This window comes from Rhinatrema bivittatum, chromosome 4 (genome assembly GCF_901001135.1).
Source record: "Rhinatrema bivittatum chromosome 4, aRhiBiv1.1, whole genome shotgun sequence".
Lineage (NCBI taxonomy): Eukaryota > Metazoa > Chordata > Amphibia > Gymnophiona > Rhinatrematidae > Rhinatrema > Rhinatrema bivittatum.
Window position 1 is genome coordinate 149,587,915 of NC_042618.1, and position 288,358 is coordinate 149,876,272.

Sequence of the window (288,358 nt, forward strand, 5' to 3'; positions counted from 1 at the left end):
ATGGACAATGATCTTCCATGAGTTTCCTCAAGGAGTGCAGATTTAACATACGACAGAGCAGAGCCTAGTAAATATTAAAGAAGGTATCAGCAAGGGCCGATCCCTGCGGTACCCCAGTCACGATCATGTGCCAGGTGGATAGAGTCAGGGGCCGAGCTGATGGCGTCTCCTCATTACACTGAACCGCCTCACTGAGCTCCTTGACATTTGCTTCCCTGCCTTTGATAAGTCACCAACATGCTGCTCCCAAAATCATGTTTGCACTCCACCTCAGAGGTGGCTGCAGAAAGCATTTATATCTGATAAATATACAGCCTTCTATTGAATTCTTAGAAGTCAATTAAAATTTTTCTATAGACAGACAATGGGAAAACGTTTTCCCTGCATTGCTTTTCCATTATTTCCTTATGCTGAAAGTCTTCAAGTGATTTTAAACTGCCAGAGAAGAAAGTCCTTGACTTTTCTTTCTTCAACGGTTTGGTAGCCCCATCAGTCCCATTAAAGGCGATACACTTATTAATCATGGATGGCTGATGTATGTGCCAGCACAGCCAGGGGGGGAGGGGATCCAGAGCTCTTCTTCAGAGGCAGAAGGGTAGCGGGAGATCTTGTGTTGGTTTTGGGGATTGCCTCTGAACTCCAGCTAACTGGTGCACCTTCAAGCGCTTCAAACATACTGTCCCACTTTGTGCTGCTGCTTCCAAGAGCCACGTGGGACAAAAGGTGCAGTTGCTCTTTCCTTCTCTGGAACCTCAGAGAATGCAGTACTTTGCTGCTTCTCCATTGCTCTCCTGGTCAACAACAACCCTGGTGACTTCATTTGGCAAAAGCTGAAAAAGTTAGTGGTCTGAGTGTATACTTTTTTTTTCTCCAATCACTTAGAGTTACTAAAAATTCCATATTCAAAGAGTTTGTTTGACTTAAGATCAGGACAGTCAGACAAACAGTGAGCTTTGAAAATCCCTCCAGTTTCACCACCCAGACTTATCCGGCTAAGTAGCTATCTGGCTAAAAACCTAACCAGCTAAGTCAGCGGCAGGCTTGGGGTGTTCTGGAGTGTAGCAATATTATCTGATTATCTTAGCTAATATGCAGCATTATCCATCTAAGATCCAGATTCATTAAGGCTTTTCTCCCATGTTGGTGCTATTAGAAAACCCCTTAGTGAATCAGGTACTAAGTTAGCTGGATAACTCTAGGACGGCCTCAGAGCAATCCTAAAGTTATCCTGATATGTGTACCCATAAAACTTGATATTTAACTGGATATATTTAGAATATAGCTGGTTAAGTATATTTAAAATAATTCTTCTGGGCCTTTAGGCTTGAATCTCCAGCCCCCCAGCCCCCCAACTCCCCAAAATACTTTAAGGAATGAGCGGGCTAGTTCCCGATTCCCAACCCAATTCCTCTAACCCCCAAAATTGAAAAAAAGATGCAGGCCATAATGACCCGAGGTTGAAACCTCCCCTCCCCCCCCCTTCCCTCCACACAGAATACTGAATGCAGAGTCACTGAATCCCGTTCTGCTCCCCTACCCACCTGCAACCGCTACTCCACCCTCCCCACCCCACTGGACCTGCAAACTCCAGTGGGAGTGCAGGACACTCTTACCTGTTCCCAGTCGCTTCTGGCGTTGCTCTGTCTGCTTGCTGCTTTTCTGAATACTGGCCTCTAAGTGGCTCCATTCTTTTACTAGTAGGTTGACTGAGTCCTTATTTCAGCCAAATTATATGCATACTCTTGTAGTTCTTATTTCCCAAGACGAGCTGAGCTAGAAGTCCATCTATGTGATGGGGTAAAAACCAGGACTGTGCCGGTGTCCCTAAAACAAGGCGTCATCATCTGGCAACCCTATACATTCTGAGGCCATGGTATCATTAGTCCTTTCCTAAAGTAATAATAACCAACAATAATCAGGAATTGTCTTGTGATGTCAGCCAACTGTCTAATAGCCAAGAAGTTGTAGAGTGCAGGCACATATGCACATGATTGCTGAAAAGCATCAAATATACTGTGCATCAAATGGCGCTTTCTTAATAAGAGAAGATGGTCAGGAGTGGACAGACTGGGCCCAATTGAGAGACAGCCAGCCCAAGTGTATTTGATTTCATTTGATGCTGACACCAAGGGTCAGGTTGTGAGCCGTTCATGAGTAGTTAGGGATGCATAGGTTATACCATCATCAATAGCTCAGTCCTGAAGGGCTCAAAAGAATCCAGTGGCAGCAGTTCACCTATTGGTGTTGCCATGGGCACCGGTCGTGAGAAGCTTTATACCACGTAAGAGATGGAAGCTGTGGGAAATGAGGGAGAAATGATTTAAATGTAAAAGAAACAACAAAGTATGTTTATTGAAGATTTCTTGACATGAAAATATCCATGTAACCTTTCTTACAGTTGCTGTCGCACAAAAAGCTTGGTATCATCTCCAAACCGAAGTTTAGCGCAGTCACAACAGGTGTGAGAGTCAATCAGTATTCTGGATATTAATATGGAAATGAGCAAGAGGTGTTGATTTCTGTGTCATTAAAGTAACAGCAAACAGGAGAAATCAGCAGTCACAGCACAACAATGTGCTGAGCCTCATCTGCCATTCTTCCAGAAGCAATGCAAGAAGGCATTTAATCTTCTTTTGATGGAAAATAATGATTTCTTTCAGTAGGACCCAGGGGAGATTACGAAGAGAAATGTCGGGGTTGCTTCCCCTTTAAAAAAAAAAACATATTAACTGACCCATTTGTTTTATTTTTATTTATTGATTGTTCTTATAGACTGCTCCCCCCCCCTCCAGACTCAATAAAGAGACCCCTTACAGGGCTAAAATGCTGAGTGGCAGATCCACCCACACAGTGCTGTACATCTGATACATACAATCAATGATGGGTTGTGCACTCCACGCACTGTTTCTTTTTCACCAGCAGCTTTTGGCAGCCCTAGACTGGGACCTATCAGAGTGCCTAAGCTCCTTGTGTTTCTCTCAGATTCAGGGAGGGGTCAGAGGTCAGCCCAGACCACAGAGAACAGAACTCAGCAAAGGATTAAAGAGGCAATTACTTCTTTATAAAATTATTTTCAACTGTAGTGGATGTGCAATGCTATGGTCCATACACATCCTATTGTACACATCAGCAACCCAATATCTGGTCATCTTTGCTATGCAGCAGCTGTAATGTGTTTATGCAAATCAGAACCAGCAGAATGTTTTTCAGATTCTGTTACATATTTCTTTTACCTAATGATTTGCTTATGAATTACACTAGCAATGTTTAGTTGCTATCCCTAGAGGGTTGAATTTCCTGAAGAGAATCTAAGCCTTGCATTACTTAACTACTTATCTTAATAAAGCAGAAGTGATAGCAAAGGATAATTTTTAGATAATTCAGTTGACAGTAAAAACAAACAAAATTATTAAATTCTCCTTTAAACACATTTGATATTGAGTATATCAGGAATAAAGTGGCTTGATTTGTAGATCTCCCTTATATCCGCTAGGAATGGCATCTACACATGAATCATATGAGCTGTTTGTGACTTTATTGAATGTATGGAGCTCTGGTGAGTTAATCTACAGCAGAGATTCCCAACCTTTTTGGGAGCATGGCACTCTTTTCAACCTCCAAAAATTTTCAAACACCCCCCCCCCCCCCCCACACACACACACATGCTTCTCTTTCATTTTTACCTGCAGTTAAATGCCATATATAGAAAAGTTATCAATCTAATAACAAAGAAATAATTATATGCACACTAAAATCTTTCATAATATATAAAACTTTTTAAATAATGCTAATATAAACTGAATACATAAAATTGCAAAGCATAGCAGTAAATGTTGAAGAATGCACTCATATTCAATAACTTACATAGTGTAATTAAGGCAGCTACACAGCTGGATCTGCCTGAATCTGGAGCGACTAGAGGGAAATTGGGAATGGACTGGCGGAGAGGGAGAGAGAGAGACTGTCAAAGATGAACTGGTGGAGGCAGAGAGAGAGAGAGACTAACCAGGATGGACTAGTGGAGGGAGAGAAAGTGAGAGACTGGCAGGGATGGATTGGTAAAGGAAGAAAGAGAGAATAGTGGAAATGGATTGTGGAGAGACAGAAAGACTGTAGAAATGTAATGGTAGAGAGAAAGATAGACAAACTGATGGAAGGAGAAAAACAGGCAAACTGGTGGAAATAGACTGGTGGAGGGAAGTAGAGAGAGACTGTGGGGATGGACTGTTTGAAAGAGAGAAATGGAAGGAGGGAGAGAGATGGACAAATTGGTGGAGATAAACTGGTGGAGAGAGAGAGAGAGAGCAACTGATAGGATTTAACTGATAGAGGGAGAGAGAGTAACTGGAGGGGCTGGACTGGTGGAAAGAGGAGCGAGAAAGAGAGTGACTGGCAGTACTAGACTGGTGAAGGAAGAGAGAGACTTGCAGGGATGGACTAGTGTTGGGAGAGAGGAGGACTGGTTGGGATGGACTGTAGAACAGAGAAAGAGAGTGAGAGAATGGTGGGGAAAGGGAAGAGGAATTTTTAAGAGACAGGTCCATATCACTAAAAGGAGAGGTGGAGAGAGGTTTGGTGCACATATTTCCGTCCCAAACATACACCACCATGGTATTTAATTAATTAATATATTTATTTTTTAAAGAAAATCACCTTTGACAGGGAAAACACCCTGTTAGTTCTACTTTGGTGGGAGACCAATGGCTCTCTCCACTCCTGCCTGTTACCAGATTCCATATATGCAGAGACAGGACCCCGCTCATAAAGCAGGAAGCACTGCTACAACATTTTGCACTATTATCATAAGTGATGGCCATGCATGACAGTGGCATCTCTAGACAGAACCTTCTAAGTAACAAAGAAACCCCTGGCCAATTTCAACCATTTAGTAAAACTTCCACAAAAATTATTCAAGAGCATCAATAAAAATTCATCTATATGGGAGTGGGACAGAATCATAATCTAAAACCTGCATCTCAAATTCTTCAAAACCCTGTGTTCACAGAAATTCCCCCAACAAAGATTGCAGAGCAAAATAGGGACATTTCCCCCACCCCTCATTTTAAAAAAATAATATTCAAATTCTGGTGTCACCTCGGTAACAACAACACAGACAACCTCTACTACCAGAACATTGTATAACACAAAATTCTGCAAAAAATGTACTCACAACCTATAGGAAACTTGCCATACCATAACACCCTAACTGCTAGACTCAAATAATGACCTCCATACCAATGAAAATACAACACTGCAAATATTACACCAGGCCTTAAAACACTGATTAGTAAAATAGAACATAAGAACATAAGAAATTGCCATGCTGGGTCAGACCAAGGGTCCATCAAGCCCAGCATCCTGTTTCCAACAGAGGCCAAACCAGGTCACAAGAACCTGGCAATAACACAAAATTCTGCAAAAAATGTACTCAGAACAAGTCAGGCTGCTATAAATCCCTAATATCCCTATACAAAAACTACATGCTAGCAGAATACCTCACCTAAGTCACACTTGCAAAACACAGACAGACCCCCACCAAATACAGAATATGTTGCTGAGGCGGGGATTCACTGGCGAGGTGCTTGGAAGCAGATGCTTCCTGATACCTGATTCCAGGGAGGTGAAGAAATTATTGAGAATCTCTGAAATCTGGGAAATCACCTGGGAGGCTAAGCCACCTTCTGCAGTGGTATGTTGCTTCTTTTACGTGGCAGCTGTTGTGGTAGTATACTGTTCCTTGCTTTGGGCAGACTAGGACTGTTTGACACCTGCAGGTACCACAGCCAGGAGGATGTTAGAGGCAGCCCCCTGTTTGTGGTGTGCCACTGGCTCTACTGCGCTGGATGGTCTGTGCCTCTTCGACAAGGGCTCTTGAAGCTGGACCGAATGTCTTTTTTTCTGGGAGACTGACGACAGGTCTGAGTATACTCTCTGCAATGACCCTGATAAGGGAAAATCCAATAAGGGAGAATCCAATAAGGGAGAAATCCAGTCCTGCCCATGGCTTTTCAGAACCAGAGTTGGCCATACTTACTCTAAACATAGGAATGTTTGGAGCTTTTCTACTTCTACACTTATACTCTGGAAACAAATAGAAAAAAAATCCATAAAAATGACATCTGTATCCTCACTAACAGTGAAGCCAACCCACATCTCACATGATGCAGACAGACAGATTACACTCTTACAATTCCTGCCAAAAAATAAATCCTTCACCATGCATCAGTAGAGCAGTAAGAGAAGCGACAATAAGCAAGACCAACTATCTTTATTATTTTAAACATGGAGACACCCATCCACCATTCACAATGTGACATTCTGAAAGACCCTTAATCTCCTTATGCTTAAACTTAAACTATAAGCTCTTTGGGGAAAGAATACTATCAGCATGAGATTATGTATAATGTACACTGCTGCTGCTGCGAATGTAATTATTATAATTATTTTTTACTCTAATTGGAATAGCTGAATTGTTCTCCACAGGTGTCTAGTGCTAAAATAATGCATGCTATATCCTCAGAAAGAGAATATTTTTCTTTGGAGCAGTTCCATTGTCAATTTGCATGGAGTCTAACTCCAGCCCAAACTCTGAAAATCCGTAATTCTGTATAACCAAAGCATACGTGCAAATTCATCTTTACCCCAACCAGCTCATCATACAAACTAGATTCTGCGCATGCAAATTTGGAAGAAACGATAGAAAAGAATATGTCAGGAGAGACAGATATGGGAGACGAGAATGGCAGAATGAAGAGAAAAGGGAGAGAGAGAAAGAAAGAAAGTTGCATTGCTAAAATACAGGGAATACTTAGTCTGAAGGATACTTATGTAATGCTAACTTAGGAAGACTACTATACATAACAGTTATGCAGTTCTATTACTATGTCATTCATTTTCAAATTCTTTAAGCTGCTCTCAGAACATTTCCCTGAAGTCCTATGAGTTATTGGTAAAGAAGAAATTCAAGATGAACTCCCTACAAATTATTCTTTCTTTCATTAAACTGAGAGATTGCATGTGTGCTCTTGATCTAAATTACACACATTCTCATTCACCCCACCCATTGGAAGTTCCTCAAGTTTGTAATGAAGAATGTACACTACCAATACAAGATGCTCCCCTTTGGCCTGTTGGTGACTCCAAGGGGGTTCACAAAATTCCTTGTGGGAGTGGCAGGAAAGCTTCATCAGCAGGGAGTCTGCATGTCCCCATACCTGTACAATTGGCTAGTGATGGATCCATTTCCATCAGAAGTTATGGAGTCCCTCAAGAAGAGCATTTTGCTCCTCCCATCCCTGGGTTTCCTGGTTAACATTGCCAAGTCAAACCTGATTCCAGCTTAAGAAATTCAGGTCATGGGAGCCTGGGTAGACTTGCTTCAGGAAAAAACATTTCTCACCCTTGAAAGATTTGTATTGCTGATGGGCCTAGTAAGGTCTCTTCTTCAATTGAACTGAACCTCAGCAAGGTCATTCCTGGTCCCTCTTAAGACAAATGGCTGATGCATTGCAGGAGGTTCCTCTGACTCATATGCACTTGCTGTATCACCTATTATCCCACAAAATCTCTGTGATCCCTCGGAAATGAGCATCTCTTTATTGCTGGATGAATCTGGAAGTTCTAAAGATGGGTCTCTTGCTGCATGTTCAAATACATCAAGTGCCTCCACTGGGAGATGGGGGATACATACTGGTGTGATATAGACCAAGCATTGTGGTCCCCAGTGGATAGTTATCTACAAATCAATTACTTGGAGCCATGAGCTATCAAATATACCTAAGAGATTTCTCTCACCTTCTTTTGGTAAAGAAAATCCTGATCCAAATTGACAACCAAATGGTCATGTTCTACATAAACAAGCAGAAAAGTATGGGTTTTTATGCCCTCTGCAAGGAGGCCCTCTAAATCTAGTCATGGGAAGGACATCACAATTCTCATGTCTAGGTGTCCTACCTTCCAGGAATCCAGAATAAATTGGTAGACCACATCAGCAGAGTGTTATATCCACACAAGTGGTCCTTGGATCAAGGAATCATGGACCATTTGTTCATTCACCGTGGAAGGCCTGTAATTACTAATTGACCTGTTCATCTCAGAGGACAACACCCAGGTATAACTTTCTGCACATGTAACCCCCTGACAAGGCACAAAAAATGTTGAGAGGCTCCAATACCATTGAACTACTAAGTGTCAGGCTCTCAAGTTTGAAGTTCAAAATGGCGCCGATAGCCTTTGACCTTACTATGTCACAGGGGCTACCGGTGCCATTGGTTGGCCCCTGTCACATGGTAGGAGCAATGGATGGCCGGCGGCAATTGTGCTCCTCGGGCCATCGGCTGCCAGTAATCAAATGGCGCCGATAGCCTTTGCCCTCACTATGTCACAGGGGCCGACCAATGGCACCGGTAGCCCCTGTGACATAGTAAGGTCAAAGGCTATCAGCGCCATTTTGAATACAGGCAGCCAACGGCATGAGTGCAGGAGATGGCTCCCGGACCCCCCGCTGGACCACCAGGGAGTTTTGGTAAGTCTTGGGGGGGTCAGGAGGGTGGGGGGTTGTAGTTAATTCAATTTTAGCCGGGAAACGAATAAGAATGAACGCATGAACGTATCGGGGGCCCCCCTTGCCGAATGCAACGTATCTGCCCGCTGATGAATAGGAATTACGAATGCAACATATGCCGTCCCTCTGCACATCCCTAACACTCACAGTGTGAACCTGTAACATAGGCCCTGCGCTGACTGCTGCTGCCAGTTGCAGGTTGGAAAAGAGGTCAGAGGGATAGGGAAGCAGAAGATGTCCATGTGAGATGAAGGCCTTGCTTCTCATGATCCCCTCCACTGATTTTGTAACCCTATTTGTGGTTGTGACTCACAGTTTGGGATTACTGGAATAAACTGTCCTGCAAGGCTGATGACATCACACTCCCTTTTCTGAACATGATTCTACAATGTCAGAAGGGGATGGAGAACAGACAAAAAACATATGAAAGCTTTTCTTTTACAAACTCTTTTAAGATAGCACTTGTTAATTAGAAATAAGCATTCAAAAGCACATTGCTACAAACGGCCATACATTCATTTGTTACAAATGGCTCTCTAAGTCAGGCAGATGCCTTAAAAAATACCAGCATTAGAGAAAAGGGGAAATTTCTTTCACCACACAAAAGAAAAGTGAAAAATTAAAACCTATTCTGTGAAAAAGAAAGTACAATGAGGCTTTTATCGCGAGATACCTTAGGAGAAAAATCCAATTTCCGAGCTGCCTGCCTCCCTTCCTTGATACGCTCCTGAGAAGTCTTTTATTCTTTCATGTCTTTTTATTTTCAGTTGGGGGGGTCGGGAGGCGAGGTCTTTAAATTTTTTTTTTTTAATTATTATTATTATTTGCCTTCCTGTGTTAAAGCAATCCCCATTTCCCTGGCTTGTTTCCTGAATGTAGCTGTGATACACAATACCTGACCTTCCAACTCTTCTTTCATCTATTCACTCCCTTTTATTATCATCCTTTCGCCTCTCCTTCGCCTGCTTACCTCTCATTAACCCCCAGCTTCACTTGCTTATCTCTCATTAACCCCCATGCAAACTAAATCTGAGTTATAGATACCGGAATTTTAGTTTTGTAGCTTTTAACCTTAATAATACTGAGGGTAATTTTCAGCAGCCTGTGTATAGCTGAAGTCTGGGGGTTACAAAGTACCCCTCTCCCCCCCCCCCCCCAGACTTTAGCCCAAATTTTGAAAATAGACTTATGCATATAAGTCCACTTTAAAGGTTTCCAGGTTTCCCCAGTACACACGAACACATATGCGCAGGAAATTACACTTCCTACTAAGCAGGTGTAACATGAGCCATGTATATTTAAATGCATACTTTCAAAAATTGAAAGTATAAGTGGAAGTGCTTTCCCCACCGCAACTCCATAAGTATGCGTGGAATCGTGTTCCACACATAGTTTCCCCACCAACGTGCCCCCCCCACCCCCCCGAGAATTTTCAGTATCAATTTGCACACATAAACTAGGGTTTAAGCACATTAATCCATTTGAAAACCCATATCTTGACAAAAATTTATATTGAAATCTGGTGCCATGTCACTGTTGGTTGAATGTATCTCCAGAATCCCTTTGCTTTACATACAAGTGTTAACATCTGTTGCAAATATATGAGATCAAACAGTATATTTTATTTGTTTCCAATATAAATGTCCACATGGTAAATTTCTTTTTTAAAGGAGCAAAATGAAGCAGTAGGGCAATGATTAGCTAGTAGTGCTGTAGGGCTACTGTGACACAGTTATATGCATCTTCAGTGCACTGGCACAGCAGACAATCAATGTAACAATTTCAGAATTCTGTTTTTTCTTCCTCTGAGCTCTCTTGTTTTCCTGGATCCACAAAGCTAACACCATATTATTAATTTAGATCCTGCTTATGGAATAAGAGCAATGCATTAACGGGCGGATTTTAAAAGCCCTGCTCGCGTAAATCCGCCCGGATTTACGCTAGCAGGGCCTTGTGCGCCGGCGCGCCTATTTTCCATAGGCCGCCGGCGCGCGCAGAGCCCCGGGACGCGCATAGGTCCCGGGGTTTTGGAAGGGGGCGTGTTGGGGGCGTGTCGAGGGGGCGTGACCCGATGACGCAGCATTTCGGGGGCGGGGCGCGGCGTTTCGGGGGTGGGACCGGGGGCGTGGTTTTGGCCCGGAGCGTTTCGGGGGCGTGGACGCGCCCTCCGGAACCGCCCCCAGGTCGAGTCTCGGCGCGCCAGCAGCCCGCTGGCGCGCGTGGATTTACGTCTCCCTCGGGGAGGCGTAAATCCGTGGATAAAGGTAGGGGGGGGTTTAGATAGGGGTGGGTTAGGTAGGGGAAGGGAGGGAAAGGTGAGGGGAGGGCGCAAGAAAGTTCCCTCCGAGGCCGCTCCGATTTCGGAGCGGCCTCGGAGGGAACGGTGACAGGCTGCGCGGCTCGGCACGCGCCGGCTGCCCAAAATCGGCAGCCTTGCGCGTGCCGATCCAGGATTTTAGAAGATACGCGCGGCACCGCTGCGGTGTTATCGCTGCTGGCTTTCGCACCCAATAGCACCACCATGAAAGGTGGTGCTATTGGGCGTGCTACTGGCGGCGATAACGGGTCTAACCTTATCGCCACCAGTGAAGTTACTGCTGCGTCCACCCCAACGCCGCCCCGACTCTTCCTCTTCCGGTCCTGACTCTGCCCCGACTCTGCCCCTATCTAGCTATCGCACGCGAAAAGGGACTTTTTGAATGTGAAAAGTCCCTTTTTGCATGTGATATCGATAGAAAATGACCCCCAAAGTGTCTACCAGTGGAATATGTTTTTGTTGCTATTACTGAGGTGACATTAGAATCTGAATATATATATTTTTTTTTTTTTTGTGTGTGGTGAGTTGTAAGGGGAAACATCCTATGGAGGCAGAGTATATTACAGGATGGGAGGTGCAGGATTTATATTGAGATTCTGTTCCTTCCTGTACAGACACCCGAATTCATTCTTATATCCTATCCATATAGAAGAATTAGTTGCATGAATGGTTTGATGTGAAAAGATGTTAAAGAGAACTTTTTAAAAACAGAAAGGAATATTAGTTTAAAAGGCCAATTGTTTATCTGCTTGCAGTATGTACCTCTCAGAGGAGATTGCCTTTTGAAGTATTTTGTTTGAAATAAATGCCTTAGAAGCACAGATATAAAGGGAAAGCAAAAACTAAGTAAACCTCTGTCCAGAGAGAGTGTTGACTGCAGAACCTTCATCTGCTGGTGGTAAATTGGATTTGCTGGAAAAGAACACAAAATCATTTGTAAAAATTTTTAATGGGTTAAACTATTACTGACTGTTTTTATTGTGTGTTAGTTTTTAAGGCTATTATTTGTTTACAAGTGTTAAGAATTGTGTGTGTTTTGTAGAAACAGGAAGTTGGGTTAATTTTGTGAGCTTATATAAGTTAGGATTTGTTTGCCTCTGTTAAGAATTGTGAGAGTTTAGGGATAATTGATTTGGAGTTAATTTTGTACATTAGTACAAGTTAGTATTTGTTTATAAATATTAGAATTGTGAGTTTGCAAAGATCAGTTATTTGATCTGAAAAGATGGGAATACTGTTTCCCGGGCAACAAATCACTAGTTTGTTTCCAGCCTACCCCTTCCCCATCTATCACCTATTCGAGGTCCTTTTTCTCTTACATAGATAACCTCCCCTCCCATTTAGAAGGAAAATCTTGAAAATAGAAGTCAATTAGCAATTTTGAATAATATAAAATTGAGCGAGAGAGAGAGAGAGAGAGAGAGAGAGCACCTCTGTAGAGGCTCACATATAATTATCTATTTATACCACTTTAAGAGGGGACACTAGTAACTCAGGGTGAGGTTTGGGGGGTGGGGTAGGTTTTGGGAGGCAGTTTGACATGCACAGTCAGAAATATGAACAACACTCGGGTATTATAGCAATTTGATGCACTCTGCATTAAGCTAGAGAGAACATTGCACAAATCTACTCTTTTTACCTTTCATCACGCCAAATCACATAAAATCTTTACTGATGTCAGCTGTGCTGTTTGTACCTCTGACTGTGCAGGTCAAACTGCCCCCCAAAACCTACCCCCACCCCCCATACCTCACCCTGAGTTAAAAGTGCCCCCTCTTACAGTGGTATAAATAGTAAACTTACATATCGGTCTCTCTCTCTCTCGCAGCCCGAACTGGCATTTGCGATAAAAACCTTTTCGGTTGGTAATGTGTCTGCAGTGGATTACTCAGCGTGCGATGTGAAAATAACATGGGGTGCAATAAATGTATCATGCATTGCAGAAAATATCTATGTGATGCAGTAGCAGAAAATTAGTCTAATCACACCTCCTTTTTTATCACGGGTGCTATTTCCACAATATTTATAGTAATTTGATAAATCTAGGTAAAAAATATAAGGGATATTCAGTGGCTGATCTAACTTATCCAATTAACTTAACCAGATAAGATTGAATATTGCTACTTATCCAGTTAAGTCAACCAGAATCGTATCATTGCCCAGATCCATCCAATGTCTGTCCACAAATTGGCTGGCTAAAAGATAGCCAGATAAGTCCTTCTTATCCGGCTATCCACCACTAAAAATGCTTTCTATATCAGGCCCCAAGTTATCAAATTAAAAACCTTAGATTTTAAAAGATACATAATAATTTAAAACCTTTTAGATTGAGAGGCATGCCTGTCTACTGATAATCAGCTTTAAAACTGTAGCAACTTAATATAATTAAGATGCAGACAGAAGTCCAGCAGTGAGTTGAGAAGTTATCCAGTCTTTTGCGCCAGGTATAATATGTATCATTATCTGCCTATTGGTGAACTATTGTGTGTGTGCACCCAGTGCAATGAGCTCTTGGCTCTTACATAATGAATCCGATCTTTGGCAGTCATGGAGAAGCTGAGGCAGACAGAGAGTTATATAGAAGAGACTTTCAGGGATATAGTAAAGCAATCCCAGCTCCAATCAAGAAGCCCTTGTGGTGCTTTGGAGAAGCAAGTTCGCTTGGCAGAAGAAGATCACCTTGCTGTGGCAGGAATTGATCCTGTAGCTGGGACCTGCCCTCCAGGTGATATCTTATGTTCTCGCACCAAGGATGTATCTCCAGAGTTGTGTGCCCATGAGATAAGGGTTAAGATGGCCAATACAGTAGATGATTTGATCATCAGAAATGTAGATACCTGAGTGGGTATCAGGATCACTTGGTGTGAAAATAGTAGACCTCATGTGCCATCTAGATAAGATTTTAGAGAGTTCTGAGGCGAAGCCAATTGTCGTAGTACATATGGGTACCAATGACATAGAAAGGTGCAGGAGGGAGGTTCTGGAGGCTAAATTTAGGCTCTCATATCAAACTGAAATACAGAACCTCCAAGGTTGCTTTCTCAGAAATGTTCCCCATTCCATACACAGGATCCTAGAGGCAGGCTGAGCTTCAGAGTCTCAATGCATGGATGGGATCATGGTGCAGGGAAGAGGATTTGAGATTTTTTAGGAACTAGGGAACATTCTGGTAAAGGGGGAGTCTATTCTGACCCAATGGGCTCCAGCTAAACCAGAATGGACCCAAGCTGCTGGCACTAACCTTTAAAAAGGAAATAGAGCAGCTTTTAAGCTAGATGATAGGGGAAAACTGACAGTTGTTCAGAAGTGCATGGTTTAGAATTATGTATCTTTGAATGATCCTAACAAAACAGGGAAGTTAAGGCAGTCTGATAGAGAGGTTGCAATAAATGCCAAAGTAGCATTGGTGCCTTTAAGTAAATAGCAGACAGAGCAGAAGGATTCCAAATTAAACAAGCCAACTGATAAGCAGATTGTTAATACAAACAAAAAACATACTTTGAAATGTCTTTTACAAATGCAAGAATTCTAAAAAATAAGATGGGAGAGTTAGTGTATAGAACTGGATGAAGAGGTAGATACAATATAATTATCATCTTAAAGACCTGGTGGAAGGAGGATAATCACTGGGACACTATGATACCAGGGTACAAATATTATCACAATGATAGAATGGCTCAAATTGGTTGAGGAGTGGTGCTATATATTAGAAGGCATTAAGTCAAACAGGATAAATGTTCTGCAGGAAACAAAATGCTCTGTGAGAAGGGGAATAGAATATCAGTGGGGGTATACTACCATCCACCTGGCCAGAATGAACAGACAGATGATGAAATGTTATGAGATATTAGGGAAACTAACCCAATTAGCAACTAACACAATTAGCAATGGTTGATTTCAATTGCCTAATATTGATTAGATAAATTTCACATCAGGACATGTGAAGGTAAATTTTCTAAATGAAATAAATGACTGCTTCAAGAAGCAGCTGATACATGAACTGACAAGAGAAGAAGATATTGTAGACCTAATTCTTAGTGTAACGTATGATTTGAAAGGAGAGATAACGGTGTTGGGGCCACTTGGCAATAGTGATTATAACATGATCAAATTTAATATGATAACTGGAGGGAGGATACTAAGGAAATCTACTGCGATAGCATTTAAAATTCAAAAGAGACGATGATAAAATGAGTAAAATGGTTAAGAAAAAACCTGAAAGAAACAACTACAAAGGCTAACGGACACATTTTAAAAGGCCTGCACACGTAAAACCCGGGGTTTATGCCTGTGGCTGGGCCTTGCGCGCGTTGCACACATTTTCAAATGCTCCGGCCACGCGCATAAACCTCGGTACGCGCACAAGTGCTGGGCTTCTTCAAAGGGGCGAGCCAGGGGGGCGAGGTCTGGGTGGGGTGGGGGCAGGTCGGAACAGCGCTATTGTACGCTGTCCCGATGACGTGTGTACTGGCAGCTGGCGAGCGCATGCAACTTACTTCAGCTCCGGCCCTGAAGTAAGTTGCAAAACAAACAAAAAAAAGGATAGATAGGTAGGGTTTGGGGGGTGGGGAGGAGAGGGGAAGAGAGAGAGAGTTTAGGGAGGGGGGGTAGGGAAGTTTCTTCCCAGTCTGCTCCTTAATTGGAGCGGACTGGGAGGGAATTGGGGAAGGCCTGATTGCATCACTACACGCAATTTGCAAAAGTTCACCCCCGCTTGCACATGTGCGCGCAAATTGTAAAATCTGGCGCACGTGTATATGCAGTCACTTGATTTTATAACATGCACACGCCGGCACACCCATATTATAAAATCAGTGCGTCCGTGTGCACGCACCAGGAGCCACGCACATATAGACTCGCGCATGCACGCATCTTTTCAAATCTACCCCTAAGTGTTTACATCAGGCTTGGACATTCTTTAAAAATAATGCAGGAAAGATGCATGTAGCAATTTATGAAGTCCACCAAAAGTATCTAAAGGAAATCATTGAATAACGAGCATGTTATTTATTTGAGAGTTTCGAAGACATTTTTTAGAGAGGCAGTGTTTTTCCCGACATGGATCTTTATTTTGCCTGAAGGCTGCAATGGGAGGGACAGGGAGGCAAACAGCTCAAAGAAAAACAATGTTTTTACACTTGTAAATCAGGGTATTTTATAACATGCACGTGGCAATGAAATAATAAGTTTTGCCATTTAGTCTACCAGTTTGCCCAGCTCGTGAAACCCTCCTGGCTCTTCAATCTGAAGTCCCCATTGCACCCAGACCCTCTACCCTGTCATTTAACAATGTTTATGATCACTTACACCAAATACTGAGCAAAAAGAAATATATGCAAGAAAAAGTCATATGTATATCACTTTGGCAGGTTTTAAAATAGCAACTTATTTGTCCCTGCCCCGGAACTTACATGCCCCTTTCTTACATGCGCAAAGTTACTCACAGACCCCAATTTGCTTGTGTAAATTGCAGTTTTGAAAATAGCATGTAATCACATATGCTGCACAGGAAGAAGCAGACCCTGACGTGAGCGGCTCCCTGCCACGAAGCAAAGAAGATTGATGGCAGCTCCCTGCCACATGAAGAGGAGCTCCAGGGTGGCCTCCAGGGCGCGGAAGAGGACGAAGATGATGGCGGCCTTATGACCATGGAGAGGAAGCTTTGGGGCAGTCTCCAGGCCGCTGAAGAGACAGCGAGGTTGGTGGCAGCCTAGCCGCGAAGGAGCATCAGCGGAGGCTGGCCCGCCGCATGGAGAACGACGGTGTCGGCAGCAATGGCAGCGGTCTCCAGGCCACATAAGAAGAAGTTCAGCGGCAGCCTCCAAAGCCTTGAGGAGAAGCGATGTCGGCAGCGGTGGCCTCCAGGCCCCGCTACAGAGGCAGCAGCAGCGGCCCCCAGGCTGCATCGGAGATGAGAGGCTGCTTGTGGCCTAGCCACAAGCAGTATCATAACATAGTATACCTGGATTTTCAGAAAGTGTTTGACAAAGTACCTCATGAGGGATTCTTGAAGAAATTAAAAAGTCATGGGATGGGAGGCAATGTTTTATTGTGGATTGTGAGCTATTTAAATGATAGAAAAAAAGACAGTAGGGCTAAATGGTCAATTTTTTCAATGGAGAAAGGTGAATAGTTGAATGCCCCATGGATTTTCTGGATCCAATGCTTTGTAATGTATTCATAAATGACCTAGAGGTGGGAACAAGGAGTGAGGTGATCAAATTTGCTGATGATACAAAATTATTAAAAGTTGTTAAATCACAAGAATTTGCGAGACTGGAAGACTTGGCGGTCAAAGGGCAGATGACAAATAATGTGGAGAAGTGCAAAGTAATGCAATTAGGGAAAAGCAAACCAAATTATAGCTTACACAATGCAAGGTTCCACACTGGGAATCAGTCATCATCCAGGAAAAGGAGCTAGGCATCATCGTGAATTATCTGTTCAAATCCTCTGCTCAGTGTGTGGCAGCAGCCAAGAACGCAATAGAATGCTAGGAATTATGAGGAAAGGAATGGAGAATAAAACAGAGGGTGTCATAATGCTTCTGCATTACTCCAGGGTTCAACCACAATTCTGGTCACTGCATCCCAGGCTGGAGGCACAAAGTCACATGGACTCCAGTCTTTTTTAATGCAGATAAATATTTAAGTTACAGCACTTCAACACATTGGAATGCTTGCCAACCTTTGCGGTACACTTCTCACTCCCTGGACTTTGGGTCAGCATAGATTTATAGGAGCTGCTTCTTCTGGAGACTTAGGGGCCTCCTGAACCCAGCTGGACTTATACTCTTATGCTCCACAGCTGGTCCCACTCTCATGACTCTTCCCTGCTCCTCAGGGTCCCACCCACAGAGCTCACTCCATCTGTGGAATTTAAAGTGGACCAGGCATTTAGCCTGGTTCTGCACATGCAACAAGAGGGAAAATGGGGTCACTCCATTATATTCCCCACCCTCAGCTTGGAATCATTGATCCGAGCATCACTACATCTTCCTAGATCTGATCCAGGGAAGTACCACACACCAAGCCCCTTCATCTGGCCAGCTAGGCTTGGGGATGGGGATTTAGGGTCAGACTCACTCTCTCATCTTAGGGTTACCCCCAAATGTCATTGTTAGTACCACCCACTGTGGCCCTTGCCCAGTGTATCCCCACAGTCCTTTATCTGAGTCCATCTGTAGCTCCGGTTTCCACTTCCACCCTAGTGGGATCCTTGGACTCACTGTGGGACTTGCGATGAGTACTCTTCACTCATCTCTACAGTGATTTGTGCCTCCTCTGCAGCATCATGATCACTGTGGCTCTTGCTGACTCATTGTCAGTGTCATGCATTAGCTCCTCAGCAGCCCCTCTTACTGGGGTCTTCACGGTAGCAGCTGTATCTAGATTATCTGTATTCCTTCTCACTAGGGACTACATGGCCTTTATGGCCACTTCACCTGCCCTCTTTGCAGCACTTCCCTCAGGCTCCTCCATGCTGCCTCTTACAAGCCTCCTGGTACTGCCCCCTTCTGGGGGTTCTTTTCAATGACTGGGTACCCTTCAGGGCCTTCCTCAGGACTTCCTGTAGCACCAACCTAAGGCCTTCCTGCATTACCCCTCTCAGGCTTCTTCCTGCTGCATTCCTGGCTCTCTGTGAGACCTCTCTCAAGGGTGTCTGCAGGCTTTCTCTCTTTAGGCCAATCATTTAAACTCTGCCTTGAGCTCTTGGGTAATACAGTCATTGCAGGACCATTACTCTGGCTCTTCTCCCACTCAGTTGCATTCCCCTTTGTGGGGTCTTGCCATCAGGACTCGTATTAGCTTTAGCCCTGTCATTGCTTTCTGCTCCCTTCGAAGCAGTATCCCTCTCAAGGGTAGGGCAGACAGCTGACTTGGGAAGCCGTGGCACTCTCTCTGCTTTCAGCTTTCCCTGGGGGTTTGACAAGAGACCCTGGGACTTCCTGACACTTGCCTGCAGCCGCTTCTGCCCTTCTAGGAGGCTTTGAGCCAATGCATCTCTGTTTCTCTGTTATGATAGTTTACTGTTCCATGCAAAGGCCTAGCCTATAAGTTCCAAGTTATTTGTAAACCGATACGATGTGCAAACGGCTGTCGGTATATAAAAAATGCAAAATAAATAAAATAAAAATAAATGCCAGTTAACTCCTGGCATGCTTCCACTCTGCTGTACCTGCACTGCAGCACACCCAATGGATCCAGACCAGGTTATTGGTATTATCTCCTAGGCCTTTATGCTCTCTGGGTTCTGCACTTGCTAGCAGTTTCACTTTCAGTCTGGACCACATCCTGCTCCAGCCAAAGGCACAATTGCTTTTTTCTCTTTTTTTCTTTAAAAGTAAAAAAGTTAAAAAAAAAAAACCCTCTGCCTCACCAGCACTAACTATACTGTGTATTATAGTTCTATCTTCAGTCGGAGCTGCTCTCCTTAGTCAGTAAAGAAAACCTGAAACCTGACTACCTTCAAGGCTCCACAGACCACTCTCTCTTTAAAGGCAGTTTCAGTTTTTATTTTCTTCTGTGCTCTTCCTTGAGCCAAACAAACTTCCAACTTTCAGTGCTTCCGAAGCCCTAGCAACACTGCTTTCCCTTCAACTTCTTTGGCAGGCTACACAACAGACTTCAATTTCATAGTCCTCCCTTGAAGACTTGGGTTTTTTTTCTGTTCCCAGCAAAGCGAAAAAAATCCCCAATCTGACACCATATGTGGGAAACTGAGCAGTGTTTCCCAGGCTGGAAGCACAAAGCCACACACACTCCAGCCTTTTCTAATGCAGATAGAATTTTATTCAAGTTACAGCACTTCAAAACAATAGAATGACTGCCTAACTTTGCAGTATACTTTCTACTCCCTGGGCTTTGAGTCAGCACAGATTTATATGAGCTGCCTCTCCTGGAGACATAGGAGCCTCCTGAACCCAACTGGGCTTACACTCTTATGCTCCCCATCTGATCCCGCCCTCAAGCCTCTCCCCTGCCACGCAAGGTCCTGTCCACAGAGCTCTCTCCTTCTGTGGGATTTAAAGTGGACCAGGCATTTAGTCTGGTTCTGCACATGCAACAAAGGAGAAAACGGGGCCACTCCATTACAAATACATATATAAAATGGGGCAAAAATCTCTGGATAGTTGTGCATGAAGGACCATGGCACTGTAGCCTACTAGAGACTGAATCCAATTGAGTTAGAAGCTCAAAGGAGCAGGAGGAAACTGCTCCATCAAAAAATATATATATCTCCATCATAATTGACTTCTAGGAGGTAGTCATTAAGGATGTGTGATTTTTTGGTGAGTGATTGGGCGTTGAAAGGTGAGAGAGTTAAGAGAGAGAGAGAGACCCAACAACTGTGTGATAGGAGCGATCATTATAGGTATTAGTCTTTGTTGGTGAAAGGAGAGAGAGGAGATTATTCTGGAGTGATTTTCACAGCTTCTCGGATGATATTTAATTGAGGGGATGGTGAACGTTCGCATCTTTTAGATTGAAAGGTAGGGAGCTCAAGTGAAGGAGCGAAGTAGATAAGGGGCAGGTATCAGGCGAAGACCGCTTCCGGCTAGAGGGGAGCCGGAGATTAGAGCCCACTAGGTTTGGAGGAAGAAATCAAGCTGCTTGAACTCTATGTAATCGAATTCTCGGATTGGGGCTGTCCTGCGGGGCTGCATGGACACAGTTATCACAAATCAACTTTCCACACATCTTTATGATCTCTTCTCCATACCCAGACTTAAGAAAAGAGGAGGAGGACTTCTTTTAGCGGCAAAAAAAGGCTTAGGCCTCACCCTACAACTTACCAACTCTACTTACAGCATAGAAGTGGCACTCTTTAAGTCAAATCACCTCCAAATCTGCCTTATCTACGCTCCCCCTGGAACCCTGGAATCCAACCCCTCTCCCATCATCGAACTCATAACGAAACACATTAACACAGTCAAACCAGCTATAATACTCAGAGACTTTAATTTGCATGTGGACGTCTCCCCACAATCTCATAACTGCAAAACTCTACTCTCCTCACTCAGCTATCTAGGCTTCTCTCAAATCATTAACAGCCCTACTCACTCTGCGGGCCACACCCTAGACCTCATTTTCATCAATGATGGCATCTCTCTATCCTCTAAGCCTAATAGCTCTCCAGTCCCTTGGTCGGACCAATACATCATCTCCACGACACTGAAGATTAAAGGGCATCCCCCCCAATCCTTCCCCAAAACCACCATACAATTCAGAAAACCCTGCTCCTCTGACCTCCTCGATAACCGTCTCTCCAATGAACTAACTCTTCTCGACCTTTCAGACGCAGAAGCAGCCATCACATCCTGGATCAACATCACCACAAAAGTTGCAGATCAAGTCTGCCCTACCTCCACCAAAGTCCTATGCCCATCATCTCATAACAGAAAACCATGGTTCACCCCAGACCTAAAGGCCCTCAAACAAGACCTTAGGAGGAAAGAACATAATTGGTGAAAAAAACCATCCACCTCGACACTATCTGCCTACAAATCCCTACTCAACGCTTACAGGATCGCCATCCTCAGAATGAAGAAAGATTTCTTTGCCAAGAAAATCCACCATTTCATCTTTGACTCGAAGGCTCTCTTCGCATATGTCTCGGCTCTCACCAAACCATCTCCCCCCATCATTCCGGATGACCTAGCACTCAACAAAGCCATAGAACTAGCAAAATACTTCGAGAAAAAAATCACTAACCTAACCGCCTCGCTTTCCACTTCCTCCATAACGCCTCCACTCGCCCTCCCTTCATCACTGAAACAAAACTCAATGCTTGAAGCTTTCAAACCAACATCATCCACGGAGATAGAAAATATCCTCAAAAAACTGAAACCAGCTTCGCATCCTTCGGACCCAATACCACCCAACATTCTTTTCAACATCCCAAACACCATCTCAAAACCAATCTCTGAAATCATTAACCTCTCATTATCCCAAGGCCTAGTGCCAGACCCTCTAAAGCTCGCTATTCTTAAACCTATACTAAAAAAGCCTAACTTATCTCCAACAGACCCTGCCAGCTTTCGCCCAATAGCTAACCTTCCCATGATTGCAAAAATCATGGAAAAAATAGTCAACAAACAGCTATCAGAATACCTTGAGGAACACAACATTCTCTCCCCCACTCAACACGGATGTCGAAAAATGCTAAGCACAGAAACCCTTCTCATATCCCTAGCAGACACCATCCTAATAAACATGGAAAAAGGACAAACTTACCTACTCGCGCTCCTCGATCTGTCAGCCGCCTTTGACACAGTGAGTCATACTATCCTCCTAGAACGACTAACAGACATAGGCATCAAAGGCTCTGTTAGTTCAGATCTTTCCTGTCCAACAGGTGCTACAAAGTCAGGATCAACAATAAAGAATCTCCTCCTGTCCACTCCGACCTGGGTGTCCCACAAGGATCATCCCTATCACCAACACTCTTTAACATCTACCTTCTACCACTCTGCCACCTTCTTACAAAACTAAAGCTATCCCACTATCTGTACATGGATAACGTCCAAATACTCATCCCGATCAAAGAATCTCTACAAAAAACTCTCAACCACTGGACCAACTGCCTTCAAGCAATTAACCAACTCCTTTCCACTCTCAACCTGGTCCTGAATACCAACAAAACGGAAATTCTTATCATCTCTAAAGAAGACCTCATCACACCTCCGATTTCAACGTCCCCACCCCAATCAGCCAACTCAATTATTAAACACTCTCCATTCGTCAGAGATCTAGGCGTGATCCTTGATAACCAGTTTAACCTTAAGAAGTTTGTGAACACCACCACTAAGGAGTGCTCAGCTCGCGCAAAAACAAAGAATACGGGAGCCAAGAATAAAAGGAAGTTGAAGATGATACAACAGCAGAAGACGGATGGTGTTCTCGTATGATTGGAATACAGATACTGAAGAAAATCCCCTGAGGCAGGACGCTGTCCGAAACGCGATCGTGTCATACAGATACTGAAGAAAGTCCCCTGAGGCAGGACGCTGTCCAAAACGCGATCGTGTCGGGATGCTAACCAAGGCTGGAGTAGATGAGTATTAATTTTCCTCTCGTATCTTGTATTGTTGCGCCAGAGGTGGGGAGAAATTATCAAGTTCTCTATTGAAAGTCTAGAGACAGAAATTATCATTTTAATATATGAACAAAAAACTAACTAAAAAAAGAAGTTGTAATTAAAGTAAGGTGACCCTATACCGGATTAGAGTCTGTCCCAATTACAGACCCTTTGAGTAAGGGGCCCACATATATATTTGGCCAAGGAATTATATTTGATTAAGTTGGACCAGTTGAACCACTATTTTTGTTGTTGTGGATACACATTAAGGTTTACTGGAATACGGTGATTTCTGGGGTAAGGTTTGTGATTGATACTATAAAACATCAAAACATAAAATCAATAAACATAAAACACTGTGATAGTAAAACCATACTCAAATAATTAAAAAATATTTTAAATCAGCTGATAAAAAGAATATCCAATAATTAAAAACTCTTTAAAACATGTTAACAGTTCCAAAACATCAATAAAATATTTCAAAACAGCAAACACATCAAATAACATGGAGTAAATAAAATAAATAAGGATTTTAAAAAAGCCCCCAATCCCTACCTGGGATTGGGGGCTTTTTTAAAATCCTGAGATTGTTGTAGATTAATGGGGGGCACTCATCTACGCACACATGCTCGCACACATTCTCTCTCTCTCCTCCATATGCTCCCTCTCTTATATACATACATACAGACACACTCTCTCTCTCTCCCCCATATGTTTTCACGTGCTCATTCTCGAACATATATACATACATGCACAAACAGATGCTCTCTTTCTCTCTCTTTCCAGAAAGTAGAGGTAGCAGCAACCTCCTCCTTGGGCCTGCGCAGTGTCTCTCTCAAACACAGCCATGCTCTCATACAATCTCTCACATGTGCTGTCTATGCCATGCTCACATGCTCTTTCTCACATATACATGCACAAAAATTCTCTCTCTCTCCCTGGAATTTTCAGGCAACAGCACCAGCCTCCTCCTTGGGGTTACACAGCATCTCACACATACACATGCACTCTCTTTCTCACACATAGAATTGCTCACACACAAGTTTTCTCACATGTTTTCACAAGCTGTCTCTCTCCCTGGAACATGCAAGAGCAGCAGCCTCCTCCTTGGATGCATGTAGCGTCACTCATACATACACACACACATATACACACAACCTCTTGCATATCTACTGCTCTCATGTGAACAAGCTATTACTCATACTCACACACACAAGCTCTCACACACCTTCTCACTTCCCCCACCAGCCCTTCCCCTTCCCGCCCCCCCCAGAATGTGCAGGGTGCTGACCGCAGCAGCCTCTTTTCTTTGGCCTTGCTGCCGACTCCTCAGCCTCCTCTCTACCACCACATGGACCAGACCCGGCAGCCTTCAGCTAGGCAGCCAGGGTCCCACGTGGCAGTCTTCTGTCTTCAGCTGTACAACCCGAGCCCGAAGCAGTATCTTTCTTTTTTCAGCCCTGTGGTCTAGGCCTACTCGGTAACCTTCTCTCTTTGGCCACATGGCCCAGGTCTGACATGGAAGCCTTCTCTCTTTGGCCACACAGCCTGTATTCGACATGGTCTGGTTGTGATTGAAAATAATTAGCAGGGCCACCGAGACTTCGGGCACTGAACTTGAGATTCGGGGTCCCATGTGCCTGGTACTAACGATGCACCTGGTTCAGATCCATAAAGTTATTGTTGGGAAAAAAAGAGAAGCCCATGAATGACTCCATTAGAATTTGTGGGAGGGGCAGCACGGTTATTGTTTGCACAGGACAACAAAACTGGTAACACCAACCCTGCCTCTTACACTGAAGGTTTTTTTGCCAATGTGACCACCACTTGAAAAATAGTGTATTGGGGGGGGGGGGGGGGGGAGGGGCATTGTTTGCTGCCCCATAAGCTGCCTAATACTCCTGTTTATATTGGACCAACATAAGAATTATCCAAAGATGCTATATATGAGTTTTTGATTTTTTACATTGCAACCACATCTGTTGCACCTGAACAAGAGCCCTGTGTAGTCTTGAAAACTCATGCACTTATGACATCTTTGGATAATTCTTCCACTGCTCCAATAAAAGGTACCACAACCTGAGAATAATCCAGTTTTCTTCAGAACCAGTACAGTTACTAAAGGGTTACATGTTTAAGATTTACAGACTGTCTCATTTGACACCTTTCCACGTTTTTTCATCAGTCTTTCCCACTTTGAATGCTTTGTGCACCATGAATCCTAATCGCTATATCACACTCCTGTTCTCTCTAGTTTTTTTTAAGTATAATGTTTCTGAGTAAGATGTTGCGCATCTGCAGGAGGCTTGCACTTACAGGAGCAACGCGTAGCTTTAAACTTCACTTAGGAAGGGGGAGGAAAAAAAGCCCTCATACTATACAGCAGTTTCTGAATGCAGATTTCCCATAAAATAAGTGAATAATAATACAGGGTTATTTTGGAAAGTGTTCTTTATGCAAACGCTGCATTTAATAAAAATCTCAAAAAAGCAGCCCACCAGGTGGCCTTTTCAGAGTGTTAAGCCACAACAATCAGAACAAAAAGGGCACCCGAAGCTAATGTTCTTCAGGATTTAAAAAGCTGTTCGCTTTCTTTTGTTAATTGTCAGATTTCGCCATGTTCAATGCTGTTGAGCCACAAATGCAGGACATTCTATTCAGACATTTTCTGTTCATAAATAGACACTGGCTGAGATTGACTAGCCAGCTAGTTGTTTTTGTCGGAGGCAAACGGAAACTAATCATTAACAATAAGTCGACATTCTTGGTCCCTAAATGGCTGAGGTGGGGGAGTGGGGAGCAGGAATAGCAGTTTTGACATGCTACAAAACTGGCAAAAGTCTAGGCATGCTTGACAAAGAGCGAAGTTCCTTTTGCCTAAATTTTCATAAGGAGAAAACAGTTAATTATGTCTCACATTTCCCTTGATTTGTGATGGGGTGGGAGGCAGGAGGGATTAGTATGCCAGGGTGTCTCGCTTATTCAGAGTTAGAGGTTATGCTCTCCAGTAGTGAATGAATAAACCATTCAGAAAGATTTCTTTGGCAAAATGTAATAACCAATAACTGTGAGCTTTAGAAAAGATTTAGAATAGAATATAATGGTGCACACAGCTGCTTTTAAGCAGTAGAGATTCCTGAATATAGCAAAGATGTCAAAAATACTCCGCCCTTTTCATCTCAGTATCTGTGCTGTATCTGCTGTGTGCTTCTTCCCTTGCAGAGCACTGAGTAAAAGTAAAAGATCTATAAATTAATGACACTTACCGCTGCCCTCTTAGCTAAATAAGAGTGGTTTTGTGCATGTCCTTGGGATTGTGAAGACTGCAAAGCAAAGCTCAGCTGTTCTGACACTCCAAGGAGGAAAATGAAACCAATCTTGTTTAGTTAAAAGTGCCATGGTAAGGGCCATTAATATAGGATCAATCTAACCTAAGGAACAAGAAAGGAGATAGGTCCCTTCTTCAGCATTTAAGTACCACAACCCAGAAGTAGTTTCTATTTACTGGCTTCTCCTCGATTGTGACATGTTTCGCATGCAAGGTACTCTGATACTTCTAAGAGTACCTCAGGCATTTGAAAAAATACCCATCCAATTGGTGACTGGCTTCTTTCAGCATCACATTTCAAAGCAGTGAAATTGTCTGGATATCATTTTATTTATTTATATTCTGACTTTTGTGACTGGACAGCAACTTCAAAACTGATTACAAACAGGTACTGCAGATATTTTGCTGTTTTCTAGAGGGCTTACAATGCAAGGAGTCTATCTACTAAGCCACGTTAAATTTGCCCCATTACCTTTGTGTGGTATTTCTTAAAAATACCATACGGTAAATACCTACAGTACACGAATGCAATCTGCTTTGAAGTGTCTGAAAGGCAGAATATAAATCAAACAAAGAAAGAAAGAAAGAAAAGGAAAAACGAGGTGTGTAGGGAAATTGGGGAAAAAGCACTTCATGCAAGATTTTATTGCTTCATTCAATAAAGCACAATTTGCACAAAGCGCTATTTGAAAACTGCGAGGCATTTTCATCATGGCTACAAGCAAGCCTCGAACAGCTGCTCCTTTGTCAATGCCGCAGTGCTGGGAGGAGATAGGTGAGTGCTGGACTCAGGCGTTGGAGGACTGTTCTATCAAGAGAGGGGAGAGCTTTTGAATTTGATTCCTGTTTGAATTGACTTGTTTTGTGTTTTCTTATTTTATTCTTTCCCCATTATCTTAAGTTTCTGTGTGTAAAAGAAATGTGAGAGGTTTTGTTGTGTTTGCCTTCTTTGTCTGCCTGTCCTTTTCTGTTTGATGTGAAAGGGCTGAGAGTGTGAGCATGTTAGAAGTGAGAATGGCGAGTGGCAGGGGAGTGAGTGGTCATGCTAGGTGTGTGAGTGGGACGAGTACTGACAGGGAGAAGGGAAGCAAAAGGGTCAAGAGCGGCAGTGGAAGGAGGAGGGCTGGAGTGGTAGTGGGGATAGCGGTGGTAGGTAGCAGCAGGAGATGAATAAGAGTGAGGGAGCAGGGGAGAATTAGTGGGAGGAGAGGGCTGGAGGGAAGGAGGCAGGAGAACGAGGACTATTAGGCTAGGGTGAGATTGACTCTACCTGCGGGGAGGAGCACTAAGGGTTCTCACTGCCAGTAGGCAGAGCTTGGCAAGGCAGAGGCAAGGTAGAGGCTTCACCTTTACCAGCTCTCATTCCCCTCAGGTTAAAACTTTGGGTGCCAGGCCAGCAGGACTTAGGAGAGGGTCTCTGGATGTAGGCAAAGTAGCAGAGTCCAGGGCCAGGCAAGGGTCGAGGCAGGCAGCAGGCAGGCGAGACGGGAGTTCAGGCAATGGTCAAGGTGGGCAACAGACAGGTGAAAATGGTAGTCCAGGCAAGGGTTAAAACCAGATAACAGTCTGAGGGGTAAGCAGGAGAAAAGGTACGGCAGGAAGAGGAACAGGCTGGGCTGGCAAAGCAGGGTCAGGCTGGGCAGACGAGGCAGGTGCAGGCAGGACAGATGAAGCAGGAATACACTGGCAACACGCACTACTGGAGGTAGCTGGACCTGTTGCTGAGGCGAGGAGAAGCTGTCTGGGAAGGCCCTTATATAAGGCCTGAGTAGTGATGTCATCATCGGGTACTGCAGTTTTTTTTCCGCTGCGGGTCCTTTACATGTTGGGCCATATGGTGCACGTGTGCCCAAGGAGTGCCGCAAGGACAAAGCAGTTGCGGCGGCATCCTGCTGCATGGCGGAGAGCAGAGCGGCCTGGCATTGGGGACAAACCCACGTGCCACAAAATGCAACAGAAAATGAGATGCTGATTCAGGGTTATACTAGCCAACGTTGGATGCTTTTTTTGGGAACCAGGCAGCAAAGGCGACAACATCAGCAAACACAATGAAGGAAAGCAGAGCCATGATCTTAAGGCCTGGATGAAGGACAAGGTGGCAAAGAGGAAGAAATATGCAAAGTAGACAGGAGGAGGAGCACCATGTCCTGTCATTCTCACCCCAGGGGAGGAGCATCTAATGGAAAGTCCAGGTTTTGATGCCTTAGAGGGCCTGACAAAGGATCTTGACACAGCAGTAGAGATGGCAGGTAAACCTTTGAGACTGCTCTTGGGTAGGGAGTCCATTTATTTTGAGTTTGACATTCAGCATCACTTAGCTGGATAACTATTTATCTAGCTAAATAGCCACTTAAGTGGGAGTAGGGCAGAGACATTCTGGAGCGGAACTACTTATCCGGCTAAGTTAAGCCGCATAAGTTAGCCGGATAAATGCTAATGTAGTGACCCACACAGTAGTGCCCTTGGTTTGACTCTTTTAGCTAGGGTCAGATAGGTGGAGATTTGGGGGAGGTACTATTCAGTACAGCCCCTCTTGAGGGTGCTGAGATGGCCATCCCCCTGGTGAGGAAATGAAAGAAGTTCTCTCCTGAGAGCTTTGGAGGCAGTGCAATTTTGCTTTTGAAGTTATAGGAGGCACAAGAGGGTTTTGGTTTTTTTTTGCTGTGTTGGATTTTTGGATCTACACTGAAGACTTGGGCAAACCTTGCCTGGAGTCCCTGAGCAAGGTTGGGAAACTGCTGCAGAGAATTTCTTGTGTTTGGAATTGATTTTTTTTTTTTTGGAGGGGTGGGGGGAAGGCTTTTTGGTTTGAAGAATAGGGAGGAACGGTTATGCTGCCCCCTTCCATCCCCTGGAGAAAGGAGCATCGAGACTTCTGTGTTCCAGCTGGGATCCCCTTCCATCATGGGACTCATGAGAATGAGAAAGTTCGAGACCGGCATTGGAGGACTGTGAGTAAGACCAAACTGAGACGTAGCGAGGACCCCCACTTGGAATCTTCACCCCTGGGGAAAGAGATTGGGACTCTCTGTGCAGCTGCTTTGTTAAACATTTTTGCCAGTTTTTGGAGGGGTTTTTCTTGCCCACACAAGTAAACCTGTCCACTTAGGAACCTCGTTTAATCCATTCCCTGGAGGGTGAGGGTTTCCCTGCCCTGATAGTAAGAGACCCTTGCACAGATAGAGGAAAGACTGTACATTGAAAAGACCAGCTGTAGTGCTAAGGACTATTTAGAACTGTGCCATTTACTCATCTGATTCACCCTCAGCAAAGTTACTTTTGGACACTCAAACAGATCCTGCTGTGTATTTTTTGGCACTCACAGCAGTAGCAGGGTTATACCTCTCCCAAGGAAAATAATTACAAAGGCACCTCTGTTCTTCTGGGCGCAGAAGGAAGATTTCCTTCCCCTCACCAGCAAAGAATTCAGGCCCTGAGGAAAGAGACTGTGCAAGAGCTAGCCTGTGCGATCCAGCCCCAGAAGAACAAATACTTTCCTGGCCTCTCTGGCACCCTAAGCAGGGATTGCACTAGTATTCAGTACTTATCCAGATAGCTATTAGATAGCTAGGTATATTCAGCAGTGTGCCATGTCACTGAATATTCAAGCCAAGTTAGTTGGATACTTTTATCTGGCTAACTTGCTCAGCCAGAGAGCAGCTGAATATGGATCTCTATGTATTGTATAAGCTTTTCACACAACAAATAAAGAACCCAAAATGCACAGTCCTCCTAATAGTAATCCAAATCTGTCCCGATTACAGTGGAATCATATGAGACGCTCGAGTCCGGAATAAAGTTTCTGTTCTGTGGAGCATACTCCTGAAGAAGCGACCATTGAGTCGCGAAACACCGGCCGCTGTCGGGTCCATGTTTAAATAGCTGACGGGAACAGATGAACTAAAAATTTAATATTGGAATTTTGAACTGTTATTTGAAAGTACTTTGGATATAAAAAATACCGCAAGTGGCGAGTAGACCGGACGGCAGTTTGTTATACTGCCGTTGTCAGGCTTGCTGATGCGGTTCCATCGCCATTTAAAAAATCTAGGCCGAAAATATCTGTCACAGTATGAGAAATATTACACAGTGTCCTTTTGTTGTGTTTGTATAAGCTTTTCCCACATGTTGTTATGGGAAACACTTGTGAACTAGGCCTAGTTAGGGCCAGCGCAACCACGTGTACATACCGTGCATTTGCATGGGGCGGCACACCTGGGGGGGGGGGGGGGGGGAGGGCAACGAAGGCAGTGGAAGCAGGCAGATTCATGGCAGCCTCATCCTCTCGAGTCCCGCTTGGCTGATGTACTGAAGAGCGGAGCTCAATACAGTTAGTAGAAGCACACAGACATGGTGGAAAAATGCCTTGGAGAACATGCCCCTCCTCCTCCTCCCATCTGCCACTGAAGCCAGTATTTTTTTTTTTTTCAATTTCCCTGAGCCTCCCCGAAGCCATGGCTGCTGCGGAGCAGCGTTGAGGAACACCTCTGAGCAGCTTGTTTTGATCTGCCAGTTCCTGCTCCGTGCCACTGGTGCTGTCCGAGAACAGAAGGGGCTCCATCAGCAGGGTAGGCAGAATTGCTTTCAGACTAATTTAAGCCTGTAGGGGGGGGGGGGGGGGGGGGGGGGGGGGGGGCTTATCCTGCAGAGGAACTGGGAAAAGGAAAAGAAAAAAGGAGGAGCAGCTGCAGAAGTTTTGAGTGAAGTAGGGAGCCCTGTAAAAAGAGGAACAGAAGCAGTGGTGTGTCTGTGTTTGTGTGAATGGGAACTTTCCTAGGTTGTGTGTGTGTGTTTGTGTGAATGGGAGCCTGCCTGGATTGTGTGCATGTGTGTTTGTGTGAATGGGAGCTTGCCTGGGTTATGTGTGTATTTATGTGAATGGGAGCCAGCCTGGGTTGTGTGTTTCTGTGAATGGGAGTTTGCCAGGGTTGTGTGTGTGTGTGTTGTGTGAATGGGAGCTTGCCTGGGTTGTGTGTGTATTTATGTGACTGGGAGCCTGCCTGAGTTGTGTGTGTGTGTGTATGTGTGAAGAAACTTTTGTGCCATCCTTACTAATTCACAACAAACTCAAGGTGACAGGATATCAATTTTTTTCAGGTATGGGGGATTTTTCTATTCTTATCTGTTTTAATTATTTTGTATTTGATGTCTCTGCTATTCTGAAATATTTTACTACTGTTTAGAAAAATTATAAACTTTTTATATACATTCTTAATTATTGGATGTTATTCTATTTGTCTGCTCTTTGGCAATATTCTTTTTATTAGTATGGTTTATTATGCTTGAGTTATATTTCTTGATTTTATTCTTTGATGATTTATGAGGAATGTTTATGTTTTTCCATTGCTGCATTGCAAAAATGGTCTGGTTTGTTGCAGTTTCCAGTTCGGTTTCTGTCTATCCATTTCTATTTATTCTTTATGGTCCCTTTATTCTGAATTTGGTGAGGGGTCTGTCTGTGTTTGGCATCTGGGACCGAGATGGCATATTCTGCTAGCATATAGTTTCTGTGTAGGGATTTATAAATCCTCTTTTGTTCTGCATTCCTAAAAGAGGTGTTTTAGGGCCTGGTTAATATCTGCAATGTTGCTTTTTCATAGATAGGGTTTTTCCTGTTTCAGTGCTGACAGTTAGTACTTTTTTGGTACAGGAAGTTTACTATATCATTGTCATTCAGTTTACTCTAGGCTTTCTGAGGGCCAAAGCCACATCTACACACATTACAATAGGCATAATACCATATGGGTTCCAAATGTATTTTTTGCAGGGTTTTCTGGGTGGCACCACAACAGTGTTACAGAACCCAGTCAGTGTCATTTTTATGTGCTGTTAGGTAGGGCAGGAGTACCTGGGGATCACTTCTGTACAATTTAGGAATTTTGGACCTGTGGATGGGGTAAGATAGGTTCAAGGGGGTGTGTCAATTTTGAAAGTTTGGATTGTCGGAGGGTGTAGGGATTTTTTCAGCGAGGAAAGTGGGTATGAGACAGAGTGTGAGATTGACAGTTTCTATTGTGTGTTGGTTATTGGGAAAACAACAAAAATACTGTATTAAAAAAAACAATGGAGGTGGAGGCAGCATCATAAATGTTCGCACAGGGCAGCAAAAAAACTAACACCTGCCCTGGACCTAGTCAGCAGGTATTTATGATTTAACTAATATGCTCATTTGATTCCTTTCATCATCCCTAGCACCAGAAGCTAGGAGCCAGTACCCAGGACCCTGGATCACCGTCAGTCCAGGAAGAACAGGCAGAGGATGAGGAGGAGTGCAAGAAGAGCCATTAAAGAGAGAAGACCTTGGGAGTGTGGACTTGATCTTCTTGTGGGAGCTTGACGGCCTCACAGAGCTTTCAGGAAAAAGCACTCCCCACTATGTGAAGACCAATATACCCCAGCTTCCTCTTCAGGCTCAGTCCTCTGCAGCACAGGTTCTGGCAGTCCCTCAAACAGAAGAGCCACTACAAGTGGCTGCCTAGCTGCCACCAACACTAAGTTTATCCTGTAGTGAGAAATACATTTGGGCAGCCTTCATGCACAACTTTAACAACATGGCAGTACCCAGTACAGGACCTCTACTATATCAAAAATCAGCTGATGAGGATCCGCAGGGCCCAGAGGATGCACATACAGGTTGTGCAGCAGCAAACGCTCACCTTCTTACAAAGCCTCAATAATCTGACAGCAGCAGTGAAAATTCTGAACACAACTTTGCTGCAGGCCATTCAGGCCTTTCATCAGGCAGCCCCCAATCCAGCCTCCTCTTGAGCTGGCACACTTTCTTGGAAGTCAGAGCCATAGAACAGGGGCACAGGAGCCCCTCTTCCCTCCCAAGAAGCCCAGAGGTGGCTATAAATCTTGAAATCATCAAGGACAACATTATTGTCCATCTTGGTGTGAGGGTGATGGAAGGCTGCCTACTGGGACTGCCCTGGCTGAAGATTCCCTATGCAATAAAATATATAAGGATCCCGTATCTTGTCCAAGTAGGAAAATCAAGGACCCATTCCTTTGGTACCTGTGGGGATCGATAGATCCAGCTCAGAGTGACTCTTTCATTAAGATAAGTTCCCTCTAATGCAGACTTTATGAAACATTGGGAGACTTCGGAGCACATTTGTGTTTTTTGTAAATTTATGGGTCTGTGTGGTGCTAATTGATGGTGACATTGTTTTGCATTTATTTTTATTTGCAACAAAAATACCTAAAAAAGCATTTCTGCTCTAAGATTCTATTTAATTTGTGGGTAGATTATCAAGAAGACTGAGACACCTCCTATTAGAGAGGTTTTATACTGCTTTACCAACTTGCTGACACCCATACAATCAGGCCAATGCAATATCAGTGCGTGTTAAACAGGTGATCATGATTGAGCGCCTATTCCCTTAATGCACGATGATCCATCTCTCTGGGTCACCCAATGCAAAACGCAAATGGGCTACCGCAGTAAAAAGGAGGCGCTTGGAGAAATTGCGTGCCCCTAGCATCTTCTGGGCAGTGGGCGCCCGGGAGAGGTGGCTGTGAGCCAATTAGGAAAATAGACGCTCAATTGTAGAGCGTCCCTTTTCCTAACTTGATTGCTGGCACCGTTTTTTTTTTTTTCAGGACATTCTAATTTTTTAGTTCCTCTGACTTAATATTGCCACAATATTAAGGGGCAGGCATTAATTTTGGCATTAAATTTGTGAAGTGCTATCATATGAATGTGTTGCATATGGGAAAAAAAATGTCCTCATCTGGAATCATATGAGAAGTCATAAACTTACTGCTTTACTCCAATGCCTCAAATGCAATTGGTCGGCCCCTGTCACATGGTAGGAGCACAAGATGGTGCCAGCCATCCATTGCTCCTACCATGTGACAGGGGCTGACCAATGGCACCAGTAGCCCCTGTGACATCGTAAGGGCAAAGGGTCATCAGCACCATTTTGATTCGTAGCAGGCCTGACGGCCCGGAGGGAGAGATTGCTGGACCCCGCTGGACCACCAGGGCTTTTAGTAAGTCTTGGGGAGTGATCAGGATGGTGGTGGTGGTGGTGGTGGGGGGGGGGGGGTTGTAATACAGTAAATTTTAAGGGTTGGGGTGGGGTTTTTTCCAATTTGGATTTTTTTTTTTTTATTCGTTTTTCCGGTTTTGGGTTCAGGTTTCCAGCTTCAATTTTGCCGAAAAACAATCCGTGGGAAAACGAGTTTTCCCACGAAGCGCCCAAACTGAAACCCGACCCGACCCAGAAAAACAAAGCTCATCTCTACTATCCAGTACCCAAATCTCCCCTCAGCTATAAGACCGGTTGCTCACTGCGATGAAGTCCCTGTACCTATCTTCAGTACTTTGGAAAGTTCCCATGACAATGAATTCTGTCATTCCAATTTCTCCAAAGACTTCGATGATGAAGATTTTGTGGCCTCAGAAGTTGATACCAGAATGTGCCAGCCATTCACTCAAGCTGATTTGAATGACCTGGTACGAGATCTTGATCTGCCAGTCATTAGCAGAGTTACTGGGTTCAAGGCTAAAGGAAAAGAACCTGTTGGCTCCTGGTACCACATTTATGTATCGTAACAGAGAGAAAGATCTTCTGAAATATTTCCATATGGACAAGGAGCTTGTATACTACATCAACATCAAAGGAATTATTGAGTCAATGGGATGTGATAGTTATGTAGCTGACAAATGGAGGCATTTTATTGACAGTTCAAAGAGAAGGCTAAAGTGTGTGTTGCTTCACAATGGCAATAAATTAGCTTCCATTCCTATTGCTCACTTGGTAAATATGAAAAAAACTTATGAATCCATGATAACCATCCTCGAAAAAATCAAATATAATGATCATTGCTGGATTTTATGTAGTGATCTGAAGGATATATCAATGCTTCTAGGACAACAAAGCGGTTAAACAAAATTTCCTTGCTTCTTGTGCCTTTGGGATAGCCAAGCAAAGGCAGAACATTATATAAGGAAAGAATAGCCTACTAGAGAGAAATTTAAGATCGGTGAAAAGAATATTAAGAATGAACCACTTGTTAATCCTCAGAAAGTGTTGCCCCCCCCCACTGCATATAAAATTGGGACTCATGAAACAGTTCGTTAGGGCTTTGGATCAAGATGGTGAGTGCTTCAAGTACCTGTGTACCAAAATGAGTGAAGAACAAGGAGAACACTTCCACCAAGACATCAAGACCATGGAACATAGATATCAAGGCAGATGGAACACAAACATGATGGAAGACTACTGCTGGTGTTTACAGCGTGACAACCCTGATCATAACTATTCCAGAGCATCCAAAAAAAGAAAATTTCTTCCTAACAATTAAAAATTACACAACTATTGCTCTCTTGGTTAGACAATAGACTTGATTTTTGCAAGAAAAAAATATATTACGTGCTATCGCTTCTTCAGAACTTATTATCCTTGATATTCTACTTTATAATCTTTAATCAAACATTTCTCATTTGTGAAAAAATTTGACATATTGCATATTTTTTTACTTTATATTTGGAATCAGCACCTTTCATTTGGGTAAAATCAGCAAAAATAATTAGGTCAGCAGAAAACCTTTTTTCAAATGTAGGCCAGTGTCATTACTTACTCATCATTATATGTTGTGTTGTGCAGTGTGTGTAGGTCATTAGGATAAATGTGTCAAGGTTGTGTGTGTGTCTGGAAGGGTAGCAGGCTGTATGTGTGTGACTGGAGAGGATGGAGATAGGGGTGGCAGGGTGTGTGTAGCTGGAAGGGGATGGAACAAAAGGTGGGGAGTGGAAGGATGTGTGGCTTAAGGATTGGTGGAGGAATGAATCTGGCTAGGGAAGAGGCGGGTCTGTCTGTGGATCTTCAAGGGTTACTCTCCATTGCATTCCCTCCTTTCACTCTCCATAGCACTCCCCCTTCACTCCTTCATCCCTACCCAACCCCTCCCCACTGCACTCCCCCCTCCTCTCCCTATTGTATTCCCCTCCCTTTCACTCTCCCCTCCCCTTCCAATTGCTCTTCCCCATCCATACCACAGATGCTCCTTCTCCGGTCAGCAGGGCTAGGGCTCCCTGCTAGCCCAATGCTTCCTCATTGCTCTTCTTGGACCAGTTCCTGATGCTCTTACAGTGACTGTTTTCTTGTGCCAGCAGGGATTAGGCTCCCTGCCAGTCTGCTTCGATGATGTCATCTGTCCGATGCTTACAGCAGCAGGATGACATCAGTGCAGTACCTCAAGATAGGCCTATTTTCAGGGTTATTCACTAAAAAATTAAAAACCTAATTTCCCCCATTGGGGAAAATCAGAAGACCCAACTATGTTATAAGTTGATAATATCTAATTCTTTGTACCAACCTTATCAGATGGACTGCAATGTTTGAATTGGTTTTCATCTGTCTAACTTATTTATTTTATTTATTATTTTATTTGTTTTTTTTTATACCGACATTCAATTCAAAATATCACACCGGTTTACAGAAAACAGAACTGCCATCAAATAAAGTATTGAACATCAATAAAATAGAAGTGATAATCTTAAGTAGAACCTCTCCTTCGAAGATCCCTTTGATTTTTTTAATTTTGAAGGGTGTGAGTTATCATCTCAAAACAAGCAAGGAATCTGGGGGTCATTTTTTATGTTAATCTATCACTGCATGCCCAGATAAAATCTGTTTTGCATAATTCATTTTTCAAGTTGTGGATTTTTCAAGTTATCCTGCTCCTGTCCCGATATTAGGCCAGAGTTAGTGCTGAACTGGCAGATTTCTCTGCTTTACGGCCCCTGCTCAGTTTCTATGGGCTTTCCACGCTGACAGTAAATCTTTCTGGCTGACTTGCATCATTGCTCCTTCTACCTCCACCACTCTGCCCTCAATACTGGAATCACTTTTCCAGCCCCTCCCTCCTTCTAGGATGCCTTCTCCAGTACCTCCCCTCTCGTTTCCTCCCACATCAGATTCAGATTCAGTAAACTTTACTGGTGTTGACATGGGAACTACAGGAATAAGTGGAGAGGGGGGTTGAGACTAGAGAGCACACAACAGAGAAGAAAACAATTGCTCTGCTCTTTCAAGAACCCCCTCCCCTGCTGTTTCCTGTAGGATGACTGAAGGAAAAGGGCTAAAACTCCGTCTTTGTGTCTTGTAAATACTAGGTACTGTCAGAAAACATTTTTCCAGTACTCCATACCTGACCGTACCTGCTCTTGCAGCACTGGTTATTGTTGAGCTTAAGTTGAACATCACACCTCTTATGTTCCCCATTCTTTGGCCTTGAATAAAAATCAGCACAATAACATAAATGGCATGTATATTCCCAGGAACCAAAGCCCATCTATATTGGAAAGAATTCTGTGAATCAATTAAGTGGCCATAGAAAGATAGGCAGATGCAGATGAATCAACAGCAGGCATGAAGTGGATAGAAATTTTTATGTTTTATTCATTAGGCAAAAAATTCTATTCAATAAGTTAAAATGAGTAAATCATACTCATTAACCTTTAACAATTAGACAATTTGTAAATAATGGTTTTTCAGACAATGACTGTAGCTTTTTTCTGTAGTTGTTAAATTTGTTTTGTCTCTCACGAAGCTTCATTTCATTGGATGAATGTGCAATGGTTATTGTTTAAGTGCTGTTTGTTTGCTCCTTGACAGATTACTTCCTACAAATTACCCAGATATGTATTCTTCTAAAAAAAAAAATACTGCTTCTCACTAACGATTTTGCTAGCACTGCAGTCTAGCATAACAATTACAAAAATATTTGGCAAAAACTGCTTAGAACTCTTAAAAGCCAGATGGTGGCCCAAAAGATCCAATGTAATCAGTTTTGGAAAGGAGCGAGCAGCTCCATGCCCTCATTTTGAAGATCTAGAATGATTAGGAAATCTCAGATATTAGGGATGCCATAATCATGACAATTTTCAAAAAAAGAGAAAATTCTGATTATGGAAGTTACAGAGGGATATCTTGCTGTCCATCAAAGGAAAGATCACTGCAAGAATCCTCCTGAGCCATCTTCATCCACTTGCTGAAGGTCTCCTCCCCGAATCTTATTGTGGATTTGGTCATCAAGCAGAACATCTGACATGAAATTCACTGCTAGTCAGCTGTGGAGAGATATCGGAAACAATATAAATCTCTCTTCAAGTTTTCTTTGAATTCACAAATTTATTACATTTATAGATCACCCAGCTCTAAAGATTCTACGTGATGAACAGTTTTGCAAAACAAATCACATAAAAATCACATATAAACTACAATACAATCAAATAAATGTAAAAAAAAGATAAAAATCTAAAATAAACAGTCATCTAGAATAGCGATACAATCAATTCAAGCAAATGTTTGCTTAAATAAAAGGGCCTTACACACTTTTAAAAAATGAATCACAATACAGGCCTCCCTGAGTTCCAGAGGCATTGAATGCAGGCCCAGTTGAACCAAGTGTGCATACCATGCACACCTGGGGGAGGGAAGCGGTTGGCCATTGGTGGAAGTGAGCAGATTCATGACAGCCTCATCCTCTTCCTCCTGAGTCTCAGTTGGCTGGTGAACTGAAGAGCAGAACTTTTGACAGTAGAAGCTCAGACTCATAGTGGAAACATGATTTGGAGATCATGCCTCTCCATCCTCCCTCCATCCACCTCTGAAACCAGCATTTTTTTTTTAAGATTAGATTTCCCTGACCATCTCTGAAGCAATGGCTGCTGCATCCAGTGGAGGTGTGCAGAGCAGCATCATGGAACACCTCTAAGGAGCTTGTTTTGTTCTAGCCAGTTCCTTCTCTGTGCCGCTGGCACCGGTGGCCAAGAGCAGAAGGGGCTGCATCAGCAGGGTAGGCAGAATTGCCTTCAGGCCTATTTAAGCCAGTAGGGGTCTTGTCCTGCAGAGGAACCAGTCAGAAGAGGAAAAAAATAAGCAGGAGCAGTAGCAGAAGTGTTGAGTGAGACGGGGAGTCCTGTAAAATGAGGAATGGAAGCAGTGGTGTGTCAGTGTGATGGCGTGAATGGGAACTTACCTGGATTGTGTGTGTGTGTATGTTTGTGTGAATGGGAGCTTGTCTGGTTTGTATGTGTGTGTATGTGTGAATGGGAGCCTGCCTGGTTGTTTATGTGTGTTTGGGTGAATGGGAACTTGCCTGTGTTATGTGTGTGTGTGTAAATGGGAGCCTTCCTAGGTTGTATGTGTATGTGTGTGTGTGTTTGTGTGAAGAAAGTTTGTGCCATCTTCACTAATTCATGTCCTGATCAAGGTGCCTGGATATCAAATTTTTCTGGTATGGAGTTTAGGGGATTTTTCCATTCCTATTAGTTTTAATTATTGGGTATTTGATGTCTCTGCTATTTTGAATTATTTTATTGTTGTTTAGAATAATTATAAACTTTTGATTTGTGTTCTTAATTATTGGATGTTATTCTGTTTGTCAGTTCTTTGGCAGTATTCTTTTTAATAGTATGGTTTATTATGTCTGAGTTATATTTCTTGATTTTATTGTTTGATGATTTATGAGGAATGTTTGTTTTTCCATTGCTGCATTGCACACATGGTCTGGCTTGCAGCAGTTTCCTATTCAGTTTCTATCTATCCATTTCTATTTATACTTTTTGGTCTCTTTATTCTGTATTTGGTGAGGGTCTGTCTGTGTTCGGCATCTGTGACAGAGATGGCACATTATGCTAGCATTTACTTTCTGTGTAGAGATTAATAAAGCCTGGTTTATTCTGCATTCCTAATAGGAGGTGTTTTAGGGCTTGGTGTAATATCTATAGTGTTGTTTTTTCATAGATAGAGTTGTTTCTGTTTGAGTGCTGACAGTACCTTTTTGGTATGGGAGATTTACTATATCTTATTGACATTCAGTTTACTGAAAGTTTTCTGAGGGCCAAATCCACACCTACATACATTACAATAGGCATAATACCATATGGGTTCGAAATGTCTTTTCTTGCAGGGTTTTCTGAGTGGCACCATGTCAGTGCATGCTATAGGTCCAGCCAATGCTTTTTTTTATAAGAACATAAGAAATTGCTATACTGGGTCAGACCAAGCATCCATCAAGCCCCACATCCTGTTTCCAACAGTGGCCAATCCAGGCAACAAGTACCTGGCAAGTACCCAAACACTAACAGACCGATACAGTACAGTGCGCTCTGCACTGTTAACCTGCCCTTGGACGCACGTTTTCCCTTACCCCTTATTCAGTAAGGGGAGGAAAACGCGTGTCCAACCCGCGGCACCTAATAGGGCCCTCAACATGCAAATGCATGTTGATGGCCCTATTAGGTATGCGCGCGGGATACAGAAAGTAAAATATGCAGCCAAGCCGCACATTTTACTTTAAGAAATTAGCGCCTACCCAAAGGTAGGCGCTAGTTTCTGCCGGCACCAGGAAAGTGCACAGAAAATCAGTAAAAACTGCTTTTCTGTGCACCCTCCGAATTAATATCATGGCGATATTAAGTCGGAGGTCCCGAAGTGTAAAAAAAACTAAAAAAAAAAGCAAAAAAAATTTAAAATGGGCCGGCGGCTGTCGGGCCGAAAACCGGATGCTCAACTTTGCCGGCATCCGGTTTCTGAGCCCGTGGCTGTCAGCGGGCTCGAGAACCGACGCCGGCAAAATTGAGCGTCGGCTGTCAAACCCGCTGACAGCCACCGCTCCAGGCTAAAAGGAGGTGCTATGGATGCGCTAGTGTCCCTAGCGCCTCCTTTTGCCCGTTTCTTACCGCACCACCTAATTTGAATACTGAATCGCGCGCACTAGGCGAGTGGCCGGTGCGTGCGCAGGGAGAGCGGGCGTTCGTCCGCTCTCCCGCGGACATTACTGAATCGGCCTGTAAGTAAATCCCATGCTACTGATGCCAGTAATAGCAATGGCTATTCCCTAAGGGCCGGATTTTAAAAGCCTTACGCACATAGGGGGGGGTTACGCCAGCCGGGTCTATTTTCAAAAAGCCCGGCGACGCACATAAAGCCCCAGGACGCATGTAAGTCCCGGGGCTTGCAAAAAGGGGAGGTCCAGGGGCGGGGCAGGGGTGTGGCCAGAGGCCTTCGCACGGCTGGCGCGTGCAACTTACTTCAGCCCCAGGGCTGAAGTAAGTTTGAAAACAAGAAAAAAAAACCAAGAAAAGGTAGGGGGGAAAGGGCGGGGGAGGTAGGGGAAGGGAAGGTGGGATGTGGGGGTAGGCAGCGCAGCTCGGCGCGCACACGGTGCACAATTGTGCACCCCACTGCGCACGCCAACCCCCGTGCTCATGTTATAAAATCATGCATCCGTGTATGCGCACCGGGTAGCGTGCTCACATGTCTTAAAATCGACCCCAAAGTCAACTTGATTAATAGCCATTAATGGACTTCTCCTCCAAGAACGTATCCAAACCTTTTTTAAACCCAGCTCCACTAACTACACTAACCACATCCTCTGGCAACAAATTTCAGAGCTTAATTGTACATTGAGTGAAAAAGAATTTTCTCCGATTAGTTTTAAATGTGCTATTTGCTAACTTCAGTTTTTTGGTACGTGCCAGGTTCTTATGGCCTGGATTGGCCACTGTTGGAAACAGGATGCTGGGCTTGATGGACCCTTGGTCTGACCCAGTATGACATGTTATGTTCTTATATGTTCTTATGTTCATGGAGTGCCTCCTAATCCTTCTATCATCTGAAAGAGTAAATAACTGATTCACATCTACCCATTCCAGACCTCTCCTGATTTTAAAGACCTCTATTATATCCCCCCTCAGCCGTCTCTTCTCCAAGCTGAACAGCCCTAACCTCTTTATCCTTTCCTCATGGAGGAGCTGTTCCTCCCCTATGAGGAAAGGCTATGTACTGGTAGGTGGGGTAGGAGCACCTGGGGATCACTTCTGCACAATTTAGGCATTTTGGACCTGTGGATTGGGTAAGATAGATTCAGGAGCTGTGTCAATTTTGAAATTGTGGATTGTCAGAGGGCTCAGGGTTCTTTTCAGTGAGGATAGGGGGTCTGAGACAGATCATGAGAATGACAGTTTCTATTGTGTGTTGGTTATTGGGAAAACAACAAAAATTCAGAAATAAAAACATTAGAACAAGAGTGGGGGCAGCACAGTTATTGTTCGCCCAGGGCAGCAAAAACATTTGCACCAGCCCTGATTGAATTCCATAATTTAGGACCACAATAGGAAAAAGACTTCTTAAAGTTTTCTGTTAATTTCATTTTGGGTGGAATTTCTAGTAATAATTTATCACAATAGCGTAATTGACTCATTGGACAATATAGCTTTTAAATAATCAGGTGCCAAATCATGTAACGACTTAAAAATCAATAAAAGAATCTTAAACTGAACATGGAACTCATCTGAATGCTAATACAAAGACTCCAAGGTAAAGATAATGTGACAAATTGTTTGAGACCTAGAAACAAGCAGGCAGCTGAATTCTGGATAAATTGTAGATGAGAAAGCTGATTGGCTGAAAGACCTATATATATATCTAGTGAATTTCAATAATCCAGTTTGGTTAGAATAAGAGCATGTATCAAGCTCATCAAATGTAATTGATGCAAAAGATGTCAGTGTCAAGCATGCTAAAAAAAATGTATGAAACAAAATCTACTGTGGAATCCTTATGGAGAGAAATTCCATGTGTGATGGGTAAGCATATAGCAGTGCATATATGCTACCATCTGCCTGGTTAAGATTTAAAAACAGACTGTGAAAGGCAAATAAATTTGGCAACACAATAATAATGGATGATTTCACTTGATTGGATCTATGTCTCATTGGGCCATGTTAAAGCAGTTAAGTTTTTAGATGTCTTAAATGACTGTTTCATGGAGCAACTTGTCCTTTAACTGATTAAAAGGGGCAAAGGGCAACTGCTTTAGATCTACTCCTCAGTGGAATGCACAGCCTGGCACAAGGGTTACTGTCAGGGCTTAATTTGTAGACATAAAGGAAGTGAAGCTGTAGATGGGGCAAGATGGGTGAGTCCAGGGCCAGGTTTGACCTTTGCAAAGGGGCGGGACCAGGATCAGGTGTGAACGTTCTCTCTCTTTCTTACAGACAGACAGACATTCACACACACATACATACCGAATCAAAGCCATATGGCTGCCTTTGTCACTTCCTCTGTTTCACTTCATGTTGGTGTCCTTTTGAATGCTACGAAGGTGACAGTGTGCTAAGATTTATAAGATATGGTAAATCATAAAGGAAAGGTGGAAGCGGTATTTAAATCCAAGCGTCTGGGCAAATACTTGTTGAAAAGACGTAGAGCAGCATGAATGGAATGGTATACTGATATGTACGTCTAAGAGAAATCTTTTTGAGGACGTACAGATAAGCTCCTTTCAGAAATATGTGATGAGCATGAACAGATGAGCAGTAGGAGATTCGTTTATATATCTCCTGAGGAAGCCTGTTGGCGAAACATGTTGAGAGAACAAGAAAACAAGAAAGAATAACAGAAGAATTGAGAAATTTGTTGTTTTCTAAATGAGTGATAATTCATGATAAATGGGATTTTCTCTGCTTATTTAACAAATTGTATTTCATATTCATAATATATTGTAAGAAAGGAAGTTGTTTTTATGAAGATAGTAGAAGTATGAAAGGGTATGTATGATGTATGAATGGAGGGAGAATTTTTAGATACATATTTTTGTGGGTAATGTGTTAAATATTTAAAGATTGTTGTAATATTTTTTCTATGTAATAAAGAAAATATATGTCACTTTGTATGGTTTTTAGTTTGTCTCAGGATAAGCAGGTTCAACATTCTCTGTTCTTGGCTGCTTCCTCCAAGGGCTGGGGGCGGGGGGGGGGGGGGGGGGGGGGGCGGGGGGGGGGGGGGGGGGCATGAATGATCCATGCAACTACTGGCTGTTCTGTTTCCTCAGGGGAGCCAGAACTGATATAAACTGCTGATATACGGGTCCCAGAAAAAAGGTGGCAGAACACCTTTCTGGGTTGTTCTGCCAGAAATTAAGTCCTCAGTAATGGACACAAAAAGAGTTGAATTAGAATACGTTTGAAAGTTGTGAGCAGTGATGCTAGTCATCAAGACCAGGGTTGAATCCTTGACAATTGGCATTACTGTTCACAACTTTCAAACTTATTCTGTTCCTTGCAAAACAGGAGGAAAAGTGAGAGGAAGGGGAAACAAGAGAGGAAGGGCTGGATTAGGGAGCAGAGTGGATTGTCTCTTTTCTGTGTGCTTCAGACTCAGTCCCTCTTCCTCTCTTCCCTGTAGGCTGCCTGGAGAGGAAGGGCTGGAGAACACCCCCTACTACTCTGCCTTTTAAGCCTGAAAAAAAGTGCTGGAACTGCGTTCCACCTTGTTCCCCCACAACGTAAGCCCTAGTTCTGTGGTGAGTCCGCTAAGAAATAGCGGTTATAATTAAATCAAATTTGACAATCATTGGAGGGAGGACAATCACTAGAGGGAGGACTATGATTGAATGAGGAAATTAGAAAAATACTGAAAGGAGCAGTTGCAAAAGCTAAAAGTTTGTGTGGGGTGTGGACATCATTTAAAATACTACCTTGGGAGTCCAGATAAAATATATCCCATGGATTAAAAAAGGTTAAAGGAAGACCAAATGACTGCCAGCACGGTTTAAAGGTGAGGTGAAAGAGCCAAAAGTGCATCCTGCAAAAAAAAAAAAATAAAAATGGAAAGCAGACCCAAATGAATAGGCAAGAACATAAGCACTGGCAAGCTAGATGTAAAACAGTAATAAGAGAGGCCAAGAGAGAATTTGAGAAAAAACATGCCAGAGAGTCAAAAACTAATAATAAAAATGTTTTCAAGGACATTTGAAGCAAAAAGCCTGTGAGGGTTTCATTTGTGCCACTAGATGATTGAAGAGTAAAAGGGATGCTCAGGGAGGACAAGAAAATAGCAGAAAAACTGAATAAATTCTTTGCTTTGGTCCTTCATGAGGAGGATGCTATGAGCATCTTTAATGGTGATGATTCTGAGCAACTGAAAAAAATCTCAGTAATAAAGGAGAATCTAATAGATCATATTGATACACTAAAGAATAACAAATCATCATGACCAGATGGAATCCATCCCTGAGTTTTAAAACATGAAATTACAAACCTGTTGTTAGTAATCAGTAGCCTATCTTTTAACACAGCCACAACATCTGAAGACTGGAGGGTGGCCAATGTGATGCCTTTTTTTCCACCAATATGCTGTTGATTTTTAGAAAGGGCTCCAGGGGTTATCCAGGAAACTATAGACTTGTGAAACTAATGTCGGACAAAATGATAGCAAGTATTCTTAAAAAGAAAATCATAGGCCACATAGATAGACATGCTTGAAGAAAAGTCAACAAGATTTTAGCAAAGCAAAGTCTTGTCTTATAAATTTTTAAGATTTTTTGAAGGTGCAAATAAAGATATAGGTAAAGGTAAGCCAGCTGATATAGTGGTTTTGAATGTTCAGAAAGCATTTGACAAAGTTCACCATGAGAAACTCTTCAAGAAATTAAAAAGTCATGGGATAGATAGCATTGTCCTATTGTGGACCGGTAATTGGTAAAAGACAGGAAACAGAGAGTAGGATTAATTGGTTGGTTTTCCAAATAGAAAAGAGTCATTAGTGGGGTTCCACAGAGATTGATACTGAGACCAGTGCTATTTAACGTATTCATAAATGCTCTGGAAAAGGGAATGAAAAGTGAAGTGATCAAATTTACAGATGAGACAAAGTTATTCAAAGTTGTTAAAACAGCTGCAGATTGTAAAGAATTGCAGAAGGGCCTTGTGAGACAAGGAGACTAGACATCTGAATGTGGAAAAGTGCAAAGAAATGCACATAGGGAGAAATAATCCCAACTACAGGTACACAATACTGGGTTCTATATTAGGAATCAGCACCAAGGAAAAGGACATTGGAATCCTTGTGGACAATATATTGAAATCCTCAGCTCAGTGTACAGCAGCAGTCAAAAAAGCAAATAGAATGTTAGGAATGATCCAAGAAATATAATATTCCTTCTGTATCACTCCATGGTGCAACTGCACCTTGAATATTGTGTGCAGTTCTGGTTGCCCCATCTCAAACAAAGACATTACAAAGAAGGATCGTAAAAATGATAAAGAAAACGGAGAAGCTCCCCTGTAATGAGAAGCTATACATGTTAGGGCTCTATATCTTGGAAAAGAGAAGGCTGTGAGAGGATATGATAGAAGTTTGTAAAATCATGAGTGGGATGGAACAGGTAAATAAAGATCGGTAATTTACCCTTTCAAATAATTCTAAAACAAGGCCACATTCCATGAAACCGACAACCAGCAGATATAAAACAAATCGCAGAAAGTGCTTTTTTCACTCAGCATACAACCAAGCTGTGGAATCTGTTGTCAGAGGACAGTAGCATATAACATGGTCCATCTAAATTTGTAAGCTGCTCAGACTTTTAGATGATGCGACATATACATTTTTTAAATAAATCCAGTTTGCCCATCAACATTTTGTGTTAAGGGTAGTAGCAATAACTGCTCCATGCAGGCTAACCCAAAGCCTTCTGTTAAATATAATAGCCACTGCTGCTCCATGTAGGCTATCCCAAGCCTTCTGTTAATTATAGTAGCAACCAGTGGTATAGTCATGGGTGGACCTGGGTGGGCCATTGGGCTCAGGCCCACAAAATCATCATTGCCTGACAGTCCAAGAGAAGAGGCCCTGTCGCAGGGCCAGTGTGGACAGGCCCGGTGCTGCTGGATGTGCACACTCAAGGTAGCAGCAGCCAAAGAGAGGAGGTGGCCCACAAGGCTGCAGGTAGTTGAAAAAAGGAAGAGGCCAACGAGGCCACTGGTGGACCCTATCCCACTGGCAGCTGAGAAGAGGAGGAGGTCTGGGAGGCTGCCAGTGGACCCCATTCCACCTGCAGTCAAAAAAAGAACTTCCCAGGTCAGGAGCCCATTCTCCTGCTTCTCCACGTCTACCTTCCCTTGTGGCATTCATACACATGCAGCTAGCAGGTGTTCTATGCTGATCTCGTGCTAGCCCCATGAGTTTTGAATAGCGCAGAGCTGGCACACTAGGAGGAGCAGCAGAATAGGCTCCACCTTCTGCTCTCAATGGGCAACCTGACTGGGTTTTGTGTTTGTGTGTGCGTGTGCGTGAATGGGAACATGCCTGGGTTGTGTGTGTGAGTGAATGGGAGCCTGTCTTGGGGTGTGTTTGTGTGAATGGGAGTCTGCCTGGAGGAGGGGCTGAGAAAGCGAGCATGTGGATGTGGAGAGCCTCTGTGTGAGTGTGTGTGAGTGAGAGAGCATGAGGGATTGAAAGCCTGTTTGTGTGTGTGTGTGTGTGTGTGAGAGAGAGAGTGTATGTGGGAGAGGAAGCATATGTGTGTGGGAGTGGGAGCCTGCATGTGAGAGAGAGAGCATGTGAGTGTGGAAGCCTCTGGGGTAGATTTTCAGAGGGTTACGCGCGTAACCCCGAAAACCTACCCCAAACCCCCCCTGCGCGCGCCGAGCCTATCTTGCATAGGCTTCCGGTGCGCACAAAGCCCCGGGACATGCGTAAGTCCCGGGGCTTTCCTGGGGGGGGAGGGCGTGTTGCAACCGGCGCGTCATCCGGGGGCGTTCCGGGGGCGTGGCCGCAGCCTCCGGACCAGTCCCCGAACCGGAACATGGCGCGTGGCAGCCGGCCCGGCACGCACAAAGTTACGCTTGCCTCGAGCAGGCGTAACTTGTTCAACAATGGTAGGGGGGGTGTAGATAGGGTCGGGGGGGGGGGGGGGTTAGGTAGAGGAAGGGAGGGGAAGGGAGGGGAAGGTGGGGGGAGGCCAAAAGAAAGTTCCCTCCGAGGCCGCTCCGATTTTGGAGCGGCCTCGGAGGGAAAGGAGGCAGGCTGTGCGGCTCGGCGTGCGCAGGCTGCCGATTTTGGGCAGCCTTACGTGCGCCGACCCTGGATTTTAATGGATACACGTGGCTACGTGCATATCTATTGAAATCCCGTGTACTCTTGTTTGCGCCTGATGAGCGACAAAAGTACGTGTGTGCGCAAATTTATAAAATCTACCCCTCTGTGTGTGTGTGTGGGGGGGGGGGGAGTGGCAGCCTGCATGTACAAATATGTGAGTGAGCCTGTATGTGTGTGTGTTTACATGTGTATGGGAGTGGGAACTGTATGTGAGAGAAAGCATATGTGTTTGTGTGGGAATGTGAATCTACATATGGGAGAGCATGTACGAGTCACATCCTGTATGTATCTATGGGAGGGAATGAGAGCCTGCGTGTAAGAGACAGCATGTAAGAGTGGACGTTTGTATGTGTAGGAACTAGGGATGTGAATCGTTTTTTGACGATTTAAAAAAATCGTCAGATATTTTTTAAATCGTCAAAAATCGTTAGAGTCGCGATACAATACAAATTCCCCCGATTTATTGTGAAAAATCGTAAATCGGGGAGGGCGGGAAAACCAGCACACCAAAACAACCCCTAAACCCACCCCGACCCTTTAAAATGAATCCCCCACCCTCCCGAACCCCCCCCCCCCCCAACGAGGCCACTGGTGGACCCTTTCCCACTGGCAGCTGAGAAGAGGAAGAGGTCTGGGAGGCTGCCAGTGGACCCCATTCCACCTGCAGTCAAAAAAAGAACTTCCCAGGTCAGGAGCCCATTCTCCTGCTTCTCCACGTCTACCTTCCCCTGTGGCATTCATATACATGCAGCTAGCAGGTGTTCTATGCTGATCTCGTGCTAGCCCCATGAATTTTGAATAGTGCAGAGCTGGCACACTAGGAGGAGCAGCAGAATAGGCTGCACCTTCTGCTCTCAATGGGCAGCCTGACTGGGTTTTGTGTTTGTGTGTACGTGAATGGGAGCCTGCCTGGTTGGCGCCGGCACAGGATGGCCGGCGCCATTTTTAAAGATGGCGCCGGCCATCCAGTGCTCCTACCATGTGAAAGGGGCTGGCCAATGGCACGGATACCCTGGCACATGGTAAGGGCAAAGGGCCATCGGCGCCATTTTTATTAGCGCAGCCGACGGCCCGAGAGCGGGAGATTGCTCCCCGTGCCCCACTGGACCACCAGGTATTTTAAAACATGTTTTTGGGGGGTCAGGAGGGTGGGGGAGGCTAAGGGGTGAGTTTTAAAGGGCCGGACGATAAAAATTATAAGATTTGAATCGGAACCGGAACCGAACCGATTCTGGTTCCAATTCACATCTCTACTCTAAGGTATTATTTATTTTATTTATTTATTTAGCACATTTTATATACCGATGTTTGGTGTTAACCTTCACAATGGTTTACAGTTTCTTTGTAAAAGCAAAAATACAGTCATGATATAAAAATTACTCTTATTCTACTAACAAAATTAAAACATTCAATAAAAATATAGAAGTATAACATTAATAAGAAGCAATATAATTACCCATTAAATTAATAAGATTAATTAATGATCAATAATGTAAAAATAAAAAGCAAATCGTAAACATAAAACAATAAATAAGGATCATAAACATAAAAGAAATCAATAAAAATAATCACTGACTGGCAACTGTTCCGAATGCCTGTTCAAAAAGCCACATTTTAAGTGCTTTTTTGAAAGGTTTCAAATCTTTCTGGAATCTTAGCTCAACAGGTAAGGTGTTCCATAACTTTGGCTATTGAAACAGCTCTTTCTCTGACCGATGTGAGTTTAGCCAACGTAACAGATGGAATTGATAATAAACCTTTGTTGGCTGAACGTAAGTTTCTTTCGGGCCGATTCAGTAAAATATGCGGTAGAGCCGGCGCTCCGAGGCGAGCGCCTGCTCTCCCGACATGCGCCCAGGCCACTCTCCTGGGCGTGTGATTCTGTATGCAAATGAGGGCCCACACTAATATTATTGCACTTATTGGCAGAAGCGGCGGCTGTCAGCAGGTTTGACAGCCGACGCACAATTTTACCGGCATTGGTTGTCAAATCCGCTGACAGCCACGGGTTCGGAAAACGGACACCAGCAAAATTGAGCATCCGTTTTCCAACCCACGGGCCGCAGGCAATTTTTTTTTTTTTTTTTTTGGGGTTTCCGACTTAATATCGCTAAGATATTAAGTCGGAGAGTGTACAGAAAAGCAGTTTTTTCTGCTTTTCTGTACACTTTCTCGGTGCTGGCCGAAATTAACGCCTGCCTTTGGCTTGGCTGCACATTTTACTTTCTGTATTGCATGGGACTAATAGGCTCATCAACATGCATTTGCATGTTGAGAGCGCTATTAGTTTCGGGGGGGTTGGACGCATGTTTTCCACTCACTATTACCCCTTACTGAATAAGGGGTAATAATAGTGCATCGAAAACGCGCATCCAAACCGGGGCTAACAGTGCACTCGGCCTGAGTGCACCGTACTGAATCGGCCTGTTTGTGGTGTATGAATGCGTATAGCTGCGTTCATCCAATCAACATGTTCAGCATAGATGGCTTTGTGTATTTGACTCTATATTCCACTGGTAACCAGTGGAGTGCAATCAAAACGGGAGTTATATGATCTTAGTCCAAGATATAAAGATTTATTGATAAGAGTATAACTTGTAGGGCTTAGACCTGTTTGTCCATTGTCAACCCGTTAAACTTCGGACCTCCCAAAAATTCAATTCTGTTTACACCACTGGTATCAACTGCTGTTCTGTGCAGGATACTCCCAAGCCTTTTTTTTAAAGAGAAGTAGCTACTGCCGTTCCATGCAAACTACCCCCAAACCTTCTGTTAAAGGTAGTAGCAACTGCCGCTCTGTACAGGCTATCCCAAGCCTTCTGTTAAGGGTAGAAGCAACTGCTGCTCCATACAGGCTATCCATAAGCCTTCTATTAAGGGAACTAGGAACTGCTGCTCCATGCAGGCTATACCCATTACCCAATCAGAATGTAAACTTTAGGTGTAATAGAAAAGTTAGCCCATTTCTTCATTTCCATTCTCTAGCCAGCAGGGATCCTCTGTGTTTGTTCCATACTTTTGACATTCTTCTTTTCTCCATCTCTTCTGTGAGGGCATGCCATGCATCTACCATCACTTCCATGAAGAAATATTTCTTGACATTGTTCCTGAGCCTTCCCCTTGGTATTTCATATTGTGATCCGTAGTTTTACAGCTTTCTTTCCATTGGAAAATATTTTATTTTTGTTCATCATTAATTCCTTTCAGGTATTTGAAGGTCTGTATTATATCTCCCCTGTCTCTTCTCTTTTCCAGGGTATACATATTAAGGGCCTTCAGTCTCATCTCATATGGCTTTCCATACAGATCCCACACAATTTTGGTTGCCTTTTTCTGGATCACTTCCATTCTGTCTATATCTTTTTTGAGATAAGGTCTCTAGAACTGAGGCCTCACCAAGGATCTGTACAGGGGTATTATCACTCCTTTTTCTAACATCCTTCTAATCTTAGCCACCGCCTTGTCACATTACTTTGCCACCTTCAGATCATCAGACACTATTGCTCCAAGGTCTCTCTCCCCCAACATGAGTCTTTCACATCACCCTCTGGCACACACAACTCCTTTGGATTGTCATACCCCAAAAGCATGACTCTGCACTTCTTGGCATTGAATTCCCACTGCCAAACCTTTGACCTCTTTTTGAGCTTTTCTAGGTCACTTCTCATTCTCTCTACTCCTTCAAGTGTGTCTACTCTGTTGCAGATCTTAGAGTCATCCACAAATTTTACCTTCTAATTCCTCCGTAATATCACTCATAAAGATATTGAATAGAACTAGTCCCAGAACTGATCTTTGAAGAATTCCATTTATCACTCTTCTTTCTTCAGAATAGGTTCCATTTATCACCTCTCATTCTTGTCTGTCAGTCAGCCAATTTGTAATCCATTTCACCATCTTGTGACCCACTCCCAGTCTTTTCATTTTATTCATGAGCCTTCAATGTGGGATTGTATCAAAAGCCTTGATCAAATCCAAATAAACCATATTGAGTGCTCTTTCCAGATCCAATTCTCTAGTCATTCAATAAAAAAAAAAATCAAATTCACTTGACAGGACCTTCCACTTGAGTTTCTGCAATCCTGATTTATTTCCTTGTTTCCTTCATCTTCATCAGATATTCTTCCCTGTGTTCTTCTTTTTGCATTCCTTTGTACTTTTTGAATGTTGATTCTTTTTGTCTTTATTTTCTCAGCCACCACTGTGGAGAACCATTATTGGTTTCCTTTTTCTCTTAATTTTATTTCTTTTTTTTCTATAAATGTTGATCATCTTTGTTATACCTTTTAATTTAACCCACTGTTGTTCCACTTCACCCATTTCCTCCCAGCATTGTAGCTGCTCCTCGAGGTCCACTGCCAATTTACCAAAGAATGTGTTATTGAAATCCAGGTCCTTGATCTTCATGTAACTCCTTTCCCTCTTGGCTGTTATATCCAGCCATACTGTCTGATGATCACTGGTACCATTTGAAATAGTTTCCATTTGTGAGTACCAGATCCAATAGCATTCCTCACCTCGTGGGTTCCATCACGATTTGTCTTGAGCATAGCCCCTTAAAAGGCATCCATAATCTCTCTACATCCTGCAGATTCTGCAGCAGGAATACCCCCAATCCACATCTAGCAGATTAAAATCTTCAATGAGCAACACTTCTTCCTTTCTTTCCACTTTTTGGATATCTTCAGCCAGATCTGTCTTCAATTCTTCTGACTGATTTGGAGGCTTTTAGACTACACCAGTGTAAATGGAACACCATCATTTCTTTTAAGACGGCCCATGGCACATCTTCCTTTCCCCACACCTCCTGCATTTCAGTTGCTCGGATATTGATTTTGCCATAGAGAGCTACTCCTCCCCCATTTCTGAACAGGTTATAGCCCAGTATGGTTGTATCCCATTCATGCGATTCACTGAACCTTTCTGTAATAGCAACAATATCTAAGTCCATCTCTACCATTAGGGTTTGCAAAGCTGGAATTTCATTGAACAGACTATGAGCATTTGTATTCATAGATTTCCAGCTTTTCTCTTCCTGGACACCTTTTCTGGCTTGTTGAGCTGATTTTTGTTAATTTCTCCACCCAATTCTTGTATTTGCCAGGTGAAATGTTCCAAATTCCTTCTGTCATTCCCATCTTCTAGTTTAAATGCCTTATAACATATGATTTGAATTTTTCACTTAGGATCCTTTTTCCTGCCATGCACAGATGTAACCAAAGATGAAAACGAATTTCACTCTAGGTAATGCACACACATAAGACTAGTGTACAAGAAAAAATTATTTGTTATATAGTGACCATCATAAACATACCAGAGGACTGCATTAATGTCCTTAATGACTAATGTCTCAGCAGGCATGTGGTTTAATCATTGGTCAATAATAAAAAGATTGTCTTTGAATATAATATCTTACAACCAATACCTCTGGAATATATTTAAAGATTTTTCAGCATGCACATAAAATTGCCTTATTGAATAATTTGAAGCACTTATCTTTAACAGCTGGACAGACTGCCAGATTTCTTGGTGGCGTTTGTTGGTGTAATGAAAACCAGTTCAAATGTTGTCATCTAGGAATGATCTGGAATCCGAGTCCCAATAACAAATTGAAACATCGCTGAAGTAAAAGTCTGACATTGCAATGTTTCAAGAATATAAACTCTCTCTGTTTCAGGTTTCTGATAACTGTTCATGAATGGACTAACATAAAAATTGTATGGTAAACAACTGCTAATATTAAAAAGACATGGCAACTAAACTGCCATTCTGGCTACCTGCAGTGCGGCTCCGCTGCATTACCGTAATACAGTATGTTTATGAGAGTTCCTTATCATAGACAAATGTAAGCCATCTTTAACATACTGTATAGCCTTTTACTGTTCCATATAGGGCCCCAACCTCCAATATATCCAAAATCTTCCATATTCCAGCTTTTGAGCCATGTATCGAAGTTATCTATATGGCTTAGACTTTCAATCCCCTTTCCATGAACAAGTAACACTTCTGAAAAGGCAATAGTCTTTACGGTACAACTGTAAACTGTAGAACCCTCCCCCACATGCGTTACAGCTCAGCCTCAATTCGTGTCCGTCCCACTGTCCCGCACCCCCCCCCCACTACCCCCATGTCAACCCTCCAGTCTACCCTCATTCTTTCCCCCGTCCATCGCTCAAGTCCATGTCCTTCCCACTGTGCTCCCCTTCCCCCTCCACTCCTTCCCCCCCCCCCCCCCAGGGTACCTCCGCCATCTCACCTCTCAGTCTCCTCCTACCCCCTCCCATGATTCCACAGCCCTAGATACTTAAGATTCCGAAGATATAAGTTACATAGTCTTAATGTTATTTTGGTTACATTGTTTTTATTGTGTTGATATTGTTATATTGCTATATTTTATATTGCTTTTTCCTTTGGTCCTAAGTAACCCTTTCTCACCATCTCCCCTGTTACTCTCTACTACTCTGTGGGAGGGACCCTGATGGGAGGGGAATAAGAATGTGAGCCCATCTGAGATCAGGAGGCCCCTCCATCTCCAGGAGAAGGTAGCTCTTGAAATATTTCTGACCTAGCCTGAAGGTATTGTAAGTACACTGAAAAGGTAGGCAGTCTTCTGTTACGTTGTTTGCTGATGATTAATAAAAGTTAAAATTGTAAAAAGAAAAGCTGGAGTCAGCGTGTTTTCCTGACACCAGAGAGTGAAGTTTACTCAGCTATCCTCACATATGATGTCAGGTCAGAGATTTTTTTTCAAGCTTGGCACACAAAAATCCCCAAGTCTCCAGAGGAGAAAAGGAAAATGCTTTGTGTTTGGCCTGCCAAGAAGGTGGAAACAAAAAAGTGCTCTTAGAAGGCTGTACAAGAGCACAGAAGAAAAGCAGTTGAAAATTGTGTGGCTCAGGGAGCACACAGAAGCAAAGCAGAGAAAAGTAAAAAAAAAGTTTGTGTAGCCCTGCCTCAGGAAGGAGGCTGGGACAGAAGGAAAGCAGTGCTGCTGGGGCTGCAGAGCACTGAAAGTTAAAAGCTTGTTGGCTCAAAGAAGAGCACACAAGGAAAAAAAAAAGCTGAAACTGCCTTTAAACAGAGAGTTGTCTGTGAGGCCTGGAAAGAAGTCAGGTTTAGTTTTTTTTCAGCAGGTTAAGGATACAAGCCCCATCTAGAGTTAGAGCTTGTTCTCATTTACCTTTATACAAAAAAAGGGAGATAAAATAGAGGTACAAAGAAGCAGTGCAGAAACAGGGTATGGTCCCTATAGAAACCTCAGCTACCAGAGGCCAGTAGGTATACTGCACTACAGGTGAAGGAAGGAAGAAGCCAGACTATTTGGGAAAAGTGAACAGGCATGTACTTCTGCATGATAGGAGTTCCCCACTCTCATGAGCCGGACGAGAGGGAGAATCTGAGACTGGAAATGTGGCAGATGGAAACACCAGCCAGGCTAGTGGGGCCAGGGAACTCACTCTCAGATGCTATAGATGTCCAGAGAGAGGAATGGCTATAGATGGTAGCTGAAATATAGGTGATAGCTGCAGAGATGGACCAAGTGCTGAGATGTGGCAATGCGCTCTTGAGGAATCAAGGGGCACTGCTACAGTTGGAGACGATGCCAGAGGCAAGAAACAGGTGCCGTGGAAAGCCCAGAGAGAGGGGCTGCACAGACCCCTGACAGAGGTGTCACAGAGAGTCTGGAGGGAGTAAAGCAACTGAGTGAGTCATCTGACTGTGGTTCAGCACTTCAGAGAGATTCCACTCCAGAGAAGGCTGAAAGCAGCAAAGGGACTGAAGCTCATACAAACCCCGAGTGGCAAGGGCCCATGGCGGAGTCCCAGAGGAATGATCCTGCATTGCCTGAATGGGAGATACAGAAAAGCTCATGGTGGAGCTTCACAGACTAACCTGGAGCGAGCAACATAGACTGCCCAGAAGGGGTTAGTACCAAGTAGCCTGCAAGAGGCAACATCGAGTGGCCAGAGAAAGGCAGCATGGAAGAATGCTACAAAGGGGTCTTATAGGAGGGCTGCAGAGGCCATACAGACCCCTAGTGAGATGGGGCTACAGAGAAGACAGTTGGAGGTGTTGCCATGGAGAGCACAGATAGAGACACGGCTGAGAGCCCAGGAGGAGGGGCCATGGAGATCCCTGAGAGAGGGAGTGTAGAGACCCCGGTGAGAGGGGCTAGAAAGAAGCCAATGCATGGTGCTGAGGAGGAGTCAGTGAGAAGCACAGTGGAATCGCCAGAGGGTGGTGAAGTGATCATGACAATGTAGAGGAGGCACAAGTCACCAGAGCGGAGTGAATAATGCTCACTACAATGTCTAAATAAATTTGTAACTTGGACATTATTATGGACACCTCCCTTTCGCTCAGAAATCGTTTAAGAAATTATTTTTATAAATTTCCTGAATTGACTGCTAGAACTAACTTCTTGGTTGCATTGTCCAAAGAATGTACACAGGGTCTTCCTTAGGCTAGAGCAGATCCTCATACAGTAATGTAATATGAGGCTTTTCATAGGTTTCACATTTAATGACTACATACCACACCTGTGCTGTCCTAGCAGCCAGGCTCATGAATGCTTCCAGCTGCTTTACTTGCTTTGGAAGAAAACTGATGAAGGATGGAGATGGGCCCCATGCACCTGAGCTGACACCCTCATCCTGCTGCCCGCTCATATTATAGGGCAATCTTTAGGTCTGTGTGATGCAACAGCAATGGGATCCATCCATGTGGACTAGTGCAGTCACACCTTTCACACTTGCCTAAAGGTGACAGTGTATCCATAGACTATTGGCATTCCTGGGAGTGGGGATGGGGAGGGGTTTGCACTACCTTCCTATTTTTAAATCTAAATGTGCTGTTAATGCATGCAAGCTAGTGGATCATCATGAAGATTACATTGTAAAGAGCCTATGACTCATTACAAAGAGATGAATAGTCAGTTTGTGAAAAAAAACCAAAAAACTACACCACCACCAGTGGGAACAGTGGAAACAGCAAATCTAGCAGGATTTCTGAGAGATTAAATACGATTTTTTTTTAAATGATGTACTATAACCTACAAGTGAAAATCCTCTCAAGAATACTAGCAAAGAGAAGAAAATGAGCCCTCTGGAAGAACTGGACAGAACACCCGTGGTACATAAACTTGTACAAGTTTGTTCCCCTAAGTGAGAGTGGTCTGCCCACTACCATCCTTAAAAAAGGAGACCATATTGTAGGTACATTTTGGTATCTATCTCTACCATAAAATGTGATTAGCTCCATTTTAAATACTTTCCAAACAGACTATAACCAGCTATTCACTGAAGGTTTGGTTCAATATATCCAGTGACATCTGACCCTGGCAAGCATAATTAGAATTAGCACAGGGCTAAACTATAGAATGGACAAGACGCCAGAAAAATTCTTTGAGTTCAATCCAGAACCAGGAGCACTCTGAGCTCAGTCACCAAGCTCCATCATGCTTGTTGCCAGTGCCAGTGCCAGACTATGCTCATTTAGAAACAATTAACAATTTTAGTAAAGAACACAGAAAAATTGGACTGACACTTTACACTTAGAAGTCCAAGGTCCTCCATCAACAAAGTCTCCATGAACCATCCTCAGCTCCAGAAATTCAGATTCAGACTCTGAAGAATGCTGAACATTTATCATAACTGACATAACCTATCTGTTACAAAAGGCTGACATTGATGAAGAACCCCAACATTGTTTCATATGTGAAAGTACAATCTTTGGTTGCCTGAGGAAATGACTGCTTGATGATTTGATCAGATCCAAAATCAAATTCATGATTTATATAACAGTTGTGATCTCTACACTACTCAATGGAATGTGATGTCGACAATGTACAGGAGACACCGCAAAATTCTGGAAAAGTACCAAAAATGTTGCTCGAAGATGTTCTAAATCCAATCAAAAGACAGAGGCATCAACATTTGTGTCCTCTTGCAAGCGAATAACACAAGCAGCATCAGGTCAATGAACATCTGACATAAATTTTGCTGGGCTGGCCACATTTTTTGAAGGTCTAATATTAGTCCCCGAAACAAGGTTTATTCTCAGATCAGCTAAGACATGCACTCACAAAGAGGACAGAGAAAGAGCGTCAATGACATCCTCAAGGCCAATATAAAGAAGTGCAAGCTTACATCAGCTTGTAGAAAACTATTGTCCAGCACTGTCCCAGACTGCGTAAGAATCTTGTGCAAGACTCTCAGCATTTCAGAACCCTATTTTATTAATCTATTTGATTTATATTCCACACTTCAGCCACTTCGAAGCGGATTACATTCAGGTACTATAAGTAGGCTTATGATGGCAACTGGAGGTGGGAAAGTGGATCTGGAAGAAAGAGTGCTGCAGCTCAAATCAACAACCCAGGACTAAACATACCACTTAGAAATGAATGCCCACATTGCAAGAGAGCCCGTTGATCCCACCAGCCATCTTTGAACCTACACTGGAACACTGACAGAAAATAGTTATCCTCAATTACAAGAGTCTACTGAAGAAAGACTTATGTTTCTTAATCGACATTGAGTTTCTATTCAGGCAGCAATCAGGCAATTTGCAAAAGGTAATACAGTAAAGAAAAGTTAAAGAAAATATTATCCATTTTTAACATGTTGTGATGGACTTTATTGTGAAATCCAAAAGGGAATCCTTTTATCAGGCAAAATGGAATGTTAGTACAGTATATCTATGGCTCATTTGTTACTGTATCATGATGCGATAATTTTAGTGGGCTATGCCATTCATAAAGAGCCATGTATTAGGGGAAGATATTTGGAATGATCTTCAAGTTTCTATTTTGCTTAAAAGGTGCCATCTTTGGAACCAAAATGAAGGCTTTAAATTTGATTTAAAAATATTTTTGGTAATAATTTAATGTGAAAATGTCTTATTAGTTTACTTGAGTATCAACCCATGTCAATATGTGTTTATCTTTTTAGTATTGTACGTTTGATACAGATTTACAGAGAAAAGAAAGGAACATGAACAAATATAGAAAGTAAAATGTTTCTATTTTAATAGGATTATACCAAAACAAGATATATTGATGACTGGTGTTGAACAAAATGGCTCTATTTCAGGTAAATTAGACTTTTGCATTTTTTAAAAGTTTTCCCCACAATGGTTATGTGTGTAACACATGACTGGAAGAATGCGGACCAGGAAAACCCCTTCCATTTAGGTCATAAGAGGTTGTAGTAGACTGTTTCCTGAACTGTAATAATGGCCTAGATTACCTTCATTAAGCATCCAAGAAAAGAAATTATTGTACTTTCAACATCCTTGTAGTCAATACCAGCTTGGCAATGTTTGGGTGAAGAAACATTCCCTATTCTTGGGACATTAGGCTTGGCAAACAAGACAAATGAATGTGTTCTTGGATAGAGAGCCATTCTTGCCTGGGACAGGTCAGAGCTATTAGAATTAGTGTTCCCTGATTCTTCCTTAACTTGGCAAGTGTTTTTGATATTAACAGTATTGGGGGAGGCATATAGCAAGCCTGTCTCCCATTGTAATGAGAATGCATCTTCTGCCAATTTAAATAAGGAGGGCCGTCTTGAGCACAAATTTCAAACTTTCCTGTTGCTAGCAAATAGATCTGTCTGGAGGGCTCCCCCACTGGAAGATCTTGCGAGCTACTTGTTCATTCAAGTATCTTTCGTATGGGCCTACCATTCTGCTCAGCATGTCTGTTAGCATGATCTCTATGTCTAGTAGGTAAGTCACATGGAGAAAGGCTATAATAAAACTCATTGCTTAATTCTGACAGCTTCTAGACACAATGGGTAGAAGCCCACCCCAACCCCTTGCTTGCTGATGTAAAACATGGCCGCCTCATTGTCCATTTTTATGAGACTTACTACTGGACAAGAAGTACTAGAAGGCTAAGGCCAGCTTTATAGCTCACAGCTCAGAAGACTAATGGGAAGATAAATATCTTTGGGGAACCAGAGGCCTTGCATTTTCAGGTCTTGAATATGGGCTCCACCTCCAGAGAAAAGTATCTGTGGTCAGAACTACCTAATGAGATAGCATGCTGACTGGTAGGTCAGCTCCAGGTTTGTCCTGGAGATCCACCACCTAAGGAACTCTCTCAATTTGGTGGTCACTCGAACACGGTGCCACAGATTCTGAGAGCACTGATCCCATTGAGAGCATTAGGTCTATTATAGGTTAGTTTATATATATGCTGCCTATGCAAAAGCCCTAGGCAGCTTACAAGAAAACATACATAATAATGTCAAAGATAAAGAATGTAAACAGCCAAGGTTAAAAGTTTAACAAATTAAAAACATCATAAAAACTTAAAAACATAAAGCAGTCTCTTGATAACTTAAAATACTTTAAAACAATAAATTAATAAAAAGTATCTTAAGAATAAGCATCAATAAAAAGGAATGTATTCAATTCATTTTTTTTAAGTTTTGGTACATGATATGAATCTCATATCAAAAGGCAGGCTATTCCAAAAGTCAGGGATTGCCACTGAAAAAGTAAGTTGATGGGATTCAGAGAGACATATCTGGTGCACAGAAGGTATTTCTAGTAGCGCCTTCTATGATGAATGTAGAAACCTTGAGGGGACATACGGTTTCAATAAGGCATGAATTCACGGAAAAGACACTTGGGTAAGAAGATTGTGACCTAAAAGGGCAACTTTATATTTGATTCTGGCTTTAACTGGAAGCAAATGAAGATCTGAAAGAACTGGGGCGATGTGGTCCTACCGTGAACAACCTGAAATGAGCCTAGCAGCTTCATTCTGTAATAGTTGCATTGATTTGATTGTACTATAGGAAGACCAAGATAACATTGCAGTAGTCAAGGAGAGGCATAATCAGGGCCTGAACTACTAGGACTGCCTCATGTAGAATCTTAACATTGGCAACGCCCGAATGGTGGAAGCCATAGGGCTGAGCATCTTGAGATAGTCCCAGGCCAAGACCACGACCACTTGTCTCTTGGAGACAGATTGTACTGAAGACATGATAAGATGTTTCTCCCTTCAGTAAGAATAACTGTTATCTTCCTTGGAATCAAAACAGACTTTACTGAACTCGATTCACAAGGAGGGACTGAGCCTGGACTTTGGATATTGGTGGTATTCTAGTCACTGAACTGTTACCCTCAGCAACTAGCAGGCTAGAGGGCAGGATGATCACTTGATTAGGTAATTATCTCAGTAAGGAAAAATGTAGATACTGCAGCACCTTAATACCACTGCAAAACACTTGGTGAAAACTCTCGGTGTCAATGACATCTAATGGGAAATGCCCTATACTGAAAGTAATACAAGTTCACTATAAATCTGGAGAAACACCAATGAATCTGATGTATCATAAATGAAATGTAGACATTTTTAGATCCAGCGAATAAAGCCAGTTCCCGTGCTGTAGTAGAGGAAGGATTCTGACCAGCAAGACAAAGTGTTTCTAATTGGCGGAGGTGGATCAAGGGAATCCTTGAAGTCTGGGTCCATGATGTCCAAGACGCCAGGAGAACCTTCACAGTTGCAATCTTTGAGAAGCAGCCTGTGATGATTCACTATGTATCAAGGGAGGGTCCTTCAACCTTAGGCACTTGGATGGATTGCCGTCCCTGGCCCTGAAGGGCTGGCTAGGACTGCTAGTCTGTGAAAGCTTCAAGCTCTGAGCCCACTGCTTGATGAATACCATTTTCTTGCTAGACTGTGCCAAATACAGGGTCTATTTAAGCCTAGCCTGTGTCAGTACCAGCTCCACAGAGGAAGAGGAAGCCTTCCTTGAATTTGAGTGGCTTAGGGGTTGCTGATTGACATTGCTGTTTCAGGATAGTCTGGTGGTCTTCTCAAATATCTCAGATATTTTTGATTGATTTTTTTTATATTGTGATCTACACCTAGGAAACACAGGCACATTTTACCCATGATGGACATTTTTATATTCATTATCAGTACACCACAAACTCTAGCTTTTTCTGTCAGTCATGACAGGGAAAGAAGGAAATCAATCAAACTAAATAATAAAGTTCTCTCTCTAGAGATCAGCAGCCTACCAGACTATGCAGGAGCACAGCAGAGAAAGTACGAGAATAAAATAAGCAGAATAAAATGAAAAATCTGTTTCCTCAGAGAACCTCATAACCAAATGATCCACGGAAATGAAAAGACTGAAATGACCTCACATGACTACTGGGCATGGCCAGCACATTGCACATGTTCAGTAGAGCACAAATGGTTTTACTTCAGAGCTATGTGCTTCCGTCCTTGGCAGGGAGCAATGATGTCACCTCTCAAGGGCGGTTGACTTTCCTGCTTGTCCATAGAGAAATAGGCAGCATTGGGCTGGCCTGGTGGCTCAGTGACAGTGCCATATGGAGGGACCTGGTCTTCTGTCACCCAGATAGGCCAAGGCTGAGAATGCAATGGAGGCATTATTCACAATCTCTGGGACAGGAGGGAGACAGTCATTTTTGATTTGGTTACATTGGATTTAGACTCCATGATTTCAGAACTAAAAAAGTAAGTTGGGACAAAATATATAATAGAGGGAAAATATTCCTGGGTCATTGCAAATGAAGGCTCATGGTGCCAGAGCCAAGCTCTGGTTCCAACTGAGCAAAAGGCTCAAAGGAGAAGGAGAACACTGCTTGGTCACAAAGAAAAAGAAAATAAATGGGCAGCATTGCATTATTACAGAAGTTTCATACAAAAACTATACATTGTATTCTTAACTTCATTTATTAAAGCTTCTTTTAACCTTCAAATATTGCATTAAAAAAATTCACTTTTGAATTTATTTTGTAAATGAGAACAATGCTTCATGGAATCAGAATTGTTATCCACAGAGCTCAAGGGCTAAGAAGACAAAGGGGCTCCTGTGGCATTACAATTCACACAATAATTATATTAAACTCAGCTTCTATTATTGCCCCTAGCAATCAAGAGGCAGATTTGGTTTCCTCATTCTTTCATTTCAGAAAAAGAATGGGATGTTTCTTACATAATTTAAAAACAAATGAGGCAGTCTGTGTGCATGCTGCTCTGAAGGGAATTAAGGGTTAAATAACTAAAGCTGTAAATAGCATGAAGCTGAACATTGCCTTGAATGAATGTCTGAGTTAACATGAACTGAAGGCCACATCTAGAACTACAGGAAAATATAAAGGAGGGAAGTTTATGAGTAACATGTATTTCATCATGTATCTCAATACTTAGGCATATAAAGATGCTCTCCAGTGCAGCCTATAAAAATGAAAGAAAAATACTAGAAGCTTATCTATGTTTATGCATTCAAGCCCCTCTGTAATAAGGGGAGCATGCGTGGTTGTGCACATATTTTGTGCATACAACTTTACTTCTGATTTAACAAGGAGTTTAGTGCACAAAAAAATAGCACTTCTTCATGCAAAGCCCACGTTAATCAAAACATTAGCTATTATTCCCCAATGCAAAGAGGTCCATAGGTTTAACTCATGTTTTCTTAATGCTGGAAATGTAACTTCTGGTCAGAGGTGGTCAAGTTTCTGGAGTTAGTGTTAATCTAGGGGGCTGAACCTGGAGGGTGTGGTGCAGAAGACACGTATTTGGGATTAATGAGCATTAAATATGATTTGTATACAAATTGGGGCGGATTTTAAAAGGAACGCGAATAGCCTACTTTTGTTTGCGCTCCAGGCGCAAACAAAAGTACGCTGGATTTTAGTAGATACGCGCGGAGCCGTCGGAGCGGCCTCGGAGGGAACTTTCCTTTGCCCTCCCCTCACCTTCCCCTCCCTTCCCCTACCTAACCCACCCGCCCGGCCCTGTCTAAACCCCCCCCTTACCTTTGTCGGGGGATTTACGCCTCCCAGAGGGAGGCGTAAATCCCCGCGCGCCAGCGGGCCTCTTGCGCGCCGGGCCGCGACCTGGGGGCGGGTACGGAGGGCGCGACCACGCCCCTGGACCGCCCCGGGCCATAGCCACACCCCCGTACCCGCCCCCAAAACGCTGCCGACACGCCCCCGAAACGCCGCGACGACCGGGCCCGCCCCCGACATGCCCCCGACACGCCCCCCTCGGAGAACCCCGGGACTTACGCGAGTCCCGGGGCTCTGCGCGCGCCGGTAGGCCTATGTAAAATAGGCTTCCCGGCGAGCAGGGCTCTGAAAATCCGCCCCATTGTATTTTCTGTGCATAAAAAGTATGCACAGAAAATCTGTGTAAACAGATTTTTCTATACACAGCAGGACGAATCAGCCATAATGCAAGGCTGCCATCCAACAGTGTGACATGGATCCAGCTTTCAGAGCTCAGTAAATGTTTTACTGAGCATGTGTGAGAGTTCCCACATACACACACTGCTGTGAGAACCCCTCAGTCTCTTCCAGATCTTAAGCTTTCTCGAGGTAGTCAGCTTTCCAGGGAGGTATGCAGGTACTAATTCTGGATGATATATCTTGCTGTCTATGGAAAACCCTGTTTACAAGTAAACATACTTGCTTTCTTTGTCAACAAACAGGCATGAGTTCCATAATGTCCCATTGTGATACAGGTACTGAAACAGATGACCCAGACCTCACCAGTAGCAAGTGGACTACTGGATGAACAGACTACATAGCACTGCTTGTCCAAAGGTATTGTCATCTTTGGATATTTTGTCCAGACAATAGTGGGAGATGAAGGTGTGAACAGATGACCAAGTACCAGCTTTGCAAATGTTTTCAAAAAAGTGGCCTGGAGATGAGTCCTGGTTCTCACTTGATGGGCCTGGACAGAGTTTGTAATCTGTAAATCAGCCAGCACATAACAGTGGCAGCCCACTACCCAATTAGAAAAGTTTGTTTGGTAACTGCCCTTCCCAATCTATTAGTATCTAATGATACAAACAGTTTAAATGCTTACTTACAAGGGCTCTCTTACACTCCAAGGAGTGAATAGTCTTTTCTTTGTGCAAATGCGATCTTGAAAAGAACGTTGGCAACACTATAGCTTGATTAACATGGAATGCAGACACCACTTTTGGAAGGATCTTAGGCTTAGTTTGTAGAACCTTGTTGTGAAAAATTGCAGGTTTGGTGAATATAAACCAGAGCCTGTATCTTGCTTACTCTTCATGTCAAGGTGATGGCCATCATAAACAACACTTTTCTTGTGAGGAACCTCAAGTCCACTGACTTGAGAGGTTTAAAGGGAGGTTTCATGACTTGAGCAAGGACGATACTGAGGTTCCAAGGTACTGGAGGTTTATTAACCAGAAACTTAAAATGTCACAGACCTTTCATGAATTCTGACACTAAAGGGTGGAAAGAATCTGGAGTCACTTCCACTTACTGGTGATAAACTGTAATGGTGGTGAGATAAACCCTCACAAGAATTACTAAGGTCTGAGGACTAAAAAAACAAACAAACAAACAAACAAACTAAAATAGGCCCCTCAACCACAGTAGAAGGGATCCAGCTGGGTGGACCCACACCATATTGAAAACAGTTTCCACTTGAAACTGCAGGATATTCTGGTTGAAGGCTTTCTAGCCAAAAACAGCATGTCATCCACCATCTTTGGAAGGAGTAAGGAGGAGACTACTGTGCATTCAACATGGATGCAGTGAGGGCCAAATTTTAAACAGGATGCATATTTTACTATATTCGTTTCAGCTGCAATGTTTTACTTCAGAATTCAGCTTTCAAAATGACCTTCTGAACAAGTTACCTTCAAATATAGTACAATTTGAATTTCTTTCTGCTCTATATGTATATTATTACACTATTCAAGAATTAACTATAAGAATCGATCCTGTGAATTCCTCTTATTTCAGGTTATTATTTAAGAAGTTTCAAGGACCTTAATACTTTCAGGTAAGTAGATTGGGTTGTAGTATGTCTATTAACTAACTCTTACTAATGTGTCAATTCTGTGTTAATAAATGGTGTTTGCATTTGGCAATGTCTTTAACATTTCTCACACATTTTTCTCAAGTGTTGGTGCACTTAACTATGATTCCAGTGATGAGGCTGCTTGTGGACACTGGACAGAGCTTGGAAACGATGATAGCTAGCATGGCACTGGAACCCAGCAATGATAAGAGACTTCAGGGTCCAGCTATCAATCAGGCCGAGCGCACTGTTAGCCCCCGATTGGCCGCACGTTTTTGACGCGCTATTATTACCCCTTATACTGTAAGGGGTAATAGCGCATCGAAAACATGCGGCCAACCCCGAAACTAATAGCGCTCAGGCAGGAGTAAATTTCAGACGGCAGCGGGCAAGTGTACAGAAAACCAGAAAAAACTGCTTTTCTGTACATCCTCCAACTTAATATCATAGCGATATTAAGTCAGAGGCCCCAAAAATTAAAAAAAAAAAAAGCTGCCCGCGGCCACGAGTTGGAAAACGGATGCTCAACTTTGCCGGCATCTGTTTTCTGAACCCATGGCTGTCAGCGGGTTCGACAACAGACACCGGTAAAATTAAGCGTCAACTGTCAGACCCGCTGATAGCCACTTCCGCCAATAAGGAGGCGCTAGGGACACTAGCGCATCCCTAGCGCCTCCTTATTGGAGGAAGCGGCCTCCTTATTGGCGCGGGCCTTAATTTAAATAATCGCGCACCCAGGAGCGGTGCCTGGGCATGCATCGGGAGAGCGAGCGCTCGCCTCGGAGCGCCGGTTCTCTGCGGACTTTACTGAATGGGCCTGAATGATTGCTAGCACTGCTTTTTAGCATGGGCGGGAACTCAGGACCTCTTTACTCTTGCCCACATTGTCTCTGGAACAGCTGAATTTCCAACTACTCTATCTTTACCAAATTAACAAAAAAAACATCCACAACTGTCTCCCTATCACTGCCAAGCTTCCATTTACTAATACGTTACTATCTGAGAGTTTTTGCTGTCTTAGGGGGTCATTTATCAAAGTGCTAGATGGCGTTTTCGCATGCGAAAAATACCTTTAACACATGCGAAAACACCATAAAGCATGGTGCAATGCAAATTAGGAAAAGGGGAGGAGTTTTGGGCAGGATTTCTGGCCAAGTGGGCTGGCTTCGCAATTTGCAAAGCCATATTGCACAGTTTTAACGTGGAAATTAACTACACCTTTTTCATTTGCGTTAAGCTGTGTGATATGGCTTTATCACACTTTGCGATGTTTTTGCAAATAGCGTTTTCACTATTTTAAGCGAGAGAGAGAGAGGGAGGGAGACTAGCTATAAGGCCCTCATAGTAGTTAGGTATTAATAACTCTATATGAGGCCCACTTAGTTACTCGAGGTGAGGTTTAGGTAGGAGTTAGGGGCCACTTTGACATTCAGAGTGAGACATACGAACAGAACGGTATACTCTTGTAGAATCAAGCTAGGTAGAAAGAAATTGTAAAAATCTCATCTGTGGGTGAGTTTCCTCACTCCGTAGGACATCAAATCTTCACAAGACTGTACTGTTCTGTTCATATGTCTCACTCTGAATTTATTATTTATTTATTTATTTATAGATTTTTCTATACCGGGGTACGTAAATAACATCACCTCGGTTTACATTCAAACAGTAATTCAGCATTGCGCTTTACAATATAACAAGGTAACTAAACGAAAACAATACAGTATATAACTTTGTATTAATAGAATATAAGAAATATATGAGAGATTGTGGCAGTTAGGAAGAGTAGTTGAGGATTCAGATCATTGATAGTAGGCTTTTTTAAATAGCCAGGTTTTAAGGTTTTGTTTAAATTTTTTGTGACAGAGTTCCTGGCGTAATTCAGAGGGCATGGTGTTCCATATTGTTGATCCAGCAATGATGAAAGATCAATGATGAAAGATGTCAAAGTGGCCCCTAACTCCTACCTAAACCTCACCTTGAGTAACTAGGTGGGCCTCATATAGAGGTATTAATACCTAACTACTATAAGGGCCTTATAGCTAGGCGCTCTCGCTCTCAGGTAGGAATTGCAACAATTGTGGTACTTACCGCACTCTGCAGTAATACCTATGCGAAGCGCTAAGATAGCCTATTTATCGCAAAGTGCGCTATTACCATAAAACACACCCTTTTTCCTATCGCATGCGATATTTAGAGCATTTTGATAAATCCACGCCTTAGTGCATGTAACTTTTTACTACGAGAAATAAAATAATAATTATATTCACTCTATTACTTAGATCTTAATTTACACAGGTTTAAATAAAGACAGCTATTAAAGTGAGTCTTTAAATGCATCAAATGTATACATTCATATACATACATTCAGTGTTCAAGTATCTCATATAAAATTTGTCAATGAAGACAGGAACAGGAATAATTATGGGATATCCAAATCAGTAAAAATATTTTTTTTCCCTCTAAAGATGCTATGGGGCGGATTTTCAGAGCCCTGCTCGCCTAAATCCACCCAAAACCGGGCGGATTTAGGCGAGCAGGGCCCTGCACGCCGGTGAGCCTATTTTACATAGGCCTACCGGTGCGCGCAGAGCCCCGGGACTCGCGTAAGTCCCGGGGTTCTCCGAGGGGGGCGTGTCGGGGGCGGGCCCGGTCGTCGCGGCGTTTCAGGGGCGTGTTGGCAGCGTTTTGGGGGCGGGTACGGGGGCGTGGCTATGGCCCGGGGCGGTCCGGGGGCGTGGCCGCGCCCTCCGTACCCGCCCCCAGGTCGCGGCCCGGCGCACAGGAGGCCCGCTCGCGCGCAGGGATTTACTTCTCCCTCCGGGAGGCGTAAATCCCCGGAGAAAGGTAAGGGGGGGGGGGTGTAGACAGGGCCGGGTGGGTGGGTTAGGTAGAGGAAGGGAGGGAAAGGTGAGGGGAGGGCGTTAGAGGATTCCCTCCAAGGCCGCTCCGATTTCGGAGCGGCCTTGGAGGGAACGGGGGTAGGCTGCGCGGCTCGGCGCGCGCCGGCTATACAAAATCGATAGCCTTGCGCGCGCCGATCCAGGTTTTTAGCAGATACGCGCAGCTCCGCGCGTATCTACTAAAATCCAGCGTACTTTTGTTTGCGCCTGGAGCGCAAACAAAAGTAGGCCTATTCGCGGAGTCTGAAAATCCGCCCCTATGTACCTATATCTAAAGGTTGTATATATGACACTACAACCCCTTTATCTACATGTCAAGAGTCTTTAAGTTTGTTAGAAACTTATGGAATAATTCTCTGAAGTGACATGTATTTCCAAATAATTAACTTGGAATTCAAGTATTAAACATTCACTTTTCACATATTCCACTAATTATCAAAACTGACGAAACACTGCAGGTCAGTTATGGAATTATCATTAATTTTTTTTTAACTAATCCCTTACCTTAAATGGGGTCACATTAACAACTAATAACATGTACATACATTTTCATACACTCTGGGGCAGATTTTCAAAGGGGTACGCAAGTAAGATACGCACCTATGTTGAATAGGCTCGGCGGGGCACATAAGTCCCTGGGATTTCCTGGGGGGCGTGTTGGGGGCATGTCGCGGTGGTGCATCATTCAGGGGCGGGGCCGTGGGTGTGGCTCTGGCCAGGGGGAATTTCAGGGGCGTGGCCAAGGCCTCCGAAACTGCTTCTGGGCCGAGGAATCGCACAGCTGGCGTAACTCTTTAAACAAAGGTGGGGGGGGGGGTTAGATAGGGCTGGGGGGGGGTTAGGTAGGGGAAGGTGCGGGGGGGGGTGGAAGGAAAGTTCCCTCCGAGGCCGCTCCGATTTCGGAGCGGCCTTGGAGGCAGGCTGCGCGACTCAGCGCGCGCAGGCTGCCGATTTTGCACAGCCTTACGTGCGCCGACCCCGGATTTTAAAGGATACACGCGGCTACAGGCGAATCTATTAAAATCCGGCGTAATCTTGTTCACGCCTGGTGGGCGTACTTTATTAAAATCTACCCCTAAGTGTTTCCTAGGTGTTTTGGGTGTGAATTGGGCCTTTATGACAGAAATCATCCGTGTTTCTCCCTCTTTCACGCTCTCTCAGTGCAGCTCTCTTCCGCAGTTCTAAACTGTTATCACTGAAAAGCTTGGATATAAATTATTACTTCTTTGATGTCATTATTTCAAATAGTACCCTTCTGTTCTTGAAAACTCTTTATTCTCCAAGGAATCATTTAAAACCTTCATAGGCAAATAAAATAGCTTCAAGAAGAATTTTTTACTAAGTTCAAAACATTCTTTTATATTTATTTGTTAAATCTTTCAGTACTTTGACCCAATATAGTAATATTACACTAACCAAATCACTGAACAGTTTCTAGTAAACATTGAGTTGCTATAGTGTTACTATGGTATTGTCAAGGAGATGGCTTAAAGAAGTTTATTTCTTTTTATTTTTTTTTAAAGCTGAACGGGACTAATTTTTAACCACTTTTTACCTTGTCCATTAAAATGAATAGGAAAAAATTAGTTAAATTAAATCAATAAAATCCCACTCATATTATTTCCAAAACACACCAAACTTTTTTGGTTATTTTTTTTTAATGTAAAATGTGTTTATTAACAACTTGAAAACAAACAAGAAAATATTTCAATATCAGTTTTCACCCCCAAACAATAAATTAAACCTACCAAATAATCACAGGCCTTGTCATACTCTGGTATACCAAGGCCAATTAGGTTCCAAAAACAGCTTCATTCCGGTTTCCTATCCCAATTGGTCCCAAAATCCCCTCCCCAACCCCCCCACCCCAATACTGTCCAATGGGCAAACATTAAATTGACAACCTCAAAGAAAGCAGGGAACTACAGGGTATTTAGAATACAGCCTCTAACTCTACTGGTAAGAATAAGTCATTCTGATATCCTGTATCTTTTCATAACCATTATAGCCAATTTGACTACTTTTAGAGCCAAGTATATTTATAACTTGAGACTGAAATATTTTCATTTCAAACCAATTATCAAATTCTTATTTCTATAACCCTCTCTGATGACCAATATCCAAAAGTCCCATTTTTAAAGTGTTTTTTAATGCTTTGTCACTTCAGGAACTCCCAGGGGGAAACAGATGTAATAACTCCTTTAAAATACCTTTTTCACCCAACTTCTAAAGTGGTCATGGCAGGAGAATCCCTTAACTTGACCACCACGGGCAAAGAATTGAAATTTATAAAAACTGGAAAGTTAAATAAACTTATACTACCAATTTTCCAAAGTGCTCCTTTCAAACTGAATTTTTTTATGAGAGCATCCCAATATGTCTCCCACCAAAATTCCAGGTTCTTAAATAATAAAAGTGTTTATTTTATTAACTTTGAAAGTGCCTACAGGCAGTGCTGTAGCTATCCCACTGCTCACTGACATCACCAGCAGCTTCAACGAGGACCCCTGGGCCTATACACACAGAACGCCAAAGCTTTGATTATGATCCTGGGCTGATTTCTGCTCCTTATCCTGCAGTGCAACTCCCCACATCTACTGCTGCTTTCTAAATCCAGGTGTACTCAGCCTTTTATTGAAAAATGCTGCCGTATTCTATCACAATGGTTTACAAAAAGTCAAATAAAATCAAAACATAAAAGGTACAATAAATATCAAAATAAAATAGCTAGATTACATAATAAAGGTAAAAGTATAATAGATATTTAATTAAAACAGATACATTACATAATAAAATTAAAGAATGAAAAAAAAAGTCAAATCCCATCATCAACATGCTTTGTCATATTCAAAATATTTTTCCCCATTAAATCAATTTATTCCTCACTTATCAGGTTCATTAGTAAAGGCCAGTCATATTACTCACGGTCTTCAAATGCTTTTTTAAATAGCTATGTTTTTAGATTTTTTTTTTTTTAAAGATTGTAAAATCAGCCTGCGTTCTCAAATCTGGTGGCAAAGAATTCCATACCTTTGGATTGATAAAGCTCTATCTCTAACTTCGCTAAGATGGACTGAACGCAAGGAGGGAACTACCAGAAGACCTTTATTAGTGGATCTAAGATATCTTTGTGGAGGAATGCTCCTAGCCCGCCTTTTTCACTCACTACACTGTCATAGCTCCTTACAGGCCACTTTAATTTAATCATTAAATATCCTTGCTGCTGAAAACAAAAGCTGCCTCTCCTGCTTTACTTAAAAACCTCCCTGGGAGCACCTCAAAATCCAGAGCACTGCTCACAGCAGCTACATTCTATGTTCACCTCTCTCTTTTTTTTTTTTTAAATAGACAACCATCAGGGCACTTCTTTTCCAGGCTCTCCCACAACAGAGCTAGACATCTGGAACCCCAGCAATTGCTCCTGCACAGCACCTCTCCTCCCAAGTAAATGAATATATGTTTTTACTTTATTTACATATCCTTCTGTGTGATGAGAGTTGGAGACATCCCCAATGAAAATGGAGACTGAACAAAAAGATGGACAAGGTATGGATATCAAACTTGTTATCACAAGGCCAGTACTATGAGGATTATCCTTGCCTTGTCCTGAAGGACTGTCTGGACAAATGAGAGAAATTGGAGGGTGTACATAGAATAGACAGGTATTCCAATCTAGCATGAAAACATTGGGAGCTGATCTATAGCTGCTCAGATAGATGAAGCAGAACTTATTGACCTTTCTGTAGGCCTCTGAGGCAATCCGTAATCACTGGCATTCTCCGGTGACTGAACAAGTTGTCCTTCACTCTTTGTTACAATGACCACTCAAGCAGCAAGCATTCTGCTGAGGCAGTCTGTCAACAAAATCCTATTCCTTGGAGATAAGCATTGTGATGGCTGGCCTTAGACCAGATTTGGAAGGTATCCTCACAGTGTATGAATCCATGCCTCCCTGCTTGCTTATGTAAAATGTGATCACCTGGTTGTCCGACCAGATCAAGATTCTCATGTCTGAGAGTAGATGAAAGAAATCCATTGGCACATAGCAAATGGCTCACAGCTTCAGAAAGTTGATCTTCAGATGATTCTCCAGTAGAAATCACAACCTTTGGGGGCCTTACTGTATTGGTATATGATCCTAGCCCTTGGCGGAGGTCTCAGAGTTATTTGATGCACAGCAAAGACCATGTATAGAACCTCCAGGTTCATTCACCATTGAAGAGATGCTTTCAACTTGAGAGTTACCATAATTTGGTATGATAACAGTCAATAGAGCTGATCCCACAGGCTTCAGAGGGCTTATTGAAGGAGAATCAGAACTACATACCCTGCTGTGGCCATGTGACCAAGAACATCCAGTATTGATCTTACTAATGCTTGGTCCTGCTGTAGAAAGATCTTACTAGGCCCATCAGCAACATGGCTCTTTTGACAGGGAATCTATCCAAGCTCCTATGAACTGAATTCTTTGAGATGGAACCTAATTGGATTTGGAGAAACTGACCAGGAAATGCAGACTGGAGAAACTGTATGATTGTCTTGAAGGATTCCAGGACTTCTGTTAGAGCTGGACCTGTCACCAACCAATTGTCCATGGATGAGAATATATACACTTTCTGTAGTTGAAGTTGTGTAGCCACTCTTGCAAGGCACTTTGTGAATGTTTTTGGGGTCATCGAGAGGCCAAAGGTAAACACTTTGTGCTGGTAGTGCATATTCTTCACCATAAACCTGAGAAAGTTCTGAAGGACTAGTAAACGAGAATATGTCCATATGCATCTTCAGATCCAGCACGCAGAATTAAAGGAAGAATCATCTGGAAGGAATTCAGACTTCGCAAGTCCAGGATAGGTGTCAATCCCCCTGACTTCATGGGAATTAGAAAATGCCAGGAATAGAACTCCCTGGCCACACTCCTGTTGTCTTCTATTGAAGGAGTGACTATCTCCAGCTGCAACTGGGCAGATTGAGAGGTGTCAGAGCCGAATATTGAAATCCACAGGGTCAGAGGAGAGTGATAAAAGTGTAAGCAGTAGCCACATGGGAGAGGAGCTTGATGACATTGAAAAGAGAAGGGATGCCTTTGGAAAAGTACTGTCAGTGTTGTTGAACTTGAGCTGGACCCACCCACCTTGTGGTAGAGTTTTGACAACACATTTTCTCATAACATTTCCCAAAGCTTCAATTCTTTTTTTAAGACAAATCCTGTCCTTTAAACACTTTTTCTAATACTGTAGTGAAAGTGGTGAGGCTCGAGCTGTGTGACTTTATTTCATGCTTGGTAAATGCATTGCTGCTGGAGGATGTGATCACACTCTCTCTCAAGGAGGCTTCTATTCATTCTGTCCAGAAAAATCCAAACTTGGATCTGGCAGAATTAGAAAATTACCATCCAATCTCATTCTTATGTTTTTTTGCTAAGGTCATCAAAAAAGTGGCACATAAGCAGCTCCCTTCACAGTATCATCGCCTCTGACCTTTGGTTGATTTAAAATGTTGGGAAAGTAGAAAAGCAGAGGCCAGGGTTCCCAAGAAAGTCACTAATAGTATTTCTAAATATTTCAGAAGTATTCAACCATGCCACACTGAAAAATCCTGCCCCAGAAGGTATATGTATGTTGCACTCCCTCTTAATCTCATTCATTCCATCTCACTTCATCTGTACCTCATTCTGTATATCAAGCTAACCTTCAAGTCTAAGGGGAGCAGGGTGGGACTGTGACTGATTTTTCCCATCTCTAGAGAAAACAGCTATTACTGGTGAACAATTTAGCTTTCTCTGTGAACAAGCAGGATAGAGCTCACACAAATAAAATAAACACAGTTTTTAAAAATTCCATTATGGGAAAAAACAGCAGTTTGAAGACAGCAAAAAAACCCCAAGATTTTCTGTTCCATTAGTGGAAGAAAAAAAGACAGATGACACATATAGTGGTGGCTGCATGGGAATGTGAATGCATGCTCAGAAAAACCTTTTGGGGGTTTCTGAACTGAGAGGGCTTTTCAATCTCTGCATTATCAGATGACATCACCCACTTGTGTGGCTGATCACGGTGCTGATTGTCAAGGAGAAAAACAATCACCTAAATTTATTCTCTGTATTAAACTGGCATCACTATAATTTGTAATTGTAGTTTGCAGTATCAAAATATTATAATAAGCATATTAGTCTAAAGTGACTTCTTGGTTCTCTAATTATTTTTGGCCTTGCTACACCTTCTCACTAATACTCCTGAAAAGTTTAAAAACAAAGGCTATAAACAAAGGTGTCCAACTCCAGTCCTCAAGGGCTACAAAAATGTGTGGTTTTCAGGATATCCCTAATGATTATGCATGATATATCTATATACAATTGAAGCAGTGCATGCAAACAAATCTTATGCATATTTATTAGGGATATTCTGATGATCAGAATGGACTATTGTCCTTACAGACTGGAGTTACTAAAAACTTTTCTCTGCTGTAAACCTTATCTCTCCATTTCCTCCTGCTCTGGTATTTTTCCCCCAGTTATAATCATTGCTCTTGTTATTCATTCCTTTTCATTTATTTCTTTTCCCTGGCTTCTGACTATAGTTGTCAATCTCTTTTTCAAAATTCTCCCTTATTTATTATTATTATTTATTGGTTTTTATATACTGCCGTTTATCGAGATATCACGTCAATGTACAGAGAACATAATAACATACACCTAAGCGTTATACATAAAACAAGATAGTAAGGTTTAACTATAAGCCTAACAATTATACATTACATGAGTTAACAATGGTAAAACTATTATAAAGAAAATCTCAAAGTTGGGGGGCAAACGTTGGTTAAGCTAGTTAAGTATGCGTAGCAAAGTGTAATTAATAGGATAAACAACTTAGGATATTAATTAAGAGTAGCTTAAATATTTACATTGGAGAAAATTCTTTAGTAAGACGGGGAAAGATAGGGAGTGGAGAGGTAGGGGGAAAGGGTAGAAAACTGGGATAGAAGGGCTGAATCAGGCTTGTCATGTAGGGGGGGCGATATATGAGAAACAGGAGCGTATCCAAAGGGGGAAGGTGGCAGGGAAATATAGGGACAGGTGGTACCTATAAGATTGTATAGGGCTATAAGGAGGTGAAAAGGAAGGGTGGGAGGAAGGATAAAGAGAGAGAGGAAAGGCAATTGGAAGCTTTGAGGGAGAAGATTAGAATCATGTGTAAGCTTGAGTGAATAACCATGTCTTGAGTTTTTGTTTAAATGACTTGGTGGATGGTTCTAGACGCAAATCAGAGGGCATGGAGTTCCATAGTGTGGGGCTAGCAAGGGACAGGGCGCGGGCTTTAGTGGAGGAGTAAATAAATGATTTTGGAGAGGGGGTTTGTAGGGTGGCTAAGTATTGATTTCTAGTTGGTCTATTAGATATATGGAATTGTAATGTGTTAGGGAACCAGTTCATTTCAGGATTGTGGAGGGCTTTGTGGATGAGTGATAGAGCCTTGTATTGTATGCGAGAGTGAATGGGGAGCCAGTGTAACCCCTTAAGGATAGGGGTGATGTGTTCTTTTGAGGTAGTATTGGTGAGGATACGAGCAGCTGTATTTTGCAAAATTTGTAGCGGGTGTAGGGAGCTTTTGGGTAGGCCCAATAGCAGAGCATTACAATAGTCTATTTTTGAAAAGACCATGGCTTGTAACAGTACGGAAATCAGAAAAGTGCAATAATGGTTTGATTTTTTTGAGTGTGTTGATTTTGAAAAAACAGTCTTTGAGGGTTGCATTAATAAATTTTTTCAGTGACATTTGGTCATCAAGTAGGACTCCTAGGTCACGGACTTGGGACGAGAATTGTGTGCTTGGCAGGGTAGATGATGTTGTGGGCATAGTATGTAGAGGTGTAAGAGGTGAAATAATCATGAGTTCTGTTTTTGTGCTGTTAAGGGCAAGTTGAATGCTGCTTAAGAGGTTATTAATAGATGTGAGAGTAGATTGCCAGATTTCTAGAGTTTTGGGTATAGACTCGGTAATAGGAATAAGGATTTGTACATCATCAGCGTACAAATAGTGGGGTAGCTTAAGGCTCGAGAGGAGCTGGCAGAGGGGTAGTAGGTAGATATTAAATAAAGTGGATGAGAGTGAAGAGCCTTGAGGGACTCCCTGCGAGAGGGGGATTTCCTGAGATTCGTGGTTGCCGATTTTGACTTTATAGTTTCTGTTACAAAGGTAAGAGGTAAACCAATTGTGTGCAAGCCCGGTTATTCCAATCTCAGAGAGACGTTTGAGTAAAATCAGATGGTTCACAGTGTCAAATGCAGCTGAAATATCTAGTATTACTAGTAGATGGGATAATCCTTTATCAAAACTTTTGATCAGGTAATCAGAGAGTGAGAGAAGAAGGGTTTCTGTACTGTGTAACTTCCGAAAACCAAATTGAGAAGCGGAGAGGATTTGGTGTTCATCTAAATAGTCAGTGAGTTGACAGTTAATTGTTTTTTCTAATATTTTTGCAATAAAAGGGAGATTGGAGATGGGGCGGTAATTGGTAAGTTCAGCTGGGTCAAGTTTAGGGTTTTTTAGGGTGGGTTTGAGGATGGCTTGTTTTAGTGGATTAGGAACAGCACCAGAATCAATGGACGCATTGATGATATTTGATAAGGGGGTTGCTATTATATTGGGAATAGTAAGGAGTAGTTTCGTAGGTATGGTATCTGAGGGGTGGGATGACAGTCTAGCTTTTTTAAGTAAAGATTCAATTTCCATAGTAGTAGTATGTTCAAAAATAGTAAGGTTTGTAGAGGGGTTGCTAATTTGTACAGCGTAACTACTTTGGGGTGTGTGAGAGACGGTAGGAAAACGTGTCATAATTTTGTTGACTTTATCATGGAAGAACGTAGCCAGTTGTTCACATTTAGTTTTGGCTTCTTCTTCCAGAATGAGATTTGGTGTGAGATTGGTGAGTGAAGTGACATATTCAAATAGTATTTTGGGGTTGAATTGGTACTGGTGTATTTTAGTAGCATAAAAATTCTTCTTGGCAATGTTTATGTCCTTATTGTAGTTGTGTAGGGAAGTTTTGTAGCACGCAAGGGTGGTTGGAGAGGGGTCTTTATGCCAATTTCTTTCGGTTTTTCTGAGAGCTTGTTTTTGTTCTTTTAGTTTAGGATTGTACCAGGATTTTTTTGTATTTTTTTGAGACGATAGTTGTTTGATAGTAAGAGGGCAGATGTTGTCAGCGACTGTTAGGGTGTGCTCATTCCATGACGCAAGAGCCGTATCTGCATTGGTTAAGTTGAGGTTGTTGAGGGAGAGGGAAAGAGCAGATGCTAGTTCATCTTTGTTGCAGGATTTACGGAATTGTATGGATGTGGATATGACGGGGGGGGGGGGGGGGGGGGGGGGGGGGTGGCTTTCCAATCTATTAGAAGTTTTTATAATATAGTGGTCAGACCAGGGAATAGGTGTACATGTTAGGGTTTCAGTTACAATGTGTTGGTTGGTAAATATGAGGTCAAGCGAGTGGCCAGCTTTATGGGTAGGTGAATTTATGATTTGATTGAATCCTAGGGATTTCATTGCTTCTAAGAATGTGGAGCAGCTAGGTGCGAGAGGGGTGGCGTCCACATGAAGGTTAAAGTCACCTAGTATAATGGCTGGGTGGTCAATGGAGATATTTTTTGCTAAGTATTCTATTAGGGCAGAGGAATTGTTGTTGAGCGTTCCAGGGGGAGCATAGATGAGACATACTTGAATGGTGGGAGATTTGAACAATCCAATTTCAAGTTTAGGTGGAGGGGAAGTGTGTATGAGGGTAAGTTTCAGTTGCTTCTTGGTGGCAAGTAAAATGCCCCCACCTTTCTTTTTAGGTCTAGGGATGGAAACAATATCGTATGTATTATTAGGGAGCTGGTTAAGGAGAACGTTGTCTGTGTCTTTTAACCAAGTTTCAGTTATTGCACAGATGTCTGGTGTTTCATCTAAGAGGATATCATTGAGGATGGAAGTTTTTTTATTTAGTGATTGGGCATTGAATAAGATGAGTGATAGTGCAGTGATGGCAATAACTTGGGTGAGAGGTGGAGAAATCATGGTTGTGTGAATAGGTTTTGAGGTATGAATGGTGTCGTGTAGCAAAGTGAATTGTAGATCTGTGTCTGTTGTAGCTGAGTTTGGGGATGAATGACATGTTTGCAACAGTATGAGGAGAAAAGGTTTAAGGAGTTTAAATGAATTAGAGAGGGGAAATTGTATTTGTTACTGTGTGTTGTGATGGGGAGGGATTCACAGCACAAGTGGTGACAGGGAGTCATTAAGGGGAGTAAGATGTACAATTAATTGTGTTCGGACAGGAAGGGGAGTGGGAGGTAATGTGCAAAATGTAAGGCATGTAATATGCCAGGAAGTGTGGTTAAGGAGGGGAGAAGGCTAAAGGGGGCGTTAGGGCGGAAGAGCAGTGAGAGTGTAGGGAGGAAACGAAAAGAGCTTGGATAGTTACTGCGCTTGCATGTTTAAACTAGTGCCTACCTTGTTCTGCGTGGACAGTATTAATATCGTAGGAAATATGTTCTTATTAGCCAGAGCATAAAAGCTAAGAGAGGCGTGAAAGTAGACAAGAGGAGGGGGGATGTAGGGAACTTATGGACAGGCTATTAGAGGACGCACGAAGGGGCACACAAAGGGGCAGGCCCCTTTGTGCGCCCCTTCGTGCGCACGACGCCGAGAGGATGGGCTGACTTTATCTTGCTGTGGAGTCGCGGGTCTTTCTCGTCGGCGCTGCATCTCGTGGCTGATTGGCTGCTGCGAGGAGGGGGCCAGGTTGAGTCGGGCCCTGGACGGACGGTAAGTACGCCAGAAGTGGGCTCATGATCGGTGAGGGAGCCCGTATGGGGCAGGAGAGCAATTAGAGAGCCTTACCCCGACTGCCTTCAGCGCCGATTGCACAGGCCCTTGCTTCAACCACACTGCTCTTCAGTTACTAACATTTACCACCTTCCTCTTTCTTCCATGTTATATTGTAATATAGTTATAATCTACCTTGTTATACTGTTACCGTGTTATAATATAATACAGTTATATTCTTCCATATTACAATGTAAAATAGGGCGGACTCCGCCCTATCTCTCAGTTTCCTGTAAACCGATGTGATATTTCGATCGAATGTCAGTATATAAAATAAATAAATAAATTATCTAATGAAACTCTAGACTGGCTTCCAGTGGCATAAGCAAGGGTCTCTGGCACCCAGGGACCAATACATTTGTGGTGCCTGCCTCGTGTCCCCCCTCCCCACTACCCCCATCTCCTTGTAGAAATGCTTAAGGTCCAGAAACAACAGAAATTTCAAACACCACCCTCTTCTCACCTTCTACCTGTGTGCGACTTAAAAAAAAAAATGTACAAAGAGGTCTCTGGGCACTCCCTACAGCCTGGCAGCTTTAGACCCCACTACCTTCCCTCTCACATCATCACTGCTGGCTTCATTATAGCTTCTGCAAACAGCACCACACCAGAACAGGTCTGAAGTAATTAGTTGGAGAATTTCCTTTTCTCAACCTTAGCACTGCATTTGACAAAGTTACCAATTTATCTTTACTGAACAAGGAATTCAGAAAAGGACATAATGTGGAAAGGAAAGAACATTTTGACCTCTCCCTATTTCCTGCTGAAAGTTCTATTTATTCATTAACTCATGCCTTTTTAAAAAAAATTTTATTTATGCAATTTCAAGTTTATACAAGGATAATCTTATGACAGAAAAAGAAAGAGGGACAGATTATTACAAGCAAAACAGGAAGCAATCCATAAAAAAAGAAAAAAAAAACCAATCCTCCCCATTTTTACCCAGCCCACTATACCAAGCAACTGAATAATAGGGATCATCCAGAAATAGAGACAGCTTCACTAACTTCAGTTTGTTGGACTACTTTATCACTCAGAAAGAAGGATAATTGAGACGTAAGAAAAAAAATGCATGGAGCACCTCTGAATCAAACATAACATTTACAAGGAAACTTTAACAGAAAAAAAGTCCCAATCTGTAACACTCTTGGCTTAAGCATCAGAAACTGTTTCCTCTTCTTCTCTGTTTGTCTGGATACATCAGGGAATAAATACCCTAAAACACTCAAATGCATGAATAATTCAGAATAATGTTTAAAGGAAAGTCTAAGAATACAAACACAAAAGACACAAAAGTTAGTAATGTCCAACTTAGATGGAATCAATGGTCCATGACTTGGGAACCCAGTTGGATCTCACAACCCTTCTGAAGGGGGCAGCAAGTAATAGACTTTAGCAATTAGCACCTCCAACAAAATTTCTTCTAAACATATCTTTAAGAAATCCATGAGATGCTTTAGGGAAATTTATAAATTGCAAGTTCTTTGCCCATATTGAGTTCTCCAAATTTTCCAACGTAATCTGAAGCATTTGATTCTCTCAACAAAAAGTCCTGGGTGGGTTTCAAACAGCCCAGCTCCTTCTTGACATCTTCAAGATTTTGAGTAAATGTAGCGTTAGCAGTTTCCAACTCATGCCTTTTTGTTGGTATCTCAAGGCAAGTTACATTCAGGTATAGTAGGTATTTCCCTGTCCCCAGAGGGCTTACAATATAAATTTATACCTAAAGCAACAGCAGGTGAAGTGGTTTCCCAAGGTTACAAGGTACATCAGTGAGATTTGAACCTGGACTTCCTTGATTTTATTCCACCCAGACACATTTATGGTGTACCTCACTCTATCATTAACCCAACACTTTTACCTATGTCTATTTTCCTTTAAACAATGTAAGATAGCTGAAATTTAAGACCATCTTATATAATTATTAGCCAATATCATTGCCAAATGTAAGATTGGAGAGACAGAACAGAAAGATAACAAAAACAAAGCAGCACACAAATGCAATAATGAAACTATGGACAATGAGCCCCAGGTCTTTTCTTCGTCCGCTCCTCCATATATAGACAAATATGACTGGAACAAACTAAGTACATTTCTTATTTTGTTTCTGTCTTTACATTTATATCTTGCCTTATTTCTTTTTCAAATATGTTTATATTTGATAAATGCATATAATAAAAAATAAAATTAAAAACAAACTATGGACAAAGCCTGTTTTCTTGGTCTTATAGCCTGTAGCCAGCTCATCTTTTTATGGGCCCTATGAGGTAAGAATCCCCCCCCCCAATACAAAATGGGAGAAAACTCTACATAGTAAGTAAGCTTATATGTTTAATATAAACTTCATTTAAAGTTAATTTTTGTATTCTGCAATTCCCAATTATTCTACATTTTTGTTTTCACATTCAATTTTCTGAAAATAACCACCATTAAGTCTTAGACTGAAGCAAAGGTTTTGTAAGGCATCTTTTCTTCAGTCTAATGAAAATTCCAAGCAACTCATCTTTTCCCAATTGGTAGATCAATTAGGATAATTTGAAGTCACCAAAATACAAAAGTTAAAATTTGGACTAAAATTTGGATTTCTAAGTACTTGCTTCCCAGTAGTAAGTACTTAAAAATCCAAGTTTTAATACAGACAACAATACAGATGTTTTACAAGCCAGTTCCTTTCTGTTTCTGGAGCTAAAATATATTTGCTCATGACTACTGCTAATAGCATTGACATGGTGTGGTTGAGTAGGGAGGGCAAGGAGTTTTATTTATTTATGCCTTAATAAATCCTATATCCGCCACAGACTACAGCTTCTATGCAAATAATTTGCTCATAAGTTACTGGGTTATAGAACTATTTATAATTAGGTTATAAAATTGAGGCAGGGACAGTGTTTTGCATCCTCACTGTAGAGCACCAAGTACAAGGGGTGTAACACTGGAAACATTGTTTTTCATTTTATTGGGGGGAGCTGGAGGAAGCATTTTGTTTGCGTCTTTATTTTTTTTTTTTTAATATATTGTTTAGTTTGTGGATGTAGTTTAACATACATTATAACATCAATGAAACAAGAGACTGTCCCACTATACCCCCCCCCCCCCTTGGCACACAGTAAAAGTGACACAGCCTCAGCCCCACCTCCCTGAGGAAGCTCGGAGCTCTGGGCTTCTGGGCTGACAGCATGGGTGGAGGTGAGGGACTTGGTGCATACAATGCTTTGTTTTCTATTGTGTGCTTCCAGGTCCTAAATGGGGCAGGAGCAATCCACAGTTGCTTCTGCCCCAGAATACTGTCTTCTAAAATAGCACCGCCTATTTTTGGCCAGAAGGATTTTGGATTACAGCGTCAGGCAGTAGAGACTAGGGAATCGCTCTGGCACCACTAGAACCTGAAAATGCAGGATGGAATGCCCTGCACAATAGTTTGTTTTTTTTCCTTTAAATCAGCCAGGGGTGAAGCTACTTGGAGGGGAGGAGGGGGCCATTCTGTTAAACAACAAAAAAAACCCCACAATTTTGCTGTTTAGTTTTTGAATTGGAAAGGACATAAAACTAAAAAAAAGTAATTTCATTGTTTTTCCTGCCATCAATACACCCATTCATGTTATAAATATTAACTCTACTTAACATTATTTCTTATCCACGTACAGATTAACACATCACAAAAAGCAATGATCTCTCCATAGACATATATAATTCACCTAATATGGTATTTATCCACAATAAGTTATTTCCTTTTAATGTGACTGAGGACAGAACTCCAGTTATTTCAATAAGTTCCCAATTGTCTTTTAAACACACTCTGAAGCTTGTAGTATATCTAGCAACGGATTCATCAGTCACTAAATTTAATTGGATTCATGGCATTTTCAAAAATGCTTCAGCCCCACAGTGTTGAAGTTCCAGAAGGAGTTGAAGGCCTCTCTTTAATGAAGTATTTTATTGGTTGATAACTGGTGATATTTTAATGTTCTGTTGATTTAATAGACAGTTTTAAATGTGATGGGATGTCTGTATTGTTTTGTGTTTAAAATGTTTTATGTTAAATACATGGAATCTGCTTTGTACAACACTGTTAAAATAGCAGAGGTAGATAGATATTCAATGCCACTTAGCCACATAAGTTTAGACTTATCCAGTTAAATGGCCAAATTGTTAGCTGGCTAAGGGGTAAGCAGAATAGGGTGTAACAGAGAGGAGTTCAGTTAGCTGGAAAAGTTAGAGCTAATTCTGGCCGGACCGTATACATTTCCTAAAGTTAACCGGATAGACTTATTCGGCTGAGATATCTGGGTATATCCTGGCTAAGTTAGCCAGCTAGGTTTCTCCTGCTAACTAGCTCAGCCACATAGTGGCTGAATATCAACCATACAGAATATAAATTTAATAAATCATACCCGCTAATGACACTATCATTTTCATAAATTTCTTCCTTCTTTCATGATTCCTCAGAGGTTTGAAAGTTATTTTCTATTTTTTTTTTCCTATTTTCAAAATCCATTAAACAATTTCAGATACTTGGTTGCTCCAGGCAATACAACACATTTCAGAATTATAGTATTAAACCATCTATCTGTGCATAGAGAAATAAAATGTGAATGCAAGTCAATGTTTCCACAGAGAAAAGGGAAAGAAAAAATGTGAATAAAAGATAGCAACTTCATCTCAAACCGTGAAGTCCATACAATCAGCAAGTTGAAACCATAATGAATACCATTAGTCCAAGAATTACCATTAACAGAAAAATACCTTTGATGCATTATCACAAACTATCCGTAAAAGATGGACATTTACCATTAAAGATATCTAGTCTACAGTTATATTTATACATTAGTTTTACATATTCCACCACTTGTGCCCTTTGTGTGTCTTCATAGTTGGGTTCTGTCGTACATTTCCAAAGTTATATTTTCTTTGAACTTGGCAAGTTTGTCATCCAACTTGTACTGTGTTCTTCCATACTTTGTAAACTGAAATCTAAGTCAATCCAATAGATGGTTCTTGTGGTATCTTTTCTACTAACTTTGTATATCATTCACTTACAGTATTTTTGAATTTGGAACATGATCATAATACATGCCCCAAATTACCTCCCCTCCTGGCATCTGCCGCACAGCCATAACCTCAAAGAGCCAGTTTGATCTAGTCTTTCAGGACTGCAGTACCACCTGTTTATTTTAGATATCAACTTCAGCCAAGTCTATATTTCTACTTCAGATTACTTCAATTAGTGAACATGCTTATATGCACGTAGGATTGCTAGTGTTAAACAGTCACAGCTAAAAGCTGACTAGCAAAGACATTGTTTTGCATCTTTTATTTTTAAGCAAATCTTACAGACAGCTGCATATTTTAGCCAACTTAGCATCTTTATTCAGATCTTTAAAAAAAAAAAAAAGAAATATATAAGTATAAATTATTTCTAACAAAACTAAAATAGAAGGGAATTATGCAATATTAGTCAGGAATCTTATTAAAAAAATGTCATTGACAGATTTTCTGACATTGGCAAAAACTGAAAGAACATCCTTATCCCATGTTATCAAATGGGGCAGTTTTAAAAACAGTATCATTTTACTTTAATAAATGGGACTTAGGTAGAAAACAAAAATCTCATACATATGCTCAAATCACATAATGTTCACAGGCATTCATGTAGGGCTATTAACATATCTACTTGCTTGTAATAAAATTATCTACTTAGTGGAAACAATTTAATTAACATTGAGGCCAATATTCAAATACTCGGAAAATGCATAATCTATATAGTTAAAGTAAACCAGATGAGTTATCTGGAATATTGGCCACTACAGGAAATAGGATGAAGGCCTGATGGGCCTTTGGTCTGGCTGAGCATGGCAAAACTTATGTTCTTGTAAATGTCCCACTGAATATCCCCACTTAAAGTTATTCAGCTATGGTTAGTCAGATAACTTTAGCTTTAACCAGCTATATTCAAAAGATTATAGCTGGTTAAGTGCCAAGCTGCAGGGTTTAAAATAAAATAAAAGATAAGTGCTCTATCACTGCCCCCTCCCTCCCCTACCCAAGCTCCAAATGTTCAGCCTGGCAAGACTGACCCAGCAATCTCCCCTCCAAATCACCTCCACTTTCCAAAAAAATAAAAGGGTTGGGGGTCTGCCTCTAACACTCTCCTCCAACTGCCCTCTCCTGGGTCAAGCCAAGTTTTCAGCAGCCTCCAGTGCCCCCCCCCCCCCCCCACCTCAGTACCTTCAATCACAAAGTTCTTCAGCTCGGATCATGGTAGCAGTCAAATGTGATCTGGGCCCAGCGTTTCTGCCATTACTAGGAGAAATACGATGAAGATGGAGCAGTGAAAACCCACTAGGCTCACAATCTTTTTTTTTTTTTTTTAAGTGCAGCTTGGCACTTAACCAGCTATATTCTTGGAATGTAGCTGGTTAAGGCTATTGTTATCTGGCTAACCATAGCTGGATAACTTTACATGCAACTAGAGATATTAAAAAAAAAAAAAAATCTCTCGTTAGGTTTAAAGTTATCAAGCTACAATAAGCAGTATAACTTTACATCAGGGATATTCGGAGGGCCGTTTATCCCATTGAGTATCCCAGATAACTTATTTGAATAACTTCAGACCTGTTTTCAGGCACGTCTTGAGTTTACTAAACTTATCTGGCCTACTCCAAATATCTCAGTTAGCCGGATAAGTTATTCAGCTACTTCAATCCTGCCCCGGAATGCCCCCAATGCACCTCTTTCTTATTCTGCTAAATCTTAGCCAGATAATGACTTATCTGGCTAACGTTTAGCCAGATAAGGGGGAATATTAAAAACTTGCCATTTAGATGGATAACTTGTGAGTTATTCATCTAAATAGCTTTGAATATTGACCTCAAGCTTGTCACGGAGCAATCCAAATAAGAAATACTTTAAACAAAAAATTAAATCCATTACTATAAACAGATTATGTTCCAATAAAGTGATAATCACATATAGCTTTTCAAAAGTGATTAACAATTCCTGCAAACCTGGGATGAATTTCTTCTCATTGACATAAATGAGATGTCATTTAGTGTTATGCTTCTGGCTCTGGAGGTTTAACATACAATCAACTATTTAGCATACTCTGGATGAACACGTCTCAGATTTTTTTTTTTTTTTTTTTTACACATTTGTAAAATCTTCATTTTCTTCTTTATCCCCAGTGCATTTTCATCAGTCATGTGGAGGTAGTTTGTAAATATATACACAGAACTAGGGGTCAAACAAACAAACTAAAAGAGATACATTTTTATTGGCTTAATGTAAAACATTTGCGACTGGCTTTGAAGAGCTACACTATCCTCATCGGTCAGTGCAAATTGAACTAAGGATGATGTTGCTCGAGTATATAAATACATTACAGGTTGTATTACAATAATTATGTTTGTTTTCCGAGTTATAAAGTAAAAGGAATGGCAGAGGGGAGAGAGAAGTGAGAGACAAACACTTGACTTTACAGCTATAGGAGAACAATGGGGCCGATGTAATAAGGTGCGCTGAAGCTGCCATGGGTTTGTGCACACATGTATACATGTTTTCCCGTTCAAAGCTCTATATGGGGATGTAATGGAGAAATTACCTGATAATTTTGTTTTTCTTAGTGTAGACAGATGGACTCAGGATCAGTGGGTTTACACTCCCCTGCCAGCAGATGGAGACAGAGCAAGATGACATCACAGTATATATAGCTCTGCACTGACCCCAGCAATCCAGTATTCTTCAAAAGCAACTGTGGACAGACTAGCAAAAAACCAGATTAAAAAAACGATTAAAAGCAGGTAACCAGAACTGTACTCAACCAACCATAAATACTAAACTTACGTAAGATTCTAGGTCCCCAAGCTAGGGACTGGATGAACACTTACCATTAATCCCTTGGGACACAGAGCCCCACAGGAAGACTATTGACACACTCATGCAGCAGCCGAGGAAGGGAAGCTAAGGAAAACAAAATTATTAGGTAAGTAATTTCTCCATTTCCTAGCATGTAGACAGATGGACTCAGGACCAATTGGATGTACCAAAGGTACTCCCCCAACAGGGTGGGAGGTTGCTCTCGGTCCAGTCAACACCACACATGCAAAGGCTGCATCCTCCCAGGCCTGCACATCCAGACAATAAAACCTGGAAAAAGTGTGTAAGAAGGACCACGTTGCAGCTTGGCAGATATCGTCAGGAGACGACAGACTAACCTCCGCCCATGACACTGCCTGAGCCCTAGTGGAATGGCCCTAACCTGAGAAGGCAATGGCTTTCCAGCATCCACATACACAGCCGTGACCACCTCCTTAATCCAACAAGCTATGGTAGCCCACAAAGCTGGAGTTCCCTACTCCTACCTCTGAGAACAAACAGGCGCTCCATCTTTCGAAAAGACTCAGAGACCTCCAGATACCGCACAACAAGATGTTCAACATCCAAGGAGGACAAAAGGCAAAACTCCTCTGCATCCCTGACTTATCCAGGGACAGCAAGGAAATGAAATGATTCAAATGAAAGTCCAAGATTACCTTGGGCAAGAAGAATGGAACAGTACGCAGCTGTAACGCCCCCAGCAAGACAAGGCCTGCAGCTCAGAAATCAGACACGCAGAACATATAAACACCAGGAATACAATCCTTCAAGTTCAACAACTGTAAGGAAAGGCTACCCAGTGGTCGGAGCGTAGGATCTGCCAAAAAGTACAGCACCAAATTAAGACTCTACAATGGAAATGGTAACCTCAAGGGAGGCCTAAGACGCTTCACTCCCTTCAAAAAACAGGCCATATCAGGATGAGACAAGGAAACACCATTCACCAGGCCTCCGAAACAGGCAAGAACTGAAACCTGTACCTTCAAGGAATTAAGGGCCAAGCCTTTATTCAATCCATCCTGCAAAAAATCCAGAACAAGAGGGATCTTAACTAAATGAGGAAGAACACCCCACTCTTCGCACCAGGCCTAAAAAATTCTCCAAACACAGACATAAGCCAAGGAAGTGGAGAACTTACGAACATGGAGTATAGTGGCAATCATCGCAGAGGAATAACCACACTTTGAAAGGTGAGCCCTCTCAAGAGTCAAACCGTAAGACAGAATCAAATTGGATCCTCATGAAGAACTGGTCTTTGCTGTAGCAGATCCATGTGGGGAGGAAGATGAAGAGGGGCCTCCACCAGGAGATGTCGCAAATCCACATACCATGGATGCTTGGGCCAGTCCAGCGCCACCAGGACCCCCTGTGGCCTTCAATCTTGCAAATTATCCTGCCCAGCAAGGACCACAAAGAAAAAGCATAAAGCAATTTGTCTTTTGGCCAGACCTGTACGTGAGCGTCTATTCCCATGGACCACGGAACTATCCTGCAACTGTAGAATCGAGGAACTTTCGCATTTCAAGAAGTCACCAGCAGGTCTAACAATGGAAGGCCCCAGTGATTCACAATCAGATGAAATGCCTCGGCTGTCAACATTCACTCTCCTGGGTCCAGACTCTCCCTGCTGAGAAAGTCCACTCTTATGTTGTCTTTTCCTGCAATGTGAGAGGCTGAGAATCTTCAGATGATCTGCTGTACATACTCCCTGGCAATTATATAGGCCACTGTCATCACATTGTCTGACATCACACAAACCTCTTGGATTTCGCAGTCTGTGGCTGAACTGCAAGCATGCCAGCTGTACCGCCCAGGCCTCCAGGCAATTGATGTTCCAGCAGGACTCTTTGGCATTCCAGCATCTCTGGGCAGTTAACTCCACACAGTGAAGCCCCCCCCCCCCCCTCCCAACCGTGGAGACTCGCATCTGTCATGTGTACCAACCAGGCCGGAGAGGACAAGGAAACTCCCTCTCTCAAATGATCCTCTTACAACCACCATTGAAGGTGGGAGCAGATTTCCATCGGCAAGTGGAGCTGACCCACATAATCCTGACACTGCAGGTTCCAACAAGATAGAAGAGATCACTGAAGAGGATGGATATGCGCCCTTGCCCACAGTACCACTTCCAGGGTAGCTGCCATCAAGCAGAGTACCTGTAGGTAGGACCACATTGTCGGACTTATGGTGTTCATCAACTGACGCACTTGAGACATCAATCTCTGGATCAGAACTTCCGGTAGGAAAATTGTCCTGTCCTTTGTCGAACTGGATCCCAGATACTCAATGACTGGGATGGCTGAAGATTGCTTTTGGTCAGGTTCACCACCCAACTGAGCTCCTGCAATAAGGAGATCACCTTATGTGTCACCAGGCTGCTCTCTTCCTGAGATTTGGCTCGAATCAGCCAGTCGTCCAAATACAGGTGCACCAAGATTCCTTCTTTTTGCAAGGCCACCGCTACTACCATCATAATCTTGGCTCTTAGAGAATGTTCTGGGATCAGTGGCTAGACCAAAAGGCAATGCCCGAAACTGATAATGGTGCCCTAACACCGCAAAGCGTAGAAAGCGTTGGTGTTCCAATCGGATGGGAATATGAAGGTAAGCCTCTGACAGATTCAAGGAGGTCAGAAATTCCTGACTGCACTGCCATTATCATACAGCGTAAGGTTTCCATTCGAAAATGAGTCACCTTTAATGACGACCTTCAAATGATCCAGGATGGGACGAAAGGAGCACTCCTTCTTGGGCACAACAAAATAAATGGAATATCACCCCATACTTTCTTGCGACATGAGCACCGGAACCACAGCCCTCAGACTGAGGAGCCTTTGAAGCATGAAGTCCACTGCTTGCTTCTTCTGCGGGGAGTGGCAAAGTGACACCTTGAACACATCCCAAGGAATACTGCGAAATTCCAGTGTATACCCTTCGCGTATCACCTCCAGGACCCACTGGCCTGACATGATCTCGACCCACCTACGATAAAAGAGCGAGAGAGAGAAATCCCCCCATTTCCTGTTCCAGAAGGTGAGTTGGCAAACCTTCATTGGGAAGCTCGGGAAGGACCACCACCTGTGCCCGCTCCTCTCTTGGGCTGTTGGGGACGAAAGAACTGAGACCTTCCAAAAGGCCGAGTCTGCTGAAGGGTCATCCCTCTATAGGGACAAAAATGCCTGGAACCCCGAAAACGACCCCTCATACCAAAGGGGCGCTGTAACTGTTTCTTATTCTCCGGGAACTGAGGCACCGGAGACTCGCTGAGGTCCAGATCAAATCACAGCCTGTGCTTGCTAAAAAGGGGGCAGCAGGCTCCATAACAGCTCTGGAATTCCCTCCAGACTCAACCTCCTGAGAGAGAAGCAGACAAGATCTCGCCACTAGGGCACAACAGGAGGCATTCTGTAAATTCATCACCACTATCTCAAAGGCATGCTTAAGAGCAGCATCAATCTTTCTATCATGTACATCCTTCAAGGCCGTTCCTCCCTCTATGGGACAGTCATCCGGTTAGACATGGCACATACCAGAGCATCCACATTGTGTATTCCCAAACGCTCTCACATTGGATCCAAGGGGTACAGGCCTTCCAATGTCCAATCACCTTTAAAATTTCCTTCTGGGATATCCAATTCCAGATCAATCAATTCTAAAAGGCATCCATCACAGGGAAAAAAACAAGAGGCTTTATGTAAGGAAACCAAAATGGGATTATTCCTTGGCTCTGACATAGCATCTGAACCAGGGACACCCAGATGTTTCAGGGTCTGGGAAATCAGGGCCAGCTGTTCATCTCTATGAAAGAACCGCAAAATGGTTTGATACGGTTCCAGCCTTGGAGGAATTTCCCCATCTTCCAGGGAATCAGGATCAACCTCATCATTTAGTACCATCTGGACTCCTCAGGGAACCAAGGCGAGCTCCAGCGCTTAAGCATAGGACTGGAAGAGGGATGAGCCACCGGCTGAGGGTCCAACCGGACAGAAATGGGGGAAGCGGAGGACTGCGCCTGAAGAAAGGCTTGTAAGCCTTGAAACAATTCCACCCAAGAAAGAGTAGCTGGGTCCAGACCAAGCCCAGAAGGAACTAGAGCTGGTCCCACAGAGCTGCCCTCACCAGCGGAGGAGCCAGTCAAGTGAGAACCAAGATCTGGCATCCCCCCAGTCAAGGCCATGACCAACCCCATCATCAGAATGGGAAGAGCCAAGTTTAGCAAAATCTGAGGAAGACAACTCTCCCCGAGTGTCTGAGCAGCACTGACACAGGTTAGAAGTCAGGTCAGGTTGAGAAGCCCTAATACGACAGGCAAAACAAATAAGACCACACTTAGGCTTCTTGCTTCTCGGTGCCATTGCTGCAGTAAATGTGCGTTGGAACAGCTCATGCTCAAAAAAAAAAAAAAAGTGCACCCAGAAGAAAGCGTGGGAAGGCGCACGCACATCTGTGCGCCAAGTTAAGTGCGTAAAAAATTTGTGCGCATAAAAAGCACACCCAAAAACCAAGCACACATGCGTGCAGAGCAGACGCACTGTGCACACTGACGGCCTATAGAGGGCAGCAGAACATAAACAGCATGCAAGAACGACGGCCGCGACCTACCATGTGGCATGCAAGGAAAAAGCTTATGTGCAGGGCCTAGCCCACCGGGGGCCACTTAACCCGCCAGGATGCCCAGTTCCCCAACCCCAATGGAAGAGAGAACGAATTTCAGTATGGAGTGCCGAGAACAGAGACCGGCGGAAGTCCTGGAAGCCCTCCAACTGTCTTTGATTCAGGGTAAAACTTTTTTTTTTAAACCTTAACTGAGCTCAGTGCTTACCAGCCGAGTACTGAGAGTCTCCAGCTGCAGGGGGGAGGGCATCTGCTGTCACCGACTGCTCTCAGCCTCTTGCACCCGCTGCCTTTCTGCTGAACTAGCCACTAAGTCTACACCGGGAAACCCAGCTACCAGGCCAAGGCACACCTCTGAGGGACCATGGAAATCGCCTCAGGAATTTCTCAGGTGGGGGAGGGACCGTCGGGTATCACTGCAGGAGAGCGGGGCTCTTTCACTGAATTGAAAATTTCATATTCCTCCTTCCAAAGAGCTTGAAGTAGTCCCCATAGGGAGATGCACGTCCACCATCTGCTGGAGATAGAGAATACACACAGGCTAGAGTCACTGTGGGGCTTTATATACTGTGACATTAGCTTGCTCCATCGCCATCTGCTAGCAGGGGAGCATAAACCCACTGGTCCTGAGTCCATCTGTCTTCATGGTAGGAAATAAGGGTTGTGTGTGGGGAAAAAAACCGTGTACGAACGCGCTTACTGTCCCGCGGTTTTCCTGCGCGACAGCATGCTAATGGTATACAAAGGAGGCGATTACCTAATCATAGCCAACGCAGAGAGCCGCGCTAATGCTAGTGCAGGTTTTCTTTAATGCGAGGTTTTTACTGCCACAGTCAGGGCACGAGTGTCGACTCGGGGGCCATTTTATTCCATTGCTTGCATTGGTGTGGTGTGGTGTGGTGTGGTGTGGATGTGTGTCCATGCAGCTCCGGTGCGATTTTGATGGAGATTTCTGATTGTGCCATGTTTTCTGCAGCACAAAATTATTCAAAATAATAAAAATACATTCCAGGGTCATACTTTTACTGAACAGGTAGATGCGCTCGCAGCCAGATTAGTGATTACCTAGGTGTCTTTCTGGGAACCCAATCATCCAGATTCGCGGCCAGCTTAACGCCTATCCTCAGTGCCCGAGCAAACAGAGTCGTTGCCAGCTGAGCACCTATCTTGCTGCCAGGCGGTTTGAATTACCATCCATTTTTTCCACAGCACAGAGTTATTCAAAATAATAAAAATACATTCCAGGGTCATACTTTCACTGAATAGGGAGACACATTTGCTCGCTTACTTTTAAGCGAGGATTATCAGCGCAGATGTGGCTGCTTATTACATGGGGCCTTACCGCGCTTAGGTACACATTTCTTCATGTGTGCGTGGATTTCTGCATGCAAATCATTCACATAATTTAGTTTTGGTTTTTTTTTACAACCCGTGGAAGCACCAGCTTTAGCCACGCATGGTGATCAAAACCCACACTCATAACTAGTGCCAGTTTTGCCACGGGTCTTATTACATCGGCCCCTATGTCTCATAATGAGTGAGGAAACCAATATTCAGTCCCTCTTCAGTCCATCTGTAATTGTTTCAAAGTATTTGAACATGTTAACTTCATATCTCTTACATTCCTGGGTAGTTTTGATGTTCCCTTTTGGAATCCTAATAAGATCATTGATGCAGTTGCCTAGCTTGAAAAATATATTCACATACAGGAGCAACACCTTGCTTATATGCACAAAATCCACAAACGTCTGGGTCAGCATCCACTTAATGTTTAATAAACTGTAGTCAATGTCATGTAACATGAATTGAAAGACTGCACGTTCAATTGCTGTTTGAATCCACTAATCGCTTCAGAGTCTGTTCTTGGAAGCAAACACACAACTCAGAAACAGTTTTAACATTTAAACAAAAATAAACCTTAGCCAAAGGTATTCTAGAAGAACACTATTAGATGTATGCACATTTCCCCAAAGTTCCAGTAGTGTGCATTCAAGAGGCATCAACTGTATTAAGTTTTCTTATGTAAATTGCAGATAGTCATCCCAACATGGGGCATCAGCATCTAATTGACAGGGAGAATGTTGGAAAGATTTCATAAAGGTAATTTATTCACCTTCATAGATCCCGATCCACTTGCTTTTCTTAACAATGTCTGCTTAAGTGCATTAATCTTTTCATCAATTTCAAGCAGGGAATAACTCTGAAATAACAAAATTCTTTATTTGTAAATGTCGGCCAAAATTTCTAAATAAATAAAAATCTAATTGAAGACAGCAGCATATAAAAATAAGACTATTTAACCACTTGGTAGACTATTCATATTACTCCCTCTATTGTTTAAATGCCTCATCATTGTTGCGCTACATGCATATGTTAAGGGCCAGCAGTGCAGGGTACAGATTATAGAACAAATGTGCAAAGCCTGAAGAACAAGGTCTCAATTTCAGCACTATCATTTACTGTGTGACAGTGTATGGCACTTCACTTGTAAAAACCATACAAAAAAAAAAAGACAAAAAGCAAAACTGAAACATATTTGAGGATGGCACATAAAACTGGCTGGGGAACAAACCAATATTTAATTTACTCAGCACATCTTCCTTCAATGCATCACTTATCTTTAATCCAGAAAAGCACACAAATACTTGCACCAGGCAAAGTCTACATTTACACACTGCTTCATTCTTCAACCATTTTAATACGCATTCGATAAATTGATTTATATTTTGCTGGCTGACCCGCCAGGTCTTTATTTTTTTTTTTACATGTGCTATACTTGTAGCTTTGCATTGCAACACTTGCGGTTTTGGAATTCTGAGTACTGTTTTGTGCATTTGAGCCACGTCACCTCCCTTTCCTATAAATCAGACTAAGCTCTTTGGGGAAGAGATCATGTCATTGTTGCTATGCACACTTGCAGCACAAATAACAATCCATAAAGAGAGTACTTATATTGAATAATTTGCTGATAAGCATCACAAACCTTGGCTTTTGCTGCAGTGACTTGGCCTTCCCCTAGTTTTGCAAATTTCATGCATGCATATTCAGAATTCATGGATTTTTTTTTTTTTGCTGTGATGAGATGCATTTAAAACCTTAACACTACATAGTGTCATGAACTAGCTGTAAGTTACTGAACCAGGGACTTATTATAGTTCATATTTTATGGAAAAAAATGCAAATTTAATTTGGCTTCTTAAAAAAATGTTATCCACCAGGGAGACCTATAATTTTTTCTAATAATTCAGTTTTGGAAAAGAATTTCAATATATGTAGATGTTGAAACCTTTTGGGTACATTTTAAAAGGAACACGTGTGCACCCATAATTTGCGTATTGCAGTGCAAGCAAAAATATACCTCATTTGATAAAGTACACATGTGGCATTTAAAATACTATTGGCACGCGTTCTTCTACAGCGTTTACATGTGTATCTTTATTCACTGAGAGAGAGAGGTCCAGGCATTTCAATCCCCACAGTTATCCAGCACCTTGTTGTCCTAATTCCAGCTGGTTTTCATTGCTCAGATCCTGCTTTTGTTTTGCCTCTTCCAGCCCTTGTATTGCCTGTTCTAATCCTTGCTTGCCTTGACCAGCCTCTTAGTTCCAGCCCATGCTCCTTTCTTCCCTGCCCCTGTTCTTGCCCTCGTCTCATTCCTGTCCTTACCTGCTTTCTGTTTCTCTTGGTCTGATCCTCAGCCCGAATATTGACCTGATCTGACCTCAGCCCGAATATTGACTCTGCCTGATTGCCGCCTGCCCTGAACAAGTCCAGACACTGATTCTGCCCGGTTGTCTCCCTCCCTGTCTTGTCCTCTCCCTGGATACTGGCTCCACCTGACCACTCTTTTGCTGGGTACTCACCTAAGACTTTGTGGCCTCTGAAATCAAGGGCTCAACCTGAGGGAGAAGAGGCTGGTAGCTGCAAAGCCCTTGTTTCAGTACCAGCCCAGAGCATGTCCACCTGCTGTTGGCATGGGCCCAGTCATGATCACTTGCTGGGCAGTAGCAACTACGCCACAACCCAAAGAACTCACACCCCATGACAGATTGCTGAGGCCATGAGTTTGGAGGGTATGCTCTTGCCTCAGGCCAATCAGGGGCTTTCTCCTATGGTACAGCAACAGCAGGACCAACTGATGCAGATAGCAGGATTGCTCCAAGGCCTTACTATCTATATCAGTGGTTCTCAACCCTGTCCTAGGGGACCCCCCAGCCAGTCGGGTTTTCATGATATCCATAATGAATATGCATGAGAGAAAATTTGCATGCACTGCCTCCATAACATGCAAATTTTCTCTCATGCATATTCATTGTGGATATCATGAAAACCCGACTGGCTGGGGGGTCCCCAGGACAGGGTTGAGAACCACTGATCTATATGGACATCCTACAAAACCAGATCCCACTACTGACACCATAGTTTCCACCACCTCTGGTGCTGGTGCACATGCCGGTTCACATTCTCCACTTGGCACCTCCGCCCAGGTATGATAGAGACCAAAGGCCTGTCAAGGATTCATAAATCAATGCCTGATGCATTCTGAACTGCAAGCAATCAGCTTCCCTACTGATCAGACCAAGATAATGCTCATCATTTCATTACTCTTTGGCTCTACCCTGGAATGGGTGTCTCTCCTGTGGGAAAAGAATGAACCCCTCAGGGCGAATGTTGAGGAGCTCCTGACCAAATTCCGATGGTATTTGATAAGCTTGGATGCTCCTCTTCATTTTTGACAGAGGAGCAAGACAGTGGGTGAGTACATCATCCAATTCAGGACCCTAGCATCTGAACTGCGTTGGAACGAAGAAAGTCTAGTAGCTATTTTTTGGCAGGATCTCACTGACTGTATAAAAAATGAGCTGACTGGAAGGGACATACCAATGCACTTAGACAACCTTGCTACTCTCAGCATCAAGATTGACATGAGATTCCAGGATGAGCCCAAAAGAGGGAATACACCCAGAAACTCCTATGACTGGTGCCATGGTTCCAATGTCCACTTGCAACAACACCTAGAAAACCTGTGGTCCACAACTCCGAAGAAAAGTCTATGCAGCTTGGAAGAGCAAAGATCTTGGAGGAGGAGAAAAGAAGGCGCCAGACCCTCAATCTCTCTTTATTGTGCAGGGTCTGGTCATTATGCCACACAGTGCCCTGAGAAGTCAGGGAAACTTCCAGGCCTAGGTTTGGTTGGGGAGGCCACTCTAGGTCTTCCTGTTCTCCTCCTTCCAAGCAAACACTGCTCCCGGTGACGCTGAAAGTCAGATTATCTATTATCCATTATGATGCGTTTTTGGAATCCGAAGAGGCCTGGAATTTTATTGAAGCAGCCCTAGTGCAGAAGCACACCCTTCCAGTGGTCCGTTTGGTTCCACCCATCATGATCTCCTTTACAAGGGAGGCTATATACAGCTATCACTACATTGACCCTCCAAAGCCTGGGGCCTGGTACACAGAAGAGATCTATGTCCTGCCCAATCAATGAATCTGGTTATTTTGTGAATACCCTGGCTCAAAAAGCACAACTCAAAAGTTCACTGGGCATCCTCAGAGATCACCAGTTGGGGTCCTCCGGGCTTCCTCAATTGCTTACCTCTTGTTCTACCACCACTGACCCTTGGCTCTAGCAGAACTCAGTACTGTCTGGCCTCTCACGGGCTTACGCCTTTTAACTGGTGTCTTCAGCAAGAAGCAAGCAGAGATCCTATCTCCACACCAGTCATATGATTGTTCCATCAATCTTCTTCCTGGCAAGACAGCCCCTCATGGCAGAGTTTACCCTCTTTCAGTCAGAAAGAGGGTGATGCCAGAGTATATAAAGAAGAACTTTGCATGGGGATTTATCCAACCATCCATGTCCCTAGCAAGGCCAAATTCTATTTTTGTGGGGAAGAAAGATGGGATCCTACATGCTTGCATTGATTACCAAGACTTAATGCCATTACTAAAAAGGTTATCTGCTGCTCCTTATCGCGAAACAATTTGACAAACTCCAGGGTCCAACTATTTTCACCAAGTTAGATCTGAGGGGTGTACAACCTGATCAGGATGAGAGCAGGAAACGAATGAAAGATCGCCTTCAATACTCAGGATCGCAACTGAGTATTTGGGTCATGCCCTTCGGTCTCTGTAATGCTCCAGCAGCTTTCCAACATATGGTAAATGAGATCTTTCAGGATCTATTACAATCGTGTGTTTTAGTATTCCTTGATGACATTTTGGTTTATTCTCATTCACTCACTCAACATCAGGAGCACTTTAAGACTGTACTACAATGACTGAGGAAAAACCACTTGTATACCAAGTTAGAACAATGCTCCTTCGAGCAGAAGAATTACCCTTCCTGGAATACATTATTTCTAGCTGGGGCCTCAGGATGGATCCTAACAAGACTGCTGCCATTTGAGATTGGCCACAACCCGTAAGCCTCAAGGCCCTGCAATGATTCCTGGGATCTGCGAATTAGTATTGCTAATCATTCCCCACTACTCATCACTGGCCATGCCACTCACAGCCCTTACTAATAAGGCAATGGATACTCGCAACTGGCCTGAGGCGGTCACTAAAATCTTCGAATAACTCAAATCTGGCTTCTTAATAGCCTCCTGGATATTACATCCCAATCCCCAGAAGTCCATTTTTCATGGAGGTGGACACCTCGTCCGTTGGCGTGGGGGCAGTGCTGTCCCATACAAATGACAAGGGGAAGATGACACCATGTTTCTTTTTTTTCAAAGAAGTTTACCCTCACTGAGAAAAGCTATACAATTGGATATTGGGAACTTCTGCAATAAAATTGACTTTGGATGAATGGAGACATTTGCTTGAGAGGGCCATCCATCCCATTACCAAAGTCACAGACCATAATCATCTCTTACACATCTAAAAAGCTCACTAACTAAACACCAGGTAGGCAAGATGGTCACTCTTTTTCAATCACTTTAATTTCTCCTAATATACCGGCCAGCAGAGAAGAACTAACAAGCAGATGCTCTCTCGTACTTCTTCAGGCCAGTGGACTTACCAGAAATGCCACAACCCATTGTAGATCTGGCTAAGAGCCTGGCTATCACAGCACTCCCTGGAAAAATGGTGGTCCCCCAGGCCTTAGGGAGAAGGCGCTGCATTGGGCACGCAATTCCTGAGTGGCAGGACATCCAGACTTCTGCAAGAATCTGGACCTCTTATCCCAGCACTATTGGTGGTCCCAACTCCAAGGAAATGTGGAATTATGTGAATCCTGACCAAACTGTGTGGTTAATAAACCTTCCCATTCATGTTCATAGGGCTTTCTGCAACTAATACCAGAAAATCCATGAACCCACATAGCTATGGAATTTGTAACAGACTTCCCTCTTACGAGATGTGCAGTTATCTGGGTCACCGCCTATTTTTCAAAAATGGCCCATTTCGTACCGCTTCCTGTATTGCTGACAGCACCCGAATTGGCCAGGCACTTCTTCTGTCTACATGGCTTACTGGAGCATATTGTTAGCAATTGGGGGCCCCAATTTACCTCTAAATTTTGGAAGCATTTGTGCTAAAAGTTTAACATTATTCTTGACCTGTCTTCTGCCTACCATCCCCAATCCAATGGGCAGATGGAGCGCACCAATCAAATCATGAAAAAACTTCCCGAGGGTCTATGTGACAGACAAATATGATAACTGGGCCTCCTTGTTGCTGTGGGCTGAGTTTTGCCAGAACAATCATGTGGGAGGGCAACAGGTTCTTAACCATTCTTTACGGATTTAACCCCAGGTCTCCAGTTCCTACATCCCTATCTGGTCACTGCCCCATGGCAGAAAACACTGCTCGTAATCTTGGTGACCTATGGAAAAAAAAAATCCCCCCCGCCCGCACGAGCTGTGGGCCCATCTGCACATGTGCGCGCTGACACGCACATGTTATAAAATGATCGCATCCATGTGCACTTGTTTTAAAATCTACCTTTAAATATGGAGGCTTCCTCTGCTCAAAAAAATAATGGAACCCATGAGGGAAGTATGATACCTGACCTAGCTTTCATTATTGGGAGTAATCTCTGTAATGTCCAGGTAGGTGCCTACTTGAGCACCAATGATTATCAGACAGTATAGTTTGATATAGCACATATGATACAGAGAAGTCATATGAAGACCCAAGTTTTGAATTTCAAAAATGCACACTTTCTCAAAATGGAAACGTACTAGAAGACTGGAAGAAAATGAGTGCGTGGAACAATGAGCCAAATTAAAAGGATCTGTTGCAAAGGCAACAAAATCTGTTAGAAATGTAAACATAAGTAAGAGGAAAAAGAAACTGATCTGGTTCTCAAAGGAGATGGATGAAAAAATAAAGGCAAAAAGCATTCAAAAAGTATAAAAGATCCTAAAAAGATGAACACAAGGAAGAATATCTGGTGAAACTGAGGGAGATGAAGAAAGAAAGGAAAGCAAAAGGTCAAGTGGAAGAAAGGATTGCTAAAGAGGTAAAGTGAGGTGACAACATTTTTCAAATATACCAGAGAAAGAAGGAAGGTGACAAGGAGTAATGTGTAGGGAAAGATGAAGAAATAGCAGAAATATTAAATACTTCAAATCTGTGTTCACTAAAGAAGACCCTGGAAAAGGAGCATTGCTAGTTGACAAGACCATAAATGGGGGTGGAGTAGATGAAACTCCATTTACAGAAGAGAATGTATGGGAATAGCTAGCCAAACAAAGTGGACAAGGCCTTGGGGCCGAAGGAGGTACATCCCAGGATACTAAGGCAAATCAAAGATGTGCTAGCAGGTCAGCTGAAAGACCTATTGAATAGATCCCTGGAAATGGGAGTGGTGCCGCAAATTGGAAGGAGATGGTTGTGGTACTGCTTCTCAAGAGTGGTAGCAAAGAGGAGGCTGGAAACTGCAGGCCCGTTATTTTCACTTTGGCGGTGGGAAAATTAATGGAGACTCTGCTGAAGGAAAAGATAGTGAACTATCTGTAATCCAGTGGATGGTTGGTCCTAAGGCAGCATGGATTCACCTGGGGAAGGTCCTTTCAGTTAAATCAGATTTTTATTTATTTATTTTTATTGGATGACTAGAGAATTGGATCAAGGAAGAGTGCTCATTGTGATTTACTTAGATTTCAGCAAAGCTTTTGATATGGTCCTGAAAAGGAGACTCATGAATAAAATGAGAAGCTTGGAAGTGGGTGCCAAGGTGGTGGAGTGGATTACAAACTGGTTGACTGACAGATAGTGGGTAATGATAAATGGAACCTGCTAAAAAGAGAATAGTGTTAAGAGGAATGCCCCTGGGATGTGTTTTGGGTCCAGTTCTGTTCAATATCTTTGTGAGTGACATTGCAGAAAGGATAGAAAGTAAAGTTTGTCTATTTGCATTTCAAAACCAAGAAAAGAAAGGTATATCTAACAGAGAAAAGGACAGAAAAGAATTTTCCATGTGAAGCTCATTAATTTGGATGCCCCAATGCCATGGGACTATCTTCAACTATTGGGTTCAGTGGCAGCAACTACAGATTTAGTGCCTTGGGCAAGAGCACACATAAGACCTCTACAATATGCTTTAACAACATGCTGGAGACCCCGGCAACAATGATTATCTTCTTTCCCTCCCATTGTCGATCAATTAGTGGACAAACAAAACAAACCTGACAAGAGATGTAATGCTAGATCCATGCTAGATTATCATGGATAACAGTTGCAATAGATGTAAGCTCACTGTCAAAATCAGTATGTCCAGGGACTATGCACTCAGAGACCTCACGATCGAATAAAAGGTTAGAGACTGGAGCAATTCAATTAGCATTACATTATTTCCAGCCAATAAGACTACTTTGCGACAATGCAATAGCATATATAAACAAACAAGGAGGAACTAAGTCAAAGGGGTTTCAGAAGAGAAATCTACTCTTTCCATGGACAGAAGACAATGTGGAACAAATTTCTGCTTTGCACATTGCAGGAAAAGAAAATGTGAAAGTAGATTTAGGAGAGTGGGAGCTGAGCAACAATGTCTTTCAAATGACAGTACAGAAATGGGGCAGACCTCAGATAGACTTTATGGAAACTCACAAAAATGACAAGGTAAAGCAGTTCTTCAGCTGACACAAAGACAGGCACTGAAGGGATAGAAGCTCTAGCACAGGACTTGGCCAAAGACAGGATTAATGTATGTATGTAGGACCATGTTGCCACCAGACAGATCTCGGTGGGCGACAGTAGCTTGGTTTTTGCCCAAGAAACTGCCTGGGCCCTTGTAGAATGAGCCTTAACCTGTAGTCGTAAGAGCTTCCCTGCCTCTATGTAGGCTGCCAAGATTACTTCCTTGATCCAGTGGGGTATGGTTGCCTGCGAGGCTGCTTCTCCTTGTTTCTTCCCACTGTGAAGGACGAACAAGCTGTTTTGCGCACCAGTTCCAATCTTTCCAGGTACCGAACTAGGAGTCTGCCAACATTTAGATGGCGAAGAAGGTGATGGTAGAGTGATGATTTGGTTCAAGTGAAACTGGGAAACCACTTTCGGTAGAAAGGAGGAGACTATGATCAGCTGTATGGTTCCATGAGTGAACCTAAGGAATGGTTCCCGACAGGATAGTGCCTGTAGTTCGGAGATGTGACAAGCTGAACATATTGCCACCAGGAATACAGTCTTCAACGTTACAAGGCGTAGTGACAGACCACGAGTTGGTCTGAAGGAATCCCCAGCTAGATTCCATAGAGGCACCGGCCACGTCAGGGGTGGTCAGAGTTGTTTAACACCTTTCAGGAAGCGGGTCAAATCCGGACGGGTTGATAGCCGGATACAGTCCACTTCGGCCCTGAAGCAGGACAGTGCGGCTACTTGGACCTTGAAGGAGTTGAGTGATAATCCTGTCTTCATACCATCCTGTAGGAATTCCAGAATCATGGGAATCTTGGCTGTCTGCGGGAGTATCCTGTGGTCCTCGCACCAGGCTTCGAATACTCTCCAGATCCGTATGTAAGCCAGGGATGTGGAGAATTTGTGCGCTCGGAGTAGGGTGTCAATCATGGCCTTTGAGTAACCGCGCTTCTTCAGGTGAGTCCTCTCAAGGGCCAGACCGTAAGAGAGAATCGAAATGGATCTTCGTGGAGAATCGGGCCTTGACTGAGAAGGCCCCTGTGTGGAGGTAGGCACAGAGGGTTCCGTGCAAGGAGTCTTTGCATGTCAGCGTACCATGGTCATCTTCGCCAGTCTGGGGCCACTAGTAGAACTAATCCCCTGTGATGTTCTATCTTGCAGATGACCTTGCCCAGTAAGAAAAGCCCGTGGTGGGGGGGGGGGGGGGGGGGGGGGGGGGGGGGGGGGGGGGGGGGGGTGGGGGGTTGGGGGTGGGGTGGGGGTGGGGGGGGGGGGGGGGTGGGGGGGGGGGGGGGGGGGAGGCGTCCAGTAAATCCTCCTCTGGCCAAGTCTGGATGAAAGTGTTGATCCCTTGGAGTGTAGCTCTCGGCCTGCAAGCTGAAGAACCTGAGAACTTGGCACTGAGACATGGTGGCCAGTAGGTCCATGGCTGGGAGGCCCCAGCGATTTACTATCAGTTGGAAGGCTGTGGTCGACAGCATCCATTCCCCGGGTCCAGGCTTTCTCTGCTGAGGAAGTCTGCTGAGACATCTTTCCCTGCGATGTGGGAGGCAGAGATTCCTTGTAGGTTTATCACCACCCATGCCATGAGGGGATCTATCTCCAGAGACACCTGTGGCTCCTGGCTCCTCCCTGTCGATTGATGTAAGTGACAGTTGTTGCGATGTCAGACATTACTCAAATCATTTTTCCTTGGAGTCTGTAGCTGAATTGCAGGCACGCTAGTTTAACTGCTCGAGCTTCCAGGCGGTTTATGTTCCATTTCACCTCTTCCTTGTTCCATTGTCCCTGGGCCATCAGTTCCTGGCAGTGGGCTCCCCACCCTTGCAGGCTCGAGTCCGTGGTAAGCAAGGTCCAGTTGGGCGGGGATAGGCTTACTCCTCTGCTTAGGTGGTCTTCCTGTAGCCACCACTGTAGCTGAGAACGTACCTCTGCTGGTAGTTAGAGGCAAATTGGGTAGTACTGGGACAGTGGGTTCCACCGTGACAGTAAGGAGCGCTGGAGCGGTCGCATATGGGCTCTTGCCCACGGGACGATCTCCAGGGTTGATGCCATGAGGCCAAGGACTTGAAGATAGTCCCATACCTTGGGGCATGCATTGGTCATCAATCATTGTAATTGTTCCATTAGTTTCCTTCTCCTCGGGGGAGAGAGGAAGACTTTGTTCTGTTTGGTGTCAAAAAGGGCCCCCAGGTACTCTAGGGATTGAGAGGGCTGCAGACTACTCTTGCCCGGGTTCACGACCCAACCGTGTTCCTGCAGTAGGCCTTTGACTCTGCTGGTCACTTGTCAGCTCTCTTCTGAAGACTTTGCCCTGATCAGCCAGTCGCCTAGGTAAGGGTGTACCAAGATCCCTTCCTTCCTCAGTGTTGCTGCCACGACCACCATAATTTTGGTGAATGTTCTGGGGGCGGTCGCTAGGCTGAAAAGTAGCGCTCGGAACTGGTAATGGTGACCCAGTATCGCAAAGCGTAGAAAACGCTGGTGATCTTGATGGACTGGGATGTGAAGGTAGGCTTCGGACAGGTCCAGGGAGGTCAGGAACTCTCCTGGTTGTACTGCCATTATGACTGAGCGAAGAGTCTCCATGCGGAAGTGTAGTAGCTGCAGATGACAGTTGACATTCTTGAGATCCAAGATGGGTCGGAATGATCCTTCCTTCTTGGGAACGATAAAATAGATAGAATAGCGCCCCATATTTGTTGGGGCGTGGGGACTGGAGTTATTGCCTTCAGACTGAATAGTCTTGTCAGGGTGGCTTCCACTGCCAGTCTCTTGGTGTGGGAGTGGCAGGGTGACATCATTAATTTGTCTCGAGGGATGCTGCGGAACTCGAGAGAATAACCTTCTCGAATGATGTTTAATACCTATTTGTCCGACATGATCTCGACCCATCTTTGGTAGAAGAGGGCAAGTCGACCCCCTATTTCCTCTTCCTGTGGATGGGTCGGCCCATTCTCATTGTGGAGCACGGCTGGAGCCTGCCCCCAGGCCTGCCCCTCTCTTGGTCTGTCTGTTCCGAAAGGGCTGGGGCCTTCCGGAGGGGCTAGGTGCCTGGAACTGTGAGTTCCTGTAGGGTCTAAAGCGTTGTGAGCCTCTGCCCTTGGTTCTTCTGGGAGAGGGATGCTGAGATCTTTTATTCCTATCTTCCGGTAGCCGAGGCACTGGGGATTCGCCCCACTTGCTGGCTAACGTCTCCAACTCACTTCCGAACAAGAGGGATCCTTTAAAGGGCATCCTTGTGAGAGTCAATTTAGATGTCACATCAGCAGACCAATTTCATAGCCATAGTTGTCTTTTGGCTGCCACTATCGAGGCTACGCCTCTGGCTGAGGTATGCACCAGGTTTGAGCTTCCAGAGCTATTGCCTCTCGAGAGGAGGAAGCAGGAACGTGCCACCAGTGCGCGCAGCAGGAGGCAATCTGCAGTGTCATTGTTGTTGCCTCGAAGGCCTGCTTAAGGATGGATGCCAGTTGTCTATCCTGAGAATCCTTCAATGCAGTCCCTCCCTCAACAGGAATCATTGTTCGCCTAGAGACGGCACAGACCATGGCATCCACTTTCGGGAAATGTAGGCGTTCCTTGGTCGCTGGTTCTACAGGGTATAAGGCTTCCAAGGCCCGACCTCCTTTAAAGCTGGCCTTGGGGCATCCCATTCCAGGTCGATGAGTTCCTGGATGGCTTCCATCACTGGGAAGTAGCATGATGCTTTACGAAGGGACACCAGGATGGGGTTCTTTGGTTCCGCCATTGGGTCCGTTCCTGGAATACCCAGAGTCTTCAGAGTCTGGGAAACAAGGGCTGGTCGTTCATCCTTGTGAATGAAGCGAAGCATGGTTTGGTATTGTTCCAGGCCTGGAGGAATTTCTTCTTCTTCCATGGAGTCGCCATCATCATCTGAGGTATCTGGGACTCTGTCAGAGAAATTCTTGGTTAAGTGAGGCATGTCCCGAGGTAGCCGAGCAGGACCAGGAGGATCTTGTGCTTCCGGCAGGGGTTGAGCCTGTGGCGCAGGTGGGGCTGATTGCACCTGAACGAAGGCTTGTAGCCCTTGGAAAAATTCTAACCAGGAGAAGGTCCCTGGGTCCATGTTAACCCCAGGGAGAGAGTCGGTGTAGGAGCCCTCTTGTGGAAAGGCTACCTCAGAGATGCCTAGATCCGGGGAACTATCATCTGTTGTAGTTCTGGACCCATCCCCAGACAGTGAGGGACCAGGCTTTGGTTCCCCCTGTGCTTCTTCGCAATGCTGGCACAGGCAGAACTCCAGTTCAGGCTGCGCGGCTCTTATGTGGCAGGCTGTGCACAGAGAATTCCTTCTGGCCTTCTTGGGTACCGGTGCCATTGCCTCTAGCTTCAATGCGCGTGCGTAATTGTAAACGCGGATGTGCGTGTAGATGTGCACTCTGTTATGCGCGCGTCTGTACTGGATGTGCACAAGTTAGGCGCATCGGTCGCCCGGCCTGCCCCGTGCATACCGCCGGTCGAGAAGGGAAGATGGCGCAGAGGGTCTCCATGTGGATCCCTGTACTGGATTGGGGCGCAGCCCAACTAAGGCTGCTCAACCCGATCGGTGTTCCCTTTTACCTTGCTGGAAAAGAAATCGAATCGTTACAGCAATCCGAGCCTCAGAGGCCTGAATTTAAAGTTTTCTGCTTTCCTGGTCTCGGCGCTCACCGATCGAATGCCGGGACGGTCTCCAGTTGCGGGAGGAGAGGGCTTTACCTTCAGCATCGCGCTCTGTTGTGCACCCGCTGCTTTTCAGCCACTCTGGAGCTAAGTCTATGCCGGGAACCGGCTACCGGACCAAGGCACACTCTGAGGGATATCGGAAGTCACCTCAGGAATTCTCAACTGGGGGAGGGACCCTTAGGTTTCACCACAGGAGAGCGGGGCTCAATCTTCTTTAAGGTAAATCTTTTTCTTTCTTCTATGCTGTAATTCTTAACACTATTCTAGTGTGTGGGACAGTGCCCGCATCTGCTAGGAGACAGATACTGAGGAGCTAAGGTTACTGCAGGGGTATATCTAGAGTGATGTCAGCTTTGAAATCTGACTCAGTCTCCCATCTGCTAGCAGAAGAGCACTACACCCATTGGTTCTGAGTCCATCTGGCTATACGCTAGGAAGTTTTGTATTTAAATGAGGTCAGATGCTAATAAGGAGGTGCTAGGGACAATAGCTCGACCCTAGCACCTCCATAGTAGTGGAAGAGGCAGCTGTCAGCAGGTCTGACAACCGAAGCTCAATTTTACTGGTGTCTGTTTTTGAACCCCCCAACCGGCGGGCTTGGCCACACATTTTACTTTCTATATTTCGGGCGACTAATAGGCTCATCAACATGCATTTGGATGTGATGAGTGCTATTAGTTTCAGGGGGGGGGGGGGGGTTTGGCCACGCATTTTCCACTCGCTATTATTACCCCTTACAGAATAAGGAGTAATAATAGCGTGTCAAACACACAGCCAAATGGGGCACCATTCTGTACTGACCTGTAAGAAAGGTGGAAGGAAGGCAAAATGATTACAGACATGGTTAAAAGGTGAGGTAAGAGGCTATTTTAACCAAAAAACATCCTTCAAAAATTTGAAGAAGGATCCATCTGAAGAAAATAGGAAAAAGCAGAAACGAATGTGCTTTTAAATCTCCGTACAGGTACTTGCCTTTCTTTTCTCTGCTCTGCAAGCCAGGATCCAGGGCTTGGATTGAGCTGTTTCCTGCACCCAGCCCTCCATTGGACCCTCTCCTCCTCCTCCACCTCGTGGCTGTTGACCCTCCCCCAGCTGGAAGACTGCCCTGCTTCTAACGAATGTGCTTTTAAATCTCCGTACAGGTACTTGCCTTTCTTTTCTCTGCTCTGCAAGCCAGGATCCAGGGCTTGGATTGAGCTGTTTCCTGCACCCAGCCCTCCATTGGACCCTCTCCTCCTCCTCCACCTCGTGGCTGTTGACCCCTCCCCCAGCTGGAAGACTGCCCTGCTTCTAACGAATGTGCTTTTAAATCTCCGTACAGGTACTTGCCTTTCTTTTCTCTGCTCTGCAAGCCAGGATCCAGGGCTTGGATTGAGCTGTTTCCTGCACCCAGCCCTCCATTGGACCCTCTCCTCTTCCTCCACCTCGTGGCTGTTGACCCCTCCCCCAGCTGGAAGACTGCCCTGCTTCTAACGAATGTGCTTTTAAATCTCCGTACAGGTACTTGCCTTTCTTTTCTCTGCTCTGCAAGCCAGGATCCAGGGCTTGGATTGAGCTGTTTCCTGTACCCAGCCCTCCATTGGACCCTCTCCTCCTCCTCCACCTCGTGGCTGTTGACCCCTCCCCCAGCTGGAAGACTGCCCTGCTTCTAACGACTCTGCTTTTAAATCTCTGTGCTGGATGCTAAGACCCATATTGATGACATCACTTTTGAGCGACACAGAAAAGAGTCATCTATAAAAATCTAACCTGGTCAAGCGTCACGCGCCGAAGGAGCGCGACAAAGGGGCCTGCCCCTTTGAGCGCCCCTTCGGGCAGCCCTGAAGGACCCTGGAAGACCCTAAAGTACTACACGGACCTCCTTCTCACCCAGCAGTCCCTTTTGACCCTGAGGTATCGCTGCTCACTTGCCAGCCTCTCAGCCAAGACCCATCCAGCTCCAGGACCTCCGAGTGAGTGGGCACCTCCTCAAAGTGCCTATCTCACCTCTCACAGGTGCTCATGAGCCTGCCTCCCAGCCACTGGACTACTCCCCCTAACACCTTAAATTGCTCTATTCTGTTATTTGTGCATGTTATCTAAGCTGTATAACCTGCATGGTACACTATTTACACCTCTTACCCTACCTAATCAGCTTTGTGCCCTTCCCTCAGTGCCCTTCTCTCAGTTTAACTCCTTGATACCTTAATCCCCGCCTTGTACTACCCTATATCCTCTCAGTTTCCTTTTTACCTACTCCCTCTCCCTCCCTCCTCCTTTGCCTACTCACCCACTATGACCACACAACACATCAACCGCATCCACCTCCCCCACAACAGACTCCCCCATTCCCATCCCCCCCGTCCCACCCCCCCCTACAAATCCCTCCTCCCTATCCTCACTACCCCCCTCAACCAATTCCTTGGACTCACTACCCTCTCCATCATTCTGTTCAACGCCCAATCACTCTCCAAAAAAACCCCCATCCTAAATGACCTCCTCACTGACACCAAGCCAGACATCTGTGCCATCACGGAAACCTGGCTCAAAGAAACAGACATTGTCCTCCTGAACCAGCTACCTACACAATCCTACGAATTCCTATCCATTCCAAGACCCAAGAAAAGAGGAGGTGGCATCCTCCTAGCCTTCAAGAAACACCTTAATCTCAAACTCTCCCACACCACATCACCCTCCAAGCTAGAAATTGGCCTCTTCAAAGCCCCCTCACTGCAAATCTGTCTCATTTATGCCCCTCCTGGATCCAATCGAACGGGACCCCTCCCCCTTAATTGAATTCTTATCTGCCAACATAAACATTGAAATCCCTTCCATCATACTAGGAGACTTCAACCTCCATGTCGATGCCACCCCCCTTACCCCTTCTTGTGAGGCATTCCTTACTGCACTCCAAGCTCTAGGCCTTAGACAAATTGTTGCCTCCCCCACGCACCAAGCTGGTCACTCCCTTGACCTTATATTCATCAACCACTGCTTCCTACCATCCCACCCCCCCACCTGCTCCCCTGTACCTTGGTCAGACCACTTCCTCATAAAAGCCCTCCTCCCCCTTAACTTCCCTACTACCCCCACTCCCTCAAACAACACCACCTTCACCTTCAGGAAACCCTGCTCTGGAGATGAACTGGCTCTTGCCATTTCCAACACATCCACTAGCCTTGACTGCTCCAGTCCAGAGACTGCCATCAAATCCTGGCTCAGCATGACTCTTGAAATTGCTGACAAACTATGCCCCATCTCCAGACGTAACATTACCCAACCCACAAAAAATCATCAACCCTGGTACACGACTGAACTAAGATCCCTAAAAAATACCCTCAGGCAGCGTGAGAGAAACTGGCGTAAAGCCCCCTCACCCCAACTCGCCTCAAGTTTCAAAACTACCCTTCACCAATATAGAATAACCACCCTCAAAACAAAAAGAGACTACTTTTCAGCTAAGATCCACCAATACATGTACAACCCGAAAGCCCTTTTCAATTATGTTGCCAACCTCACCAAATCCTCTCAGCCCACTATCCCTGAGAATGATGCCTCCACTAAGAGCGAAGAAATCGCCCAGTATTTCCTCACAAAAATCACCAACATCCTCCGCAGATTTCAACACCCTTCTCCATCCACCTCCCCTTCCCCCTCCCTCCAACCTTCCCCCACTTCACCCACCCTCCAAACCCTTGACCTGACTTCCGCTAAAGAAGTGGAATCTATTCTCAGAAAACTTAAACCAGCTTCCCACCCTTCAGACACCATTCCCACAAAATCCCTCCTCTCCATCCCGAACACTATATCCAAACCCATCGCAGACATCATAAACTCCTCCCTCTCTTCAGGCTCTGTCCCAGATGCTCTTAAACAAGCTATTGTCAAGCCCCTCCTAAAAAAACCAACACTAGACCCTAAAGACCCCGCTAACTTCTGCCCTATCTCTAACCTGCCCTTCCTATCCAAAATTATGGAAAAGATTGTAAACATCCAACTTACAGAATATCTAGAAAGCAACAACATTCTGCATCCAGCCCAATACGGCTTCCGTAAATACCTCAATACAGAAACCCTCCTGCTCTCCCTCACGGACCACTTACTCATAGGCATGGACCGAGGCAACTGTTACCTCCTCGCCCTACTCGACATCTCAGCTGCCTTTGATACCATCAACCATAACCTCCTCATCAACCGGCTATCCGAAATAGGCATCTCAGGCCTAGCCCTACTATGGTTTAAATCCTACTTATCTAACAGAAAGTTCTCCGTCAAGATAGGAAACGCCAACTCCACACTCTATCCCTTGTCTCAAGGTGTCCCACAAGGCTCCTCCCTCTCCCTCCACCCTTTTCAACATTTATCTCACACCTCTATGTCAGCTCCTCACAGACCTCGGCCTCAAATTCTACCTCTATGCAGATGACGTTCAAATCGTCATTCCCATTCACAACTCTCTCTCAGATGCCCTTGCCTTCTGGAACACATGTCTTGCCAACATCAATGACTTCCTCACCAACATCCACCTCGCTCTAAACTCCTCCAAAACAGAGCTGCTCCTTATCTCTCCTCACCTCCCTCCCAAACCACCGATCTCCAACGATCCAGCTTTCAACGTCATAACACCCCAACCCACAGTAAGAGACCTTGGGGTTATCATAGATCAACAACTCAATCTCAAAAAACAGATCAACTCCATCCTCAAAGAAGGTTTCTTCAAGCTTCACATCCTGAAGAAGCTCAGACCCCTCCCTCCACTATCATGACTTCCGCACCGTCGTCCAAGCCACCCTTTCCTCAAAGCTGGACTACTGTAATGCCCTCTTCCTTGGCCTACCCTCCTCCACCACCAAGCCCTTACAAATGCTCCAGAATGCCATCGCCAGGGTCATCACCAACTCAAGGAAAGCTGATCACATTACCCCAATACTCAAAGAACTCCACTGGCTCCCCATCGCATCCCGAATTCTCTTCAAAATTCTAACCATAGTGCACAAGTCCATCCACTCGCACAATTCCAATTGGTTGGATGAACCCTTTCGTCCTATACGCACTGAACGACCCACTCGCACTGTCAACAAAGGCACCCTCTCCATTCCCCCTTTGAAAAAAGCCCACCTCTCCTCTACTAGGGACCGTGCACTATCCATTGCAGGCCCTAAACAATGGAACGCCCTCCCTACCACTCTCAGGCTAGAGCCATGTTACGCCAAGTTCAGAAAAAAACTTAAAACATGGCTCTTCCGACAAGCCTACCCTGATTAAGTACACCGACTTCTGCAAGTATCTTGCCTACGCCTTGTATATTCCTGTAAATAGTCCGTTGCAGTTTTTATTTATTGCTTTAATTCCTCCACCTCCTGCTCTTTGTATACTCCTCCTTGTTCGCCCTCCCTGTTCATTGTAATTTCTACCTTTAAAGTTACATTGTAAACCGGTATGATGTATGCATACTAATACCGGTATATAAAAGTTTTTAAATAAATAAATAAAAATAATAAGTTAAGTGTGAAACATTGATAAGACAGGCCAAGAGAGAATTTGAAATAAAGTTGGCCATAGAGGCAAAAACTCAAAAACTTTAAAAAAAAAATATCCAAAGCAAGAAACCTGTGACTGAGTCAATTGGACCGTTAGATGACTGAAGGGTTAAAAGGGACTCTTAGAAAAGATAAGGCCACTGCAGAAAGACTAAATTAGATGTAGTGTATGTAGATGTAGTGTATTTGTCAAATGCCTTCTGAAAACTAAAGTCCCTCATGAGAGGCTTCTAAGAAAACTAAAAAGTCATGGGATAAGAAGCGATGCCCTTTCGTGGATTACAACTGGTTAAAAGACAGGAAACAGAGTAGGATTAAATGGTCAATTTTCTCAGTGAAAAAGGGTAAAGAGTGGAGTGCCTCAGAGATCTGTACTTGGACCAGTGTTTTTCAATATATTTATAAATGATCTGGACTGGAATACGACAAGTGAGATAATCAAATTTGCAGATATGAAATTATTCATGAGGTTAAATCACAAGCAGATTGTGATAAATTACAGAAGGACCTTGCGAGACTGGAAGATTGGGCATCCAAATGGCAGATGAAATTTAATGTGGACAAGTTCAAGGTGATGCATATAGGGAAAAATAACCCATGCTGTAGTTAAACAATGTTAGTTCCATATTAGGAGCCACCAACTAGGAAAAAGATCTAGGCATCATAGTGGATAACATTGAAATCGTCGACTCAGTATGCTGCGACAATCAAAAAAAGCATGTTAGGAATTATTAGGAAGGGAATGGTGAATAAAATGGAAAATGTCACGATGCCTCTGTATCGCTCCATGGTGAGATTTCACCTCGAGTACTGTGTACAATTCTGGTCGCCGCATCTCAAAAAAGATATAGTTGCCCTGGAGAAGGTACAGAGAAGGGCAACCAAAATGATAAAGGGGACGGAACAGCTCTCTATGAGGAAGTGCTAAAGACATTAGGGCTGTTCAACTTAGAGAAGAGACGGCTGAAAGGGGATATGATAGAGATCTTTAACATCATGAGATGTCTAGAATGGATAAGTGTGAATCTGTTATTTACTCTTTTGGATAATAGAAGGACTAAGGGGCATTTTACGAAGTTAGCAAGTAGCACATTTAAAACTAATCGGAGAAAATTATTTTTCACTCAACGCACAATTAAGCTCTGGAATTTGCCACCAGAGGATGTGGTTAGGGCAGTTAGCATGGCTGGTTTTATAAAAGGTTTGGATAAGTTCTTGGAGAAGTCCATTAACTACTATTAATCAAGTTGACTTAGGGAATAGCCATTGTTATTACTGGCATCAGTAGCATAGGATCTACTTAGTGTTTGGTTACTTGCCAGGTTCTTGTAGCTTGGATTGGCCACTGTTGGAAACAGGATGCTGGGCTTGATGGACCCTTGGTCTGACCCAGTATGGCAATTTATATTCTTATACATCTAAACACAGAGAAATATTGAAAAATGAAATAACTAATCTGAATTTAAAAAAAAAAACCCCCAAAAAAACCCCTTTACTAAAGAAAAATAGAAATAAAGAATAAAGGCAAAAAATGATGAGCAGCTGGAAAAAAATGTACAAAGGAACGATTTCATGTACATTCACAAGAATGGAAAGAAAAGGATGGAGGAGACTCACGCAGTGGCAGCTGTGCAGAAGGTGTATACATGCTCAGTCTCTTGTTCTTTGAGGTCTAAGAGGTTTTCCATCTCAGTACCATTGGGCAACATCACTCATTTATGTAACTGAGCTTATCCTGCCTATTTACAGAGCTGAAAAAATGTTTTACTTTCATACAAACTTCTAAAATAAATGCTGCATCATGCAGAGCTTTTTAGTTACCTGAGGTGTGTCTGTCTTCCTGCGTTTGCTGGAAAAGTTCTAAAATAAAAACAAATATTTAAAACCTCTCTTTGATAATATACATATTTCAAAAATGGGTAAAAAAATTCAAATAATTATATTTTATACTTTATATAATCATATATATATATATATATATATATATATAAAACATTTATAGATTCAAATATGTACAGTATATCTATATATTCTACACACACACACACACACACACACCCCTCTATTTCTCAGATGAAGACAAATTGCTTTTAAGCAGAATTCATGGCGGTGCTGCAAACAGCTGAGAATTCTTGTTGCTGAGGGCAATCTGTCTGCAGTAATAAGTTTTGTATGGTTTTCAGCGAGCAAAAATGAATTGAATTCATAAGTAATTATTTCTACTCAAACAGAACCTTTATTATGCCAAGTCCTCTGAGGACAGTCCAATTCAACATTCCCGAAATGGGATAAATGTTTCTCAACACATCAAATGGACTTTCAGATCAAGCAATAAAATTTTACCAATGCATAAGGTCGCAGACATGCCAAAACTCCTAGTTATTCCCTACAGTTCATCCATATTACATAAGTGAGAAGGGATTAGGTTCACTTTATTTTTGTCCTAGCCATCTCCCTTTTTGGGCTTGTGGTCTAACTAGAACACTATCAAGCAAATGAAGAAAGCCAAGAGCTGAGATACCATAGGCTATGGTGCATGATTTAACCATTAAGATTTTCTTTTGAATAACACTTCCCCTCTGTATCAGGTTCAGCTAGATACAACACACTGAGCAGCACAAATTAGGGCTCCCTCACATACTATTTTTTAAATTGGGTAGATGAGTCAATATTATGATGCTCCAGGATTACCAACACCAAATCTGGCAGACAAGCAAGGCCATTTTTACTGGGAGATTGGTTTAACCTAAAACACTTAGGAGTCAATTTCCACCCTTACATTAGTCAAATCAGTTTTACGGAACTTGTACCAAAACATTCTATATTTCCATAGAAGTATTCCATAGAAAGAAAAAAGGCTTAACTAGAGATAGGTCAAAAAATCTTGGTCTACAATTGCAAACCTCACTTATCATTGTTTACATTACAAACCTTTAAAACATAAGGTCTGAATGCAAATTAAATTCAGTATTTTAAAAATAAGGAAAGCAACAGTATATAGGCCATAATGCCAAAAGTTTCGTTAGGTCCCTTAATGTTTACTTATTTGGTTTTCTAGAAGCGTACTCAAGTCATCTATTTTGAGCAGCAAGAAGAATGAGGTAAACAGTTTATTGGTTATCAACAACCATCTTTCTAGTTCTTTTGAGCATAAGGAAAACAAATGAAGAGAGTCAGTAAAGCGAATATAAATGCACTGAAGAAACAAATAGCAAGTCAGGCTTCATCTTCTACTCGGATTTATTACTCTTTTTGATTGCGTTTTCATCCTGTACTCCCGGCTACTCTCTTACCACCTGAGTTCTCTTAGAGAAAAACTTGAGCATGTAGGCGAGCACTGCCTGTAGGGAAAACAGTGAGTAGAAAACAGCCAATTCTTCCAAGTATGTAAACCATTGCCCATATGTAACCGTTTATGTCAATGTGTATTCGATTGGTGAGAAGCTTGAAATAGTTTTCACACCACCATTGGCATCGTGGAATGATAATTGTTTAACTAGAGATATGAAAATTGGTTCTTACCTGTTAACTTTCATTCCTGGAATACCACAGATCAGTCCAGATAAATGGGTTTTGCCTCCCTACCAGCAGATAGAGTCAGAGAAAAAAAGCTTTACTGCTACTGTGCTCCATAAGCAGGGGCGGACTGGCCCATCAGTGCTTCAGGCATGCCCCAGTGGGCTGATCAAATTGGTCATGTGACCTCTGTTAACCCGCACTCCGGTTAACATAAGAAAGAGCCCAGAGGAGCCGCCATCAGAACTCATCCCACAGGCAGCAGAAGAAAGAGGAAAGGCCACAGGTCGCCAGCAGCCGAGAAAAGAGGATGCAGGCCATCTCCGGAGTCCAGGCCAGTGGTGGCTAAAGAAAGGGAGAGGAGGTTACAGACCAGGCTGGAGGTGAAGAAATAAAAAAAAAAAAAAAAAAAAAGAGGCTGCGGGCCACCACTGGATCCCAAGCCGGCGGTGACTGATGAACAAGGCACAATTTGTGTGTGTAGCAGCTAGCTTGGGGGGGGGCGGGGGGGGGGGGGGGGGAGGGAGGGAGAGGGACTGCTCCATGGTCAGACTGCACCTAGAATACTGTGCAAGTTCTAGTCGCTGCATCTCAAAAAAGCTATAGTTGCACTGGAGAAGGTACAGAGAAATGTGATGAGTTAGGTGGTCAAATTTGCAGATGATACAAAATTATTCAGAGTACTTAAATCACATGCGGATTGAGACAAATTGGAGGACCTTGCGAGACTGGAAGACTGGGCATCCAAATGACAGATGAAGTTTAATGTGGACAAGTTCAAGGTGATGAAAATAGCAAAAAAAAAAAAAAATGCTGTAGTTACACAATGTTAGCTTTCAAATTAGAAGATATCCAGGAAAAAGATCTAGGCATCATAGTGAATAATACATTTAAAGTCGACTCAGTGTGCTGCAGCAGTCAAAAAACAAACAGAATGTTAGGAAATATTAAGAAGAGTGGTGAATAAAACAGAAAATGTCATAATGCCTCTATATCGCTCCATGGTGAGACCACACCTTTAATACTGTGTACAATTCTGGTCACCGCATCTCAAAAAAATATAATTGCACTGGACACGGTCAGAGAAGGGCAACCAAAATGATAAAGGGGAATGAACGGCTCCCCTATGAGGAAAGGCTAAAGAGGTTAGGGTTCTTCAGCTTTAAGAAGAGATAGTTTAAGGGGGGATATGGTAGAGGTCTATAAAATCATGAGAGGAATAGAATGAGTAAATGTGAATCGGTTATTTACTCTTTTGGATAATAGAAGGACTACGGGGCACTCCCATGAAGTTAGCAAGTAGCACATTAAGAACATAAGAAATTATCATGCTAGGTCAGTCCAAGGGTCCATCAAGCCCAGCATCCTGTTTCCAACAGAGGCCAAACCAGGCCACAAGAACCTGGCAATTACCCAAACACTAAGAAGATCCCACGTTACTGATGTAATTAATAGCAGTGGCTATTCCTTCAATAAACTTGATCAATAGCCGCTAATGGACTTCTCCTCCAAGAACTTATCCAAACCTTTTTTTGAACCCAGCTACACTAACTGCACTAACCACATCCCCTGGCAACAAATTCCAGAGCTTTATTGGGTGCTGAGTGAAAAAGAATTTTCTCAGATTAGTCTTAAATGTGCTACTTGCTAACTTCAGAAAGAGGCTATTTTAGCCAAAAAAAACCATCCTTCAAAAATTGGAAGAAGGATCCATCTGAAGAAAATAGGATAAAACATAAGCATTGTCAAGGTAAGTGTAAAACATTGATAAGACAGGCGAAGAGAGAATTTGAAATGAAGTTGGCCATAGAGGCAAAAAACTCATAATAAAAACTTTTTAAAATATATTCAAAGCAAGAAACCTGTGAGGGAGTCGGTTGGACCATTAGATGACAGAGGGGTTAAAGGGGCTCTTAGGGAAGATAAGGCCATTGCAGAAAGACTAAATGAATTCTTTGCCTCCATGTTTACTAATGAGGATGTTGGGGAGATACCAGTTCTGGAGATGGTTTTCAGGGGGTGATGAGTCAGATGAACTGAACGAAATCACTGTGAACCTAGAAGATGTAGTAGGCCAGATTGACAAACTAAAGAGTAGCAAATCACCTGGACCAGATGGTATGCATCCTAGGGTTCTGAAGGAACTCAAAAATGAAAATTTCTGATCTATTAGTTAAAATTTGTAACCTATCATTAAAATCATCCATTGTACCTGAAGACTGGAGGGTGGCCCATGTAACCCCAATATTTAAAAAAAGGCTCCAGGGGTGATCCGGGTAACTATAGACCAGTGAGCCAGACTTCAGTGCCGGGAAAAATAGTGGAAACTATTCTCAAGATCAAAATTGTAGAGCATATAGAAAGACATGATCTAATGGGACACAGTCAACATGGATTTACCCAAGGGAAGTCTTGCCTAACAAATCTGCTTCATTTTTTTGAAGGTGTTAACAAACATGTGGATAAAGGTTAACCGGTAAATGTAGTGTATTTGGATTTTCAGAAGGCATTTGACAAAGTCCCTCATGAGAGGCTTCTACGAAAACTAAAAAGTCATGGGATAGGAGGTGATGTCCTTTCGTGGATTACAAACTGGTTAAAAGACAGGAAAAAGAGTAGGATTAAATGGTCAATTTTCTCAGTGGAAAAGGGTAAACAGTGGAGTGCCTCAGGGATCTGTACTTGGACCGGTGCTTTTCAATATATATATATATATATATATATAAATGATCTGGAAAGGAATACGACGAGTGAGGTTATCAAATTTGCGGATGATACAAAATTATTCAGAGTAGTTAAATCACAAGCGGACTGTGATACATTACAGGAGGACCTTGCAAGACTGGAAGATTGGGCATCCAAATGGCAGATGAAATTTAATGTGGACAAGTGCAAGGTGTTGCATATAGGGAAAAATAATCCTTGCTGTAGTTACACGATGTTAGGTTCCATATTAGGAGCTACCACCCAGGAAAAAGATCTAGGCATCATAGTGGATAATACTTTAAAATCGTCGGCTCAGTGTGCTGCAGCAGTCAAAAAAGCAAATAGAATGTTAAGAATTATTAGGAAGGGAATGGTTAATAGAACGGAAAATGTCATAATGCCTCTGTATCGCTCCATGGTGAGACCGCACCTTGAATACTGTGTACAATTCTGGTCGCCGCATCTCAAAAAAAGATATGGTTGCGATGGAAAAGGTACAGAGAAGGGCAAACAAAATGATAAAGGGGATGGAACAGATCCCCTATGAGGAAAGGCTGAAGAGGTTAGGGCTGTTCAGCCTGGAGAAGAGACGGCTGAGGGGGGATATGATAGAGGTCTTTAAGATCATGAGAGGTCTTGAACGACTAGATGTGACTCGGTTATTTACACTTTCGAATAATAGGAGGAAGAGATGTGCCTGAGCTAGGCCTTGAACTAATAACATTATCACTGGAGGAAAGATCTCCTCCTGCAAATCCCGCGCTAAGATGCGCCTTCCAACAGCGAGGAGAGACGGAGGCACTTGATATATGTGCCTCGTGGGAATCTCTACCGGAGCCTGAGTTGGTGGGGGAAGGAGCCTTGGCATATTTTCAAACTGACCGGAAAGCAGGAGTAGCTACAGCTGGAGAGGAACAGCAGCAGCAAAAGAAGAAGAGCTTGTTTGAACAGTTACCTGCCCCCTATCAAGAGCTGGTAAGGCCTCAACCATTTTCACTTGAGGCGATATGGGAGGCGATTCAAGTTCTGAATATAAATATTTCAACACAAATGCTTAACATTGCTAATGCAGTGAAACAGGTGGATAATCGCCTAGAGGTAGCTGAATTGGGAGTAGCTAAAAGTAAACATATACAGCCCATTGAGGTGAAAATTGAAAGCACTATAAATGTGCAACAGGAACTGTTAAAAGAAAACCAAATTTTACACTCCAAAGTTGAAAATTTGAATAACCAACTTCATGCAAAAAACTTAAGGTGTATTAATTTTCCAAAACTGCCTTATACTGCACCTAAAGATATATGGAGAAGGTATATGATTGAGGTATTGAAAATTACAGAACCAATGCTACCAATAATATCAAAAGCATATTATATTCCACTGATGAAGAAAGGTCGAATAGATGCTAATAATTTTCAGGTATTAACCCATATCGTCTCAAGTGGACATTTCAGCAGTTCTAGATCAGCCTGATGAAAATTTAGCTGTGGCATCAACTCTGGTGGTTACCTTCTTACTCGAAGCTGACAGGGAATGGATTTTTAAATGGTACTTCTTGCATCGTACTGAGGTGTTCCTGAACCACGAGTTTGACATATTTCCCAATTTGTCAAGGCAATTGCAGAAAAGACGACAACAATTCCTTTTGTTGAAGCCCCAAGTGGGTTATTTCTTGTAAAATTTCCGTGCAAGTGCTTGATTAAGCACCAAAGGGTTTCATTCCTATTTTATCAGCCTACTCAGTTTGGTTCTTGAAGTAATTTGGGAAGATGTGCAAGCCTCAGAGGACCGTCCACCACCAAATATACTAAGTCTGTGAAAAACAGCCTATACAATCAATCCAGAGCTGTGAGGGTCACTCTCTCCGGATGAGTATCGATATGTCTTAGCACTCTTCCTACTAGGGGCCAAGGAAGGATTACCTACAATAGAATCCTGGATGATCACTGGAGAACAAGAATGCCAGGGCCCTGTGCTCTGACTTCCCACCTGCAAATGAAAAAAGTGGTGCATTGTAGCATTCCGCTCCGATAACATCAAGTTCCACCAAGTGATGCACACATGGGGTGACAGTCATTGTCTCTTCCTCCAGTTCGCCTTCTTTGGGATCCAGTACCTCCCAGCTGAGAAAGACTGCTTGAACTTTGTCCATGCCGGCGACCAACCGGTGTTGCTCTGCCCAGAGGAAAGACTCTTGGACTTCCCAAGACATCATGAGAATCCTGGTCTCTCCTTGGCGGTTGATATAAGCTATCACTGTTACCTTGTCCGACTTTATAAGGACTATGGTCTTGCCAGGCTCCTGCCTCTGGGAGGAAGAGCCCCTGCTTGTGCGATAGCTCCTCACCTCTCTGTATCTCTGCCTGCCTGGGAAGTTCTTCTTGAGACCTTCCTTTAAGGAATTTACTTCTTCAAAGTCGTGCTACATGACAGAGTATATCCTGGCACCGTACCTCTATGCTGGCCTAATTGTGTGTGGCAACACCTTGCCTTCCAATAACCGGACTGGGATTACACCACCACCCTCTGTCATAAGGAACACCCTTTAGTCCAAAGGGACCCTGCCCGGTTTACTGCCCCCTATGAGTTCAAGAAACTTTTCTTGAAGATTGGGTCTAACCCACGTCTCTTTTTAGAGCACTGTACATCAAAAGGGGGATGAATGGTAGACCCCATGGAATACTATTGGAAGTCCAGAACCCTTAACTGATAGCTTTCCGCAAGAGAAGCGCCAAACCTAGAGGATGGGTACCCCAGAAAAACAGCCTTTAAACTGCTGAAGAGCAGAACTCCCACTCATCTTATCCAAAGGCCCTCCAGCCCCCCTCCTGAGGATATCAGAGTACCTGACAAACAGCTTAAATCCCTAGAATGGCTGATAGTCCCGATCCTCTCAGGACTCCCTCAGTAAAGACAAGGCGAGAAGACCACTGCCTGCTTGCAACTGGTGGCACATCGGCTGCCATATTCTGGAGGGGGATTTTACTGAAAGGAATTCCCCCACCCCCTTGCAAGCCATAAATGGAGGCTCAGAATGGAATGTGCTGAGTATGCCCTGCAGAATTCTCCTTCCCACACTTAGCAGGAGAGATCATAATAGCAGGAACACTTGCAATGGCGCTGCTGAACTCTGCACCTTCTGCTCACAGCAGGAGCGATTCCCATGCTGCTGCTGAGCAAAAACGTTTGCCAAGGCGCTGCAGCACTCCTTCTGCTCTCAGCGGGAGCTGATACCTGTAACTGTGCAGCCCAGAATCTCCCTGCCTCTGCCCAATGAATGCTGGCTCCCCCAGCCATCAGGGACACATCCAGAGTAGGCCTCCCCCAAACCTAAAACATGGGAAAATTAAGACAAAATGGCCATTATTTCCATTTTGTTGGCTCCCTGACAGAGGCATAAAACCTGAAGGCAGACGTGCTAAAAATTTAAGAAGCCTACCGGACTTCAGTGGTAAGGAGAGAACTTCCCGAGCAGCTCTACCCACCGACCATCGAGAATCCAAAGCCAGGTCGCAGGAGAGAAAGGCCAAATAAAGGCTGCAGTTTCTGTTCCTCCTCCAGTGCATGCCACTGCACTTCGGTACTGCCGCTTGAAGAGGGCCACCAGAAGTAACTTTTGCAGAGGGGAAAAAAACAGCCACTCTCCTTACTGTGGAGGAAATCAAGCATACACTTGAGGCCACAGCCTTACTTTTCCCAATCTTTGCTAGCCAGGCACTGCTTCTCGCACCCTGAAGAACGGCCATAATTGTTGCAGATAGCCCAAGTGCCGGCAGGTAAATCTTCAAGGCTTTATTCTAGCCTCTTTGCTGTAGCAACCTGTCAGCTCCAAAGTGTCCACACCACCAGCAGGGCCTTCTCTTCTGTTTGCTCTCCCCTCAGCTGTCTGATGTCAACACTGCTCCTTTTTTTTTTTTTTTTTTTTTTTTTAAACATAAAAACCTCCAACCCTGGTAACTCCTTTGAAAACCAAAGCAAAAAATACTTTCTTTTGATGGAATCTTATGAGGAAGGGAGGCAGGATCCCAGAAAGACAGAGAGAGCGAGCAGAGGATAGGGTCAGCACTACTGGCTATCAAACCCTCCTCTAAGACTGGGTCCAAGTCCCACAAGCATCTCTGAACCCCTGCTTGACCCTTCCCTATCCCCCAGAACAGAAGCTTAATATACCTGGGAGCAATTTCTCCAATCTTCTGTCTGGCTGCAGGATTTTGCAACTCTACCATCTGCTGGACTGCAGGTGTCACGCTATCTTATGTAGCATAATGTCAGTAAAACCTTTCTTCTCTGTCTCCATCTGCTGATAGGGAGGCAAAACCTGTGTCTCTGGACTGATATGGGATATGAATATGAATCAGTTATTTCAACAGAAAGCAGGTGGCCACTAATGTGAATTTCGTTCAGCAAAACTGAAAAATCAATATAATCAAAGTATAAAATGAACTGAAAATGATTCATCTTTAGCATTCAGATGCATTAAGATGCTGACACAGAGCAAATGTGTTAAAACAGCATTTCCACATAGCCTACCAAAAAGATGATTATACTGAATTGCTAAAGTGGAGGGGTCTGACACTATTAAAGAGCATTATATTCTAGGAGGTAAAAATAACTTACTTTCCTCATTCAGTATTTGGGGGAATGCTATCTTGTTTGACAGATAAAAGGGAGAGAGAGGGAGCTGCCAAACAAGATAGAAGCACTCCCCCAAATACAAAATGTGGAAAATTATTTTTACCTCCTAGAATATAATACACTCTTTAATAGTGTCAGATCCCTCCACTTTAGCAGCTCAGTATAATCATCTTTTTGGTAGGCTGTGTGGAAATGCTGTTTTGACACAAAGCAAATGTGTTAACATCTTAATGTATCTGAATGCTAAAGCTGAACCATTTTCAATTCAGGTTATACTTTGATATATTGATTTTTCAGTTTTGCTGAACCAAATTCACACTAGCTGGCCAACTGCTTTCTATTAAAATAATTGGATCTCTAGTTAAGAAACAACAATTTTCATTCCATACGGCCAACGGAGTTTGGAAAACTAGTTCAAGCTATTCACCACTAGGGTACACACAGACAGACATACACACTTACACATGGGCAACAGTTTACATACTTGAAAACTTTGCTATTTTCTACTCACTGTTTTCCCTACAGGCAATGATTGCTTACTCTGAGAATAAGATCAGTGCTTCTGACCCAGCTAATCATAAAGTAGAAAAGAACACAAATTACTCACCAGAGTCTGAAAATACTCTGGCGAAAGTCCTTCCAATTCAAGGATTCTGTCTTCAAGCTTTTTAATTCTTTGATAAATGTCCTTTGGCACTGGACCACCTGTGTAACAGTTCATCAATAAGAACTAGAATAAATTTCCAGCATAAAATCTCTGGCTTCTGTTTAATATGTATATACTTAGGGCAAAAAAAAAAAAAAAAAAAAAAGACAGACAACACAGTATAACCTGGGGATTCAGTTAATTATGCTGTTGCATCAGCACTTGTCTACTCGCAAATAATTACTATAAAGTTAATTTATTTATTTATTTGGAGCTTTTTATATACCGCGGTACGTATAGGTCTACATCACCTCGGTTTACAGTAAACTATAATTTAGCCAAAGGCTTTACAAATAACCGGTTATACAGTAAGTAAACAATAAATAGCAACAGGCTTTACATATAACAGTTAGAAGTATGTCAACAATCTAAATCAACAGTTTTTACTGAAATAACAAATTCCCGAGACCAGGATATAGCTTCTGTACATATAATCTTCGATGAAAGTTTAAACTCAGAGTACCTAAATCCATTAACTTGTCAAAGGCAATGTCCTGATTTCTATCTTTCAACTATTTGTTATATATGGCAACTATTTGTTAATCAGATTGAGAATAAGTATGTATTTACTTGCATTTAGCTCACATCTTTGCATTGGCAGCTCAAGGTGAATTACATGCAGGTATCACAGACCTCGCCCTGCCCCAGAGGGTTTACAATCTGAATTTGTATCTGAGGCAATGGATGGATATGAACCTTGGCTTCCCTGTTTCGCAGGCCACCACTTTATCCGCTCCAAGTTCAACAGAAAGAGAGGAAAGTACAAACGGATGTGTGAAAACAGCCAGGGTTCGGTGCTAAGATTTTCAGCATGGATAAATGTCATGTACTGGGCTTTATTACTGTGCAAATGCCATGCTAGAAAAGGACTGTGAAGGACAGAAACTTTGACCATCATTTCTCTCTGGTTTCTTGCCTAACAGTCAAGTAAGTTTCTAGATTTCATTACACCAATGATTCTTCTCCGAGTTATGTGGCAAGGTTCAAAGGCTTATGGATTTATGCTACTCGATTTGTATGGTTTTTACTTTAATTTCTTCATGAGCTTATTGCATTGTTTCAAATGTAATCAACTATGTTAAGCCATGTCTAGGCAAAAGTAAGTACATGGATCCAAGTACTGATCCAGCAAGCAAGGAGCTTGGAAATGTGTTATAAGTGCCAATTAATATGAAATCTATTTCTATTCCTACAAACCTGTTTGTAGGCGTAAATGCGCTTCAATATTCTGCAGTCTTTCCTCAATGGCTTGGTTACCACAGTCACGAAGCAAAGTTGGGGCTTTAGAACTGGAATCTTGTGCTGCTTCTGATCGGGTCTGAGGTCCATACATATTCACAACTCTAGAAACTGATTTAAAATTACAAGTTAATAATTAACTTTCAGACTTAAATAAATTCAGGAAGAAAGAGCTGTGCAAATGGTATCTTATATGTTGGGATGAGTAGTATTAATTTATATTAGTACTTCTCAACCAGTATAACTTGGAAGAGTCCTTTCCCCCCGAGCATGGGCCTCCCCCTGGGCCCTTGGCAAGCCAGACAGCACTGAGGAAGGAGAGGAAGCGCAGGAGTATGGAGCTCACACAGCAGCAGCAAAAGGAAGAGAAGAGTCTCGACTCCCTGCTCCAGCAACACCTCCACTTGCTACTTGGTGTACAGGGCTCTCTCTCTCTCTCTGATGTGCTGATTTTACTTGAAGAGGACACTGCCCCAGGCCCTAAATATCTGTGCTGCAGGGACTTGACACTCAGTTGATAGCAGAAGGGAGGAGGACATTATTCAGAACGAACTGTGGTCTGGCAAGAATGATTTGTGGGGTGGGAAGGGGGGTAAATGCTAGAAGGATAAATGCTTGGGGGCAGTTTGAAAGATAGTGATTGCTGGGGGAGGTAGCGAGTGCTGTGAATTCTTGGGGGGGGGGGGGTGGGGGAGGCAAAAAACATTGAGATAATGTTAGGCACCACTGTTCTTGCCAATCAGTGATGGGGAGAGGATTGGGAACAAAAAGCAGGCCATATATCTGGAGGAGTGGGCACAGGGTAGAGCATACTAGGGATAATGGGAGAGATGTGAGAAGATGAGATCAAAACCAGGCTAAGGGGTAGCAACAGAGGGAAGGGACATAGATGACTATGTATGAGAACGAGAACGAGAGAGAGAGAACGAGAACGAGAGAACGAGAGAACGAGAGAACGAGAGAACGAGAGAACGAGAGAACGAGAGAACGAGAACGAGAGAGAGAACGAGAACGAGAGAGAGAACGAGAACGAGAGAGAGAGAGAACGAACAAGAGAGAGAGAACGAACAAGAGAGAGAGAACAAGAGAGAACGAGGACCAGGGACTGATGACCTAGGTTGAGGGATGGAGGAGAAGAAAAAAAAGACCCTGGATAAGAGACAGAATGAGGGACAGGGAAAAAGGAACCAGTATAGGGGGAGAGAGGGGGGGGGGATCGTGAATAGGTGTGGTAGAGAAATAGCTCAGGAATAGGGAGAAAGATAGGACCAGGAATGGAGGCATAGAGAAGAAGAGGGAAGACCAAAGACTCAGAAAAAGGGAGACAGAACACTGGATAGGGGAGAGAATCCAGGAAAGAGGGAGAAGGTGGTTACTGGGTTGATGGAGAGGGGAAAAAACCATTAATGGGGGTGGGAGGAGGGAGGGAGCGAGGCTCCAGGATTGTGGGTAGGGAGAGAAGAAATCCTGGGAGATAAAGGAGGAAAGGGGATGAGGAATAGAAGAGAGGGCAGGAGAATGGAGGATGAATAGGTAAAAAAAGACAGCAGGCAGAAAGAAAAAAAGAACAGGAAGAGAGATATGAAGAGAAGAAAGAATCAAAAGAAGAGAGCAGAAAGATTAAAGGAAGAAAAAGTATCAATATATCCATACTGAAGAAAAGAGAAAAGAAAAAGGAAGAAAAAGAAAAACTAGAAACAGAGAAAACCAGAAACAGACACCCCAAAGATTGGCAACATTGCCTGATAGGGAAAAGGAGGTTACTTATCTAACAGGTGTTCTTCGATGGACAGCAGGATGTCAGTCCTCACACATGGGTGATGTCATTCGACGGAGCCAGGCACAAAACTTTGATTTCAAAGATTCTAGAGTTTTTAGTATGCTCTGAGCATATGGAGCTGTAGTTGCCTCTTTGCCTCCCAGGCAGACGTATCAGTCCATGATAAAGCTAAGACATGGAGAAACCAACTCCCAGAGGCGGCGGGAGGGAATCCTGAGAATTAACATCTTGCTGTTCATCGAAGAACACCTGTTACAGATAAGTAACCTCATTCTCTCTATCAGGCAATAAGTTTCCAATCTTTGATATGCCTCTATTTCTGGTTTTCTCTGTTTCTAGGTTCTCTCTTTCATGCAGTACGGATATGTTAATACTTATTCTTCCTCAGAGGACAAGCAGGGTCACAGTCCTCAGACATGGTTGATATCTCAAACTACAGGCTGCCCAAAAACGAGAATAAGTGGGAAAACCTCAAAGTGCGAAAGTCACCACCTGAGTGGTTGGCAGAAGAAAACACTATCCACACACACTTTTTTTTTTTTTTTTTTTTTTTTTTTTTTTTTTAAGGCAGCTGGACTCAAAAGCTGGCTCTAGGAGGGAAGCAGTTGAGTTCTACTCTTCAAATAGACCCATAGGACAGACAAAAATCCTGTTGCGCAACAATGGCTCCTGCCAAAGACAGGGGAGTGATGTGAACTTGTGGTGAAAAACCCACTTCACTGCACAAAAACCAACACAGTTAGAACCTGGGCACAGCAAGCCCTGACATGCTCAACTAGGCCTAGGTTCTCCTGGGGACAAAAAAGGGCACAAATCACTAACCTAGAGAAAGTTCTTGGAGCAAGACTGCACAGTTCCTTCCGGTGTTGGAAAAACAGCCAACTAGACAATCTGGAGCTAGAAAGCACTTCAGAAAGAAAACTGTAGATCACTAGCATCTGAAGAGCTAGAACAGATTGCTTACATATAGTTACGCCCAAATGCTTGGCTTGCGGAACAACGGGCATACGACCTAAGTATTTGCTTCGAAGAAGTGGAAAAAGGCATCAGGGTCTGCGCAGACGAGTGGAAATAAGAGTGCCAAGGCACAAAAGGGCTCCCCCCCCCCCCATGGGAGCACCATGCCAAGACCCTGAGCACGGTGGTGAACTTGACTGAAGTCCACCCAATCTAAGCACTCACACGATGAGCATATTCTCCTACCCGGCAAGATAAACCCAAGTGAAAGGGAATCATGTTGGCCAACAATTGATGCATGAAAAGCCAAAGGCATTTCAACCAGGATTTTGGCCAAAAGCAGGAAAAGGATTGTGCCCTTTCCCTTGAAGCCATACATTAAAGACCACTCCCTTTTGCACCATGGCTTCTCCCAACATTCTAACTGGAAGTGAAAAGAAGCGAAGAAATATAAGGAGGCAAACCTCGGGGCTGCAGGGACAAAGAAACAGCTTCTAAGATATAGAGACCGACACTGGGCGATACCCCAACCTTACCAACCCCCTGATGACGACTCAGGGAACTTTGACAGAGTAAGATTGAGCCCATAAGTCCAATAAAATAAATAAATCCACTCTCAGTAGACAAGTGGCAACATAAACTGAGAGAAATAACACTCTGTACTAACCCTAAACTCCAGTCAAGGGTTGAGAAACCTCTCCGCTAAGAGACAGAAACAGGGCTCCGTCGGATGATGACACCCATCCTCCTTGTCCTCTAATAACTCAGTGTAAAATATCTTGGTATCCAGTCTGAAGTCTCTGTCCTCCCAAATATGAGAGCTGGAAATATGTTGGCAATAGTTGTTTTTTGCTGGCTACTTTTAATTTTTCTGGCATATAGTTAATTCTCTTGTTTTGCAGTACATACAAAAGCTTCAATGTTGGCAGGTATTAGGCTCAGAAAAATTGTGCGAGAACAAAACTTAAAGAATATGCTTTTAGGTCTGAATATGCTTTTAGGTCTGATCACTCCCTGATTTCTACATCATTCTCACTGGAAAAATCTACTACCAGTCACACACCTTCTCCATCCTTTACCTACAGGAAACCCTGCAATCCAGATGACCTTACCAATCAACTAACCAAACACCTTCCCGATATAATTCTCACTGATCCTAATATTGCTTTACACTCCTGGAATACGATCACGGAATCCATAGCCAATAAGCTCTGCCCTCTTACAACAAAAAAATCTCACCCAGATGCCTCCAAAAAACAACCATGGTTCACAAACGATCTTAGAAGGATTAAACAAATACTAAGACAAAAGGAATCTAACTGGCGGAAAACTCCAAATCCCAGCACACTCTCAGCCTACAAACGCACGCTACAACAATACAAGGCCTACACCTCCAAAGCAAAAAGAGACTTTTTCGCCTCCAGAATTCACAACTTAGTCTTTGACGCGAAAGCTTTATTCAACTATGTTTCCACCCTCACCCAAGTTCCCTCACCAGAATGCCCTAGTAATCAAGCTCAAGCCAAAGCAGATGAACTCGCTCTCTTCTTTCAAAACAAATCAAGAATCTTCTTACTCAACTTCCCTCCAATATCGCTCCCCTAACACAAGCTCTAATGCCTCACATCAAAAACACTCACCTAGAAATGTTTGAACCTACCTCCTCCTCCGAAATCCAAACCATCCTTAGAAAAATGAAACCATCTTCGCACCCAGCGGACCATATACCCACAAAACTTCTCCTCACAATACCAGAAACCATCTCCAAAACATTGGCTGACATAATCAACTGTTCGCTCTCACAAGGTTCCTTCCCAGAAGACCTCAAACAAGCCTCACTCAAACCACTTTTAAAAAAACCCAACCTGGACCTAAAAGACCCCAACAATTACCGCCCAATAGCTAATCTCCCTATCATAGCTAAGATTATGGAAAAGCTTGTGAACTCCCAACTATCGGACTTCATTGAAGATAACAAACTGCTTTCCGCCTCACAACATGGATTCCGCAAAAATCGCGGCACAGAATCCCTACTCACATCCCTAACAGACCTCCTCATCCTAGGTACAGACAAAGGACAATCATTTCTGCTGGTCCTTCTGGACCTTTCAGCAGCTTTCGATACCGTAAACCACGCGATCCTCATTAAACAGTTAGCTGCTATAGGAATCTCTGGCTTAGCGCTCTCCTGGTTCAAATCATTTCTAACCAACAGAGGCTACAAGGTAAAAATCCAGAACAAAGAATCAGCACGCCACAACTCGACCGTCGGAGTCCCACAAGGTTCCTCTTTATCCCCTACACTCTTTAATATTTACCTCCTTCCACTATGCCAACTCCTCACCAACCTCAACTTAATACACTTTCTCTATGCGGACGACATCCAGATCCTGATCCCTATCAAAGAATCATACTCAAAAACCCTCGAATTCTGGGAATCCTGCCACCTAGAAATTAAAAGCCTCCTCAACAGCCTTAATCTGGTACTAAACTCATCTAAAACGGAAGTCCTACTCATAACTCCCGATAATAAACCCACAGTCTGTCTCCCAACCAACCTACAAACCACTCATGTAAGGGATCTAGGTGTGCTAATCGACAATAAATTGAACTTCAAAGCCCACATCAACAAAACAACCAAAGACTGCTTCTATAAACTGCAAGTTTTAAAAAGGATAAGACCACTCTTCCACGCCAAAGACTTCAGAACCATTCTCCAAGCCCTCATCTTCTCCAAATTAGACTACTGCAACGCGACTCTTCTTGGCCTCCCCATCTCATATACAAAACCGCTCCAAATGGTCCAAAACACAGCAGCACGTCTACTAACAAACACCAGAAAAAGAGACCACATCTCTCCAGTCCTTCAAGCCCTCCACTGGTTACCAATCCACTTCAGAGTAATTTACAAATCCATCACATTATTATACAAAATCATTCACCAACATACCATAATCGACTTACAAATTCCTCCCCGTGTTCACAAATCAACAAGACCGACTAGGGAAGCCTACACAGGATGCCTCCTTGTTCCACCCGTAAAAACTACTAATCACAGAACCTTGAGAGACCGAGCCCTTTCCACAGCAGGCCCTCCGCTATGGAACTCTATCCCACCAGATCTCAGAAATGAACCGTGCCTCTTAACGTTTAGGAAAAGACTTAAGACATGGCTTTTCAGGCAAGCCTACCCGAACTCCACCTAACAAGATCCATCAATAATTCCTATGCTAAGTAGATGTATATAGCGGACTCCATATTTATTTTGTTCTCTAGTATATATAGTGGACTCCTTATTTACATTGCACACTTGTATATAATTATCCTCCTCTATCTCTTTTATTTCTTACAATCCCAGTTCATTAGCCCTTGTTAATTGTAACTGCTTCTCTACGTTTATTTATGTTTTTGGTTATATTTTTGCACCCCTGTTTTCTGTAAACCGACATGATGAGAACGAGTTCTTGAATGCCGGTATAAAAAAACCTTAAATAAATAAATAAATAAATAAAAATAATATGAGAATAGATTACTACAATTCTCTATGGTGGCTTCCCCATCCCATGAAAAATTACTTTCGGAATGTTTCATTTGCAGGAAAATATCAAACACCCTCTTTTCCTACTGGTCAAACCTTTGAATATTTCTCTTTTCACCCATTATTAGTGAGCCTCTTTCTGCCCAAAAAAGATTTTCTTCAATCCCATTCCTTCCATTCTATTCCTCCAGTGGAACTCCTACATCAGATGATGGCATCGACTAGCACACCACCCCCTCATTTAATATCAGCACCTCAAACATAAAAAACGTGGGCTGGCTCTGTTAATTTTGAAATACACAAGATAAGCATAGAGATACTGGCCTTCAAACTCTGCCTCCTTCATAAGGGCTAGCTTACCCTTCACATGACTTTTAAACCCAGGATATGGCGTGAAGACTGCATCAGTTCTGGCACAACTGTTTTCTGCAAAGTGAAAGAAAAATAAGGATAGATAAAGCATTCATTTCATTAATCAATTTAAACATTACATATGAGGGAGGAAATTTTCAACTAGAAAATATAGAATGCCGGGAAATGCTAAACAGCAGAGGAAACAAAGCCCATATATATTTCATGTTGGGCAATAGCAAGGAGTAACAAAGATAGTGCCAATTTACTTATGAATACATTTGGGGGGTAATTTTATAACTGCCCACAGTGGTGCAAAGTCTGCAGATGCAAAGGCTACAGATAAAGTATTAATTTTCAAAGGGAAAATACACATATACTTTCACTTTGAAAATCATGCCAGGAAGACTATCTGCTAATTTGTGCAAGCAGAGTTATCAAAAAAAAAAAACAACCACACAACTTTTTTAGGAAATACAAAAAGAATGCACTTAAGTGCAAATCCTTCAACAACGCCAACCCTGGGAACACCTCTCAATGCGAGAAATGTTAGATATGTAGTGGCACTACAAACATAAGTTTACTCATGGGTATAGCACTGTTTTACCTGCAAAAATGGCTTTGAAATTTACCCTTTTACACTATAACAATCAAAAGGAATGGAGATTCATGTAAGGAGATTTGATAGCACTATGAAATGTTTTGTTTTCATGCAATAAATAGCTATTTTCTACAATTATTCTTAAGAATATAATTTTTTTCCTACTGGCTGCAATGGGAATTTAGACATTGCAAGTTTATTTAAAAAATAGTGACTGCACCTGTATACGTGTATTTTCCAGTCTTGTAGGCCACAGTACAACATTACTCTTCAAGCAGCAATGATGCCGGCAAACATTTTTTTTAGAAAATAACTCCCTAAATAACTTCAAGTGCAGCTGTGCTAATGCTCGTCAGGACCCCAGGTAGGCGTTATACTAACATATGCAAAGCACAAACGAAATATTTTAAAAATGATAATTCAAACCTGGAGGCCAACTTGGTGGCTCAGTAGCAAATGCTGTACAATGTCAAGTGGAAGACATGGGTTCAGTTCTGGGGCAAGGACTCTTATTTGGGGGGCTTCTCTTACTCAGTCTAGCTGGTACAGTTTAGAGTGTTAACAGTGTTTACAGTGACACTGACATGATAGCTTCTTTGAATGTACTATTTGCTGTTTATTTTATGATCATTTCTATGAGCGACTAGATAGCTCCCATCCTACTAATGGATGTTTCATAATTTTCGTTAATGACTCAGGGAGAGCCCTAGGTATGCCGCATTTCTACTTTAAATAGTTTAAAAGAGGACTGCACTTATCGTAAACATGCTTTGAATGTTAATATCAGTTTATGTTATCAAAAGGGTTTCAAGCATTTTCTCTCTATGGAACATAATGTGGATTTTGTTTTTAAAGCACTATTGAAAAGATGAATGACTAGTGAAAAACTAAACTTCTGCTCCCGATCACACAGAGATCCTACCAAAGCACAAGGATCACCATTAAAAAAAAATAAATTAAAAAAATGTTGTATATACTCTGTACTATGGAGTATTAAGAAGTACATAATGAAAGAAGCAATAAAGGCCTTAACAGCAACAAAACTGGATCAGATCAAAACATCCAACTAGCTTATCAGCCTGCCTCAGTCAGCAGCAGGCAGACTGCTTTAGAGAAAGTGTATAAAAAGATAGGTCATGAGTAAAGTTGTCCGAAGCAGTTATACTCTGATTTTCTTGTAGTCATAATTTAGGCATGCACAGAAATAGGGTGACATCCCTGTTTATTATATTAAATAGCTGGTGATTAACCTGTTTTCCAAAAGCTTGTCTAATCTCTTTTGGGATCCAGTTATACTATTTGCCTATACAACATCCTGCAGCAATGATTTCCCCAACTCAACTATAAGCTGTGTGAAGATGTAGTTACTTTTGTTTGCTTTTAGCTTACTGCCTATAGTTTAATTACATATTGCTAATTTCTTGTGTTGTGAGATGTAGATTATTACAGTTCCCTTTTTATTTTCTCTATGCCTATCCTGAATCTATATGCTGTTATAATAATGTCCGTCAGTTATCTCTTTTCCAAGCTGAAGAATCCTAATTTATTTTTTAGCATTTATAATATGGAAGTAGCTCCAAACTCTTAATTTGTGTTGCTCTCTCTAGGTATATTATCTCCTTTTATGACCACAACTGTACACAATATTTAAGATGTGCATATCCGTGGTGCACCCACAACAGCATAATGTGCAGTCAGTATCAACTAAAGAAATGATTGCCTAAACCATTTGTTCTAAAAATATTTTAAAGCATCTCCTCAAAGTCATTAAGCCTCTGGAAGCAGCAATGTAAGCAAGAGAGGCACAGATTACTTTACACTCACTGGATTGGTCTATATTAGCTTTGAGGACATAAATGGTCACACACACACACAGTATAAGCCAAACAAGTCTAATTTCATAGTTTCAGTTGCCTGTTGCAATTTCCGGGACACTGCTTGTGAGCACCCTAAAGAATTTCAAAAATAATGATTTAGCAGTCAAGTAATGGAGGATAACTAAACCAGGAAAAGTACTATTAAGTGCTGTGAAAAATACTGCATTAGGTGCGAAGGGTGTAGATTTCTTTTAATATTAAGGGGAAAGATACCGAGATCCAGTGAAACTTTTGGGCTAAGCTGTCATGTGTGTGTGCTACTATTCTCCAACGAAAGGAAAAAATATTTTTAAAGATAGAAAAATAATATATGTTTCTCTATTTCTTCCCAAGGACCACTCTGTGACCACAGACAGAGATAGACTTGGAAAGTGCAGGATTTCTGATTACAACCCACAGGTTTCCAAAAGCTGCTTGTGAAGAAAGAATCGCCAGAGCAAAGGCAATTTTCATCAGGTGTTTTTAGCTAACGATTTTTTTTTTTTTTTTTTTACAGCTTCTCTTCCCACTTCAGAAAAGGTGTTCAGCACTACTTAGCAGTTCTATAGAGCTGCAGCAGAGCAGTTTAACACAGCTGGAATTTCTTTTCTGCTATGCTAAACTGCAACTTTAAAACAAAGTGGAGAAATTAAAAAAAAAAAAAAGCAGTTTTCAAAAACAGCAAATTTTAAAAAAACAGTCACAGCACTAAATTGCTAGAAAGATTAAGCTCTGCCTGGGTAGTTACCTTGATTACAATCGATAACATTGCAGAATTCCCTGACGTTGTTTTCATTGATCTCAGCCTGTTTTCTCTCAATGAATGCTGATATCCTTCTGTCAATCTGCGGGAAGCAGGCAACAGTATGTTTTCCTATGACAGCTCTGAATTAAAAAGGACCACTCAATTGTGCTTTAAAATCACTGCTGTTTTGAAGCATATATGTTACAGAACACTCAATTTTCTACAAAGTCAGTTATTTTACAGTCAGTATGTTAGCCAAGCATAAAATCCCTAAGCAAAAGCAAATGTGGCTAAAACACGAAGGGGTGTCTACTATGGCTCATTGGTAAACAAATAATCCAAGAAAATGTGCAGAATAAATTTAGTGTCCACGCATAGTTTGAATAGTGATCAAAATGTGTTTTACTTGGTACAGCAACTCCACAGTATTTTCATATAGTAAACTTATATACAAGCGGGTCCCCCGACACGGGCTCGTGTTTCGCCAAGAGGCTGCGTCAGGAGGGATGAATGTAGAGATTACTTACCTGATAATCTCGTTTTCCTTAGAGTATGCACATGGACTCAAAACAAGTGGGTATAGTGTGCTCGTGCTAGCAGTTGGAGACTGATCTGACGTCAGCACGGGTACATATACCCCCGCAGGAAGTGCAGCAATTCAGTAATCTTCCTTGCAAAAGCTTTATGGATATATGTGTAACTGACTGATCGTTTAAATGAACAGGATTACCCTGACCGATTAATTGTAGCTGGAGACCGCCAGTGTTCTCAACCGGAAGGCGTCGACACCCGGCAGGGTGGATGCCCTTTTATAAGAAAAACATGGCTTACCATGAGTCGGTGAATCCCCATGTATGCCGGCAGCTGGGCGGGATGCTGAGTCCATCTGCATACACTAAGGAAAACGAGATTATCAGGTAAGTAATCTCTACATTTCCTAGCGTGTAGCAGATGGACTCAAAACAAGTGGGATGTACAAAAGCTACTCACGGACTGGGCGGGAGGCTGCCCGAGGTCCGTTCAGGATTGCCCTCGCAAATGCTGTGTCCTGCCCGGACGTCCAGACGGTAGAATCTGGAGAAGGTATGGAGGGAGGACCACGTCACCACTTTACATATCTCTGCAGGCGACAGCATCCTAGTTTCTGCCCAAGAGGCCGCTTGCGCTCTTGGTAGAGTGAGCCTTGACCCGTAGAGGTGGTGGTTTTCCCGCTTCTACGTAGGCTGCCTTGATAACTTCTTTGATCCAGCAGGCGATGGTTGCCCGTGAGGCCGCTTCCCCTTGCTTCTTCCTGCTGTGAAGGACGAACAGGTGGTCCCGTCTTTCGTACTGCTTCTGACATTTCCAGGTATCTGGACAGTAGCCTGCCGATGTCGAGATGGCATAGTATTCGACCTTCTTCCGACTTCTTCAAACCTTCCGTGGTAGGCAAGGATATGGTTTGGTTGAGATGAAAGTGTGAGACTACTTTAGGTAAGAAGGAAGGAACCGTGCAAAGATGGATAGCCTCTGGAGTGATTCTGAGAAACGGATCACGGCAGGACGGTGCTTTTAGCTCTGAGATGCGGCGTGCTGAGCATACAGCCAGCAGGAACACCATCTTCAAGGTTAACAAACGGAGGGACAGGCCTCGAAGTGGTCTAAAGGCGTGTCCCGCTAGAAATTCCAACACTAGGTTGAGGTTCCACAGGGGTACTGGCCACTTCAGTGGCGGGCGAATGTGTTTGACTCCTTTCAGGAAACGTGAAACGTCTGGGTGTGTGGCGATGCTGTTGCCGTCACTCCGGGGACCGTAGCAGGATAGCGCTGCTACTTGAACCTTGATGGAATTGAGGGACAGACCCTTCTGAAGTCCATCTTGCAGGAAATCCAAAATGATAGGGATCTTAGCGGCATGTGGATTGGTGCTGTGAGTTTTGCACCAGGCTTCAAATACTCTCCAGATACTTATATATGTTAGTGATGTGGAGAACTTGCATGCTCGGAGGAGTGTATCTATTACCGGCCCAGAGTATCCCCTCTTTTCTTCAGTCTAGCCCTCTCAATGGCCAGACCGTAAGAGAATTGAGCTGGATCCTCGTGGAGGATGGGACCTTGCCGCAGCAGGTCCCTGTGTGGAGGCAGGGGAAATGGTGTCCCTGCCAGTAGTCTTCTCATGTCTGCGTACCAGGGTCTTCTTGGCCAGTCCGGGGCCACTAGAAGAACTAGTCCTCTGTGCCGCTGAATCTTGTGTATAATGGCGCCCAGCAGGGGCCATGGAGGAAAAGCATATAGCAGGATCCCCTGAGGCCATGGCTGTACCAGGGCATGGATCCCCAGGGATAGAGGATCCCGCCTGCGGCTGAAATACCTGGGTACTTGAGCATTGGACCTGTCCGCTAGTGGGTCCATGCCCGGCGTCCCCCACTGATCCACAATCATCTGGAAAGCTGTGGGCGACAGCTGCCATTCCCCCGGGTTTAGGCTTTCTCTGCTGAGGAAGTCTGCTGTGGTGTTGTCCTTCCCGGCGATGTGGACGGCGGAGATGTCCTGGAGATTTGCTTCCGCCCAAGTCATCAGGGGGGCTATTTCTAGGGATACCTGTGGTTCCGCCCTGTCGGTTGATGTATGCCACTGTGGTGGCGTTGTCCGACATCACTCTGACCGTTCTGTTTCGAAGTCTGTGGGCAAATCGCAGGCATGCTAGCCTGACTGCCCGTGCCTCTAGTCAGTTTATGTTTCACCCCGACTCTTCTCTGTTCCACCACCCTTGGGCGGTGAGTTCTTCGCAGTGTGCTCCGTTCAGGCTGGCATCTGTCATGAGCAGGGTCCAGGTTGGGGAGGACATTCTTGACCCCCGGCTCATGTGGCCGGGCTGCAACCACCACCGTAGCTGATTCCGCACTCTGGCTGGTAGAGGTAGGTGTACGGTGTAGTTCTGTGATCGTGGGCTCCACCGAGATAGGAGGGCACGTTGTAATGGTCTCATATGAGCCCGCGCCCATGGTATCACCTCCAGAGTGGATGCCATAAGGCCGAGGACCTGTAGGTAATCCCAAGCTGTGGGCCGGGTGGCACTCAGCAGGGCCAGCAGACGATTCCGGAGCTTTGATCTCCTCTTGGAGGTCAGACTGACCTTGTCTTCCTGGGTGTCGAATTGAACTCCCAGGTATTCCAGCGACTGGGAAGGCTGTAGGGAACTCTTGTTCAAGTTTCCTACCCAGCCTAGGCCTTCTAGAAGAGATACAACTCTGTTGGTTGCCCAGTAGCTCTCCTCCGGTGACTTTGCCCTGATCAGCCAATCGTCCAGGTAGGGATGGACGAGAATGCCTTCCTTCCTGAGTGCCACCGCCACTACTACTACGACCTTGGTAAAGATCCGCGGCACGGTGGCTAACCCGAAGGGTAAAGCTTGGAACTGGAAGTGTCGGCTCAGGACTTTGAAGCGTAAATAGCGCTGGTGATCCCGATGGATTGGGATATGCAAGTAGGCTTCCGACAAATCTAGGGATGTGAGAAACTCCCCTGGCTGTACTGCATTCTTGACAGACCGCAGAGTTTCCATGCGAAAGCTGGGGACCCATAGGTGTCAGTTGACTGACTTGAGGTCCAGGACGGGCCTGAAAGTGCCCTCCTTCTTGGGTACTATGAAATAAATGGAATAATGCCCAGAATTTATCTCCCCTGCAGGCACTGGGATTATGGCTTTTAGGGACAGAAGCCTCTGCAAGGTAACTTCTAGTGCCGTCCTCTTGAGGGGTGAACAAGGGGATTCCACAAAGTTGTCCGGCGGGAGCTGAAGAAAGTCCAGATAATACCCTTCTCGAATGATGGCAAGGACCCACTGGTCCGAGGTAATCTCGACCCGCCTGCGGTAGAAGAGGGTAAGCCTGCCCCCTATGGCTGCTACCCCCGGATGGGTCGGCTGATTGTCATTGTGGGGGGCGGTCAGGACCAGAACCCGAGCCGGTTCTCCTCTTGTTGTGCTTAGTCCGAAAGGGCTGGTTCCTGGCCTGAGAACGCGGTGCTCGGTAGCGAGCCCTGTAAGGGTTGAAGCGCTGAGAGTTTCTACCTCTAGATGGCCTAGGAAAGGAACGCTGGCTCCTCCTCGACCTGTCTTCTGGTAGACGGGGTAATGGAGAGGCGCCCCATCTATTAGCCAGTTTCTCGAGATCGCTGCCGAATAGTAGGGGATCCCTTAAAGGGCAGCCTTGTGAGGCGTGTCTTAGAGGAGTCGGCCGCCCAATTACGTTGCCAGAGCTGTCTCCTGGCTGCCACTGAGGATGACACTCCCTTGGCTGCCGTACGGACTAGGTCGGAGGCTGCGTCAGTGAGGAACGAGAGAGCTGATTCCATTTCTTCTCCCGGGGTGTTTCTAGCCTGTGATAAACAGGAACGCGTCACCACGGTGCAGCAGGTTGCAATTCGTAGGGACATGGCTGCCATCTCAAAGGCTTGTTTCAGAATGGCGTCCATGCGCCAGTCATGTGTATCCTTGAGGGCCGCTCCCCCCTCCACCGGAATGATGGTGCGCTTCACAATCGTGCTAATTATGGCATCTACCGTGGGGCACGCCAGCAGCTCCCTGGCCGCCGGGTCCAGGGGGTACATGCCCGACCCCCTTTGAATGAGGCCTCCGGCGCATTCCATTCCAGATCGATTAGCTGCTGTGCTGCTTGTAGGAGGGGAAAGTAGTGAGCCGATTGGCGCAGGCCCTCTAGCAGGGGGTTTATTCTAGGTTCCCCTGGGGTGTCCTGGCCCGGAATAGCCAGTTCTGACAGGCATTGAGAGACCAGGCCTGAGATCCTCCTTCCGAAAGAAGCGTCTCATGGTCCGATATGGTTCTATCTCCGAGGGAAGGTCTCCCTCCTCGGAGGGCTCCTTATCTTCCTCAGAACAATCCAAATCCCCATAAGTGGGGCTTCTGGGTGGCGAGTGACGATGCCTAGGTCTTGAGGGTCCAGGGGCCGGATCCCCCGGTACGGAAAGACCCAGTCGAGGGTCAGACTGCATCTGGACAAAGGCGTGAATCCCCTTGAATAGTTCTACCCAGGAAAGCGAAGCCGGATCTGGCCTTAGGGGCACCAGGTCTCTCGGGTTCCCTGGCTGTTCACTACGGCCTGCTAAGTTTGGGGTGTTCCCTGAGGAACTGGCAAGTACGCTGGGCTGGGACCGGTCCTGGCCTGGAATTCCCAGGGCCTCCTCACATTGGGCACATAGGGAGTCTGCATCCTCACTCAGTGTGGCTCTGAGGTTGCATGCTGAGCAGAGGCTGAGAGCTCTTATGCCTGATTCTGGAGGTGCCGGCTCTGCGGACGCATGGGCTCTCTTACGCTCCATTTTCGTCTGATATTTCCTTCCAGCCGGAGTATGCGCCTTGTAATATGTGCCGCCTACTAATATGCGCGTATCAACAGGCGTCTATGGTCATGCGCCCAGGAACGGGCGACCATGAACGGGCGCCCATCGGCCTGCGCCTACCCGCGTGCGTCTATCAACGTGCGCCTATCCGCATGCACCTATCAATCCTATCAATGTGCGCTTAGCAACGTGCGCCCAGGTGGCGAAGGCGAGCAGGCAGGCAAAATGGCGACCTCCTTTGCGGGCTGCCACGTAGGCAGACCCCGCTAATCCTCACTTACTCGGAGACCACAGTAAAGATGTACGCCTTACCTTGTCTTCGGCGCTTCCCGGCTGCAACCCGGGCGGTCTCCGGCTGCGGGGGGAGAGGGTGAGTACCGTCACCGCCGCGCTCGAGGAAGTGCACCCGTGGCCTCTAGGCCGCGCCTGAACTCGTCTCGCTCGGGGGCCAAGTCCTCACCGGGACCGAGGCTGCCTCTATGCCGCGCCCGAGCCCTTCTCACTCGGGGGCTAGGTCCCTGCCGCGAGTCAGCCACCGGACCGAGGTTCTTACCTCCGAGGGATCACGGAAATCAGCTCAGGAAACTCAACTGGGGGAGGGACAGAATGGTATCACCGCAGGAGTGCGGGGCTCGTCTTCAGGTAGGCTTCTTCTATGAATTTAGTCGTTAGAATTTGGAAACACGCTCAGCGAGCGTGAGGTAGCTCCAAACTGCTTTAGAGACGGAAATTACTGAATTGCTGCACTTCCTGCGTGGGTATATGTACCCGTGCTGACGTCAGATCCGTCTCCAACTGCTAGCACGAGCACACTATACCCACTTGTTTTGAGTCCATCTGCTACATGCTAGGAAATATATCTTTAACAATTCTGAAAGAAACAAATACAGAACATACTGCATGGACTCGACAAAAGATGGGACCAAATTAGCTTATACAACAATAAAAGCAAGCTGTGCTGAGTTTACAGCACGGCGGCCATAACATGGGAAAAGGACATGAAGGATTGCCTGTTAGAGGGAATGGGGGAGGGGAAGGTTAGGTAGGCAAGGCGGGAAGAGTAAGATGAGGAAAGGAAAGGAAGGGGGGGAGCAGGAGCTCGCAAGAAATTCAAATACGAAGCATTGATTGGTTGTAGTTACATGACGTCAGGGCAGACAGGCAGCAGTTGCAGAGAGAGCGAACAGAGAAAGGAGCGCTCGAATTTTGTGTCCTTTAGGAGCTGGCGAAACAAGGGTTTATTTTAACATTTTGTGGCGGCGACAAAGGGAGTAGGTAGGAACCACCGGGAGAGCAATTAGGAAACGGGGCAGACGGGGCGCGGTGGTGGCGCGATGTTAGGCCAACGGGTGTCAGAGACAGCCCGCCCCCTCCCATACTCGGAGCATCAAAGGAAGGAAAGTATGCGGCCAGTTTCGGGGAAAGTGGCACGGAAGTCGGTATGGGAGAGGGTCCAGATACCACCCAGGTGCCAGATGATAGGGTCGTCCTCCCCCTAGACCTGTCCATCCATGCCTCCGGGTCGGAAAATGAGCCACCGGCAGGGCCCGATTCAGCGATTCCCGGGCCTAGCGGGATGGGGAGAAGCAGGGGATCGGCTGGGCCCAGCGATCCGCCCCATGAAGAGCTGCTGGAGGGGACACAATGGTCGAGAGTGGAGGAGCTGTGAGGAAGAAGGCTGAGCAGCGTGGACAGGAGCAGCAGCGAGACGTATTGCCAGCATCAGCAGAGGGAGGAGAGAGCGACAGAAGGGAGGCTACGAGAGCGCAGGGACCCGAGAGGAAGGAAGAGGATGGAGTAGAGGCAGGGAAGGAGCGGAGAAGAGGTACAGCAGAGGAAACACCCGACCGGGAGCTGAGATGGAATATGTGTGCAGTGAGTGCAGACACATGCAGAGGGAAAGAGCACATGAACACATGCAGAGGGGCAGAGCGTCCCTGAGTTTCTCCCAGGGCATTCAGGTTCAGCATACCAGTCACTTTGCAGGAGCTCAGGGTTTCGGGGGCTGGCATGCATGGGCTACGGGTGGAAAAGGGACTTCCATGGCAGTAGGGCAGAGGTGAATAGAAGCAGAGCAGGCAGGGAATTTTATGGGGGACCGGAAGGTGAAAAGAGGCAGAGTTCAGGGCAGTACGGGGAAGGGCAACAAAGGGTCTCAGGAATGGACACTGCGGCCAGTCTCTTTGTTGTTTCAGTTTCCACGGAGGAAGAGTATCCTGATACGTCAAGAGGTGATGAGTGGTGGGAGAGGCAAATGGGATACACCGAAATTGAAAGGCCGCTGTCAGGTCGTCAGGAAAGAGCCGGAGGGGAAGCAGCCAGGAACAGGATTCTCGGAGCAGATGAAGGCAAAGAGTTGAAAGGGGATCAGATGAAAAGGAAGAAAGGCAAAGCTAAGCGGCACGCGAGATACTTCATCAAGTTTCACGGATAGCAGTTCCTCTACGGACTCCAGTACCAAAGTCAGGTTGGAGACAGCGAGTGGTTTAGGGCCAGATAAAGACATGGATCACCCTGCTTTGGCATACCTAACGGAATTGTGGAAAGTGGTGCCAGGGAAAATACGTAACAGAATCAAACGGCTTAGATACATTAACATTTTTCAGCTACTGGATGGTAGGAGGGGTGGTAAGAGGAGACACAGAAAGGGCAGCAAACGCAAGAGCGAGAGGGAGCCAGGGGCTAAAGTACCTAAGAACATCCTAAACTGGATGAGAGGCTTCCTTCGTTTAGCTAGGGTAGTAGGGCATTACAGGCCGGAATAGCATGGGACTTTACTAGCCTACTGCGAGAGCATTTTGGAAGCGTTTAGGGATTATGAAGATTGGGCTTGGCTCAACTATGATGAACGATTGAGGGAAAAGATGGCAGGTAATAGATTTATGTCCTGGGGTACGCAGGATATTAACCTTTGGCTCACACAGATGACTAACAAAGGTGCTAGGCAAGGAAAGTTAGGGGTTGGGGCATCGGGACAAATAGGAGGGATGGCAGGTAGCACCGGGGCGGACAAAGGGACTGAGAAAGGTAGCCAGATGGTTAGAGATTCAAAGGTGGGCATGGCAAACAGCGATGTTTGCTGGAGATTCAATAGGGCCACTTGCCTGTTTCCCCAAGTGTAAGTTTAGGCATGCTTGCACAGTTGTAACAGCGCCCACCCTAGCACAAAATGCTCACAGGTTACAGCCAAAGCAATAATGAAGGGCGCGAAACCTTAGCCTGACCTCAGGGATACGGGATGGGATGGGATGGTGGAAAGAGCAATAACAGAAGGAACAAAAAATTTTTTTTTTAAATTTTAGCAAGGACGTAAGTGAGACAATGCGAACATGTAGGCATTTGACGATTTCTTTATGCAAGATTGCAGGGTTTCCAGTTACAGGACGGATGGTGATCAGTTTCAGGACAAATTACGAAGACGAATGGGAGTTAATACGGGACTCAGTTGCCCCAAGCACATGGAAGACATACCTAAAAGAAAATGCAGCTTTAGCGAACTATCTGCAGTATTGGGGGTGGGCTGGGGGGATCACTGCCAGAATGTTGGTTGGTGGGTTTTGTGCTGTGGGCAAAGCAAGCTAGTTATTCCGTCGCCACCGTTAGAGCGCAATTGGCAGGTTTCACATTTTTTCAAAAAATTGAAGGGATGGGGATATCCCACCCACAGTTTTCAGTTGCGGAAGGTGTTGAGGGGCTGGCAAAAAAAAAAAAAGAGTAGGCAGACATAGTGATCAAAGGTTGCCCATTAGATATCATGACTTGAATTGGTTTTCAGTACTGTTAATGCAGGTCTGCTGGTCGGGGTTTGAAGTGGTGCTATTTCGAGTGGCTTTTTCGTGGGCCTTCTTTGGAGCCATGAGAGTTAGCGAGCTAATAGCTCAGTCCAGTAGGAGTACAAGAGACAAATGAATTATGCAGCATTGCATTTGGATTAAAGAGCAGTCGGTAACGCTGTTCCTTCCAAAATCAAAAACGGATCAGTTAGGGAAAGGTATTTTTATCACACTACTACAGCTGTGAACGCAGTGGTCTGCCCGGTAAACACAGCATTATTATATTCATGGATACAGCCGGCCGTCAATGGTTCTTTCCTGGTACGTGCAGATGGTTTGGCGCTGACCAGATACCAGTTCACGCAGGTGTTACGCAGAGTAGTTAGTTTGGATGGCAGGGATGCTCAATGGTATGGCTCACATTCCTTCAGGACTGGGGCAGCAACATCAGCGGTGGAGGCCGGGCTGCCTGATGAAGGAATTAAAAACATCGGGAGAATGAATTGGGGGATGGGTGGAAGGGGTGGGGTAAGGAGGAATAATTTCACTATTGTGTATGTTTTTCGTTTCAGAAATTTTGGGGTGGAGGCGCGGGAACGGATGTGCCTAATCGTGGGCCATTCGTTTATACACAGAGCCCAAAGAAGAGCCTTGAAACGTCCATATGGGGAGGACTTGGAACTGGAGCGATTGGGATGGCAATTGGCCTGGTTTAGCCAACAAGGCATGCAATGGGACGAGCTGCTGCCTTTTCTAACTGAAAGGATTGAAATGTGGGGTATCCCAGATATTCTTTTGATTCACTTAGGGGGTAATAAGAACATAAGAAATTGCCATGCTGGGTCAGACCAAGGGTCCATCAAGCCCAGCATCCTGTTTCCAACAGAGGCCAAACCAGGTCACAAGAACCTGGCAATTACCCAAAACACTAAGAAGATCCCATGCTACTGATGCAATTAATAGCAGTGGCTATTCCACAAGTAAACTTGATTAATAGCAGTTAATGGACTTCTCCTCCAAGAACTTATCCAAACCTTTTTTGAACCCAGCTACACTAACTGCACTAACCACATCCTCTGGCAACAAATTCCAGAGCTTTACTGTGTGTTGAGTGAAAAAGAAAGAATTTTCTCCGATTAGTCTTAAATATGCTACTTGCTAACTTCATGGAATGCCCCCTAGTCCTATTATTCGAAAGTGTAAATAACAGATTCACATTTACTCATTCAAGACCTCTCATGATCTTAAAGACCTCTATCATATCCCCCCTCAGCCATGTCTTCTCCAAGCTGAACAGCCCTAACCTCTTCAGCCTTTTCTCATAGGGGAGCTGTTCCATCCCCTTTATCATTTTGGTTGCCCTTCTCTGTACCTTCTCCATCGCAACTATATCTTTTTTGAGATGCGGCGACCAGAATTGTACGCAGAATTCAAGGTGTGGTCTCACCATGGAGCGATAGAGGCATTATGACATTTTCCATTTTATTAACCATTCCCTTCCTAATAATTCCTAACCTGGTTTGCTGCGTTAGAAGAGTTGGCATATCAACGTTCATTCTTTTTATATTCCCATTTTTCCTTATCTTGTTGCTAAACATCAAGTTTCATTTCGTTGCATTGTTAAAGATATGTTTCACTGTAAGAAGTAAGTACCCCTCCCGCTTATTTCCTTTTTGTTATCTGTAAACCGGTGATATCATTGATCTAATGTCGGTATATAAAAATGTATAAATAAACCAGCAAATCGGGGAAAATAGAGGCTGCGTTCGTTGCGGCTTCTGGCACTAAAAGAGCGAAACCGGATCCTCCGTCGACAGACAAGGCCCCACCGCCAAAGGTAATGGCGTCAGCAGATTTAGTGCTCACGGAACTCAAACAACTAAAAGACTTAATTCAAGTCAATATTGAGGTGACAACAGCCATTCGGGGCAATTTACAGACCATGTCGGCAAGAATGGAATCGTTCCAATCCTGTATAGATGATGTTGAAACTCAAGTCTCGTCTCTCTTATTAACTGCCGTTTCAGTTCCGCGCCTAACTAAAGACCTGGAGAAAATGCAGCAGAACTTAGAGGATCTTTCTAATCGTAATCAGCGTAACAATATAAGAATCCTAGGAATTCCGGAGAGAGCTGAAGGTTCGGACTTAATGCAATTTCTTTCTCAAATGATCCCTACCAGCTTGCATATGGAATTTGACCACTCGTTCGAATCAGAACGCACACACGGAATTCCGTCGAAACCCGTGCGAAACTTGAAATATCTCAGGCCGATTATATTCAAAGTGCTAAGGTACCCTCAAGTTTTGGCTATCTTTGCTGCAGCCCGCACGCAGGTTCCTATACACTACCAAGAACACACCATTTTATTTGTCCCAGATCTCGCTAAAACCATGGCTGACGAACGGAAGGCCTTTTCAGTTTTGTGGCCTCGCCTGCAAGCGCTAGGGGAAAAATATGGCTTGCTATACCCAGCTCAAATGCAAGTAACATGCCAAAATCAAACTGTTCCATAACTCACAAGATCTTGATGGCTTTTTGCAATCCTTTGAAACTGCACAATCAATGGTCACCTGAAAGGGACAAGGCTGATCTTAATTTCTATTTTAGTGCTACAGGCTTTTTTTTTTTTTTTTTTTTTTTTTTTTTTTAATAGCTACAGCTAAATCTTTTACTTTTTGGGCTTTTTTTTTTATGGGTCTCTGCTCGCATTGAGTAGACTTTTGTTTTATATCCCATGCATTGGACCCGTTCAGCCTGAATACTGAAGGTCTCCTCTCATCCTATCTCTAGGAAGTTATTGTGCTACCTTTCCCAGGACAATATAATAGTGTTCTAAAATTTTTCCCCTTGCTCCATTATCTTTTCGATGATCTACTGAAGGAGTGGCGGTCTCGAGGGGCCAGTGGTCCACCTTGAGGCTCTTTATTGTACCTTTTTTTTATTTTAGTGCAGAGGCACGATCTGTGTACTCTCAGTTTAACCCTCTGTCCGGCTTACATACCGGACATTCTCCTTATTTCTGCTCTTCTCTTTTTCTCTCTTCCCTTCTTTTTTTTATGCCACCTCTCTCTTCTGTGTGTCCAGCTAACATGTCCTTTTTAGTGGAACATAGTGTTGACCACATATCATTTTTCTACTCCATATGGTGAACAAGATTTCAACATTTACAGTAGTTTCCCTAAATGTCAATGGTTTCTAACATCCTATCAAGAGGAAGAAAGTTCTTACATATTTACAAAACCTGCACACGGATATTGTGCTGCACCAGGAAATGCATTTAACCACTACGGAATCTCTCAAACTTAAACAGTGGGTAGGACAGGTTTATTTCAGTCCCGCCATACACAAGAAGAGGCACTACCATACTGCTATATAAAAGATTGGATGCAACAGCATTGCAGCAAGCTGCAGATCCTGATGGGAGATGGAATTTAATCCAGGTCTCTATACACAAGGAACTTTTTACTATCCTTAACGTTTATGCTCCCACAGTGGATGACCGTTCCTTTTTTATACCACATTTGCTCATCTGCTTGATGTGGACTCCACACAGAGTATTATAGGAGGGGACTTTAATCAACCCTTGGATCCTTTTCTTGACAAGAAGTCTGCAGTTCGTCCCACTATTTCCAAATCCTGCAAGGCGTTAAAACATCTCATGTCCTCGTTTGGACTCTCTGATTCTTGGCGCTTACTACATCCAACCGCTAAAGACTATACGTTCTACTCTTTTCCTCATACGTCGTATTCACGGATAGACTATCTTTTAACCTCACATCGGCTGGTATCTCGGATTCTCTCTGCAACTATTGCCCCTATTTTAATATCAGACCACACGGCTGTTATCCTTACGTGTAGATTACAGACTTCCATTAGTATAGACCGGATGTGGCGCTTTAATTCTTCATTGCTGTAAGAACAGACCTTCATTGAAATGCTTCGTGGGAAAATCTCGGATTACTTCCATTTCAACGCTATTCCGAAAGTTGCCTTTAAAGCCACAATCTGGGGAGACATCATCAATTATTCATCTTACTGACGGAAACAGCAGACCTCCTTGGATACTCTTCAGAAGGAAGTGGTTACCCTTGAGATGGCTCATATCCAATCCCCAAATAAGTCCTCACTGGACGCTGTATTAAAGGCTAAGTACCTCTATAATCAGAAGTTGAGCTCCACGGTAAGATTACACGTATATCAATCCAACGCCCTTTACTATGCGGAAATTAATAAATGTAGTCACCTATTAGCCTATTTAAAAAAAAAAAGAACATTAAAAAAAAACATGCGGTTAAAGTCCTCTCTCCATCCAACCAGATCTTTATCACTGATGCTGAAATTCTGCAGGCTTTTCAGAACTTCTATGACACTCTCTATCAATCTGAAATGACATTAACGGATACAGAAATTCAAAATTTCTTCTCTAACATTACTCATCCCTCGCTTTCACCTGAACAAATGGCAGGTCTCGATAAGCCCATTACACCCCTGGAAATAACTAAGGCCATTACTGCCCTCTCTGCTGGCAAGGCCCCAGAACCAGATGGATTCACAACAGACTTCTATCGAGCTTTTCAAAAGGAATTAGTGCCTCATTTACATGCATATTACTCGGTAGCTCCTCTACAACCAGACCTTTTTTCCACCTTCTCAGAGGCGTGTGTTATAGTGCTTCCAAAGCCAAGTAGAGACGAGACTCACATTGGTAATTACAGACCAATCTCACTTCTAAACACGGATTATAAAATTTTTACCAAAATATTGGCCACCAGATTATCTTCAGTTATGTACTCCCTGATACACCCAGATCAATCCAGCTTTATAAACTGCTAATAATACACGTCTTTTTCTCCACGTCCATGAAGCCACTTTATTAAGAACATAAGAAAATGCCATACTGGGTCAGACCAAGGGTCCATCAAGCCCAGCATCCTGTTTCCAACAGTGGCCAATCCAGGCCTTAAGAACCTGGCAAGTACCCAAAAACTAAGTCTATTCCATGTAACCATTGCTAATGGCAGTGGCTATTCTCTAAGTTAACTTAATAGCAGGTACTGGACTTCTCCTCCAAGAACTTATCCAATCCTTTTTTAAACACAGCTATACTAACTGCACGAACCACATCACCTGCTGTAGCAGTATCTCTAGTTGCGGAAAAGGCATTTGACTGTGTCGAATGGCCTTTCCTCTTTCTCCACTCTTCGCAGGTTTAGCTTTGGCCCTACTTTTGTTTCCTGGATTCAATTTTTATATTACTCTCCTAAAGCATTCCTCTACATTAATAATCAATGGTCTCCTTTATTTTGATTGCATAGAGGCACCCACCAGGGTTGTTGCCTTTCCCCTTTATTATTTAATCTGGCTTTGGAACCATTACTTCTTGCAATTCGGCAGGACTCTTGAATTGAAGGAGTACCTATTGGTTCAGATGTCTTCAAACTCTCAGCATATGTGGACGATGTCCTGTTATTTCTCCTAAATCCAGATGACTCACTCCCTCATTTACTGGATTTGATAGCAACATATTCCTCCATATCAGGATACAAAATTAATTGGCATAAAACTGAGCTTCTCCCCTTAAACTACTTGGGCTCACTAGTGGATCTCTCTCAGTCCCGGATACAAAAAGTCCTAAATGGTCTCAAATATTTAGATGTCAAATTCTTCTCTGATCCGCAAGCTACTACTGGCAAACCCTGCATGGGCTAGGCTGGAAACAATTAAAATGGTTATTACCCCAAAGATTACTTATATACTCTCCATGTTGCCCATATTCTTCTCAGACTTTTATAAACATATAGACAGACTTCTTATAAAATTCCTTTGGCAAAATAAGGTTCCTAGAATTGCGTTATCTAAATTGAAGGTTGCAAAAATTGATGGTGGGGGTTGATTACCCCGACTTTTACGCGTACCATCAAGCATATAGACTACAACAGGCCTACCATCACTTTACAACTGGGAGAGATCCCCGGGAGAATCCTAGATGGTTATGTGCGAGCATAGCCTTCTCTCTCCATACCCGCCTTCTTACTTTCCTGACATGAAATTGCTCTCTCAGCACGCATCCAATCCCATATTAAGGTCCCTTCATAGAGCGTATACGGCATTCAACTCCATTCGCCCTAAGGATAGAGTTGAATGCCTGGAACAATTCTAATATGACACCATTATGGCACAACCCTCTATTGAAAATTGGAAACCATTATCTTAATTGGCCCGTATGGCAAAACAGAGATATATGGTTTCTTTCCTCGATAATGGAGGGCTCAGCCCTATTATCTTTCCCTGTGCTTCAACTGAAGTTTGGCCTGCCTGAAACTCAATTTTATGCTTGGTTACAGTTAAGGAGTATTCTCTACTCTAGTTCGATCCTAACCACCCAGGAGGATAAGTGTCCTTTTCTTCTCAAATTTTATCAGGAGTATGGAAATAAGGGACACTTAGCCTCTCGCCTATATAAACTGATAACCATGTCCTCTGTGTGTCCTCTAAAAAACCGCTTAGATTCAGCTAGGACTATGGACATTGACGTACATCTCACCGACAAAGAATAGTGACATTTATGGTCCATATCCACACGCATTTCACCATCTTCCAGTTTGACTCCATCCTTTTTTATAATGCACAGAGAGCTTTATGGACTCCCTGGAAATTACACAGAGCAGGTCTTCTTACGTCTCACAATTGCTGGACCTGCTTGACCCCTAAGGCAACTTTGCAACATGTGATTTTTTCCTGTTCCTATGTCAACACTTTTTGGCAACAAATTTGGCAAACCATCTCCTCAATTCTGTCCCTCACTCAGCCCATTACTTATGCTGTGATCTTCCTTAAGGGGGAAAACTTTTCCTTTGATCTCCCTCTTCCCCAAAGGAAGTTATTAATTAGACTTTTTAAATCACAGTAGCCTTAGAGAACATTATGTCTAACTGGAAGCACAGAGATCTGCTTTCACATCATCTTTGGTGGAACTAAATTTGTCTGTACTGTAAATATGAGAAGACTATGGCAATTAAATGTAACAGACAAGCAAAATGGTCTTGGGTGTGGAAGCCCTTGGACGATTATGTCTTATCTTTACCATAATCTAATCTGCAGATTGACACTATTGTCCCCAAACTTGACACCCTTTGTTTTCTTCTCCCTTTTGCTCTACATTTTTTCTACCTCTTCTCTTATTTTTTTTTTCTTACTATCTTTGATATTACGGATTTATGAGGAACCATGGTTAGACTGAATGTGTTTTGTTTTACTGATGTTTACTGTAACCCTTATCCAGACTGACTGAATGTAAGTCATATGGTTTTGTATGGTTCCCGTGTACCAGCTTCTTTGTTTTAAAATGCTTAATAAAAAGATTACACAAAAAAAACCCAAAAAACCTCCAATTACCTGTGGGCTTGCCTGGGATTTAACCTCTGAGCTTGCATCAAATTTAAGGATTTTGTGATCTGTAGAGATAGTTACTGGATGTTTAGATCCTTCCAGCAGGTGCTGCCATTTTTCCCAAGGCTAGCTTGACCACTAGCAGCTCATGATCACCAATGGTATAATTCTTTTCTGCCAGAGAGAATTTCTTTGAAAAATAGGAGCAAGTTGTGGAGTACAATTATGGTTATGCTGTAGAAGGACGCTGCCTACTCAGAGCAGACGCATCTACCTCCAAGATGAATGACTTCGATGGATCTGGATGGAATAGGCACGTATCAAAAGGTGAACTCCTCTTTCAGCCGCTTAAAGGCTTGACTAGCGTCCAAGGTCCAATTCTTGGTGTCCCAGCCCTTTTAAGTAAGAGCTGTGAGTGGGGTTGCCAAGAAAGAGTAATCATGGATAAATTGCCTGTAGTAATTTGCAAACCCCAGAAAACATTGTAGCACCTTGAGGCCTGCAGGCCAAGGTCACTCCAATATGGTTTTTAATTTATCTGGGTTCAACCAGAAACTTTGACATGAGACAATATACCTCAAGAAGGAAAGTTCTTCTTGTTTGAAGATACACTTCTCCACTTTTTCAAAGAGGTGGTGCTCATGGAGTCTTTGAAGTACCTGTTTCATATGATGTCGGTATTTGGATAATGACTTTGAGAAGACTAGGATGTCATCCAGTTAAACTACCACATGGGAATAAAGCAAGTCCTGGAAGATCTCATTTACCATAAATTGATGGCTGCGGAGGCATTGCACAACACGGACAGCATCAATAAGTATTCACAGTATCCATCATAGGTGTTAAAGACTGTCTTCCACTCATCACCCTCATGGATTCCAATCAGGTTGCATGTCCCCCAAAGGTCCAGCATGATAAATACTTGTGCGCCCCAAAGGTGGTCAAAGAGCTCGGAGATCAAGGGAAGAGGATATTTATTCTTCTTAGTAATAGAGTTAAGACCATGATAATCAATACAAGGATGAAATGACTCACCCTTCATCCCAATGAAAAAGAATCTAATCCCTGCCGGTGAGAAAGAGTGGCGAATGAAGGTTTGATCCAATTTTTCCTTAAATGTATTTGGTCATAGCCTCCATTTCTAGAGCAGAAAGAGTATAATCTGCCTCTGGGTGGAAACTTGCCGGGGATCAAGTCTATGGCACAATCACATCAGCAATGAGGTGGCAGGACTTTGGCCTGCTGTTTACTGAATACATCAGCGAATTCGGTATACTGAGGTGGCCAGCCCGGAAATTCTGTAGCAACTGACCAAGCTGCAGATACCACATGCAAGACTTTGGTGAGGCAATGCTTATTACAAGTAGGAACCTATCTGGCAATTTGCAATGTGGCCTAGTCAACGTAGAGCTGATGTAACATGAACCATGGCAGGCCCAAGATAATTGCATTGATTGCTTTCGACAGCACGTAGAGACTGCCCAAAGCAATCAACGCACCACTTACCAAGCAAGATTCCTGTTTGCACGGTCAGTAGTACTGTGACTCTTGCAACTTGTCCAGGCAGGGGTTCTCTGTAAACTGAAATTGAAAGCGAAGTATCCAAGGGAACTGTGGGTATGCAGTAGTGTGGGTGAAGTTGCCTCTAGCATCAATATTCAGAAAGGCAAATGAACAGACAAGAATGTCCCCAAGAGAGAGACACACTGAGGCTATTAGTTGTGGAGAGGTGCAGGGATGACCTAGGGTGGCCCCTCCCACCTAGCCTAGGTCCTTCAGTTTCCCAGTGTGTTTGGGCAGCAATTTGTAAAATATACTGTGCTGTACCAGGACAAAGCAGACATTAAATTTACAGTGCCTTTGCTTTTCTTCTGCTGACAGCTTAAAGCGCTCCACCTGCATGGCTTTTACTGGTGCAGTCCCTGACTGACGGTGAGCAGGCAGCTATAGAATGCTAAAAGTTCAGAACAAGACGAACAGAGCAAGCCTCTCTCTTTGGCCCGTTCCTGAAACCTCAGGTCAGTCATATGGCTGGACTAACTAGTTCTCCAAAAGTACCAATATGTCTCAGGCAGCCAGCTCGTCTTTAATGTGCTCTGAGAGTCCTTGCTAGAAAACAGCAATCAGACTGCCACTGCCCCACTGACATTCAGAAGCCAGAGAGTATGAAAATGCACCACATTCTCCCACAGACTGGGAACCTTCCCTAATCTGTAGGAGTTCAGATGCCTTGGAAGTTGTGCACCTGGGCTCATCAAAACTTTGTTGAAACTCCATGCAGAAAATGTGCCAGATCATAAGAACATGCCATACTGGGTCAGACCAAGGGTCTATCAAGCCCAGCATCCTGTGTCCAACAGTGGCCAATCCAGGCCATAAGAACCGGCAAGTACCCAAAAACTAAGTCTACCCATGTTATTGTTGCTAGTAATAGCAGTGGCTATTTTCTAAGTCAACTTAATTAATAGCAGGTAATGGACTTCTCCTCCAAGAATTTATCCAATTTTTTTTTAAACCCAGCTACAGTAACTGCACTAACCACATCCCCTGGTAACGAATTCCAGAGAGTTTAATTATGCATTGAGTGAAAAAGAACTTTTCAATTAGTTTTAAATGTGCCACATGCTAACTTCATGGAGTGATCCCTAGTCCTTCTATTATCCGAAAGAGTAATTAACAGATTCACATTTACCCGTTCTAGACCTCCCATGATTTTAAACACCTCTATCATATCCCCCCTCAGCCATCTCTTCTCCAAGCTGAATAGTCCTAACCTCTTTAGTCTTAACTCATAGGGGAGCTGTTTCATCCCCTTTATCATTTTGGCTGCCCTTCTCTGTACCTTCTCCATCGCAACTATATCTTTTTTGAGATGCGGCAACCAGAATTGTACACAGTATTCAAGGTGCGGTCTCACCGTGGAGCGATTATGACATTTTCTGTTTTATTCACCATTCCCTTTCAAATAATTCAACATTCTGTTTGCTTTTTTTGACTGCCGCAGCAGTCAAACCGACGATTTCAATGTGTTATCCACCAGATCTCTTTCTGGGTGGTAGCTCCTAATATGGAACCTAATATTGTGGTAACTATAGCATGGTTTATTTTCCCTGTATGCATCACCCTTGCACTTATCCACATTAAATTTCATCTGCCATTTCGATGCCCAATTTTCCAGTCTCACAAGTTCATCCTACAATTTATCACTATCTGCTTGTGATTTAACTACTCTGAACAATTTGGTATTATCTGCAAATCTGATTACCCTCACTCGTCGTATTCCTTCTAGATCATTATAAGTATATTGAAAAGCACGGGCCCCAGTACAGATCCCTGAGGCACTCCACTGCCCACTCCCCTCCACTGAGAAAATTGTCCATTTAATCCTACTCTCTGTTTCCGGTCTTTTAGCCAGTTTGTAATCCACAAAAGAACATCGCCACCTATCCCATGAATTTTTACTTTTCTTAGAAGCCTCTCATGATGAACTTTGTCAAATGCTTTCTGAAAATCCAAATACACTACATCTACTGGTTCATCTTTATCTACATGTTTATAAACCCCTTCAAAAATGTGAAGCAGATTTGTGAGGCAAGACTCGCCTTAGGAAAAGCCATGCTGACTTTATTCGATTAAACCATGTCTGTATATATGTTCTGTGATTTTGATCTTTAGGACACTTTCCACAATTTTACTGGCACTGAAGTCAGGCTAACTGGTCTGTAGTTTCCCGGATCGCCCCTGGAGCCCTTTTTAAATATTGGGGTTACATTAGCCACCCTCCAGTCTTCAGGTACAATGAATTATTTTAATGATAGCTTACAAATTTTTACTAACAGATCTGAAATTTCATATTTTAGTTCCTTCAGAATCCTGGGGTGTATACCATCTGGTCCAGGTGATTTACTACTCTTCAGTTTGTCAGTCTGGCACTACTAGGCAAGAGACCTATTGCTGAGGCGAAGATGCTAAGGTCTGACCGGCTTAAGTACTGTGGGAGTCCCATCATCATCATAAGTCACTGAAGGCCTTTTTCTTAGCTCAAAGAGTCTTCAAAAGTTTCTTCTCTCTCTCTCCAGATACTGCTTCATCTGGACTCAGAGTGAGGGACTACCTCCCATTTGATTCTGTCCTGTCCAAAAGCGAGATCTGATTTACTTTCTTTTATGATGTTTTTCTTTATATTATATTTACTCCTCCCCCAGAGATGGTGAATTTTAATACTTGGCTTTTTTTCGATTGTTTCTTTGACATTTCCCTTTTTCTTGAACATACTTGTTATAGAAGATTTATTCTTGGAAACTGTTTAATAATATAAACAAAAAAACCCCCTCTAGGGTGGGATGCCATCCGGTCCCATTGATTTGTTACTCTTTAGTTTGTCAATTTAATCTATTACATCGTCATTTTCACAGAAGTTTAGTTGCTCATAATCTCTACCATTAAAGAATGTTTCAGGTGTGGGTATGTTCCCAATATCCTCCTTCATAAAGGCCAAGAAAGCAAAAAAAACTGAAATGAGTTCTATTTACTTGTTCTCCCTAAACATCCCTTTTGCTCCTTAGTCATCTAGCAGCCCAACTGACTCTCTCACAAGCTTTTTGCTTCAAATGTACTTGAAAATTTTTTTATTAGTTTTTGCCTCACTAGCAAGCTTTTCTCAAGGTCTCTCTTGAACTGTATAATTTCTGTTTATATTAATTTGCAGTGTTTATGCTCCCCTGTTTCATCATTTGGGTCTATTTTCCATTATTTGAACGATCCCCTTTTAGTTTTAACTGCTTCCTTTACCTCATCATTAAACCATGCTTGCAGTTGTTTGGTCTTCCTTAAACCTTTAACTGCATGGAACACATTTTATCTGGACTTCCAAAATGGTATTTTTAACGAGTACCCACATCGATTCAAACTTTTAACACTTGCAACTACTCCTTTTAGTTCTGACTAATTTTCTCATTCTATCATAGTCTCCCTTTGTAAAGTCATATGCTACTGTAGTAGTTTTACTTAATGTCTTCCCTCCAGTGATTATATCAAATTTGATTGCTTTATGATCATTATTGTTTAGTGGTCTCAGCACAGTAACCTCTTGCACCAGGCTGTGCATTCCACTCAGGACTAGATCTAAAGTGGCTGCCCCTCTTGTCAGTTCTAGGACTAGCTGCTCCACGAAGCAGTCATTTATGGCACTTAAAAGCCTTTCTAGCATGCCCCAATGAGACACTGACCCTGTCAATACTGGGTTAAATGAAATTGCCCAATGTGTTGCCAAATGCATTTACTTGTTTAATTTCGGCTACCATTTCAGTCTGTTCCTTCATTTTGGTCAGATGGCTTGTAGTATACACCTACTGCTTTACTCTTTACCAATCATACTTGTAATTTGAATCTAAAAGGATTCCACAGTGAATTTTGTATCCTGCTTGATTCTATGCATCTTTTTCGTATAGTGCTACCCCCTCTACCAATTTGATCTACTCTATCATATCCATATAAAATTTATACCCTGGTATCACAACATCCCATTGGTGATCCTCCTATTATGTCTCTGAAATACCTATGATGTCTATATTTTTAAATAATGCTATTACTCTAACTCACCAATCTTACTGTTCAGACTTCTGGCATTTGCACACAGACATTAATATTTTTTTTTTCAACTATACTTTCATTTCTCTTTCTACTCAAACTGATTATCAGCAAATACAGGTAATTGAGAGCACTCTTTGCCTTTGTCCATTCTAGGCTACTTCAGCCTTAATCACAACTTCTCTACTAGGATATTCTAACTTCCTGTTTTACAAGTATCTTTGAAAGATACATCCTTCCAAACCATGCATTTCTAAAGCAACTGTCTGCTTTCCCCCATGGTCTAGTTTAAACTCTGTTTTATATATCACCATTGTATTTTACTTCCTGGCACCCAAGCAAACTTGTTTGTAATCAGAATCACTGGACCCAGCCCTTGCAATTTAAAAGAATAAACAGTATCAAATACTGACATAATACATAAGAACATGACAAGAGCTCCACTCCACTAGCAGACTAAACCTGTGCTGTATAACCTGTGTTTGAAGCAGGGCCTTCCTGTGGCATAACAATGTATTACTATATCTCTTAATCCCCGAAATGCGAGGAATAAAGGTGACCCCTATAAGCTCATCTCTATCCTAACAAATGGTCCTCCACATTTAAAACTAACTTGTACACTCCTCGAAACAAATAGCTAGTCAAAATTAAGCAGTATATTCCAAATTAATAAAGTTGAAAAATGACCTTTTTCTTGGTCTCTTACCACTCGCAAGTAGACTGCCTAGGTACTACTGGTGAACCTCAAAGGCAATAAAGCTGGAGCGGCTTCTCCTCCAAAAGGCACCTTCAGCTCTGCTGAACTGTCACTAGGGGTTGAAACTATAACAGCAGTTAACATCCTTCCCTCCATCTTTCCTCATCCTACAGTGTGCCCAGGCCTACTCGGTCTTGGCAGATGGGAACTTAAGTTCATAAGACCTGCTATACTGGGTCAGACCAAAGGTCCATCAAGTCCTGTATCCTGTTCCCAACAGTGGCCAAGCCAGGTCACAAGTACCTGGCAGGATCCTAAGGGGTAGACAGAAACCATGCTGCTTATCCCAGGGATAAGTGGATTTCTGCAACTCCGCCTTAATGTTTATGAACTTTTCCCAAACCTTTTTTTAAACACACACAGCTATACTAATAGCTTTCATCACATCTTCTGGCAATGAATTCCATGGCTTAAGTATGTGTTGAGTAAAACAATATTCTTTTATTAGTTTTAAATGTATCTCCTAGTAACTTCATTGTGTCGCCCCTAGTCATTGTACACTCTGAAAGAGTAAAACAACTGATTAACATTACTTGTTCCACTCTACTCATATTATAGACTTCTTTCATATCTCCCCTCAGCCTTCTCTTCTCCAGACTGAAGAGTCCTAACCTCTTTAGCCTTTCCTCATAGGGAAATTGTTCCATCCCCTTTATCATTTTAGTTGCCCTTCTGTACCTTTTTTTTTTTAATTTTATTTTTATAGCATTTAACATCTTAATAACTGTCAACTCTTACAGAATAAGAAATTTCTTCAAATACAGCTTATTCATATATATTATTATTCTGTTATTTTCAATTAACCAGACATATCATAGGAAAACTGTACCTTTTCTAATTCTGCTATATCTTTTTTGAGATGTGGTGACCAGAACTGCACATAATACTCTAAATGAGGTCACATCATGGAGTGATGCAGAGACATAATGATATTTTCTGTTTTATTCTCTATTCCTAGCATTCTATCTGCTTTCTTGGCTGCTTCTTCACACTGAGCAGAAGATTTCAACGAATTATCAACGATGATGCCTAGATCCTTTTCCTGATTGGTGACCCCTAATATGGAACCTTGCATTGTATAGCTATAATTTGGGTTACTCTTTCCTGAGTGCATCACTTTGCACTTGTCCACATTAAATTTAATTTGTCATTTGCATGCCCAGTCTCCCAGTTTTGCAGGGTCTTCCTGAAATTTCTCACAACCCTCTTGTGATTTAACAACTTTGAATAATTTTGTGTCATTGGCAAATTTGATCACTTCACTCATTGCTCCCATTTCCAGATCCTGATCTTCCATGTTGCAACACTCACCATGTAACTAGTCCAATGACAATTTTATTAAAAAAAAAAAAAAAGTGCCAAGAGAAAAAAAGTTATCAAGTGGCAAGCAGTAAATACAGTTTTGTGGAGTCATAACAATATGGTTAAATGACAGCAGCTAAAGACCAATTGTTCCATCCAATCTACCCATCTCTGTTTTCTACCATCCTGGATGAGCATACAAATTCCCATATACAAAACCAGCACAAACTATCTTCCTCTGTCTCTCAACATGTCTTCCACCCAAACCCCACTCTCACCACCACCTTCACCATCTGACCCAAGCATGCCCAATATTTCTAACAGTGGTGGCTGCCACCACTACACCCCCAAAACACACACACTTACTTGTAGGCCACCTCAGGCCTTATCTTCCTTTTTGATTCTTAAAACACCAACATTTAATCCAATCCCCTTCTATGTCTTCTTACCAAGTTTTGAAGTAAGCCACACATTAAAAAAAAAGGGAGGTTGTGTCCAAAACATCTGGCCACCTCATGCTCATTTATGCTCAGATTTAATCATGCTATGCAGATTACCCTAGTCTTTTTGGATATCCAATGCAGATATGGTAAAAATTTTAACTTATCTGTTAATTTCCTTTCCTTTAGTCCTGCCAGTCCAGTCCACACAAGTGGATTATGTCCCCCTTGCCAGCAGATGGAGACAAAGAAAAGCTCAAAGCTGATTTCACTCCCTCTATAAGGGTCTGATGCTGCCTTCAGCTCTTCAGTATCCTATGTCAAACTGAAGGCAAGTGTTTTACTTTTCAAATCACCACCTCAACCAAAACCTGAAACAGCCAAGAAACTTCACTCCATGGTCATTAATCCAGGAATTAGATAATCCCCACACCAAGGTCATGAAAGGGCCAACTATTTTGATTGTTATGGCTTCCCTGGGTGGGTTTTAGACTGGCCTGCCAAGACTAAAGAAAAAGAAATTAACAGGTAAGTTTAAAATTTCACCTTCCTGGAAGGTTGAAAGTTACATCCCGGGGGGAGGATCCAAGATGGCCACCGGATGAGAGTGTGAGTGTAGAGCGTTCTCGAGCATTTCAAATAACGTTTCTCTTGCGATTCTTTTTTTCCTCAATAATGGGAAGGAAGCGCAAACCAAGGATTTCCTACCCCGCAGAGCCTTTGGTGAGTGCTCCGACCGCCCCGATGGACGCCCATGTCACACGCAGTGTTAGAACACCGGGAGACCAGCCGCTGCAGAGTGGGGGAGGGGAAGTTGAGCTCCCCTCTCTACCAGGCTCGTTATCACCTCTGAGTCCCGTGGAGAGGACTCCACCGCTTAATCCAGCTGCCGGGAGAGGGGCAATGTATCCAGGGGAAGGAATCTCCAACCAAAGTGTGCAGGAGATTTCCCTGGCGAGGCCTGGAGAAGTCCCAACGGCAGCATCGAGCCCCATTGAAGTGCTGGGGCAAGGCGGTGAAGAAAATGGAGCCATGGGAGGAGAAGCTTCAGTTGCTGCTGTTTCTACTCCCACAATAGAGATACCATCATTGGTAAGACCGCTTGTGTTTTCCTTTGAAACTTTGTGGGAAGCCATAAATGAAATGAGAACTAATGTATTACAACAACTTATGCCAGTAAGGGAACAAATTAAAGGGCATGAAAAGAAATTGGAAGTGCTTGAAAAAGCAGCAAAAACTCTTCACAATGTTTAAAAGGATGAAAGCGCAAATGGTGTTTCTGCTCGCAGACAAATCTTTAATAAAGTAAAAATCTAACAAAATCCACCACCCTCCTGACGCCCCTCAAGACCTCCAAAACGAAATTTACTACAACCCCCCCCCCTCCTGACCCCCCCCCCCCAAGACCTGCCAAAAGTCCCTGGTGGTCCATTTTGATTACTGGCAGCAGACGGCCCTTTGCCCTTACTATGTCACAGGGGCTACCGCTGCCATTGGTCGACCCCAGTGACATAGTGAGGGCAAAGGGCCGTCGGCGCCATTTTGACTACTTGCGGCCGATAGCCCAAGTCCAGGAGATCGTTCCTGACCGCTCCTGGACCCCCACTGGACCACCAGGGACTTTTGGCAGGTCTTGGGGGGGGTCAGGAGGGTGGGGGTTGTAGTAATTATTTTGGAGGTCTTGAGGGGCGTCAGGAGGGTGGGGGATTTTGTTAGATTTTTACTTTTTTATTAAAGATTTGTCTGCCAGCCAGATGCAGCCATCAAAAGAGCCATATCTGGCTCCCGAGCCATAGGTTCCTGACCCTGTGCTGCATTATACAGCCGAAAGCCGGGCATATTAAGGCCTCCCTGCTCCCGGGGGCGTTCCAAGACACTATAGGCTAGTCGAGCTTGCTTCTCCTTCCATAGAAAACATTGGATACTGGAGCGCAAGCGACGGAGGTCTCCTACCATCACCCAGCATGGAACCATATGGAAAAGATATAAAAGTTTAGGCACAAGCCCCATTTCTATCAAGGCACATCTACCAAAAAGGGACAGTGGAAGGGGGGAGTCCACAATCGCAGCTGTGCCTGCAGCTTAGCTATACATAAGGTAATATTCAGAGCATATAAGCGATCCAAATGCCATGGGATCCATATCCCCAAATATTTAAATTTGTTTGGGCCCAATGAAATGGAAAGGGACCCTCCCAGGTGTCAGGCAGCCAGGCATTTAAGGCCAGAGCTTCTGATTTAGAATAATTTATTTTGAGGCTCGCCACCCTCTGAAATTGTTCGAACAGGTTAACAATGACAGGTACACTGGTGCGGGGCTTCCCAATAAACAGAATGTCGTCAGCAAAGAGAGCTGTTTTTAGGGAGTGTCCCGCTACGCGAAACCCACTGAACTGTTTCTCGTCACGAAGGCGAGTGACGAAGGGTTCCAACGCCAGCACGAACAGTAGAGGGAAAGCGGGCAACCTTGCCGGACTCCATAGTGCAGAATAAGAGATTCCGTAGGGGCCCCACCTCTTGTCCTGACCAAGGAAAGCCCATCCCTATACCACACTTACCAGTATTTTCCCCCAACAGCCATACCATTCACACACCATACCCCCATACAAACCATATATTCCATTGCTCCAAGAGGCCCAAGGCCCGCCCCTTCCCGCACCTATATTCCAGGATTTTTGCCGTAAGGCATCTCCTGTAAAGGAGGCCAGCATAGGCTCTCCCATCGGCGCCGTCGCCATCTTGGCCGCACGCGGGTGGTGAGAGCAGCGGTGTACTGTGGGCACTTCTATGGCGCATTCCCCGTGGGATTTACATTTCCCAGGCGCCTTACCCCAGTGCTATGGAGACTGGTGAGCAAGAAGCGGCACTGACCAGATCAACGGAGCTGTAACTTGGTAGAGGCTGCTGGCGCAGAACCAAAGAGCTCTTCTCCCCCACATCACGCTCCTTTACCCTAGCATCTAAAGTGTTCTCGAAAGCCTCTTAAAAGGATATTAGCAATTATTCAGTTCTCAGAGATGTACTCCTGCTCGGAGAGCAGGCTGGGTTAAGGCAGAGGACCTGCAGTAGCAACTGGGCCTCTTGGAGCAATGGAATATATGGTTTGTATGGGGGTATGGTGGGGGTATGGTGTGTGAATGGTATGGCTGTTGGGGGAAAATACTGGTAAGTGTGGTATAGGGATGGGCTTTCCTTGGTCAGGACAAGATGTGTAGTGGTTTGGCTTTTCCTCTCTCAGAGGTCTAGGCTGGGAGGCCCCGGAGAGTTACAACAGTATAATACCGGAGCCCTTGAATGGGCCTCCGCACATGGTTATTTTGGGCATAACAGGTAATGACAAGTTAAGATTGTTTCGCTAAATGTGGATGGTATTCACTCTCTGATTAAGCAGCAAAAACTCTTCACAATGTTTAAAAGGATGAAAGCGCAAATGGTGTTTCTGCAAGAGACCCACCTGGGGAATGCGAAGCATGCTAAATTGAAGAGAGATTGGGTGGGGCAATGTTCCTACTCTTCATACACGTCACGTAAGAGAGGGGTTGCCATCCTCATACATAAACATTTACCGTTTCAGTTGTTGAGAACATGTCAAGATACTGAAGGGAGGTACCTGATAGCCGTGGGGACTTTATATCAGCAAAAGGTGGCGTTTTGTAATCTATATGCCCCAAACGTGTACTCCCAGGTCTTTTTTTTACTAAGCTGGTGAGCTTGCTTACAGATTTGTCGGACTGTCAATTAGTTGTAGGTGGTGACTTTAATGTAGTTGCCAACAGATAGATGCAAGCCCCCCTAAACTCGTTTCCGGGAAGGACCAGGATGTGGGAGTTAACTTGCTCTGCCGGGAATTGCAGTTACTGGATGTTTAGAGAGTTCTGCACCCCGATGAGAGGGATTATACATTCTTTTCAAATCTGCACCGCACATATTCTAGGCTTGATTACTTGTTGGTTTAGGACCAATGCTTCCCTAAAGTGACTGACGCTAGTATTGGCACCATCTCCCTCTCAGACCATGTCCCTGTAACCGTGGTTTTGCACTGCGGCCTGGAAGATAGACCTCCATTCTCATGGCGCATGTGGCCTGATCTGTACACAGATCAGCAGTTCCATCAGTATCTACAGGGATGCTGGAAAGATTATGTGGATACGAATACTATCTCTGATGTTACCCCTGAGATGATATGGGAGGCAGGAAAGGTAGTCATGAGGGGTGCCATTATAGCGTATGTGGCCAAGCGAAACAGGCAAAGAAATGCGAAAATTTTGCGGCTAACCGAGGTCCTTAAGACTGCCCAGCAAATTCATATGCTAGATAGGTCGGCAACAGCTAAGACTCATGTCGACAAGGCCCGGGAAGCTTTAAACTACCTATTACATCAGAGGGCGTCCAAGTCAGCCTGGTACTATCAGTACCAGCTTTATAAGCAAGGGAATAGGGCGAGCTGCCTTCTGACTAATCTGGTGTGGCCTAGGGGTCAAAGGGTGTCTGTGATGGGTATCCGAGACGACCGGGGCCATCCACCAGACCTCACCTGCAGCAATTACGGAAAGGTTCTTGGACTATAAACAACTGTATGAGGGTAAGTCTATGGACGCAGCGCTGGCGGACTCACTTTTTAGTACAATTCAGTGGCCGCAATTGACAAGCACTCATCTTGCTGTCCTAAATAGCCCTCTAACCACCAAGAAATTTTTGTTGTGATTCAAACACTAAAGTTGGGTAAAGCAGCAGAGCAAGACAGGTTGGGATCAGAATTTTATAACATTCTGAAATTCACTATCCTGTCCCCCCCCTGCAAAAGCATTATACTGCATTACTGACCTCCAATAAAATATCTGAGCTTTCCAACCGTTCGATTACTGTGGTCCTCCCTAAACTGGGAAAAGACCCCCAAGGAGGTGGGTTTGTATCATCCCATCTCACTATTAAACATTGATGTAAAAATTTCAGCAGCTATCCTGGCCTCCCGGCCGAAAAATATATTGCCGTCACTTATTCATGAGGATCAACAGGTTTTGTCAAGGGCCAGCAGGGTGTTCGCAATGTGTGGCGCCTCTTGGCAGCACTTAGCTATCAGCCAGAGGCGGAGGCCCTGATCCTTAGCCTAGATGTTGAAAAGGCCTTCGATTCGTTATCCTGGGAGTACATGTTCTGGGCGCAGCAGAGGTTTGGTTTTAATGGCGAATTCTTGCAGTGGTTAAGGGTCCTGTACACCAATCCAAGTGCCGCAATCTTACTAAATGGGGCCCCTACGGAATCTCTTATTCTGCACTATGGAGTCCGGCAAGGTTGCCCGCTTTCCCTCTACTGTTCGTGCTGGCGTTGGAACCCTTCGTCACTCGCCTTCGTGACGAGAAACAGTTCAGTGGGTTTCGCGTAGCGGGACACTCCCTAAAAACAGCTCTCTTTGCTGACGACATTCTGTTTATTGGGAAGCCCCGCACCAGTGTACCTGTCATTGTTAACCTGTTCGAACAATTTCAGAGTGTGGCGAGCCTCAAAATAAATTATTCTAAATCAGAAGCTCTGGCCTTAAATGCCTGGCTGCCTGACACCTGGGAGGGTCCCTTTCCATTTCATTGGGCCCCAAACAAATTTAAATATTTGGGGATATGGATCCCATGGCATTTGGATCGCTTATATGCTCTGAATATTACCTTATGTATAGCTAAGCTGCAGGCACAGCTGCGATTGTGGACTCCCCCCTTCCACTGTCCCTTTTTGGTAGATGTGCCTTGATAGAAATGGGGCTTGTGCCTAAACTTTTATATCTTTTCCATATGGTTCCATGCTGGGTGATGGTAGGAGACCTCCCGTCGCTTGCGCTCCAGTATCCAATGTTTTCTATGGAAGGAGAAGCAAGCTCGACTAGCCTATAGTGTCTTGGAACGCCCCCGGGAGCAGGGAGGCCTTAATATGCCCGGCTTTCGGCTGTATAATGCAGCACAGGGGTCAGGAACCTATGGCTCGGGAGCCAGATATGGCTCTTTTGATGGCTGCATCTGGCTGGCAGACAAATCTTTAATAAAAAAGTAAAAATCTAACAAAATCCCCCACCCTCCTGACGCCCCTCAAGACCTCCAAAATTAATTTACTACAACCCCCACCCTCCTGACCCCCCCCAAGACCTGCCAAAAGTCCCTGGTGGTCCAGTGGGGGTCCAGGAGCGGTCCAGGAACGATCTCCTGGACTTGGGCTATCGGCCGCAAGTAGTCAAAATGGCACCGACGGCCCTTTGCCCTCACTATGTCACTGGGGTCGACCAATGGCAGCGGTAGCCCCTGTGACATAGTAAGGGCAAAGGGCCGTCGGCTGCCAGTAATCAAAATGGACCACCAGGGACTTTTGGCAGGTCTTGGGGGGGGGGGGGGGTCAGGAGGGTGGGGGTTGTAGTAAATTCGTTTTGGAGGTCTTGAGGGGCGTCAGGAGGGTGGGGGATTTTGTTAGATTTTTACTTTATTAAAGATTTGTCTGCGAGCCAGATGCAGCCATCAAAAGACCCATATCTGGCTCCCGAGGGTGGGGGCTTTTGTTAGATTTTTACTTTTTTATTAAAGATTTGTCTGCGAGCCCTGGACCCCCGCTGGATCACCAGGGACTTTTGGCAGGTCTTGGGGGGGGGGGGGGGGGTTAGGAGGATGGGGGGGTTGTAGTAAATTAATTTGGCAGGTCTTGGGGGCGTCAGGAGAGTAGGGGGTTGTAGTAAATTAATTTGGTAGATCTTGGGGGGAGTCAGGAGGGTGGGGGGTTGTAGTTAGTATGGCTCTCACGGAATTACATTTTTAAATATGTGGTGTTCATGGCTCTCAGCCAAAAAGGTTCCCGACCCCTGATGCAGCATGTCAGTTGAGATTCGTGGGGGAATGGTTAACTGGGACCTATAAGTATTGTGAATAAGGATTTATTAGCTCGAATGGTTCCCCTGGGTCTCCACTGAACATTATTCAACAACAGCCCGGTGCGCGAGGTACAGTGGCCTATCCAAGGACACTGATGTACCCCTGCATACGGAGTTGGAGGTGGCTCCGCCAACTCGGTAACCCGATGGGCATTGCCTCGCTTCTGATGCCCTTTTGGGGTAATATGGATTTCCTGCCGGAAAGGGACAGTGGCACTGTTTTTCAATCTTGGGTGGACAATGGGGTAGTCTATGTATTTCATATGTACGATCCGGACTCTCATGTGAGACTGGACTTTACCACACTTGCACGCACCTTTCAGATATCAGTGCGGCAGTTCTATGCCTATTTGCAAGCTCATCACTATGTGCGCTCCTTTTCGTGGTCACCGGCGGAACTGGTGGCTGAGTCTGACTTCGCCATCAAAATCTTTGATGTGGCTTGTCTTGCTAATACTATCACTGGATGGAAAAAAATGGGACTCGATGCGGATGGGCAATTGTATGGACCCTCTTGCCGTTAGATGGTCCGCTACTCTGGACACGCCTATTTCTGCAAAACAGATGACAGCGTACTTTGTGGCCTTATATAAACAATTGCCTGATGTGAGCCTAAGGGAGGTCCAATTTAAAATATTACATGGTATTTGCTGTGATGATGTTTGCCGGTACAGAAGAAGCTTGCCCAATCTCCTCTATATCTCAAATATGGCAAAAAGGAGGGCACTCTGTCATCGCCTATTCGACTGTGAGCTGCTGAAGACCTTTTGGATATCTGTCCTGGCTACTATTAATCAATGTACACACACCTGTATACCCAGCACCGGTCGGGTGCTACTGGCGAGCTCGGCGTCCCACTCCCTTCCAGGGAGTTACTCGAAGGCAACATTTGAGCGAATGGCTGTTTTGTTAGCATGCCATATTATATTGGCGGACTAGACTGACCCGAAAGTGACGCCTTCACATGCAGCTTGGTTTAGTAGAATGGCATCACTCCTCAGATGGAGAGAATGGACTTCCTAGCAGGCAAATGAAAACCAGATAAAATATATAGTACCTGTTGGAACAACTGTTTTGCTCTGTTACCACAGGGACTACAAGATGGACTCATAAGTACTGGCTACACATCTGAGTGGTTTTCCGGGAAAGCTGGGGGGGGGGGGGGGGGGGGGGGGGGGGGGGGGGGGGGGGGGGGGGGGGGGGGGGGGGGAAGTAGGGTATGCATGATAGATGTACGAGGTATGCTTGAGGTATGACTCAGAGGCTGTGCGGTTGGGCTGTTAGATTCGGACGTGGGTAGACACCTTTCACATACAAAAAAAAAATGGGTGCGCACGTTTCCATAAATATCTGTAGTTACTTGTTTACTGATTAATATCGACTGTTCTATGTTATTATGCTTTTTGATGTATTTACGGACTTTGTTTGTGGTGGCTGTTTCCTTGGTTATCAATAAAAATTTTGAAAAAAAAAAAAAAAAAGCTTAGGCCTATACTTCCTTCTTTTAGAGGCTACACGATAGTCTGAAAGAAAAGGAGAGCCAAGTTCTTTTCCTTTGAAAGGGAATGCTAATAAACTCCAGCTAGTCAAGAAAACAGAACCTTTCTTTGGCAAGTAAACGTATTTCTCTGACGCTATGAATTTACTGTTAATTCATACACCCTGTTCTACTAACATTTCAGCAAGCACTTTAAACTAGTCTTCATACTTTGTATCATTTGAACTTTGGGATCAGAGCTTTCAAATGACAGTAAGGCCAGGCCTGCTCCACTAAGGCCGGTTTCTCAGTAACAAGAGCGCTTGACTCAAATCATTTCAAAAGTCACTTACTTCTGCTTTTTTAGCCTTTATCTGAACTACTTCAGGATCAAAATTGACATCTCTCTCTTTTGAATTCCCGGAGTCAGAACTTGTGCACGTTTCTTCCACTGTCAACTCGCCACCTATATCATCAGATGGTTTTTCATTTTTATTATCCTTTTGACCCATTTCTTGTTCTTTTACATTTTCAACAGGTGCTGCATTTTCTGCCTTAATCAGCATCTGAAGCTGGTCTAAAAATGACTGACAGAAAGAAAAATAGTGTTATTGCTTGATAAGAGCTGCACTAGCTAGAAGAAAAAAAAAAAAAGAAAGAATTATAGTCACATTCCCTGAACATACATTTCAAATATGTATAACGTGTTACCTGTTACACAGAATATGGTTCTGACTCTAAAAGTCTTAACTAGATGAAAAATCCAGTTAGCACTGTTTTAAACAAATAACTTTTTACACTTGATTCTTAACATACGAAACAAGACTTGAATCTAAATACATTTTGATCACACAAGTATTAATTAGAATGTAAATAAATGATCTTTTTAATAGATAACTACACAGCAGTTGGCCATACCAACAGATGTAGATTATGCATATTTTAATCAAAGCTACAGGGATTCATATGAGATAATCGGCATAATTCGAATTTTCTTTTCCGTTCTCATTTCTAGCTGCAATAATTTCAAATCTAACACGGCATTAACCTCAAATATATAATAATGCTACATAAAGCTTTTCATTCAGATAGTATCCTAACCTGTCACATAACTGGTTACTTCAAACACACTTACATGCAACCTGTTCTGGGATGAACAAATTTGGCAGCATATTCCTGGTACCCTGATTGCAAGAAAACTTCCACAAAAAAAAAAAAAAAAAAAAAGGAGTGAGGGGAGGAGGTGTTATTATTCACAAATTGCATCTGAATAAACTAAGGCAAAGAAAGAGCAAATTATTTGTGCAAAGTCACCAGGAATCAAAAACAGAGGAAATTTCCAACTAACATTCCAGAACTCCGCTTGCTTTTATGTGAATGGTCTACCACTAATTCATATCTTCTTCTAATGGACAATGAAGAATATGTTCAGGACCTTAAAAGAATAGTCCTAAATATTTCAAAACTGAAAATACCATGCCATAATTCTGTTTCTATGTTAAATGAGCCTCAGGAGTCTGATGGGCAGAGTGTTTGGGGTTTTGTTTGCTCTGATGTGCTTTATGTAAATGAATTTCAGAATAAAAATGTAAGGGGGTCATTTTCAAAAGCGATCGCACGCGAAAAAGGTACTTTTCGCATGCGATCACTAAATGGGGGCGGAGTCGGCCCCGGAAGAGGAGGAGTCAGGGCGGCACCTGGGCCGACGCATTGCTGGCCCCCCCCGTTACTGCCGGATTTTCGAAGGTCTGCGATCTTAGAAAATCGAGACCTAAATGTTCAAATTTGAGGTTTTTAACAGAATAAGCACTCTATGAGACAGGGATTTCCAAATCTGTGCTGGGAGCTCCACAACTAGTCAGATTTTCAAAACATCCATAATGATCATCCATAAGAGAAATGGGGCAGATTTTAAAACCTTGCGCGAACAAAAGTACGCTGGATTTTATAAGATACGAGCGTAGCCGCGCGTATCTTATAAAATCCGGGGTCGGCGCACGCAAGGGGGTGCACATTTGTGCAACCTGCGCGCGCCGAACCCAGCGCGCGCTGCCTGTTCCCTCGGAGGCCGCTCCGATTTCGGAGCGGCCTCGGAGGGAACTTTCTTTCGCCCTCCCCCCACCTTCCCCTCCCTTCCCCTACCTAACCCACCCCCCCAGCCCTATCTAAACCCCCCCTTACCTTTGTCGGCAAAGTTACGCCTGCTTTCAGCAGGCGTAACTTTGCGCGCGTCGCCGGCAGCCCCGCTCCGTCCTCCAGTCCCAGGGGCGTGGTCCGGAGGCCTCGACCACGCCCCCGAGCTGGCACCACGCCCCCGGGTCCGCCCCGGACACGCCCCCTCCCGCCCCTTTTCAAAAGCCCCAGGACTTACGCGCGCCGGCGGCCTATGCAAAATAGGCGCGCGAGGGCCCTGCGCGCGTAAATCCTGAAGGATTTACGCACGCGGCCCTTTTAAAATCCGCCCCAATCTGTTTTTACTGAAGTCCCAGTATATGCAAATATTCTCCCATACATAGTCATTGTGGATATCTTGACAAGTTGACTTGCTCTGGGTCTCCAGGATAGATTTGGGAAGCCGTGTATCACAGAGTGCCTTATACTGTCAGAAGCTTCATAACTGAACCTTAGATTGCTATTCTATAGCCTGATTCTGGGATTCATAATAGAGGGAAGCCCTGCTATAAGGCCAAATGTTTATCTGGATTCTAGTCTTCAAGTTCATCACCTGCTTTGTTTAACCACTTCCACCGTTATAAACAACTTATTAGTACTATTGTGACAGCCATCATCATAAAACTGAACTAGAATCAGATTCATACAACCAAAAATATAAAATACTGAACAAGCAGATGGAGAGTGACCTCAGGGGAGAAGTTATTTGATAGTGGAAACAGCCATTTCAAAAAAATAAATACTATGACTTACAAAACAAAATTAGAGTGCTTCAATCAAGCAAGGAAAAAACATTTTGAGTAAAAAAAAAAAAAAAATATATATATATATATATATATATATGGTTCTGAAAATGGGAAAAGAAATTGCAGTCTTGTGAAAAAGTACAGAACATGCATTTGATGTTTTCTGCCTCAGGGACCAATTCCTCTACAGATCTGTATACTGTGAACTGCAGAAATCAGAATGGTCTTCAAGGGAATTGCTGTCCTTTCTTCACTGTTATTTTGCACCAAATCAAAGCCCAAGCCTCTGGCACTGATGCCACTTAATTAACATGTCATTCAAACACCCACTCAGGCTTAGTGTTTTTTCTCCTCAGTATCAGCGCAAGCACTCTTACAAGATAAATAGTTATGGACATTTTTTCAAGAGCAAAATAAAATTGGTGGGTACGATCAGAAGCAGAAAAATGTTTCCAAAAACATGGCCAACAGTCAAAAATATTTTAGCACCTGGGAAAAATTTCCCCTTCCCACCTGATAAAATATTTTCTCTCTTTTTTTTTTTTTAATAAACTTTCTGCTTTTGTTCTCTCCCCTGCACCTCTTTCTCAGCTTCACCACAAATTTGCAGTATTGTCTTTTACCAGGCCTGGTCGGGAACATAGAAACATAGAAATGACGGCAGAAGAAGACCAAATGGCCCATCGAGTCTGCCCAGCAAGCTACGCAATTTATCCATTTTTTTTCCCTTTTTCTCTCTCCCACCTGTTACTATTGGCTTCCAGTACCCTCCAGCCCTAATTCCCCTCCACCCAATTTAGAGAGCAGCTTTGAATCTGCATCCAAGTGACATCCAGCTCAATTGGGGGTAGCGACCGCTGCAACAAGCAGGCCACCCCCTTGCCCCATACTCTTACCCACCCCTGTTTTTATTTTTTGTTTTGTTTTTTTTTTTTGGAAATAGCAGCCCTCCATCCTTCCGCTCCGTGAAGGTGGAACACCAACTACTGGCCACTGGCATCCCACTCCGTGAACGCCTCTGTGGCTACTGCCGCTCCGTGCAGTGTTTGAATGCCGCTGTGGCTACTGCCGCTCCGTGCAGTGTTTGAATGTCTCCACTTTATTCACGCCCTCTAGACTTGATGGATCCACAGTGTTTATCCCACACCCCTTTGAAGTCGTTCACAGTTTTAGACTTCACCACTTCCGGAGGAAGTGGTGAAGTCTAAAATTTTTATTAATATCAATAATATTTTATTAATATCAATAATAAAAGATTCAAACAATCTTTCACCGAGTGCTGAACAGCCACAGCAGCTTTCAGGCTCAGAATGGTATCAAGTAGCACCAGGACCCAAAGTTGGGCATCCAGGATTTTTCTAGCCTTCGGTATGAAAGGTACAAACTTAGATTGTAAGCCCTCTGGGGATATGGAACTACCTGCAGTACCTGAATGTAATCTGCTTTGAAATGCTGAAAAAAAAAAAAAGGGGTAAAAAGCAGAATATAAAAATCTAAAGAAAAAAAGAAAAGGAATAGCTACTTGCTAGAGAAAAATGCCAATTCAGCAATTTTGAATTAATCAACAAATTTGGGATCAAGTTCCATTGTTACAAATGCAGTGTTTTTCACCTCCTGGATTACCATATAGAGAGCTGTCACACAGCTAGATGATTGAACACAATAGCCCTTAGGTCTTCTCTCAATCTAACCAATGTGAGAACATTGGTTAGATTGAGAGAACAATAAGAACAGTAACTACATAAATGTATTATTTATACCTAATTTAATAGTCCAGTGCTGTGTGTTTATAATTCTGATGTTTCTTGGACTATAAAAAGCACTTGGCAATGTTTTACAAAGGCTTGCAATATTTCATCATAAAAGCAGTCTTATCTTACTATACTCTACTAGTCATGATGCTGCATAATTCAGGTTTAACTTTTGAACTACACAACTCATTTCATTTACTCTGCAATGTTGCGCGTGCCGTCCGCAGCAGACCCGCAGCACAGCCCTCTCACCTTCTCTCAAGGACTCCAGCCTCTGGTTCCTCCTTGCTGGCGGCGGTGAGCCGCCAGCTCCATCCTCTGGCCTTTCCCGGTGCCTCCGGCCCCACTGCAATCTCCAGTGTTCCCAGTCCTGATGCTGCTACTCATTGGGCCTCTCCGTATGGCCTGCGGAGAGACGCCACCATGCGCGGCACGCCCCTCCCTAGGCGCGTGCGCATCGCTGATCCTTGTGAAGAGACCGCGGTGGGAGCCTGGCCGTGGCCCCGGATGATGTCAACCTCTGCATAGTATTTAAGCTCAGGCTCCGCTCCATAGCGTTGCCTTTGCAACAGGTGTCCTCGCTACTCGAGTACTTGTTGCTGCTAAGGGATTCGTCTCTACTCCTCATTCCTAATCCTCTGTGTTCCTAGTTCCTGCCCTGCTTATACTTCGGATTGATTACACGGACTGACCTCTGCTTCGCCTGACTACGCTACAGCCTATCTCCAGACCCAGACCTTTGCTTCATCCAACTACGCTACTGACTTCTCCGTGATCAGACTTCAGTATTGCTTGCCACAGCCCTTGGATTGCTGCCGGCCCTGACTCAAGCCTACCATTCTGCCTACTCCCTAGACATGGGCTTATTAGGCTTCGGCCTATCTTTGCTCGAGCACCCTCAGTCTGCCTTTGTCTCGTTGGTGTCCGAGTTTCCAGAACCTTACCCAGTGCAGAGTAGGCCTACTCCATCCCTCACCTGCTGTATCTGGGCTGAACCAACTTCTCTTGCTACTCTATCTCGAGGCCCACCTAAGTCCTGCTGGCCCCGGCACCCAAAGGCTCAACCCGCGGGAAACGGGGGCTGGTATAGGTGAAGCTCCAGCAGCCTCTGCCTATCAGTCCACTCCACCTGCCGACGGTGGGGACCAGTATGTCCTTACCTACGGACTGCGTCAACCCCACCTCAACCCAAGGGTCTACCTCCGACGCAACATGCAAAACAAAGGCTATAGTTGTGCTTTCCATATACCACACAATTCCATCATGCAAACACACACACAAAAAAAACAAAACACCAATATAGAGAAAATACAGAAAAAATAAATTGCCTTTCTTTTTACAAAACAATGCTGCAAAACATTTGTCGCTAATTGTGATAAGGTACACCAGAATGTCTCATGCTGAGATAATACTACTTCCTGAACCACCAAAAGCACTTTCAAAGCTACAAAGATTCACCCAACCCATGACATTGACAGCTTAGCAATGCATACGCCTATTGAGTCTTACTGCTCAATTACAACACTGCTAGAGGTAGGATTGGATGGAAGTTAAAATTCAATAGCGCTGCACTCATCTGCATATACTGTGTTCTTGCAGAAACAGACCACTTTACTGAATAACCAAATTTTACTGAATAGTTAGCAAAAATGTTGTCAGAATCCCTGGTTTCCCTGTACAAAACTGGGACTGTAGTCTTGATTTGTTAAACACAGCACCACTCAAATCTGCTGAAAGTTTTGCAGCTTATAATTTAAATACACTCAGCATGCTGCACTTTATTTGTTTAGCTTAAAAATGTCAAGCAAAATATTTACCTGCAAATGTAAAATGTGCTGCTGAAGAGCACTACAAAGCAAGGCAGGCTGGAGTGCCGAGAGGCTCTGAAGCTTGCTCCAATCGATTGCAATTTGTACCACATCTCCCAGATTAAGCTTGAAGAGGAAAAAACGGGAAAGCAAAAATCATCACAACAATTATCAGCCTTTATGTTGCACTTTGGGATATCACACATATACTAAAGTCACACTATTGCTTATTGTCAAACAAATATCAACTTCACCATTTCATCACCCCATTCTTCCCTTAGCTATCGCTCCAATTTCTTGGTTTCTCAAGCAAGCTAACATTTGAACAAAAAAGGTGGGCTTTGTTATGAACAAATCATTGCTTGTAAAAGCCTCCTTACCAGAAGTCATTTCCTACCTAATCTTTTTATATGATTCCAGTGAATGTGTCAGGGTAGCACTGACACAAGATTCTAAGACAACCAAATGAGTAACAAGGGGGTGAAAAAACATGAACCATATTATTTAGAAAACTAGTCCAAATTTTTAGGAGCCAGAATAAAAAAATGTTTTTATAATTTTTCTCTTAAATACATTTTTCCCCTTTTGTACTTTTTTGTCTCTATCTTGGGGTTGGGGGGGGGGGAGGGTTGGCTTATTTTGCTTTTTTCTATCCCTAGTCTCTCTCCACCACTTCCTTTTTATCCCTTCCAACCTCTAAAATGGCCATGCTCTCCCATCTGCCAGTAACAATTCCTCCTACCTACCTGAAGCTAATTGTCATCCTGCCCTCTGAGTGTAATGATAGCTCCTAACCAACCCAGACCCATCATCTTGTTCTCCACACAATGTTCGTTCCCTGGGTGCAGGCACCAGGTGTCAAATTCTTAGAGGCCTGGATAAGAGTCCAGGATTCTTTTAGCCTTTACTGTAATACTCTAGTCTTAAATCATTGACTACAGCTTGACTAGGAATATGTCTCCCTTTATTTAGTAGTTTGAATCACTCCAGCTTTTACTATGAGCTTAATTAGCCACATCTAAGAAGCCCTTAGCTTTACCTCAGGTAAAACAAAAACTTCAAGGTGAGGGTAATTAATTATAAATAAAAGCTGTAACACCTCCACTGTAACCTAGAGAAGGATAATTAAACTATTTCTTGCTGGTAAAAGTTACTGAACAGGAGCTTTTAAAACCTTCAAAGATTTATTTAGTTTTGGAAATAAACAGACATGGTCAAATCATAAAATTTGAAACATGGGCTAAGCCAAATTGTCTGGCTTACCTCTAAGAGCCAAATATGAGCTCAGCCAAACTGTTTTGCACAGAAGAAAATTCAGCAGACAATGCTGAACAACATTTAAATTAACCATTTCTTGAACTTTTTTGCATCTCAAGTTTAATTTATCCTGTCTCTTATTTTCTTCCTTCTTCAGGAAGAACTGAGATAGAGAAGACCATCTACTCAATTTCTTCTCTTTTCAAACTTCTCACTTTCCTGTGCTCTCATTCCTCCAGTCTATCTTAATTCCCTTGCTAAGTATACAACCTACAATTGCCACTCTCACTCAGTCTACCTCTTTTTGCATCAGCAGTGATAGCTAGAGACAGCAATAGCACTCTATTAACTATCCTGAAGCCACGAGTGTTTCTTCTCCTTATGGTGCATTTTGCCACAAGAATGCCAGCACAATGCTATTATGAATTGGATTAGGGTTTTGAAAAAAGACAGTCAATGAAAATCATTCTTCAAAACCTGGTTATATTATACCTCACAAGATGGGCACTCAGGTCTTACAGGGAAGAGACTGAAAATATGCAGGTCAGGCCTAAATAATGCCATGTAAAAGCCATGTTACTTCACTTTGAGAAAAAAATAGCTAATCCTAAATCCTGCTAGTGTATCCTAAGGACTAAGAAGAGGTCACAAAATATTACATCCTGTCCCAAGAAAATAGTTAGAAGCAATAAGCACAGAAAACATTTGGTACAATATGGCCTAGTTATCAAATAAAAAAAAAACATGGATATTAAAGACTATATTAATCCATCACAACTTTCAGTTCAAAATAAAATGTAATTTTATGCTTTTGCAGTTGTACAAGATCCTTTCAATGGCAGACTATGGGAAAAGCTGAAAAAGGAGACCATTTTGCAGGAGATGCCTTAAGTTCAGAACTTTATTTTAAAGAACTGTAAGATATGATGTAATCTCTATATAAATTTCTAAATAGGCTCATATGATGTCTATTTAGAAATTTAAGTTCAGAACTTGCATCGTTTTGCCTAGTCACTTATAAGTTAACACAATAAGCAGTTTCTTCTGCAGAAAATCTGCATCATAAGATAACTTTTTAAAATTATCTATAGCACAGAAAATTCAGCTCTCAGGATATTTAATTGTCAGAAATTTTAATTCATTCTCTCTCCAAAGTTCCAGATACTTTACAAAAGTCAAGTATATAAAGAGAGGAGTAGGATTACATGTGTTCCAATTTTACAATTATAGCACACGGACTACTAATAGTTCCAAACAGAAAATATTAATAGTTATTAACCTGTTCACTGAATTCTTATCATGCTTGATGCAGATGCTGATTGAATAAAGATTATGCATATATTTATCTGAATGTTACAATATAATTTATTTTCCATATAGACCTGCTAGATAAGCCCAGTAAAACAAACTATATTGCTCAGCAATAGTGCGCTATAAAAGCAGTGCCATTAATTCTAATAGGAATTTTTCTTCTCCCCTCACACAGAAAGAAAATGAAACTTCAAGAAAACTTCTCCACATTAGGAAACACTGCAAAGTTATATTATACTCCTACTTTTCAAATATAATACAATAGGAAAAACCAGTATGGAGCACAAGGAGAGGAGGTTGTATTTACCTACATACTGATTAAATAATACAAATCTGTGAAGATGTTTTGGCTGACTGATGTTAACAGACTGATAAGGAAGTGCACTACTAAGATCACATTGTCAAGTGTGACCGGTATAATGTATGCTGAGAAGTAAAATAGAAGCACAGTCCATTGATACTAAAGATCTTCGCTTTCTTAAAAAGATGTAACCACAAAATATAGTACAATTCAAATCTGGATGAAATGAGCAGGATGCATTAGAACTTATTATAGTTACAGGGTATCCCATATTGCAGCATATGGACCTTGAACTGACAGCAGAACCACTCAATCACTTCCCTTGTTGATTTTTTAGAATTATCATTTGGTATTAATCATACAAGGAATTAAAAAAAAAACAGAGTTACTTTTTAACAAGAAAACTTTTATTAGGCTCTAAGATAATGTTTCAAGTATATTATTTTCTCAGGCTATCATGCATTTAAGTAGGATAATAAAAATATAGCCTTGCTGATTCATGGCTGTATAAGACCGTTCATTAAAATAGCTTATATAATAAACGTCATGGTGGTTTTTCAAGAACCATCACATAATCTATACTGCTCAACTGCAAGAATGCATTCAGAGCTAAATCACGCACTTCCCCCATTAGAGCGTAAATATAAAAACAGCGGTGTGTTCTCTAGCTCCGGTAGGGAAGCCGCTTTTGTGGGGCAGCAAATGCTATCATTTCCCGCTAACTGCCTCCTATAAGAACCCAGTGCATTTTCTAGGTAGCCTGAAAGACGTTTCTTCTCTGCCCCTTCTTTCTACTCCTGCACGGCCGAGTCTCCGCTTCTCGCACTCACCTGCCCGGCGCAGTCCTGTAGAGCCCGTAAAATGCCGCTGACCACACATTTAACTTCCGCCGGACTCTCATTACCTCGCTCAGCCGCCATAATCCTCCAACGGCGAGTGGGTACCAGGAAAAACAGAAGGAAAGAGCGGCACGTTGTAATGACGTCACCAGTCCAGCGGCTCACGGACGGTACGTCACACGAGAGGGTGGGGCAACGTGATGTGAAACAGAAGCGTTGAAAAGCTGGTGAATGTGTTTGGCTGGGGATAAAAAAAAACGCACTAAAGTGAAGAGATATGAGTGAAAATATCTGAGCTAAGTTTTAGCTCAGATATTTTCTTTAATCAGGTTGTAGGACAAAATTTGATGTAACCCCCGATGCAGTAAGCTAATAATATGCAATTGCATTCGTCGTTTAAAAAAAGCATTCTAACCTGAAAACGTACACACAAAAATCTGGGTGGTATACGGAGAGTAGAGTTGCTTACTCAGAAGAGAATGTCAGACTTTACATGTAGGGTGACATTATATGTTGGAGTCGGCCTGGAATTTTTATATAAAAGTTTCTAGGACTTTGACTGCACTCATTAAACATAAGCATACTACTGTACTCCATGTCCATGCAGGAGCCCTTCAGTTGTTAAGAACATAAGATTTGCGATACTGGGTCAGACCAAAGATCCAAGCCCAGTAAATTGTTTACAACAGTGGCCAATCCAGGTCACAAATGGGCAGGATCCCATAAGGTTGATAGATTCCAGGGTGCTTTCCAGAGATAAACAGTGGATTTCCCCAAGGCTGTCTTAATAATGGTTCATGGACATTTCTTCTAGGAACTTGTCCAAACCTTTAAATTCAGCTAAGCTAACAGCTTTTACCACATCCTCTGGCAACAAATTAATTCCAGAGTTTAATTTTGCAAGTAAAAGCTTATTATTTTCTCCTATTTGTCTTAAATTGAAACTCCATTGCATGTCCTCTATTATTTGTACTTTTTGAAAGAGTAAACAACTGATTTCCATTTACCCATTCCATGCCACTCATTATTTTATAGACCTCTATCATATCTCCTCTCAGCCATATCTTCAAGCTGAAAAGCCATAACATCTTTAGCCTTTCCTTATAGGGAAATCATTCCATCCCCTTTATCATTTTTGTCACCCTTCTCTAGTTTTTCTAATTCTGCTATATCTTTTTTGAGATACGGTGACCAGAATTGCAGACAATACTCATGATGCAGTCACACCATGGAGTGATTCAGAGTCATTACAATGTTTTCTATTTTATTCCCCTTTCCTAATAATTCCTAGCATTCTATTTGCTTTCTTGGCTACCGTCACACATTGAGCAAAGAATTTAAACATATTATCCACGATGATACCTAGATCCTTTTCCTGGGTGGTGACTCCCAATGTGGGACCTTGCATTGTGTAGCTATAATTTGGTTTGCTCTTCCTGACATGCATCACGTTGCACTTTTCCACATTATTTATTTATTTGAAAATATTTGTTACCCGCCCTTCCTACATTCAGAGCAGGGTACAATATGAACATACACAATCAAAGGAAAAGGAAAGAACAGGACAAAGCATCATTCTTAGGAGAAGGAGAATAACAAGTTTTCAGGAAGGGGGAGAAACAAATAAGCACCTAGGAAGTACATTCTTTTGAGACAGGGTCCAGAGAAGAGGGTAGTAGTCTGTAAAGTAGAACCATCCGAGGAGGGACATGTTGGGGGTATTCGTGTCATTTAGATTCCCAGTCTCCTCAGCTCAAGCAAGATGGCAGTCCTCACATGCAGGGATTCCTTAGTTAAACACTGCCCAAACAAAAAAAAAAAAAAAAGGAAAACAAGAAAAGTGACAATGAATACAACAAAGTATTTTTTGTTGGCAACAAGCCTACATCCCTTTTTATATCTTACCTATGAAGAGCAGCCTGGAACAAAAATGGCAGGCCTTAAGAGGGAGTAGACTTGGATTCTACATCTCAAACAGATTCAAACATGCCCAATCTCATGCATTATGCATGAGACTTATGCATCAAAAGTGGGTCTCATGGACTCTCACACTGTGACCATATCTTCTCATGCACTTGAACTGCAGCAGCACATTGATGACCTGCCTGCAGGGCTCCCATTCTCCCCAGGAAGAAGAAATAAAACCCATGGGGGATTGGCCAATCCCCCATGGACTGAAGAAACAAACTTCAGCAGTGCCGAAAGTTAGAGGAGGTGAAGACGTGGCAGGCATTGAATGGTTAGGGAAAGAGGAGCAAGAATTGCTTACTCTTCTGCCTCCTCGCCTTTCTTCTCTCCTCTCCCCATTCCATCCTATCACACTCCTTAGCTCACCTTCCTTTCCTTCTCACCGAAAAGGGAGGGGGAAAGGAGAGCTGAGTGTTACACGTGCCATCCGCGGCACACTCGCAGCACAGCCCTCTCACCTCTCTGTAGTAACTCCAGCTCCTGGTTCCTCGTATCTGGCGGCGTTGGGCCGCCAGCTCCGTCCTCGGGCCTCCCCGGTACCTCCGGATCAGCTACAGTGCCTGGTGTTCCCGGTCCAGCCACCACCTCCATTGCTTCACGTTGGGCCTCTCAGCGTGGCCTGCAGAGAGACGCTGCGACACGGCGCTGTGCCCCTCCCTAGACGCGTGCGTGCGTATCTCCATTGTTTAAGTAGGGCCCGCGATGGGAACTTAGCCACAGCCCTGGATGATGACGTCAGCGGAGGACCGGTACTTAAGCCCAGGCTCTGCTCCCTAGCTTTGCCTTTGCAACAGGTCTCCTCGCTGGTCGAGTACTCGTTGCCTCCTGAGAGATTCGTCTCACTCCCATGTTCCTGTTCCTCACTGTTCCTGGTTCCTGATTCCTTGCATCTATGTTCCTGCTCAACACCTTCCTTCAGATTGCCTACATGGATTCTGACTTTGCTTTGCCTGATGACGCCTTTGACACTTTCCAAGCCCGGACCTCTGCTTCGCCTGACCGTGCCATTGACTCTATCCAGACCCGGACCTTTGCATTGCCTGACTACGTCGTTGCCTCTCTCCAGACCCAGACCTCTGCATTGCCTGACTATGTCGTTGCCTCTCTCCAGACCCGGACCTCTGCATTGCCTAACTACACTGTTGCCTCTCTCCAGACCCAGACCTTTGCATTGCTTGACTACATTGTTGCCTCTCCAGACCCAGACCTCAGCATCGTTTGACTACGCTTGACCCTCTCCATGTTCAGACCTCAGCCTTGCTTGCCACTACGTCCAGTTTGCCGCCAGCCCTGACTCAAGCCTGTTCTTTGACGCCTCGCCAGTCTAGTTCCTGGACCTGGTCTATTCAGGCTTCGGCCTGCTCTTGCTCGGGCGCCCCCTGTCTGCTTACGTTCCTTTGGTGCTCGATTTTCCAGGACACTACCTCGTCCAGTGTAAGATTGTACCATCTTCCCTCTGCTTTCTCTGGGCTGATCACCATCTCCTCATCGATGTCATACAGAGGCCCGCCTAAGTCCAGCCAACCCCGGCACCCAAAGGCTCAACCCACAGGGAACGAGGGCTGATATTTTTGCGTCCGTCAGTCTCAGATGGCTTCGACCCTTGTGCCTCACCTTTTTCTCTGCTCTCCCCGCTAGCCTTGGGAAGATGGCTACCTCCGCATCTGCAAGCCGCACTCTCCGGCGTCCCCGGAAAGGCTATGGCGTTGCCTCCCGCCATGTTTCTACCAAGGGCCTCCTAGGGTGCACAAGCACGCGCTACCCACATCTTTATTCCAGCTATGGTTCGAACCTCGGGGTGTCCCCCTCAAGTGACATCACGCCATCCGGGTATATAGCCTGTACTTGTTTGCTAGCTCATTGAGCTAGCAAGGATTGGATTCGTCCGGTCTACGCTACTCTGCCGCTTCCGTGCTGCCACTGGAAGCTCTCTCTCTATACCCTTCGGGGCAATCTCTAACCTGGGTACCCGCTCCTCGGGGGCCCTCTGCTTTATTTCAGGTGCCTTCCTGGGATCAGGTACTCGCTCCTCGAGGGCCTGCTTTCCCTGCCTCGGTGCCTGGAACCATCAACTTCAGCCTGGTGGAATCGCCAACCTTACAGCTACCATCAGTCTGTCTCATCTACAGCATTGCCGTGCTGGGAAACCTATACCAGAATCTCCCTATACCAACTTGGTGAGACGGGTTCCCTCTACCGAGGGTCCCGAGACTGCTACCTCTGGATCACCTCACTACTGCCCCTCTGGTGGAACCCATCAGCTGTACAATAAAAGATCTAACTCTGTGTTTGTGGTCCTGAGTCTAGCCCAGTACTGTGGCTCCCCATGGGGCTCGTCCCCGTGGGCGTAGTCATCTGCCACAGTACCCAAGAATCACCCAAACACAGCTAAACCACAACAGCTATTGGTGAAGCTCCAGTTGGCATCTGTTCATCAGCCCACTCTGCCTGCCGACGGTGGGGACCCGTAGGTCCCTGCCTATGGGTTGCGTCAACCCCACCTCGGCTCAAAGGTCCACCTACAGTGCAACAGGTTGCAAAGTCCATGTACTCGGTGGAGCCGTGTGCTCTCCAGGCCATTCCTGGCCTGGTATCCAAAGTACAAGAACAGCAGCAGTTTCTCGAGGCACTGGCCTCCTCCATTGCATGTCTGCACGCCTGGCTTGATGCCCTCACCAACAATCTATTTCCAGTACCGGTTCCTCATCCACAGCCGTCATCTTCTACGCCTCGAGCCGTGTTGGCCCTAGCAGCGCCCCCGCGCTTCAACGGTACTCCAAGCCCTGCAGAGGGTTCATCAACCAATGCTACATGCAGTTCGCTCTGCAGCCATCCGTCTTCCAGGACGAATTAACCAAGGTCACCTTTATCTTGTCCCGTCTTGAAGGGAAGGCGCTAGCCTGGGCTTCTCCCCTTTGGGAACGGTCGGACTCCCTCCTAAGGGAGCTGTCCAGGTTCGTGGCAGTGTTTCGACGGACCTTTGATGATCCTGGGCAGCATGCCATGGCAAGCACTAGTTTTTTGAACCTTCGTCAAGGTCAAAGAAGTCTTTTCAACTATACCATTGAATTTTGGACTTTGGCTTCTGAACTCGCTTGGCAGGAAGTCTGCCTATGAGCTATCTACGTGAATGGACTTTCCTCACAGCTGAAAGATGAGCTGGCTGCATGGGAGCTCCCCTCCTCTCTTGAGGACCTTATAGACTTAACGGGCCAAATTGATTATCGTCTCCAAGAGTGTCACCGGGAGAGTCGGATGCCCAAGAAGCCCTCTCGGGTTTGATCCAGTTCGCCACCGACCACCAGCCCTGCCTCCTGTGGGGTCCCTATTGTGGCCAAGATGGAAGAGCCCATGCAGCTGGGCCATGGGTGGCTGACCCCGGAAGAGCGCCTCTGGCGGAGACAAACCGGTCTGTGTCTGTATTGCAGAGCACCTGACCACCATTTAAAGTCCTGTCCCGTCAGTCTGGGAAACTTCCAGGCCTAAGTTCAGTAGGGGTCCTGAACCTGGGCGCAACATCTCCGGCCCCTCAACTGACTGTACTGGTCACCCTGATCTGGGACTCCTGGTCCTTTCCAGTCCTTGCTCTGGTGGATTCTGGAGCAGGAGGTAATTTTATCCTCAAGGACCTAGTTCAACGCCTGGGTATAAAAACCCGTCCTCTGGAGACTTCCCTATGCATAGCTTCCATTTACGGGGAACCATTACCTGGTGGAATATGTTGCATCCGTTGGTCTCAGACAGCTTCGACCTCTGTGCCTCACCTTTCTTCCTTCTCTCTCCTCAAGCCTTGGGAAGATGGCTGCTGCCGCGTCTTCATGCCGCTCTCTCCGTTGTCCCCGGATCGGCAATGGCGACGGTGTTCTCCATGATTTTCCTGAGGGTCTCCTAGGGTGCGCGCCTGTGCGCACTCGCCACTCACGTCTTTATCCACATCATGGCGGGAGCCTCGGGGGCATCCCCTCCGAGTGATGTCATCACATCCTGGTATTTAGCCTGCCCTTCGTTTGCTAACAAACTGAGTTAGCAAGAATTGGATTGCCTCCGGTCTAAGCTGCTCTGCTGCTTCCCAGCTGTCGCAGGAAGCTCTCTCTGCCCTTCGGGGTAATTCTTCACTAACCTGGGTACTCGCTCCTCGAGGGCCTGCTCTCCCTAATCTGGTGCCTGCCAATGAACAACTTCTGCCTGCCTGGATCTTCAACAATACAGCTTCTGCTTCAGTGAGTACTAACCCTTTCAGTCTGTCTCAGCTTCAGCGCTCTGTGTCTACATCCGGGACCTGTCCCTGCTACGCCGCTCTACCTATCACCTACTCAAGCGTGAGACTGGTCTCCTCTGCTGAGGACCCCTGGACTACTACTGGGTTACCTTCCCTGCTGTCTGCTCCCCGGGCAGTACCATCGAGCTGTACAATAAATACCACTTCTCTGTGTTTACGTGTATAGATTCTAGCCTAGTACTGCGATTCCTTATGGGGCTCCTCCCTGTGGGAGTGGCCATCACCGCAGTATCCAAGAATCCACTCCAACACCACATAACCATAACAGAATATTCCTCACTACAGAGCCAGTCCAATTATGCACTGGTGCTCTCCACTCGAAAGAAATTGAATTACTAGTATTGGAGAAATCCATTCATCCGGTGGTCTTAGGATTACCCTGGCTCCAATGTCACTCTCCCCAATTTGATTGGGGTTCACGTCAACAGGTGAAATGGGGTTCCACCTGCCACCAGTCCTGTCTACGTAAAGTGGTTCCGCCACCTGTGGTTCCTCTGGCTGCCACTTCTTCTGGTATACCCGCTCCTTATGCGGATTTCAAAGATGTATTCTCCAATCAAAAAACAGACCTTCTTCCACCTCTCTGGAGGTTTGATTGTCCCATATACCTCCTACCTGGGACCACGCCTCCCGAGGGCTTACCTATCCTTTGTCTCTTCCCGAGACAAAGGCCATGACGAAGTACATTCAAGAAAATCTTGCGAAGGGATTCATCCATCCCTCTACGTCTCCTGCCGGAGTAGGAAACTTTTTTGTGACCAAGAAGGATGGGTCTCTCAGGCCGTGTATCGACTACTGCGGCCTGAACTCCATTACCCGTAAAGACAAGTACCCTCTGCCACTGATCTCAGAATTATTCGATCGCTTGCAAGGAGCATCCATATTCACCAAGTTGGACCTACGCGGGGCGTACAACTTGTTACGAATCCGCCCTGACGACATTTGGAAGACAGCTTTTAACACTAGAGACGGGCATTATGAATACCTGGTGATGCCCTTTGGTCTCTGTAACTCACCCGCAGTTTTCCAACGAATGATGAACAAAATCTTCAGAGATCTGCTGTACACCAAGGTTGTGGCGTACCTGGATGATCTTGTATTTCTAAAGATTTGGCCACACACCACACTGATGTCCGTACCATCCTCCAATGCCTTCGTGAGAATCACTTATTTGCAAAGTTGGATAAGTGTTTATTTGAGAAATCTAGTCTGCCTTTCCTCGGGTATATTATCTCCCAACGAGGATTCTCTATGGACCCTGCCAAGTTAAAAGGAATCCGAGACTGGCCACAGCCCATGGGTCTTAAGGCTCTCCAACAGTTCTTGGGATTCTCAAATTACTATCATGATTTTATTCCACACTATTCAACCTTGGCTGCCCCTCTGACTGCATTGACTCCCAAGGGCCAAGATACTCGAAATTGGACACTGGAAGCCATCACAGCCTTCCACTGCCTAAAATAAGCTTTCCAGGCTGGGTCTTGTCTTCATCACCCTGACCCAAGCCGCCCCTTTCAGGTAGAAGTGGATGTCTCCACGATTGGAGCTGGGGCGGTCCTGAGCCAATGCACCGCTTCTAGATCCATAGTTCCATGTTTGTTCTACTCTCGCAAGTTCTCATCAACAGAACAAAATTACAGTATCGGAGATTGCGAGCTACTTGCTATTAAACTGGCCCTTGAAGAATGGCACCCGTGGCTAGAGGGCACTCAAAACAAATTCATAGTGTTCACTGATCATAAGAACCTGGAATATTTGAGCCATGCCCAACGTCTCAATGCCCGTCAGGCCAGATGGGCATTATTCTTTTCCAGCTTCAATTTTGAACTTCGTTACCGTCCAGAATAACCTCCGGGCAGATGCCATATCATGCTCTTTTGAGTCTGAGGATACTCTGGAAGAACCCAGCCATATCATAGATCCAGCTTGCATTTGCTTGTCCGCTACTCACCCAGTTTCTACTGGGAAGACTGTTGTGCCCCGACGTCTCGGAGAAAGAGTCCTCCGGTGGGCACATGACTCGAAGTTTGCTGGTCACCCAGGACGAGCACAAACCTTGGCGATGCTTCTTCTGGTGGCCCATTACGGTATCTGATGCAAAAGCATATGTTGAATCCTGTAACATTTGTGCGCAACAGAAACCCCCGGTCGGTTGACCCCAGGGTTTGCTTCAGCCACTTCCAGCTCCCAAGGAACCGTGGACCCACCTGTCTACAGAATTCATCGTGGACTTGCCTCCATCTAAGGGCCATACCGTTATATGGGAAACCATCGACCGATTTTCAAAAATAGCCCATTTCGTCCTTCTGCTCCTGAGTTGGCACGCCTATTCTTTCGTCATATCTTCAGATTACATGGCTTACCCAAGGAAATTGTCTCTGACAGGGGTCCACAATTTGTTGCTAGATATTGGCGCACCCTGTGCCGAAAATTCGGCATTAACATCAGTCTAACAACCGCTTACCACTCCCAAGCCAATGGACAAGCTGAGCGTATGAACCGCTCTTTAAAGGCTTTTCTTTGTGCCTACATAAAAGACAAATGGTCTGAAATCCTACCTTGGGCGGAGTTTTCTCACAACTCCCACATCGACACTGCTACAGGCACGTCACCATTTTCCATCATGTTGTTATCATTTTGAGGTGTTGATAACCTCTTGGGTACTGCGGTGATGGCCACTCCCACGGGGAGGAGCCCCATGAGAAACCGCAGTTCTAGGCTAGACTCTATACACGCAGACACAGATAATTTGTATTTCTTATACAGCTTGATGGTACTGCCCGGGGTGGACAGCAGTGAAGGTAACCCTCCTCGGCAGAGGAGACCAGTCTCACACTTGAGTAGATGAAAGGCAGCGCAGGGTAGCAGAGGCAGGACCCGGATGTAGACTCCAAGCGCTGAAGCTGAAGGTGAGACAGACTGAGAGAGTTAGTACTCACTGAGTAGTTAGCTGTATTGATGAAGATCCTGGCAGGCAGAAGCAGATCAGATGCAGACACCAGAGTAGGGAGTGCAGGCCCTCGAGGAGCGAGTACCCGGTTTCCCAGATACGTACCTGAAAGAAAGAAAAAGGGCCCCCGAGGAGAGGGTACCCAGGTTAGTGATGAATTACCCCAAAGGGCAGAGAGAGAGCTTCCAGCGGCTGCTGGGAAGTGGCAGAGCAGCTTAGACCGGAGCAATTCCAATCCAATCCAATCTTTGCTAACTCAGTTTCGGGCCGATACAGTAAAAAACGCGGGAGAGCGGGCGAGCGCCCTAATTTAAATAAATATTTAAGTAAAAATATTTATTTAAATTAGGCCCAGCGGTAAAAAGAGGCGCTAGGGACACTAGCGCGTCCCTAGTGCCTCTTTTTGGACAGGAGCGGCGGCTGTCAGCGGGTTTAACAGCCGACGCTCAATTTTGCCGGCGTCGGTTCTCGAGCCCGCTGACAGCCACGGGCTCAGAAACCGGACACCATCAAAATTGAGCGCCAGTTTTCGGCCCGACAGTCACCGGCCCATTTTAAATTTTTTCTTCTTTTTTTTTTTTTTTACTTTTTTTTACCCTTCGGGACCTACGACTTAATATCGCTATGATATTAAGTCGGAGAGTGCACAGAAAAGCAGTTTTTACTGCTTTTCTGTGCACTTTCCCGGTGCCAGCAGAAACTAGCACCTACGTTTGGGTAGGTGCTAATTTCTTAGAGTAAAATGTGCGGCTTGGCTGCACATTTTACTTACTGTATCCCGCGCGCATACCTAATAGGGCCCTCAACATGCATTTGCATGTTGAGGGCGCTATTAGATGCCACAGGTTGGACGCGCATTTTCCTCCCCTTACTGAATAAGGGGTAAGGGAAAACGCGCGTCCAAGAGCAGGCTAACACTGCACTGTACTGTATCGGCCTGTTTGTTAGCAACCGAAGGGCAGGCTAAATACCAGGATGACTTATCCACATTAAATTTCATCTACCATTTGGACACCCAATCTTCCAGTCTCACAAGGTCCTCCTGTAATTTATCACAATCCACATGTGATTTACCTACTCTGAATAATTTTGTGTCATCTGCCAATTTGATCACCTCACTCATTGTATTCCTTTCCAGACCATTTATAAATAAATTGAAAAGCACCAGTCCAAGTACAGATCCCTCAGGCACTCCACTGTAGGGATGTGCAGAGGGATCGCATACGTTACATTTGGTATTCATATTCGTGGGGGGGCAGATACATTGCATTCGGCAAGGGGGGCCCCAATCCGTTGATGCATTCCATTCTTATTCGTTTCCCGGCTAAAATTTAATTAACTACAACCCCCCACCCTCCTGACCCCCCTAAGACTTACCAAAACTCCCTGGTGGTCCAGCGGGGGTCTGGGAGCCATCTACTGCACTCACGCCGTCGGCCGCCGGTATTCAAAATGGCGCCGATAGCCTTTGCCCTTACTATGTCACAGGGGCTACCGGTGCCATTGGTTTGGCCCTGTCACATGGTAGGAGCAATGGACGGCCGGCGCCATCTTGTGCTCCTACTGGTTCACCTTTATCCACATTTTTATTAACCCCTTCAAAAAAATGTAACAGATTTATGAGGCAAGACTTCCCTTGGGTAAATCCTTGCTGGCTGAGTTCCATTAAACCATGTTTTTCTATATCTTCTGTGATTTTGTTCTTTAGAATAGTTTCCAATATTTTTCCCGGCACTGGCTCACCAGTCTATAGTTTCCTCGATCACCCCTGGAGCCCTTTTTAAATATTAGGGTTATGTTGGCCACCCTCCAGTCTTCAGGTACAATGGACGATTTTAATTATAGATTTCAAATTTTTACTAAGAGATCTCAAATTTTATTTTTGAGTGCTTTCAGAATCCTGGAGTGTATACCCTCTGGTCCAGATGATTGTCTCTCTTTAGTTTGTCAGTCTGGCCTACTACATCTTCCAGGTTCTCCTTGATTTGGTTCAGTTTATCCAGATCATCACCCTTGAAAACCGTATCCGGAACCAGTATCTCTCCAACATCCTCATTAGTAAACAAGGAAGCAAAGAATTTATTTAGTTTTTCCATGATGGCCTTATCTTCCCTAAGAGCCCCTAAGAGTAGGTTTCCTGCTTTGGATATATTTTTAAAAGTTTTTATTATGAGTTTTTGCCTTTACGGCCAACTTTATTTCAAATTCTCTCTTAACTTGTCTTATCAATATTTTTACATTTAATTTGACAATGCTTATGCTTTTTCCTATTTTCTTCAGATGAATCCTTCTTCCAATTTTTTAAGAACTATTTTTGGTTAAAATGACCTCTTTAACCTCACCTTTTAACCATGTCAGTAATTATTTGTTCTTCCTTCCACCTTTCTTAATGCATGGAATGCATCTGGACTGCACTTCTAAGATGGTATTTTTTAATAATGTCCACGCCTGGTGTACACTCAACCTTTGCAGCTACACCTTTCAGTTTTTTTCTGTTTTCCTCAGTTTATCAAAGTTTTCCTTTTGAAAGTTTAGTGTTAGAGCTGTAGATTTACACATTGTCCCCTTCCAGTCATTAGTTTAAATTTGATCATCTTATAATCACTATTGCCAAGTGGCCCCAAACAACATTACCTCTCTCACCAAATATTCCACTAAGAATTAGATCTAAAATAGCTCCCTCTTTCATCAGTTCCTGAACCAAATTCTCCATGAAGCAATCATTTATTCCATCTAGGAACTTAACTTTTCTAGCATGTCTTGATGTTATATTTGTCCAGTCAATATTGGGATAATTGAAATCTAATACAAAAGATCTCTTAATGGGTAAACCCACGAGTACAGTAAACTAAATTGAAATACGTGGTGTTTAAGATTTTGAAAAAACTTCAACGCTGTACATATCAATATTTACTTATGAATTTAAGGACCATCATACCACCCCAGTGCTCACAAGTCAGACTTGCATTTCATGCACTTCATTAGGGTCACTTTTAATCAATTGGTCCACATAGCTCAGTTCAATTTTTATAGGATTTTTTCGTTGTAAGTTTAAAAAAAGAAACAACTTCCCTTATTCATCCGTTGTCGGGGTCATTCATCCCGTAGCTGTCGGGGGTATTCGTCCGACGCGCACGTTTCGCCACACTAGCTGCTTCAGAGACGTGTATTCAAACTCTCCTGATCCAGCACTCCCCTTATTTTAGCGGGGATACAAACAGATCTTTAGGTAATCGTAAATTCTTACAAAGGAAAGAACTTCAATGGTGTTAGAGGTCCATCAAATTTTTCTAAAAAATGTATAAAAATTCTTTGATTAAATTCAGCGATATTACTTCTTTACAAACAATGTTTTAACGATGTACAATTGCAGTGGGAAGAAGAGCAACAAGTAAACTTACCGGACCCAACGCCATCTCCCCGCTTAAAGTTCTTAGCGGTGGAGCGGCTTGGGTCGGTCTGAATTTAAATGCAATTGCGAGACAGTGCGAGCAGAAGTGGATCTTCCAATTAAAATCAGTGACCCCTGGTGGCTTGAATAAAGACATTGAATGGTTTCATTTCTGGTGATTGCCCGCCGAAATCAGGAATCACTTGACTGTCAGGTGGATACTAGACGCAATTGCATTTAAATTCAGACCGACCCAAGCCGCTCCACCGCTAAGAACTTTAAGCGGGGAGATGGCGTTGGGTCCGGTAAGTTTACTTGTTGCTCTTCTTCCCACTGCAATTGTACATCGTTAAAACATTGTTTGTAAAGAAGTAATATTGCTGAATTTAATCAAAGAATTTTTATACATTTTTTAGAAAAATTTGATGGACCTCTAACACCATTGAAGTTCTTTCCTTTGTAAGAATTTACGATTACCTAAAGATCTGTTTGTATCCCCGCTAAAATAAGGGGAGTGCTGGATCAGGAGAGTTTGAATACACGTCTCTGAAGCAGCTAGTGTGGCGAAACGCGCGCGTCGGACGAATACCCCCGACAGCTACGGGATGAATGACCCCGACAACGGATGAATAAGGGAAGTTGTTTCTTTTTTTAAACTTACAACGAAAAAATCCTATAAAAATTGAACTGAGCTATGTGGACCAATTGATTAAAAGTGACCCTAATGAAGTGCATGAAATGCAAGTCTGACTTGTGAGCACTGGGGTGGTATGATGGTCCTTAAATTCATAAGTAAATATTGATATGTACAGCGTTGAAGTTTTTTCAAAATCTTAAACACCACGTATTTCAATTTAGATAATTGAAATCTCCCATTATTACTGCCCTGCCAAATTGGTTAGTTTTCCTGCATGCTGGCCGAACTTCATTGTCAGGGATGTCACCCAACTTGCATCCCTGGTGTAGGAGCATGAACGGAACAATTTCCCCATCCCCCAAGTACACCGCTAGCTTATGGTAGCAAGCATAAGAACATAAGAACATAAGAAAATGCCATACTGGGTCAGACTAAGGTTCCATCAAGCCCAGCATCCTGTTTCCAACAGTGGCCACTCCAGGCCACAAGAACCTGGCAAGTACCCAAAAACTAAGTCTATTCCATGTTACCATTGCTAATGGCAGTGGTTGTTCTCTAGGTGAACTTAATAGCAGGTAATGGACTTCTCCTCCAATAACTTATCCAATCCTTTTTTAAACACAGCTATACTAAGTGCACTAACCACAGATTTAGTAAACTGAAGATTCACCCTAGATGAGTTTAGTATATCAGCCCCAATATGTTCTGGTAGGATTTAAACATACTTTCTGTCCTAACAAGTCTTTCTACTGTGCATAAATCCAAAAATTCCAAAAGTTTAATGACCATCCAATTTTCCTTAATACATTGTTTTGGATATGCATATTTGAATATTGCTAATCCTCAGACACTATATGATGTAGTATTTTCAATTTATTTTTTGAACATTTTCATATGTCAATATTTGTTAGGCACCATTCTATGTTACCTAATTTTTCATATCTTTCTCCCAAGCTCCGGTGGGAATCAGTCTATTCCTATTTTACTCAATTTTTACACTTATATTTTGCTTCTTGCTCATTAATACCTGAATTATTCCATTATGGTCTACTATTTTGTCTCTGACCCTAACAATCTATTCATTTGGTTCCATTGGCATCTTTGTCTTGGGCATATCTGTTTGTGAACAGCCACCAATCAGAGCCTAGGATTCTTAAGTTAAGTGTTAAAAATGTCTGGTTCACAATCTATTGTAATTTCCCTTTCTGATTAAATGCCACTCATTCTGGTCCTTGACAGCTACAGACATGTCAAGTCTCACTTGTTGGAAGACAATCTCATTCAACTCTCACAACACAAGCATCACAGACTTCAATGGACTTTTGCTCATTCATAAGTGCCACATGTTTCACATTTTGGCTCGTCATCCTAGATTCATTCATTTAAGCCCTTTGAGTAATGACAAATTAGAGCAATGAAAGCCCTTTAGCTGTAGATCTGCTGATATTATTGAAGTCTAGACAGATTTTAGCATGCCCTTTTAATGAGCAATTGATTTTTTAAAGAAGTTTTTGCATAGTTGGGAACTGCTGTGTCAGGTACTCATTTTCCTCCTCAGAAGTACTCTGTATCAATAATGGATCATATGAAAGGGCCAATGATCCATTAGCCTGGGACAGATTCCAACCATGGTTAAAAGCAGCTATGAGTAAAAGAAAACTAATTTTCATAGAAAAAAACTTTAAAAGAACTTAATTTCTCTATGGAAGAGTATATAATGCAATATTAGGTAGGGTTGCATTTCAAATTTTGGGGTCATCTAACATAAAGTATTGCTTTAAAATATATTTAAATTTCCCCTGGTTGTTTGTGGGCCATGGAAACAAGGAATATGGTTACAGCTATGTGCTGTGGTTGGTAGATTATCTGCATGTGATATTTTAAAGGTCCTTTTTGAATTGATCTGCTTGGTTGCTTTGATACTGTTATGTTTGGCAGTTTGCAGGCTGCCCCCACTCACCACCCCAGCCGGTCCATCTTGACGGGCTCCCATTGTGATTTGATGCCAAAGGCTCTCTCTTCAGTGAGATGCCACGCTCCAAAGTGGCAAGACACCACCAGCTCTGCATGCAGCAGAACGCCACCAGGACCATCTGTCTGCCTTCCTCCGTAGGCGCATCCACGCCCAACCTTGCTCTGTTTAAAGGGTCCATGTTGGGAAAAGCCCTGCAGCACCAGCTGATGACCTTACATGCCAAGCCCTATAAAGGACTCTCCCAGGCAGTCTCTCACTGCCTCAGCAACAGGTCCAGCTACTCTAGTAGTCTGCATTGCTCTCAGCATTCAAGACTTCATCCAGCCTGTCTTCAGTTTTCATCCAGCTTGCTCTTGCCGTTGCCTGCCTTCCCTGCCTAGTCATCCATTTTCTCCTCCTTCAGCTGGATGCCTGGTTTTGACCTTGGCCTGGATCCCGGATACGCCTGACTGCTGTCTGCCTCTGACTACTGCCTGGAAACCAGATACGCCTAACTGCTGCCTACCACTGACCACTGCCTGGATCTCAGATACGCCAACTGCTGCCTGCCCACAACCCTAGCTAACTATGGACCTTCTCTCTTGCCATCAGCAGAGACCCCCATGTAAGACCTCCTGGTCCCAGCGCCCAAAGGTTCAACCCAAGGGGAAAGTGGGCTGGTATAGGTGAAGGTCCTGACAGGTCTCTGCTTCACCTGCCAACAGTGAGAACTTGCAGGGCTGCTCCCTGCAAATTGCGCCAATCTTGCCTTGGCCCAAGTGTCCACAGACACAACAGATTAGGGATGTGAATTGTTTTTTGACGATTTAAAATATCGTCTGATATATTTTAAATCGTCAAAAATCGTTAGGGCCACGATACAATACCAATTCCCCAGATTTATCGTCAAAAAATCGTAAATCGGGGGAAGGGGGAGGGCAGGAAAACCGGCACACTAAAACCCCCTAAAACCCACCCTCGACCCTTTAAATTAAATCCCCCACCCTCCCGAACCCCCCCCCCCAAATGTCTTAAATTACCTGGGGGTCCAGCGGCACACTAAAACACGGCACACTAAAACACCCTAAAACCCACCCCGACCCTTTAAATTAAATCCCCCACCCTCCTGAACCCCCCCCCCCAAATGCCTTAAATTACCTGGGGGTCCGTAGCGGCGGTCCGTAGCTTAAATTACCTCCGTAGCCTTAAATTACCTCCGTAGCGGCGGTCCATAGCTAAATCGGGGGAAGGGGGAGAGCAGGAAACCGGCACGCTGAATCGTGTAGTCTTCAGCCGGCGCCATTTTGCAAAACGATTCGACGCAGGAGGTCGTTCCGGACCCCCGCTGGACTTTTGGCAAGTCTTGTGGGGGTCAGGAGGCCCCCCCAAGCTGGCCAAAAGTTCCTGGGGGTCCAGCGGGGGTCCGGGAGCGATCTCCTGCCGGCGCCATTTTCCGTACGGAAAACGATTCGCGGCAGGAGATCGCTCCCGGACCCCCGCTGGACTACACGATTTAGTGTGCCGGTTTCCTGCTCTCCCCCTTCCCCCGATTTAGCTACGGACCGCCGCTACGGAGGTAATTTAAGGCTACGGAGGTAATTTAAGCTACGGACCGCCAGGTAATTTAAGGCATTTGGGGGGGGGGTTCGGGAGGGTGGGGGATTTAATTTAAAGGGTCGGGGTGGGTTTTAGGGGGTTTTAGTGTGCCGTGTTTTAGTGTGCCGCTGGACCCCCAGGTAATTTAAGGCATTTGGGGGGGTTCGGGAGGGTGGGGGATTTAATTTAAAGGGTCGGGGGTGGGTTTTAGGGTGTTTTAGTGTGCCGGCTCACGATTTTAACGATTTTCACGATACTTTACACACCCAAACGGCAACAATACGATTCCCTCCCCCTCCCAGCCGAAATCGATCGTTAAGACGATCGAGGACACGATTCACATCTCTACAACAGATAGGTCATGCTTGGTTGTGTGTTGGAATAAGTTTAAAAGCCTATTAAGTGCTTTATGATTGATTGAAATTTGAAATATTTTGTGATGTGTTTGTTTATTTGTGTAAGTTTGAGGGTTGGCTTGTCTTGCCATATGACTCTGCTTCCTTCTTGGCAGTTTGTTTTTAATTGCATTGGTAGCTAGTTTTCCATGCTTAGATTGATTTAGGTATTTATATAAGTGCTTATTAATTCTGTTTATGGTGTTTTTTTTAACTTGTCAAAATATTTATTCACAGTTTTCAGCTCATTCATTTTTCCCCCTGAGGCAGCCCTTGAATGGGCAAAACATGGACTATGTTTGAGGATCTATTATGTCACTGTATACACAGTTAGATGTTCTAATTTGATTTGTTTGGATCTTAAACTACTCCATAACTGAAACATTATTGTTGGATTTTGTTTGAAGGAGTTTATAGCATTGATGTTAAGTTCTAAAACATTTAGACCTTTTTGCCATCGTTTTATCATTCCTTCACCATCAACATAGCATCTTTATAGATGAAATTTCAACAGTATATCTTGATATTTCTATGTCTTTCCCATGGATCGTTTACAGATTTCCACAAATATATTGGTTGCATTGGTCACTTCACTGACTGATAGGAGATATATTTATGGAGTTAGATCTGGATATTATGAACTATTTATTTATGGGTATTCCTGTTTTTCTATGGTTTGTTTTATGTTATTTATGTGTTTTATTATTTTATTGACTGCATTTTTTGTTTTAGCAAGTGTTAAAGAAAAATGGATCTAAAACATTAAATACTAAACAATATTCTACTTAAATATATAGATGACTATCTTATATAGTTTCACGTTTAACTACCTCATTGTATTGTGATATATTGTTTGTCATGTGATGGGGCAAAGCCTGAGCAGCTTCATTTTGAAAAATGGCAATTACCAGGCTCGGAGCCTAGGGGGCACTCTGCGCCCTCTGGACCAGCAAGGCTAGTTCTGTGTGTAAGGCTTGTCCGGGGGTGGGCTTAAAATGGGGGGGGGGGGTGGAGGTCCCAGTCTCCGGGGGTTCATATTTTTTGATGAAGGGGAGGGGTTGGTGAGGGGCCCCAGCACCAATACAAAAAATAAATTTGTCTTATATTTTGACAATGGGTGGCAGGTCAGGGTGGGATGGGGGGGTCTATGCAGATTGCTGGGGTTTTTGAGTGTGCTTGAGTGGGATGCTTACTCAAGGCTATCAGTTCTTTTAAGTGATGATGGCCCCACAGTCCTGGGGCTACCATCATGCATTATTGTCTGGGGACATTGGTATTTTTTCCCCATAGTATATGTTGTGGGTTTCAGCTGTAGCAAGGGTGTAGTGATCACAACCTTCAGAAGTGGCACAGGAGGGCAAGGCTGGAGCTAAGCATGGATGAGGCTGGAACAGGAACAAGCGCAGACTATGCTGGAGCTCAGGGATGAAGTAAAGCTGGAAAGGTGCTCTGGAACAAAGAGTAGGCTAGAATGGAGCTCTGGAGTGAGGTGCAGGCTGGAACTACTTGCAGGTAAGGGTGGAACTGGAATACAGGAACAGAGTGAAGGTAAGTGTGGAGCTGGATGCAGGTAACTGTGAAACTGGAACACTGGAGCTGAAAGTTGGTAAGGGTAGAACTACAACACAGGAAGAGAGAGAAGGTAAGCATGTAACAATGCAGGTAGGAGTGCACTGGAACAACTGGAACAACTGAATGCAGATAAGCATGGAAGAGGGACTGGAAAAGACAGGCTAGGACAGGACAGGACCAGGACAAGGACTACACAGAACATGGAATATAGAATATCCGAAGGCAGGAAAGGCAAGAAAAGCCCCAAGGGACAAGATAGAGAGAGGCCTAGAAACAGGGAGAGACCTAGGAGTCTTAGGGCTACGCCAGAGGTAGGAAACAGAGAGGCCTGGAAAAGAAAGAGACCTGGGAGTTTGAGGTAGGCCTGACAGGACAGAAGGCTGGGGGGCCATCGACAGGCAAGGGAACCAGGAAACATAAGGTTTAGAGAGATGAAATTGGTCCAATGGTGAACATGGATAGCTTCCTAAATTTAGTTGGCTAGACCTGAACATTAGCAGTAGTCAGCTAAAATACTTCTCTGACCTGGGCACCTTCCCAGACTCTCTTCAATTTGAAAGGGTAAATAGAGGCAGCTATATTTAGCCAGTCAGTGGGGGAGAATTTTCAGCCTCATGGATTTAGCTGCGTAACTCCATAGTTACATGGTTAGATGCTTCTCAAAATGTATCCTTTAGTTTTCCTTGTAAATTGCCATCTTAGGCTGACTTAGAAAAAATTCAGTCACATTATTTTATCGAATTTCAAGGAGGTGTAGTTATTTTTTGGTGAGGACATCGGGATGCTAACATGCATCCTGATGTCCAGGGGAGGCCTCTTAAAGGGCCCCATAGCCCAAAAATAACAAAACCTCCACAAGAGGCCTACTTTCAACAGGGATTTTTGCAGACCCCTGCTACCCTAAAAGTAAAAAACAAAAATGATTTTAAGTCACGTGACAAAAGTGTGACCCTTCCTAAATCCCTTCAATTTGCACAATAATCCCTCCATGCGCCAAGCAAAGATTCCTCAGTAATTGTTGCTGCTGAAGTTACCAGGGGGGTTCCATGAGCACCATGACAGTCCCAGATATACCAGGTTGTTGACACAGGCAGCTGGCATATAGACTTAAGTGCCCAACAGGATTTGGAGGCAGGAAACATCTGTTCCTCTCAAGGGGGGGACTATTTCTGCTCAGACATGTCATTTAAGAAACAAGGAAAAAGAGGTTCAAATTGAAAAGGAAAAAAGCCTGTGAATGGAGCTGTTGGATGAGAAACAAAACGAGAAAGGCAAAGTAAGACGAAAAGGCAACAGGGTGGCAGTTGGGAGCCTGAGACACAGGACAACTGCTGTTTTCTTTGAGGCTGAGGTGAGCAAGACAGAACACCGAGGTCCAATGAGTAGGTATGTGCAAAGTCAAAAAATGTGTTTTGGTTTGTTCCTTCATTTTATAGGTTGTACTCATTGGTTCGGTTAATTTCATATGAAAAAAAATTCATTTATTTGGGGTTTTTTTTTTTTATTTTATCTTTATGCAATTTTACATAATTAAACAAGACAAACTCTTGATAGGAAATACAGAAACAGAATCATTATCACATTTAGATACACAGTTTCCACAAATCAAAATGATTTCTGTCCTGAATCTAGCCCTCAAATGAAGGGGGGTAGGAGATACACTACCTAAGGAAATATGCAAAAGCATTATCGAGGAAATAAAGACTGCATCAGTAGCTTTCTCAAAGATTATTACAAATTACAGGAACTAATTTCATTATCTCTGGATTCTGTGGAGCATGGGAGTACTTTCCCTGCCAAGAACTGAGACAGCTGGGGGGGGGGGGGGTGTCAAAAAACACATAGGAATTACCTTCGTGCTTAACTAAGCACTTACATGGATACGTCAGGAAAAAAGCCCCCCTCCCCCTCCCCAGTTGTAATACCTGCAGTCTCATGAGGAGAAAGGCCTTTCTACTCTTTTGCGTTTCCCGAGCAACGTCCAGGAAAAGGCTGACATTGCATCCCAAAAATAACACATTTCTTTTTCTGAGACAAAGCTTCAATAACCACTCTCTACTATCCGTTCTAAAGTGAAGCTGACAATCAAAGTAGAAGGTGTTGCAAGTTCAGTATCGGAAGTCTCTAGGAACGCGGAGATATCCAAAGGTTGTTCACTAACAGGGACTAAGGAGTCATCTCTCCATTTTGTTCCATAGGCCTCTTAGACTTAGGAAGAAAAAATAATTTCGATATTGATGACATTTCAGTTTCTCCTCTGTTAAGTACTTCCCGGAGATATCTCTTAAAAATGTCTCGAGGGGGTATCATTGATATTTGTGGAAGTTGATAAATCTCAGGTTCCTGCTCCTGATCATATATTCTAATTTCAATGAAATGTTCTTTCTTTCCTTTATAGTAACATTCTGCAGTTGTTGCATATTCCTTATTTGATCTCTATTATTAATTATCTGTTGCTCCGGTTCAGCATTCGAGTTAGTTACCATTTTTACTTTTTCTTCCAATTCATTTACTGTATCGCTTAGAGGTTTCATTTGACCAGTATAGAGGTTTTCATATCTACTATTGTCTCCCAAATAGTCTCTAAGATAAATACAGCTGGTCTTACTGCGTTTAACTCAGTGAGAGGAACTCTCACTGAGTTAAACGCCCCTCCAGCTTGCTCCAGCATCAATTCTTCCACTTCCCCGGTCGGTTCTGATGGCATTCCTGAGCCTTGATTCACTTTTTCTCCTATGTCCTGCCCTGCTGAGCTCTGTCGCACAACTCGTCGGTCTAGTGGCGTCGTTCCAGCCTCAGGAGAATTCCAGCTTGTTGCCGGATTCCCGGGGGGAGGGGGGTTCCTTCAGCAGGGCTTAAAGGTGACAAAGAGCCTGGGACTGAGGGTAGCTCTTCTTCCCCCCCCCCCCCCTCCAATGGCTGCAATCCTGTGTTGGAATCTTTGCGGACCACATGTCTGTCCATCGGGCCAGCGACGCAAGCTTTCGGAGGGACTGCAGGGTAAGGCTCACCTCGCGGCTTTTGCTTCCGTCCCATAGTTAGGAAAACAATTCGCAAGAAATATTTCAAGCGTTTTGTCCTCTGGAGCTCACACGCAACGTTCAGCTACTGAGCAGCCATCTTGCTCCATCCCTCTCTCCCATTTATTTGTTTTATTCGTTCATTCATTTCCCATTATAGTTAATGGGAAAGGCAATGCAGTCTATTTTGGGCTCCCAAATTGGGATTTTCTAATCATTTCCAATGAAACTGGTGGGTAGACATCATTAGAAGTATGAAGGCATGCCAACACATTAAAAATATGTCAATGTGGCACTAAAAGTGGCATGAAGAGCCCAAGGACCCATAATGGGGCAAAACGGTATCTGCAATGGTAGTTCTCCAAGATACTGTCAGAGCAGCAAAACAGCAGCAAGGGTGGCCAGAAGGCTCTAAAAGTGAGGCAAAGAGCACAAATAACAGTGGCATGAACCTCTCAAGGCTGCATGAGAGGGGCAAAGTGGCATCAAGTATGGCATGAACAGCTCAAGGCACCATGAAGGGGGAAGAAAGCACCAAAAGAGGCAGAAAACCCCTAAAGCAATGATGGAGGTTCAAAGCAACTAAAAGACTGGCATGAAGGTCTCAAGCATCATGAAAGGCGCAAAGCAGACACCCAGAGTGGCAAGAACACCCTTGGCTTCAAATGAGGGGAAAACGGCACCATCCAAATTGGTAGAATGCTCTAGGCAGGAAGAAGACAGAGGAAATCCCTGGAGGTGGCCTGATGTCAGTTCCATGTGCCATCATTACCTGAAGGAGCTGGCTTGAAGCTGGTCTTCATTGGAGGCTAAATGTTATGATTGTGTCTGTTGTGCAGCCTCATCTTACCCTGATTTGGACTTCTATGACACCTCCCACGTGCAGAGACCTCCAGTGAGTTCTGTTCAGAGCTATCGGAGCCATCTCCTCAATGGCCTCCTAACTTAGCCTGAATTGCAGCTTCTGCTCCCCCACCAGGATTCTTCAATGAGCTTGGCCTCCAGTCTTGCCAAGCTCCTCCTTACTGTTCACACCACACCCAAGCTGCTACCCTATGTAAACCAGCCCTGCCTTTGTATCTTTGCCTTCTCATGGAGTCACTCTTGGCTCTTTAACCTGGCTACTATTTCTTGCCTTGTCATGTGGCCTCCGGGCCTTCTTGCTCCCTGCTCCTTGCCTTGTGGTCCTCGGACCTTCTACTTCCTTGCACCGTGCCCTGTTGCCTTTGGGCCTGCTCTCAGTTCTTACCTTGCTCTGTGGCCTACCCTAGGTCTTGCCTAGCCTTGTGGCCTTTGGGCCTGATATTTCCTTGTTTCTTACTCTGTGGTTTCTTTAGGCCTCTCCATGCCTCAGGCCTTCTATCTCACTGCCTTCAGGTCTTTGTTTCTTTGCTCTGTGTTGCCTTGTCTAGTCCTGTCCCTGTCTGCCTTGACTAATCATGTCCTGCCCAGTCCTAGCCTTAGTATCCTTTCACTGTCTTGCCTATGTATTGTCTTGCCCCAGCCTGTACCTAATTCTAGTCCTTGCCAGTTCCAGCTTGTCTATATCTGTATTCAGACCCAGCCCCAGCTCTGTGTCCTGTCCCTGTACCTATTACTTAAGCTCCAGACTACCCAGCCTCTCTAGTCTTGCTCCAGACTACTAGCCTATCTAGCCTTATTCCAGTCTGACCAGCCTTGCTCCCACCTGCATATACTCACCATGTTATATTGCCACAGCAAAGATCTACTGGCCCTCAGAGCCCAAGGGCTCAACCTGCAGGGGAGGGTGCTAGCTAGGCAGAAGACCCGCCCTAGTAATGACCAGCACATAGCCATTCAGTCCTATATCCCCAGTCTAGAAATCCTGGTACTAATATGCTACTGATTAAAGGCACCAAATGTTCTTTAGCCACTAATATTCTGTGATTCAGGGAATCCAGAACACAATTCTTCTGAATCAGTTTTTGTAAATACTGCCTCCATCGCTTGAGAAGCAGTAGTAATAAAGGGTTGATGTCCTGGTTTTGGGAGTTGCACTTCTGCTGCTTCTGCCTTTTCTGTGGTATAATTAATTGAATGCTAAATAATGGAAGACATTAAGAATCATAAGGGAAGGCATTCTGAAGAACAAGTCTAAGGGGGCATGAAACCATTAACAATAACTGGATGGTTAAGGACTATGTAAAGCATCAGATAGCCAGGGCATGACTAAGAGTTGGCAAATAATGTAAGTGAAGGAGATTTGGAAAGAAATTTGAAGACAGCCAGAGCAGAGGAGGACGTACCCTATTGTATCAAGACTGGCTTGGACTGGAGCTGGTGATTAAAAACAGAAACCTTAGGAGGAGATCAATGCAGCAAGAAAAGTAGTTGAAAGCCCACCCAAGGTGTTCCTCAAAGGCTGAGGTGGGAGGAAGAATGACAAAATACCATGGAATGTTAAAGTGGTACCAGGAGTAGCATGAAGGGCCTGAGAAATGGTGCAGCAAGTGTGCAAAGCAATAGATGGCCAGGTCAAGACCAAAATTTGGCAAGTATTGTAAGGGAAGGGGATTTTGAAAGTACTTTGAAGACAGATGGAGCAAAAGTAGCAAGAATGGCTTCCCCTACCAGAGGATTTTCTGGCATTGTATCGGGAGTCTTTATCAGGTATTGTCTTCAGCATGACAAGAGCAGTTTGTTTGCAGCTCACCCAGAGTTCAAGTGAAGATGCAGGACCAGCCCTTTCTCCTGACAGCTAGGGCAAGGAAAGGGTCAGTGCCCGGCATACAAATGTTCCTCCATCTTTTGTGACTGTTCTCTCTTCAGAGCATAGGAGAGGCCAGGGTGGTCCCCTTTTCATTCTCAGCTGTGCTGAGCCCTTCCTTCCACTGGACAGCAGAGGGTGGTCTTCTATCCATTGCATGGCAACTTGTAGAAGTGTAGGGTGCCTGTCCCATTAGGGAGTCATTGCTACCTGATTGAGCCTACCAGTAGCATATGCTTCTATCAAAGAATAAAAAGTGAGCCATGTTTGCATTAAGTACATACACCCCAGTATAACCAAGAAAGAAAAAAGCAAGGTAGGAGAAATAGGCTGGGATCCAAACAGCAAACAACACATAGGCATATAAACCCCAGAGGTGGTACAATTGGGGCATGGAAGGTAGGCGTAGTAACAGTAAGACCCTCAATGTGGTACATGAGGGTCAAGGCAGGTAGGCAGAGTGGCAGCAAGACCCTCAAGGTGGTATATCAGGGGCATGGCAGGTAGGTAAAGTGGCATTCCATTCCCTTTATCAATTTGGTCACTCTTCTCTTTACCTTCTCCAGTGCAACTATATCTTTTTTGAGATGCGGTGACCAGAATTGCACAGTACTCAAGGTGTGGTCTCACCATGAAGCGAAACAGAGGCATTATAACATTTTACATTTTATTTACCATTCCCTTCTTAATAATTCCTAACATTCTGTTTGCTTTTTTGACCACTGCAGCACAGTGAGTTGACGATTTCAATATATTATCCACTATGATGCCTAGATCTTTTTCCTGGGTGGTATCTTCTAATATGAAACCTGACATTGTTTAAGTACAGCATGGGTTATTTTTTCATATTTGCATCTCCTTGAACTTGTCCACATTAAATTTTATCTGCCATTTGGACGCCCAATCTTCCCGTCTCGCAAGGTCCTCCATTTTATTACAATTTGCTTGTGATTTAACTAGTCTGAATAATTTTGTGTCATCTGCAAATTTGATCACCTCACTCATCGTATCCCTTTCCAGATCATTTATAAATATATTGAAAAGCACCAGTCCAAGTACAGATCCCTGATGTTACGCTCGGGCTGTGTTCTGGTGTTGTGAACACCACCTTCTGGAGTGACTCCAGGGTAGAGAGAGATATGGATGGCTGGAAAGTCTCTGATGATGGTGACAGTGGAGCCGAGTAAGGCTGGAAGCAGTGTCAAATTCCAGGCTGGGTCAGGGCAGACGGCAGGCAACAGTGTCAGAGTCCAGGCTGGGTCAGGGCAGGCGGCAGGCAACCATGTCAGAGTCCAGGCTGGGTCAGGGCAGGCGGCAGGCAACAGTGTCAGCATCCAGGCTGGGTCAGGGCAGGTGGCAGGCAACAGTGTCAGAGTCCAGGCTGGGTCAGGGCAGGCAGCAGGCAACAGTGTCAGAGTCCAGGCTGGGTCAAGGTACCTAGTAGTAAGGCAGAGAGCCCGAAGGCCACACACACGGCAGGGCAGAGGGCCCGAAGGCCACACACGCACACAGTAGGACAGCGGACCCGAAGGCCTCACTCACACGGCAGGGCAGAGGGCCCGAGGCCACACACACACGGCAGGGCAGAGGGCCCGAAGGCCACAGACATATGGCAGGGCTGGAAGCCCGAAGGCCAAACACTCACAGCAGAGCAGAGGGCCCGAAGGCCACACACATATGGCAGGGCAGAGGGCCCGAAGGCCACACACATACACACACAGCAAGGCAGAGAGCCCGAAGGCCACACACAGTGCAAGACAAGGCAAAGCAGGGTATAAGGCCCGAAGGCCACACACAGCGCAAGACAAGGCAAAGCAGGGTAGAAGGCCCGAAGGCCACACACAGTGCAAGGCAAAGCAAAGCAGGGTAGAAGGCCTGAAGGCCACACACAGCACAAGGCAAGGCAAAGCAGGGTAGAAGGCCCGAAGGCCACACACAGCGCAAGGCAAGGCAAAGTAGGGTAGAAGGCCCGAAGGTCACACACAGCGCAAGGCAAAGCATGGTAGAAGGCCCAAAGGCCACACACAGCGCAAGGCAAGGCAATGCAGGGTAGAAGGCCCAAAGGCCACACACAGCGCAAGGCAAAGCAAAGCAGGGTAGAAGGTCCGAAGGCCACATGCAGCGCAAGGCAAGGCAAGGCAAAGCAGGGTAGAAGGCCCGAAGGCCACACACAGCGCAAGGCAAGGCAAAGCAGGGTCCAAAGACCACACGCACAGCAAAGCAAGGAAGGCTAGAGCAGGGAGCCCAGGTGAGCTCGATGCTGAAGCACCGAGGGAACTGCCAGGCAGGGATATAAAGGGAAGTCCAGAACATAGAGTGAACAAGGGAGATGGACTGGGCCCGTCAGGGGAGCCAGCTCTAGAAGGACCCCTGGTGGTGAAGCGGTTGCATAGCAGCCATAGCCGTAATACCTGAGACACTCCACTGTTTAACTTTTTCCACTGAGAAAACTGACCATTTAATCCTACTCTCTGTTTCCTGTCTTTTAACCAGTTTGCTATTCATGAAAGGACATTATCTCCTATCCTATGAGTTTTTAGTTTTCTTAGAAGCCTCTCATAAGGGATTTTGTCAAACACCTTCTGAAAATCCAAATACACTATATCTACCAATTCACCTTTATCCACGTGTTTATTAACCCCTTCAAAAAATGTAGATTTGTGAGGCAAGACTTCCCTTGGGTAAATCCATTAAACCATGTCTTTTTATATGTTCTGTGATTTTGATCTTTAGAATAGTTCCCACTATTTTTCCCGGCACCAAAATTAGGCTCACTGGTTTATAGTTTCCTGGATCTTCAATGGAGCCCTTTTTAAATATTGGGGTTACATTGGCCACCCTCCAGTCTTCAGGTACAATGTAAGATTTTAATGCTAGGTTACAAATTTTAGCTAATAGATATATTATATTTGAGTTCTTTTAGAACTCAAAAATTTAATTGTGGCCCTAATAGCAGAGGAAACCTGTGCCCTTCTTTCAACAGGAAGAGGTTTGGACATTTTGCACAGTTTCTGTTACTCCCCAAAGGTAAGTACTCTATGGAAAGGAATATTCCCACTGGCTGGGTTGTCCAGATTACTCACTCATGAATAGGGGGTACCATGATGGTTCATATAGTCTCCCTGTTTAGGGGTACTTTCAAGTCTGGTGGCAGCACACTACATCTAGATGCATTAAGGGAATGACAAAAGCCATGGTACTCACTTCAGACGTCAGTAGAATACATTGATTCATAACAGTATGGAGGTCACGTTAATGACTATAGTGCACACTCAACTTTGTCATCCTATTTCTCTCTATAAATTGAGAACTTGAAGAAGAAGGCCCGGGAGCTGCAATGGAGTTGGTTGGACTGGCTGAGAGCCAGGCGGGATGGGGCTGGAGGTAAGGTTATGATATGACCATCAGGGAGATTTTCACAAAGTCTATCAATGGTTGAGGGAGCGCTAGGGAGTGATCCCGATTCCGGGGAGATGTGTGCCCTTGGACCACGACGCGACTGCAGAGAGGAGCTCCATGGAAGCACTGCAGCAGGCAAGACGTGTCCAAGCATGGGTGGAACAGGCTGACTATGGAGCCCTAACCTCTGCACGCACTGGTAGAGACCCAACAATGCAATGCTGATCTCTGGGGTAGTCCTCCGGCCACTCGATAGCCCTTTCGGACCTGCCACTGGGGAGAAGCAGATGCGGCAGGATAGACAGAGATCAAGGACAGATGATGGTACTGAAACTAGGAACAAGAAAGGACCTCAGACTTGGACTAGGCTTGAAGGCTTGAACAAGGCGAGGTTACTTGGAACTTGGAACTCAGTGAGACGAGGACGCTTGGAACTTGGAACTCAGACGAGACGAGGATGCATGGAACTTGGAAATTGAACTCAGACGCAAGTTGCTTAGACGTGGAAGGAAATCAGATGTAAACTGAAGAGAGGATTCCGGTTACTCGGACGAGGGCACTTGGAACTTGGAAGGACTCAGATGATTACTTGGAACTTGGAACTCGGATGAGACGAGACAAGGATTCTTGGAACTTGGACGAGACCACTTGGAACTTGGAAGGAACGAGGACAAGGACTCATGATACTCGGAGTCCTAGACAGGCACTGCCCCTCAGGGTGCCCTACACAGCCGATGTGGGCTGGTTGCGGACGACCCTGTCCCACTGTGCGCCCTACACAACCTGAAGAGGCTGGTCCCAGACCATGCGGAGAGTGCAAGAAGCGCAGGACTGAGGCTCGGGGTGAAGGAGGAATCCGGGCAGTGCTCGAAGATAGATCCAACCAGAAGAGGGCTCCAGCCACCAGACACGGACACCGGATCAATACGGATTTATTCCCAGGAAGGTCAGCTGGAGACGAGGTTCGGGGTGAGGCAAAGCTGGACCTGAAGCGAGGGACTGACTTCAGGATCAGGACTGGACATAGGACAACAGGATCAAGACGTGGAACTTGGAACATCAAGATCAGGACTTGGGACTCGGGACTCGGGACTCGGAACAACAGGAGTGGAACATAAGGCATCAGATACAAGAGGACACCAGTACCTCTGGACATCAGGACATCAAGGCATCTGGACATCTCTGGCATCTGGACATCAGGGAGAGGAGGACCACAGGGACATATGGAACATGACGGACGAAGACATCAGAGGACAGAGATGTCTGGACATCCGGAGACAAGGAGACGTCTGGATATCTTGAGACATGGAGACGAGATTCGATGAGAGTCCAGAACATGGAACGAAGATGAAGACGAAGGTTTAAGAACCACGGATGAAGACAAGGAGTACCAATGAGGAACAAAGTGCCTTGAAGCAAGGAAGGATCACAGAGGACTCCTGGAATGAAGAGCTGGAACTGAAGATCCAGGAGCAATCCAACCCATGGCTAACTCCTTGCGAAGACAACGATGGAATGAAGGAAGGCCCTCTTTATAGGGCTGAAGAGGAAATGCCTTGGAACGTCAGCAAGAGGAGCCCAAGAGGACAGCCCACTGCTGGCCCTTTAACTGGAGCAGAGAGGCATGGTTGCACGCCTAGGAGGGCAGGACTTTGGACAGCGCGTCCTGTCGCACAGGAGGAAGCAGGCCCTGGCAATGGTGGCTCCCTGCCACGAAGAAAGAAGAACGAGGGCAGCTCCCTGCCACATGAAGAGGAGCTCTGGGGTGGCCTCCTGGCCGCAGAAGAGGACCTAGGCGAGGGTGGCCTTCGGGGCACAGAAGGGGAGCTTCAGGGAGGCCTCCAGGCTACTGAAGAGGACATCAAAAGCGACCTCCAGGCCGCGAAGAACCGGCGGAGTTGGCAGTGGCCTCCAGGCTGCATGAGGGAAGCAAGTCGGTGGCAGCCTAGCCGCGAAGAGGCCTTGAAGTTGGGGGCAGCTCTGGTGGCGGTTCCCAGGCTGCAAGGAAGATGGCGGCGTCAGTGGCAGTCGGCCCGCTGCAGAAGATGAGCATCAGCAGCGGCCTCCTGGCCGTGAAGAGGGTTCAGCAACGGTGGCATCCAGGCCGCACAGGAGAGGCGAAGGTGGCAGCTCTGAGCTGCAGAAGGTGGCAGGTGCCGGTGGCCTCCAGGCTGCGAAGGACAGGGGAGGTCTCCAGACCGCGAGACTGAATGGCGGCGGCCTCCAGGCTGCAACGGGTGGCGAGAGATGGCAGCGGAGAGGTAAAATGCTGCTTGTGAGACTAGCTCACAAGCAGAATCTTAACAGCACCCCCTCTTCAAAAGACCCCCTCCCCAGGTCTGTTTCTACAACAGAGAGGGGTCGACGAATGGAAGCTGGAACTTCTTGATGGAGAACTGAGGCGATGAAGAATTCAAAGCTGGAAGACATGAAATTGAAGACATAGAAGATATAGTCAGAAACTGAAGGCGAAGATCTGGCAGGATACAGGAATTGCAGGACAGCAAGACAGCATCTCCGATTCTAGTAGTTCAAAGAGGAAGAAATTGAAAACAAGGAGTCCAGGTTGAACAATAAGCACAGATGAGTGGTCACATCTTGGAGTATAGTCCGGTACTTGGTTCTTAGTTGATCAAGAAGGAAGTAGAACGTACACACGCATCATTCTTTTGGTGGTAACAATAATGAAGGCCAAGCGAACGTCAAACTGGAATTTTGAGTGCAAAAGTGGTACCACTGGAGAATGGATAGATGGACTTGCTAGTTCCCACATGCCCTTGGGTAGGCATGGGTACGAGAAATGCCCAGTGGAACAAGGAATCGCATGAATATTGCCAAGGATGGAGAACTGATCGTGGAGGAATGGATATTCCTTTCGAAGATAGTTGGTATATGGCGGAGATAAACAAGTGGAAGGAACTTCAAGGTTATTGATTCCAGGCGTTGGCAAGGCCAGATGGAAAGAGAAGTCAAGGAATCATTCTATGGTCTTGCTACCACCTATATGATGGCGGTATCCGATAGCTAGGAGCACTTACCTTTTGTTGTGATCTGATGCTGGATGGGTGGAGCAATCAGATAGGAATTAGCAATCTGTAATGAACTAGCTCCTACGGAGGGAGGAGTTAGCAATCTGTTATGAAACGACTCCTGAGGAAGGAGGAGTTAACAATCTGTTAGGATCTTGTTAGGGAGTTAGCAATCTTGTTATGCTTTGGCTCCTATGGAGGGAGGAGTTAACAAACTGTATGGGTTTAGACTGTGGAGTAGCAATCTGATATGAGTCTGTTGCTGAAGACTCCTGATGGAGAAGAAGTAGCAATCTGTTACCAGCGGAGTGCTTGGAGAGGGCACTCAGCTGTAGAGTAATGTAGATAGGTGGATCCTTGGGCAGATGGCAGATGACTGCGCCCCCCGGAGGATATCCTGAGAGGGACCACCAGCTAGGCTTGAGTACGGAGACAGACACAGATAATTATTTTATTAGAAAGATTAGTAGAACCACCAGAGGTGGAAGTAACGAGCTGATATGCCCAGCAGGGCTGAAGTCCCTCAGGTACTGGAACAGCGATCCCAGGGTTGAGCTGAAGAGAAACTATAGATAGTGAGTAGACAGGGTATGCTGTGTTCATAGCCAGAACTGGATGACAAATTCACATAAGGTCTTTAAGAAGCTCAGTAGCTGGAAAGAGCTAGGCCTTCGAGGAGCGAGTACCTGATTCCAGGGAAAGCTCTGAGAGAGTGGTGGTAACTCACAAATGTCTGTATCTGCGATAGCTTCCAGGCAGTAGAAAATCTTCAGACTGATCAGGAGCATGGGCCCTCGAGGAGCGAGTACCGGTTCCTATTGGCAATCTGAAATAAAGATAACTCACAAATGTCTTTATCTGCGATAGCTTCCAGGCAGTAGAGAATCTTCAGAGTGTTCAGGAATATGGGCCCTCAAGGAGCGAGTACCAGTTCCTATCGGCAATCTGAAATAAAGAAAAGAGAGCGAGGCCTCCGAGGAGCGGGTACCCCTAGTAAGTCCAAGGAGGCAGAGTAGCTTAGGTAGCAAAACACTTGCTAACTCAATGTGTTAGCAAATACTGAGACCTTTTATATTGGAAGCGGATGATGTCATCTCAGGGGACGCCCCCAAGGTTTGCGCCCTTGCTGGTACATCAATTGGAGCGCGCGCACGCCCTATGTCATCAGGAACATGGCGGATCCACAGCGTTGTGCCGGTCCGGGGACGCCGGAAGGAGATGGCAAGAAGACGCCGTGGCAGCTAACCGTCCATCAGACCCAGAGGGAGTTGCCACAGAGGTAAAGAGGGTGGAGTGAGGGCGTCGAGCAGCGACGGACGCAACACCTTTACCTATACCTCTCCCAGAAAAGGAATGCCAATGTGCCCCACTACCTTTCACTTCCTCTTCTGGGCCATAGAGGCAGGAAGAAGAGAAGGCCATACTGCATTTGCTAGCTCCCACTGATACTGGTGCCATTCCCATCCGGGCTTGAGTGTGCCCGGGTGGCAACGGCAGCAGTGGAAGGATGTCTGCCTCTCTTGCTGAGGTGAAAGGAGGAGGAGAGAAAAGCAGATGGGCCAGTGGGAGTGCACGACACACCTTCCGGTGTTTACCACACACTGGTGTATTGCGATACACCAGTTGAGAATTGCTGGTCTGGAGCACCCACTTCAGGCAATAAGCCTGTGTCTCAGTACCTTTTTGGGGAGGGTATGCAGATGATGGTGGAGGAGATGAGAGGGATCTGAGCAGACAGCAGTCTGCTTGGTATGGTGGGATGTCCCTTTCAGAGTCATTAGTGGCTCACTGTGGCAGTCCAGCTCATTATCATGAGGTGTCCACCATATCAACCAGACTTAATTCTGCAGGACCTGTCCTCCCTATTTCCTTGGGCCTTTTTTGTTTATTGTAAATAGTTTGCTCCCTAGTCTACCCCAGCACTGTCCCGTTTTATTTTTATAAATTGTAAATAGTTTTGGAACATTTTAATATTTATCTTCATTGTTATAAAAGTTTTCTATGTTTTGCACAACTTTGGGTATGTGTCTCAATTATTTCCTACATACTATAGTTGATTTAGTACAACTGTTAAGTTCCTTTATGGATATCCTATGGACATAACTCTCTGCACCACACAGAGCCTTGCATGTCTAATACTTGTTAGACTTCTCTTATCTACCCTTACATCAGCATATGTCGTTGGTTTATTTGTGTGATCCTTACACCCTAAAACTGATATCATTAAGGAAGATCAGTAATCAAAAGGTGTATATCCACAGGAACCACTTACCTCCCCCTACTTCACCAGATTTGAGTGCAGCCAAACCACAAACAATGGTTGTGTCTATAATGTTTCTTGTATTTGAGATATCCCCTTAAATAAAATCTCAGCATATGAGGTGGCCCTTTCAGAATCCTTACACTTGAAAACAGAGAAGAGGTGAGATGTAGATATTCTGGGCAGGAGCTGCTTTAACATGAAGCAGGCTGCTGCTTAAAGGTCTATAAAGTTATATGAACACAAGAAGTTGCCATACTGGGTCAGAATGAGATTGCATAATACATCCCTGAGCTGGAATCACTTTAAAGTGATAGAGGAACTGTATTTTACTCAGTGTATTCATTGCAGTAAAGCTATTAGTTGAGGGAAGATACTGGGGTATCTGACAAATGCTGGTATGCAGCATCACCTGCAGAAGCATCACTTGCTAACAATGGCATCAGAGAAAGGTGTCAGTACTAGTCTGGGGACTTCCTCTGCCATTCAAAGCAAAAATCAGAGGAAAGGGAGTGAAAAGGAAAATACTTTTCTCCAAGCTCATCCCATGGCCCCTTCCAGGGGCCAACAGCTCCCTGCCATGTATCTGCAGCAGCAACCCCGCATAGAGGAAATGGGGTGGTGTTCCTATCACTGGCCCAAGGTAAGAGAAAGGCAGCATTAAAAGTAGTAACAAAGTGCATCGAGAAAATGATTGCCCTGGATGACCAATGCCTGAAGGTAGTGGAGAATATGGGCTTTAAGTATCTGCTGCATGTATTAGTCTCTAGTTACAAAGTGCCCTCCATAACTACTGTTGAACTCGGTGGTCCACAGGCTAATCCCATGAACCACCGCCTTTACCTCCATGCTTGGGCCAACCGCACCACTCCACGATGTGGTGAAAATGCCGCCAACTTACCACATGGCAAGATGTCACTGTCAGCAATGCACCGCACCTCTCTTTAGGTACACACACACACAAAGGGACCGCAGCGGAATGTCCCCACAGCCCCTAGTGATGACATCAATATTATTGCCCTATATAAGGGCAGCTCCCAAAGCAATTCACCTCAGCAACAGGTCCAGCTATTCAGAGTAATGCATGTTGCTTCTCAGCCTGATTTCTGCCTTTGTTCCAGTCTTTGTCCCAGCCTATCCCAATCTTTGTTTCAACCTGTTCCTGTTGTCTTGCCAGGTTGCTCTAGTCCTCACCTAACTTGCATGCCTGCCTTGACCTTCTGTTCCTCCTCCTCCTCAGATGGACACCTCACTTGACCTTTGTCTGGACTCTGGATATACCTGACTGCCGCCTGCCCTTGACCTTCTCCCAGACTTTGGATACGCCTGTTTGCAGCCTGCCCTTGATGCTCACCTGGACCCTCGACCTATCTGCCTGCTGCCAGTCTATGACTCTAGCCTGGCCTTAGGCCACTTCTTCTGTCATCAGCAGAGACCCTTGCCTAAGTCCTACTGGTCCCAGCACCCAAAGGCTCAGCCTGAGGGGAATCTGGGCTGGTAAAGGTAAAGCTCCAGACCGGTCTCTGCTATGCTGGGTGAGAACCTGCAGGGCTCCTCTCTGCAGATAAAGCCAATCTTACCTCAGCCCATGGATCCACAAACACAACAACTACATTTAGTAGCAGGTTACCCCACCCTGTACAGCCAGTGCCATACTTGCATACAGGCACAACTGGTTAAGGCACAGGGAAATAATGTGCATTTTACCAATGATATCTAGACCAGTGCAAAAGCTATGCATGCTTACGTCACCCTGTGGGCACATTGGTGGGGTCTGGCTGAGACAGGGCAGGCAGACCTGTAGTAGGAATCAAACATCAGGGTATGGATAGTTATCATACCTCGTGCAATATTCTATCAGCCATAAGAAAGATGCTGGAAAATTGGCATCTAGACAGGAAAGGCAGGAATCTTCACACAGGTTTCTTTGAGACAGACAATGGTGCAAATATGATATGAGAGAAGATGGGTGCTTTCAGGAGATTTGCTTTATTCACTTGCTGTGGTGGGAAAGTCCCCATGGTCACTGCTGATGACATCATTCCTTTTCACCCTATATAAGGATAGCTCTCCCGACGCATTCTGCCTCAGCAACAGGTCCAGCTACGTCTAGTAGTGTGTGTGTTGCTTGTTCCTGCCTTCATCTGCCCAGCCTGTTCCTGCCTTGCCAGCCCAGCCTGCCTTCACCCTATCCATCTTTCTTCCTCTCCCTTGGATGGATACCTGGTTTTGATCCTTTGCCTGGACTCTGAAAATGCCTGAATGCTGCCTGCCTTCAACGGCAGGGGAGCAAGACTGATACTTCACTTTCAATGCATAGCCAGCATGGCTCTCTGCTTCAACGGCAGGGGGGAATGAAGAAAGGTGGATCTATATTCAGGCAACAATCAACAAGGACTGAATTACATAGTCTGAATAAATAGATAAGCATGGGGGTAGCTTGCTTATTGCGGTGGTTAATACCCCTAACTAAATTAAGCTATTTCACTTAGATGCAGTTCCAACACTGCTCTCTACATTAATGGCAGGGGTGGAAGGGAAATAGAGTAAAAAAAGGTTGCTAAGAGCCAAGAGGAACAGATAAGTATGTGAGAGAAAAAAAAACAAAGTGTGAAAGCTTGCTGGGCAGACTGGATGGGCCGTTTGGTCTTCTTCTGCCGTCATTTCTATGTTTCTATGTTTGACTCTTTGCTTGCACTTTCAATATGCCTGAACGCCGCCTGCCTCTGACCATAGCCTGCCCTTGGACCACATCCTTAATCATCAGCAGAGACCTTCAGTTAAGTCCTTCCAGCTCTGCCACACAAAGGCTCAATCCAAGGGGAACATGGGCTAGTAAAAGTGAAGCTCCTGATTGGTCTCTGCTTTGCCTGTGTCTGCCTGCTGGCAGTGAGAAACTGCAGGGCTCTTCTCACCCCAGCCCAAGGGTCCACAGATATAACAGACTCTTGCTCTTTCTTGTAGGCCACAATGAGTCCCTCATAAGTGACCCTACCATTCACATTCTTCCCTGACTCCACCCCACACCCTTAGAGCCCCCCTTAGAGGCCCCCCATGAACATCCTTACCTCACTCCCATTACCCACATTCTACTTACTTCACATGGATAAGAGGCTCCGCGGTTAAACAAGGTTCTCACCATGTGCAAAAATTGGAAGAAGGATCCAACAGAAGAAAATAGGATAAAGCATAAACATTGGCAAGTTAAATATAAGACATTGATAAGATAGGCTAAGAGAGAATTTGAAAAGAAGTTGGCTGTAGAGGCAAAAACTCACAGTAAAAACTTTTTTAAATATATCCGAAGCAGAAAGCCTGTGAGGGAGTAAGTTGGACCGTTAGATGATCGAGGGGTTAAAGGGGCACTTAGAGAAGATAAGGCCATCGCGGAAAGATTAAATGATTTCTTTGCTTCGGTGTTTACTGAAGAGGATGTTGGGGAGGTACCCGAAATGGAGAAGGTTTTCATGGGTAATGATTCAGATGGACTGAATCAAATCAGATGGACTGAATCAAATCAGAGGCTTCTAGGAAAAGTAAAAAGTCATGGGATAGGTGGCGATGTCCTTTCATGGATTGCAAACTGGCTAAAAGACAGGAAACAGAGAGTAGGATTAAATGGACAATTTTCTCAGTGGAAGGGAGTGGACAGTGGAGTGCCTCAGGGATCTGTATTGGGACCCTTACTTTTCAATATATTTATAAATGATCTGGAAAGAAATACGACGAGTGAGATAATCAAATTTGCAGATGACACAAAATTGTTCAGAGTAGTTAAATCACAAGCAGATTGTTGATAAATTGCAGGAAGACTTTGTGAGACTGGAAAATTGGGCATCCAAATGGCAGATGAAATTTAATGTGGATAAGTGCAAGGTGATGCATATAGGGAAAAATAACCCATGCTATAATGATGCTCCCTTCCAGTGAATGAGATGTAACATGTATACAACACTTAGTTGTAGCTTTCATCTTTCCTTAGAGAAAGGTAGGTTAAATTACAGCTTTTTTTTCTTTTAATGAATGACTGCTAATTATAGGTTATACTTTGTTTAACAAAAAAAGGGGTGGGGAGGGGGCGGGGTGGGGCGGGGGCAGAGTCAGGCTCCCGGCACAGCAGCCATATTTGCCGCTGTGCCGGGGATCGCGCACCAGCAGTTGGCCAGTGCGCGCAACTTACTTCAGCCCCAGGGCTGAAGTAAGTTTCGAGATAAAAAGAAAACCAAGTAAAAAGTAGGGGGGAAAGGGTGGGGGAGGTAGGGGAAGGGAAGGGAAGGAGGGTGGGGAGCTAGGAAAGTTCCCCCCAGAGCGGCCTCGGAGGGAACAGGAGAAGCAGCGCGGCTCGGCGCTGGCTCGGCGCTCACAAGGCGCATAATTGTGCACCCCCTTGTGCGCGCAGACCCCCGATTTTATAACTTGTGTGCGCGCAAGTTGTAAAAAGTGGCGTACATATGTGCGCGCTGGGTAGCACGCGCACATTTTCGCCGCGCGTGCTCCTTTTAAAATCTACTTCAATGTGTACAAGTTTACCCGCACACAGGGAGGTGGTTTTCTGAAAACTAATTTCCATGGATAAAGCACTGTTTTACCCATGGAAATAGCTTTGAAAACTACCCTCTAAATATAAAGAACCGCCTGTGCAAAATGTTTTTCTATGCAAATTCAATGCTACCAAAGTCATTTCTAAAGAATAACATTGACAACATATTGATCTGTTGTATTTTCGACAGACTGTGTTTTGCCATACCAGATTTGAGAACAAAAGCCTTTTAAAATCCTTTTCCTAGTGGTCATTTTGTAAGAAAAGAGGTTCTGAGTCAGGAGGAGAAGAGTGTGGAGGGGCCTGTGTTGACTTTCTGTCTGCCAACCCCACTTTCCCTGACCCAGACCCAGACCTTCTTTCTCCTCCTTCCCACCCCATTTTCCTATAGGGGTGGTGAGCACAGCAATGGCCTCCTTCAGCAGCTGGCGAGATGAAATAAACTTCCTCAGCTGCCGCAGACCGGATGGGCAGACAGTGGTCTGATGTCTTTGGCCCAAGGGATGAGTTCCAACAGCTGTCCCAATTCTGCACAGCCAAGGATTTTTGAAACTTGTAGTTTGGGGGCGGGCTCTTCCTTGCTGCTGATCTCATCAGATTAACAGTCAGGAAACTGCTGGAATTATTTCTTGTTTTTTGTAAACCAAGGACATATTTATTTATTTATTTATTTATTTGTTTATTTATTTATTTATTTAAATATTTTTATATACCGACAGTCGTTGTGAACATGTCATCAGTTTACATGAAATAAAAAACAGTGAACATGCTTTACATAAAACAAGGAACTGTAGTATCAGATTAAGGGCTAACATGGCAAGGTGTATAAACATGCATAGACAGCAATATTTCACTGTAGAGGTAATGAACTAAATAATTCCATACAATATAATAATTACACTGTATAAAATATATTGTACAATATACCACACATAACATATTGTATAATAATATAGTAATTTTATACATATAGGGGTAGATTTAAAAAATTTGCGCGATCGCGTACTTTTGTTCGCGCACCAGGCGCAAACAAAAGTACGCTGGATTTCCCTCCGAGGCCGCTCCGATTTCGGAGCGGCCTCGGAGGGAACTTTCCTTCGCCCTCCCCCCACCTTCCCCTCCCTAACCCACCCCCCGGCCCTATCTACCCCCCCTTACCTCTGTTGCACGATTTACGCCTGCTAAAAGCAGACGTAAATCTGCGCGCGCCAGCAAGCTGCTGGCGCGCCATCACCCGACCCGGGAGCTGGTCCAGAGGCCTTGACCACGCCCCCGGGCCCGCCCCCGAAACACTGCGTCACGCCCCCGAAATGCCGCGTCATTTCGGGAACGCCCCCGACACGCCCCTTTTACGAAGCCCCGGGACTTACGCGTGTCCCGGGGCTCTGTGCGCGCCGGCGGCCTATGCAAAATAGGCGCGCCGGCGTGCGAGGGCACTGCACGTGTAAATCCGGCCGGATTTACGTGCGCAGGGCATTTAAAATCCGCCCCATAATAAACTAAGTAATTGTATACATATGTAAGTAAAAATATACAAATAATGAACTAAGTAATTAAATACATAAGGAGCAAGTCATTGAGGTTAGTGACAACAGGGAGGAAAGGCAGAGGGTTGGATAAGGGGGAATTACACTTGAATAGACATGGAGGACGTGTCAACTATGCATCGTTGAGGATATATTTGGATTCAAGTTATGTTCAGAATTATGCCCTCCCACTCTCTTTGACCTACAATTGGCTGCTCCAGAACAGCACCCTCTCCTTCGGGGATGAAAGCACAGCTGTCCATCTGGTAGCAGTGGCTTCAGCAAGGTACTCCCCTCTCTCTCCCATCCTAACCAGCAACCCTCTCTCTCTTCCTCTCCACTTCTTCACCTGCATCCACCTCTTTCTCCTTACCCCCCACTGCTTGCCCTGGTTCTCCCTCATTCCCCCCACTGCTTGCTTCGCATGCCCCCTTTAACCCCACTCACTCTTTTTCTTGTACTCTCTATTTATTTACAAAATTTATATTCTGCAAAGTCCACACAATGTTTGAAGTGGATCACAAGCAAAACATACATAATAATACAATACAAACAAATATTCACAGACAGTCCTAAAAAATAAGAAATAAACAAAAATAATCAAGTCAGCTGAAAAGAATGTAATCTTGCTCCTTCACTGGGGGGTTCATCTTCTCAGCCCTGAATCACTCACACAGGGTGGGGAAAAGAGAAAAACACTGCCAAGTGACAGAAGTATTTGGGATGGTGATGCACCTCCAGTTCTGTTACATAATCTGCCTCCACAGAAAGTCTCCCAACAATGGACCTTAGATGTTGACCTTTACAATTCACTATATATATATATATATATATATATATATATATAAAACTTTCAAATTTTCTTGTCACCTCAGTAGCAGCAACACAGGCACCTTCCATTGCTAGATGCTTTGTGAAGTAATACAAAGCTCTAACAAGAATAAACTTAGACCCTATATAGTAAAATCTGATATACTGTAACAGTATTAACTCCAAGGACTCAAAGAATAACAATAGGGATGTGAATCATTTTTTAACGATTTAAATTATCGTCCGATAATTTTAAAATCGTCATTAATCGGTAAAGGACTCGATACAATAGGAATTCCCTCGATTTATCGTGAAAAATTGTTAAATCGAGTACGGGAATTATTTGGGGGGAGGGCGGGAAAACTGGCACACCAAAACAACCCCTAAACCCACCCGACCCTTTAAAACCAATTCTTTACCCTCCCCCACCCTCCCGAATCCCCCCAAAATGTTAAATTACCCGGTGGTCCAGTATGGTGCCGATCGCCTTTGCCCTCACAAGGTCACAGGGAGCGACGGTCGCTCCCTGTGACCTAATGAGGGCAAAGGCGATCGGAGCCATTTTGAAACCAGTCCAGCAGCACTGGCACCGAGGGTATGATTGAAGGGATGGCTCCCGGACCCCCCGCTAGACCACCAGGTACATGTAAAAGGTTTTTTGGGGGGGTCGGGAGGGTGGGAGAAGCAAAGGGGTAATTTGTAAAGGGTCGGGGTGGGTTTTTTTTTATCGGGCCATCGGCACCATTTTTATCAATGGTAGCCAAAATGGCGCCGATGGCCCGAGAGCGGGAGATCGTGCCGGGACCCCCCCCCCCCACACTGGACCACCAGGTAATTTAACATTTGGGGGGGGGTTCGGGAGGGTGGGAGAGCAAAGGGGTCATTTGTAAAGGGTCGGGGTGGGGGTTTTTTTAATCTGCTCAGGCCTCACTAAAAAATTAACGATGTGAATTGGAATCGGAACCGATTCCAATTCACATCTCTAACGATCCGATTTTTTTCTCCCTCCATCCGAACCTGATCGTTAAAATGATCGGGCACACGATTCACATCTCTAAATAACAACCCTAGCTAAGAAGAGGGAGTACTGGAAATATTACACCAGGCCTTAACACACCAACATACGTATTAAGAAAACAGAACAAGGCAGGCTGCTATATCCCTACACAGAAACCACATACTAGCAAAATACCTCACTTCGGTCACACAGGCTGAACACAGACAGACTCTTACCAAATAAACAGATCATAAAGTATAAATAGAAACATGCAAACACTGAACTAGAAACCAGGAATGTGAGCCCTTGGACTGCTGCTAGGTTGGCACAGCCTGGGGTGTGTGAATACAGACCAGGCCCTAGCAAGCAGCAGCTTATACACAAGGCAAGGTCTTCTGCCTTCTGGCTGGCCCCTTTCCGCTTGGGTTGAGGCCTCAGGTTCTGGCAGCCAGCAGGACTTCTCTAGCGAAGTGCATGGAACAAGGAGTCAGGCAGGCCCAAGTTGGGCTGAAGTTAGGGCGTCGACAGCATTGAGAACAGGCAAGGATCAGGGCTGGCAGAGAAATAGCAAGGTCGGTGTTCAGGTAGAAGTCAAGACAGGCAGAAGTCAAGCAAAGTCAGAAGACAGTCTGGGTCAGTAACAGAAGAACAGTCCTAGAAAAGGCTGATTAGAAGGCAAGGCAAGGTGCAGGGGAGGAAAGGAGAACAAGGCAAGGTGGCAAGGCAAGGCATGGCAGAGAAGCAAGGCAAGGTTGCATAAGGCAGAAACATGGCAAGGCAAGGCTGAACAAGGCAGGAACAGTAGCAACACAGCAGCAATGACTAGCGCAGGAGGACCTGTTGCCAAGGCACTGGTTGGTTGCACATGACTTCCTTATATACCTAGACAGGATGTGATGTCATCAGCCAGCACTCCAAGAAGTCCTGGCTGCAGTACCTATAAGAGGAGCCCTTGTTGCAAGAAGTACTATACATGGTTCTTGGATGCTGTATGGAGCGGGATGCTATGCCAGAAGTATTTGGAGGTAAGGGGCATTACACCACAACAAGCCAGATTCTGTATGCAGTGCAACGGAAAAATAGAAACATCAGTCTCATAAAACAAGAAAATCAAGAAATATAAAACATCAACCATACTAATAAAAAGAATAAATATTTCAAAACAACATCTGACAAATAGAATAACATCCAATAATTCAAAACTAACAGGGATAAAAAAAAATGTCCCACACACTCCAAACCTGGGAACTTTTAATGTCCAATCACCTTGAGATTGTCCTGGATTAGTGAGGGAAGGAAGGAGAGGTTGCACAAAATGTATCCTCTCTCTCCTATACATGTACACTCTCACACACATATGTTCACTCAGTGACTCTTTCCCCCTCAAACGCATGTACAAAAGCTCTCATACACATGCACACACAGGGTCTTTCTCTCTCTCTCTTACATAAGAACATAAGAAATTGCCATTCTGGGTCAGACCAAGGGTCCATCAAGCCAAACCAGGTCACAAGAACCTGGCAATTACCCAAACATTAAGACGATCCCATGCTACTGATGCAATTAATAGCAGTGGCTATTCCCTAAGTAAACTTGATTAATAGCCATTAATCGACTTCTCCTCCAAGAACTTATCCAAACCTTTTTTGAACCCAGCTATACTAACTGCACTAATCACATCCTCTGTCAACAAATTCCAGAGCTTTATTGTGCCTTGAGTGAAAAAGAATTTTCTCCGATTAGTCTTTAATGTGCTACTTGCTAAATTCATGGAATGCCCCCTAGTCCTTCTATTATTCGAAAGTGTAAATAACTGATTCACATCTACTCGTTCAAGACCTCTCATGATCTTAAAGACCTCTATCATATCCCCCTCAGCCGTCTCTTCTTCAAGCTGAACAGCCCTAACCTCTTCAGCCTTTTCTCGTAGGGGAGCTGTTCCATCCCCTTTATAATTTTGGTTGCCCTTCTCTGTACCTTCTCCATCGCAACTATATCTTTTTTGAGATGTGGCGACCAGAATTGTATACAGTATTCAAAGTGTGGTCTCACCATGGAGCGATATAGAAGCATTATGACATTTTCCGTTTTGTTAACCATTCTCTTCCTAATAATTCCTAACATTCTGTTTGCTTTTTTGACTGCTGCAGCACACTGAGCTGATGATTTTAAAGTATTATCCACTATGATGCCTAGATCTTTTTCCTGGGTGGTAGCTCCTAATATGGAACCTAACATTGTGTAACTACAGCAAGGGTTATTTTTCCCTATCTGTAACACCTTGCACTTGTCCACATTAAATTTCATCTGCCATCTGGATGCCCAATCTTCCAGGCTTGCAAGGTCCTCCTGTAATGTATCACAATCTGCTTGTGATTTAACTACTCTGAATAATTTTGTATCATCCGCAAATTTGATTACCTCACTTGTATTCCTTTCCAGATCATTTATATATATATATTGAAAAGCACTGGTCCAAGTACAGATCCCTGAGGCACTCCACTGTTTACCCTTTTCCACTGAGAAAATTGACCATTTAATCCTACTCTCTGTTTCCTGTCTTTTAACCAGTTTGTAATCCACGAAAGGACATCGCCTCCTATCCCATGACTTTTTAGTTTTCTTAGAAGCCTCTCATGAGGGACTTTGTCAAATGCCTTCTGAAAATCCAAATACACTACATCTACCGGTTCACCTTTATCCACATGTTTATTAACCCCTTCAAAAAAAGAAGCAGATTTGTTAGGCAAGACTTCCCTTGGGTAAATCCATGTTGACTGTGTTCCATTAAACCATGTCTTTCTATATGCTCTACTATTTTATTTTATTTATTTATTTAATTTATTAGTTTTTTTCTATACCGGTGTTGGTACATACCTTCACACAGGTTAACAAAATTTCATAAATTAATAATAACATAAAATAACATAAAAAGAGAATAAAACAACAAATCAATCATAAAAAAAACTAATCCAAATATAAAAATACATCATAAAATGCTCACCTATAAAACTGAAGAATATAAAAACAAATAAATAAAATAAAAATAATTCTAACTAGATCCCACTTGGAAAGCTTGTATATATAACCAGGTTTTTAGCGATTTCTTGAACTCTTTCAAATTACTTTGCAACTTTAGTTCAATGGGAAGTGAATTCCAGAGACCTGGTCCCGCAAATGACACAGTTCTTTCTCTGACGGATGTAAGTCTGGCTGTGGAAAGTGAAGGGATTACCAGAAGGCCTTTACCAGCTGACCATAAATTTTGTTGGGGGGTGTGAATGCGAATAGCTGCATTCATCCAGACCACTTGTTCATCATATACCGCTTTATGTATTAGACATAACTTTTTATATTGAATTCTAAATTCAATTGGCAACCAATGCAACTCAGCAAGAACAGGGGTAATGTGATCTTTTTTATTGGTGCCGGAAATGAGTCGGGTGGCAGAATTCTGTAGAATCTGAAGCGGTCTAATCGATGTTTTTGGAAGACCCAACAGCAAAGAATTGCAATAATCTAGGTTTGTGATCTTGAGAATAGTTTCCACTATTTTTCCCAGCACTGAAGTCAGGCTCACTGGTCTATAGTTACCCGGATCGCCCCTGGAGCCTTTTTTAAATATTGGGATTACATTGGCCACCCTCCAGTCTTCAGGTACAATGGATGATTTTAATGATAGGATACAAATTTTAACTAATAGATCAGAAATTTCATTTTTGAGTTCCTTCAGTACCCTAGGATGCATACCATCCAGTCCAGGTGATTTGCTACTCTTTAGTTTGTCAATCTGGCCTACTACATCTTCCAGGTTCACAGTGATTTTGTTCAGTTCGTCTGACTCATCACCCCTGAAAACCATCTCTGGAACTGGTATCTCCCCAACATCTTCATTAGTAAACATGGAAGCAAAGAATTCATTTAGTCTTTCTGCAATGGCCTTATCACAGACAGAGTCTCTGTCTCACTCTCTCACTCACACATACACATACACATACAGGATCCCTCTCACATACACTCACATACACACTCAAGGTCTGTCTTTCACACACACTGATTCTGTCAAAGTGATTTACATAAGGAACACAAATACAACTAAGACATAACACAATTGCCAGAAAGACAAATCATAGACAACAAGAATTTAGTCAAAGCTTTTTATATAAAGCTAGGCTTTGAACTTTTTCCAGAAAGTTGAAAAATCATCTATAGATTTAATCACAAGTGGTAATGCATTCCAAAGGAGAATATGCACAAAAAAAGGATTTTTGCTTAGTTTCAACTAGACTAAAAGCAAATGTCGAGATGATCTTAATGATTGGGATGAATGATAAAAAGATATAATCTTATGCAAATATTGAGGGGCCAATAGGTATCTTAGTGAGATACCAGAAACCAATGAAGAGACTTGAGCACTGGTTGAATATGCTCCCATGGGCCCTGTATTTAAGCAAGCTGCTGTATTTTGTACGAGTTGGAGCCTATGCAAATTTACCTTTGGAAGCCCCAACAGTAAAGAGTTGCAATAGAAATCTCTAGTGACTGAACACACACATACACACATAGAGAAAGTGCTACTCTTGCACATTCCCAAAGATAACATATGCCAATCACTACAAATTATTATTATTATTATTTTTTTTTTACCTTTGCTCTCTATTCTTAGTTTTCTAATCGGTTGGTCACAGGCTTTTTTTTCCACCTTCCCTTACTTGTTTTTTTGCCAATTCCTTTTTCTATTTCTTTTCTCTCTGTCTTCTCTCAAACACACAGGTTCTCATTTTCACATGCTTTCTCTCTCATACACACACACTCAAGCTCTCATTCTCACATACTGTCTCTCTCACACATACACACACACACAGGCTCTCACACACATAGGCTCTCACACACGTGCTGTCTCACGCATACACAGCTTTCACTCTCACATGCTCTCTCTCATACATACATACATACATACATACATACACACTGTGTCTCTTGCACATGCTGTCTCAGTCTCACACATACACAGGATCCCTCACTCCCACCTGCTGTCTTGCTCAAGCACAGGTTCTCACTGTCACATGCTGTCTCTCTCACATACACCAAGGCTTTCACATGCTGTCTCTCCAGACATTCAGGCTCTCACTCCACACACAGTCTCTCAACTCACTCTCACACACACACACACAATCTCTCAACTCACTCTCTTACACACACACACACACACACACACACAAACTCTTTCTCTACAGACCCTCAGCCTCTCTCTTGCCTCTGGGCCTCCTCTTCATGGGTTGCCACGGGTTTTAAGGCTTGCTGTTCAGTGTCCGATTACAATGGGTAACCGGACACTGTAAAGCCCAGTCAAGCAAGCCCTGTACTATCGAGAGAGAGAACTGGGCATCTCAAGAACCAATCAGCTGGCTTAAATAGAGCCTATTGACGCAGCCACAGCGTTGGAAATAAAGAAGCTTGCTTTGCCTGTCTGTATGCTTCTAGTGCTGACTCTGCTGCTGCTGCTCGCTGCTCTGCATGCCGGCCAGTGGCATACCAAGGGGGGCAGGGGAGAGCCAATGCGCCCGGGTGTGGAGCCATGAGGGGGCACTGATGGCCCACATGGAGGCCCATGCGGCCACTGGTGGACTCATCCCACCAGCGGCTGAGCAGGGAACTACTGCTGTGCTGTGTGCCAGACGCACACAGCAGGAAGATCAGCAGGACTGTGGTGAAGCTTATCTCACCACAGCCCAAAGAAAAAGGTCACATCCAAAACTGCAGGTGCTCCTCCTCCTTCCTGTTACAATTCCTGGTCTCAAGAAGCCTATTCCTACTTCCCAGCACCGGGCCCAGGCCTTCTCTCTTCAGCCACACCTGGCGGCCGCCGCCATGCTCCTGCCGCCTCCCGGCTCCCCGGCTCGGCCCATGATTGCTCCTTTCTCTCCCCTCTGTGGCGGAGGGGTGCTGCCGCTTCAACCTCTGCATGGGCTGCCTCCCAGCTGTGGCGAGGAAACGACGCCATGCCGCCCATGCCGTCGCAGCCACCCTGCTTGTCCCCTGCTCCTAGGTGCCCGTGCTGCCGGCTAGGATTTAAAGGGGCCGCGGCAGGAAAATGTCCCGCAGCCACTAGTGATGACGTTTCCAGCCTTGAGTATATAAGGCAAGCACTAACAGTCAGAGCTTGCCTTGGCAATGGGTCTCCTCGCTCTTGTTTGCTTGAGTTTGAGAGTTGCTGTTCCAGTTCCTGCGTTCCTGTCCCTGCACCCGTCTCCGGCTCCTGCTTCTGCTCTGGATCTCCTCGTTTCAGTTCCTGCTTGTTCCTTGCATCCTCAGATGGATCTCCACTTGCCTGACCTCTGTACTGGACCTGACCACGCATCCTGCCACCTGCCTCTGACCTCTGGACCGGACCTGACCGCTCATCCTGCCTCCTGCCTCTGACCTCTGGACCGGACCTGACCACGCTCTCTACAGCCCGCCTTGACCAATGGACTGGATCTGACTCTGCCTTTGACTTAGGCCTCGGGCCTCTCTCTCCTGGCTGCCACCGTGCTCTCTCGACAACATCTTGGGATCATCCACGCAGAGGACCACCTAAGACCAACTGGCCCCGGTACCCAAGGACTCAGCCTGCGGGGAACGTGGACTGGTAGTGGCAAATCTCCTGCTGGCCTTTGCTTCCCATCTGGCCTCACCACCCAATGGTTGTTTCCCCCACAAGTGGCGCCTACACCACCTCGGGCAAAGGGTCCATGATCGCAACAGGTTGTCAAGGCTATGGACCCGGCTAAGGCATCCGCCTTACAGTGCAGAAGTTTCATTAAACAATGCTACAAGCACTTCACACTTCAGGCCGCCGCCTTCTCGGATGCGATGATGAAGACCACTTTCATCCTCTCATGACTCGAGGGCAGGGCCTTGTACTAGGCTTCCTCACTCTGGAAGTGCTCCAACGCCCTTCTCAGGCTCTACTTTGTTTCATCGCCGAATTCCGGAAAAACTTCGATGACCTGGGGAGGGTCAGAAATGCCAACTACGACCTCCTGCACATTCTTCAGGGCCAATGGCCCCTCAGTGATTATGTTATAGAGTTCTGTATGCTGGCCTCTGAGCTGGGTTGGCAGGAGGACTGCCTCCATCCCATTTTCCTGGATGGGCTGTCCACCCCACTGAAGGACAAACTTGCAGCCCGCAAATTACCCGACTCCCTGGAGGGGCTGATCGACCTAGCTGGTTGTATTGATCGTTGGGCCCAAGAGCACAGCTGGGAGTTGTGGCTTTCCCATTGCCCTCCTTCTGAATCATCTCATTCGGCTCCCACCGGGGGGTCCCCATCGGGATCTTCAAGTCCCCAAGCTTCCAAATAACCCATACAGTTGGGTTGGGGGCAAATTATCCCCTGAAGAATGCCTTCACAGAAGACAGTCGGGGCTCTGTCTGTATTGAGGAGCTGCGGGGCATCATCTGACCAAATGCCCAGTTAGTGTAGCTGGGTTTAAAAAAGGTTTGGATAAGTTCTTTGAGGAGAAGACCATTAACTGTTATTAATGAAGTTTACTTAGGGAATAGCCACTGCTATTAATTGCATCAGTAGCATGGGATCTTCTTGGTGTTTGGGTAATTGCTAGGTTCTTGTGACCTGGTTAGGCCTCTGCTGGAAACAGGATGCTGGGTTTGATGGACCCTTGGTCTGACCCAGCATGGCAATTTCTTATGTTCTTATGTAAGGAAAACCTGGCTAAAGGCTTTATCAGGCCCTCTTCATCACCCACAGGGGCTGGCTTCTTCTTCATAACCAAAAAGGACAGGTCCCTGCGCCCCTGTATTGATTACAGGGGCCTCAATGCCATCACCCGCAAAGATGAATATCCGCTACCACTAATCAGTGAGCTCTTCGACTGCCTGCAATGCACCACCATCTTCTCCAAGCTCGACTTAAGGGGCGCCTACAACATGGTCCTGATTTGGCCCGTGGACATCTGGAAGACCTCCTTCAACACTCGAGATGGCCTTTGCAATGCCCTGGCAGTCTTCCAACAAATGATGAATGAAATATTCCGAGACCTGCTGAACTCCAAAGTACTCGTCTATCTGGATTACATCCTGATTTACTCCAGGGACCTACAGATGCACCACCAAGATGTGCGCCAAGTCCTTCAGCGCCTACGGGATCATAACCTGTATGCCAAATTGGACAAGTGTGTCTTTGAAAAGCCAAGCCTACCCTTCCTTGGCTATATTGTATCCAGGAACAGCTTCACCATGAACCCCAGCAAGCTTCAGTCAATCCGAGATTGGCCCCAGCCATCCAGACTGCGCGTGCTCCAGCGCTTTCTGGGATTCGCCAACTATTACCACCAGTTCATCACCAACTACTACCACCAGTTCATTGCTAACTACTCCGTCATTGATGCGTCCCTCACAGCCCTCACCAAGAAAGGCATGGACCTGAAGAATTGGACACCAGAAGCCATCTCGGTGTTTCAGGCCCTCAAGGAGGCTTTTCTTAAAAGACCATGCCTGAAACACCCGGACCCCAGCCGGAACGTCTTTGTCGAGATTGACGACTCCTCTGTGGGAGTTGAGGCCGTCCTCAGCCAATGCTCTCCCAAGGGCAAGCTCTATTTATCCTCGTTTTACTCCCACAAGTTCTCACTCACCAAAAGCAACTATGGAGTCGGCGATCACGAGTTACTCGCCATCAAGCTGGCCCTGGAAGAATGGCACCCCTGGCTCGAGGGAGCGCAACACCAATTCGTTGTCTACACCTATCACAAGAATCTCGAGCACCTGAAACAAGCCCAGTGTCTCAATGCCAGGCAAACTCATTGGTCGCTCTTCTTTTCTCGATTTGATTTTGACCTCAGAAACCACCCGGGAGAGAAGAACCTACAAGCGGACGTGCTGTCACACTCATTTGAGCAGGAAGATGTACCCGACGCTCCTCACACATCATCGACCCTGCTCGCATTCACCTGCTTGCCTCCACTCCAGTGCTCGTCGGAAATACGGTAGGTCCCTGCAGCCTCTGCGAAAGGATCTTGCGCTGGGCCCACAACTCCAGGCTCGCTGGGCACCCCGGGCGGACTTGCACCTTACGTCTACTCCAGTGGTACTACTAGTGGCCCAACATGATCCAGGATGCCCGAGCCTACGTGGATTCTTGCGCCACATGTGCCCAACAGAAAGTTCCTGTGGGTCGGTCATGGGGGTTCCTCCATTCCAAAGGCTCCATTCCAAAGGTCTTACCCATTCCAAAGGCTCCATGGGTTCATATATCCATGGACTTCGTAGTGGACCTCCCTAAGTCCAATGGCCGCTTTTCTAAGATGGCCCATTTTGTCCCTTTTCCCGCTCTGCCATCTGCTCCCGAACTGGCCCGCCTCTTCTTTATCCACATATTCCGGTTAAACGGTCTGCCCAAGTATATCACCCCTGATCACGGGCCCCAGTTTGTACCCTGGTACTGGAGGGCCCTCTACCAAACGTTCGGGGTAAAGTTATGCCTCACCACCACGTATCATCTTCAAGCGAATGGGCAGGCAGAGTGCACCAATTGCTCCTGAAAATTTTCCTGAGGGCTTACTCCAACAAGCGACAGGACAATTGGGCGCAATTGCTACCCTGGGCAGAATTTTCACATAATTCCCACATCTATAAATCCACTGGAGCCTCACTGTTCTCTATTGTCTACAGCCAACAAGCACAGCCTCCTCTGCCTGTTCGACTATCCGTCTCTTCTCCTGCGGCCCAAGCCACCACCCAAGCCTTACATGCAGTGTGGATTCTAATGACCAAGATGCTCCAGGAGGCCGCCAACCGTACCAGGAGAACCATGGATACTCATCGCAGACCAGCACCAGTCTTCCACCTGGGAGATAAAGTGTGGCTGAGCACATGCCACATATGTCTGAAATTGCCTTCACAACGTTGGCACCAAAGTACATTGGTCCATTCTCAGTTACCAGATGCATAGGACCAGTCTCCTACCAGCTCTGTCTCTGGCACTTTAGAATCCACAACACATTCCAAGTTTTGTTACTCAAGCTGCTGGTCCTATTGTGGCAGCTCACAAACCTCCTCCGCTGTCCTCAGACCCGGACCAAAGCTACTAGGGATGTGAATCGTGTCCTCGATCGTCTTAACGATCGATTTCGGCTGGGAGGGGGAGGGAATCGTATTGTTGCCGTTTGGGGGGGTAAAATATCGTGAAAAATCGTTAAAAATCGTTAAAAATCGAAAAATCGAAAAACCGGCACATTAAAACCCCCTAAAACCCACCCCCGACCCTTTAAATTAAATCCCCCACCAAATAACTTAAATAACCTGCGGGTCCAGCGGCGGTCCGGAACGGCAGCGGTCCGGAACGGGCTCCTGCTCTGAATCTTGTCGTCTTCAGCCGGCGCCATTTTCCAAAATGGCGCCGAAAATGGCGGCGGCCATAGACGAAAAAGATTGGACGGCAGGAGGTCCTTCCGGACCCCCGCTGGACTTTTGGCAAGTCTCGTGGGGGTCAGGAGGCCCCCCACAAGCTGGCCAAAAGTTCCTGGAGGTCCAGCGGGGGTCAGGGAGCGATTTCCCGCCGCGAATCGTTTTCGTACGGAAAATGGCGCCGGCAGGAGATCGACTGCAGGAGGTCGTTCAGCGAGGCGCCGGAACCCTCGCTGAACGACCTCCTGCAGTCGATCTCCTGCCGGCGCCATTTTCCGTACGCAAACGATTCGCGGCGGGAAATCGCTCCCTGGCCCCCGCTGGACCTCCAGGAACTTTTGGCCAGCTTGTGGGGGGCCTCCTGACCCCCACGAGACTTGCCAAAAGTCCAGCGGGGGTCCGGAAGGACCTCCTGCCGTCCAATCTTTTTCGTCTATGGCCGCCGCCATTTTCGGCGCCATTTTGGAAAATGGCGCCGGCTGAAGACGACAAGATTCAGAGCAGGAGCCCGTTCCGGACCGCTGCCGTTCCGGACCGCCGCTGGACCCGCAGGTTATTTAAGTTATTTGGGGGGGGGTTCGGGAGGGTGGGGGATTTAATTTAAAGGGTCGGGGGTGGGTTTTAGGGGGTTTTAGTGTGCCGGCTCACGATTCTAACGATTTATAACGATAAATCGTTAGAATCTGTATTGTATTGTGTTCCATAACGGTTTAAGACGATATTAAAATTATCGGACGATAATTTTAATCGTCCTAAAACGATTCACATCCCTAAAAGCTACCAGGTTCAAGAGGTCCTCGACGTCCTGAAGAGAGGGCAAAGGTGGGAGTACCTTTTCTCCTGGAAGGGATACGGCCCTGAAGAGAATTTGTGGGAGTCAGCTTCTAACATACTGGACAAAGAACTTTTGAGACAGTTCCATGCAGCTCATCCCGGTAAACCCAGACCTCCCAGGGGGGGCGTAATGGGGGCACTGTTACAATTCCTGGTCTCAAAAAGCCTGTTTCTACCTCTCAGCACCGGGCCTAGGCCATGGACCTTCTCTCTTCAGCCATACCTGGCGGCCGCCACTGTGGTCCTACTGCCTCCTGGCTCCCCGGCTTGGCCCAGGACTGCTCCTCACTCTCCCCTCCGCGGCGGAGGGGTACCGCTGCTTCAACCTCCGCATGGGCCGTCTCCCAGCCGTGGCGAGGGAATGATGCCATGCCGCCTACGCCGTCGCAGTTGCCCTGCTTGGCCCCTGCTCCTAGGCATGCGCACGCGCTACCGGTCAAGATTTAAAGGGACCGCGGCGGGAAAAGCTCCCGCGGTCCCTAATAATGGTGTTTCCAGTCTTAAGTACATAAGGCAAGCTCTGACAGTCAGAACTTGCCTTGGCAATGGGTCTCCTCACTCTTATTTGCTTGAGTTCCAGAGTTGCTGTTCCATTTCCTGTGTTCTTGTCCCTGCACCCGTCTATGGCTCCTGCTTCTGCTCCAGATCATCTCGTTCCAGTTCCTGCTTGTTCCTTGCTTCCTTGGATGGATCTCTACCTGCCTGACCTCTGGATTGGACTTGACCACACATCCTGCCGCCTGCCTCTGACCTCTGGACCGGACCTGACCACGCTCTCTTCTGCCCGCCTTGTCCACTGGACTGGATCTGACTCCGCCTTTGGCTTCAGCCTCGGGCCTCTCTCTCCTGGCTGCCACCATGCTCTCTCGCCAACTTCCTGGGATCATCCACGCAGAGGCTCACCTTGGATACCGGGGCCCACGCAGAGGCTGGCCCGGTGCCCAAGGGCTCAACCTGCGAGGTGTTAGGAAATGAATATGTGCCCCTGTGCTGCTGCCGGCCATCCGCCGTGATCGGGGCTGTTCCCGGTCCGGTCCTGGGCCGCAATGCAGTGTTCAAGCTGAAGCAGCATTGCTCCTCCCCTTTCATCGGCATCCCTCCCAGCAGCCCTCGCACCTAACGTGGGAAAACTACAGTATTTAATCTGACAACCCAGCACAAGTCCCTTGCCTCAGCTACAGGCTCGCTTGTGCTGGTGCTGTCTTCGGAGCTCATGTCATGCTGCTGTTTGGGACTATATCTGGATCACCCTTGTCTGCTGCCTGTCTAGTACCTGGACTGTATTTGGTTTACCCTTGTCTGCTGCCTGCCTAGTACCCAGACTGTATTTGGATTACCCTTGTCTGCTGCCTGCCTTGCACCTGACTGTCTTTGGATTACCCTTGCGTGCTGCCTGCCTTGTACCTGGACTGACTTTGGATTACCCTTGTCTGCCACCTGCCTTGTACCTGGATTGTCTCTGGATCACTCTTGTCTACTACCTGCCTTCTGACTTGGACTGCCTTAGGGATCCTGTTGCCTGTTTCTCCTCCTGTGGGGGCGCCGGTCTGTCGTCGGGATCTCCAAGTCTACCTTCCTTCCCAAGCCGAATCAGGTAAGACTGTTACACTACCATTGGGTCCACAAAACCTAACACGGGGAACGTGGGCTGGTAGCGGCGAAGCTCCTGCTGGCCTCTGCTTCCCTTCTGGCCTCGCCACCCGACAGTGGCACCAACACCACCTTGGGCCAAGAGTCCACGATCGCAACAGGTTGTGAAGGCCATGGACCCAACTGAGGCATCCGCCTTAAGGGCCATCCCGGGCCTGGCACTCAAGATCCAGCAACAACAGCAGTATCTTGAGGCTTTGGCGGCTTCTATCAAGTTGGTCAATGCCTGCCTCGACTCTGGTCATGCTTCTGTTGTGCTAGCATCTGCTCCCAGCCCCTTGGTGCAGTCATCACCTCCAAGGTCATCCCTTTCACTCTAAGCTCTGCCTTGTTTCAATGGCAATCCTAAGCAGCGCAGAGGTTTCATTAACCTCTGCGCTGCTTCCCGGATGCCATGACGAAGGCCACTTTCATCCTCTCATGACTCGAGGATAGGGTCCTGTACTGGGCTTCCCCGCTCTGGGAGTGCTCCAACGCTCTTCTCCAGGATCTGCCTCCTTTCATCGCTGAATTCCAGAAAACCTTCGACAACTCGGGGAGGGTCGGAAATGCCTGCTACGACCTCCTGCACCTTCGTCAGGGCTGACTGCCCCTCGGTGATTACGTTATAGAGTTTCGACACTTGCCTCCAAGTTGGGTTGGCAGGAGGACTGCCTCCATCCCATTTTCCTGGATGGGCTGTCTGCCCCACTGAAGGACGAACTTGCAGCCCACGAATTGCCTGACTTCCTGGAGGGGCTGATCGACCTAGACGGTCGTATTGATTGTCAGGCACAAGAGCACAGCCGGTGGCTGCATCCTTCCCGTCGCCCTCCTTCTGAAGCATCTCATTCGTCTCCCACCAGAGGGGTGTCCCCGTCGGGAAATTCAAGTCCCCGAACTTCCAAAGAACCCATGCAGTTGGGTTGGGGCAAATTATCCCCTGAAGAATGCCTTCACAGAAGACAGTCGGGGCTTTGTCTGTTTTGTGGAGCCACGAGGCATCGTCTGACCAAATGCCCAGTCCGTCCGGGAAACTCCCCGGCCTAGGGCCAGCAGAGGCCCTGATCTTAGGCACTGCCAATCCAGCCCTTCAGCTATCTCTTCCTGCCAGACTCTCTTGCAGCGCCCACTCCTCTCCAACATTAGCCCTGGTTGACTCAGGAGCTGGTGGAAACTTCCTGTGGGAGAACCTGGCGCATCACCTGCAAATTCCCATCAAGATGCTCCTGCCAGGGAGGATATTCCAGGTCACCGTACCCATCCAACTTCAGGTCGGCGCTCTCCATCACGAGGAAATTGAGTTGTACATTCTGGAAAAGTCCATCCATCCGTTGGTTCTGGGCCAACCTGCCATGGCCCCTAGTGATGACGTTTCCAGCCTTGAGTATATAAGGCAAGCTCTGACAGTCAGAGCTTGCCTTGGCAATGGGTCTCCTCGCTCTTGTTGGCACTTAAAATTTGGTGCACATGTGCATGCATCCAATTTTATAACATATACACCACCGAGGGCAGAGAGAACTGGCCGCATTGCCGGAGATATGTGCCGGACACCAGAACCACCATCCCCGGAGTCCCAATGGGTCAGGAAGACAAGCCAAAGGGTGATCATGCAAGGGGTCGCCCCCCTCCCCCTGCAGGTGAAAGCATGAGGATGCTGGCACCGACCAGCCAGCTTCACCTCACAGCCCGCCCCTCTGCCTGCCCACCACCAAGGGCAGAGAGAACTGGCTGCAACACTGAAGATGTGCGCACCCTGGACCCACCATCCCTGGAGCCCCAACGGAGGCAGGAAAACAAGCTGGAGCATGATCGTGCGAGGGTTTGCCCCCTCCCCCCGCAGGTGAGAGCACGAGGATGCCAGCACCAACTAGCCAGCTCCACCCAACAGCCCGTCTTTCTGTCTGCCTACCACTACCACCAAGGGCAGACAGAACCTTGCCCCTTTTTGTGCCCCTTCGAGCGCGCCTGAAGTGACGCCTGAGGAAATTTAATTACAAATTCTACTCACAGCAATTATTTAGCACACCATGAAATGGAGGTGATTCACCCCATTGAAACAAACACAGGGCGAGTAAACCACCGAAATCAACAGAGAATGCAGAAAAACAAGGAAAGAGAAGAAGCAAACCTGATCTTTCCCAAGTAAAGTACCAATTCTCCTGAAATCCTCTCAGCCTAATGTTCATACTACTACTACTACATGTCCAATCACTATAAAAAAAAAAAATTCCCCTTATAAATAACCTGCAAGAGGAATTAAACCCCACTATTTCAGCATCACTGAAACATGTCTGAAAGACTGTGATAATATCCTCTTAAACCAAATTGATCACCCTAACTATAATATCTTTCACTTCCCCATACCCAAACGAAAAGGTGGAGGCCTCTTAATAATCTGCAAAAAGGATCTTAAACTTAAGCCATACAAAGTGGAGATAAACCCACCCAATAAAGTTGCAATATTTAAATCTCCAATATTAAATAACAGTCTGATTTATAGCCTACCCAAAACACTAAAAAAATACTGTTCACCTTTAATCAAAATCTTCACTAAAGTGTTCCTAGCATCTGAATCAATCCTAATCGTAGGTGACTTTAACCTAAGAACATAAGAACATGCCATACTGGGTCAGACCAAGGGTGGTCCATCAAGCCCAGCATCCTGTTTCCAATAGTGGCCAATCCAGGCCATAAGAACCTGGCAAGTACCCCAAAACTAAGCCTGTTCCATGTTACCATTGCTAGTAATAGCAGTGGCTATTTTCTAAGTCAACTCAATTAATAGCAGGTAATGGACTTCTCCTCCAAGAACTTATCCAATCCTTTTTTAAACACAGCTATACTAACTGCACTAACCACATCCTCTGGCAACAAATTCCAGAGTTTAATTGTGTGTTGAGTGAAAAAGAACTTTCTCCGATTAGTTTTAAATGTGCCACACGCTAACTTCATGGAGCGCCCCCTAGTCTTTCTATTATCCGAAAGAGTAAATAACCGATTCACAACTACCCGTTCTAGACCTCTCATGATTTTAAACACCTCTTGTTGTGAACTATAAGACTAGTGGACTCTTGGGCCGGCCTGCAGGAGACTTGGGAAGGACTTCACTGGTCTCAACTAGACAGGCCGGGAGGCAGATCTCTGGCGGGCAGGCGGTGTCAGCTTCACCCAGGAAGCTGGTACTCCCCCGGGAGGAGCCCTTAGTAGCACAGCTACTGGGACTTAGGAGATTCACCGTGGAAGTCGGAGCCCCCCCACCCCCCCGGGAGAAGCCCGTAGGGGCCTGACCGCTGGGACTTAGGCGAAGCTCGGAGTTGGACCTTGGACAGGTATGGCGGCCGGTGGAGCGGAAGCAGGCAGATGCTAGGCTTGACTGAAGCTGGCCGGAACCAGGCTCGGGTCGTAGGCAGACAGGAACCAGGCTCGGGCTGAAGCTGGCAGGAACCAGACTCGGGCTGTAGACAGCCTGGAACCAGGCTCGGGCTGTAGGCAGGCAGGAATCAGGCTCAGGCTGTGGACAGGCTGGAACCAGGCTTGGGCTGTAGGCAGGCTGGAACCAGATTCGGGCTGTAGACAGGCTGGAACCAGGCTCTGGCTGTAGGCAGGCTGGAACCCTGGAAGGCACAAGCTGGAAAGGAAGATGCCGGTACAAGGGAGCAAGACAAGTACCGGCATGGCAGGCAGGCAGGCAAGGACGGAGTGGATAGAGTGCTAGCGAACTCTGGGGCTCGAGGCAACGGGGGACCAAAGGAACCCTGTTGCAAGGCGCTGATCAGGAGTCCGCGGAGACCCTAAGTAGGCCGCGACGTCTGACGTCAGACTGGGGGGCGGAGCCATCCTTGGGCGGGAAACTGTCTAGAAAGGTGCGGGGCAGCCACGCGTGTGTGCCTAGAGGCTGGCCAGCAATGGCGTCTCCCCCGCGGAGACGCCCAGGATCTGACTCCGCTTCACTGCTAGCTGGGAAAGACCTCCGAGGTATGGGCCGGGACGTGAGCCTTGCGGGCCGGACCACAACAGTACCTCCCCTCTTACGCCCCCTCTTAGCAGGCCCGGGTTTACCTGGGTGGTCCTGGTGAAAAGTCTTAATCAAGTCCTTGTCCAAGATGTTGCGGGCTGCCTCCCAGGTATTCTCCTCAGGGCCACAGTTCTCCCAGGAGATTAAGTATTCCCATCGACGCTGATTAAACCAGACGTTGAAGATCTCTCGGACCTGGTAAGTGACATCTCCTGGCACCGAGGGGTCTGGCATATCTGAAGCCTTCAGGTGGTATCTGGAGAGGACAAGAGGCTTTAAGAGAGAAATGTGAAAAACGTTATGAATACGCATGGAGGAGGGCAGGCGCAGCCTGTAGGAGATGGCTCCTATGTGCTCGGCTACTTGGAAGGGTCCACAGAACTGTGGGGCAAGTCTGCGAGACGAGGTCCGGAGCTGCAGGTTCTTGGTACTGAACCATACCCGGTCCCCGGGTAAAAAGACTGGAGCTCATTGGCGATGCTTATCAGCCCATACTTTGGCCGCATGAGCAGCTTTTTTCAACTTCGTCTGGATTGATATCCATAAGGACCATAGCTGACGAGCAGAGAGTTGGACGGCGGGCAAGGTGCTAGGATCTGGTGAAGGCAGGGGAAGCCGGAGTTGCTTCCCATAAACCAACAGGAAGGGGGAGCTTCCCGTGGCAGAGTGGGTACGGTTGTTGTAGGAGAACTCTGCCCATGGGAGCAACTTGGCCCAATTGTCCTGTCTCTTGTTCACGAATGAACGTAAGAAGGTCTTGAGGGTGCGATTTGTGCGCTCCGTTTGCCCGTTGCTCTGCGGATGAAATGCGGAGGACTGACTGAGCTGAATGTGAAAATGTTTACATAGGGCTCTCCAGTAGCAGGCAGTAAATTGCGGGCCTCGATCAGATACAATATCTTGGGGGAGCCCATGAAGCCTGAATATGTGCTGGGTGAAGAATTTAGCAAGTTCTGGAGCAGATGGCAGGGCTGGCAGAGGAACAAAATGGGCCATTTTGGAAAAACGGTCGACGGTGACCCATACGACTGAGTTTCCCATAGACATAGGAAGGTCTACAATGAAGTCCGTGGAAATGTGCGTCCATGGTTCCACTGGGATGGGCAACGACTGGAGGAGCCTCGGGGTTTGCCCGTCGGTGGTTTCTGTAGCGCACAGACAGGGCAGGAGTCCACAAAGAGGCGCACATCATGTTTAACCATAGGCCACCAATAAAATCGGTTGACAAGATCCAGAGTGGCCGCTCGACCGGCGTGGCCTCCAGTGAGGGACTCGTGAGCCCAGGACAAGACTGCTCGGCGAGAGCGCCGAGGGACCACTGTCTTCTGTTCAGGGTGCACCGTCGTGGAGGCTAGACTGACCTTCCGAGGATCCAAGATGGATCGGAGAACTCCCGAATATTCCTCGGGCTCTGAGAGTCGAGACAGGGCCTCGACGTGGACGTTCTTGGCTGGGTTCTCAACTATGTATTCTGACAAAGACAAGGGGTACACACGACCCCGGGGGGGGGGGGGGGTCATGTACGTGGGAGATCGATGGAGCAATCGTGCAGGAGATGCTGCAGTGGAGTCTCTGTTCTGATCTTGGAAAAGACATCTGTGACTCCCTCACAGGGAGCGGGTGGACCAAGTGCAGCGTGCGAGAGCAGGCGGGTGGGCGGTCTAGGCAGTTTCATACAGTGTTTGATACAGAAGGGGCTCCAGTCGGTGATCTGCATAGTAGACCACTGGATGGTAGGAGAGTGTCGTTGGAGCCAGGGTAGTCCAAGCACCAGGGGTGGATAGCCTTCTCCAGCACTAAGAAAGCTATCTCCTCCACATGGATCGCCCCTGTGCGGACCGTCAGCAGGACGGTGGAGGCCAGGATTCACCCAGGTATGCGCATACCTTGAATAGAGGTGATCCGCAAGGGGACCTCTCGTTTCACGGTAGGAATCCCCAACTGTGTAACTAGTTGCTTATGAATCAGATTACCTTCTGCGCCAGAGTCCAGGAAGGCAGAAGTCTCCAGAGACCCCCCTGGGTATTCTAGGACAACTGGCAAGGTGCAATGGGGAGCAGTTGCACAGCCTAGGAGGAGCTCCTCTCGACCTCCTAGGCTTTGGCATTTTCCGCCCACTCTTGGCAACGTGCCAAAAAGTGACCCTTCTGGCCACAATATAGGCATAAGCCTAACGATCGTCGTCGCTGTCTCTCCTACTTGGAGAGAGGAGCACGACCCAATTGCATGGGCTCAGAAGCGGGAACCTCAGGACTAGGGGCCCTCTGTGGCAGAGGCGGTCGTGGTGAAGCACATGGTGGACTGGGTCACCTCTGGTGGGATTCCTGTGCCTTTTGCTGCAGGCGACGGTCGATCCGAGCGGCCATCTCTATCAGGACACTGAGGTCTTCTGGGATCTCTCGGGCCGCGATCTCATCCTTAATTCACCCGGCGAGACCTTCCAAGAAGATTGCCCTGAGGCTACCATCTCGCCACCCCACCTCCTGGGTGAGGGTCCTAAATTCCATGGCATACTCAGCTAGGGAGCGGGTCCCTTGACACAGCTGCAAGAGGTCCGAGGTGGCAGTAGCCCGGCGGGCAGGTTCATCGAATGCCTGCTTGAAGATAAGGATGAATCACTGCAGATCGTTCAGGGCTGGGTCATTGTTCTCCCAAAGGGGAGAGGCCCAAATCAGGGCCCTCCCGTCGAGCGAAGACAGGATGTATGCCACTTTGACTGAATCGTTGGGGAGCTGGCGGGGCAATAGGGAGAAGCGGATGAAGCACTGATTTAAAAATCCTCGACAAGTCCTAGTGTCTCCGGCATAGCGCGAGGGTGCCGGCACTTGGGTCATCGAGGCGGCAGGCAAGGAAGGACCTGAGTCCACCACAGGCTGGGATGGGGCATCCAATGCATCCATTCTGGCAACCAGTTGCCCCAGGGAGCCGGCGAGTACGTCCAGGTACTGTTGTTGTTGCAATTGTTGGCGTAGCCCAGGACGATCCTGGGACTCTGGGGCATCTGCCGAGTCCATGGTGTTGCAATCTGTTGTGAAGTATAAGACTAATGGACCCTTGGGCTGGCCTGCAGGAGACTTGGGAAGGACTTCACTGGTCTCAACTAGACAGGCTGGGAGGCAGATCTCTGGCGGGCAGGCGGTGTCAGCTTCACCCAGGAAGCTGGTACTTCCCTGGGAGGAACCCTTAGGAGCCCAGCTACTGGGACTTAGGAGATTCACCCTGGAAGGCCCTTAGGGGCCCGACCGCTGGGACTTAGGCGAAGCTCGGAGTTGGAGCTTGGACAGATACGGCGGCCGGTGGAGCTGAAGAAGGCAGGTGCTAGGCTTGACTGAAGCTGGCCGGAACCAGGCTCGGGTCGTAGGCAGACAGGAACCAGGCTCGGGCTGAAGCTGGCAGGAACCAGGCTCGAGCTGTAGGCAGGCTGGGTCCAGGCTCGGGCTGTAGGCAGGCAGGAACCAGGCTCGGTCTGTAGACAGGCTGGAACCAGGCTCGGGCTGTAGCCAGGCTGGAACCAGGCAGGAACCAGGCTCGGGCTGTGGACAGGCTGGAACCAGGCTCGGGCTGTGGGCAGGCTCTAACCAGGCTTGGGCTGTAAGCAGGCAGGAAACAAGCTCGGGCTGTAGACAGGCTGGAACCCTGGAAGGCACAAGCTGGAAAGGAAGAAGCCGGTACAAGGGAGCAAGACATGTACCGGCACGGCAGGCAGGCAGGCAAGGACGGAGTGGCTGGAGCACTAGCGAAATCCGGGGCTCGAGGCAACGGGGGACCGAAGGAACCCTGTTGCAAGGCGCTGATCAGGAGTCCGCGGAGACCCTATAAGTAGGCCGCGGCATCTGACGTCAGACTGGGAGCGGAGCCATCCTCGGGTGGGAAACTGTCTAGAAAGGTGCGGGGCAGCCGCGCGGGCGCACGTGCCTAGAGGCTGGCCAGCAATGGTGTCTCCCCCGCGGAGACGCCCAGAATCCAACTCCGCTTCACTGCTAGCTGGGAAAGACCTCCGAGGTAAGGGCCGGGTCGTGAGCCTCGCGGGCCGGACTGCAACACCTCTATCATATCCCCCCTCAGCTGTCTCTTCTCCAAGCTGAAAAGTCCTAACCTCTTTAGTCTTTCCTCATAGGGGAGCTGTTCCATTCCCCTTATCATTTTGGTAGCCCTTCTCTGTACCTTCTCCATCGCAATTATATCTTTTTTGAGATTCGGCGACCAGAATTGTACACAATATTCAAGGTGCGGTCTCACCATGCAGCGATACAGAGGCATTATGACATTTTCCATTTTATTCACCATTCCCTTTCTAATAATTCCCAACATTCTGTTTGCGTTTTTGATTGCAGCAGCACACTGAACTGACGATTTCAATGTGTTATCCACTGTGACGCCTAGATCTCTTTCTTGGGTGGTAGTACCTAATATGGAACCTAACATTGTGTAATTATAGCATGGGTTATTTTTCCCTATATGCATCACCTTGCACTTATCCACATTAAATTTCATCTGCCATTTTGATGCCCAATTTTCCAGTCTCACAAGGTCTTCCTGCAATTTATCACAATCTGCTTGTGATTTAACTACTCTGAACAATTTTGTATCATCTGCAACTTTGATTATCTCACTCGTCATATTTCTTTCCAGATCATTTATAAATATATTGAGACGTAAGGGTCCCAATACAGATCCCTGAGGCACTCCACTGCCCACTCCCTTCCATGTAAACAGCTTACCAAAATCTACTTCATGCAAAATCTTCCTAGATACTATGGAAGCTATGGGGTGAACACAATTTGTAACCAACCCCACTCACAAAGCAGCACACATCCTTGACCTAATATTCACCAATAACTGAAAAATCAATCTTTCCCACAAAATATCACCAGCTAATAAAGGCAGAAGAATCTCTCCTCACCACACAACAAATACACACAATAATCAATCTTTTAAGTACCTAAAAAGGTTAGAACCTGAAACACTCAAAGAAACCATTAAAAATAAAATATCTGAGTTTGATCATGATAACGTTTCCTCATCTTTTGACTCTTGGGATGAAATCATCAATGACATGCCCAATCTAAGAAAAAATGTTCCATATTGATGGCTACAAAACTGAACAAAAGAAACCTTGGTATAGCGAAGAGCCAAGACATGCTAAACAAACCCTGAGAAAATCAATGGAGAAAAAACCACTTGACGGAAGAGCTAGATAAATACAAATCACTTTTAACTAAATACCATTAACAAATCAATAAAGCTAAAGAACAATACTATGCAAAACAGATTCATGATGTAATATTTAATTTAAAACTACTATTTCAAATAGTCAAAAATCTAATCAAAGATCCTTCCTCCTCCATCTCAAACAACTACGACTTCACAAAGACATCATGCAATGAATATGTTAATTCATTGGTAAACAGAATCAATACACTCAAATCACAATTGTCCCCCGACCGACTATCAAAAGAACCAGAAAAACAACCTATCCAAAACTTGAAGTAAAGCAAATAATCACTTAAATGAAACCTGCGACCCACCCACTGGACCCTATCTCGGCAAGTACCCTGAAAAAAGTAAACAGCATAATAACACCAATAGTCACAATCATAATAAACCATTAACTAGCAGAAGGACTGGTCCATAACAAGGCAAAACAAACAGTGGTTAACCCAATTCTAAAAAATAAAACCAGCAGAATTGATCACTGAGACAATTACTGACCAATATCAAACCTGCCTTTCATTGTGAAAGTCCTAGAAAAAGCAGCTTTATCACAATTAGAAAACCACCTTGAAGACAACAAAATACTATACCCAAACCAGTTTGGATCCAGAAAAATTCACTCAACTGAAACACTACTCATCTCTTTAACTGATCCTGTGCTACAAGGCTTTGGCAACAATAAATCATATATTCTGGTACTAATAGACTTAAAAGCAGCATTCGACACAGTTGACCACACCCAGTTATGCAACCAGCTGAATGAAATTGGAATAGGCGGAAATATCATTAAATGGTTCTCTTCCTTCTTAAAAGATAGGAAATTCCAAGTCAAACTGGGTAATCAAATCTTAGATACCTTTCCGATCGATAGAGGTGTCCCCCAAGATTCAGAACTCTCAGCCACTCTGTTCAACATCTATCTCCTGCCTATATGTGCTTGTTGCGACCGTCGCTGCCCGACATCTCCACTCTGCCAACCTTACCGCATTGGCGACTCCCTCCGGGGTTGATGGAAGGCTGGCTGCCGCGGCATCTTTCGGCTGTCCTCGTCCGGCGTCCCTGGACCGGCCCGACGCTGCAATCCGCCATGTTGACCTGATGCCTAGGGGCGCGCGCGTGGCGCGGCTCCACCTCAAGTACCAGAAGTGGCACGAACCTCAGGGGCGTCCCCCTGAGATGATGTCATCCGCTTCAGATATTTAAAGGTCTCTGAATTGCTAACAACTTGAGTTAGCAAGGATAAGGATTCGTTCTATCAATGCTACTCTGCCTCCTCGGACTAACCAAGGGTACCCGCTCCTCGGGGGCCTCGTTCTCTCTTACTTTGTAGGTTGCAGTCTGGAACCAGTACTCGCTCCTCGAGGGCCCTAGTTCCCGGACTTCTTCGGAATTCACTTCTGCTTGGAAGTCATCGCTGCCTACTACATCTGTGAGTTACCATCGCTCTCTCAGAGCTTTCCCTAGAACCAGGTACTCGCTCCTCGAGGGCCTACTTCATTCCAGCTCCTGGGCTTCTATGAGACATTGTGTGAGTGTTACCATCACGTTCTGTCCATGAACGCCGCAAACCCTGCCTACTCACTATATTTCAGTTTCTCTACAGCTCAGCCTCCAGGGATCACTGTTCCAGTATCTGAGGGACTACAGCCCAGCCGGGCATTCCAGCTCACTACTGCCACCTCTGGTGGTTCAGTGTACTGTCTAATAAAAGAACTAGTGTGTGTCTGTCTCCTAACTCTGAGCCTGACCGGTGGTCCCTCTCGGGATCTTCCCCCGGGGGCGTGGTCATCTGCCACCGGCCCAAGGATCCACCCACAACTCTCCTAAATAATAACAGTGCTCTACTAGCAAATCTGGGAATCAGCTTCTTCCTATATGCAGATGGCATACAATTCTATATCCCTTTCAACAAAACAATCGAAAAAACTGCAGCATCCTTATCAACATACATGAAGGCCATACAACAAAAACTTTCCCAATTGAAACTAACAACACAAAAAAAAATGGAAATTATATGGCTGAGAGACAACTCGATACTCAAACTGCCAACCCTAAATCTAGGAATTACCAATATTACTCCATCAGATGAGGTTTAAGACCTTGGAATTCAAATCGATGAGATCTTCCCTATGAAAAAGCATATAAGCAAATTAATCAAATCAGGATACTCAAAGTTGAGAATTCTACATTGACTAAAACCTCTTGTAACAATACAAGTCTTCCAGACTGTCTTACAAACAATTATATTTTCAAACTTAGACAACTGCAACTCCCTTTTACTAGGCCTCCCCGCAAGTCTACTAAAACCACTACTGTTACTTCAAAATGCATCAGCAAGACTCCTTCTAGGGACAAGAAAATTTGAACACATCATCCCCTCACTGATAGCCCTGCACTGGCTTCCTGTACAATCTAGAATCCATTGTAAAGTGTTGTCACTAATATTCACCATCATCAACAATATCGAGCCATGCCTATTAGGAGTGACACTACAACTCTATACACCACAGAGAGACCTAAGATCACAAAAACAAAGGTCTTCTAATGGTACCTTCCACTCAGAACACACACCTAATGCAAATAAGAGCCCAAATGTTTGCAATAGCAGGCTCCAAGCTGTGGAACTCACTTCCAGAGCCATTACGTCAGATAATAGAAAAAAAGAGCTACAAGCATGAACTGAAAACATGGCTCTTTAGAAAGGCTTACAATTTAACATAAACAACTATAATGCTGATAATTGCACTGACAAATCAAGAGATAATACTAGTTGAATAATCAATATATAATGAATGATATAAGTTATTACTAGTATGATTATAATCTATTTTCACTGTTATGTACACCTAGAATGAATTAATATGAATTAAATTAGATAGGAACTAGTACTACTATGATATCCTTGAAGATGTATAATTATGAACTAGAATATGTATTCTCTGTGGTGCTGAATTAGAAGAGTGAACATTAACACAAAGCATATGCCCGTTGACCATGAATATGAATGCTAATACTGTAAACCGTTGTGAGCTTCTTTTGAAACCAAGGTATATAAAATGCCTAAATAAATCAATAAAAATAAATATGCACATGAATGCATCCTGGGTGCAGATGTGCATCCTGGGTGCAGATGTGCACCTGCGCTTTGGTTTGAAAGTTACCATCCCTGCGTTTTTGAATAACTATTTTAAATGAAAAACTGCAATGATTTTACTAAAGAGTTATGCAAGATAGGATTTACCTATATTCACAACATTAGAATGCCAGTGAATGCCAAGAGTAAAATAAGATTGCATTGCAATCAGAGTAGAAAAAGAAGACTGAAATTAGAAAAGGAATTGTCAGAGGACTGATTATGAATTGTCAGGGAAAGATAATAAGTAAAGTAGAGATAGATGTCAGTCATTGTCTAAAGTCCAAACTAGTTGGAAAATAGCCTAATGTTGAGGGGGAGACAACAAGAGAAGGGAGTTGGCAGGGCATAACAAATGCACTAAAGGATTAGGAAATGACCAGAGAAATTAATAATGAAGGGAATGTGTGAACTGAAACAAAAGAATGAAGATTATCCATGGTCATTGTCTGCTTTACTATAAATGAGTTGGCCAGATGTTTTTTACGTTAATCTGATCAAGAATAGACATAAACTAAGAGACCAGTTTGCAATGTCATTTACCTGGGTAAACGAGCTGTCTGAAAATTGTTCTTTTTCAGCCTGGCTAAAAGTACACCTGGGGTTCCTTAGCATGCACACATTTAACTAGATTGAGATGAGATGTTCCTGGGGAGTGGAAAATAATATACATGGATTGGATTTCCTTATCTATTTGCATTGTTTCCCAGCAAAACTCTGCCCACAGAAAAAGAAGGTGCAACGCCTGCAGGAGGGGAGGGAGGAAGCAATTTTCAAAAGGAAATTATGTGCATAGTTTCCCTTTGAAAATTAATTGCAGGGTCCATGCGTTTAAAGTACCTTACCCTTTGCACCTTGGTGAGCTGTTTGAAAATTTCCCCTAAAAAGAAAATAATATTTTTTTCAAGGAGTATTGAGTCTTGAAAAGCAAATTAACAAAATAGAAATGTTACAGCACAAAAAGACCATATAGCCTAACTAGTCTGCTGCCCACCACACCAACTACCCATATATCCCTATAGTGGGACTCACAGAAAATACTTGGAGGAGTTGGATGTGTCGGAGGTGACAAGACAATGCTTATATTGCAAAATGAATTTAGAAAATGGCCATTCACAGTACTATTGCTGCAGCTTAAATGTATCTTAATCTCCTTCAGAGTTCTGAAGGAACTAAAAAATGAAATTTCAGACCTATTAGTAAAAATTTGTAACCTGTCATTAAAATCATCCATTGTACCTGAAGACTGGAGGATAGCTAATGTAACCCCCATATTTAAAAAGGGCTCCAGGGGCAATCCGGGAAACTACAGACCGGTTAGCCTGACTTCAGTGCCAGGAAAAATAGTGGAAAGTATTCTAAACATCAAATCACAGAATATATAGAAAGACATGGTTTAATGGAACAAAGTTAGCATGGCTTTACCCAAGGCAAGTCATGCCTCACAAATCTGCTTCACTTTTTTGAAGCAGTTAATAAACATGTGGATAAAGGTGAACCTATAGATGTAGTGTACTTGGATTTTCAGAAGGCATTTGACAAAGTTCCTCATGAGAGGCTTCTAGGAAAAATAAAAAGTCATGGGATAGGTGGCGATGTCCTTTCATGGATTGCAAACTGACTAAAAGACAGGAAACAGAGAGTAGGATTAAATGGACAATTTTCTCAGTGGAAGGGAGTGGGCAGTGGAGTGCCTCAGGGATCTGTATTGGAATCCTTACTTTTCAATATATTTATAAATGATCTGGAAAGAAATATTTCAAGTGAGGTAATCAAATTTGCAGATGATACAAAATTGTTCAGAGTAGTTAAATCACAAGCAGATTGTGATAAATTGCAGGAGGAATTTGTGAGACTGGAAAATTGGGCATCCAAATGGCAGATGAAATTTAATGTGGATAAGTGCAAGGTGATGCATATAGGGAAAAATAACCCATGCTATAGTTACACAATGTTAGGTTCCATATTAGGTGCTCCTACCTAAGAAAGAGATCTAGGTGTCATAGTGGATAACACATTGAAATCAGTTCAGTGTGCTGCGGCAGTCAAAAAAGCAAACAGAATGTTGGGAATTATTAGAAAGGGAATGGTGAATAAAACGGAAAATGTCATAATGCCTCTGTATCACTCCATGGTTAGACCGCACCTTGAATATGTGTACAATTCTGGTCGCCGCATCTCAAAAAAGATATAATTGTGATGGAGAAGGTACAGAGAAGGGCGACCAAAATGATAAAGGGAATGGAACAGCTCCCCTATGAGGAAAGACTAAAGAGGTTAGGACTTTTCAGCTTGGAGAAGAGACGACTGAGGGGGGATATGATAGAGGTGTTTAAAATCATGAGAGGTCTAGAATGGGTAGATGTGAATCGGTTTTTTACTCTTTCGGATAATAGAAAGACTAGGGGGCATTCCATGAAGTTAGCATGTGGCACATTTAAAACTAATCGGAGAAAGTTCTTTTTCACTCAACGCACAATTAAACTCTGGAATTTGTTGCCAGAAGATGTGGTTAGTGCAGTTAGTATAGCTGTGTTTAAAAAAGGTTTGGATAAGTTCTTAGAGGAGAAGTCCATTACCTGCTATTAATTAAGTTGACTTAGATAATAACCAGTGACCACCGCTATTACGAGCAATGGTAACATAGAATAGACTTAGATTTTGGGTACTTGCCAGGTTCTTATGGCCTGGATTGGCCACTGTTGGAAACAGGATGCTGGGCTTGATGGACCCTTGGTCTGACCCAGTACGGCATGTTCGTATGTTCTTATGTTCTTATATTCCTTGGTTGTGTTAATGACTGAACATCTTGGAGATTTTCAGCCTTTGATACTTTTTCGCATTCTGGAAAAGATATTTGGACAAGCTCAGGGGATATTTGACTGTGTTCTACTGTGGTTTATTCTTTTTCATAATTGTTTTTCACACCTCCCAATTCTGTAGGATTGAGGCCATAGAGAGCAATAGTAAAATATGTGTAGGCCTTGGAGGTGAGCCATTGCCTAGCAAAGAAATATACTTTAAATTATTAATTTCTGAGTATAATTCTCATAATGATTCTTAAATCTTAGTCTTAATGCTCTAATATGATAGGGGAAACATTTCACTCAATGCACAATAAAGCTCTGGAATTTGTTGCCAGAGGATGTGGTTAGTGCAGTTAGTGTAGCTGGGTTCAAAAAAGGTTTGGATAAGTTCTTGGAGGAGAAGTCCATTAATGGCTATTAATCAAATTTACTTAGGAAATAGCCACTGCTATCAATTGCATCAGTGGCATGGGATCTTCTTAGTGTTTGGGTAATTGCCAGGTTCTTGTGGCCTGGTTTGGCCTCTGTTGGAAACAGGATGCTGGGCTTGATGGACCTTTGGTCTGACCCAGCATGGCAATTTCTTATGCTCTTATGGTTGTGTGGAAGACAATGCCATTTGAATACTTGGTTTAAAATATTTATTTTATCTAATGCAAACAGATCATTGAATTATATAAAATAGAACCTATGATAAAAGTGAACCAGGCTGCAGCACCCTCTCTCTGTGTTCTAATGAGATGGACAAATCCCACAGTCATTGGTTGTATGTTTGTGATGTCATCACATTCTAGTCATTCACACTCACCTCTATTTCTGCATAAAATTCAGCTATAATTACCTAATTATTTTTAGATATTTTTCACCATTAATGCCTCCCAGTGAAACATAACTAATGTGATACAATATTACCCTGATGTCACAAAAACTAAACTTTGTTTTTTCCCCTTCAACCTCTTGTTAGGTAATTTTTCCAAGAGGCTCTGACAACAGCACAGTCAGCCCTCACACACTCTGCATCAGCCTGCTCTCATGCTGAGGTGACATATTAGGACTAATCTGCAGGGCTTTTTTTTTTTTTTTTTTTTTGCAACTGAACAGCTCAAATTGAAGTTTCCATTGATTGTCTTATTTTCTTTCCCCCTATTTTCATGTATGCTGCCCCAGAAGATGGACATTTGGCAGGTCATAATAGACTGCTCCTTTCCCAGGTATCTCCTGCTTCTTTCCATTATCTCTGAATAGGAAATGGCTTAAAGGCACCTGTGTTATGTAGGTCCCAGGGGCAGCTGCCTGACCAGTGAATGCCTGATTATGTGTTAACATGCTTTGTCAGATATTGGCAGAATCTGTTCTCTTCTTTTGCCTTTTCAGCAAGGGTGCCATTGACAGTCTGGCTCCCCATTTATAGAAATGTTGTCCATCAAACTGTGAGAGAGGACAATGGTGTTTTTCTGTGGCCCGTGACTGTGGGAAACTTTTCTTTGGCTATTCAGGCAATTTTTGTAGTTCGTTCTGAAGAGGAGAGACTGATGAGTGCAAAAAGTACAATTAGGCAAAGCTCAGATTCAATTGAAGGCTGTAGTGTAGTAGGCCGTTCTATGTGTTTTTTTAAATTTAATTTGAAAAAAAAAAGTATTGGTTTTCACATTGCTGTGTGGTATTCAGCAGGGGGGCTATTACAATCCCTAAAAAAATTTCTAGACCACCTAATTCTAAGCCAAAAAAAAAAAAAATGTAATGAGAACCACTTGGTGTTGAGAATATTTTAAAGCATAATTTCCACAGAAGGGATCCGACCTGCACTGCTGAGAGTATCAGTTGTCTAATTATAGCTGCATTTTATATTATAGCAGGTGTCAGATGCAACCATCTCTATAAAGTTCGCATAATACTCTGAGAAAATAACAAAAGATCTTCCTGAATGTGGGGACTAATTTCTGCTAGGTGTCATAGGAGCATGATGCTTCTTATTGGCATTGACAAGCATTATGTGGCACTCAGAAATCCTTTTTTTTTTCCCTTCTCAAGATGAATTGATCCTGGAAAACACTTACTAGTCAGCCATGGCAGATGTCAGTAGTTAATGCTAGTGTTTCAGAGGTTGCAGATATATTGCAGAATCTAATATAAAATGTTTTTCTATGACGTATTGGTTTGGAGCAGTCTGAGCAGTAATGGCTATTTTTTTCTTCATTGCCTGATGCATTCAGTATCCTCTGAAAACATATAGGGATCTTTGGCTGATGATAAAAGCATGTGGCAATAATGAGTCCTTCGAGATTCTAGTGTCTGCGGTCAACTCTTGACTTCCAGAATGAATCAATTCAGTTTCCTTAATAAGTCTCACTCGGTAACTGCAGAGTGATAATGGCTTATGAAGCGTGGCATGTGTTCTTCCTTGAGCTGATATCAATGTGTTGGATATTGTTTGGTGATGTCAGTTTTCTGTTAATATCAACATGTGAAAGCACCCACACTTGGAACTTCATTAGCTATTTTTCTCTAAAGTAAGAAAGTGTGGAAAAATGATTTTAAACTAGTAAACTGAACAGAAATAACTTGAGTGTTATAGAGAAGACATATATATATATATATATATATATATATATATATAGTTATATAACACTCCCTACAGAGTGGGATACAAGCACATGCCAATAATCTTTTACAGTTTTTATATTTCAAACAGTTTTTATTAATATTCAAAAAACAAATACATTCAATATAAATTACAGTTTGTATCCATTAAACTGGTGGTTATCATATACCTTCAATATCCTTTAAATATATTTATTAAAAAACATCTTATCTCACTCATACCCCCATACATACTCACTCATACTAACAACTCAGCCATAAAATTATCCAAAAACCCACACTTTATAAACTTACATGAAAATACCCACTCAAAAATCAAGTGTTCTCCTGTAATGTGTTCCCTAGTTACAGAATAAACTTTTGTTCATATTGTCTCAATATTTGTGCACATTCTATTGATCAACTTAAGTTTTGTGTATTGGTCTTTTACATATTTCCTTTAACAATTCCATGTTTTTTACATTACAGTGATTCTGTTTGCGGATCTGGAACCCATTGAGTAGCTGTCCCTGATTTTCAGAGGTCTCATTTAGTAAGTTGGTGTTGGTTTTTAATTGTTAATTAATTTTTTAACTGTTACCTGGAGTTAAGCATCAGATCTCCTTGCTGGGTGCAGATTAAGATACACATGAAAACAGACATATCTCTGGATTTTGTAATTTTGAAGTTCTTTTTCTTATTTCTATTTATACTCATACCAAGCCTACCAGGGCTGCATCAAGAAAGTGCAGTGCAGGGTTCATTTATGCCCACGGTCCTGTGAGCTGCATGCCATTAGCCTTGTTTCCAAATATATTTTTTCTATGTTGATTTCTCAAGCATTTTATTTGACAATCTTTTTTGTTCTTTTGGAGGCTGGTGTTTTACTCCTCAACACTAATCCTTTATAGGCAGCATCATGGTAGCGTTTCTCGCTCTCACGTTGCACATCTAACATTGAGCCAAAGGCATACATGTAAGTTACTACTTTCTTTACAAGTTATTTGTTTCAAGTGGTATGTTGGGCTCTCTCAACTTCTTATTCACACAACAATTTTCATATTTCTTTCACAGACTGGATGATCACTTTTGCTCCAAGGGTTCCCCCTGAGGAAGCTGTTCTAGGCGAAACAGGGCCTTGTTGGGGACTTTACAACAACCTAGTAGAGAACACGATAGTGCAAGGAGACATCAAAGTTCCACAAGGAATTCTTCAGAGTGTATATTTATTCAACAGAATTTCACACAGCAACTCCACTTTCAAACAGCAGACATCTTATAAAAGTCCCCCGACACGGACCCGTGTTTCGCCGTGGCTGTGTCGGGAGGGACCATAGACATCAAAGAAATCTTTAGAAATACATTCCAAATGTACTGTTTTATATATGCTCACTTATTTTATTGTTTGGAATGTGTTAATAAAGTAATCTTTTAATTTCATAATTTTGCCTATCTACTTAATACATTATAATATATGATCAATATTCAAAATAGTTTGTCCAGATGTCAGGACTTAGCTGGACAAACCTGGGATTTTTAATATGTCCCTCCACTGACCAGACAAATTAAGGCCTGGATTTATCAAAATGCTGTAAGTACTGCATGTGATTGGGGTGTGGTTTATGCAAGAATTCAGTTTATTGCAATTTGTGCTAATTACCTATGTGAAGAGCGAAGTTAGTGCACATTATCAGAATTTGTGATAGGTGTCAGACCTGTTGTATTTCCTGCATATAACCACTTTTATGAGAGAGAGAGAGAGAGACTGGCCATAATGACATCCCCATAGGTAGGTATTTGTATCCCTATGATAGGCCCACCTAGTAACTCGAGGTGGGGTTTAGGTATGAGTGTAGGGGGTTAGGGGCCACTTCGACATTCTACGTGACACGTACGAACAGAACAGTGGTCTCTTGTGAAGATTTGATGACCTTCGGAGTGAGGAAACTCACTCCAAGATGAGATTTGGGCAATGTTCTTGAGTCCATCAAGCTAGCTGGAGAGAACATTGCCCAAATCTCATCTTGGAGTGAGTTTCCTCACTCCGAAGGTCATCAAATCTTCACAAGAGACCACTGTTCTGTTCGTACGTGTCACGTAGAATGTCGAAGTGGCCCCTAACCCCCTACACTCATACCTAAACCCCCACCTCGAGTTACTAGGTGGGCCTACCATAGGGATACAAATACCTACCTATGGGGATGACATTATGGCCAGTCTCTCTCTCTCTCTCTCTCTCTCTCTCATTCACCTCAAATAGATCTTACAGGAGACAAAACCCTAACACAATTCAAAGAGGTGTTGTTAAAATCAGCATTACAGCTGTGTGATAGCTCTTTGCAGACAGGCTAACTCTGCCCCTATTTTCTGAATTTGCATCGCACCATATGATATGGTGCTATCACATGCATTAAACACATTTTCGCATGCGGTAAAGGCCTATCGCATTTTGATAAATGACCCCCTAAGACATTACCTTATTACCCTGCTTAAACTTATTCAAATAAATAAAGATGTTCCAAGGGCGAGGCTTAACTTAGCCATGTAGCTCTATCATTGTCATTGCTGTCCACCTGGCTATGTCTGGTTGTGCTCAGAGAAGGTCTAAGGTACTTGGATAACTTTCTCCTTTACCATCTATATTTAGAATATAACCAGTTAAGTATATATTATGATATACTTTTTTTTTTCATTGCCAAACACATTGAAACCCATGTACCAGCTATTATCCTGGGAGACCTGAACCTGCACATCGACCACATCCCACTATCTCCAGCCTGCGAAGCATTCATGACTTCACGAAATGCACTAGGATTTCAACAAGCAGTGACAAGTCCCACACACAAAGCTGGCCATACACTTGATGTTATCTTTACCAATTCGATCATTCAAACAGACCTGCTCCGCTTTACCCCGATACCTTGGTCAGACCTCTACCGAATCGATACATGTTGCACTATCAAACACCCTCCACCTACTTCTCTCGGCAAGAAAACGATCTCCTTCCGAAAACAGGGGCAAATGGAAGACATTATGAATGCACTATCTGAAGACCTAAAAGAATTAGACCTCACTGATGCTGACACCGCCTCCTCATCTTGGTTCCAAATTACAAGCAATATAGCAAACAAGCTCTGCCCCATTCAAACCAAAGAAATCAACACAGAAAAGATTAACAAAAAACCATGGTACACACCAGAATTAAAGTCAATAAAAATGGAGCTCCGCAAATCTGAAAAGGAGTGGCGCAGAAACCAAAATACAACAACTCTTCAAAAATTCAAGGCTTTACTCCACCGCTACCGCCAAACCACTGACAAAGTAAAAAAGGACTATTATGCAGCGAAAATCCACCAATATCAATTTAATCCACACGCATTATTCCAATACGTAAAAAGCCTCATTATTGCTCCACTCAATACAAGCTCTAATAACGAGGACGAATCAAAATGTGAGCAGCTTGCCGCTTACTTCAGGAACAAAATACAATCTATTATGTCTCGCTTTAATTCACAAAATCTACCCTATTCATCAGCAATGACCAACTGCTCCCACAACAACAAACAATCTCCAGCTTCTCTTTCTACCTCCACCATACAACCATCACCAACCACACATAAAGAAAGAAATATTGAAGCAAGGCTTACCATTCTTGAAAATACATCTCAGATAGAAGTAGAATCAATACTAAAGAAAATTAAACCAGCTCTACACCCTTCAGACACTATGCCCACTAAAACACTTCTATCTTTCCGCTCCATCATAGCGAAACCCATAGCAAAGATTCTCAACAAATCGATCACACTGGGCACAGTTCCTTCTCAACTTAAACATGCCATCATAAAACCGACTCTTAAAAAATCAAACCTAGACACCTCGGACCCAGCGAACTATCGGCCAGTTTCGAACTTCCCCTTCCTATCCAAAATTATGGAAAGAATCATCAATAAACAACTCTCCGAATATCTTGACGAACATCAATTACTCTTCCCATCACAATATGGATTCAGAAAGCACCACAGCACGGAAACTCTCCTCCTATCACTATCAGAATCACTCCTAAAAGCCCTAGACTCTGGCCACGCATACATACTTGCCCTTCTGGATATATCTGCTGCCTTTGACACTGTTAATCACAACACACTTATCACACGCCTTTCTGAAATAGGGATTTCCGGCACTGCACTACTCTGGTTCCAATCCTACCCGAGCAACAAGACTTACAGTGTTAAAAGTGGACAATGTGAATCTAAACCTAGAAGTCTCACACAAGGAGTACCCCAAGGATCTGCACTTTCATCAACGCTGTTTAATATTTATCTAACTCCACTATGCCGCCTTCTATCAAAACTGGGTTTCCAACACTTTATCTACGCAGATGATGTGCAGATTCTCATACCTATAAAAAACTCTCTTTCAAATGCTCTGAACACTTGGAATGCAGCCCTCACTGAAATAAAAAAAACTTCTCACCGACAACTTTCTAGCTATCAATACTAACAAGACTGAACTTCTCTTCATATCACCTGCAAACAACTCCACACTGAACACAACAGTCCTACCCCAAGGTTACCCTCTGGCTGCACAACAAGTCCGCAGCCTTGGCGTTATCTTAGACAACAATTTTACCTTTAAAAAATTCATCGCTGACACTGTTAAAAATGGATTTTGGAAGCTTAACACACTAAAGCGTATCAGACCTCTATTACACCCATACGACTTCCGCACAGTACTACAAGCTACAATTCTATCAAAACTTGACTACTGCAACGCTTTGCTATTAGGCCTACCAAAAAACAGGTTGCAACCATTACAAATGCTTCAAAATGCAGCAGCACGCATCATCAACAACACACACCGTCATGATCACATCACTCCTGTACTTCAATCACTTCACTGGCTACCCGTAGCATCCAGGATCATTTACATATCGATTACTCTGATTCATAAGGCCATCTATAACCAAAACATGCAATGGTTTCCTGAGCACCTGTATTTCAAAAAAACAAACCGTCCAAGCAGATCCCAACAACAGGCCAGACTACCGATCCCTTCTCCTAAACTAACCAAACTTACATCCACTAAAAAACGTTCTCTCATCATAGCAGGAACTAAAATATGGAACAGTATGCCCTCTGATCTGCGCCAAGAACCCTGCCACCGAAAATTTAAACAGAACCTAAAAACATGGCTGTTTAGAAAAGTCTTTCTTTGAAGGATGGGAATCATGCAATTACATACTTTGCTTCTCAACCTACTCCTGATTCCTCTATTCTACCTTGCCTTTCCCTTTCCCACTGACTCCCCTTCCTCCCTTACTGACTCCCTTCCCCCCCACTATGATTCCCCCTATCCCTTCCCCTCTTTTCCTTACAAATAATTCCCTTTTGTTAATATTGTTACACATATGTATTTGATATGTATACTCCTAGTTTTCTGTTAATTTTAGCACGTTGCTTTTTTCACCTATGTTCATTGTAAAGCCTTTGGCTGAATTACTGTTAGCTGTAAACCGAGGTGATGTGCATTACGTGCCGTGGTATATAAAAAACTATAAATAAAATAAATAAAAAGAAATATTAAAAGAAAAACAGCTTCCAAGACTGCAGGCCAATCCCCAGTTCCCAAAAACCACACCACAATTTTCCTCAGTATAATCTAATGTCATTAAATCAACTATATGTGTAGGACCTTCATGGGTACAACGTTTCAGGTTTACAGCCAAGTTGTCTGACCTTCTGGTCCACTTTTATTTAATTTTTAGTAATGTTTTTCTTTGCTTTTTCCTTTCTTTCTTTACACACAGTCCCGTGAAGATCCCTCAATTGGGTCACCACAATGAACACACAAATTTCTTAAAAATCCCCAGACCCCCAAAATAAAATATGTGTGGGCATAATGCCTGATTCTACCCCAGCCCATCAAAATAAAACATAAAAAGACATGGGCCATAGTGATACAAGGCCCAATCTCCTTCCCTCCATGATATTTAAATAAAACAATTCGAGCCCCTCCCTGCCCCCTATTTGCAACTCTTCCCCACCCTTGCAACCTACACGGACCCTCAACAATTAATGAGCCGGAAGCCATTGCAGTCTTATTGTGCTTCTGGCTGCTTCCAACTGTCATTTTGCACAAAATGCGCCGGCCGTACGGCAACACGATTCAACTGCAGGAGGTCGTTCCCGGACCCCCGCTGGACCCCCAGGGACTTTTGGCCAGCTTGGGGGGGCCTCCTGACCCCCACAAGACTTGCCAAAAGTCCAGCGGGGGTCCGGGAACGACCTCCTGCAGTCGAATCGTGTTGCCGTATGGCCGGCGCCATTTTGTGCAAAATGGTGCCGGCCGTACGTCGGGGGACAGGAACCAAAATGGCGCCGGTGCTACCTTTGCCCTGTCATATGACAGGGCAAAGATAGCGCCGGCGCCATTAACGCAGACATGGCCCGAGAGTGGAAGATCGCACCGGGACCTCCCCACTGGACCCCAGGTAATTTAAAGCATTTTGGGGGGGTTCGGGAGGGTGGGGGATTTATTTTAAAGGGTCGGGTGGGTTTTAGGGTTGTTTTAGTGTGCCGGTTTTTTCACCCTCCCCCTTCCCCTCCCCCTTCCCCCGATTTACGATTTTTGACGATAAATCGGGGGAATTCCTATTATATATCGCCTCTAACGATTTTTGACGATTTAAAATATATCAGATGATATTTTAAATCGTCAAAAAACGATTCACATCCCTATTGGCTTGGGCCCCTCTCCACTATGGCATCGTTCAGATCCAATTCTACAGGATTTTCCTCATTTTTTGGAGTTATTCAAAACTGTGTTTGAGGAACCCAGTAAAGAGGCAGCCACGGGGGTTGATCTGCTTCATATCCGTCAAGGAGGACGTACGCTCACTGACTATATGATTGAATTCAGAACTTTAGCCTCTGAACTTCATTGGGAGGAACGTGTTCTTCGGACCATCTTTCTTGAAGGACTATCCGCTAAAATTAAGGACGAGCTGGCAGCTCGGGAACTCCCTTCTTCATTGAATGCCATTGAACTGGCAACTATGATTAACTGCCGTCTGCAAGAAAGGGTTCGTGAGACTCTGGATTTGAGTGGGCATAGGACAGCCCCTTGTTCTCCATACGCTTCTTCTTCTCCAGTTCCCAATACTTCATCCTTCTCTGAAGGAACTACGGAAGAACCTAGGCAGTTAGGATGTGGTCCTCTCTCCCCAGAAGAGTGACAAAGGCGTTGCAAGGCCGGTCTTTGCCTATATTGTGGAAGTTCGAGTCATTTCATTGCTGGCTGTTCTTTACGTCCCGGGAAATTACAAAGTTTAGGGACCTCCGGGGGAATAACCCTAGGCATCACTTCACCAGCCCCTCCACTTTCATTGCCGGTTACCTTTTGCCTCAGAGGCCTGAAATTCACCAAGCTGGCTCTAGTAGATTCTGGAGCCGGAGGAAATTTCATCTTACAAGATATTGTGAAACAATTGCTTATTCCTATCCGTCCATGCCCAAGACCACTGACTATCTCTTCTATCCACGGAGACCCCTTACCAGGAAGAATTACACACCAAATGGTTCCCCTGGATTGCTTCATTACACCTAACCACACGGAACAAATCTCTCAATATGTCATCCAGAAAGCTATCCACCCAGTATTCCCTGGCTGCAACGCCATAACCCACAATTCGACTGGACATCTTTGAAATTAACTCATTGGGGTGCTGCATGCCATGAAACCTGCCTTAAAGGGACAACCTCTTCCTGTAGCTATTTGTGCACCTCTATCCTGGAGGGATTGCCAGCTCACTACAATCAGTTTGCGGATGTATTTTCCAAGAAAGCCGTGGACATTTTGCCTCCGCATCAAGAATTTGACTGTGCCATTAATTTAGTTCCTGGAACCACTCTGCCTCGTGGAAGAGTTTATCCATTATCCATCCCAGAGATGCAGGCTATGGCTGAGTATATTCAGGACAATCTCAAGAAAGAGATTTATCAGACAATCAAAATCCCCAGCCGGGACTGGTTTTTTCTTTGTTGGGAAAAAGGACGGGACTTTGCAACCCTGTATCGATTTTCGGGGGCTTAATGCTATTACTATCAAGGACCACTATCCATTGCCATTAATAGCCGAAGTCTTTGACCGCTTACAGGGAGCCAGGGTGTTCTCAAAATTGGACCTACGAGGTACATACAATTTGATCAGGATATAAGAGGGCGATGAGTGGAAGACGACTTTTAACACCAGGGACAGCCATTATGAATACCTCGTCATGCCGTTCAGTCTAACTAATGCTCCTGCAGTCTTCCAGCACTTTATTAATGAAATATTTCGAGACTTGCTCTATGTATCCATGGTAGTCTACTTGGACGACATATTAATTTTCTCTCGGGATTTACAGATGCATCGACAACATGTGTTACAAGTTTTGCAACGTTTAAAAGAGACTAGACTCTTTGCCAAGGTTGAAAAATGCATCTTTGAAAAAGAATCTCTGACCTTCTTGGGGTACATTATTTCCAATCTGGGCTTTCAAATGGATCCTTCCAAGTTAAAATGCATCCAAGAATGGCCGCAACCTACTGGGTTACGTGCGCTCCAATGCTTCCTGGGGTTTGCCAACTACTATCGTAGTTTTATCCGGAACTTTTCCAAACTGGCTGCACCCCTCACTGCTTTAACTCATAAGGGGGCGGACATCAAGGCATGGCCTGGGGAAGCTGATGAAGCTTTCCGGGACCTCAAGAAGTCCTTCCTGCAGAAACCTTGCCTTCAACTTAGTGGTTGTTAGAGAAAAGTTATTTATAATCATTGGAAAACCCCAGAATGTACAAGTTGCTCAATCTATTATTCTGATGGCTAACTTGATAGTCCAGTGCGAGTCAGCTGTGGTGGTATACAAAAATTAAATGTTATACCATAAAAGACTCACAGTTATGACACCAAGATATTGTATACATAACTTCATGCGATAAGTATTGTAATCCCGACAGTGCAGTGTTTCGAGTGAATCCTCTTCATCAGGGAGTGACTCTTAAGCATGGAATATACCTCTATGACTCAGCTGTGAAAATGTGCCTGGAACGATATTCAAAGTTATACAATCTTTATCATGATGTGATAATACATCTATGTACAAAATGGCAACTTATAGATGATTAAGAACTCACTCTTTAGGTGATAGCAAAATGTGCTCCTTCACATTGAGTGCTGTGCTGACGCTGAAAATGATTATATCTTCTTGGTCAGAGTGCTTTTTCTCTCTTAGACTAATATAGCATGAAATGAAAAAAAATATTTTTGCCCACAATAGACTTTCTAAATGAATATCTAACTCGAAGTTGTAACAAGTAGTTTGCAAAGACGTACTTACATGCGCGATGTATTCATACCGCTGCTTTGGCACTGACAGGAGGCGGCGCGGAAACGCTAGATTTTAAAGCTGAAAACTTCCCGCCGATTTGACAAAGGAAATGACGTGTGAAGACATATATGGTCATCTACATCAATGGTCTGCCATTTTAATTAGCGGAGAAATCCCCATTCTCTCCAAAAAAGGTTATAGACGTCATTGGGAGCCATTTTGGATGGGGATATACCTTGTATCTATCCAAATAAGGAGTTTGACATCATCATGTCGGCCATTTTGAATGCAGAGACTTCTCATCTATCCGTCATTGGGAGCCATTTTGGATAGGGATATACCTTGTATCTATCCAAATAAGGAGTTTGACATCATCATGTCGGCCATTTTGAATGCAGAGACTTCTAATCTATCCAAAAAAGGGGTTGTACGTCATTGGGAGCCATTTTGGAGCCATTTTGGAGCCATTTTGCGGAAGAAGTAGCGCTATTTTTCAACAACAAAATCAGCAAACTTCTAACTCAGCTGCCCCCTAACACTGCATCAACCTCAACACCATCTCAGACCGCCTTCAAAAATACACGCTTAGAAGAACTGGAACTCACTTCCTCCATTGAGATCCAAGGCATTTTACGGAAAATGAAACCATCTTCTCACCCTTCGGACCACATCCCCTCGAAATTGCTTCTATCAATTCCTGACTCCATCTCCAAATCCCTGTCAGACATCATAAATTGCTCAATAACACATGGATCTTACCCAGATGACCTAAAATTGGCCTCTCTCAAACCATTACTCAAGAAACCTAATCTAGATCCTAATGACCCAAACAACTACCGACCGATCGCCAACCTCCCCTTCATAGCGAAGATTATGGAGAAACTGGTGAACACCCGACTCTCAAACTACATTGAAGAAAACAACCTCCTATTCCCATCACAATACGGTTTCCGCAAAACACTAAGCACGGAGTCCCTCCTCATTTCCTTAACAGATCACCTCATCCTGGGCCTCGATAAAGGTCAAGCCTTCTTACTGATCCTACTGGACCTTTCTTCCGCCTTTGACACCGTCAATCATTCCTTACTCATTCACCAGTTAGCCTCCATAGGTATCTCAGGCACAGCACTATCTTGGTTCATATCATTTCTCAGCAATAGAGGATACAAGGTCAAGATACAGAACAAAGAATCCTCTCAACATCCGTCGTCAGTAGGAGTCCCACAGGGGTCCTCCCTGTCTCCTACTTTATTTAACATTTACCTTACACCGTTATGCCAACTTCTCACCGACCTTAACCTCAAACACTTCCTTTACGTGGACGATATACAGGTCCTGATACCCATTAAAGATTCCTTCGCACAAACTCTGGCTTACTGGGATACATGCCTTCAAAAAATTAAACTCCTCCTCACCAGCCTAAACCTGGTATTAAATTCCAGCAAAACTGAACTCCTGCTCATCGCCTCAGAAAATAGCACCATCACCTCTGCACAACAAGCCACGCCAACAATCACACAAGTGAGAGACCTAGGAGTCCTAATTGATAATCGCCTGAATTTCAAAGCCACCATTAACAAAACCACCAAAGACTGTTTCTACCAACTACAAGTGCTGAAAAGAATTAGACCTCTTTTCCATGCACAAGATTTCAGAACCATTCTACAAGCAATCATTTTTTCAAAATTAGACTATTGTAACACCATCCTACTCGGCCTTCCCGCTTCATACACCAAACCGCTTCAGATGGTGCAAAATGCAGCTGCACGAATTCTGACAAATACCAGGAGAAGGGACCACATAACCCCGATTCTAAAGAGCCTCCATTGGCTACCCATACACTTTAGAATAATATACAAGGCCATTCTTACCACATACAAAATCATCCACCAACTGGCTCCCATTGACCTACAGATCCCTCTCCGACTACACAATTCGTCAAGACCGACAAGAGATGCATACAAGGGATCGCTACAGGTACCACCGTCCAAATCTACTAGACACTGCACTCTAAGAGACCGGGCTTTCTCTACAGCCATTCCACCGTTATGGAACTCCATCCCCTCAAATCTCAGAACAGAACCATGCATCTCAACCTTCAAAAAAAGACTAAAGACCTGGATATTCATTCAAGCTTTCCCGGACGCCAACATGGTCAACTAATCTCCTTGTCTAACCATATCCTATATCGTTTACCTGTGTGAATTAATAACCTGTCCTTTCTCTTCCTTCTCAGCCAAGTTCTTATCACCCTGTTATATGTAACTGCCTTTTCAGCACCATCGTTATAGTTATGTTTACTATGTTCACTATGTTTACTATGCACCCATGTTCTATGTGAACCAGCATGATGTGACTGCTGTCTCGAATGCCGGTATATAAAAATCGGAAATAAATAAATAAATAAAAAATCAAACGGCCATATTGGAAGAAAAGTAAAGTGAAATGGGATCACATATTCTGTCTCCAAAATTCCTAAGAATGTAAAATCAGTTCGTGGAACACAAACAATTGCTATAGGTTCACCATATATTTCAAATAAGTGTATACCATTCGATCTTTTCATTAAGACCGGTGGGTCCAACAGAATGTAATCGAAAAATCCACTGATTTTCTTTGTAATTTAATATAGATATTCTATCACCTCCTCGCCATGATAATGAAACGTGTTCTATAACACGTATAATGGCGGACCATTGACGTAGATGACCATATATGTCTTCACACGTCATTTCCTTTGTCAAATCGGCAGGAAGTTTTCAGCTTTAAAATCTAGCGTTTCCGCGCCGCCTCCTGTCAGTGCCAAAGCAGCGGTATGAATACATCGCGCATGTAAGTACGTCTTTGCAAACTACTTGTTACAACTTCAAGTTAGATATTCATTTAGAAAGTCTATTGTGGGCAAAAAAATTTTTTTTCATTTCATGCTATATTAGTCTAAGAGAGAAAAAGCACTCTGACCAAGAAGATATAATCACTGCGACATTTTCAGCGTCAGCACAGCACTCAATGTGAAGGAGCAAATTTTGCCATCACCTAAAGAGTGAGTTCTTAATCATCTATAAGTTGCCATTTTGTACATAGATGTATTATCACATCATGATAAAGATTGTATAACTTTGAATATCGTTCCAGGCACATTTTCACAGCTGAGTCATATTCCATACTTAAGAGTCACTCCCTGATGAAGAGGATTCACTCGAAATACTGCACTGTCGGGATTACAATTCTTATCGCATGAAGTTATGTATACAACATCTTGGCGTCATAACTGTGAGTCTTTTATGGTATAACATTTAATTTTTGTATACCACCACAGCTGACTCGCACTGGACTATCAAGTTAGCCATCAGAATAATAGATTGAGCAACTTGTACATTCTGGGGTTTTCCAATGATTATAAATAACTTTTCTCTAACAACCACTAAGTTGGAGCTAGAGTCTCGTTAGGAGCCATTGGGCATATCCATACAGCCCAATGTAGGCACTTTATGAGGTTTCCCCAGTTCAAACATATACAATCCATTTCCAGCCAGACTATTAATATTTTTTGTTGAGCACACAAGTGTCTGGTATTATCTGGATCATTATTTTGAGTATTGAAACCTTGCTTTTGGCATCCAGATCCTAGACGTCCATTTACGGTAGAAGTAGACGCCTCCACTGTTGGAGTAGGAGCTGTGCTCACTGCTCAGCCAAAATGACGCATCTGGAACATCTCACCCATGCTACTACTTTTCTAGGAAATTCTCTCCAGCTGAACATAACTTCTCAATTGGGGACAAAGAGCTCCTAGCCATTAAGCTTGCGCTAGAAGAATTGTGTCAATGGCTTGAGGGAGCACAACATTGTATAACCATTTTTACGGACCATAAGAACCTAATATATCTTCAAGAAGCCCAACGTCTTAACCCGCTCCAAGCTCGATGGGCGCTCTTCTTCTTACGTTTTAATTTCGAGCTCCGCTATCGACCTGCTAGTAAGAACATTAAAGCAGATGCCCTGTCCCGTTCTTTCTCCGCAGAAGACTCGGAAGAGCCCATTCAGCATATCATTGACCCGGCTCGTATCATCCTCTCTGCTACCTTTATGGTACCACCCGGGAAATTGGTGGTGCCAAAGAGGCTCCGTAGCAAGGTGCTAGCCTGGGCACATGACTCCCAGTTGGCTGGACATCCAGGTCGTGACCGGACTCTGAATCTTCTTTGACAATATTATTGGTGGCCTGAGATGCGCAAGGATGTTCGAGTGTATGTTGACTCTTGCACAAGTTGCGCCCAACATAAATTTCCTACAGGGAAAACTTGGACTCACATTTCCACAGATTTCATCATGGATCTTCCACCCTCTGAGGGCAATACTGTAATATGGGTCTTTGTGGACCAATTCTCCAAAATGGACCATTTCGCCCCACTACCCTCCCTCCCGTCTGCTCCCCGCCTTGCCCAACTATTCATGTTTCATATTTTCCGCCTCCATGGCCTGCCACAGTACATTGCATCTGATTGCGGTCCGCAATTCACGGCCCGATATTGGTCCAATCTCTGCAAGAAGTTTCGTATTTCTCTGGACTTTACCACGGCGTTCCATCCACAAGCCAACAGTCAAGCGGAACGGACTAATCATACCTTGAAACAATTTCTACGTTTATATGTTAACACCCTTCAGGACAATTGGGCAGCGCTTCTTCCTTGGGCCGAGTTTTCCCACAACTCTCATGCCTGCACTTCAACTGTGGCTCCTCCGTTTCAGATTGTTTTCGGTCGCCAACCCCGGCCACCTTTACCCCTGCCATTGCCTGTTCCCTCACCTGCAGCACAGCTAACATCAGCACAATTGAAAAGACTTTGGGTGCATACTCGGCAAATGCTACTACGGGCAGCTCGTACCACGAAAAAATTTGCAGACAAGCACCGAAGACCAGCTCCTTGTTTCTGCCCAGGAGAAAAGGTGTGGCTTAGCACCAGGCATATTCATCTATGGGTTCCATCCATGCGACTTGCTCCTCTCTACATTGGTCCTTTCTCAGTGCTGCGGCAGCTGGGTCCAGTGACCTATCAACTTCGTCTGCCTGCCACATTAAGAATCCACAATTTTTCCACGTGTCTCTTTTGAAGCCCTTGGTTCTTACTTGGCCTACTCGGAAGGTGCCTGCTGCTCCGCCACCCACAGTGGAGGAAGGCCCTATATACCAAGTTCGTGAGGTTCTCGATGTCCGGAGACGTGGCAGAAAGTGGGAAAATCTCCTAGCATGGGAGGGATTTGGACTGGAGGAGAATTCCTCAGAACCTGCTAAGAATATTCTGGATAAGAACCTTCTACACAATTTTCATCTGGATCACCCAGGAAAGCCCAAACCTTCTAGGGAGAGGCCTAAAGGAAGGGGTACTGTTACGGCTGCCGACCACGGTGGTCCACGACCGGGACTGGCCACTCAGCCACGGCGTCGGGCCCTTCCTGGGATGGCTGCGGGAGCCAGCAGCCGTCGCTGAGATTTTCTTCGCAGCACGCCAAATCCAAGATGGCTGCCGTTCAACCTACTCTGCCCCCGCCGGGCCTCCTAGAGCTGCGCATGCGACTGCTGATGTGATTTAAAGGGGCCATGACAGGAAATGGTCATGGCTCCTCTTCAGAACTTCTTCCTGGTGCCTTGTATTTAAGACAAGGTCTGCTCCTCAGACCTTGCCTTGGTATCTTGGCTCTTGGTCCTGTGCCTTGAGTTCTTGGTCCACAGCCTGCTCATCTGGTTCCTGTTTGTCTTGGTCCTTGTTCCTGGTTTTCCCCTTGTTGGATGGATTTCTTCTGGCTCTGACCCCTGGACCGGCTTCTGACCATCTTCTGGCTCCAACCCCTGGACCGACTTCCGACCATCCTCTGGCTTCGACCCCTGGACCGGCTTCCGACCAATCTCTGGCTTCGACCCCTGGACCGGGTTCTGACCAGTCTTCTGGCTTAGTCCCTCGGACCGACTTTGGTCTTTTCTCCGAAGAGCTACACTTGAATCAACTTCGACCTGCTGGAGGCCCCAGCCATCTGGACTACACGACCTGCAGGCGGTACCTGCATCCAGATCTTCTTTGGTTTCCAGGGAGTCTCCTAAGTCCCAGCGGCCAGGTTCCTACGGGCTCCTCCTGGGGGAATCACGTGCTTCCAGGGTGAAGTCTTCATTTCCACGTCTACATCACCAGGCCTCACCTTCCAACGGTAGGGACCTAGAGAGTTTACTCTCCTAGGTAGCGCTGACTCTACCTCGGACCAAGGGTTCACTGCCAGACCCATAACATTTGTAATGTCACAAAAGGATGCTAACAAACTAATCAGCTCTTACTGTACAGAAATTTGTGATGATATTCCAAACATGGCTGTCCCTAGGATTTATAGAAATCACAGAAACTTTGCATAAACAATTAAAAAAAAATCAATGACTTCCCAGTCAAATGTTTAGCTGAGAAAGGGTTTGTGTGTACTTTTGAAATATTAATTATGCAGTAGATTTGGATGGTCATTTGTCTTGCATTTGGACACTGCATATTGGCTAAAATATTTTCTAGAAAAACATTTACTTAATGGATATTTATAATGCCCCTATCGTCTCCATGTGTATCCAAAAATAACAGTTCAAGTTTACCTTTTTTTTTTCCCTGTGTTTTTCCTTCTTCCATTGTCCTAAGTTAAACCTTTATTTGAAGTAAAATGAGTTATGATTCTCTTATTTTCTCATTTCCAACAGTTGTGTAAATATTTTTATTTGGTTAAGGAAAGGCACACAGATACTCTTCTATTTAAAATAAGTATTCATCATTTAGATAATTGAACTGTTGAGGGTTGGTGGTAGAGTGAAGGGATTATAACAACTATCACCAGATTTTATTCTGTTGACTGTAGAAGTGTTAATTACTGCAAAGCTGTCTTTCTTTTAGAGATGGGGCTGATTTTCTGATTATTTATCATTCAATCCCAGAAAATGTGGCCCAGTCTGGATAGGCATTATTTGGATTATAATAATCATGGATTTTAAGTTTTCAGTCCAGAAATCAGTTCAGAACCCCTCATATCTCACTCCCCAAAGTTCACAATTTGAGCTAGATTATCCTAAAGCCAGACCATTTCTACTTTCTTCCCATTGCTGAAGCAATAGAGGAAATATTTTTGATAAAATATCTTGACCTGCTTTAGTCCCTCATTTTCCAGTACAACAGAGTAAAGTACCTGCATAGTTCATAAGATTAAAACTAACTGCATTAGCTCCTCTTTTTTTATCCTAAGCACCTTTTCATGATTCTGAGCCCTATTTACTGTATTTAGTTCGAGCTAGTCATAGGGGTCAACTATAAAGCATACAAATCAGCTGCTGTAGCAGGGGTCATTGGGAGGTGAAGTTTGCTGGAAAAATGTCATCAGCAGACATTTCTAAAAAGATAAGCCTGTGGAACTCTAAGCAATTAACTAAATGGATTGAGGTCCATATTCAGCACATTTTTCTGGGCTTAAGTTCCTGAGATAGCAGGATAACTGTTTATCCAGCAAAAGATTATCCATCTAATTTGGGGTTGGGGTATTTCAGGACAGAGTCAGCTATCCCACTAAGTTAGCCAGACAAACGCCAATTTTCAGCTTTATCTGGCTAACATGGCCAGCTCACTTTAGGACTGTTGTTGTTGCCCAGGTAGAGTGTCCATCAAGCTAGGTTGAGAGAACATTGCCCAAATCTCATCTTGGAGTGAGTTTCCTCACTCCGAAGGCCAGCAAATCTTCACAAGAGACCACTGTTCTGTTCGTACGTCTCATGTTGAATGTGAAAGTGGCCCCCAACCCCCTACACTCATACCTAATCCCCACCTCGAGTTACTAGGTGGGCCTCCCATAGGGATACAAATACCTGTCTAGGGAAGAGGCACTATAGCAAGTCTCTCTCTCTCTCTTTCTCTCTCTCTCTCTCCTGCTGTTATCACAATTTGTGATACACATGCTTATTAGCATAAGGTAACACCCCTTTTTGGTATCCCGTGCGATATTGGAAAATGAGGCCCTAGGTGATGTTTCATTGTAAATTGAACCTCCATCAAGGTATTCTACCTAACTTTTTAATTGTTTTTGTTTGCTCTAGTGATGATTATGGGGGTAATTTTCAAGAGGATTTATGCTTTTAAAATTGGATTTTACACGTTTAAATGCACTTTACACACATAAGTGGGATTTTGAAAATTGCTATGATATATGCCATTGAATTGCCAATAGGTTTTATATGTGAAAGTGTACTTTAAGGAGGCAATTTTCCAAAGAGTTATGCACGTAAATGTAATATAACAATTTTCAAAAGCCATTTACTCACGTTAAGTGCACTTAACGCAGGTAAAACCTATTGACAATCCGATAGCATGGATAAAGTGCATTTAAACAGGTAAAACCCAGTTGTAAGCATGTAAATGCTTTTGCAAATTACCTCCAGGGCTGGTAACTTTAAAATGAGCATGTGAGCACCCACATACGTTGGTATGCGCATGCGAGCGCACAAAGGAATAAATTTTAAATCGGCACAAATGCGTGCGTATGATTTAAAATACACTAGTGCGTATATGTGCGCCTAATTTTAAGCGGTTACATAAGCACCTCAGTGCAGAAAGAGTCCTTTAGCACCTGGCTTAAACACCTAACTTGAACATTCCCATCCAATATTATCACATTTCCTGAGTTCATATCAGATCATCACATTTAAAAGATCATACAATATTCTATGACCTTTAAATTTTAAACACCATTACACACACCGGTCCATAAGCAGAAAGAGCACAGGTGGATCTCAGGAGGCCATGTTCAGTGGTCGGTAATTGACTGAGTACACTGAATGGAGGTTTAACTACTAGAATGCCAAGAAATCATGGCCTGGAAATCGAATGCAATCCAAGCAGCTCATTTCAAGCACTGTGAATACTTTTGTAACTAGACCTTAAATGTGCAGCATGTTCTCATATTCTCTAGCTCTATGGAGATAATGCTTAATCTGCTGAAATGAAATAATGTAATGGGGTGGTTATGTCTGAGGCACTGAAAGAATGGGGTCACACAGTTCCCAGAGCTATACGTTACTGTCCCAAACCTTTCTTTCATTCAAAAATGCCTCACAGCAGCTCCTGGGAATGCTGGAGGTTCATCTGGCAGGGGGCGTGAGGGAGGAAGGGGTCAACCTCCTGGGCCCCTGGTGCTGTACTGGGTAATACAGTCTCTGGCATTAACTCTCAGCTCGCTGTCTCATACTGGTGATCAGTATATACTCACAAGGCTGGACTTCTCAAAGAACAAAGGAATCAGTAAATGAAGCATGGAGTCCAATGGTGGTATTCAACTGAAAAATGTTTAGTTTAACTTAAAAAATTATCCAAGATAAGATAGTGATAATCATAAATAATAAAATTAAAATCATGATAACAAAAGCTGTGGTTTCTTTGTCCTTGGAGCAACCTTTGCTCTTCCTCTTTTGCCTAACTGAACTAGTGTCCTCTTCCAAAATCCCTTCCCCCTGGAGTGTAGGGTATTTATCTTCAACAACCAGCATCCAAACAAGGGTAGAATGGTAAAAATCCCTTCATTCAAAAATAGAGTTCTCCAAAATGTTATTCAAAAAGTCCTTTCCAAAAATCAGCAGCCTCAGCCACTGTTCACTGACCGAAAGATAAAACTGCCAACTTCCAATTACCACAGGACAGTGATACTGGCCTCACTGCAAAAACTGGTCTCAATGATCTTCAAAATCTTCTCAAAACTTATCCCCACAGATTCTCACCCTTTGCACAAAAGTGAAAACCAGAAACCCAGCACTTTCAAGAACAGAGTGTAACCAGAGCCGGTGCATCCCAATAGGTGAACTACGTGGTTGCCTAGAGTGCCATTAGGGGCAGCAAAGAACAGCCATGTGGGGCCATGAGCAGAGCCCATCCCACTCACGGCCAAGAGGAATAGAGTCTCGGAGGGCCTTGAGCAGCAGAGATTCGGCGGGCCACAAGCAGCGTTCATCCTACTTCAGAAAGAAGCAGAGCCTCGGCGGGCCAAGAGTGGTGCCTCTGTTTGTGTGTGTGTGTCAGTGAAAGGGATTGTGTGTGTATGAGAGAGCAATGGTGTTAGTGAGAGAGAGGGAGGGAGCATGTGTAAGGGTGCTTGTGTGAATGAGACAAGAAACCTAAGTGTGTATAAGAGGAGGGCCTGTCTGAACGAATGAGGGCAGAGCTAGAGCCAGGTCCTGGACTGGAGGGGGAGGGGCGCGGGCACAAAGCAGAAGGTTCACCTAGGGCGTCTAATACCCTTGCACTGGCCTTGGGTGTAACCTGCCAGTACTTTGTCCTAGTGACTCAGCCGGCTTTCAAAAAGGGTAAGCTTTGGGGTATACTGTCAGTTCAGCCCTTGCACCTTCCAAGCATTAATGCAGCTGCAAAATAAAACTACAGGATTCATTCATCTTTGAGTTCAACTGTCTTGTTTATTTCTTGGCACACTTAAATACAGAGAATGCAGGCTCCAGACAGGAGTTAGTTGAATACATTCAAAGGAATCCCAAAACTGCCAGCACATCGGTAGATGACTTTACTGCCTGGTGCAATTTAATCAGTCCCACATCAGACAAATACTGCTCTTAGCTCAGAGAACTCACTAACAGTGGAACTGCTATAACCTCATGGCACACATGCACAGAAGACATGTCCATGTCGTGACAGGAGGAGCCCCAGAAAAATAGCTGGCAATATCCTCCCTGGATCCCCAGGTAGCTCTGCAGGGAGCTGGGTTCCTCTAGGGCGGCATGCTGGAAGAACTGATGTAACGCCTTCAGAACCTTTCATGGAGTGACTCCACAACAAAATGGAGCATCTTCTTTTACAGAAGCCAAAATACCAAAACCTTGCAGCTAGGGGCCACTAGAGTTCCATGCTCTTAGTAACCATGAGTTACAAGGGGTTTGCCTGTCTGTCAAAAACTGGATCACAGATCCCCAATAGAAAAAAAATTCCTCTTCATGCCAAAAATCTTCCAAAACTGCAAACTCCTCTCGAAACCTCACCGCTCTCCAATACCTCATGGTCAGTCCACCAGGGAGCAGAAAGGCCTCCTGATCAATCCTCTGGGAAAGAAGAAAGACCCCTGTGATAAATCCACCAGGGAGTGGAAAGAACCTTTGCACCTGCTCAAGGAGCAATTTATACTCCTGAGACCTATCCCAAAAAGGGGATGGCAAAAGCAGCTGAAGCACTTCAAAACTGCAAATGACCCCAATAGTTGAGTTACATTTGTATAATAATAATACCAACAGGGAAGCATCACTTAACACTAATGTGTGGTTGGTCTGTAAGTTCAAATTCCCATCTGCTTTCATAATGATGGGTTAGTTGCCACTATTTATTTATTTAGATGTTTTATATACTGTCATTCCATATCAAGATCACAACGGTTTACAAAATTAGCATTCATAATTTTAGAGCAAACTTAATACATATAGAGTGAAATGCTCCAATACAAATTAATCTGCTTACTAAAAAACATATAACGAATGAATGACTGCCATGAACATTGCAATCACTGCCTATAAATGGGACATATATTTAATCGTAATAGTCAAATTCTCCTGGGGGGATGTAATTTATTTATATTCATACTTGCAGTATAAACATCACTTGACCTTGTCTCATGATATTTGGCAGTAGAAGGTGAGTAAAATGATTCATGGGGAAAGTCTCAAAGCATGAAATGCACAGTCATGGGCACACACTGTGATTTCATCCCTGGTGTAAATCATAGAGGAGCCCAGCTGATTAATTCAGACTTCAAGGTTGATTCAATTGTTTTTTTAACTGAATGCAAATAATTCATAGAGACTTGGCGCCGCTTCCAAGCAGGTGGTGCTGAGCTCGGCTTCTGTATATCTGAATTTTTCATTGCCTATGTTCAAATGACAAATGCCAATAAACATTTTTATGTCATAATGTAAATAATGCATTACCGGAAGCCCCTGGCATGAGGTGCTGCTTGCTTAAATAGAATCTCAGTACCCAGCATTTAATCATGTAGCTCACTGCTTCTTTCCAGTTTGAGATAGATTCATTTTTGCTAATCTTTGTTCTCCACCTTTCCCCATTTTATTTCTAGCCCAATAATTCATCTTTCCTCTTACTCCATTATTCTATAGCTCGCATCTTAACCATTAACCTGTGTTATCAGACTCTAACTAATGCTGTTGGAAAATGATGTTTCCCCTGCATCCTTTTGTGTGTATTGGAAGTAATACCTTTAACGGAATCCAGAAAGTTAGTGAAGCATGACTTCTCCCTCTTTCTGTCTGATTTCTGATTCTGAATTACCTACATTGGTTATCTTTGATCAAGCTGTGCTTTTCTTAAAAAACAAACAAACAAAAAAAAAACCCATTAACCTTCTGGAATATTTCCTAAGACTTTCTCCTCCACAATGGACACAGAACTAAAGGGTGTGTAATTTCCTGAAGTGTTCCCAGATTATTCTTAATGACATGTTGGCCACTTTCCAGTCTACAGGGATCTTTTCTGAATGTGGTGACCTTGTAATTAAAGATCTACTGAATCTTCTGTAATTCCATTATTATCCCTTTTCTTCTGTTTTCTGGAATATAGTAGGGTGGAACACAATACATACTGTAGCTGGCCCTGATCTCCATATAGCATTCCCTGTTGATATCTGAAGAGCTGAATTTATTAATACTGGTAATCTCTGTCTGATTGGATAGGTGTCCATGCAGCATGGGAAAAGATTGTTTTAATTGTGTTGTGTTCTTTTTGCTGGTTTGTTTTGTATGATTTTAATATTGCTTTATTTATGTAACTTTTTAATGTATTTTATGTTGCAGTCCCAGTTGCTAGGCTAGCGACCGGGTCCTTACCGCTTCTGCCGCCCTCAGGACCGTGCCGGGACCCGCCGTGGTTTGGGCCTGCTAGGCCACATTGCAGTGGCGTTTCCACGAGGAAGACGCCGCCGAGGCCCAATCCTGGCCCCGCCCCCGCCAAGCAATGCGCGCTAGCGAAGGAGCAGCATTTAAAGGTCCAGCACCCGGTAGTGCTGGACAGCCCCCAAAATGACGTCAGACGCCGGCAGGGTATTTAAGCCGGCGTCTGCCTTCAGCTAATCGCCTTGCAACGAGGTCTCTCCGTGTGAGTAGATAGTTGCTCCTGCTGTTCCTGGATTCCGCTCCTGCTGTTCCTGATCCGCTCCGGCTGTTCCTGATCTGCTCCGGCTGTTCCTGGCCTGATCCTGCTGTTCCTGAACCTGCTTCCTCTGATTGTCTCTCTGGCTCCTAACTCCGACTTGCTCCTGATTCTACATGTCTGCTGCCCGCCTCGACTTCCGGATCGTCTTGACTTCTCTTCGCTGCCTGCCACCTAAGTCCCAGCGGTCCTGGACCTCACAGGCTCCTCCTGGGAGGACCAAGGACTTCCAGGGTGAAGATCTCCTCGCTTCGTTCTTCGCTGCCATCTCATAAGTCCCAGCAGTCTGGATCCTCACGGGCTCCTCCTGGGGGGATCTCGGATCTCCAGGGCGAAGACTTCGCTTGGTCATCCAGTCTTGTACCGCCTCCCGGCCTTTCCTCTTCTGTGGAGCCTCGGCTCCGTCGGGCCGGCCCAAGGGTCCACCAGCGATAACATTTTATGTTTGATGTTCTGTAATCCCACCTTGGGCCTACAGAAAAGGACCGAATATAAATTAAAATAAATAAATAATGCTACACTGTTAGCTTTCACTTTGTTTTGTTCATTTTTCATCCCTTGCTGCTATTTTACTAAATATCCAAGAAAAAATGTTATCACAGTGAACTACAAATCAGAACAGTATAAATAGTTATCTTTAGGTGCATGTTAGCACTATTGATATGTAGTAGGGTATACATGTAAACCAAGGATAATATGGGTAGCCTCTCCCTGCACCTGCTCCCTTTACAACCAACACTGATCCCACTTATAACAATGAAAGACCAACAGGAATATTGGAATCAAAACAATCACCAATATCTACCCAAGCATGGCAATTACAACATAGCAAAATCAGTCCTGGTGGGCATCTGCCATTAAACAGTGTATCTGCCCAACCCAAAGCATGTTCAGGTATTCTGCCACAGGCACATGATGATGAAAAAAACAATGATGTGCCCACCCTCTCAAAAAAAGATCCACCACTCCATGTCTCCTGGCCTGTAGGCACCCAACAGCATTAGTTTCCTCTCTATAGAGCCCCAACCAGATCCTAGAAATGTACCCAGTCACACTAGATCCTACAGGGTTCCCTGGAGTCTACCATCCACCACCCTCCTATCATCCCACCCAGGCAATCGATTGACACCATTCTGGCACATGCATGGGATGGTGAGATAACCCATCATGTGACCCTTGCCTTTCCCACCAATTCTCGAAGCAGAACATCTTCAAAGGCCTCTTGAAAAGCATTATTTAAAAGATCCTACCCATCATCAGATAAATGCACCCCAGCTGCTCTAAACAGCCCAGTACAAACATCTCAAGACCAAGCATGCCTTATGTGCCCATCCTCTTGAGAGCACAGCCAAGATCTAATTTGCTGACCATAACGCCAAATTACCTGATATAACAAAGCAGACCTTAAAATAACATCTGATCAATGTATAGTAGCTTAGTGATGGGTAACAATATCATAATAGTATAAATTTCTTTTCTAACCACATCAGTCAACTGGTGGCATGGCCATTTGCCCAAATCTTTCCCCCAAGATGTAACAGTAGGGTTCTGGCCAGACTCAACTCTTCATGAGTGAATTGATGAATGACAGCAGTTGATCTCAGCACATCCCTCACTGCCCAAACCAGTGCACCTTCATGTCACGAAGTGCCAGGCCCAAGTGCATAAGGACATTGTTGAGCATGTCTATGCGCCCATACCACATAAGAATACCCAGTGATCCAGACATTCCTGCCCCTGTGCTGGTAACCTGAAAAATGCAGCAAGATTGATATTCAGATGAAAGATACATGGATAAGTAAGACTTATCCGGCTATGCAGTGACCGCTGAATATCTGGTTATATTCAATGGCTGCTATATAGCCAGATAAGTCACTTATCCAGCTATTTGGTTAGCTGGATAACCATAACATGGTAGGAGCACTGGATGGCCCACTCCATTTTTAAAGATGGCGCCGGCCATCCAGTGCTCCCTCCATGTGACAGGGGCTGGCCAATGGCATGGATACCCTGTCACATGGTAAGGGCAAAGGCCATTGGCACCATTTTGATTAGTGGCAGCTGACAGCCCGAGAGAGGGAGATCACTCCCGGGACCCCCACTGGACCACCAGGTACCTGTAAAATGTTTTTTGGGGGGGGTCGAGAGGGTGGGGGAAGCTAAGGTATTAGTTTTAAAGGGTCGGGGTAGGATTTTTCTTTATGGGCTCGGGCGCAGCTGATAAACAAAACCGCGATCAGGCCGGATGAAAAAAAAAAACACGATGTGAATCGGATCCGGAATCCGAACCGATTCCAGTTCCGATTCACATCTCTAATTGCAAACACTCGGCTCTTACCTTTTCTAAGTTTTCAGCCTCAAACATTTCCTAAGACCACGGAGAATGCCTCATACAAAGAGAAAGGCAAAGCTGAAGAGCTTGCCTGTTTTCTTGATAATGGAAGCGCCACAACGAAGTATCACCGAGTGTTTTGGCTTACCCCCTGCAACTTCCATTGACAGGACCGATGACGGGCAGGGCTTGGAGCAGATCTCACCCGTCCTGGTTGAGGAAATATCATTGAGCCTGGGAGCGCTGGTAATGCCGTCTCCGCCGGGTGCTAGTTTGATGAGACCAGGGGAAATTTCGTAGGAACACCTGGAAGCTGCAAACGAGCTAGAAGACCAGTGGAAGGTGACGAAGGAGCTGGAGCTCTAAGCAGAGAAGGGAGTGGAACAGCAGGGAAAACCGGCGGCCCTAGTGCAAGGGTTAGCTGGAAATGCTGTTAAAGTTCCCTTTGAAGCTAGTACACCAACTGCTGTGGAATCAGACCGGAATATCTTGCATAACCAGGGAGCAAAGCCCAAGGTCAGTAAAAATATTATTATTAAACCTTCAGTAGTAACATTGGCACTATATGGAATGTAATTGTGAAACTGGAAGCATCTATAACATCTCTAACGGAAGCTGTGGTTGAGACAAACAAGTCTTAAAAGCTAACACTGATAACTTTAGTGAACAGGAAAGGAAAATTACAAGTTTGGATGAACGTTTGATTAAAGTAGAGAAGATTCAACAGCATCAAATTCAGACAGAAGGAGAAATGTTGAAAAAAATGGAAAATTTAAAAAATACAAATCGAGCACTGAATTTCCCTGTGCTGGATCATCTTTCCCCAGTTGAACGTTTAAAAGAATATATGACGCACATTTTGAAAATACCAACAGCATTGTATTCCAGTTATTGTTAAGGCGTATTATATAGGGTCAAAAAAAGATATAAAGAAAAAACAGGAAAATATGGAAGAACAGAATCCTACAGATCAAGTATCATTGAATATTTCTGAAATCTCGCAAAGCTCCCAGGAATTGGAAGTGAAAAAGAGAGAGACACTCTTGATAACTTTTGCTTTCATATCAGAAAGAGATACCATAATGAGATTTTTCTTTCAATTGAGATTGTCAACATTTTATGGACAAAAAGTATGATTATACCCTGACCTTGCAAGGAATACGCAACTGCGTAGAAGAAAATTTATAGCTATTAGACAGGATTTGTTATCAAAGGGGGGTAGTTTCATCTTAAAATATCCATACAGATGTATGGTGAATTATATGAATGAAAAGTATGTTTTTACAGACCCGGAACAACTGAAGGGGCTTTTGGGAATGACATCATAAATTCTCTGATAAATTAGTAAATAAAGCAGGGGTCCAGTATTTTCTTTTTTTTTTCTTAGTTAAAGAAAATCTGCTTCATTTTCTTATTGTCTCTCCCCCATTTTGCCTATAATTATGGGGGAATGGTAAATTTTGGAGTGTAATAAAAGTTATGTATATGCTGTTACTATTTCTGTAAACCTCACTGTTACCTAATGCAAGAAAAAGATTCTTGTAATTGTTTAATATGCAAATAAAAATAAAATTAAAAAAAAAAAGAATATATTGGATTAAGTTATGCTCAAGAAAAAAAAATCCCAATGCAGTCTGTCCACCTGTTCCCCCGCCTCCCTCCCACCCGAGCTGCAAAGGCCCTCCAGGGCCCCCTTCCCTCTCCCCAAAAATGTCCCATTTAAATAAAATAAAAATGTAATAGTGCCAGAAGAACCCCCCTCCCCCCACCCGCTGCAACAACTTCCCCTTAAATGCATATATTTTTAATATAGTGGCCCTCTGAATCACCCAACCTTTTCCCTTCTCCCAGGTCGCATTGAGATTTTTTTTTCTTAAGCGCAACTTAACCAGATATATATATTTTTAATATATCCAGTTAAGTCTCAAGTTATATGGCCCCACAAGGCTGGATAACTTTAGACCTGCTCCCAGCAGGTCTAAAGTTATGCGGCTAACTTAACTGGATATACCCAATATTTGACTAAGTTAGCCAGATAACGGGACCCCTCCCCTGAATGCTCCCAAAATGCCCCTTTTATACCCAGCTAAATTATAGCCGGATAACAACATATCAGGCTTTGATTTAGATGGATAAGAAGCTCAATATGCCGTTTAAGCTATTTAGATGGATAACTTGTGAGTTATCCATCTAAACGGCTTTTCACTGGGCAACAATGAAAGTGTTACTGACCTAAAAAGGACCTACTCTGTAGTATCTTGATGTGCTGATCATGAATATGACCATGAAAAGTTTTTATTGGCTCTCGTTTTGAAGATATTTAATATAGTTCACTTTCTATGTTTAGTCGTGTAAATGTATCCAGTAGGATTGTAACAACATCCTAAATAAGCCTAGAATGATGTAATATTGCATCATATTGCATTATACCATCATGCACACATCATCCAGAGTTTATTACATCATTTTCTGATGCAATGCAGTTCTACTGCCATGCTGCTGCTGAGTAAGCTGACGTCAGCAGTGTACTATATGAAGCCCAGTCAGAAAGGATGAGCATTTGAAATATTCATGCTGGCTGACTACTGCTGGACACTCTGCAGAGATGCTCCCGAACAGGTGTACAAGAGACAAGCAAAGAAATCTAAGATGTAGTCTATGACTTCATTTTTCAAACGGTATTAACCGTAGGTCTAGGGGTGTGCATTCGGTCCCTACGTATTGGCAATCCGCAACGGATGTGCCAATATTCGTTGTATTCGTGGGGAAGCGAAACGTATCGCGATTCCCCACGAATACAATGAATTTTCCCCGAATTATTCGGCCGCCAATTTAAACAACCCTCCTGATCCCCCCAAGACTTACCAAAACTCCCTGGTGGTCCAGCGGGGGGGGTCCAGGATCCATCCCCTGCACTCTCACACCCTCGGTACATTTCAAAATGGTGCTGGTAGCCCCTGTGACATAGTAAGGGCAAGGCTATCGTCGCCATTTTGATTCCTGGCACCCGACGGCACGAGTGCAGGAGATTGCTCCTGGACCCCCGCTGGACCCCCAGGGACTTTTGGCCAGCTTGGGGGTCCTCCTGACCCCCACAAGCCTTGCCAAAAGTCCAGCAGGGGTCTGGGAGCGACCTCCTGCACTCGGGCCATATTGCCAGTATTCAAAATGGCGCCGGCGCTACCTTCGCCCTCACTATGTCACAGGGGCCAACGGTCGGCCTCTGTGACATAGTGAGGGCAAAGGCTAGCGCTGGCGCCATTTTGAGTATTGGCAGCCACTAGCCTTTGCCCTCACTATGTCACAGGGGCCGACCGTCGGCCCCTGTGACATAATGAGGGCAAAGGTAGCGCCGGCGCCATTTTGAATACTGGCAATACGGACCGAGAGCAGGAGGTCATTCCAGACCCCCGCTGGACTTTTGGCAAAAAAGTCCCTGGGGGTCCAGCGGGAGTCCGGGAGCGATCTCCTGCACTCGTGCCGTCGGGTGCCAGGAATCAAAATGGCGCCTTACTATGTCACAGGGGCTACCGGTGCCATTTGTCAGCCCCTGTCACATGGTAGGAGCACAAGATGGCGCCGATGGCCATGTGACAGCGGCTGATCAATAGCACCGGTAGCCCCTGTGACATGGTAGGTCAAAGGCTATCGGCGCCATTTTGAAACTGGTTCGAGGGTGTGAGAGTGCAGGGGATGGGTCCCGGACCCCCCGCTGGACCACCAGGGAGTTTTGGTAAGTCTTGGAGGGGTTCAGGAGGGTGGGGAGTTGTAGTAAATTTAATTTTAGCTGGGTACCGAATAGGATTAGACGTAAAACCGTATCGGGGCGCCATACAGACGTATGCAAAGTATTTGCCCCCGACGAATACATATCCTGCATGCAACGTATGGCGTCCCTCTGCACATCCCTACGTAGATCTCCTACTATTGGCATACAGTTCAAGATGTAATTATATTATTGCATATTACAAAAAAACTAGAGCCAATTTTGCATTTTCACAGTCACATTCGTGTTTAGCACATGGAAATTTATAAGAATTGACTAATTTCATTTCAGTAACATGACTTTTGTGAAATTTTGCTGCCCAGTGAGCTATTGGCATACAATTCAAGATGTAATTATATTATTGCATATTACAAAAAAACTAGAGCCAATTTTGCATTTTCACAGTCACATTCATGTTTAGCACATGGAAATTTATAAGAATTGACTAATTTCATTTCCGTAACATGACCTTTGTGAAAGTTTATTGCCCAGTGTTGTGCCTACTGCCATACAGATACACCATTCAAAATGGTTAGAAACGTTGCCCAGCCTCTCAAATTCTCCTTTATATACTAGGCGATCCAAATATGATGATGGCCACTTTGGACACCCGACAGCATAGTAGACAAATGTATATTTATCAAAATAATACTTTCTTTGAAACTGGAAACCAAAGGAAAACTATAAGGGTGAACGAGCAACAATCGAAAGGAAGACACATATTCACCTTTGCCATTAAAGCACCCTTGCCACATGGTCAAATCATCTGTACAGATGAGTCAAAGGAAGCATAATGAACCGTACAACACTCCCTAGGAACAAAATCATTGACTGAACTACCCTCTAGGAAGGACAAATTATGGATCAAATAGAATTTGCCAGGCTCCTTTTTTGGCCTCGCAGCCAGCAGTGAAATAATCATTCTTTTAAATGGAGGATCATTTAACTGGCTTGCAATCCTACTAAACCACAAATCCTCTGCCAATGTTTGCTCCACCACATCTCCCATCCTATGCACAAAAACAGAGTTTCCTACCTGCCCTTCTAACGGGACTACATAAGGAATCCTAAAACTGTAGCAAAAACTCCCTCTCAGAATTGAAGCTGCTTCCCTCCTCAGATAACTCTCTAACCCAAGGAAGCATGGCTTCCAACAAAACTGGCATAGGAGCTCTATCACACACATTGTTATTTAACACTTCTGGTAGTCCTGCCACTTCTGGTAGTCCTGCTCCCTTACCTCCATGACAAATACACTTAATAACCGGTGATTGACCATGTACACAGAACATAAGTGTTTGAACTTGCAGTCCTGAAAGGAACATGTGGATCAATTAAAATGCCAGCAAACATCTGAGACCATGGAAGCAGCTTTTCCTGAAATTCTGGGATGCCAGTCCCTCGAAAAGGCCTCCCCAGAACATATAAGAACATAAGACATAAGAAATTGCCATGCTGGGTCAGACCAAGGGTCCATCAAGCCCAGCATCCTGTTTCCAACAGAGGCCAAAACCAGGCCACAAGAACCTAGCAATTACCCAAACACTAAGAAGAACCCATGCTACTGATGCAATTAATAGCAGTGGCTATTCCCAAAGTAAAATTGATTAATAGCCATTAATGGACTTCTTCTCCAAGAACTTATCCAAACCTTTTTTGAACCCAGCTACACTAACTGCACTAACCACATCCTCTGGCAACAAATTCCAGAGCTTTATTGTGCGTTGAGTGAAAAAGAATTTTCTCCGATTAGTCTTAAATGTGCTACTTGCTAACTTCATGGAATGCCCCCTAGTCCTTGTATTATTCGAAAGTGTAAATAACCGAGTCACATCTATTTATTCAAGACCTCTCATGATCTTAAAGACCTCTATCATATCCCCCCTCAGCCGTCTCTTCTCCAAGCTGAACAGCTTGGAGAAAAGATGAAGTCATTCCTGATGCCTGCCTGCCCCTTACCACCTTATTATTCATCTGAGTGTGCTGTAACCTTACATTCTGAGTACCCAAAGACATAAACTTACTTTCCTCCATCTTGACCCTGAAATGCTCATCATAGTTGAACCAAGCCCAACAATCATAATCCTTGTAAGCCACCAAAACTGTGTCCATATAAGAGAGCAATGCACCATAATGCAAATGGTCATAATGACCCACTACACTAGCCAAACGAAACATCTGATCCCATTGAGGACTGTTCATGGTACTTTTTGCTCTGTATCCCAAAACCCCTCCTTCTTCACTTTTTTTCTTTTTCCTTCTGCCCCTCCTCCCCTCAAGTAAGTGGAAAATGTTGGGATATATATATATATATATATATATTTCCTAATTTTGTTTTTTTAAGAATGAGACTCTCCTTTCTAGAGCTCTGTAAGTGTTACCAAATTAGGTGCACCCCTATTGTCACTTTGCTCTGTTTGAGTTGCAGGGACAGGACTGGGATGTGAAGAGGAAGAAAACAAATCAGAAGTAGACTTGGATGTCACAGACAAGCAACTTTGACCACCATGATGTTTACTTTTCCTCTTCCTAACCTTCTTAGAACCTGACTCCATATTACTAACAACAGCCTGGTGATGCTGCTGCCCAAAAGAGTGTGCAACCTGTCATTCCCAGAACAGAATCATCCATCCCTGTTGCAACACCATCAACCATCTTCTCTGGAACATCACCAACTTCTCGTGTTGCAATACTACCACCAGCCATCACTGATGCCCCAACTGTCCCTGCTACAACACCACTAGATATCACAGACTTACTGTGGATAATTTCCTCTGTCTCACCAGGCTCCGCCAAGTTCAGATGTGCCATTGCCTTCAATTCAGATCTCGGTCTAGTTTCCCTATGGTCTTGCTGACACATATTCTGGTCTGTGAAACATGCTGATTCCTCCAATTCTTCTGCTGTGATGTCCCAAGATGGTCGTTCGGCTCCGCCTCCCTTGGCAAGCAATTCTGTGAATGATAGTTAGAACTCTGGCATAGAATGGAGTAGGTCCAGGGGACTATAACAGCTTTTGGTTTAGTCATGTAGTAAGATTTGATGTGATGAAGTATGTGCAGGGTTGTTATTGGCCTATGTTTGTGAGAGATGTTTATGTTTTATATTTTATTGTGTATGTTTTACTGTATACCACTTAAATGATATAAATACTATAAATAAATAAAATATCAAAATAAATGCCACTCTACCTCTGAGGAGACAAAGCACACAGCCCCCACAATCCACCTCCTGATTGTCTACTGGAATCATGCCCTCAGGCAAACAATTGGCCCCACCATGCCAGTCACTTTACCACATAGGCTGACCCAATTGGAAAATTCTATTCCTGATGTGACTCAACCAGGATAATTTCCTTGCCACACAGAATGTCCCTAGCTCAAACCTGGCAGCTGCCCAACCATAGGAAAAGTGTTCCCGCCATCCCCACGAGGAAACAATCAGGGGACCCAACCTGGGTCCTGAAGGTGAAGGAGTGACACATGGTCCCAGTCTGTGGAAGACTATGAAGGAAAGAGATCGCAGAGTGGCGAAAGCTTGGGATACAGAGGAAATCAGTTGCTATTGTGTGGAAAAGTCAGGAAGTAGTATGGAATGAATACAGCATTTCCTATGGTGATGAAAAGTTACTCTGTGTTTAATAGAGATGTGAATCGTGTGCCAGATCGTCTTAACGATCAGATTCTGCTGGGGGAGGGGGGGAATCTGATCGTTAAGATATGTGAATTGGAATCGTTTCCGATTCCAATTCACATCGCTAGCTGAGTTCTCCTGTAATTGAATTTGATGTGGCTCTTGAGAAGCCTATGAATAACATAGTTGACTCTTGGAAAGAAGTAATATAGAAGAAGTGATATGAATTATGAAAAACTTTGAGTAACATAGTCTGCTGTAGAAGAGAGAAATTTCCTGCTGCAATTGCTGCTGCTGCACTGCTTGGCCCCCTCTAGGATCAGAGGCAGAGGTGAAGTGGATGCTGGGAGATGCTGTAGCAGGAAATTTCAGTGCGGGACCAGCAAGCCCTCACACATTGATAGGCCCTGCAGCACCCAGCCCCATCGCATGGATTCCTATGGTAAGAGAAACCCATGTGGGTGGAGGATGTGGGATACAAAAGAGTCTGTCAATATGAAAGTGCTCGCTGACCCCTATGCTGACGTTTCCTGCTATATAGTTGATGCTGCTGTAGTAGCAGGCCCGAATGAAGTCATAGCAGCAGGAGCTGCATTGCAGTGCCTATGAATATTGGGAATTTCAGAGAGTTGTCTATGTTGCTATGCCTAAATCCAGGCCTGTTAGTTGGTAGTAATCATAATGACCAGTAGTTATAGGGGTGTTGAGGGGTTTGGTCCCCTTATCTCTGATGATTTATTTGGGTAGGGGGCAACCCTTTCTCCCCTCTGATTATTGAGAGGACTGGGAGAATCATTGGTGGTGGAGCCATTTGGCATGAATGATCATAATACAATTGAATTTGAAATAATAATTGGAGGGAAAATGAATAAAAGTAATGCAATAACATATGACTTTAAAAGGGGGGTCTATGATAAGATGGATAAACTAGTTAGAAGAAATCTAAAATGAATAGTTACAAGGGTTAAAAGTCTGCATAAGCATAGAAACTGTTTAAAAGTGTAATCATGGAAGCCCAGATAAAAAATGTATTCTTCAAATTAAAAAGGTTAAAAGAGATATTTCTATGAATGAAAAGGTTAAATAAGGAGTTTGAAATAAAAAAGAACACACGACTGCCTGAAAGGCTAAATGGTGATGTGAAAAAAACGTCCACAAACAAAAATGGAGAGCAACTCTGCGCTCAGCGTTCAAGCAACAGACAATATGAGTGCAGAGAAAGATAAGGGTCCACACACATTCCTTTTTGTATTAACAATAGGTTTTACTTGGTACATCAAAGCCACTGTCTTGTAATACACATCAAACTTTGAAAGGGTCCCCTGACATGGACCCCGTGTTTCTCCTCAAGGCTGTGTTGGGAGGGATGATGATAAAGAAGTATCACATCTAATAATTGAATCAACAAAATTATAATAGGGTGGGACCACAAAACGATGGGATTTAGCTGATACATTAAAGCTGAGAACATACCTGAGACAGTTTCAACATGGGTATACAGGGAGTGTAGAGATTAAAGAGACAAAGCAACCATTTAAACACTGTCAAAAAGGCACAAAAAACGTCAGCCACTCAGAGAATACCAGTAGAAGCGAAGTAAGCCAATCAGATCACAGCACAATATGTAAACAAAGGGGCAGAGTTAGGAGAAATAACTTCACTCAATTTCATTATTTAGACCATGTGGAGAATGGCTAAAAGACAGGAAACAGAGAGTAGGATTAAATGGACAATTTTCTCAGTGGAAGGGAGTGGGCAGTGGAGTGCCTCAGGGATCTGTATTGGGACCCTTACTTTTCAATATATTTATAAATGATCTGGAAAGAAATACGACGAGTGAGATAATCAAATTTGCAGATGATACAAAATTGTTCAGAGTAGTTAAATCACAAGCAGCTTGTGATAAATTGCAGGAAGACCTTCTGAGACTGGAAAATTGGGCATCAAAATGGCAGATGAAATTTAATGTGGATAAGTGCAAGGTGATGCATATAGGGAAAAATAACCCATGCTACAGTTACACAATGTTAGGTTCCATATTAGGTGCTACAACCCAAGAAAGAGATCTAGGCATCATAGTGGATAACACATTGAAATCGTCGGTTCAGTGTGCTACGGCAGTCAAAAAAGCAAACAGAATGTTGGGAATTATTAGAAAGGGAATGGTGAATAAAACGGAAAATGTCATAATGCCTCTGTATCGCTCCATGGTGAGACAGCACCTTGAATACTGTGTACAATTCTGGTCGCCGCATCTCAAAAAAGAAATAATTGCGATAGAGAAGGTACAGAGAAGGGCTATCAAAATGATAAGGGGAATGAAACAGCTCCCCTATGAGGAAAGACTAAAGAGGTTAGGACTTTTCAGCTTGGAGAAGAGACGGCTGAGGGGGGATATAATAGAGGTGTTTAAAATCATGAGAGGTCTAGAACTGGTAGATGTGAATCGGTTATTTACTCTTTCGGATAATAGAAAGACTAGGGGGCACTCCATGAAGTTAGCGTGTGGCACATTTAAAACTAATCGGAAAAGTTCTTTTTCACTCAACACACAATTAAACTCTGGAATTTGTTTATTTATTTATTTATTTATTTTTTATTTTTATATACCGGAATTCCTGTATGCAATACAAATCAATCTGGTTTACAAGTAACGAAAAGGTTGCCCTGGTCTGGGAGGTTAGACTGGGGTTTTTTACATAGAACATTGAACAATAACAATCAACCATTGAACATTATTACAAGGAACAGTGAAAGTAACAATAGTATTTAACAAACAAATATTATTATTATAACATTATTCGTGTTTTGAGCTGAGTGTGTGTGTTCACATTTTACAAGGAACTTTAGTAGCGTATATAGTCTGCAAGTAATCGGTTAAATAATATAATATGAAAAGGATGACTGTTAAATAGCTATTGCGAATAACCAAGTCCGTGTATGAAATTAAGTGTCAATGTGTTAGTGACACCTTGCAATGGTTGGATCTGAAAGACAGGAGGAGGTGCCTAGTTACACTCTGGGAATTGGAACGCTTGCCTGAAGAGCCAGGTTTTTAATCTTTTTTTAAACTCTGGTAGATTGGGTTCGAGTCTTATGTCTGGTGGGAGCGCATTCCATTGATGTGGTCCCGCAGTGGATAGTGCTCTTTTTCTTAGCGTTGATTTGGCGGGAGCTGCGACTAATGTGCCTTTGTAGGCGCTTCTGATGGGTCTGGCCGATGAGTGTAGGCGAAGTTGAGTTTGTAGAGATATAGGTGCGACGTTATGAATTGCTTTATGGATAATGGTTAAGGTTTTATATATGATTCTCTGTTTGATGGGTAGCCAGTGGAGGTTGCTCAAGATGGGGGTAATATGGTCTCTTCTATTAGTGTTAGTTAGGATTCTGGCTGCGGCGTTTTGTACCATCTGTAGGGGTTTGATGCTGTTGGAGGGGAGGCCCAGTAAGATTGAGTTGCAGTAATCAAGTTTCGAAAAAAATAATGGATTGAAGAACGAGGCGAAAGTCATTGGAGTGAAGGAGTGGCTTTAGTTTCTTTAGGACCTGTAGTTTAAAGAAGCAATCCCTGGTGGTTGTGTTTATGAATTTTTTAAGGTTAAGTTGATTGTCAAGCCAAGTTCCTAAATTCCTGACGTCTGCAGAGAGCTCCATGTTTAAAGATGTGCTTTGTGCCGGACTAGGTGGGTGGTTGTTCGGGTTGTGTGAGATTAGTAGCAGCTCTGTTTTGCTGGAGTTTAGAATCAGGTTTAGGCTGGAGAGTAGTTGTTTAATTGGTTGAAGACAATTCTCCCAGTAGACGAAGGTTTTTTGAATTGATTCTGTGATGGGGATTAGGATCTGGATGTCGTCTGCATAGAGGTAATGAGTAAGCTTGAGTTGAGATAGCAGATGGCAGAGGGGGAGGAGGTAAATGTTGAACAGGGTAGGGGAGAGGGATGAACCTTGTGGTACGCCTTGGTCTGATAGGATGGGGTCAGATTCCTTGTTGTTAATTCTGACCTTGTAAAACCTGTTGGATAGGAACGATCTGAACCAACAGAGAGCTGTGCCTTTGATTCCTATGTTTGATAGTTGTTCTAGGAGTTGTGAGTGATTTACCGTGTCGAACGCTGAAGATAGGTCTAGTAGGACCAGTAAGAATGACTGTTTTTTCTCCAGGTTCAAAAGTAAATTATCAGTGAGAGAAAGCAGAAGGGACTCTGTGCTTCGAGATTTGCGAAAACCATATTGTGCCGGGGAAAGAATGTTGTGCTCCTCGAGGTATTCGGAAAGTTGTTTATTTACCGCTTTTTCCATCAGTTTAGAGATCAGGGGCAGGTTTGCAATGGGTCTGTAGTTGGCTGGGTCCATGGGTGATGCAGTTGGTTTTTTCAGTAGGGGTTTGAGGATTGCAAGTTTTAGCTGATTAGGAACTGTGCCCATGGCTAAAGAGGTATTGATGATTTCTGCAATAGGTTTTGCGACGGTGCTAGAGATGGCAGTGAGCAAATTAGTAGGGAGTGGGTCCGAGGGATGTGCAGATGGTTTAATTTTTTTAAGTAAATTTTCAATCTCCATGGCTGATGTGGGCTCGAATGACTCTAGTCTAGAATTCAGAGTGAGTTGGTATGTGCTATGAGGTGTTGGAAGAGTTTGGTGGGTTGTAAGGGAGAGGGTGAGGTTTGAGATTTTTGTTTTGAAGTAGGTGGCTAGTTCGTTGGCCTTACTGAGCGCTAGTTGGTCTGGAATGGATGGTGGTGTTGGTTTGGTGAGCGATGAAACGTAGGAGAATAAAGCCTTCGAGTCGAAGATGAAGTTATGAATTCTTTTTGCATAGAAGTCCTTTTTTGTTTTGTGTATGGTGTTTCTGTAGGTGTTGAGGGTGGCTTTGTAGTCCAGTCTGGATGTGGGAGAAGGGTTGTTTCTCCAGCTTTCTTCTTTGTTTCGTAGTTTCTGTTTAAGGGTTTTGAGTTCCGGGGTGAACCATGGTTTTCTGTTGTCTCGTGTCGGTTGGATTTCTTTTGAGGAGGTTGGGCAGAGTTGATCAGCTATTTTGTTCGTGAGTTTGATCCATGAAGTGGTGGCTGTGTTGGCGTCTGAGAAGTCAATTTGTTTGAGGTCTTTGGAGCATTGTTCGTTGAGTAACTCCAGTACGCATGGTTTCCTGAAATGAATGGTGGTTTTGGAGATGTTTGGAGGTGGTGTGTTTTTCATTTTGAGGGTTGTGTCTATAAGCTGGTGGTCTGACCATGGGATTGGCGTGCAGGTGGGATTTGTATGGATGGACCAGCTATCGTTGATAAATATGAGGTCTAATGTATGACCTGCTTTGTGAGTGGGCCCGCTGATTATTTGTGTGAATCCAAGGTGACTGAGGGAGGTAAGGAAGGTTTCGCAGTTAGTGGATTGAGGGGTGGAGTTTACGTGAATGTTGAAGTCTCCCAGTATGATGGTTGCTTTGTCTGAATTTAGGTGTTTGGCTATCATCTCTATTAGAGGGGAGGGGTTAGCCTCTAGAGTTCCTGGTGTGGCGTAGATGAGGAATATTTGTAGATGTTGAGATTTGAATATGGAGCATTCAAGTTTTGAGGTGGAGTATGATTGTTGTAGTGTTATACCCAATTGTTTTTTTGCAGCAAGTAGAATTCCTCCTCCTTTCTTTTTCGGTCTAGGTATTGAGAAGAGGTCGAAGGATTGTGTAGGTAGTTGGTTTGTTAATGATATGTCCGTGGGTTTTAGCCAGGTTTCTGTTATTGCACATATGTCAGGGTTGTTGTCAATTAGGTAATCATTTAGAAGGTGCATTTTTTTTGACAGTGACTGTGCATTGAATAAGGTTAAAGTGAATAATGAAAGGCCGAGGAGTTGTGTAATGGGAGATGTCATGTTGTTGCCAGAAGATGTGGTTAGTGCAGTTAGTATTAGAGATGTGAATCGTGTCCTCGATCGTCTTAACGATCGATTTCGGCTGAGAGGGGGAATCATATTGTTGCCGTTTGGGTGTTTAAAGTA

The 288,358-nt window shown here is 44.3% G+C and overlaps 1 protein-coding gene across 6 annotated transcripts; it reads right to left on the reverse strand.

Moving 5' to 3' along the window:
• Positions 1-37,691: 37,691 nt before the first annotated feature.
• On the reverse strand, positions 37,692-178,513 carry MBIP (MAP3K12 binding inhibitory protein 1). 6 transcript variants are annotated; one of them, XR_003856335.1, is made up of 12 exons: positions 178,362-178,513; positions 174,672-174,788; positions 169,321-169,384; positions 168,539-168,772; positions 135,220-135,316; positions 132,024-132,089; positions 125,347-125,499; positions 124,051-124,148; positions 114,408-114,446; positions 94,400-94,486; positions 86,027-86,101; positions 37,692-38,374 (listed from the first exon to the last, which is right to left on the reverse strand). XR_003856335.1 is itself a non-coding variant. In XM_029598973.1 (11 exons), exons 1-11 carry the CDS (start codon positions 178,430-178,432, stop codon positions 38,336-38,338), a joined length of 1,065 nt encoding a protein of 354 aa, XP_029454833.1. In that variant the 5' UTR covers positions 178,433-178,513; the 3' UTR covers positions 37,692-38,335. The 6 variants fall into 6 exon arrangements, 4 of the variants coding, with proteins under 4 accessions (XP_029454833.1, XP_029454831.1, XP_029454832.1 ...); XR_003856334.1 differs by lacking the exon at positions 37,692-38,374 and adding an exon at positions 82,743-85,175; XM_029598973.1 differs by lacking the exon at positions 86,027-86,101.
• Between the last annotated feature and the right edge of the window lie 109,845 nt (positions 178,514-288,358).

Coding starts and splice junctions, on each gene's coding strand:
- MBIP (XM_029598971.1), bottom strand. CDS start 178,432: ATGAGAGTCCGGCGGAAGTTAAATGTGTGGTCAGCGGCATTTTACGGG. Junction 174,789..178,361: donor TACAGGACTGCGCCGGGCAG/GTGAGTGCGAGA, acceptor TTCCTCTTCAAG/CTTAATCTGGGAGATGTGGT. Junction 124,149..125,346: donor GCATTTACGCCTACAAACAG/GTTTGTAGGAAT, acceptor ACTGTTACACAG/GTGGTCCAGTGCCAAAGGAC.